The sequence below is a fragment of the Brassica napus genome, chromosome C4, assembly GCF_020379485.1.
Source record: "Brassica napus cultivar Da-Ae chromosome C4, Da-Ae, whole genome shotgun sequence".
Classification (NCBI taxonomy): domain Eukaryota; kingdom Viridiplantae; phylum Streptophyta; class Magnoliopsida; order Brassicales; family Brassicaceae; genus Brassica; species Brassica napus.
In genome coordinates, this window is record NC_063447.1 from 6,197,278 (window position 1) to 6,485,635 (window position 288,358).

General features: G+C 35.0%; 22 protein-coding genes and 2 long non-coding RNA genes across 47 annotated transcripts; 19 read left to right on the forward strand and 5 right to left on the reverse strand.

The window, feature by feature from the left end:
- Nucleotides 1-39,980: 39,980 nt before the first annotated feature.
- On the forward strand, nucleotides 39,981-43,335 carry LOC106454656 (exocyst complex component EXO70H1-like). The gene has a single exon (XM_013896764.3). It carries the CDS (start codon nucleotides 41,217-41,219, stop codon nucleotides 43,182-43,184), a length of 1,968 nt encoding a protein of 655 aa, XP_013752218.2. The 5' UTR covers nucleotides 39,981-41,216; the 3' UTR covers nucleotides 43,185-43,335.
- A 30,370-nt stretch (nucleotides 43,336-73,705) lies between these two features.
- LOC125585072 (exocyst complex component EXO70H1-like) lies at nucleotides 73,706-79,588 on the forward strand. The gene has a single exon (XM_048753447.1). It carries the CDS (start codon nucleotides 74,780-74,782, stop codon nucleotides 76,727-76,729), a length of 1,950 nt encoding a protein of 649 aa, XP_048609404.1. The 5' UTR covers nucleotides 73,706-74,779; the 3' UTR covers nucleotides 76,730-79,588.
- A 2,732-nt stretch (nucleotides 79,589-82,320) lies between these two features.
- On the forward strand, nucleotides 82,321-90,655 carry LOC106454655 (exocyst complex component EXO70H1-like). The gene has a single exon (XM_048753448.1). The coding sequence runs from the start codon at nucleotides 88,284-88,286 to the stop codon at nucleotides 90,216-90,218; it is 1,935 nt and encodes a 644-aa protein (XP_048609405.1). The 5' UTR covers nucleotides 82,321-88,283; the 3' UTR covers nucleotides 90,219-90,655.
- On the forward strand, nucleotides 82,332-82,792 carry LOC125585753 (3-hydroxy-3-methylglutaryl-coenzyme A reductase 1-like). The gene is made up of 3 exons (XM_048755400.1): nucleotides 82,332-82,422; nucleotides 82,520-82,576; nucleotides 82,677-82,792. Exons 1-3 carry the CDS (start codon nucleotides 82,332-82,334, stop codon nucleotides 82,790-82,792), a joined length of 264 nt encoding a protein of 87 aa, XP_048611357.1.
- Nucleotides 90,656-90,659: 4 nt separating the features above from the next.
- On the forward strand, nucleotides 90,660-93,346 carry LOC125585073 (probable membrane-associated kinase regulator 4). The gene has a single exon (XM_048753449.1). It carries the CDS (start codon nucleotides 92,254-92,256, stop codon nucleotides 93,184-93,186), a length of 933 nt encoding a protein of 310 aa, XP_048609406.1. The 5' UTR covers nucleotides 90,660-92,253; the 3' UTR covers nucleotides 93,187-93,346.
- Nucleotides 93,347-107,346: 14,000 nt separating this feature from the next.
- On the forward strand, nucleotides 107,347-110,016 carry LOC106450997 (ABC transporter G family member 1). Its single transcript, XM_013892841.3, has one exon. It carries the CDS (start codon nucleotides 107,665-107,667, stop codon nucleotides 109,900-109,902), a length of 2,238 nt encoding a protein of 745 aa, XP_013748295.2. The 5' UTR covers nucleotides 107,347-107,664; the 3' UTR covers nucleotides 109,903-110,016.
- LOC125585074 (SAC3 family protein A-like) lies at nucleotides 109,994-115,940 on the reverse strand. 2 transcript variants are annotated; one of them, XM_048753451.1, is made up of 15 exons: nucleotides 115,657-115,937; nucleotides 115,479-115,559; nucleotides 114,586-114,967; nucleotides 114,077-114,484; nucleotides 113,424-113,843; nucleotides 113,187-113,288; nucleotides 112,864-112,961; nucleotides 112,576-112,741; nucleotides 111,941-112,435; nucleotides 111,721-111,861; nucleotides 111,567-111,626; nucleotides 111,196-111,326; nucleotides 110,809-110,942; nucleotides 110,499-110,728; nucleotides 109,994-110,362 (listed from the first exon to the last, which is right to left on the reverse strand). In XM_048753451.1, the coding sequence occupies exons 3-15, from the start codon at nucleotides 114,958-114,960 to the stop codon at nucleotides 110,264-110,266; spliced, it is 2,859 nt and encodes a 952-aa protein (XP_048609408.1). In that variant the 5' UTR covers nucleotides 114,961-114,967; nucleotides 115,479-115,559; nucleotides 115,657-115,937; the 3' UTR covers nucleotides 109,994-110,263. The 2 variants fall into 2 exon arrangements, with proteins under 2 accessions (XP_048609408.1, XP_048609407.1); XM_048753450.1 differs by having other exon boundaries at nucleotides 114,077-114,967; nucleotides 115,657-115,940.
- Nucleotides 115,941-123,069: 7,129 nt separating this feature from the next.
- LOC125585755 (jacalin-related lectin 23-like) lies at nucleotides 123,070-124,177 on the forward strand. Its single transcript, XM_048755401.1, has 4 exons — nucleotides 123,070-123,075; nucleotides 123,185-123,625; nucleotides 123,721-123,867; nucleotides 124,133-124,177. The coding sequence occupies exons 1-4, from the start codon at nucleotides 123,070-123,072 to the stop codon at nucleotides 124,175-124,177; spliced, it is 639 nt and encodes a 212-aa protein (XP_048611358.1).
- A 5,901-nt stretch (nucleotides 124,178-130,078) lies between these two features.
- LOC125585756 (glutathione S-transferase T2-like) lies at nucleotides 130,079-130,945 on the forward strand. Its single transcript, XM_048755402.1, has 3 exons — nucleotides 130,079-130,418; nucleotides 130,506-130,643; nucleotides 130,713-130,945. Exons 1-3 carry the CDS (start codon nucleotides 130,079-130,081, stop codon nucleotides 130,943-130,945), a joined length of 711 nt encoding a protein of 236 aa, XP_048611359.1.
- Nucleotides 130,946-132,256: 1,311 nt separating this feature from the next.
- Nucleotides 132,257-135,555, forward strand: LOC125585757 (jacalin-related lectin 23-like). Its single transcript, XM_048755403.1, has 5 exons — nucleotides 132,257-132,386; nucleotides 133,731-133,795; nucleotides 133,912-134,313; nucleotides 134,540-135,002; nucleotides 135,096-135,555. Exons 1-4 carry the CDS (start codon nucleotides 132,257-132,259, stop codon nucleotides 134,858-134,860), a joined length of 918 nt encoding a protein of 305 aa, XP_048611360.1. The 3' UTR covers nucleotides 134,861-135,002; nucleotides 135,096-135,555.
- Nucleotides 135,556-142,916: 7,361 nt separating this feature from the next.
- On the forward strand, nucleotides 142,917-143,951 carry LOC106392505. The gene has a single exon (XM_022701646.2). The coding sequence runs from the start codon at nucleotides 142,917-142,919 to the stop codon at nucleotides 143,949-143,951; it is 1,035 nt and encodes a 344-aa protein (XP_022557367.2).
- A 3,655-nt stretch (nucleotides 143,952-147,606) lies between these two features.
- On the forward strand, nucleotides 147,607-151,624 carry LOC106450994 (interaptin). Of its 7 annotated transcripts, none has more exons than XM_048753452.1 (5): nucleotides 147,607-147,759; nucleotides 148,355-148,601; nucleotides 148,821-150,483; nucleotides 150,845-151,051; nucleotides 151,125-151,624. In XM_048753452.1, exons 2-5 carry the CDS (start codon nucleotides 148,378-148,380, stop codon nucleotides 151,443-151,445), a joined length of 2,415 nt encoding a protein of 804 aa, XP_048609409.1. In that variant the 5' UTR covers nucleotides 147,607-147,759; nucleotides 148,355-148,377; the 3' UTR covers nucleotides 151,446-151,624. The 7 variants fall into 7 exon arrangements, with proteins under 7 accessions (XP_048609409.1, XP_048609412.1, XP_048609413.1 ...); XM_048753455.1 differs by lacking the exon at nucleotides 147,607-147,759 and adding an exon at nucleotides 147,766-147,891; XM_048753456.1 differs by lacking the exon at nucleotides 147,607-147,759 and adding an exon at nucleotides 147,944-148,155 and having other exon boundaries at nucleotides 148,342-148,601.
- An 871-nt stretch (nucleotides 151,625-152,495) lies between these two features.
- Nucleotides 152,496-155,768, forward strand: LOC106450992 (protein CROWDED NUCLEI 2). Its single transcript, XM_013892834.3, has 3 exons — nucleotides 152,496-153,513; nucleotides 153,982-154,668; nucleotides 154,859-155,768. Exons 1-3 carry the CDS (start codon nucleotides 152,602-152,604, stop codon nucleotides 155,435-155,437), a joined length of 2,178 nt encoding a protein of 725 aa, XP_013748288.3. The 5' UTR covers nucleotides 152,496-152,601; the 3' UTR covers nucleotides 155,438-155,768.
- LOC111205880 (probable adenylate kinase 6, chloroplastic) lies at nucleotides 155,713-157,165 on the reverse strand. Its single transcript, XM_022702238.2, has 4 exons — nucleotides 156,709-157,165; nucleotides 156,462-156,602; nucleotides 156,137-156,400; nucleotides 155,713-156,064 (listed from the first exon to the last, which is right to left on the reverse strand). Exons 1-4 carry the CDS (start codon nucleotides 157,054-157,056, stop codon nucleotides 155,927-155,929), a joined length of 891 nt encoding a protein of 296 aa, XP_022557959.2. The 5' UTR covers nucleotides 157,057-157,165; the 3' UTR covers nucleotides 155,713-155,926.
- Nucleotides 157,166-161,582: 4,417 nt separating this feature from the next.
- LOC111205882 (patatin-like protein 6) lies at nucleotides 161,583-163,776 on the forward strand. The gene is made up of 2 exons (XM_022702240.2): nucleotides 161,583-163,107; nucleotides 163,323-163,776. The coding sequence occupies exons 1-2, from the start codon at nucleotides 161,953-161,955 to the stop codon at nucleotides 163,629-163,631; spliced, it is 1,464 nt and encodes a 487-aa protein (XP_022557961.2). The 5' UTR covers nucleotides 161,583-161,952; the 3' UTR covers nucleotides 163,632-163,776.
- Nucleotides 163,777-166,621: 2,845 nt separating this feature from the next.
- On the forward strand, nucleotides 166,622-169,228 carry LOC111205881 (protein NUCLEAR FUSION DEFECTIVE 4-like). Its single transcript, XM_022702239.2, has 2 exons — nucleotides 166,622-167,319; nucleotides 167,660-169,228. Exons 1-2 carry the CDS (start codon nucleotides 166,788-166,790, stop codon nucleotides 168,892-168,894), a joined length of 1,767 nt encoding a protein of 588 aa, XP_022557960.2. The 5' UTR covers nucleotides 166,622-166,787; the 3' UTR covers nucleotides 168,895-169,228.
- Nucleotides 169,229-186,678: 17,450 nt separating this feature from the next.
- On the reverse strand, nucleotides 186,679-191,106 carry LOC111213884 (putative ribosomal large subunit pseudouridine synthase SVR1, chloroplastic). Of its 3 annotated transcripts, XR_007321946.1 has the most exons (15): nucleotides 190,570-191,106; nucleotides 190,126-190,205; nucleotides 189,946-190,046; nucleotides 189,789-189,861; nucleotides 189,620-189,713; nucleotides 189,456-189,504; nucleotides 189,007-189,157; nucleotides 188,795-188,851; nucleotides 188,629-188,684; nucleotides 188,346-188,416; nucleotides 187,855-187,976; nucleotides 187,667-187,780; nucleotides 187,043-187,179; nucleotides 186,903-186,959; nucleotides 186,679-186,825 (listed from the first exon to the last, which is right to left on the reverse strand). XR_007321946.1 is itself a non-coding variant. In XM_022715721.2 (10 exons), the coding sequence occupies exons 1-10, from the start codon at nucleotides 191,039-191,041 to the stop codon at nucleotides 188,356-188,358; spliced, it is 1,194 nt and encodes a 397-aa protein (XP_022571442.1). In that variant the 5' UTR covers nucleotides 191,042-191,105; the 3' UTR covers nucleotides 188,211-188,355. The 3 variants fall into 3 exon arrangements, 1 of the variants encoding a protein (XP_022571442.1); XR_002663459.2 differs by having other exon boundaries at nucleotides 186,679-186,959; XM_022715721.2 differs by lacking the exons at nucleotides 186,679-186,825; nucleotides 186,903-186,959; nucleotides 187,043-187,179; nucleotides 187,667-187,780; nucleotides 187,855-187,976 and having other exon boundaries at nucleotides 188,211-188,416; nucleotides 190,570-191,105.
- A 15,624-nt stretch (nucleotides 191,107-206,730) lies between these two features.
- Nucleotides 206,731-211,317, forward strand: LOC125575013 (amino acid transporter AVT1C-like). 2 transcript variants are annotated; one of them, XM_048753459.1, is made up of 13 exons: nucleotides 206,731-206,985; nucleotides 207,160-207,385; nucleotides 207,498-207,826; nucleotides 208,437-208,651; nucleotides 209,033-209,056; nucleotides 209,554-209,734; nucleotides 209,832-210,051; nucleotides 210,176-210,311; nucleotides 210,406-210,425; nucleotides 210,521-210,666; nucleotides 210,744-210,787; nucleotides 210,869-210,931; nucleotides 211,028-211,317. In XM_048753459.1, the coding sequence occupies exons 2-13, from the start codon at nucleotides 207,204-207,206 to the stop codon at nucleotides 211,124-211,126; spliced, it is 1,659 nt and encodes a 552-aa protein (XP_048609416.1). In that variant the 5' UTR covers nucleotides 206,731-206,985; nucleotides 207,160-207,203; the 3' UTR covers nucleotides 211,127-211,317. The 2 variants fall into 2 exon arrangements, with proteins under 2 accessions (XP_048609416.1, XP_048609417.1); XM_048753460.1 differs by having other exon boundaries at nucleotides 206,825-206,985; nucleotides 207,142-207,385.
- LOC125585075 (serine/threonine-protein kinase PCRK1-like) lies at nucleotides 210,743-214,690 on the reverse strand. Its single transcript, XM_048753461.1, has 5 exons — nucleotides 214,144-214,690; nucleotides 213,595-213,959; nucleotides 213,006-213,269; nucleotides 212,802-212,924; nucleotides 210,743-212,495 (listed from the first exon to the last, which is right to left on the reverse strand). The coding sequence occupies exons 1-5, from the start codon at nucleotides 214,160-214,162 to the stop codon at nucleotides 211,974-211,976; spliced, it is 1,293 nt and encodes a 430-aa protein (XP_048609418.1). The 5' UTR covers nucleotides 214,163-214,690; the 3' UTR covers nucleotides 210,743-211,973.
- An 892-nt stretch (nucleotides 214,691-215,582) lies between these two features.
- LOC106450984 (anaphase-promoting complex subunit 7) lies at nucleotides 215,583-219,617 on the forward strand. The gene is made up of 18 exons (XM_013892824.3): nucleotides 215,583-215,735; nucleotides 215,813-215,881; nucleotides 215,962-216,012; nucleotides 216,088-216,222; nucleotides 216,311-216,373; nucleotides 216,580-216,689; nucleotides 216,808-216,892; nucleotides 217,017-217,076; nucleotides 217,496-217,541; nucleotides 217,703-217,776; nucleotides 217,865-217,915; nucleotides 217,987-218,187; nucleotides 218,261-218,305; nucleotides 218,396-218,489; nucleotides 218,592-218,737; nucleotides 218,811-219,040; nucleotides 219,137-219,197; nucleotides 219,292-219,617. Exons 1-18 carry the CDS (start codon nucleotides 215,667-215,669, stop codon nucleotides 219,376-219,378), a joined length of 1,677 nt encoding a protein of 558 aa, XP_013748278.2. The 5' UTR covers nucleotides 215,583-215,666; the 3' UTR covers nucleotides 219,379-219,617.
- On the forward strand, nucleotides 219,293-222,313 carry LOC125585076. The gene is made up of 9 exons (XM_048753462.1): nucleotides 219,293-219,514; nucleotides 219,772-220,180; nucleotides 220,603-220,715; nucleotides 220,917-221,089; nucleotides 221,193-221,286; nucleotides 221,363-221,473; nucleotides 221,572-221,661; nucleotides 221,790-221,940; nucleotides 222,030-222,313. Exons 2-9 carry the CDS (start codon nucleotides 219,967-219,969, stop codon nucleotides 222,137-222,139), a joined length of 1,056 nt encoding a protein of 351 aa, XP_048609419.1. The 5' UTR covers nucleotides 219,293-219,514; nucleotides 219,772-219,966; the 3' UTR covers nucleotides 222,140-222,313.
- A 2,192-nt stretch (nucleotides 222,314-224,505) lies between these two features.
- On the forward strand, nucleotides 224,506-228,908 carry LOC125585077 (heat shock 70 kDa protein 1-like). The gene has a single exon (XM_048753463.1). It carries the CDS (start codon nucleotides 226,925-226,927, stop codon nucleotides 227,336-227,338), a length of 414 nt encoding a protein of 137 aa, XP_048609420.1. The 5' UTR covers nucleotides 224,506-226,924; the 3' UTR covers nucleotides 227,339-228,908.
- Nucleotides 228,909-243,049: 14,141 nt separating this feature from the next.
- LOC106451890 lies at nucleotides 243,050-246,377 on the forward strand. 14 transcript variants are annotated; one of them, XR_007321956.1, is made up of 7 exons: nucleotides 243,050-243,860; nucleotides 244,042-244,227; nucleotides 244,314-244,384; nucleotides 244,612-244,997; nucleotides 245,144-245,208; nucleotides 245,304-245,471; nucleotides 245,832-246,377. It is a non-coding gene; the product is annotated as an uncharacterized LOC106451890 (long non-coding RNA). The 14 variants fall into 14 exon arrangements; XR_007321958.1 differs by lacking the exon at nucleotides 245,144-245,208 and having other exon boundaries at nucleotides 243,272-243,860; nucleotides 244,612-244,677; nucleotides 244,766-244,997; XR_007321950.1 differs by lacking the exon at nucleotides 245,144-245,208 and having other exon boundaries at nucleotides 243,273-243,565; nucleotides 243,687-243,860; nucleotides 244,042-244,140.
- Nucleotides 246,378-280,787: 34,410 nt separating this feature from the next.
- On the reverse strand, nucleotides 280,788-284,938 carry LOC125585078. The gene is made up of 4 exons (XR_007321961.1): nucleotides 282,704-284,938; nucleotides 282,572-282,630; nucleotides 282,426-282,476; nucleotides 280,788-282,326 (listed from the first exon to the last, which is right to left on the reverse strand). It is a non-coding gene; the product is annotated as an uncharacterized LOC125585078 (long non-coding RNA).
- Nucleotides 284,939-288,358: the final 3,420 nt, after the last annotated feature.

The following is a 288,358-nucleotide window of genomic DNA, read 5'->3' on the forward strand; positions in this document are numbered from 1 at the left end:
AAAGAAAAAAATTTAATAATAAAAAATTGAAAAGATGAACCCCAATAAGAATTCATTGATGTGGGTGCTCTTAACTTCTTCTGGTTCCGGTTTTCACTGAACTGATTCAACCATAAACATAAAATAAGCACATGAAAACTAAGTATTAATAAATAATAGCAACAATTAAGACCGAGAGCTCAACGTGTCTCATGCATGTTCCAAGCTCGTTGAAACAACCTCTTTCCTAAATATAAACATGTGTAGGGAGTTAACATCTTAGGGTATCCCATATTGCTTGTAATCTTATGGTTGTTTCGTAACGGGTTACTGTAGGTACTCTCGGTTGACAAAACCAGGCTACTTTTTTGTGATCAACAAACCAAGCTAGTTTAGAAATAACATAACCGATGTTCAATCTCTCTATTCAAAGACCTCTAAATCGCTAACCGGTTTGACATAAATACGTGAAATAGCTTATCGCCTATTGCCATATTGCCATATTGCTGGTCTCTGATTTGCTTGCCAGCGTTGATACAGAACTCGTGGCTATCTTATACGCCATTGACTTTTTATAAGTCATATACCTTATTTTCTGTAATTAAGCTCGTGTTCAAGATGTATGTGTATTTTGTATCTGTATATATGCATTTTCAAACCTTCGGTACGACATTAACTCATTATTTATCAATATGTACACGTAAATACGTAATATCAGAGATCGTGCGTATCTTTCTACGGTTGGTCAAACGAATAGGTTAATATTCTTGTATATATAGTAATGTGGCATGAAAAATGATCTGAAAGAGATAAATATACATAATATTATCTTTGGTTTCACTATTAACAAATTGAATTATGCAAGTTGTAGTTTCATCAATGTATTCACACAAGGGATCAACTTGTCCTTAACATTTGGATTCATACAAAAAGAAACAATATAAGACCACAATTATCGGGGGAGTATAACAAGAGTCCTTAACAAAAAAACAAATAAAATATAATGTGGACCCCACAAAAAAACAAAAAACCGGTCACTAGAGTAATGGATTAGTGACCGATTTTGGTGCGTTCCTTAAACTGTTTGCGGGCCCCGCTGAAACGTGGCGGCCCGCAATTGGTTTCTTTTTTAATTTTTTTTTGTTTTTTTTTTAAATCAGCAAAAAAAAAAAAAATTAAAATTAAGAAACCCAAAAAGTGTTCCAGGGATAATGATGGCCTAAGTATTTTGTTCCATAGATTTACATATTGGAATTAATAAAGATATCATTATAAAAAACATTTTTTAGAGATGTCTCATTATTCTAACCTCATAAGTCATAACTAAAGCTGACGTTGTCACCTACTCCTATACTTTAGTAAGGCAATCAATCAAACACATACACTACTACAAGAAAACAGCGGTATTCTGACGGGCATTCTGACGGAAAATAAAATCCTCAGAATATCCCGAGGAATTTCCGAGGATATTCCGAGGAAACACAAAATTTGGTTTCCTCGGAATATACCGACGGAATTCCGAGGATATATTATAGCCGTTAGAGAGCCGTTGGAGAGCCGTTGGAGGATTTTAAAAATTCTGAAGAAATTCCGACGAACTAGCCGTTGGCGTCGGAATTCCGTCGGAATTTCCTCGGTCTATCGGCAGGATTTCAACTATAAATACAAGCACCCCTCTTCCTCCTCATTCACTCCATATCTTCATCCTCCCTCTTACTCTCTTTACACACGAATTTGATTCATAAAAAACATGTCTTCTTCAAATTATTTTCGTTCTTGGATCGATCGACCTCATTTGGATCCGAACACGAGATTGCTTACGGAAGAATACCAATGAGGTATAAACGAATTTTATGGGGTTAGTTTACCGACAACCGGAAGCAAAAACAGGTATGTTAAGATGTCCTTGCTCTAATTGTAAAAATAGAAAGGTTATTAAAGAGTGGGATGTTTGGACTCATCTATATTTGAGTGGGTTTACACGAAGTTACAAAATTTGGTATCATCATGAGGAAACTGATTATGAACATGGTAGTACTAGCGAACCTCAGCCAGCGGTTAGATTAGAAGAACCAATTAGAACGGATGTAGATTATGGTGTAGGTACTGAGCAGATGGTAAATGATCATTTTAGAGGGGAAGATTTACCCAATGCAGAAGCTACACTACAAGAAAACAGCGGTATTCTGACAGATATTCCGATGGAAAATGAAATCCTCGGAATATCCCGAGGAATCTCCGAGGAAATTTCGAGGAAACACAAAATTGGGTTTCCTCGGAATTTCCTCGGAATATACCGACGGAATTTCGAGGAAATATCAATCCGTCGGAATATTCCAAAGAATTTTCGAGGAAATATGTGTTCTTCGGAAAAAACCGATGAATTCCGAGGAAATATTATAGCCGTTGGAGAGCCGTTGGGGGATTTTACAAAATTCTGAGGAAATTCCGACGAACTAGCCGTTGGCGTCGGAATTCCGTCGGAATTTCTTCGGTCTGTCGGCAGGATTTAAACTATAAATACAAGCACTCCTCTTCCTCTTCATTCACTCCATATCTTCATCTATTTACACACGAATTTGATTCATAAAAAATATGTCTTCTTTAATTATTTTCGTTCTTGGATCGATCGACCTCATTTGGATCCGAACACGAGATTGCTTACGGAAGAATACCAACGAGGTATAACCGAATTCATGGGGTTAGTTCGCCGACAACCGGAAGCAAAAACAAGTATGTTAAGATGTCTTTTCTCTAATTGTAAAAATAGAAAGGTTATTAAAGAGTGGGATGTTTGGACTCATCTATATTTGAGTAGGTTTACACGAAGTTACAAAATTTGGTATCATCATGGGGAAACTGATTATGAACATGGTAGTACTAGCGAACCTCAGCCAGCGGTTAAATTAGAAGAACCAATTAGAACGGATGTAGATTATGATGTAGGTACTGAGCAGAAGGTAAATGATCATTTTAGAGGGGAAGATTTACCCAATGCACAAGCTAGGAGATTTTATGATATGTTGGATGCTGGAAAGCAACCATTGTACGAAGGTTGCAGAGATGGTCATTCAGCTTTATCATCTGCTACAAGATTGATGGGTATTAAAACAGATTATAATTTGGCTGAAGACTGTGTGGATGCGATTGTTGATTTTGTAAAAGGTATTCTACCCGAGGATAATGTAGCTCCTGGTTCATACTACGAGGTTCAGAAACTCGTAGCTGGTCTTGGTTTATCGTATCAGGTAATAGATGTATGCAGCGACAACTGCATGATTTATTGGAAGGCGGATGAACAGCGGGTTACATGCAAATTTTGTGGAAAGCCTCGTTATAAAGATACGAGTGGAAGAGTTCCAGTGCCATATAAAAGGATGTGGTATTTACCTTTGACGGAAAGGTTGCAGAGGTTGTATCTGTCTGAACGCACACGCAACCAATGAGATGGCATGCGGAGCACTCAACAGATGGTGAGATCAGACATCCTTCAGATGCAAAAGCGTGGAAGCATTTCCAATCAAAGTATCCCGACTTTGCGTATGAGAGAAGAAATGTCTACCTTGGATTATGTACTGATGGTTTCAGTCCGTTTGGCAAGAGTGGAAGACAGTATTCTCTATGGCCCGTCATTCTTACACCATACAACCTACCCCCAAACTTGTGCTTGCGACGAGAGTTTTTGTTTCTCTCGATTCTCGTTCCCAGACCAGAGCATCCTAAGAGATCACTTGATGTGTTTCTTCAGCCACTAATATATGAGTTGCAACAACTATGGGCTCAAGGTGCTGAAACATACGATGTTTCGTGTAAAGAAAACTTTCAAATGCGGGCAGTACTAATGTGGACAATAAGTGATTTTCCAGCATATGGTATGTTGTCTGGATGGACAACGCATGGAAGGCTATCATGTCCATATTGTCAAGATAACACTGATGCTTTCCAACTAAAACACGGAAGGAAAACGTGTTGGTTTGACTGTCACAGGAGATTCCTACCACCTGATCATCCATATCGTAGGAGTAGGAATTTGCTTACGAAGAACAAGAGGGTGTTTGACAGTCCACCTCCGGAAATTTGTGGGAAAGATTTAAAGATACAACTAAGAGATTTTGGTGCAGAAAGGACGCCAGACGTCGGTGGACATGAGCGTTTTCCGGTAGATGCTGTTGGAGAACTACATAACTGGCACAAAAAAAGTATTTTCTGGGATCTGCCATACTGGGAGGATCATCTGCTAAGGCATAATTTAGATGTCATGCATATTGAGAAGAACTTTTTTGACAATCTCATGAACACGATCCTTAATGTTCAAGGTAAAACAAAGGATAATTTGAAGTCAAGATTGGATTTAGTCGATATATGTGCTCGTTCAGAACTTCATGTTGATGAGAATGGTAGGGCTCCTTTTCCCATATACCGACTTGATGCAGAGGGAAAAGATGCGTTCTTTGATTTCATTTCAAACGATGTGGAATTTCCAGACGGTTACGCATCAAATTTGCGTAACTGTATCGACAGAAAGGAAGGAAAGTTTACTGGCTTGAAAAGACACGATTGCCATGTAATGATCAAGCGTCTCCTTCCGTTCGCCTTCAAGGAACTATTAGCACGAAATGTTCATGAAGCAATTGCAAGGATAAGTGGTTTCTTCCGCGATTTATGCACGAGATCAGTGACTCTTGAAGGTATTGAAAATTTGAAGACTAACATAGCCGTGATTCAGTGCAACCTTGAGAAGATATTTCCTCCCTTATTTTTTGATGTTATGGAGCATCTTGTTATTCACCTGGCAAGAGAATTGGAACTTGGTGGTCCTGTGCAGTATAGATGGATGTATCTGTATGAGCGGAATATGTTCCATTTGAAGAAGATGGTAAAAAATTTAAGTAGGGTGGAAGGTTCTATAGTCGCACAGATGATCAATGAAGAAACTTCAAACTTTGCCGAGTACTACTTTCCAGCTGAAGTTCAGACCAAAAACAGAAGACCTGCTCGGCATGATGATAGAGGCAAACGGGCAACATATCATGTTACGGTTCCAGACATTTTCACAGACGTTGGACGACTTAGCGGAAAACCAAAGGACTGTCGACTTACTGAGCAGGAGCGCAGTCATTTGCAAACATATTTGCTCACCAACTGCGAAGACGTTCTTCAATATCAGAGGTAAATAAATTAGCTTACAAATTTTTATTTTAACAAGTTGAAATTTAAATCTTAATTAATTACAATATTATCATCATATACAGGATTTTCATGGCAGAAAAGCGGTTCGAGTATAGATACGCCACAGAGGACGAACTAGAAGAAATGAAGCAGAGAGAATTTACTGGATGGATGTTTACTTATGTGAGTGTTTTAAACAAATTAAAATATATTTTATCACATATTTATACTAATTCACATTTATTGATATAACATATATATATGTGCTATTAATAGGTGTCTGCTGGTTTGGCCAGAGGTGAAACATTTGACGATTGGATACGTGAGATGATCGTTGGACCAAACTTTGTTGTGAAGTCATATCCGAGATTTTCTACACGAGGATATGCATTCACAACTCAGAAGAGGAGACGTTCGAGTACGAATTATGATGCTGGCGTTTGTTCTGCATCAGGAGATGATGTATACTACAGACACATACATGAGATTTTGGAAATCAAGTATTTGGGCATGGTTGGATTGCGCTGTACTGTTTTCTATTGTGATTGACACGACAACACTCCAGATCGAGGTGTGAGAACAGATGCATTTGGTGTTACATCAGTAAATTCGAGGCGAAAGCTGCAATATTATGATCCTTTCATTCTTGCTTCTCAGACCGATCAGGTAATTGAATGTTAATTATTCAGAATGATTCATCATCATGTGTATTAATTTATAATTTTTCTAAATGTTACAGGTTTGTTATATCAAGTACCCCCGGGTAAGGAACAGAGATGATCAATGAGTTACTGTTACAAGACTCAACCCGAGAGGCCGAGTTCAGGGAAGTTCAGAGCTAGAAGACCCACTACAACCAAGCACATCCAGCAACTTAAGTGCAGCAGAAGATTTAGCTGGAGTTGGCCTTGTAGTCGATTTAACCGACGTCGGAGAGGAAGCCGCCGTTCACGTAGAGGATGAACCAGTGATTGGAGAGTTTCACCAAGATCCAGATTCAGATTCATCTGGTGATGATGACTCGGAAACAGACTACCATAGATTTTTATTATTTTTTTTTTTTTAAGAAATACCGAGGAAATTCCGAGGAACACTTGATATAACCTCTTTCCTCGGATATTAGTTATTTGGTTTATCTAGCAAGGCAAAGCTGAATACGAATTAAAAATTACTAAAAACACAACCAAATAAAACGAAGAAACCATGTAAAAGAAATACGAACTCATAATTAAGAAAAAAAAAAAAAAAACTAAGTTCAAAATTAACCGAAACAGTTATGGCAGATTCCTAAATGGAACTATGACAAGTACCCTCCCCCAGACTTAGTTTACACCGTCCCTGGTGTGACAACAGAAAATAAGACCATAAAATGTTAGAATAGAAAAGAAAATAAAATAGCGCGGTCGGAAATCAAATGGCAATACTGGCCGGTGATAGCTCCTACTCCTCGTCTCCTGCTCCAGATGTTCCTGCATCTTTGGGTCTCTTGGACCTCTTTCTTACCCTGTGTGTACCACTCGAACCTGAACCAGAGCTGGATGGAGAGTTGTCCCGATGAACTACATCATCCTTTTGGCAACGACACGGCCTGATACGTGAAATGGCTGTTGGTCAAAAATCAACGCATGCAAGTTGGTGATGGTGAAGAACACGTTTTTTTCTCTTTGGTTTTTTGGTTGGTAAGTTTGGTTGTTACACCAACTCACCACCAACTCACAAATCCCCTCCTATAAATACATGCATGAAGGAGAAGGGGAAATTCATCCCAAAACAAGAAAACAGAGAGAAAGAACGAGAGAGGAGAGGAGAAGAAAAAGGAAGAAAGAAAAAAAAAAAAAAAACTTTTTTTTTTTCTCACAAAAAAATCTTCTTTAAGAAATTACTAGTAATTTCTGAGTGTATTTGGGATCGGGGTGAGAGTTGTGAGCTTGTAAAAATTCCCTGGTTAATAATAAAAGATCTGTAGCAGGTCCGGAGACGTAGGCATCATTGGCCGAACTCCGTTAACAATTTGGTGTGTGTGCTTCTTTCCCGCTCCCATAAATTCTGGCTTTCCGAAAAATTTGACCGCGTATTTCCTAACAACTGGTATCAGAGCCTGAGTTACGGTGATCGGTCAAATTTTTTTGGGGTTACTATTCACGTGAACAGTACTTCGTGAATAGTGAATTTTGTCGGTAACATCGGTTTGTCGACGAAGGTGTTCTAATACACGGTGGTTCCAGAAACGATGGGAGGCGAAGACGGTTTGGCGCACAGTATCGGGAAATTTGACGGTACAGATTATGCATTTTGGAGAATGCAAATTGAAGATTATCTGTACGGAAAGAAGCTTCATCAACCGATGAGCAAGAAGCCTGAAAAGATGGATCAGGATGAGTGGGAGCTCCTTGACAGACAAGTTCTGGGTGTTATAAGGTTAACACTGTCGAAAAACGTTGCTCACAACGTTGCGAAGGAGAAGACCACGGAAGGGCTCATGAAAGTTCTCTCTGATATGTATGAGAAACCTTCGGCAAACAATAAGGTATTTCTCATGAAGAAACTCTTTCATTTGAAGATGGAAGAAGGTGGCCTGGTTGCCGCACATGTGAACGAGTTCAACACGATTGTCAACCAACTGTCATCGGTTGAAATCGAGTTTGATGATGAAGTGCGAGCACTGATTTTGTTGGCATCTCTGCCAAATAGTTGGGAGCCAATGAGGGCAGCGGTTAGTAATTCTGTGGGTACTCAAAAGCTCAAATTCAATGATGTTAGAGATCGTATCCTTGGTGAGGAAGTTCGAAGGATAGACTCTGGGGAGGCATCAACGAGCTCTGCTTTCAACGTGGAAAACAGAGGGAGAAACCTAGATAGAAATAGCCGGAGTAATGGCAGATCGAAGTCAAGGAATGGATGGGGGCAGTCCAAATTCAGACAGCCTGCAGAGTGCTGGAATTGTGGAAAGACAGGTCACATCAAGAAGAATTGCCGAGCACCACCGAAGAAGGAAGACAACACTAGAGGCGGAGCCAATGCAGTGACACGTGAAATCGCTGATGCATTAGTAGTGTCTGTTGATTCCCCGAGGAAAATTGAAGCTCATGATACAACTGCAAATACCACCAAAGCGTCAATCTCCTATGTCGATAGCCCAGTTGATTCATGGGTGCTTGACTCAGGAGCGTCGTTCCACACCACACCGCACCATAACATCATGGAAAATTATGTTGCGGGAAATTACGGAAAGGTATATCTTGCTGATGGATTACCTTTGGACATAGTTGGTATTGGAGATATCAACCTGAAAATGTCAGACGGACTTGTGTGGAAGATTACCAAGGTCAGACATGTGCGAAAGTTGATGCGAAATCTGATTTCAGTAGGTCAACTTGATGATATGGGGCACGATGTTAATTTTGGTGGTGGAGCCTGGAGAGTCAAGAAAGGTTCCATGGTGGTGGCTAGAGGTCATAAAAGAGGCACTCTTTATATGACGACGAGTTATCAAGACACTGTTGCTGTTGTCGAGAATGCCAAACAGACCAAGTTGTGGCATTGTAGGTTGGGACACATGAGTGAGAAAGGGATGAAACTCATGGTGGAAAATGGCGCTCTTCCGGATCTGAAGACGGTGGATCATCAGATGTGTGAAAGCTGCATCCTTGGGAAACAGAAACGAGTTAGTTTCTCTAAAGGAGGAAGAGAGCCAAAGTCTGAGAAGTTAGAGCTGGTGCACACTGACGTGTGGGGACCCGCTCCTGTTGCATCGCTGGGAGGTTCATACTACTATGTGACCTTTATTGATGACTCCACAAGAAAAGTGTGGGATTTACTTCATGAAGAACAAGCATGAAGTGTTTTCGGTTTTCAAAATTTGGAAAGCCATGGTTGAGATTGAGACGAATCTCAAGTTGAAGTGTCTAAGGTCTGATAATGGTGGTGAGTACATCAGCGGCGAGTTCAAGAGATATTGCGCTGATAATGGGATCAAGATGGAGAAGACTATTCCTGGAACGCCTCAACAGAATGGAATAGCGGAAAGGATGAACCGAACCTTGAATGAGCGTGCAAGGAGCATGAGATTGCACTGTGGATTGCCAAAGACGTTTTGGGCAGATGCAATCAATACCGCAGCCTTCTTAATAAACAGAGGACCGTCTGTACCGTTGGGATTTAAGATCCCTGAAGAAGTTTGGAGCGGAAAGAAAGTAAATCTTTCTTATCTAAAGGTGTTCGGATGCTTAGCTTATGTTCATATTGATGATGCTGCAAGAAGTAAACTTGACTCGAAGTCTAAGAAGTGTTACTTCATCGGTTATGGTAACGCGGAGTTTGGTTACCGGTTTTGGGATGATGAAAATCGGAAGATCATCCGCAGCAAGAATGTTGTGTTCAACGAAGAAGCGTTGTACAAGGATAAGCTAAGAGAAGGCTCGGAGAAGAAAGAGCCTGGAGCTGTTGACTTAGAAGATATCCTGACACCGGAGTTGCCACAGGATACCGCAACAGCAGAAGAAGAAATCTCTCAAGACGAGAGTGGTGAGGCTGAAGAAAGTGATGATTCAGAAGTGATCCCATATACACCAGTCACGGAGTTACGACGGTCAAGCAGAATCATCAGAAAGCCAGTAAGATTTTCTCCATCGCTCAACTACATTCTGCTCACAGACAGAGGCGAGCCTGAATGTTATGAGGAAGCTATGCAAGTTGATGAGTCGATCAAGTGGGAGCTTGCAATGAACGACGAGATGGACTCGTTGTTATCCAATCACACGTGGGAGTTAGCAGATTTGCCTAAGGAGAAAAAGGCATTGCATAACAAGTGGGTCTACCGAATAAAAGAAGAACCTGATGGAAGTAAGCGCTATAAAGCGAGGCTTGTTGTGAAGGGATTCCAACAAAAAGAAGGCGTTGACTACACTGAAATCTTCTCTCCTGTAGTCAAGATGGTGACCATCAGAACGGTTCTTGGGCTGGTAGCACAAGAAGATCTGCATCTTCAACAGATGGATGTGAAGACGCATTTCTTCACGGTGATTTGGATGAGGAAATTTATATGAAGCAACCCGAAGGCTTTGAGATCAAAGGGAAGGAAAGCCTTGTTTGCAAGCTAAAAAGGAGTTTGTACGGCTTAAAACAAGCTCCAAGACAGTGGTATAAACGGTTCGACAGCTTTATTAAAGGCGTTGGTTTCTTGAGGTGTGAAGCTGACCACTGTTGTTACTTCAAGACGCTTGAAGAGTCCTACTTGATATTGCTCCTATATGTCGATGACATGCTGATAATAGGAGCAGACTTGCACGAGATCAATAGCTTGAAGACGAAACTCTCAGAAGAGTTTGCGATGAAAGACCTTGGAGAAGCAAGACAGATTCTAGGGATGAGAATCAGTAGAAGCAAGGAAGGTCTTAAGCTATCACAAGAGGAGTATGTGAAGAAAGTCCTCAAGAGGTTTAACATGGATGACACGAAGCCAGTTAGTACTCCCATGGCAAGTCACTTTCGGTTATCCAGAGAACAGTCTCCAAAGACGGAAGACGAGATGGCATGTATGGATAAAGTTCCATATGCTTCTGCTATAGGAAGCCTGATGTACGCGATGATATGTACAAGGCCAGACATTGCACATGCAGTGGGAGTCGTTAGCAGATTTATGAGCAATCCAGGGAAGGAACATTGGGAAGCCGTTAAGTGGATTTTCAGATATATAAAAGGAAATCCAAGTTTATCGTTACGTTTCACGAAGTCTAAGACGGGATTGCAGGGATATGTTGATGCTGACAATGGAGGTGACATTGACAGCACGAAAAGCACATCCGGGTATGTCTACACCTTTGGCGGTACTGCAATTTGTTGGGTTTCAAAGTTGCAGAAAATTGTATCTCTATCAAGCTGTGAAGCTGAGTATGTTGCGGTAACAGAGGCAACAAAAGAGATGATATGGCTACAGTCTTTTCTAGAGGAGCTAGGCCATGGCCAAGAGAAAAGTGTGTTGTACTGTGATAGTAAGAGTGCTATCGATTTGGCAAAGAATCCAGTTTACCATGCTCGGACGAAGCACATACATCGTCGATATCATTTCATCAGATCCGCGTTGGAAGATGAAATGTTGGTGCTTGAGAAGATCCCAGGAAGCAAGAATCCGGCAGACATGTTGACGAAGGTCGTGCCGTATGACAAACTGAAGTTGTGTGCAACCTCAGTTGGCTTGTCAGAGTAACAAGCTGAGAAGACCTGCTACATGGATCAAGGTGTGAAGACAGATTGAAATCAGTCTTCAAGTGGGAGATTGTTGGTCAAAAATCAACGCATGCAAGTTGGTGATGGTGAAGAACACGTTTTTTTCTCTTTGGTTTTTTGGTTGGTAAGTTTGGTTGTTACACCAACTCACCACCAACTCACAAATCCCCTCCTATAAATACATGCATGAAGGAGAAGGGGAAATTCATCCCAAACAAGAAAACAGAGAGAAAGAAAGAACGAGAGAGGAGAGGAGAGAAGAAAAAGGAAGAAAGAAAAAAAAAAAAAAAACTTTTTTTTTCTCACAAAAAAAATCTTCTTTAAGAAATTACTAGTAATTTCTGAGTGTATTTGGGATCGGGGTGTGAGTTGTGAGCTTGTAAAAATTCCCTGGTTAATAATAAAAGATCTGTAGCAGGTCCGGAGACGTAGGCATCATTGGCCGAACTCCGTTAACAATTTGGTGTGTGTGCTTCTTTCCCGCTCCCATAAATTCTGGCTTTCCGCAAAATTTGACAGCGTATTTCCTAACAATGGCAGCCCAAATCTTGTGTAGCATGTCGTTGTTTGTCTTTATGCTCTGATCTCTCCAATGTTGTTGCTGGCGCGAAGTGGCGTTCGGTGGAAGCTCTTGCAGCTTGTACTGGCTGGAGTCTGATGGGAGTAGCTGATGGGGTTGTGAATCATCTGGAATGGCTTGTGCAGCCTCATCTTCTCCTTCTTCATCATCCACGGCCTTGCCTGTGGTCTGATATTTTGGCGTGAAGAAGGATGGCTTGTCTACTAGTGCGGTAGCAGGGGGTAGGAACTCAACTGCAGCCTCTGAAAGTATTGCAGTCAGGCCGATCTGAGGCAGGTGGCAGTAGAGTGTTTTCTTCGCTCGGTCCTGGAATACGTAGACGTAAGGACCATCCCGATCGATCCTCGAGTGGGGACCAGCTATGAACTCCTTACTTACTAGAGAAATGATATCCAGGTAGTTCCAAGCAATGTTGTTCGATCTGTCCAGTGCTACCTGATGGTTCTCGCAGTTTACACCCACATGTGTAAGGATCCGAGTAATCACTAACCAAATCCACATGCACTGCTCTTGGATTTGGTTACTTTCCCCTTGTATCTTGCTAATTTTGCGGCCAGCACCGCTCCCATGTTGAATGCAGTAGCAGGTGGGAATGTAGAGTTTCCAAATGCCGGTAGCAAATGCCTCACACCTTGGTACAGGAGGCACAACTCCCATTGCGTGACTGATGCGGCTGTGGTTGTCCCGTAGAGCAATGAGCCAATGAGGCGTGTGGCATATCTCAGTACTGGGTTCCGGATAAGTGACTCCTTTGCCTGAGAAGATCTATAAACCCCTGTGCCAATCGTTTCCCAGAAGTTCAACAACTCTGAAGTCCAATAAAGACCAGATGTCCTCTCCCCTGCACTCAATCCAAATAGTCTCGCAGAGGTCTGTGAAAGATACCTCAAAGTATACTTTCTGCACTACGAATGCCAGAAAACCTTCCTGATGGCTATCATCGGGATGGCTGACGTATGCGGATGCTATGAACTGGCGTACCAACTCTGGATAAGTGGGTTCGTTGAGGTTGCATAGTTGCCCTAGACCCATGTTCTGGAACAACCTTTCAATGTCTGATTTGATTCTCAATATTGTCATCGTCTCAGGACATGCTAGTTGTGTAGCCGGAACGGCTACCTTCTTCATGTTGTTGTAGTGGGTGGTATCAGACTTATCCCACTTCTTTGGCTTTTGCTTCTCTCGCTGAGACGAATCCTCTTCTTGTATGTTCTTCTTTGCTGTTGTTTTCGTTCGCTTCATTCTCTACAAAATAGAATCTTTGAAACAAGTGAGTATGCAGTATATGTTTTTCAAAGCAGCACAATACTATACCGAGAGACACCTTTCCTCGGAATATACCGAGGGACATGTTCCTCGGAACGTTTTTTTATAAACGGATCGATCGATGGATATATGTCCAAAAACGCATCGATCGATAAACTTCCGAGGAAATATCCCGACGAAGTTCTCCCTCGGTATATTTCGAGGAGATTTCCGACAAACTAGTGATCCTCGGAATTTCCTCGGAAATTTGTTTCCTCGGAATTCCGTTGGAAAATTCCGAGGGATTTCCGAGGAAAGAAGAAATTCCGAGGAATTATTTCCGAGGACTTGTTTCGTCGGTATGTCGTCGGAATAACGTTATTCCGACGAAATACCGACGATTTTTTCCCTCAGTATCCTTGTTGTTTTCTTGTAGTGCTAGGAGATTTTATGATATGTTGGATGCTGGAAAGCAACCATTGTACGAAGGTTGCAGAGATGGTCATTCAGCTTTATCATCTGCTACAAGATTGATGGGCATTAAAACAGATTATAATTTGGCTGAAGACTGTGTGGATGCGATTGCTGATTTTGTAAAAGGTATTCTACCCGAGGATAATGTAGCTCCTGGTTCATACTACGAGGTTCAGAAACTCGTAGCTGGTCTTGGTTTATCGTATCAGGTAATAGATGTATGCAGCTACAACTGCATGATTTATTGGAGGGCGGATGAACAACGGGTTACATGCAAATTTTGTGGGAAGCCTCGTTATAAAGATACGAGTGGAAGAGTTCCAGTGCCATATAAAAGGATGTGGTATTTGCCTTTGACGGAAAGGTTGCAGAGGTTGTATCTGTCTGAACGCACAGCGCAACCAATGAGATGGCATGCGGGAGCACTCAACAGATGGTGAGATCAGACATCCTTCAGATGCAAAAGCGTGGAAGCATTTCTAATCAAGTATTCTGACTTTGCGTATGAGAGAAGAAATGTCTACCTTGGATTATGTACTGATGGTTTCAGCCCGTTGGCAAGAGTGGAAGACAATATTCTCTATGGCCAGTCATTCTTACACCATACAACCTACCCCCAAACTTGTGCTTGCGACGAGAGTTTTTGTTTCTCTCGATTCTCGTTCCCAGACCAGAGCATCCTAAGAGATCACTTGATGTGTTTCTTCAGCCACTAATATATGAGTTGCAACAATGGGCTCAAGGTGCTGAAACATACGATGTTTCGTGTAAAGAAAACTTTCAAATGCGGCGGCAGTACTAATGTGGACAATAAGTGATTTTCCAGCATATATGTATGTTATTTGGATGGACAACGCATGGAAGGCTATCATGTCCATATTGTCGAGATAACACTGATGCTTTCCAACTAAAACACTGAAGGAAAACGTGTTGGTTTGACTGTCACAGGAGATTCCTACCACCTGGTCATCCATATCGTAGGAGTATGAATTTGTTTACGAAGAACAAGGGGGTGTTTGGCAGTCCACCTCCGGAAATTTGTGGGAAAGATTTGAAGACACAACTAAGAGATTTTGGTGCAGAAAAGACACCAGACGTCGGTGGACATGATCATTTTCCGGTAGATGCTGTTGGAAACCTACATAACTGGCACAAAAAAATATTTTCTGGGATCTGCCATACTGGGAGGATCATCTGCTAAGGCATAATTTAAATGTCATGCATACTGAGAAGAACTTTTTTGACAATCTCATGAACACGATCCTTAATGTTCAAGGTAAAAAAAAGGATAATTTGAAGTCAAGACTGGATTTAGTCGATATATATGCTCGTTCAGAACTTCATGTTGATGAGAATGGTAGGGCTCCTTTTCCCATATACCGACTTGATGCAGAGGGAAAAGATGCGTTCTTTGATTGGATTTCAAACGATGTGGAATTTCCAGACGGTTACGCATCAAATTTGCGTAACTGTATCGATAGAAAGGAAGAAAAGTTTACTGGATTGAAAAGTCACGATTGCCATGTAATGATGCAGCGCCTCCTTCCATTTGCCTTCAAGGAACTATTACCACGAAATGTTCATGAAGCAATTGCAGGGATAAGTGGTTTCTTCCGCGATTTATGTACGAGATTAGTGACTCTTGAAAGTATTGAAAATTTGAAGACCAACATAGCCGTGATTCAGTGCAACCTTGAGAAGATATTTCCTCCCTCATTTTTTGATGTTATGGAGCATCTTGTTATTCACCTGGCAAGAGAATTGGAACTTGGTGGTCCTGTACAGTATAGATGGATCTATATCTATGAGCGGTATATGTTCCATTTGAAGAAGATGGTGTGAAAATTTAAGTAGGGTGGAAGGTTCTATAGTTGCACAGATGATCAATGAAGAAACTTTAAACTTTACCGAGTACTACTTTCCAGCAGAAGTTCAGACCAAAAACAGAAGACCTGCTCGGCATGATGATAGAGGCGAACGGATAACATATCATGTTACGGTTCTAGACATTTTCACAGACGTTGGACGAGACTTAGCGGAAAACCAAAGGACCGTCCACTTACTGAGCAGGAGGCACAGTAATTTGCAAACATATTTGCTCACCAACTGCGAAGATGTTCTTCAATATGAGAAGTAAATAAATTAGCTTACAAATTTTTATTTTAACAAGTTGAAATTTAAATCTTAATTAATTACATTATTGTCATCATATGTACAGGATTTTCATGGCCGAAAAAGCGGTTCGAAAATATAGATACACCACAGAGGACGAACTAGAAGAAATGAAGCAGAGAGAATTTGCTGGATGGATGTTACTTATGTGAGTGCTTTAGCAAATTAAAATATTATTATCATATATTATACTAATTCACATTTATTGATATAACATATATATGTGCTATTAATAGGTGTCTGCTGGTTTGGCGGAGGTGTGAAACATTTGACGATTGGATACGCGAGATGGTCGTTGGACCAAACTTTGTTGTGAAGTCATATCCGAGATTTGTACTCGAGGATATGCATTCACAACTCAGAAGAGGAGACGTTCGAGTACGACTTATGATGCTGGCGTTTGTTCTGCATCAGGAGATTATGTATACTACGGACACATACATGAGATTTTGGAAATCAAGTATTTGTGCATGGTTGGATTACGCTGTACTGTTTTCTATTGTGATTGGCACGACAACACTCTAAAACGAGGTGTGAGAACAGATGTATTTGGTGTTACATCAGTAAATTCGAGGCGAAAGCTGCAATATTATGATCCTTTTATTCTTGCTTCTCAGGCCGATCAGGTAATTAAATGTTAATTATTCAGAATGATTCATCATCATGTGTATTAATTTATAATTTTACTAATAATTTTTAAAATGTTACAGGTTTTTATATCAAGTACCCCCGGGTAAGGAACAGAGATGATCATGGGTTACTGTTACAAGACTCAACCCGAGAGGCCGAGTTCATGGAAGTTCTGAGCTGGAAGACCCACTACAACCAAGCACATCCGGCAACTTAAGTGCAGCAGAAGATCTAGCTGGAGTTGACCTTGTAGTCGATTTAACCGACTTCGGAGAGGATGCCGTCGTTCACGTAGAGGATGAACTAGTGATTGGAGAGTTTCACCAAGATCCAGATTCAGATTCATATGGTGATGATGACTCGGAAACAGACTAGCATCAACTTTTTTTTAATAGATTTTCCGAAGAAAATCCGAGGGAAGATAGGTTTTCTCGGAATTTCCTCGGAATAGACCTTGTCGATTTAGGGATTTGATTATAGAGTCTTTTTCCTCGGAAATTTCCTCAGAATATTCCGAGGGAATAGTGGTTTTTAACCGAAAACAACGTTTTGCGGATTGAATAACACGTATATAACCTTCATTAAGTGTCTTAACCAGATTATGAAGTCAAACTTGGTGTTTTACCCAATAACAAACACTTTTACGATTGCATGACCGAAACCACACCAACATAAGAGAAACACTATACACTTTAATAAACGGTAAAAGGAAAAATACTTACAATTATTTTGAAATTTTGTTATTTCATGGTTTATGATCATCTATACAAAGAATCCTCAATGATATGCATTACAATTGTATAAGAAATGAAATACGGCAAAAAAAATCGATGTTTTGAAACCCCAAACCCTTTTCCTCGGAATTTCCTCAGAATATTCCGACGGAATTCGAGGAAGATAAAGATTTCCTCGGAATTCCCTCGGAATATTCCGAAGAAATTCCGAGGAACTAGGGGTTTTTCACCGGGTAAACCAAGCCGCCAAATATTTCGCGAAAATTGAATAATGATTTCCGAGGAAATTCCGACGGAAATATTTAATTAATCCGAGGAAATTCTGACGGACATTTTTCGTGACGCCTCATTATTAGTCGAACCAGATCTTCTTCCCCATTTCTCTCTTCCTCTCTCCGCCGAACGCCGAAGCTCTCTCTCGCGATTTCTCTCTTCCTCTCTCCGCCGAACGCCGAAACGCCCTAATCCTCCTCAATTTCAGTCACTGATCATGTATGAACCCTACCCCACTCTCTTAGGTTAGATTTGTTAGGTTTTTAAGTAGATTTGATGATTAAGGAATGATATTTATAGATTTTTGTTAGGGTGAATGGTAGGATTGTGTAAAATCGAGTTTGATTATGGTATTCACTTGATTTGGAATTTTTTTTTAGTTTTTATTAATTTTGTGGTTATAAAAATCTAATTTTAATTATGTATATATAATATGAAAACGTTTTTTTTGTATAAAAATCTATTTTTTGCATTATAAAATCATTTATATATTTTAAACAATTTTAATATCTATAAAACTTTTTTATGATTAAAACTATTATTTAGGATTTTTAAAAAATAATAAAATATAATATATATATATATATATAAATTTCTATATTTATTTAACATTTTTAATTATTAAAAAACTATTTTTGTAATTATCAAACTATTTTTTATTTATTGAAACTTTTTTGAAATTAGTAAACATTTTTTAGTAGTAGGAAACCAGAAACAGTCTAGTGATCTCTTAGGATGCTCTGGCCCGGGGATGAGAATTGAGAGGAACAAAAACTCCTCGTCGCATGCACAAGCTTGACGGTAATTTGTACGGTGTCACAATAACTGGCCATAGAGAATATTGTCTTCCACTCTTTCCAAATTGGCTGAAACCATCAGACATAATCCAAGATAAACATTTCTTTCTCTCTCTCCGAAAATTCTGGATATGTTGACAGGAAATGTTCCCAAGCCTTCGCATCTGAAAGATGTCTAATCTCACCATTTGTGGAATGCTCTGCATGCCATCTCATTGCTTTTGCTGTGCGCTCACACTGATACAACCTCTGCAATCTTCCGTCAAAGGCAAATACCACATCCTTTTGAACGGGATCGGAACTCTTCACCTCGTCTCCTGATAACGGGTTTCCTACAAAATTTACAGTTATCCCATTCCTTATCCGCTCCCCAGTAGATCATGCAGCAGTTGTCAATACATATATCGATCACTTCGTACGGTAGTTGAAGACCCGCAACAAGTTTCTGAACCTCGTAGTATGAACCCGGTGCAAGATTATCCTCAGGTTGAATACCTTTGACAAAATCAGTAATCGCATCCACATTCTTCAGCCAATTATAGTCTGTCTTAATACCCATCAATCTAGTTGCAGATGATAAGGGTGAATTACCATCTCTACAACCTTTATAACAAAGGTTGTTTTCCGGCATCCAACATGTCAAAAAATCTCCTAGATTCGGGATTTGGTTCTTCTCCTCTATAATGATCATGTACCATCTGCACAGTACCTACACCATAATCTATATCCGTTCTAGGTTCTTCTAACCTAATATCAAGCTGAGGTTCGCTAGTACTACCATATTCATAACCAGTTTCCCCATGAAGATACCAAACTTTATAATTACGTGAAATTCTCTCATATACAATGAGTCCAAACATCAAATTCTCTTTGATCCTATTATTATTGCAAGTAGAGCAGGAACATCTTAACATACCGGTTTTTGCATCCGGTTGCTGTTCAAAAGCTTCATGAATTCTCCCCTAATCCGCGTTTATTCTGTCCGTAAGTATTTGTGTGTGGGATCCATATGAGGTTTATCCATCCACGAATGATAATAAACTCCTGAAGACATGATTTTCTCAGAATTGTTGTGATTAGAGAGAGTGAAGAGAGAATGAGGAGTGAATGAGTTGAATGAGGAGAGGTTGTATTTATAGGAAATTGCTTACGGCAGTCCAACGACATTCCGACGGAATTCCGACGACCCTAACGGTTATATCCGTCAGAATTCCGTCGGTATTTTCCTATCTCAACGGCTATAAAACGGTCATATGTATTTGTCGGCAACGGTCAAAAGGTTCGTCAGAAATTCGTCGGTATATACCGACGAACTTCCGACGACAGCAACGGTTATATTATTGATCGCAAGGTCGTCGGAAAGTCGTCGGTATATGCCGACGAACTTCCAACGAACGTAACGGTTATATATTTAATCGGAATGTCGTCGGAATTGCGTCGGTATATACCGACGCACACTTTTTGGTCGAAAAGTCGTCGGTATATTCCGACGAATTTTCGACGAAGTAGTATTTTTTGTTTTCGTCGGAATGCCGTTGGAAAATCGTCAAATGCGTCCGACGACTTTGTTGTCCGTCGGAACGTCCGTCGGAATATAGCGTGTTTTCTTGTAGTGCATGTCACTTTCTTCTGTTAAACTAAATATCAGTAAACGCAGCATATGAGAGAGATTATTGTGGGTTTTGGTTAGGTTACTGTGCTGGTATATTTTTCTGTCAATAAAACTACAAAATTAATTTGGGCTTAATAAATTATTTGGATGAAAAGGACATATTTTGAGAAATTAATAGCATCGTCCAAAGTATCATGATGGTCATGCTCTCTGTCTAGCAACACGGTCAGAGAAAGAGTCTGGCCTGTGCCTGGGCGTGTGCCATCCAAGGAGCTGGGCAGGTAAAACCCCTGAGCTTTCCCTATAACTGCTGATCCTAGCTCGTGGCTTTAGGTTAGCTCATCACATCTTATGTTTTGCGTCATCATGATTGTTTTCTTTATAAGTTACAACTCAATAAGAAACACATCATTAATGCTTCTTCGAAAACATTCTTTTACTCTTTTGTTATAATTGAAAGATCTTTTAAATCAATGATTTTACAGCTTATAATTCTACTAATATTTTATGATTTTACTTTCATTATTTTAATGAATGGTTCCACATGGACAATTTTTACGGCAGAATTTTATTTTCTCTAATTTCTCAATCAAAAACATATTTGAAAAACCAAAATACAGTGGAGGATAACTTGCATGTGGTATTTACAGTTTCTTTTCTGTTATATTATATGTTGATTTGGTTCCACCGATTTGGTTTTCCATTCGATTTCGTCTGTAAAATAATTTAGCTACCATTGTTGTTAAAAAAATGAGCGGTTCCATGAATTTTTATAGGCACAAACATCTCAGATAATTTAGTCTTATGATTTACGGCCAAAATTGGCATTCATATACCCTATCTAGTGACTTTGAAAGAAATTTGTTTAAAGTTATTTAGTAGTAAGCGAGCTTTGAGTTACTAAGCAACCCAGATTTAAAGGAATCCTACTACACTCCATCATTTAGTCATGTAGATATGCCTTCATTATTTAAAGTGTAGAGACGTAACTAATATTGCGTATGAACGGTGACTAAGGAGCGACGAGGAATAATACAATCCCTCACATTCTTACAAAAAATCACCATTTACAAGGAATAATTTTTACTTCTCATTCTCTACCATTCTTTTTTTAAAAAGAAATTTAAGTTATTTCTGGTTAAATATGGGAAGGAACAACCATTCTTTTTTATTCTTGCAATTTTATTTATCTATGTTTTTTTCCTATTCGTTTTTTTTTTCATTCCTGCAATTTTATATGTATGTGGTTTGGGACGAGAGATAAGAGTTTCTGCCCGGAACCTCTCAGTAATTCACAAAAAAAGAAAATTCCCTAGAGAGGTCTCTTTGGAAATTATTATGATCCTCCCATATATTCAAGATATCCAGGTTAATAAAAAGAAACACTATATACGTGATAAATGTCGAGTTATATTGGTCTCTGGACTCAGAATCACACATTTATTTTACAACTATTAAAACTACCAAATAATTCATCATCTTTCTTCCGCTTAGAGCCTCGGCCCATATAGTATTAAACTCGGTCCAATAATAATGCTTACAATCAAACTCCAAGTTAATAAACCTAAAATCCGATCTCGTCATCATCTTCATATTTTGTTATAGGGTTTCTAGTATATGTTTATACTATATAAATAAAACACCACAAGAGTAATGGAATTCGAAGACGCAATGGGTAAAGATCGTAGATGTTGATCCGCACAACCGCGCGTAGGTTTTTGTTTTCTTTATTGTTATATAAACATTTTGTTTTCAATTTTAAATTAGTATATATTATAATATATATGTGTCTATAAATTTTTAAAACATAATAAATTTACAGTATATTTTTCATTGAATATATTGTTTCAAACTTTCATATGTATTTGTATCTTCTTCTATATATATATTTTCGGATTATTATTTCATCATTAAAATCGTAACTATATATATAAAGATTAGTAAAATATTGTTTTATATATTCAAAAATATTGCAACATTTCACAAATTTAGAAAGTTTTTAAAAAATTAAATTTTTCACTTCATAGATTTATATTATCGAGTAAATAATTAAACATTTAGTTTTTGTTTAAATTTTAAAATAAAGTATTAAAATTTGTTTTCATTGGTGTAAGGTAGTAAAGATTAACCATTGTTAGGTAATATGATTTTTGTTATTTAAAAAAAAATCTTTATAATTTTAAAAGTTAACATCGACAAATATTTAAATAATTAACATATGGAGGTATAGTATTACAACATTAAATTACATCTGTTTAATTTATACTATCTATAAATCCAATGGATCATCTATTGTTTAAATCCAATTATTGATAGTCCACTAAAAATTTCTGGTAGGTCAAAAATTTAAATGATAAGATTAGAGATTAAATGTAACATAATTTTCTAGAAATGGTCCATTAGGTCCACTTTTAAAAAAATCACACATAAATCAAAGTTGTGACTTCTGTTTTAATATATAAGACTAGATCTCGATCCGCGCAACCGCGCAGATTTTTGTTTTCATTTATTTTTTATAATTATTTTGTTTTCAATTCTAAATTGGTATATATTATAATATATATGTGTCTATCAATCTTTAAAGCATAATAAGTTTACGGTATATTTTTTTATTGAATTGATTGTTTCAAACTTTCACATGTATTTGTATTTTCTTCTATATATATATTTCGGATTATTATTACATTATTAAAATCGTAACTATATATATAAAGATTATTAAAATATTGGTTTATTGTCATATTCAAAGATATTGTAACATTTCACAAATTTAGAAAGTTTTTTAAAAATTAAACATTTGGTTTTTGTTTAATTTTTAAAATAAACTATATAGTTTAAAATTTGTTTTCATTGGTTTAAGGTAGTAAAGATTAATCATTGTTAGATAATATGATTTTTGTTATTTAAAAAAAAACGCTTTATAATTTTAAAAGTTAACATCGACAAATATTTAAATATTTAACATATGGAGGTATAATATTACAACATTAAATTATATATATTTAATTTATACTATCTATAAATCTAATGAATCATCTATTGTTTAAATACAATTATTGATAGCCCAATAAAAATTTCTGGTAGGTCCAAAATTTAAATGATAAGATTAGAGATTAAATATAACATGACTTTAGGAATATGTATATTAGGTCTATTTTTTAAAAAATCACACATGAATCAAGGTCGTGACTTCTGTTTTAATATATAAGATCACACATGAATCAAGGTCGTGACTTCTGTTTTAATATATAAGATATAAGATCACACATGAATCAAGCTCGTGACTTCTGTTTTAATATATAAGATATTTATTCACAAACGCATTATTGTTATCTTATATCATCGAAATAAAAATACTTGATTTACTTGCAAGTCGTTTTTAAACTGGAAGCATCCAAATGACCCAATATATAGGATCGTTTTCTGTCGTTTGGGTTTGAGAGAATTCACTGGTTCTCTATCAACAAAACCAAAGCTTTTTTTTCTTTGAAACTATGTGTATACATTCCCAGTGCGAAAGTCTATATCCTTTTTTTTTTCTTTATTGGCTTCAAAAGTTAAAGATCACACGTCAAAGATTTGTTAATTGTTAATCAGATGGCTGTGTCATTCTCCGAATACAATGGGCGCTATCAGTGGCGGATGTAGAATTAGTTTTTGGTGGGGGCAAGTCATACATTAACTCAAAAAATTAGCTAGAAAATGATATTCATTAAAGAAAAATAACTAAAATTTAGGTACGTATATTAAACAAATTTTAAAAATTTCATGGTGGCACTTGCCACCTTCCTGAGCAACGTACATCCGCCACTGGGCGCTATAGTAGGCATGGGCAATCGGATGACCATTCTGGTTCGGTTCGGATCTAATCGAGTTTACAAATTTCAGCTCCATTCAAGTTTTATAAAAGTTTGAGTTGGTCTCGCTTTGGATTTAGTCGGATTCGGTTTGGGTTTAGTAATACATATTAAACCCGGTTGAACCCATTACTTATCGGGTTCGGATCTAAATCAGGTTTTGGCTATCCACATATCTATATTTTACCCAAAAGTACCTGTTTTAGAAATTTCTTCCTGCATTTTTTTCATGAAAAACATGTCAGACAAAGCAAAACACAAGACGTACGATACGAGCGAAACATAGGCAATGGTTCTTAACATTACAAGTATAGTAGGTCAAGGAAAGAAGAGACCATATACACGTTAATTACAAGCAAAGTAGGTGTATATGTTTCCTTCCTTTTCCTATTTTAGTATACTGCATCTTCATACTGAACTTCATGTTCTTTGCCAGCTCCATTGTTCTGTGAGGATGATGAATCCATCTGCAAAAAGTAAACCACAATATTCAGAGCCAAACAAAACACAATTTCATAACATGATAACATAATGAATAAAATAATACAATTTGAAAGAAACTTAGCACACGTAGCATCAAACAACTACCAATAATATTCTTTGAAAAGAAACTTAGCACACGTAGCATCAAACAACGATGCATAATGAATACAATTATATAGTAATACTCTTTGAAAGTAACTTAAATCATTGTTCATCACACGCATCTAACTAGCATCAAAGACGGATTTAAAAACGAAACAGAGACAAAACACTGTCAAACCAGAAAACAACTACTCAGCACAGTATCCAAATAGCATCAAACAACGAAGCATATTAAAAAAGTTTCAGCCCGAAAACTATTCATATAAATAGTTTAAACACTATCAAACCACAATATTTAAAACTTATAGGAGCTAAGAATTAGGGTTTCAAATTCTAAATAGAAAAGAGAATTGATGAGAATATGCAGTGAATCGGATTAAGAAATGAATATCTGTGAAGATAGTTAGGGACGATGAGATTTCACGGCTTGATAGTTGAGGTTCTGCAAAGAATAACTCTGTAATCGAATAGGGTTGAGGGAAACAAGGATCACAGAAGATCGGGTTTCGGTTATAACTATTGGGGTTTTCGGTTTACACCCGACCCGAAACCCATTATACCAAAATTACAGATCCAATCAGTTATTGACAAACATCTGAACCCGACCCGAACATGTTTCGATTCGGGTTTTCGGGTTCGGATTATTTGCCCCGGGCCTACGGCTATACCACTAGAAAACAACGATGTGACTACCGCGTATAAAACTTGTAGACAAAAAAAAAAACAGTTGTGCGTTGACGTGTACAAGGTGTAAGAAAACAGGTATATACGTACATGCGAGTGCGACTGATGTAAAAGTTGATAAACAGTCGTTAGCAACGGATCATCCAAATAATCTAGGAACGATCAAAATATGATTTGGTTTATATGGGTTTTAGATGACACTGACAGAAGAAAGATTAAACCTGAAAACTGTTTAGAGTTACCAATACAAGCTTCCAAAGATTGATGCACTTCCTTTCTTGTCACAATGATTTGATAGACTAATTATATATCATAAACGCAGCATATCATCGAGATTATCGTGAGTTTTGGTTAAGTAATATGCTTCTGTATTTTTATGTCAATAATACTGCATATTAATCTGGGCTTAATAAATTATTTGGGAAAAAGGACAAAATTTAAGATTATTTGACTTGATCATTACTTGTTTTATACTCCTATTCAATAGTTGACTTTCTTCAAGTTATTAGAGCACCCGTATTGAGGGTTTATGGGGGGGTTCACACAAAAATCAAAAAAAAAATAATAATAAAATAATTCAATCCCATGAACTCCTCTCTCCTAAAGCTCTCTGGGAAGAACCTCTCTTTCCTAAAGTTCATCACTGTAGTGCGGGCCCCACGTGTCGTGGCTGCCCGCGATTGGTCTAGCTTTTTTTTTTTTTTTTTAAAAAAAAATCAAAAAGAAAAAGAAAAAAAATTTAATAATAAAAAATTGAAAAGATGAACACCAATAAGATTTCATTGATGTGGGTGCTCTTAACTTCTTCTGGTTCCGGTTTTCACTGAACTGATTCAACCATAAACATAAAATAAGCACATGAAAACTAAGTATTAATAAATAATAGCAACAATTAAGACCGAGAGCTCAACGTGTCTCATGCATGTTCCAAGCTCGTTGAAACAACCTCTTTCCTAAATATAAACATGTGTAGGGAGTTAACATCTTAGGGTATCCCATATTGCTTGTAATCTTATGGTTGTTTCGTAACGGGTTACTGTAGGTACTCTCGGTTGACAAAACCAGGCTACTTTTTTGTGATCAACAAACCAAGCTAGTTTAGAAATAACATAACCGATGTTCAATCTCTCTATTCAAAGACACTAAATCGCTAACCGGTTTGACATAAATACGTGAAATAGCTTATCGCCTATTGCCATATTGCCATATTGCTGGTCTCTGATTTGCTTGCCAGCGTTGATACAGAACTCGTGGCTACCTCTATACGCCATTGACTTTTTATAAGTCATGTACCTTATTTTCTGTAATTAAGCTCGTGTTCAAGATGTATGTGTATTTTGTATCTGTATATATGCATTTTCAAACCTTCGGTATGACATTAACTCATTATTTATCAATATGTACACGTAAATACGTAATATCAGAGATCGTGCGTATCTTTGTACGGTTGGTCAAACGAATAGGTTAATATTCTTGTATATATAGTAATGTGGCATGAAAAATAATCTGAAAGAGATAAATATACATAATATTATCTTTGGTTTCACTATTAACAAATTGAATTATGCAAGTTGTAGTTTCAATGTATTCACACAAGGGATCAACTTGTCCTTAACATTTGGATTCATACAAAAAGAAACAATATAAGTATTTTGTTCCATAGATTTACATATTGGAATTAATAAAGATATCATTATAAAAAACTTTTTTTAGAGATGTCTCATTATTCTAACCTCATAAGTCATAACTAAAGCTGACGTTGTCACCTACTCCTATACTTTAGTAAGGCAATCAATCAAACACATACACTACTACAAGAAAACAGCGGTATTTTGACGGACATTCCGACGGAAAATAAAATCCTCAGAATATCCCGAGGAATTTCCGAGGATATTCCGAGGAAACACAAAATTTGGTTTCCTCGGAATTTCCTCGGAATATACCGACGGAATTCCGAGGATATATTATAGCCGTTAGAGAGCCGTTGGAGAGCCGTTGGCGGATTTTAAAAATTCCGAAGAAATTCCGACGAACTAGCCGTTGGCGTCGGAATTCCGTCGGAATTTCCTCGGTCTGTCGGCAGGATTTCAACTATAAATACAAGCACCCCTCTTCCTCCTCATTCACTCTATATCTTCATCCTCCCTCTTACTCTCTTTACACACGAATTTGATTCATAAAAAACATGTCTTCTTCAAATTATTTTCGTTCTTGGATCGATCGACCTCATTTGGATCCGAACACGAGATTGCTTACGGAAGAATACCAACGAGGTATAACCGAATTCATGGGGTTAGTTCACCGACAACCGGAAGCAAAAACAAGTATGTTAAGATGTCTTTTCTCTAATTGTAAAAATAGAAAGGTTATTAAAGAGTGGGATGTTTGGACTCATCTATATTTGAGTGGGTTTACACGAAGTTACAAAATTTGGTATCATCATGGGGAAACTGAATATGAACATGGTAGTACTAGCGAACCTCAGCCAGCAGTTAAATTAGAAGAACCAATTAGAACGGATGTAGATTATGATGTAGGTACTGAGCAGAAGGTAAATGATCATTTTAGAGGGGAAGATTTACCCAATGCACAAGCTAGGAGATTTTATGATATGTTGGATGCTGGAAAGCAACCATTGTACGAAGGTTGCAGAGATGGTCATTCAGCTTTATCATCTGCTACAAGATTGATGGGCATTAAAACAGATTATAATTTGGCTGAAGACTGTGTGGATGCGATTGCTGATTTTGTAAAAGGTATTCTACCCGAGGATAATGTAGCTCCTGGTTCATACTACGAGGTTCAAAAACTCGTAGCTGGTCTTGGTTTATCGTATCAGGTAATAGATGTATGCAGCGACAACTGCATGATTTATTGGAGGGCGGATGAACAGCGGGTTACATGCAAATTTTGTGGAAAGCCTCGTTATAAAGATACGAGTGGAAGAGTTCCAGTGCCATATAAAAGGATGTGGTATTTACCTTTGACGGAAAGGTTGCAGAGGTTGTATCTGTCTGAACGCACAGCGCAACCAATGAGATGGCATGCGGAGCGCTCAACAGATGGTGAGATCAGACATCCTTCAGATGCAAAAGCGTGGAAGCATTTCCAATCAAAGTATCCCGACTTTGCGTATAAGAGAAGAAATGTCTACCTTGGATTATGTACTGATGGTTTCAGTCCGTTTGGCAAGAGTGGAAGACAGTATTCTCTATGGCCCGTCATTCTTACACCATACAACCTACCCCCAAACTTGTGCTTGTGACGAGAGTTTTTGTTTCTCTCGATTCTCGTTCCCAGACCAGAGCATCCTAAGAGATCACTTGATGTGTTTCTTCAGCCACTAATATATGAGTTGCAACAACTATGGGCTCAAGGTACTGAAACATACGATGTTTCGTGTAAAGAAAACTTTCAAATGCGGGCAGTACTAATGTGGACAATAAGTGATTTTCCAGCATATGGTATGTTGTCTGGATGGACAACGCATGGAAGGCTATCATGTCCATATTGTCAAGATAACACTGATGCTTTCCAACTAAAACACGGAAGGAAAACGTGTTGGTTTGACTGTCACAGGAGATTCCTACCACCTGATCATCCATATCGTAGGAGTAGGAATTTGTTTACGAAGAACAAGAGGGTGTTTGACAGTCCACCTCCGGAAATTTGTGGGAAAGATTTAAAGATACAACTAAGAGATTTTGGTGCAGAAAGGACGCCAGACGTCGGTGGACATGAGCGTTTTCCGGTAGATGCTGTTGGAGAACTACATAACTGGCACAAAAAAGTATTTTCTGGGATCTGCCATACTGGGAGGATCATCTGCTAAGGCATAATTTAGATGTCATGCATATTGAGAAGAACTTTTTTGACAATCTCATGAACACGATCCTTAATGTTCAAGGTAAAACAAAGGATAATTTGAAGTCAAGACTGGATTTAGTCGATATATGTGCTCGTTCAGAACTTCATGTTGATGAGAATGGTATGGCTCCTTTTCCCATATACCGACTTGATGCAGAGGGAAAAGATGCGTTCTTTGATTTCATTTCAAACGATGTGGAATTTCCAGACGGTTACGCATCAAATTTGCGTAACTGTATCGACAGAAAGGAAGGAAAGTTTACTGGCTTGAAAAGCCACGATTGCCATGTAATGATGCAGCGTCTCCTTCCGTTCGCCTTCAAGGAACTATTAGCACGAAATGTTCATGAAGCAATTGCAAGGATAAGTGGTTTCTTCCGCGATTTATGCACGAGATCAGTGACTCTTGAAGGTATTGAAAATTTGAAGACTAACATAGCCGTGATTCAGTGCAACCTTGAGAAGATATTTCCTCCCTTATTTTTTGATGTTATGGAGCATCTTGTTATTCACCTGGCAAGAGAATTGGAACTTGGTGGTCCTGTGCAGTATAGATGGATGTATCTGTATGAGCGGTATATGTTCCATTTGAAGAAGATGGTAAAAAATTTAAGTAGGGTGGAAGGTTCTATAGTCGCACAGATGATCAATGAAGAAACTTCAAACTCTGCCGAGTACTACTTTCCAGCTGAAGTTCAGACCAAAAACAGAAGACCTGCTCGGCATGATGATAGAGGTGAACGGGCAACATATCATGTTACGGTTCCAGACATTTTCACAGACGTTGGACGACTTAGCGGAAAACCAAAGGACTGTCGACTTACTGAGCAGGAGCGCAGTCATTTGCAAACATATTTGCTCACCAACTGCGAAGACGTTCTTCAATATCAGAGGTAAATAAATTAGCTTACAAATTTTTATTTTAACAAGTTGAAATTTAAATCTTAATTAATTACAATATTATCATCATATACAGGATTTTCATGGCAGAAAAGCGGTTCGAGTATAGATACGCCACAGAGGACGAACTAGAAGAAATGAAGCAGAGAGAATTTACTGGATGGATGTTTACTTATGTGAGTGCTTTAAACAAATTAAAATATATTTTATCACATATTTATACTAATTCACATTTATTGATATAACATATATATATGTGCTATTAATAGGTGTATGCTGGTTTGGCCAGAGGTGAAACATTTGACGATTGGATACGTGAGATGATCGTTGGACCAAACTTTGTTGTGAAGTCATATCCGAGATTTTCTACACGAGGATATGCATTCACAACTCAGAAGAGGAGACGTTCGAGTACGACTTATGATGCTGGCGTTTGTTCTGCATCAGGAGATGATGTATACTACAGACACATACATGAGATTTTGGAAATCAAGTATTTGGGCATGGTTGGATTGCGCTGTACTGTTTTCTATTGTGATTGACACGACAACACTCCAGATCGAGGTGTGAGAACAGATGCATTTGGTGTTACATCAGTAAATTCGAGGCGAAAGCTGCAATATTATGATCCTTTCATTCTTGCTTCTCAGACCGATAAGGTAATTGAATGTTAATTATTCAGAATGATTCATCATCATGTGTATTAATTTATAATTTTTCTAAATGTTACAGGTTTGTTATATCAAGTACCCCCGGGTAAGGAACAGAGATGATCAATGAGTTACTGTTACAAGACTCAACCCGAGAGGCCGAGTTCAGGGAAGTTCAGAGCTAGAAGACCCACTACAACCAAGCACATCCGGCAACTTAAGTGCAGCAGAAGATTTAGCTGGAGTTGGCCTTGTAGTCGATTTAACCGACGTCGGAGAGGAAGCCGCCGTTCACGTAGAGGATGAACCAGTGATTGGAGAGTTTCACCAAGATCCAGATTCAGATTCATCTGGTGATGATGACTCGGAAACAGACTACCATTGATTTTTTTTTTTTAAAGAAATACCGAGGAAATTCCGAGGAACACTTGATATAACCTCTTTCCTCGGATATTAGTTATTTGATTTATCTAGCAAGGCAAAGCTGAATACGAATTAAAAACTACTAAAAACACAACCAAATAAAACGAAGAAACCATGTAAAAGAAATACGAACTCATAATTAAGAAAAAAAAAAAAAAAACTAAGTTCAAAATTAACCGAAAAAGTTGTGGCAGATTCCTAAATGGAACTATGACAAGTACCCTCCCCCAGACTTAGTTTACACCGTCCCTGGTGTGACAACAGAAAATAAGACCATAAAATGTTAGAATAGAAAAGAAAATAAAATAGCGCGGTCGGAAATCAAATGGCAATACTGGCCGGTGATAGCTCCTACTCCTCGTCTCCTGCTCTAGATGTTCCTGCATCTTTGGGTCTCTTGGACCTCTTTCTTACCCTGTGTGTACCACTCAAACCCGATCCAGAGCTGGATGGAGAGTTGTCCCGATGAACTACATCATCCTTTTGGCAACGACACGGCCTGATACGTGAAATGGCAGCCCAGATCTTGCGTAGCATGTCGTTGTTTGTCTTTATGCTCTGATCTCTCCAATGTTGTAGTTGGCGCGAAGTGGCGTTCGGTGGAAGCTCTTGCAGCTTTTACTGGCTGGAGTCTGATGGGAGTAGCTGATGGGGTTGTGAATCATCTGGAATGGCTTGTGCAGCCTCATCTTCTCCTTCTTCATCATCCACGGCCTTGCCTGTGGTCTGATATTTTGGCGTGAAGAAGGATGGCTTGTCTACTAGTGCGGTAGCAGGGGGTAGGAACTCAACTGCAGCCTCTGAAAGTATAGCAGTTAGGCCGATCTGAGGCAGGTGGCAGTAGAGTGTTTTCTTCGCACGGTCCTGGAATACGTAGACGTAAGGACCATCCCGATCGATCCTCGAGTGGGGACCAGCTATGAACTCCTTACTTACTAGAGAAATGATATCCAGGTAGTTCCAAGCAATGTTGTTCGATCTGTCCAGTGCTACCTGATGGTTCTCGCAGTCTACACCCACATGTGTAAGGATCCGAGTAATCACTGCACCAAATCCACATGCACTGCTCTTGGATTTGGTTACTTTCCCCTTGTATCTTGCTAATTTTGCGGCCAGCACCGCTCCCATGTTGAATGCAGTAGCAGGTGGGAATGTAGAGTTTCCAAATGCCGGTAGCAAATGCCTCACACCTTGGTACAGGAGGCACAACTCCCATTGCGTGACTGATGCGGCTGTGGTTGTCCCGTATAACAATGAGCCAATGAGGCGTGTGGCATATCTCAGTACTGGGTTCCGGATAAGTGACTCCTTTGCCTGAGAAGATCTATAAACCCCTGTGCCAATCGTTTCCCAGAAGTTCAACAGCTCTGAAGTCCAATAAAGACCAGATGTCCTCTCCCCTGCACTCAATCCAAATAGTCTCGCAGAGGTCTGTGAAAGATACCTCAAAGTATACTTTCTGCACTACGAATACCAGAAAACCTTCCTGATGGCTATCATCGGGATGGCTGACGTATGCGGATGCTATGAACTGGCGTACCAACTCCGGATAAGTGGGTTCGTTGAGGTTGCATAGTTGCCCTAGACCCATGTTCTGGAACAGCCCTTCAATGTCTGATTTGATTCTCAATATTGTCATCGTCTCAGGACATGCTAGTTGTGTAGCCGGAACGGCTACCTTCTTCATGTTGTTGTAGTGGGTGGTATCAGACTTATCCCACTTCTTTGGCTTTTGCTTCTCTCGCTGAGACGAATCCTCTTCTTGTATGTTCTTCTTTGCTGTTGTTTTCGTTCGCTTTATTCTCTACAAAATAGAATCTTTGAAACAAATGAGTATGCAGTATATGTTTTTCAAAGCAGCACAATACTATACCGAGAGACACCTTTCCTCGGAATATACCGAGGGACATGTTCCTCGGAACATTTTTTTATAAACGGATCGATCGATGGATATATGTCCAAAAACGCATCGATCGATGAACTTCCGAGGAAATATCCCGACGAAGTTCTCCCTCGGTATATTTCGAGGAGATTTCCGACAAACTAGTGATCCTCGGAATTTCCTCGAAAATTTGTTTCCTCGGAATTCCGTTGAAAAATTCCGAGGGATTTCCGAGGGAAGAAGAAATTCCGAGGAATTATTTCCGAGGACTTGTTTCGTCGGTATGTCGTCGGAATAACGTTATTCCGACGAAATACCGATGATTTTTTCCCTCAGTATCCTTGCTGTTTTCTTGTAGTGCTAGGAGATTTTATGATATGTTGGATGCTGGAAAGCAACCATTGTACGAAGGTTGCAGAGATGGTCATTCAGCTTTATCATCTGCTACAAGATTGATGGGCATTAAAACAGATTATAATTTGGCTGAAGACTGTGTGGATGCGATTGCTGATTTTGTAAAAGGTATTCTACCCGAGGATAATGTAGCTCCTGGTTCATACTACGAGGTTCATAAACTCGTAGCTGGTCTTGGTTTATCGTATCAGGTAATAGATGTATGCAGCTACAACTGCATGATTTATTGGAGGGCGGATGAACAGCGGGTTACATGCAAATTTTGTGGGAAGCCTCGTTATAAAGATACGAGTGGAAGAGTTCCAGTGCCATATAAAAGGATGTGGTATTTGCCTTTGACGGAAAGGTTGCAGAGGTTGTATCTGTCTGAACGCACAGCGCAACCAATGAGATGGCATGCGGAGCACTCAACAGATGGTGAGATCAGACATCCTTCAGATGCAAAAGCGTGGAAGCATTTCTAATCAAAGTATTCTGACTTTGCGTATGAGAGAAGAAATGTCTACCTTGGATTATGTACTGATGGTTTCAGCCCGTTTGGCAAGAGTGGAAGACAATATTCTCTATGGCCAGTCATTCTTACACCATACAACCTACCCCCAAACTTGTGCTTGCGACGAGAGTTTCTGTTTCTCTCGATTCTCGTTCTCGGACCAGAGCATCCTAAGAGATCACTTGATGTGTTTCTTCAGCCACTAATATATGAGTTGCAACAACTATGGGCTCAAGGTGCTGAAACATACGATGTTTCGTGTAAAGAAAACTTTCAAATGCGGGCAGTACTAATGTGGACAATAAGTGATTTTCCAGCATATGGTATGTTATTTGGATGGACAACGCATGGAAGGCTATCATGTCCATATTGTCGAGATAACACTGATGCTTTCCAACTAAAACACTGAAGGAAAACGTGTTGGTTTGACTGTCACAGGAGATTCCTACCACCTGATCATCCATATCGTAGGAGTAGGAATTTGTTTACGAAGAACAAGGGGGTGTTTGGCAGTCCACCTCCGGAAATTTGTGGGAAAGATTTGAAGACACAACTAAGAGATTTTGGTGCAGAAAAGACACCAGACGTCGGTGGACATGAGCGTTTTCCGGTAGATGCTGTTGGAAACCTACATAACTGGCACAAAAAATATTTTCTGGGATCTGCCATACTGGGAGGATCATCTGCTAAAGCATAATTTAGATGTCATGCATACTGAGAAGAACTTTTTTGACAATCTCATGAACACGATCCTTAATGTTCAAGGTAAAACAAAGGATAATTTGAAGTCAAGACTGGATTTAGTCGATATATATGCTCGTTCAGAACTTCATGTTGATGAGAATGGTAGGGCTCCTTTTCCCATATACCGACTTGATGCAGAGGGAAAAGATGCGTTCTTTGATTGGATTTCAAACGATGTGGAATTTCCAGACGGTTACGCATCAAATTTGCGTAACTGTATCGACAGAAAGGAAGAAAAGTTTACTGGCTTGAAAAGTCACGATTGCCATGTAATGATGCAGCGCCTCCTTCCATTTGCCTTCAAGGAACTATTACCACGAAATGTTCATGAAGCAATTGCAGGGATAAGTGGTTTCTTCCGCGATTTATGCACGAGATTAGTGACTCTTGAAAGTATTGAAAATTTGAAGACCAACATAGCCGTGATTCAGTGCAACCTTGAGAAGATATTTCCTCCCTCATTTTTTGATGTTATGGAGCATCTTGTTATTCACCTGGCAAGAGAATTGGAACTTGGTGGTCCTGTGCAGTATAGATGGATGTATATGTATGAGCGGTATATGTTCCATTTGAAGAAGATGGTGAAAAATTTAAGTAGGGTGGAAGGTTCTATAGTTGCACAGATGATCAATGAAGAAACTTTAAACTTTACCGAGTACTACTTTCCAGCAGAAGTTCAGACCAAAAACAGAAGACCTGCTCGGCATGATGATAGAGGCGAACGGATAACATATCATGTTACGGTTCTAGACATTTTCACAGACGTTGGACGACTTAGCGGAAAACCAAAGGACCGTCCACTTACTGAGCAGGAGCACAGTAATTTGCAAACATATTTGCTCACCAACTGCGAAGATGTTCTTCAATATGAGAAGTAAATAAATTAGCTTACAAATTTTTATTTTAACAAGTTGAAATTTAAATCTTAATTAATTACATTATTGTCATCATATGTACAGGATTTTCATGGCCGAAAAGCGGTTCGAAAATATAGATACGCCACAGAGGACGAACTAGAAGAAATGAAGCAAAGAGAATTTGCTGGATGGATGTTTACTTATGTGAGTGCTTTAAACAAATTAAAATATTATTTATCATATATTTATACTAATTCACATTTATTGATATAACATATATATGTGCTATTAATAGGTGTCTGCTGGTTTGGCCGGAGGTGAAACATTTGACGATTGGATACGCGAGATGGTCGTTGGACCAAACTTTGTTGTGAAGTCATATCCGAGATTTTGTACTCGAGGATATGCATTCACAACTCAGAAGAGGAGACGTTCGAGTACGACTTATGATGCTGGCGTTTGTTCTGCATCAGGAGATTATGTATACTACGGACACATACATGAGATTTTGGAAATCAAGTATTTGTGCATGGTTGGATTGCGCTGTACTGTTTTCTATTGTGATTGGCACGACAACACTCTAGAACGAGGTGTGAGAACAGATGCATTTGGTGTTACATCAGTAAATTCGAGGCGAAAGCTGCAATATTATGATCCTTTCATTCTTGCTTCTCAGGCCGATCAGGTAATTAAATGTTAATTATTCAGAATGATTCATCATCATGTGTATTAATTTATAATTTTACTAATAATTTTTAAAATGTTACAGGTTTTTATATCAAGTACCCCCGGGTAAGGAACAGAGATGATCCATGGGTTACTGTTACAAGACTCAACCCGAGAGGCCGAGTTCAGGGAAGTTCTGAGCTGGAAGACCCACTACAACCAAGCACATCCGGCAACTTAAGTGCAACAGAAGATCTAGCTGGAGTTGGCCTTGTAGTCGATTTAACCGACTTCGGAGAGGATGCCGTCGTTCACGTAGAGGATGAACTAGTGATTGGAGAGTTTCACCAAGATCCTGATTCAGATTCATATGGTGATGATGACTCGAAAACAGACTAGCATCAACTTTTTTTTTTAATAGATTTTCCGAGAAAATTCCGAGGGAAGATAGGTTTTCCTCGGAATTTCCTCGGAATAGACCTTGTCGATTTAGGGATTTGATTATAGAGTCTTTTTCCTCGGAATTTCCTCGGAATATTCCGAGGAACTAGTGGTTTTTAACCGAAAACAACGTTTTGCGGATTGAATAACACGTATATAACCTTCATTAAGTGTCTTAACCAGATTATGAAGTCAAACTTTGGTGTTTTACCCAATAACAAACACTTTTACGATTGCATGACCGAAAACCACACAACATAAGAGAAACACTTATACACTTTAATAAACGGTAAAAGGAATACTTACAATTATTTTTGAAATTTTGTTATTTCATGGTTTATGATCATCTATACAAAGAATCCTCAATGGTATGCATTACAATTGTATAAGAAATGAAATACGGCAAAAAATATCGATGTTTTGAAACCCCAAACCCTTTTCCTCGGAATTTCCTCGGAATATTCCGAAGAAATTCTGAGGAACTAGGGGTTTTTCACCGGGTAAACCAAGCCGCCAAATATTTCGCGAAAATTGAATTAATGATTTCCGAGGAAATTCCGACGGAAATATTTAATCAGTCTGAGGAAATTATGACGGACATTTTTCGTCGGACGCCTCATTTTATTAGGTCGAACCAGATCTTCTTCCCCATTTCTCTCTTCCTCTCTCCGCCGAACGCCGAAGCTCTCTCTCGCGATTTCTCTCTTCCTCTCTCCGCCGAACGCCGAACGCCCAAATCCTCCTCAATTTCAGTCACTGATCATGTATGAACCCTACCCCACTCTCTTAGGTTAGATTTGTTAGGTTTTTAAGTAGATTTGATGATTAAGGAATGATATTTATAGATTTTTGTTAGGGTGAATGGTAGGATTGTGTAAAATCGAGTTTGATTATGGTATTCACTTGATTTGAAATTTTTTTTTAGTTTTTATTAATTTTGTGGTTATAAAAATCTAATTGATAATTATGTATATATAATATGAAAACGTTTTTTGTATATAAAATCTATTTTTTGCATTATAAAATCATTAATATATTTATTAAACAATTTTAATATCTATAAAACTTTTTTTATGATTAAAACCTATTATTTAGGATTTTTAAAAAATAAAATAAAAAAAATATATATATATATATAATATAAATTTCTATATTTATTTAACATTTTTAATATTATTAAAACTATTTTTTGTAATTATCAAACTATTTTTTATTTATTAAAACTTTTTTTGAAATTATTAAACATTTTTAATATTTTTAAAACCATTTTTTGTAATTATTAAACTATTTTGTATTTATTAAAACTATTTTTTTGTAATTATTAAACTATTTTTTATTTATTAAAACTATTTTTTTTGTAATTATTAAACTATTTTTTATTTATTAAAACTATTTTTTGTAAAACTATTTATTTATTTGTGATTAAAAACTATTTTTAAATATGTTTATTTATTTATTAAAATTATTGGAATTAATTTTTAAATATGTTTTTTTTTAATTTACAGGTCTAATGATGATCAGACTCGGCCTCGACAGCGTTGTGGTCGTGGTGGTACGGGGAGCCAGTCTCGGGATTCCAGCCAGATTCAGGATTCCGCTTCGCCCCACAGCTCCTACCATACATCTCCCTCTCCATTTCCCGCTCATGCTCCTCTCGCTCCTGCTGCTGCACCCGCTCCTGCTCCTCCGGGTCTTCCGGGAGTGATGAGTGTTGCGGAGTTGGTTCGACAGCCCGGTCGTGACCATCTTCCCTATATCACTCTATATCCACATGGACGGGGTCAAACATGGTAATTAAACGTATTTTTTTTCATTAAAATTTGATTCATTATTAATAATTTGTTCTTTTTATTAGGTTCAACCGATCCGGGAACGGGATCAGCGCATGGATCAACCGTATGATGTACTCGGCCCTCGACAAGGGACATCCGACTTTCACTGACTTCCCTACAGAGAAGCAGCATCTGTGGTTTCGTCAGTTTGCGGTAACTATTCTAATTTTTAACTTATATTTTTAATCTTTAATATAAATTTTCTACTAATTGTGTTTTTTTTTCAGCAAGAATTCAACTGGAATTCCGATGAGACGCTCTTTATCTATCACCACTTCGTCCATATAGTTATGAACAACTATGGGAAGCAGATCCACGAGTGGAAGAAGAAGTAGGAAATCAACAAGGTTGTTTTTAATTTATTAAACAATTTTTTAATTTATTAAACAATTTTTTTTTTTTATTAAAAGGTTCCAAAGTCGATGAACAACACGGTCTGGACGGAGTTGTGTGCGCATTGGGATAAGGAAGAGACGAAAGAAACTTCTTCCACCAACTCCACCAACCGTAGGAGCGACCGTAAAGGGAAGGGCGTCTTCAAGCATAACTTGAGTGCTCAATCTATTGCCACTCTGGGGGATCGCATGGTAAGTTCAGCCGTTTTTTCTTCAATTATTTAAGTTTTGAAATTTTATTTTTTGTGCATTTCTTCTAATTTCTAATGTTTGTTTAATTTATGTTTTTTCAAGGCGGATGAAAATGATGGCGACCCGGTTGATGATCTCGCCCTAATGAAGAGGGCGTATACCAACAAGAAGACCGGCCAGATTGATGACGGTCTTGTGAGGAAAGTGGTCACCCTGGTCCAAACTCAGGTGCAAGACGAAGTATCTCAGCGTCAAACCGAGGATGACGATTCGACGGCTTCGACCAACTTGTCCCGGTTTCGAATCAACGAAATCGTTGAATCGGTAAGTTCTTTTTTTAAAGTTCAATTCATTTATTTCTTGATTTTTATTTTATCATCTTTTTATATTATTTAAATTTGGCTATTTTCTATTTCAGTCGGTTCCAAAGGAGAAGGGACGTTTGGTCGGTTTGGGTCGTCGCACCCGGTCGGTTCCTCCTTCTTCTGCACCACCGCCCTTTGTTGATCCAGAAGTACTTACGACTCAGTTGAAAGACAAAGATGATCGCATATCTTTGTTGGAGACCCAGGTGGCGGCTCAACAGGCGGGCTATGAGGCACATAAGAGGCTGAACCAGCAAATGATGGAGATGATGCAGAGGATGTACCCGAACGAGGTGTTCCCGAACGTGCAAGACCCGTTTTTTTTTTTTTCAAAAACTCAGAATGTTTTATTTTTATTTGTACAACTTTGAATATTATCTAATATGTTTTTTTCAATTTTAATTTTAATTTTATATTTTCGAATTTAAATTTCAAAAATTTTATTTTTTTTAAAAAAATTATTTTTTTGAAATTCCGAGGAAATGAACCCTCGGAAGTTTCCGACGAACATTTCCTCGGAATATACCAAGATACTCCTTCCTCGGAATATACCGAGAGACTCATTCCTCGGAATTTTCCGAGGGCTCCGTTCCTCGGAAATTCCCGATGAAAATTCCGAGGAACATTTCGTCGGAACTTCCGAGGATTGGACCATCGGAAAGTCCATCGAAATATCCCGAGGAAGTTCTCCCTCGGTATATTCCGAGGACCTTTCCGACGAACTGGTGGTCCTCGGGGTTTCCTTGGAAATTCATTTCCTCGGAATTCCGTGGGAAATTTCCGAGGGATTTCCGAGGAAAAGTGAATTTCCGATGAGTTATTTCCGAGGACTTGTTTCGTCGGTATGTCGTCGGAATAACGTTATTCCGACGACATACCGACGATTTTTTCCTTCGGTATGCCACTGTTTTCTTGTAGTGATATATTCGATCAATTTACATTTAGCCATTTATAGTTTTTATAGTATTTTCAAAACAACTTTATCTTTAAAAGTGACAAAACCTCAAATTTAAAATCTGGGAGAGTGATTTTCTACAAAAGAAGAAATTTGACTTTGAAAATCGTATGATTTACATTGTAATCTTTACTATTATATTTTTTTATATAACTATAAAAACATACAATAGAAAATATTAAACATATTCTAGTACAAAATTAAATATAAAATTAATTATACCACAAATTTTAAATGAATTACATAATCATTTACTATAATTCTTTTCATTTTACTCATATATAATCAAATAATGCATTTGAAGTGATAAATGAGTCTTCTATTATTTTTATTTGTAGATTTCAAAGTAAGTTTGTTTAGTTCAATATTGTTTTGTAAAAAGTTTTGTTTTTATGTTATTATATATCTTGTATTTTGCATAACACATAATATCACAAGGATTGAAATGATGAACAAAAAAAAGAAGTTATTTGGAAAATATATAATTTAAAAGACTAACAAACCTTGAAACTTTAGAATAGTAAAACTTAACTTTCAGTATGCAAACTTCTAAATTTAGTGTTAAAGTTGCTTTTGGAGTATATAAAACTTTATATTTACAGTCATGAGATGCTTTTACGTAAAGAATTATACCTTTATACTTTTAATTGTTCGTCCTAATTTCGTATATATATCTAGGGGCCCATATATCTATAAAGAAACTACATGAAAGTTACTCGTACGGAATATTACGTACCTTATACGTATAGAAGACGTAATCAAATATTTGTTTGGTCATCCAAACATTGAGAAACCAATCTCTATATAATGCTCAATGACATTACACTGAATTATAAAACTTTATATTTTAACTCATTAGATACTTTTACCAAAAGAATTATACCTTATATACTTTTGATTATTCTTTCAAATAATTTATATATATATATAAAACTACATGATTGTTACTCGTACGGAACATTTCAAAGCTTGCACGTATAGAGAAGCTAGTCAACTGTCTGTTTTGGTCATTGGTGTCACTCAAACATTGATGAGCCATCTCTGATCTCTCTATATAATGTTCAATGACCTTTACAGAGACAACCAAGATATTAATAGTTACGTGGTTCCATTAAACCTCAGCCATGGTGAAAATGGCTAAATCTGTTACCTTCTCAACCTCTTCTTCTACATCAAACCTTTCATCTCATCCTTCTTTCACTTCTCTTGCTTCTTTCAATTCTCTTCCTGCTTCTCCACTCAGCCAGCCCTTTTCTCAGTCCATGATGGAGGAAGCCTTAGAGTCTGCAGAGTTAATCATCAAGAAGTGGGATCCTAACTCACAGTCCTACACGAAGATCATCTCTCTGTTCAGACACAGCAGAAAACAAGCCAAAGAATTCATCAGATGCGTCCGTGACTTACGCAAGGCCATGCACTTTCTTGTCTCTCAAGACTCCAAATCCGACAAGCTTGTCCTTGCGCAGAGCCTGATGCAGATCGGTATGTCCACGCTGGAGAAAGAGTTCTTCCAGATACTGTCTTCTAACCGAGACCATCTGGATCCTGATTCAACCTCTGTCCAGTCGACAATATCTAGCAACTCAGAGTTCGAAGTTTATATGGAAAATGATGATGATGAATATGATGAGCTGAAGAAGGCTGGTGAATCCATCTCTCAGGTGGAGAAAGCCTCAGCTCTGGTGATGTCTGACCTAAAAGTCATAGCAGAGACTATGATCAGCTGTGGTTATGGTAAAGAGTGCATAAAAAGCTATAAGTTGATTAGAAAGTCTATTGTTGATGAAGGGCTACACTTGCTTGGGATCGAGAAGGTCAAGACCTCTCAGTTTCAAAAAATGGACTGGGGAGTCCTCGAGCATATGATCAAGAACTGGGTCAAAGCTGCCAAGATTGGAGTCACAACACTCTTCAAAGGAGAGAAGCTTCTCTGTGATCATGTCTTCTCTGCATCCGTTACAATAGGACAATCTTGCTTTAACCAGATAGCCAAGGAAGCAGGACTCAATCTCTTCAGGTTACCTGAGCTAGTAGCCCACAAGGAGAAGAAACAACACCACCATGAGAGGATCTTCAAGCTGCTGGATCTCTATGCAGCTATCTCTGACCTTTGGCCAGACATAGAAATGATATTCAGCTTTGATTCGTTAGCTTCTGTGAAGACTCTTGTCCTCTCAACGCTCAAGAAACTCAAGGAATCTATCCACACGTGTCTCAAGGAGTTCGAGACGATGATACACAAGGATTCTTCTAAAGAAATTTCCCCTGAAGGAGGGGTTCACAAGCTGACTCGGACAACGATGAGTTTCATATCATCGTTGTCCGTATACAGCCGTGTGTTGTCTGTATACAGCCGTGTGTTGTCTGAGATCCTTACAGAGCATCCTCTTAAGAGAAACTCTCGCTTGCTAGAATCTTACTTCACGGCTCCCATCTTAGAAGATGAACACGTCAACAACCAAGCCTGCTCGGTCCATATTGCTTGGCTCATACTTGTTTTCCTATGCAAGCTAGACACCAAAGCAGAGAGTTACAATGATGTGTCTCTCTCTTACATCTTCCTTGTGAACAACCTTCAGTTTGTTATCGATACAGTTTGTTCAAGTCAACTCAAGAACCTCATAGGAGACGATTGGCTCACCAAGCACAAGGCAAAACTAAAAAGCTACGCTGAAAAGTACGAGAAAGCAGCTTGGACTAATGTTTTTGTATCACTACCTGCGAAAACAAGTGCCAAGCTATCACCAGAGGAGGCCACTACATGTTTCAAGAGGTTTCATGCAGCATTCGCCGGAGCATACTTGAAACAATCATCATGTATTATAGTGGATGCTAAGCTTAGGGACGACCTTAAGGTTTCTATAGCGAGGAAACTTGTACCGGAGTACAGAGAGTTTTACGAGAAGTACTTGCCAATGCTGAGGCAGGACAGAAACATAGAGATGTTGGTGTGTTTTAAGCCTGATAACTTGGAGAATTATCTCTCGGATCTTTTCCATGGAACACCAATGCTCAGTGGCTCTTCTCATTCTGCTGCTTCTGCTTCTTTGTCTTCTCCATCTTGTTTCTCAATTAGATGTGGAAAACACTAAATCTCGCAGTAAGAAGATTGTCTCAGAGAGAATATGTATGCATACAAGTTTCATGAATATTGATGCACTGCCTTTCTTGTCACTATACAGGGCCGGCTCAACATTGTTGGGCCTTAAGGCAAAAAAAAATATTTTTACCCTTTTTAAAATATTATTAAAATTTAATTAGTAATATTTTGTAATGAAAATAAAACTATATACATATCAAATAATTTTGGACTTTTCAATTTTATTTATTATATTTATAAGTTTCTTATATATAAAATATAGATTTAAAAACAAATTGTACCGCTTAATTATTATTATACGGGGGACACGGACTTGGGCCCTCGGCGGTCGCACCGCTTCTCCCCCTTTCCCCCCCCCCCTCCCCAATGAACCGGCCATCACTACAAGAAAATTGAAAAATGCTTAAAAAAAAACTAAAGAGTTACCGCAAACTGACGAAACCACAACTTCCGGTCCTCGCGAGGAATCACACTCCACTTCGAATATCCGGTATGGAGAATGGAATACATCATATTGTTGATGCTCCTGCTAATGCCATTGCTCGACTTGTCGAACCTTTAAAAAAAAGGCATGTTAGAAAGTTAATTAATGGAAAAACACTACAAATAAAATAAAAATACTAACCAAGTTGTATGTCCCGGTCGTGGGTTGGGATGGAGAACCGGGAGATGCTCTCGACCTGGTTGTTGAACCAATTGTTGAACTGACATGACCCTTGGATCCTCCTGAGCAGCTGGAGCGGGAACATATGGAGCGGGAGCGGGAACATATGCGGGAACCGAGTTTTGTTTGTGAGATGATCCCGATGGACGGGAACTGCTCGCCGAACTACCTCGGCCGCCACGGGGTGCAGAACGACGGGATGCGGAATGGCGTGCTTCCTCAGACCTAAAAAATAAATGTTAATACATCAAAAGATTGTTAAATATATTAAAAAATGATTTTCTATTTTTTTTTTTTTTAATTTATATATTTAAATCTAAAAATGATATATATATATATATATATATGTATGTATAAAAAATTTATAAATGTTTTAAAAAAACTATAAATATAATAATGGTTGTTAAATGTATTAAAAATTATTTTTACATCTAAAAATGATATATAAATATATATATATATATATGTATGTATAAAAATTATAAATATTTTTAAAAATGTTTATAAATATAGAACCGGTTGTTAAATATATAAAAAAATATATATACGTTTTTATCTATATAAAAAAATATAAAATCGTTTTTTCTATAAAAAAATATTCATAAAACGTTTATAAATATAGAAAAGGTTGTTAAATATATATAAAACTTAAAAAAAACGTTTTATAATATATAATATATTACTGGAAACCCCAAAAACAATTTTAAAAATACAAAAACGTTTTCAATCCAAAAATAATTAAAACAACAATCCAAACAACAATCCTAACTAATAGATCCTAAACTATCCATTCAATCTTAAAGTTTTCAATCAAACAACCTTAAATCCTAAGATCTAACTTCCTAAACCCTAAAAAATTGAAATACACAAAGGTTTTATAGAATCTTACATGATTTGTGGAGTGGGGAAGAGATTTGACGGTGGGAAGAGGAATCGCCGGAGATGGGAGCTCGCAAATCGCCGGAGTCGCCGTCAAAGAGAGAAAAATTGGAGAGAGTTTAGAGAGAGAGGCGGAAATGGCGAAGAAGGAAGTGTTTAGGGTTTTTATCTTTAATGATTCCGATGGACACGTATCCGTCGGAATTTCGTCGGAATCATTAAATATATATGTTCGCGAAAATTTTCACGCGGTTTCTTTTTCCCGGGTAATTTGATATTCCGACGGAATTAGTAATGTCGTCGGAATTTCGTCGGATATTAAATCCGTCAGACAGTCGTCGGTATTTTCTGACGGATTACTGACGAGTTTTTCCTACGGAATTCCGACGACGTAGTGTTTAGAGGTTGAACACAAGTTTCTAAATGCAAAATCCAAATCTTTGATAATATATATAGTATTTGCATAAAGATTTAACTATAAAAATGTTTACATAACAGGATTTTACACAAAAATATTTTTGTAGTATAAGATTAGATGAATATGATTGTATAAGTATATGAGTGTTATGATGAGATGTTATGAAAACCATGATATACATAAATAAATATTTTAATGAGTTGTTATATTTGAACGGTTATGATCTAATACTATACTAAACACTTATTATGTGTTATTTTCATATATAGTTTCGGTATCCAAATTTATATATATTTTGATATGAAAATTTTAAAAAACATAAGTCCTCGGAAATACCTCGGAATATACCGAGGACATTCCGACGAATTTAACAAGTTCGTCGAAATGTCCTCGGTATATTCTGAGGTATTTCCGAGGAACTTGTCCACTTAGAATGAAACCATATTTCGTCGCTATGTCGTCGGTATATAGTGACGGAATACCGACGGACTTGTTTAAAAAAAATAAAAAAATAAAACAACTTATGTAATTACAACAACTAATAAATACAAGTCAAATAATAAGAATTCCTAATCAGAATCATCAGAATCTTCATCAAACTCCCCAACCTCAGCTTCGTCCTCTGAATGTACAACAGCATCAAGTCCAAACTCGGTAAAATTCTCAACGAGTTCAACATCTGCCAAATCTTCAACTGCACTCAAGTTGCTGGTAGAGTCTGGTTGTAATGGTTCATTATCAGAAGTTCCATCCACTCATCCTCTTTGGTTGATTTGCGTTACAGTGACCCATGGATCGTCTATGTACGTCACCCGAGGGTAACTGATGTAGCACACCTATCAATTATACAAGGTATTAGTAAAATATAAACCATTAATTATGAATAAATTGACATACCTGATCAGCTTGCGAAGCAAGAATGAAGGGGTCATAATATTGAAGTTTCTGCCGCGAATGAACCGATGTAACACCAAACGCATCAGTCTTCACTCCTCTATCTGGGGTGGTGTCATACCAATCACAATAGAATACTACACACCGCAATCCAACCATACCAGGAAACTAGATTTCCAATATTTCTTCTATGTTGCCGTAGTCGACATCGTCACCGGAACAAGACGAAACACCATCATCATATGTTGTCCTAGAATGACCTTTCCTTGTGAATGCATATCCTCGCGTACAATATTTTGGATATGATTTGACCACATAGTTTGGTCCCCGCACAAATTCGCGTATCCAATCATCAAACACAAAACCTGTGGCCAAACCATCATTCACCTACAAATTAAAAACATATATATATGGAGTGAAAAGTTAATTACTTTATATTAAATATAAACTAACCATATGCATAGGGTAATATGATATATGACTCACATAACTAAGAAGTCATGCAGCAAATCCGTTATGTCTGAGTTGTTGAAGCTCATCTTCTGTCGCATGCCTGTGAGTCATACGCAACTCTGCCATATAAACACTATATAAAAAGATATTATCAATATAAAATAAAATTATTGAATATTAATCAAAAAATTTAAATGAATAACTATTTTACCTCTCATATTGTAGAACATCTTCACAGTTGGTGAGCAAATATGTTTGCAAATGAGCGTGCTCAGTCTCCGTAAGTCTCTGCTTCGTGGGTTTTCCACTAAGTCGTCCTACTTTCGTGAACATGCTTGGGACAGTAACATGATATGTTGCCCTCTCCCCTCTGTCATCATGCCGAGCAGGTCTTCGGTTTTTTGTATGCACTTCTGATGGAAAATAGTTTTCAGCAAAGATTGCAGTTTCTTCATTGATCACCTGGGCGACTATAGATCCTTCCACCTTGCTTAAATTTTTGACCTTCTTCTTCAGATGATTCATATAACGCTCAAAAAGATACATCCATCGGTACTGCACAGGACCACCAAGTTCCAATTCTCTTGCGAGATGAATAGCAAGATGTTCCATTACATCAAAGAATGATGGAGGAAATATCTTCTCGAGGTTGCACATGTTGACTGGTATGTTTGCCTTCAAATTACTAATACCCTCTGCAGTCACTGCTCTGGTGCATAAATCGCGGAAAAAAACACTTACACCTGCAATTACTTCATGAACATTACGTGGCAATAGTGCGAAAAAAGCAAACGGAGGGAGGTGCTGCATAATTACATGACAATCATGACTCTTCAAGCCAGTAAACTTTCCTTCACTTCTATCAACGCAGTTTCGCAAATTTGATGAATAACCGTCTGGAAATTTCACTCTATCTGTAATCCAATCAAAGAACTCTTCTTTTCCAGCACCATCCAGCCGATAAATGGGAAAAGAAGCCGTACCGTTCTCATCAATGTGAAGTTCAGAACGATCACAGATATCGACTAAATCCAACCTTGACTTCAAATTATCCTTCGTTTTACCTTGGATGTTAAGGATTGTGTTCATCAGATTGTCGAAAAAGTTTTTCTCGATATGCATCACATCTAAATTATGCCGCAATAGATGATCCTCCCAATATGGCAGATCCCAGAAATACTCTTTTTGTGCCAGTTATGTAGCTCTCCAACCGCATCGACTCGAATGTTTTTATGTCCACCTACGTCTGGCGTCCTACCTGCACCAAAATCCCTCAACTGCTTCCACAAATTTTCCCCACTAACTTCCTCAGGTGGACCATCAAACACCTGCTTGTTCTTCGTAAACAAAGTCTTACTCCTACGGTATGGATGATCAGATGGTAGAAATCTTCTGTGACAGTCAAACCAACACGTTTTTCTTCCGTGCTTTAGTTGGAAAGAATCTGTGTCATCTTGACAATATGGACATGATAGCCTCCCATGTGTTATCCATCCGGATAACATACCATATGCTGGAAAGTCACTTATTGTCCACATAAGTACTGCCCGCATATAAAAGTTTTCCTTGCACGAAACGTCGTATGTCTCAACACCATGCGCTCATAGTTGTTGCAACTCATATATCAGTGGTTGAAGAAACACGTCTAGTGATCTCTTAGGATGCTCTGGCCCGGGGATGAGAATTGAGAGGAACAAAAACTCTCGTCGCATGCACAAGCTTGACGGTAAGTTGTACGGTGTCACAATAACTGGCCATAGAGAATATTGTCTTCCACTCTTTCCAAATGGGCTGAAACCATCAGTACATAATCCAAGATAAACATTTCTTCTCTCTTCCGAAAATTCTGGATATGTTGACAGGAAATGTTTCCAAGCCTTCGCATCTGAAGGATGTCTAATCTCACCATTTGTGGAATGCTCTGCATGCCATCTCATTGCTTTTGCTGTGCGCTCACACTGATACAACCTCTGCAATCTTTCCGTCAAAGGCAAATACCACATCCTTTTGAACGGGATTGGAACTCTTCACCTCGTCTCCTGATAACGAGGTTTCCTACAAAATTTACAGTTATCCCATTCCTTATCCGCTCCCCAGTAGATCATGCAGTTGTCAATACATATATCGATCACTTCGTACGGTAGTTGAAGACCCGCAACAAGTTTCTGAACCTCTTAGTATGAACCCGGTGCAAGATTATCCTCAGGTTGAATACCTTTGACAAAATCAGTAATCGCATCCACACATTCTTCAGCCAAATTATAGTCTGTCTTAATACTCATCAATCTAGTTGCAGATGATAAGGGTGAATTACCATCTCTACAACCTTTATACAAAGGTTGTTTTCCGGCATCCAACATGTCAAAAAATCTCCTAGATTCGGGATTTGGTTCTTCTCCTCTATAATGATCATGTACCATCTGCACAGTACCTACACCATAATCTATATCCGTTCTAGGTTCTTCTAACCTAATATCAGGCTGAGGTTCGCTAGTACTACCATATTCATAACCAGTTTCCCCATGAAGATACCAAACTTTATAATTACGTGAAAATTCTCTCATATACAAATGAGTCCAAACATCAAATTCTCTTATAATCCTATTATTATTGCAAGTAGAGCAGGGACATCTTAACATACCGGTTTTTGCATCCGGTTGCTGTTCAACAAGCTTCATGAATTCTCCAATCCCTTGAACGTATTCTTCCGTAAGTAAATTGGTGTTGGGATCCATATGAGGTTTATCCATCCACGAATGATAATAAACTCCTGAAGACATGATTTTCTCGGAATTGTTGTGATTAGAGAGAGTGAAGAGAGAATGAGGAGTGAATGAGTTGAATGAGGAGAGGTTGTATTTATAGGAAATTGCTTACGGCAGTCCAACGATATTCCGACGGAATTCCGACGACCCTAACGGTTATATCCGTCAGAATTCCGTCGGTATTTTCCTATCTCAACGGCTATAAAACGGTCATATGTATTTGTCGGCAACGGTCAAAAGGTTCGTCAGAAATTCGTCGGTATATACCGACGAACTTCCGACGACAGCAACGGTTATATTATTGATCGCAAGGTCGTCGGAAAGTCGTCGGTATATACCGACGAACTTCCAACGAACGTAACGGTTATATATTTAATCGGAATGTCGTCGGAATTGCGTCGGTATATACCGACGCACACTTTTTGGTCGAAAAGTCGTCGGTATATTCCGACGAATTTTCGACGAAGTAGTATTTTTTGTTTTCGTCGGAATGCCGTTGGAAAATCGTCAAATGCGTCCGACGACTTTGTTGTCCGTCGGAACGTCCGTCGGAATATAGCGTGTTTTCTTGTAGTGCATGTCACTTTCTTCTGTTAAACTAAATATCAGTAAACGCATCATATGAGAGAGATTATTGTGGGTTTTGGTTAGGTTACTGTGCTAGTATATTTTTCTGTCAATAAAACTACAAAATTAATTTGGGCTTAATAAATTATTTGGATGAAAAGGACATATTTTGAGAAATTAATAGCATCGTCCAAAGTATCATGATGGTCATGCTCTCTGTCTAGCAACACGGTCAGAGAAAGAGTCTGGCCTGTGCCTGGGCGTGTGCCATCCAAGGAGCTGGGCAGGTAAAACCCCTGAGCTTTCCCTATAACTGCTGATCCTAGCTCGTGGCTTTAGGTTAGCTCATCACATCTTATGTTTTGCGTCATCATGATTGTTTTCTTTATAAGTTACAACTCAATAAGAAACACATCATTAATGCTTCTTCGAAAACATTCTTTTACTCTTTTATTATAATTGAAAGATCTTTTAAATCAATGATTTTACAGCTTATAATTCTACTAATATTTTATGATTTTACTTTCATTATTTTAATGAATGGTTCCACATGGACAATTTTTACGGCAGAATTTTATTTTCTCTAATTTCTCAATCAAAAACATATTTGAAAAACCAAAAATACAGTGGAGGATAAACTTGCATGTGGTATTTACAGTTTCTTTTCTGTTATATTATATGTTGATTTGGTTCCACCGATTTGGTTTTCCATTCGATTTCGTCTGTAAAATAATTTAGCTACCATTGTTGTTAAAAAAATGAGCGGTTCCATGATTTTTTATAGGCACAAACATCTCAGATAATTTAGTCTTATGATTTACGGCCAAAATTGGCATTCATATACCCTATCTAGTGACTTTGAAAGAAATTTGTTTAAAGTTATTTAGTAGTAAGCGAGCTTTGAGTTACTAAGCAACCCAGATTTAAAGGAATCCTACTACACTCCATCATTTAGTCATGTAGATATGCTCTCACTATTTAAAGTGTAGAGACGTAACTAATATTGCGTATGAACGGTGACTAAGGAGCGACGAGGAATAATACAATCCCTCACATTCTTACAAAAAATCACCATTTACAAGGAATAATTTTTACTTCTCATTCTCTACCATTCTTTTTTTCAAGAGAAATTTAAGTTATTTCTGGTTAAATATGAGAAGGAACAACCATTCTTTTTATTTTTGCAATTTTATTTATCTATGTTCTTTTCCTATTCGTTTTTTCTTTTCATTCCTGCAATTTTATATGTGTGTGGTTTGGGACGAGAGATAAGAGTTTCTGCCCCGAACCTCTCAGTAATTCACAAAAAAAGAATATTCCGTAGAGAGGTCTCTTTGGAAATTATTATGATCCTCCCATATATTCAAGATATCCAGGTTAATAAAAAGAAACACTATATACGTGATAAATGTCGAGTTATATTGGTGACCAGGGAACGACGAGGAATAATGCATTCCCTAACGTTCCTAAAAAAAATTACCATTCACAAGGAATAATAATTTTCTCTCATTCCCTTTCATTCCTTTTTTTGTAGAGAATTAAAGAACAAAATTATTCCTTGTCAAATTTGATAAGGAATAACCATTCCTTTTCATTCCTGGTATTTTATTCCCGTACATTTCTTTTTTATTCGTTCCTCTTGTTTCCCGGATGGTCACCAGTCGGACCCTATATAAATAAAACACCACAAGAGTAATGGAATTCGAAGACGCAATGGGTAAAGATCGTAGATCTTGATCCGCACAACCGCGCGTAGGTTTTTGTTTTCTTTATTGTTATATAAACATTTTGTTTTCAATTTTAAATTGGTATATATTATAATATATATGTGTCTATAAATATTTAAAACATAATAAATTTACAGTATATTTTTCATTGAATATATTGTTTCAAACTTTCATATGTATTTGTATCTTCTTCTATATTTATATTTTTGGATTATTATTTCATCATTAAAATCGTAACTATATATATAAAGATTAGTAAAATATTGTTTTATATATTCAAAAATATTGCAACATTTCACAAATTTAGAAAGTTTTTAAAAAATTAAATTTTCCACTTCATAGATTTATATTATCGAGTAAATAATTAAACATTTAGTTTTTGTTTAAATTTTAAAATAAAGTATTAAAATTTGTTTTCATTGGTGTAAGGTAGTAAAGATTAACCATTGTTAGGTAATATGATTTTTGTTATTTAAAAAAAAATCTTTATAATTTTAAAAGTTAACATCGACAAATATTTAAATAATTAACATATGGAAGTATAGTATTACAACATTAAATTACATCTGTTTAATTTATACTATCTATAAATTCAATGGATCATCTATTGTTTAAATCCAATTATTGATAGTCCACTAAAAATTTCTGGTAGGTCAAAAATTTAAATGATAAGATTAGAGATTAAATGTAACATAATTTTCTAGAAATGGTCTATTAGGTCCATTTTTAAAAAAATCACACATAAATCAAAGTTGTGACTTCTGTTTTAATATATAAGACTAGATCTCGATCCGCGCAACCGCGCAGATTTTTGTTTTCATTTATTTTTTATAATTATTTTGTTTTCAATTCTAAATTGGTATATATTATAATATATATGTGTCTATCAATCTTTAAAGCATAATAAGTTTACGGTATATTTTTTTATTGAATTGATTGTTTCAAACTTTCACATGTATTTGTATTTTCTTCTATATATATATTTCGGATTATTATTACATTATTAAAATCGTAACTATATATATAAAGATTATTAAAATATTGGTTTATTGTCATATTCAAAGATATTGTAACATTTCACAAATTTAGAAAGTTTTTTAAAAATTAAACATTTGGTTTTTGTTTAATTTTTAAAATAAACTATATAGTTTAAAATTTGTTTTCATTGGTTTAAGGTAGTAAAGATTAATCATTGTTAGATAATATGATTTTTGTTATTTAAAAAAAAACGATTTATAATTTTAAAAGTTAACATCGATAAATATTTAAATATTTAACATATGGAGGTATAATATTACAACATTAAATTATATATATTTAATTTATACTATCTATAAATCTAATGAATCATCTATTGTTTAAATAAAATTATTGATAGCCCAATAAAAATTTCTTGTAGGTCCAAAATTTAAATGATAAGATTAGAGATTAAATATAACATGACTTTAGGAATATGTATATTAGGTCTATTTTTTAAAAAATCACACATGAATCAAGGTCGTGACTTCTGTTTTAATATATAAGATCACACATGAATCAAGGTCGTGACTTCTGTTTTAATATATAAGATATAAGATCACACATGAATCAAGGTCGTGACTTCTGTTTTAATATATAAGATATTTATTCACAAACGCATTATTGTTATCTTATATTATCGAAATAAAAATACTTGATTTACTTGCAAGTCGTTTTTAAACTGGAAGCATCCAAATGACCCAATATATAGGATCGTTTTCTGTCGTTTGGGTTTGAGAGAATTCACTGGTTCTCTATCAACAAAACCAAAGCTTTTTTTTCTTTGAAACTATGTGTATACATTCCCAGTGCGAAAGTCTATATCCCTTTTTTTTTCTTTATTGGCTTCAAAAGTTAAAGATCACACGTCAAAGATTTGTTAATTGTTAATCAGATGGCTGTGTCATTCTCCGAATACAATGGGCGCTATACTAGGCATGGGCAATCGGATGACCATTCCGGTTCGGTTCGGATCTAATCGAGTTTACAAATTTCAGCTCCATTCAAGTTTTATAAAAGTTTGGGTTGGTCTCGTTTTGGATTTAGTCGGATTCGGTTTGGGTTTAGTAATACATATTAAACCCGGTTGAACCCATTACTTATCGGGTTCGGATCTAAATCAGGTTTTGGCTATCCACATATCTATATTTTACCCAAAAGTACCTGTTTTAGAAATTTCTTCCTGCATTTTTTTCATGAAAAACATGTCAGACAAAGCAAAACACAAGACGTACGATACGAGCGAAACATAGGCAATGGTTCTTAACATTACAAGTATAGTAGGTCAAGGAAAGAAGAGACCATATACACGTTAATTACAAGCAAAGTAGGTGTATATGTTTCCTTCCTTTTCCTATTTTAGTATACTGCATCTTCATACTGAACTTCATGTTCTTTGCCAGCTCCATTGTTCTGTGAGGATGATGAATCCATCTGCAAAAAGTAAACCACAATATTCAGAGCCAAACAAAACACAATTTCATAACATGATAACATAATGAATAAAATAATACAATTTGAAAGAAACTTAGCACACGTAGCATCAAACAACTACCAATAATATTCTTTGAAAAGAAACTTAGCACACGTAGCATCAAACAACGATGCATAATGAATACAATGATATAATAATACTCTTTGAAAGTAACTTAAATCATTGTTCATCACACGCATCTAACTAGCATCAAAGACGGATTTAAAAACGAAACAGAGACAAAACACTGTCAAACCAGAAAACAACTACTCAGCACAGTATCCAAATAGCATCAAACAACGAAGCATATTAAAAAAGTTTCAGCCCGAAAACTATTCATATAAATAGTTTAAACACTATCAAACCACAATATTTAAAACTTATAGGAGCTAAGAATTAGGGTTTCAAATTCTAAATAGAAAAGAGAATTGATGAGAATATGCAGTGAATCGGATTAAGAAATGAATATCTGTGAAGATAGTTAGGGACGATGAGATTTCACGGCTTGATAGTTGAGGTTTTGCAAAGAATAACTCTGTAATCGAATAGGGTTGAGGGAAACAAGGATCACAGAAGATCGGGTTTCGGTTATAACTATTGGGGTTTTCGGTTTACACCCGACCCGAAACCCATTATACCAAAATTACAGATCCAATCAGTTATTGACAAACATCCGAACCCGACCCGAACATGTTTCAATTCGTGTTTTCGGGTTCGGATTATTTGCCCCGGGCCTACGGCTATACCACTAGAAAACAACGATGTGACTACCACGTATAAAACTTGTAGACAAAAAAAAAACAGTTGTGCGTTGACGTGTACAAGGTGTAAGAAAACAGGTATATACGTACATGCGAGTGCGACTGATGTAAAAGTTGATAAACAGTCGTTAGCAACGGATCATCCAAATAATCTAGGAACGATCAAAATATGATTTGGTTTATATGGGTTTTAGATGACACTGACAGAAGAAAGATTAAACCTGAAAACTGTTTAGAGTTACCAATACAAGCTTCCAAAGATTGATGCACTTCCTTTCTTGTCACAATGATTTGATAGACTAATTATATATCATAAACGCAGCATATCATCGAGATTATCGTGAGTTTTGGTTAAGTAATATGCTTCTGTATTTTTATGTCAATAATACTGCATATTAATGTGGGCTTAATAAATTATTTGGGAAAAAAGGACAAAATTTAAGATTATTTGACTTGATCATTACTTGTTTTATACTCCTATTCAATAGTTGACTTTCTTCAAGTTATTAGAGCACCCGTATTGAGGGTTTATGGGGGGGTTCACACAAAAATCAAAAAAAAAATAATAATAAAATAATTCAATCCCATGAACTCCTCTCTCCTAAAGCTCTCTGGGAAGAACCTCTCTTTCCTAAAGTTCATCACTGTAGTGCGGGCCCCACGTGTCGTGGCTGCCCGCGATTGGTCTAGCTTTTTTTTTTTTTTTTAAAAAAAAATCAAAAAGAAAAAGAAAAAAAATTTAATAATAAAAAATTGAAAAGATGAACACCAATAAGATTTCATTGATGTGGGTGCTCTTAACTTCTTCTGGTTCCGGTTTTCACTGAACTGATTCAACCATAAACATAAAATAAGCACATGAAAACTAAGTATTAATAAATAATAGCAACAATTAAGACCGAGAGCTCAACGTGTCTCATGCATGTTCCAAGCTCGTTGAAACAACCTCTTTCCTAAATATAAACATGTGTAGGGAGTTAACATCTTAGGGTATCCCATATTGCTTGTAATCTTATGGTTGTTTCGTAACGGGTTACTGTAGGTACTCTCGGTTGACAAAACCAGGCTACTTTTTTGTGATCAACAAACCAAGCTAGTTTAGAAATAACATAACCGATGTTCAATCTCTCTATTCAAAGACCTCTAAATCGCTAACCGGTTTGACATAAATACGTGAAATAGCTTATCGCCTATTGCCATATTGCCATATTGCTGGTCTCTGATTTGCTTGCCAGCGTTGATACAGAACTCGTGGCTATCTTATACGCCATTGACTTTTTATAAGTCATATACCTTATTTTCTGTAATTAAGCTCGTGTTCAAGATGTATGTGTATTTTGTATCTGTATATATGCATTTTCAAACCTTCGGTACGACATTAACTCATTATTTATCAATATGTACACGTAAATACGTAATATCAGAGATCGTGCGTATCTTTCTACGGTTGGTCAAACGAATAGGTTAATATTCTTGTATATATAGTAATGTGGCATGAAAAATGATCTGAAAGAGATAAATATACATAATATTATCTTTGGTTTCACTATTAACAAATTGAATTATGCAAGTTGTAGTTTCAATGTATTCACACAAGGGATCAACTTGTCCTTAACATTTGGATTCATACAAAAAGAAACAATATAAGTATTTTGTTCCATAGATTTACATATTGGAATTAATAAAGATATCATTATAAAAAACTTTTTTTAGAGATGTCTCATTATTCTAACCTCATAAGTCATAACTAAAGCTGACGTTGTCACCTACTCCTATACTTTAGTAAGGCAATCAATCAAACACATACACTACTACAAGAAAACAGCGGTATTCTGACGGACATTCCGACGGAAAATAAAATCCTCAGAATATCCCGAGGAATTTCCGAGGATATTCCGAGGAAACACAAAATTTGGTTTCCTCGGAATTTCCTCGGAATATACCGACGGAATTCTGAGGATATATTATAGCCGTTAGAGAGCCGTTGGAGAGCCGTTGGAGGATTTTAAAAATTCCGAAGAAATTCCGACGAACTAGCCGTTGGCGTCGGAATTCCGTCGGAATTTCCTCGGTCTGTCGGCAGGATTTCAACTATAAATACAAGCACCCCTCTTCCTCCTCATTCACTCTATATCTTCATCCTCCCTCTTACTCTCTTTACACACGAATTTGATTCATAAAAAACATGTCTTCTTCAAATTATTTTCGTTCTTGGATCGATCGACCTCATTTGGATCTGAACACGAGATTGCTTACGGAAGAATACCAATGAGGTATAAACGAATTTTATGGGGTTAGTTCACCGACAACCGGAAGCAAAAACAGGTATGTTAAGATGTCTTTGCACTACAAGAAAACACACCGAATTCCGACGGATCTTCCGACGGACACCAAGGTCGTCGGACATTTGCGACGGAATACTGACAAATTTCCGACCAAATCCAAAAAAATTAAGTCGTCGGAATTCCGTCGGCCATTTCCGTCGGAATTCCGACGACATACGGTTCGTCGGAATTTTCCGACGACTTTTCGACGACATTCCGATAAAAAATGTAACCGTTGTAGTCGTCGGAAGTTCGTCGGTATATTCCGACGAAATTCCGACGACATTCCGATTAATAGCAAAGTCGTCGGAATTCCATCGGTATATTCCGACGGAATTCCGACGAACCATGTGACCGTTGCCGACAAATACATATGACCGTTGTATAGCCGTTTGGGATTGGACAATTCCGACGGAATTCCGACGGACTTCTTTACATCCGTCGGAATTCCGTCGGAAAGTCGTCGGAGGTCCGTAAGCAATTTCCTATAAATACAACCCCTCCTCATTCAACTCATTCACACTTCATTCTCTCTTCATTCTCTTTAGTCATAACAATTCCGTGAAAATCATGTCTTCAGAAGTTTATTATCGTTCGTGGATGGATAAACCTCATTTGGATCCGAACACCAATTTGCTTACGGAAGAATACGTTCAAGGGATTGGAGAATTCATGAGGCTTGTTCAACAGCAACCGGATGCAAAAAGTGGTATGTTAAGATGTCCCTGCTCTTCTTGCAATAATAATAAGGTTATAAAAGAATTTGATGTTTGGACTCATTTGTATATGAAAGGGTTTTCACGTAATTATAAAGTTTGGTACCTTCATGGGGAAACTGGTTATGAATATGGTAGTACTAGCGAACCTCAGCCTGTTAGTGAACCTCAGCCTGATATTAGGTTAGAAGAATCTAGAACGGATATAGATTATGGTGTAGGTACTGAGCAGATGGTACATGATCATTATAGAGGGGAAGAACCAAACCCCGAGTCTAGGAGATTTTTTGACATGTTGGATGCAGGAAAACAACCTTTGTATCAAAATTGTAGAGATGGTCATTCAGTCTTATCATCTGCAACTAGATTAATGGGTATTAAGACAGACTATAATTTGGCTGAAGAATGTATGGATGCGATTACTGATTTTGTCAAAGGTATTCTACCTGAGGATAACCTTGCACCGGGTTCATACTACGAGGTTCAGAAACTTGTTGCAGGTCTTCAACTACCGTATGAAGTGATAGATGTATGTATTGACAACTGCATGATCTACTGGAGAGCGGATGAGACACGGAATGTATGCAAATTTTGTGGGAAACCTCGTTATCAGGAGACGAGGGGAAGAGTTCCGATCCCATTCAAAAGAATGTGGTATTTGCCTTTGACGGAAAGATTGAAGAGGTTGTATCAGTGTGAGCGCACAGCAAAAGCAATGAGATGGCATGCAGAGCATTCCACAAATGGTGAGATTAGACATCCTTCAGATGCAAAGGCTTGGAAACATTTCCAGTCAACATATCCAGAATTTGCGGAAGAGAGAAGAAATGTTTATCTTGGATTATCTACTGATGGTTTCAGCCCATTTGGAAAGCATGGAAGGCAGTATTCTCTATGGCCAGTTATTGTGACACCGTACAACTTACGGCCGAGCTTGTGCATGCGACGAGAGTTTTTGTTTCTCTCAATTCTAGTCCCCGGGCCAGATCATCCTAAAAGATCACTAGATGTGTTTCTTCAACCACTAATATATGAGTTGCAACAACTATGGGCGCATGGTTTTGAGACATACGATGTTTCGCGCAAAGAAAACTTTCAGATGCGGGCAGTACTTATGTGGACAATAAGTGACTTTCCAGCATATGGTATGTTATCTGGATGGACAACACATGGGAAGCTATCATGTCCATATTGTCAAGATGACACAGATGCTTTCCAACTAAAGAACGGAAGGAAAACGTGTTGGTTTGACTGTCACAGACGATTTCTACCACCTGATCATCCATACCGCCGGAGTAAGACTTCGTTTACGAAGAACAAGCAGGTGTTTGATGGTCCACCTGAGGAAGTTAGTGGGAAAGATTTGTTGAAGCAGTTTAGGTATTTTGATGCAGAAAGGACGCCAGATGTAGGTGGACATGAAAACATTCGAGTCAATGCGGTTGGAGAGCTACATAACTGACACAAAAAGAGTATTTTCTGGGATCTACCATATTGGGAGAGTCATTTATTGCGGCATAATTTAGATGTCATGCATATTGAGAAGAACTTCTTCGATAATCTGATGAACACAGTCCTTAACATCCAAGGTAAAACGAAGGATAATTTGAAGTCAAGGTTGGATTTAGTCGATATTTGTGATCGTTCTGAACTTCACGTTGATGAGAACGGTACGGCCCCTTTTCCCATTTATCGGCTAGATGGTGCTAGAAAAGAAGAGTTCTTTGATTGGATTACAGAGAAAGTGAAATTTCCTGACGGATATGCATCAAATTTGGGGAACTGCGTTGATAGAAGCGAAGGAAAGTTTACTGGCTTGAAGAGTCATGATTGTCATGTAATTATGCAGCGCCTCCTTCCGTTTGCCTTTTCAGCATTATTGCCACGTAATGTTCATGAAGCAATTGCAGGGATTAGCGTTTTTTTCCGTGACTTATGCAGCAGAGTATTGACTGAAGAGGGAATTAATAATTTGAAGACAAACGCACCAGTCAGCATGTGCAACCTTGAGAAGATATTTCCTCCATCATTCTTTGATGTAATGGAACATCTTGCTATTCATCTCGCAAGAGATTGCTTACGGAAGAATACCAATGAGGTATAAACAAATTTTATGGGGTTAGTTCACCGACAACCGGAAGCAAAAACAGGTATGTTAAGATGTCCTTGCTCTAATTGTAAAAATAGAAAGGTTATTAAAGAGTGGGATGTTTGGACTCATCTATATTTGAGTGGGTTTACACGAAGTTACAAAATTTGGTATCATCATGAGGAAACTGATTATGAACATGGTAGTACTAGCGAACCTCAGCCAGCGGTTAGATTAGAAGAACCAATTAGAACGGATGTAGATTATGGTGTAGGTACTGAGCAGATGGTAAATGATCATTTTAGAGGGGAAGATTTACCCAATGCAGAAGCTACACTACAAGAAAACAGCGGTATTCTGACAGACATTCCGACGGAAAATGAAATCCTCGGAATATCCCGAGGAATCTCCGAGGAAATTTCGAGGAAACACAAAATTGGGTTTCCTCGGAATTTCCTCGGAATATACCGACGGAATTTCGAGGAAATATCAATCCGTCGGAATATTCCGAAGAATTTTCGAGGAAATATGTGTTCCTCAGAAAAAAGCGATGAATTCCGAGGAAATATTATAGCCGTTGGAGAGCCGTTGGGGGATTTTACAAAATTCTGAGGAAATTCCGACGAACTAGCCGTTGGCGTCGGAATTCCGTCGGAATTTCCTCGGTCTGTCGGCAGGATTTAAACTATAAATACAAGCACTCCTCTTCCTCTTCATTCACTCCATATCTTCATCTCACTCCATATCTTCATCCTCCCTCTTACTCTATTTACACACGAATTTGATTCATAAAAAATATGTCTTCTTTAATTATTTTCGTTCTTGGATCGATCGACCTCATTTGGATCCGAACACGAGATTGCTTACGGAAGAATACCAACGAGGTATAACCGAATTCATGGGGTTAGTTCACCGACAACCGGAAGCAAAAACAAGTATGTTAAGATGTCTTTTCTCTAATTGTAAAAATAGAAAGGTTATTAAAGAGTGGGATGTTTGGACTCATCTATATTTGAGTGGGTTTACACGAAGTTACAAAATTTGGTATCATCATGGGGAAACTGATTATGAACATGGTAGTACTAGCGAACCTCAGCCAGCGGTTAAATTAGAAGAACCAATTAGAACGGATGTAGATTATGGTGTAGGTACTGAGCAGATGGTAAATGATCATTTTAGAGGGGAAGATTTACCCAATGCACAAGCTAGGAGATTTTATGATATGTTGGATGCTGGAAAGCAACCATTGTACGAAGGTTGCAGAGATGGTCATTCAGCTTTATCATCTGCTACAAGATTGATGGGCATTAAAACAGATTATAATTTGGCTGAAGACTGTGTGGATGCGATTGCTGATTTTGTAAAAGGTATTCTACCCGAGGATAATGTAGCTCCTGGTTCATACTACGAGGTTCAGAAACTCGTAGCTGGTCTTGGTTTATCGTATCAGGTAATAGATGTATGCAGCGACAACTGCATGATTTATTGGAGGGCGGATGAACAGCGGGTTACATGCAAATTTTGTGGAAAGCCTCGTTATAAAGATACGAGTGGAAGAGTTCCAGTGCCATATAAAAGGATGTGGTATTTACCTTTGACGGAAAGGTTGCAGAGGTTGTATCTGTCTGAACGCACAGCGCAACCAATGAGATGGCATGCGGAGCACTCAACAGATGGTGAGATCAGACATCCTTCAGATGCAAAAGCGTGGAAGCATTTCCAATCAAAGTATCCCGACTTTGCGTATGAGAGAAGAAATGTCTACCTTGGATTATGTACTGATGGTTTCAGTCCGTTTGGCAAGAGTGGAAGACAGTATTCTCTATGGCCCGTCATTCTTACACCATACAACCTACCCCCAAACTTGTGCTTGCGACGAGAGTTTTTGTTTCTCTCGATTCTCGTTCCCGGACCAGAGCATCCTAAGAGATCACTTGATGTGTTTCTTCAGCCACTAATATATGAGTTGCAACAACTATGGGCTCAAGGTGCTGAAACATACGATGTTTCGTGTAAAGAAAACTTTCAAATGCGGGCAGTACTAATGTGGACAATAAGTGATTTTCCAGCATATGGTATGTTGTCTGGATGGACAACGCATGGAAGGCTATCATGTCCATATTGTCAAGATAACACTGATGCTTTCCAACTAAAACACGGAAGGAAAACGTGTTGGTTTGACTGTCACAGGAGATTCCTACCACCTGATCATCCATATCGTAGGAGTAGGAATTTGTTTACGAAGAACAAGAGGGTGTTTGACAGTCCACCTCCGGAAATTTGTGGGAAAGATTTGAAGATACAACTAAGAGATTTTGGTGCAGAAAGGACGCCAGACGTCGGTGGACATGAGCGTTTTCCGGTAGATGCTGTTGGAGAACTACATAACTGGCACAAAAAAAGTATTTTCTGGGATCTGCCATACTGGGAGGATCATCTGCTAAGGCATAATTTAGATGTCATGCATATTGAGAAGAACTTTTTTGACAATCTCATGAACACGATCCTTAATGTTCAAGGTAAAACAAAGGATAATTTGAAGTCAAGACTGGATTTAGTCGATATATGTGCTCGTTCAGAACTTCATGTTGATGAGAATGGTAGGGCTCCTTTTCCCATATACCGACTTGATGCAGAGGGAAAAGATGCGTTCTTTGATTGGATTTCAAACGATGTGGAATTTCCAGACGGTTACGCATCAAATTTGCGTAACTGTATCGACAGAAAGGAAGGAAAGTTTACTGGCTTGAAAAGCCACGATTGCCATGTAATGATGCAGCGTCTCCTTCCGTTCGCCTTCAAGGAACTATTAGCAAGAAATGTTCATGAAGCAATTGCAAGGATAAGTGGTTTCTTCCGCGATTTATGCACGAGATCAGTGACTCTTGAAGGTATTGAAAATTTGAAGACTAACATAGCCGTGATTCAGTGCAACCTTGAGAAGATATTTCCTCCCTCATTTTTTGATGTTATGGAGCATCTTGTTATTCACCTGGCAAGAGAATTGGAACTTGGTGGTCCTGTGCAGTATAGATGGATGTATCTGTATGAGCGGTATATGTTCCATTTGAAGAAGATGGTAAAAAATTTAAGTAGGGTGGAAGGTTCTATAGTCGCACAGATGATCAATGAAGAAACTTCAAACTTTGCCGAGTACTACTTTCCAGCTGAAGTTCAGACCAAAAACAGAAGACCTGCTCGGCATGATGATAGAGGCGAACGGGCAACATATCATGTTACGGTTCCAGACATTTTCACAGACGTTGGACGACTTAGCGGAAAACCAAAGGACTGTCGACTTACTGAGCAGGAGCGCAGTCATTTGCAAACATATTTGCTCACCAACTGCGAAGACGTTTTTCAATATCAGAGGTAAATAAATTAGCTTACAAATTTTTATTTTAACAAGTTGAAATTTAAATCTTAATTAATTACAATATTATCATCATATGCAGGATTTTCATGGCAGAAAAACGGTTCGAGTATAGATACGCCACAGAGGACAAACTAGAAGAAATGAAGCAGAGAGAATTTACTGGATGGATGTTTACTTATGTGAGTGCTTTAAACAAATTAAAATATATTTTATCACATATTTATACTAATTCACATTTATTGATATAACATATATATATGTGCTATTAATAGGTGTCTGCTGGTTTGGCCAGAGGTGAAACATTTGACGATTGGATACGTGAGATGATCGTTGGACCAAACTTTGTTGTGAAGTCATATCCGAGATTTTCTACACGAGGATATGCATTCACAACTCATAAGAGGAGACGTTCGAGTACGACTTATGATGCTGGCGTTTGTTCTGCATCAGGAGATGATGTATACTACAGACACATACATGAGATTTTGGAAATCAAGTATTTGGGCATGGTTGGATTGCGCTGTACTGTTTTCTATTGTGATTGACACGACAACACTCCAGATCGAGGTGTGAGAACAGATGCATTTGGTGTTACATCAGTAAATTCGAGGCGAAAGCTGCAATATTATGATCCTTTCATTATTGCTTCTCAGACCGATCAGGTAATTGAATGTTAATTATTCAGAATGATTCATCATCATGTGTATTAATTTATAATTTTTCTAAATGTTACAGGTTTGTTATATCAAGTACCCCCGGGTAAGGAACAGAGATGATCAATGAGTTACTGTTACAAGACTCAACCCGAGAGGCCGAGTTCAGGGAAGTTCAGAGCTAGAAGACCCACTACAACCAAGCACATCTGGCAACTTAAGTGCAGCAGAAGATTTAGCTGGAGTTGGCCTTGTAGTCGATTTAACCGACGTCGGAGAGGAAGCCGCCGTTCACGTAGAGGATGAACCAGTGATTGGAGAGTTTCACCAAGATCCAGATTCAGATTCATCTGGTGATGATGACTCGGAAACAGACTACCATTGATTTTTTTTTTTTTTAAGAAATACCGAGGAAATTCCGAGGAACACTTGATATAACCTCTTTCCTCGGATATTAGTTATTTGGTTTATCTAGCAAGGCAAAGCTGAATACGAATTAAAAACTACTAAAAACACAACCAAATAAAACAAAGAAACCATGTAAAAGAAATACGAACTCATAATTAAGAAAAAAAAAAAAAAAACTAAGTTCAAAATTAACCGAAAAAGTTATGGCAGATTCCTAAATGGAACTATGACAAGTACCCTCCCCCAGACTTAGTTTACACCGTCCCTGGTGTGACAACAGAAAATAAGACCATAAAATGTTAGAATAGAAAAGAAAATAAAATAGCGCGGTCGGAAATCAAATGGCAATACTGGCCGGTGATAGCTCCTACTCCTCGTCTCCTGCTCCAGATGTTCCTGCATCTTTGGGTCTCTTGGACCTCTTTCTTACCCTGTGTGTACCACTCGAACCCGAACCAGAGCTGGATGGAGAGTTGTCCCGATGAACTACATCATCCTTTTGGCAACGACACGGCCTGATACGTGAAATGGCAGCCCAGATCTTGTGTAGCATGTCGTTGTTTGTCTTTATGCTCTGATCTCTCCAATGTTGTAGCTGGCGCGAAGTGGCGTTCGGTGGAAGCTCTTGCAGCTTGTACTGGCTGGAGTCTGATGGGAGTAGCTGATGGGGTTGTGAATCATCTGGAATGGCTTGTGCAGCCTCATCTTCTCCTTCTTCATCATCCACGGCCTTGCCTGTGGTCTAATATTTTGGCGTGAAGAAGGATGGCTTGTCTACTAGTGCGGTAGCAGGGGGTAGGAACTCAACTGCAGCCTCTGAAAGTATAGCAGTCAGGCCGATCTGAGGCAGGTGGCAGTAGAGTGTTTTCTTCGCTCGGTCCTGGAATACATAGACGTAAGGACCATCCCGATCGATCCTCGAGTGGGGACCAGCTATGAACTCCTTACTTACTAGAGAAATGATATCCAGGTAGTTCCAAGCAATGTTGTTCGATCTGTCCAGTGCTACCTGATGGTTCTCGCAGTCTACACCCACATGTGTAAGGATCCGAGTAATCACTGCACCAAATCCACATGCACTGCTCTTGGATTTGGTTACTTTCCCCTTGTATCTTGCTAATTTTGCGGCCAGCACCGCTCCCATGTTGAATGCAGTAGCAAGTGGGAATGTAGAGTTTCCAAATGCCGGTAGCAAATGCCTCACACCTTGGTACAGGAGGCACAACTCCCATTGCGTGACTGATGCGGCTGTGGTTGTCCCGTATAGCAATGAGCCAATGAGGCGTGTGGCATATCTCAGTACTGGGTTCCGGATAAGTGACTCCTTTGCCTGAGAAGATCTATAAACCCCTGTGCCAATCGTTTCCCAGAAGTTCAACAGCTCTGAAGTCCAATAAAGACCAGATGTCCTCTCCCCTGCACTCAATCCAAATAGTTTCGCAGAGGTCTGTGAAAGATACCTCAAAGTATACTTTCTGCACTACGAATGCCAGAAAACCTTCCTGATGGCTATCATCGGGATGGCTGACGTATGCGGATGCTATGAACTGGCGTACCAACTCCGGATAAGTGGGTTCGTTGAGGTTGCATAGTTGCCCTAGACCCATGTTCTGGAACAGCCCTTCAATGTCTGATTTGATTCTCAATATTGTCATCGTCTCAGGACATGCTAGTTGTGTAGCCGGAACGGCTACCTTCTTCATGTTGTTGTAGTGGGTGGTATCAGACTTATCCCACTTCTTTGGCTTTTGCTTCTCTCGCTGAGACGAATCATCTTCTTGTATGTTCTTCTTTGCTGTTGTTTTCGTTCGCTTCATTCTCTACAAAATAGAATCTTTGAAACAAGTGAGTATGCAGTATATGTTTTTCAAAGCAGCACAATACTATACCGAGAGACACCTTTCCTTGGAATATACCGAGGGACATGTTCCTCGGAACGTTTTTTTATAAACGGATCGATCGATGGATATATGTCCAAAATCGCATCGATCGATGAACTTCCGAGGAAATATCCCGACGAAGTTCTCCCTCGGTATATTTCGAGGAGATTTCCGACAAACTAGTGATCCTCGGAATTTCCTCGAAAATTTGTTTCCTCGGAATTCCGTTGGAAAATTCCGAGGGATTTCCGAGGAAAGAAGAAATTCCGAGGAATTATTTCCGAGGACTTGTTTCGTCGGTATGTCGTCGGAATAACGTTATTCCGACGAAATACCGATGATTTTTTCCCTCAGTATCCTTGTTGTTTTCTTGTAGTGCTAGGAGATTTTATGATATGTTGGATGCTGGAAAGCAACCATTGTACGAAGGTTGCAGAGATGGTCATTCAGCCTTATCATCTGCTACAAAATTGATGGGCATTAAAACATATTATAATTTGGCTGAAGACTGTGTGGATGCGATTGCTGATTTTGTAAAAGGTATTCTACCCGAGGATAATGTAGCTCCTGGTTCATACTACGAGGTTCAGAAACTCGTAGCTGGTCTTGGTTTATCGTATCAGGTAATATATGTATGCAGCTACAACTGCATGATTTATTGGAGGGCGGATGAACAGCGGGTTACATGCAAATTTTGTGGGAAGCCTCGTTATAAAGATACGAGTGGAAGAGTTCCAGTGCCATATAAAAGGATGTGGTATTTGCCTTTGACGGAAAGGTTGCAGAGGTTGTATCTGTTTGAACGCACAGCGCAACCAATGAGATGGCATGCGGAGCACTCAACAGATGGTGAGATCAGACATCCTTCAGATGCAAAAGCGTGGAAGCATTTCTAATCAAAGTATTCTGACTTTGCGTATGAGAGAAGAAATGTCTACCTTGGATTATGTACTGATGGTTTCAGCCCGTTTGGCAAGAGTGGAAGACAATATTCTCTATGGCCAGTCATTCTTACACCATACAACCTACCCCCAAACTTGTGCTTGCGACGAGAGTTTCTGTTTCTCTCGATTCTCGTTCTCGGACCAGAGCATCCTAAGAGATCACTTGATGTGTTTCTTCAGCCACTAATATATGAGTTGCAACAACTATGGGCTCAAGGTGCTGAAACATACGATGTTTCGTGTAAAGAAAACTTTCAAATGCGGGCAGTACTAATGTGGACAATAAGTGATTTTCCAGCATATGGTATGTTATTTGGATGGACAACGCATGGAAGGCTATCATGTCCATATTGTCGAGATAACACTGATGCTTTCCAACTAAAACACTGAAGGAAAACGTGTTGGTTTGACTGTCACAAGAGATTCCTACCACCTGATCATCCATATCGTAGGAGTAGGAATTTGTTTACGAAGAACAAGGGGGTGTTTGGCAGTCCACCTCCGGAAATTTGTGGGAAAGATTTGAAGACACAACTAAGAGATTTAGGTGCAGAAAAGACACCAGACGTCGGTGGACATGAGCGTTTTCCGGTAGATGCTGTTGGAAACCTACATAACTGGCACAAAAAAATATTTTCTGGGATCTGCTATACTGGGAGGATCATCTGCTAAGGCATAATTTAGATGTCATGCATACTGAGAAGAACTTTTTTGACAATCTCATGAACACGATCCTTAATGTTCAAGGTAAAACAAAGGATAATTTGAAGTCAAGACTGGATTTAGTCGATATATATGCTCGTTCAGAACTTCATGTTGATGAGAATGGTAGGGCTCCTTTTCCCATATACCGACTTAATGCAGAGGGAAAAGATGCGTTCTTTGATTGGATTTCAAACGATGTGGAATTTCCAGACGGTTACGCATCAAATTTGCGTAACTGTATCGACAGAAAGGAAGAAAAGTTTACTGGCTTGAAAAGTCACGATTGCCATGTAATGATGCAGCACCTCCTTCCATTTGCCTTCAAGGAACTATTACCACGAAATGTTCATGAAGCAATTGCAGGGATAAGTGGTTTCTTCCGCGATTTATGCACGAGATTAGTGACTCTTGAAAGTATTGAAAATTTGAAGACCAACATAGCCGTGATTCAGTGAAACCTTGAGAAGATATTTCCTCCCTCATTTTTTGATGTTATGGAGCATCTTGTTATTCACCTGGCAAGAGAATTGGCACTTGGTGGTCCTGTGCAGTATAGATGGATGTATATGTATGAGCGGTATATGTTCCATTTGAAGAAGATGGTGAAAAATTTAAGTAGGGTGGAAGGTTCTATAGTTGCACAGATGATCAATGAAGAAACTTTAAACTTTACCGAGTACTACTTTCCAGCAGAAGTTCAGACCAAAAACAGAAGACCTGCTCGGCATGATGATAGAGGCGAATGGATAACATATCATGTTACGGTTCTAGACATTTTCACAGACGTTGGACGACTTAGCGGAAAACCAAAGGACCGTCCACTTACTGAGCAGGAGCACAGTAATTTGCAAACATATTTGCTCACCAACTGCGAAGATGTTCTTCAATATGAGAAGTAAATAAATTAGCTTACAAATTTTTATTTTAACAAGTTGAAATTTAAATCTTAATTAATTACATTATTGTCATCATATGTACAGGATTTTCATGGCCGAAAAGCGGTTCGAAAATATAGATACGCCACAGAGGACGAACTAGAAGAAATGAAGCAGAGAGAATTTGCTGGATGGATGTTTACTTATGTGAGTGCTTTAAACAAATTAAAATATTATTTATCATATATTTATACTAATTCACATTTATTGATATAACATATATATGTGCTATTAATAGGTGTCTGCTGGTTTGGCCGGAGGTGAAACATTTGACGATTGGATACGCGAGATGGTCGTTGGACCAAACTTTGTTGTGAAGTCATATCCGAGATTTTGTACTCGAGGATATGCATTCACAACTCAGAAGAGGAGACGTTCGAGTACGACTTATGATGCTGGCGTTTGTTCTGCATCAGGAGATTATGTATACTACGGACACATACATGAGATTTTGGAAATCAAGTATTTGTGCATGGTTGGATTGCGCTGTACTGTTTTCTATTGTGATTGGCACGACAACACTCTAGAACGAGGTGTGAGAACAGATGCATTTGGTGTTACATCAGTAAATTCGAGGCGAAAGCTGCAATATTATGATCCTTTCATTCTTGCTTCTCAGGCCGATCAGGTAATTAAATGTTAATTATTCAGAATGATTCATCATCATGTGTATTAATTTATAATTTTACTAATAATTTTTAAAATGTTACAGGTTTTTATATCAAGTACCCCCGGGTAAGGAACAGAGATGATCCATGGGTTACTGTTACAAGACTCAACCCGAGAGGCCGAGTTCAGGGAAGTTCTGAGCTGGAAGACCCACTACAACCAAGCACATCCGGCAACTTAAGTGCAGCAGAAGATCTAGCTGGAGTTGGCCTTGTAGTCGATTTAACCGACTTCGGAGAGGATGCCGTCGTTCACGTAGAGGATGAACTAGTGATTGGAGAGTTTCACCAAGATCCAGATTCAGATTCATATGGTGATGATGACTCGGAAACAGACTAGCATCAACTTTTTTTTAAATAGATTTTCCGAGGAAATTCCGAGGGAAGATAGGTTTTCCTCGGAATTTCCTCGGAATAGACCTTGTCGATTTAGGGATTTGATTATAGAGTCCTTTTCCTCGGAATTTCCTCGGAATATTCCGAGGAACTAGTGGTTTTTAACCGAAAACAACGTTGTGCGGATTGAATAACACGTATATAACCTTCATTAAGTGTCTTAACCAGATTATGAAGTCAAACTTTGGTGTTTTACCCAATAACAAACACTTTTACGATTGCATGACCGAAAACCACACAACATAAGAGAAACACTTATACACTTTAATAAACGGTAAAAGGAATACTTAAAATTATTTTTGAAATTTTGTTATTTCATGGTTTATGATCATCTATACAAAGAATCCTCAATGGTATGCATTACAATTGTATAAGAAATGAAATACGGCAAAAAATATCGATGTTTTGAAACCCCAAACCCTTTTCCTCGGAATTTCCTCGGAATATTCCGACGGAATTCCGAGGAAGATAAAGATTTCCTCGGAATTCCCTCGGAATATTCCGAAGAAATTCTGAGGAACTAGGGGTTTTTCACCGGGTAAACCAAGCCGCCAAATATTTCGCGAAAATTGAATTAATGATTTCCGAGGAAATTCCGACGGAAATATTTAATTAGTCCGAGGAAATTCTGACGGACATTTTTCGTCGGACGCCTCATTTTATTAGGTCGAACCAGATCTTCTTCCCCATTTCTCTCTTCCTCTCTCCGCCGAACGCCGAAGCTCTCTCTCGCGATTTCTCTCTTCCTCTCTCCGCCGAACGCCGAACGCCCTAATCCTCCTCAATTTCAGTCACTGATCATGTATGAACCCTACCCCACTCTCTTAGGTTAGATTTGTTAGGTTTTTAAGTAGATTTGATGATTAAGGAATGATATTTATAGATTTTTGTTAGGGTGAATGGTAGGATTGTGTAAAATCGAGTTTGATTATGGTATTCACTTGATTTGAAATTTTTTTTTAGTTTTTATTAATTTTGTGGTTATAAAAATCTAATTGATAATTATGTATATATAATATGAAAACGTTTTTTGTATATAAAATCTATTTTTTGCATTATAAAATCATTTATATATTTATTAAACAATTTTAATATCTATAAAACTTTTTTTATGATTAAAACCTATTATTTAGGATTTTTAAAAAATAAAATAATATATATATATATATAATATAAATTTCTATATTTATTTAACATTTTAAATATTATTAAAACTATTTTTTGTAATTATCAAACTATTTTTTATTTATTAAAACTTTTTTTGAAATTATTAAACATTTTTAATATTATTAAAACCATTTTTTGTAATTATTAAACTATTTTGTATTTATTAAAACTATTTTTTTGTAATTATTAAACTATTTTTTATTTATTAAAACTATTTTTTGTAAAACTATTTATTTATTTGTGATTAAAAACTATTTTTAAATATGTTTATTTATTTATTAAAATTATTGGAATTAATTTTTAAATATGTTTTTTTTTAATTTACAGGTCTAATGATGATCAGATTCGGCCTCGACAGCGTTGTGGTCGTGGTGGTACGGGGAACCAGTCTCGGGATTCCAGCCAGATTCAGGATTCCGCTTCGCCCCACAGCTCCTACCATACATCTCCCTCTCCATTTCCCGCTCATGCTCCTCTCGCTCCTGCTGCTGCACCCGCTCCTGCTCCTCCGGGTCTTCCGGGAGTGATGAGTGTTGCGGAGTTGGTTCGACAGCCCGGTCGTGACCATCTTCCCTATCTCACTCCATATCCACATGGACGGGGTCAAACATGGTAATTAAACGTATTTTTTTTCATTAAAATTTGATTCATTATTAATAATTTGTTCTTTTTATTAGGTTCAACCGATCCGGGAACGGGATCAGCGCATGGATCAACCGTATGATGTACTCGGCCCTCGACAAGGGACATCCGACTTTCACTGACTTCCCTACCGAGAAGCAGCATCTGTGGTTTCGTCAGTTTGCGGTAACTATTCTAATTTTTAACTTATATTTTTAATCTTTAATATAAATTTTCTACTAATTGTGTTTTTTTTTTAGTAAGAATTCAACTGGAATTCCGATGAGACGCTCTTTATCTATCACCACTTCGTCTATATAGTTATGGACAACTATGGGAAGCAGATCCACGAGTGGAAGAAGAAGTAGGAAATCAACAAGGTTGTTTTTAATTTATTAAACAATTTTTTAATTTATTAAACAATTTTTTTTTTTTTATTAAAAGGTTCCAAAGTCGATGAACAACACGGTCTGGACGGAGTTGTGTGCGCATTGGGATAAGGAAGAGACGAAAGAAAGTTCTTCCACCAACTCCACCAACCGTAGGAGCGACCGTAAAGGGAAGGGCGTCTTCAAGCATAACTTGGGTGCTCAATCTATTGCCACTCTGGGGGATCGCATGGTAAGTTCAGCCGTTTTTTCTTCAATTATTTAAGTTTTGAAATTTTATTTTTTGTGCATTTCTTCTAATTTCTAATGTTTGTTTAATTTATGTTTTTTCAAGGCGGATGAAAATGATGGCGACCCGGTTGATGATCTCGCCCTAATGAAGAGGGCGTATACCAACAAGAAGACCGGCCAGATTGATGACGGTCTTGTGAGGAAAGTGGTCACCCTGGTCCAAACTCAGGTGCAAGACGAAGTATCTCAGCGTCAAACCGAGGATGACGATTCGACGGCTTCGACCAACTTGTCCCGGTTTCGAATCAACGAAATCGTTGAATCGGTAAGTTCTTTTTTTAAAGTTCAATTCATTTATTTTTTGATTTTTATTTTATCATCTTTTTATATTATTTAAATTTGGCTATTTTCTATTTCAGTCGGTTCCAAAGGAGAAGGGACGTTTGGTCGGTTTGGGTCGTCGCACCCGGTCGGTTCCTCCTTCTTCTGCACCACCGCACTTTGTTGATCCAGAAGTACTTACGACTCAGTTGAAAGACAAAGATGATCGCATATCTTTGTTGGAGACCCAGATGGCGACTCAACAGGCGGGCTATGAGGCACAGAAGAGGATGAACCAGCAAATGATGGAGATGATGCAGAGGATGTACCCGAACGAGGTGTTCCCGAACGTGCAAGACCCGTTGTTTTTTTTTTCAAAAACTCAGAATGTTTTATTTTTATTTGTACAACTTTGAATATTATCTAATATTTTTTTTTCAATTTTAATTTTAATTTTATATTTTCGAATTTAAATTTCAAAAATTTTATTTTTTTAAAAAAAATTATATTTTTTTTGAAATTCCGAGGAAATGAACCCTCGGAAGTTTCCGACGAACATTTCTTCGGAATATACCGAGATACTCCTTCCTCGGAATATACCGAGGGACTCATTCCTCGGAATTTTCCGAGGGCTCCGTTCCTCGGAAATTCCCGATGAAAATTCCGAGGAACATTTCGTCGGAACTTCCGAGGATTGGACCATCAGAAAGTCCATCGAAATATCCCGAGGAAGTTCTCCCTCGGTATATTCCGAGGACCTTTCCGACGAACTGGTGGTCCTCGGGGTTTCCTTGGAAATTCATTTCCTCGGAATTCCGTGGGAAATTTCCGAGGGATTTCCGAGGAAAAGTGAATTTCCGAGGAAAAATGAATTTCCGATGAGTTATTTCCGAGGACTTGTTTCGTCGGTATGTCGTCGGAATAACGTTATTCCGACGACATACCGACGATTTTTTCTTTCGGTATGCCACTGTTTTCTTGTAGTGATATATTCGATCAATTTACATTTAGCCATTTATAGTTTTTATAGTATTTTCAATACAACTTTATCTTTAAAAGTGACAAAACCTCAAATTTAAAATCTGGGAGAGTGATTTTCTACAAAAGAAGAAATTTGACTTTGAAAATCGTATGATTTACATTGTAATCTTTACTATTATATTTTTTTATATAACTATAAAAACATACAATAGAAAATATTAAACATATTGTAGTACAAAATTAAATATAAAATTAATTATACCACAAATTTTAAATGAATTACATAATCATTTACTATAATTCTTTTCATTTTACTCATATATAATCAAATAATGCATTTGAAGTGATAAATGAGTCTTCTATTATTTTTATTTGTAGATTTCAAAGTAAGTTTGTTTAGTTCAATATTGTTTTGTAAAAAGTTTTGTTTTTATGTTATTATATATCTTGTATTTTGCATAACACATAATATCACAAGGATTGAAATGATGAACAAAAAAAAGAAGTTATTTGGAAAATATATAATTTAAAAGACTAACAAACCTTGAAACTTTAGAATAGTAAAACTTAACTTTCAGTATGCAAACTTCTAAATTTAGTGTTAAAGTTGCTTTTGGAGTATATAAAACTTTATATTTACAGTCATGAGATGCTTTTACGTAAAGAATTATACCTTTATACTTTTAATTGTTCGTCCTAATTTCGTATATATATCTAGGGGCCCATATATCTATAAAGAAACTACATGAAAGTTACTCGTACGGAATATTACGTACCTTATACGTATAGAAGACGTAATCAAATATTTGTTTGGTCATCCAAACATTGAGAAACCAATCTCTATATAATGCTCAATGACATTACACTGAATTATAAAACTTTATATTTTAACTCATTAGATACTTTTACCAAAAGAATTATACCTTATATACTTTTGATTATTCTTTCAAATAATTTATATATATATAGAAAACTACATGATTGTTACTCGTACGGAACATTTCAAAGCTTGCACGTATAGAGAAGCTAGTCAACTGTCTGTTTTGGTCATTGGTGTCACTCAAACATTGATGAGCCATCTCTGATCTCTCTATATAATGTTCAATGACCTTTACAGAGACAACCAAGATATTAATAGTTACGTGGTTCCATTAAACCTCAGCCATGGTGAAAATGGCTAAATCTGTTACCTTCTCAACCTCTTCTTCTACATCAAACCTTTCATCTCATCCTTCTTTCACTTCTCTTGCTTCTTTCAATTCTCTTCCTGCTTCTCCACTCAACCAGCCCTTTTCTCAGTCCATGATGGAGGAAGCCTTAGAGTCTGCAGAGTTAATCATCAAGAAGTGGGATCCTAACTCACAGTCCTACACGAAGATCATCTCTCTGTTCAGACACAGCAGAAAACAAGCCAAAGAATTCATCAGATGCGTCCGTGACTTACGCAGAGCCATGCACTTTCTTGTCTCTCAAGCCTCCAAATCTGACAAGCTTGTGCTTGCGCAGAACCTGATGCAGATTGGTATGTCCACGCTGGAGAAAGAGTTCTTCCAAATACTGTCTTCTAACCGAGACCATCTTGATCCTGATTCAGTCTCTGTTCAGTCCACAATATCTAGCAATTCAGAGTTCGAAGTTTACATGGAATATGATGAGGATGATGATGATGAGCTAAAGAAGGCGGGTGAATCCATCTCTCAGGTGGAGAAAGCCTCAGCTCTGGTGATGTCAGACTTAAAGGTCATAGCAGAGACCATGATCTGCTGTGGTTATGGTAAAGAGTGCATAAAAAGCTACCAGTTGATTAGAAAGTCTATTGTTGATGAAGGGCTACACTTGCTTGGGATCGAGAAGGTCAAGACCTCTCATTTTCAAAAGATGGACTGGCACGTGCTGGAGCATATGATCAAGAACTGGGTCAAAGCTGCAAAGATTGGAGTCACAACACTCTTCAGAGGAGAGAAGCTTCTCTGTGATCATGTCTTCTCTGCATCCGTTACAATAGGACAATCTTGCTTTAACCAGATAGCAAAGGAAGCAGGACTCAATCTCTTCATGTTGCCTGAGCTCGTAGCCAACAAGGAGAAAAAACAACACCACCATGAGAGGATCTTTAAGCTGATGGATCTCTATGCAGCTATCTCTGACCTTTGGCCAGACATAGAAATGATATTCAGCTTTGATTCATTAGCTTCTGTGAAGACTCTTGTCCTCTCAACGCTCAAGAAACTCAAGGACTCTATCCACACGTGTCTCAAGGAGTTCGAGACGATGATACACAAGGATTCTTCTAAAGAAATTTCCCCTGAAGGAGGGGTTCACAAGCTGACTCGGACAACAATGAGTTTCTTATCATTGTTGTCTGAATACAGCCGTGTACATGTGTTGTCTGAGATCCTTACAGAGCATCCTCTTAAGACAAACACTCGCTTGCTAGAATCTTACTTCACGGCTCCTATCTTGGAAGATGAACATGTCAACAACCATGCCTGCTCGGTCCATCTAGCTTGGCTCATACTGGTTTTCCTTTGCAAGCTAGACACCAAAGCAGAGAGTTACAATGATGTCTCTCTCTCTTACATCTTCCTTGTGAACAACATGCAGTTTGTGGCTGATACTGTTCGTTCTAGTCACCTCAAGAACATCCTCGGTGACGATTGGCTCACAAAGCACGAGGCAAAACTCAAAAGCTATGCTGAAAAATACGAGAAAACAGCTTGGGCCAATGTTTTGGTATCTTTACCTTCGAAGACAAGTGCCAAACTATCACCAGAGGAGGCCACAACATGCTTCAAGAGGTTTCATGCAGCGTTCGCGGGAGCATACTTGAAACAATCATCATGTGTTATAGTGGATGCGAAGCTTAGGGACGAGCTTAAGGTTTCTATAGTGAAGAAACTTGTACCGGAGTACAGAGAGTTTTACGAGAAGTACTTGGCAATGTTGAGACAGGACAGAAACATAGAGATGTTGGTGAGTTTTAAGCCGGATAACTTGGAGAATTATCTCTCAGATCTTTTCCATGGAACACCAATGCTCAGTGGCTCTTCTCATTCTGCTTCTTCTTCTTTGTCTTCTACATCTTGTTTCTCAATTGGATGTGTAAAAAACTAAGGGTGCAACTGGAATGTATTTTTCGAAATAAATTTTTTATGAATGGTTAATTTTTTTGCATTAAAAAAAGTATTCACCTGTTATAACTAAAAATAGAAAGTGTATTCCATTTCATTCCATATTATTCCTAAAATTTTTTAATTTTCATTTGAAAAATCATTTCATATCATAAACATTTTAGAAAAGTGGATTGCTGATTCCATTTTATTTAATTCTATAAATAATAATTCATACCATTCTATGTATTTCTTTTATTTATCACCAGTTACACCCGAAAACTCACGATATTGTCTCGGGGTGAATATTAATGCATACAAGTTTCATGATTGATGCATTCCTTTCTTGTCACAATTATTCGTTAAGCTAAATATCTTAAACACAGCATATGAGATAGATTATTGTGAGTTTTGGTTACGTTACTGTGCTTGTATATTTTTCTGTCAATAAAACTAAAAAAAATTATTTGTGACTAATAAATTATTTGGAAGAAAATGACAAATTTTGAGAAAATTTGGATTATTAATTGTATTTGTTTTATAGGCAAGAGTTGACTTTCTAAGTTCTTAACTTCTTCTGGTTCCGTTTTTGTCCGTTTTTCACTGAATTGATTCAACCATAAACATAAAATAAACACATTAAAAATAAAGTGTTATCGTCATTAGTACTAAAAACTAATATATATTTAATAACGACAGTCAAAATCGGAAAAAGCCAACGTGATTCATGCATGTTTTATGTAGCGCACTAGCGCAACATCTACATCTTGGCAAAGCTAGAGAGGATTATAACAGTTCAACAGCAGAAGATGGAGGGGTAAGTTGATCTTACTCTGTTGGCACTTGGCAAAAGCTGCATGTACTGGATTTGGGTCGACCTAAACGCAAGACTACACCGGCCGGAACTCCTTTCGTTTGTCTGATCGTATTGTCAGTTACAGAGAATCTAATCCACCACTATCATCGAGGATGATGTAAGCTTGGCTTGCATAAGCTTTCCTTTTCTCTCATCCGATCGTTTTCTCCTTCGTCACTCTTTTGGCAACCAAACCGTCAAAGCGCTTTCTCTTCATCTCCTACTGGGTTAAATGCTGGGCTTTATAACAATTGATATGGGGTTTACTTTGATTAATTTACTGGGATGGGATGTGCTCTTAAACAACTAAAGCCTTTAGGCTTGAAACCCATTTATCTCCTTCTTGCATTATATTAGACCACCTTTAGTCAAAAACAAAACAAAACATCTACGTCTTGGCTTATCAGTCCAGGGGCGGACGTACAGCCAATGGTATGGGTCACTTGTCCCCATCTCATTTTAAAATTTTCCTTCGGTAATCTAACCTATACTAAAAAGGAGAATACCATGAGCAGGGAGAGTGTCCACGTCATCAGTTTTATTTCACCAATCATAAAGTTCTATGATGCCACGTCATGCTCTCATTAATCGATAGCAGATTAATAATGGGTCATTTTTTAGGGATGTTATGCTAATCTTTAAACCAAAAAAATAACTCTAAAGGGCCCATACGAAACCCAAACCTCCGTCGAAACCTGATTTCCAGAGCACTGCGATTCTTCTACTACGTCTTCATCGTTCCAAATTTCTCTCCAACCGTTTGTCCGTTTCTGAGTAGTAATCACAATCCACTCTTAATTGTTCATTTATGTTCATTACTATTATCTTCATTAGCGATGAAATCCTTCCACCTCCCTCTCCTGCTCCTCCTATATTAACCATCTACAAGGCTTTCACAGAATCATATTCAACAGCTTCAATCGATGACCTTTCAATTCTCCAGCAAGTCTCCTCTTGCATTGTATTTCAACGACATACTTTTTGGGAGGCCATAAATGCTGCGAAATTGAATTCCTGTTAGAGTTTTGATTCTTCTCTGAAGTTTCAGAGAGAATTCAAACGTCCTCAGCCTTGGTGATTACATAATTCCAGCGGATTATGAACAGCCAATCGTATGTTTCCCTGGATTTTTCTCTGTTTCATCTATTTGTTGTTTCATCTACTTACTCTCTATTTTTTGACAGAATTCAATTTGTTTTCCGTTGGTTTTCCAGCGGCTCCATAACTCCATTTTAGGTTTCTTCAAAGTGTAAGCTCCAAAATGGTAAATTTCCATTTTACGTTATCGGTCTTTTTCATTCGTCTTCTTCTCTGTACTTGTGATGCAGAAAGATTGATCCAGGTTTGCCTATTTGAGCATAGATATCTTATGATTGGGGAATAATTAACGTAAGTGATCATATATTATTTTTCGCTATGCATTCTTTAGCTATGAATCTGTTGCTCACGGAGCTCCATAAGCATGAACTATGTAATTCTTAGCTTACTTTTCTTATAAAATCGAATTTGAATACATCTGTGACCATCTCTCTAATTCAGTTTCTAGAAAATAATAGGTCAGTTAATTGACCTATCTTGCCGGATCAGTAAAAATATTAAGCATTGATTGTTTTAATTTTTGGTATTCTTTATAGTTTATGTGGAAGTTTGAAGAGAATGTAGATCCTTCCGCTCACCATGATTTTTTACTTGGGTAAGTCTATTCTGACTCCCTTTCTGTGTGTGTTTATAATAATTTAGTCGTTTCCATAATATTTGAAGATAATTTTTGATGTATTTTTTCAGGTACCAGTTTATAAGAGTACCTTCTAAGATATGCTTTAAGACGTTTTGTGTTTGTTGTTTAGATGAGCAACTACGACCGCGGTACGCGTGGAGTTCTGGTGATTCTAATTCCAGTTCATGTAAACTTAGCGGAGGACAGACATTTGGAGAAGGTGATGTCTACGATGGTGTCACATGGCAGGAGAAGTTGAGGAGGGGTTTGTTCAACTCACTCCTCCGAGTTGGGGCTATGTCTGTCATCCACATCCTCTTCCCAACTCATATCTTCGTCGCTTATTTCAAAAATCCATAACTTTTCTTTGACATGGAAAACTGTGCCACTTTGTTCACTGGCCATGAAGTAAGCATATACACTCATACATATATGTGTTATCTATAGTCTTTATATGTGAATTATTTGATGAAACATTTTTTTTTTGCAAGCCAAAGCCCTGGAGTGTGTAACAATCATCATTACAAACAAAGGTCAATGTATTTTCTTTTTTTTTTCCTTGCAAAAAAAAAATACAATTATACAAGTTCAAACTTACTTTTTTTTGCTAAGTAGTTCAAACTTTTGCTATATGCGCAAGTTTTATGTCTAAATGTAGAAGAATCTGAGAGTAGAGGAATATGGGATCTGAGTGTCAAGAGTTTCACCTATGCCAGCGATGGGCACAGTGTACAGCCATGTGCTGAAATGGCTACGCTGTCTGCATTTTATTTTAAGAAATAGATTAAGAGACGGATGAGGAGAAGAGTGGACAGCAGAGATGTCTGAGGCTCCAAGGGTCCCATTAACACATTCAAAAACTAAACATACATAATGTATTTGTCTTTCTTTCTTATTCTTTTCTCTTTACTATATGGGTTTGTTGTTCTTACGATTAGGGTTCGTGGTCTACAGTAAGTGTATTGATGGATCTTTCAGTGACTAATAGAGCAATAAGATAGTCATGAGCAGTTCATCTCTATGTTTGTTAGTTATATTGACTTACCATTCAATGATACTGTAAAATTTTTTAGCCAACTTCTTGTGTTTTCTTTCCTGATGTTCGAGTTACAAAGAGTCAGAACGAGACTGCTCAAAAATCAATGAATCTGTTTTTAAGCTTCAGATATCAAATGTGTTACTTTGATTCAGGGGAAGTGTTTTAAGCATCCACTTTAGTTTCTTAAATGCAGTGTTTGTTTAGCACACACTTTAGTTTCTTAAACGCAGAAACGAAGTGATAGGGCACCTACGAGTATGATTTGGATTTGTTCCACATGGACTTTGTGATAGAGTTTGCAATTTCCTCAGTTTCCACGTCTATAGATATATATTTGGTATCTATCACTTTGGCAAGTGGAAGCTTAAGATCACGAAAGGATATCTTGATGGGGTTTAAACTTCTGAACCAGATGACTTACCTTAAAATTTTGCTGATAATAGTGGCAGCTGTATCCAATCACATTTGTACACATGAAATGTCAATGCTGGGTTTTAAACTTAAGAAAACTCTTTTATTATATGCACGAAACAAATGGAATAAAACAATACACTCCGTAAAGAAATTACGTGGCTTGAGCATTACTTATAGCATTCCACCAGTTCAGATATTTATTTTCGTCTCAATGTGCTCTTGCTTCTCCCTTCCCCTCCACCCTCCCCTTCTGTAAACCATTTAATCTAATAGGTAAAAGTTTGAAATGTAAAATTGTATTAAAAATAACGCGGTAATGCATATAAAAAAATGATTTGAAGAATAGTCAATACATATTTATAAAAATAATTAAGATATTTTTTAATTAAAATTATAAATTTTATAGACAAACAAACCGCGCGTAGCGCGGTAAAATCTCTAGTCTGTAATATAATAAGGCAGTTCCCTCTTTCCTGAGACGACACGTCAGCCTTTTTTATAGTGGATCCCACACATAACTGTAATGTTTTACTCACGTGTAATTTTGATCATCAAAACCTATTTAGTCAAATCCGCATTTTGACCCAATAAAACTTATAAGTGGGCTAAAATTTTTTTGTATGTAATCTAGGATTTTTATATTACTCTGTCTCCACCGATTAACCGAAGCGTTACCCATTTAGCTTATAAAAAAAAATTTTGAAACTTTTCATCTTCACCTATCTCTATATCTCCAACGATCAGTTATGGTACCGTTTCACCTCTGAAATGATCTGTCTCAGTATATATAATTCCTCAAACAAACCTTGAGACCCATATCTCTTATTAAATCACTCCTAAATTGAATTGTCGCAGCTTTTAGCCAACCTTCGAAGATGTAAGCCTCCAGTGCTGTTGTTGCTTAATCGGTCGTTGTCTCCACCACCTTTCTCCGCCTAGAACATACTACCCAGGAAAAGGTATTAACAATTTGACTTTCTATGGAATATTATATGCCATATTTGTTTAATCAATATTCAAGCTATCAGTTTTAATACTTTAAGTGTATGTTTCTCAGGGCAGAATTCCGTGATCCACGGTTCTATCCCAGTTCGTGTGAATCACTACCATCATCGCTACAATAGGGGGTCGATCGTGAAAGTTGATTGATCGCTTTGAAGTTGTCCGATTAACTAATATGATGTAAACTCTGTTCTGATGGGCTATAACGGAAAGTTATTTGGTTGCTAGCACTAACAGAGGCTGCAAGGCTGTGTACGTCTCAGGCGGAGCTGAAGGACGGTACGACTCGAGCACCTATTGTCTGGTTTTTGTCGTGCCAACGTGCTACAGAACTTAAGCCTTCCTTGGAGAATCCAGATCACTTCGAAACGCCGGCTGTCATTTTCAACAGGTACCACCAAGATGTAAACTTTTTTATGTTTGTGGTGTGGTTTGACTCAAGATTGAAACTTTTACTGAGGAAATAATGATTTTGTGGATGCATGTCAAGTAGATTTACGAGACTACAAACTGTTCACTGTACATTGGCTGGGAAACAATGGCTACGTATGGTTCAGTTGTAATACCGGTGTGGTGCTATGGGGATGGACATGGTAACCAAAGGTGTGCATAATGTTATTGAGTTCCTCAGCGATGATTCCCCTGACATGGATGTGATCGGAATCTCTGGTGAGTTCCTTTTGTATGTTATTGGTTTGATTTTAAAAACAATGTCTTTTAGCTTAGTGTCATCTTGAGACTTAAAGACTTGAAATTTAATGGTCAGATAACTTCTTCTCCGACAACAAACCTGCTGCGGTGAACTGCATCGAGGGATATGGCAGTAATTAGAGGAGAGATAGGGAGCAAGGTGTTGAAAATGAGTGTGTCTGCCTTGGTGGAGCTCAATATACTCAAGAATCTCACCATCTATGCTGTTGCAGGCTCTCTAGGTCGATTCAAATCTCATGTTAGCAACATAGTGTTTGATGTATTCATAGCTACTTGCCAAGATCCGGCCCAAAACATGGAGAGCTCTCAAATTGATGGAAGCCATTAATGGGAAATATATACATATTGTCTATCACTACGCATCTATTGAGGTAATTAGCAATCACCGTACCTTCATTATCTCCACCGTCACTGAAGATACCATCATAGAGAACCATGGCAAGGTTGTAAAATTTTACTTGTCAATATGTTTATTGTTTGCACCTTTTCTTTAAACATCACGTTCATGTATTTCAGGAGCACAGTGAGAACATTCTTCCAAGCGGTGAAGGTGACGTAGGATTGGCAGCATCATTTGGGCCCGTCTGTTTTGGGAGACAAGGTCGATGAGGAATGTCCTGCAGCAGATCCTCCGGAAGACGCTTAGAACAACCGCAAGCGCCGCCGTGATGATTGAAAATAAATATTCCTATCAGCCCGTCAATGTCTTTTCTATGCATTTTTAAAAACTGCTACTATCTTTGTTTTCTATCATAAATTTGGATATTTTTCCCTTCCATGTTTTCTCTGTTCGGAGATTTTATTTCTGTTTTGGATTATTAATGAAACGTTGACGGGTTCTAACTCATACTCCCTCCGTTTTTTAATATAAATTGTTTTAGAGAAATTTTTATGTTTCAAATTATATGACATTTTCGGTTTTCTATGTAAAATTTATTAACACTTAATGTTATATGACCAATGATAATATACCTTCTATTTTATTATTGGTTGATTTGTGAATAGGTAAATAATTAATAATGTTTTTGTTTAGAAAATATAAAAAATTAATGATTTCTTAATCTATGTGCACAATTCTAAAATGACTTATATTAAAAAACGGAGGGAGTACAAGATTTGCCGGTGGTGTATTGTTTTGGTCGACCTATTTCTGACTTTTTTTCCACAATAAATTATTTTTAACAAAGTCGAGCAAAAACTCTAAAAATAAATAATTTTGTAACTGTATAATTTTATAAATTTTTCTAGAGTTATTATTTTTTTTTTTAAATAGTTTATTACAATTCTATATTTTTTAAATTAATTTGGGTAAAATAAGAAAATAATTTAATTTATTGTTCGTATAAATTATTTAATTTTTTGAATCCAAATTTTATATATTTTTCCTTACACTATTTGTTTTATATACTAACAACTACCTTAGTCAACACTAAACAATCTCATAAACTTCAGCTTTTGAACATGAAAGCGCTAATAACGCTAATGGTCGATCAAATCATTACGAAGATAATGCATATGAATTCGTCGGTCATTCTTATATCAACCTAATCAAGATCTGTGACTTCCAAATGTTATGTTCATCACCATTATAAACAACATGGAAAAACAAAAGTGAAAAAAACAAACGACAAAATTCCGTACACAAAACTACACAACGATCTACAACTTATCCGGCTCCGTGCTTGCGCGGAGGCTATACCTCTAGTTCTTATGGTGTCTATGAAATGCCTCCAACTCAAAAATATTATTTTATGTATGTTCTCCACCTAATTACATTCCTGCATCCGCCACCGCCTATCACTTCGTTAAAAGCCTTGCATGTGTATTTACGGTATTTTTAGCTTAGGATTATGTTTTACGTCTTATAGATAATTTTTAATATATTAGAGATGAGGAATATAGATTCTCTTAGATCTTCTCTTTTTCTATATATAGTTATTTCATGTCATTGTAAACAACAAACTTGAATTATTATTATTTTGCTAAATAAAACTTGAATTATTAATTGCAATAGCAACATAAAGCTTTTCAGCGTTCGGATTTGTCCAGAGAGTCGCTAAGATCAAAACACTAAGTTCATTAGCTTCCGCTTCTCTATGAATGTTCGATGCTCGTTGAAAAATAACCTCTTTCCTATAGATTATGAGCAAGTAGCAAGTAACTGTCGGGAATTAACCTATATAATATTATCGCTTGTTGTCCTATAATTGGTTCGCGACGGGTTACATAACCAAACTAGTTTAGAAATAACATAACCTATATTCAATCTCTCTATCTAACGACCTCTAACTCGCTAACCAGTTAGAAATAAGTACATAGAATACCTTATTGCTAGTCTCTGATTTGCTTGCCAGCGTTGATACAGAACATATATACGCCATTGACTTTGATAAGTCTTTTTTTAGCAACAGATAAGTCATATACCTTATTTTTCTGTCATTTAGCTCATGCGCAAAATGTATGTGTATTTTGTATATATATGGTTTAAACCTGTATGTCATCATAGAATAACGTATTGCAGGTCTCTGATCTGTATGTCATTAACTCATTATACATCAATATGTACATGTCAGACGAAAAACTTCAAAAAATGAGGACGAACATTTTTAATGGTATATGATTTTGATAAAAATGAGTTTATGAATTGTATTTTTCAAATTTGAACAAACACTATTCATAACTTCATTTTAGTGTTAAATTTTTTAATTTGCAAATTGATCACTAAATTTCTAAATAGTTTTATTTGTATCTAAAAATTTGATTATTTGTGTTTTAAACGTTGACAAAAATTATTAATACTTCAAAATACAATTACAATTTTGTATAAATATATATTAAATATTTAGTTAAAATAAAATATTTCTGGGTAAAATATGTAAGTATTTAAAATAACAAGCATTATTAAAATAAAATAATAGGTATTGATGATAGAATATGTTTTGAAATATTATTTTTAGAGAAAAACTGAATAAAGCCATTAGAGCGAAATACAAACTCGTTTAGTGAATTTTATAGAAAAACCATTGGAGAGTCCTAAATACGTGATATCAGATCGTGCGTATCTTTGTACGGTTGGTCAAACAAATAGGTTGGTATTCTTATATATTAATGTGGCATGAACGATGAGATAAATATACATATTATTATCTTTGCTTTCACTATCTACGAATTCAATTATACAAGTTGTAGTTTCATGTATTCACACAAGGGATCAGCTTGTCCTTAACTTAACGCTTCATACAAAAAGAAAAAGTTTAAGTATTTAGCTCCATAGATTTACATAATAAATTATTAGAAGATAACATTATATATATATATTTTAGAAATGCCTCTTTATTTTAACCTCATAACTAAAGTTGACTTTGTCACCAACTCCTATATTTTAATAAGACAATCAATCAAACACTTATATAAACCAATTTACTTGTATAGTTTTACCAAAAAAAATTTACTTGTATAGTTTTTAGTAGGTTTTTAGGGAATAGTACCTCCAAACAGTTTTATTTTTAAGAGTGAAAAACTTAAATTTAAAGTTTGGAAGTGTTTCTCTCCAAAAGATAAATTTCATATTTAGGTTTGAAATTTTTATATGTTGCATTGAAATTTATTATTGATAAAATTAATTAAAATTATAAGACTTTAAATAACTAGAAAACATACAATAAATGGTATAGAAAATGTTAATAACTAAATATTACCTCTATACATAATCAATTAGTATATTTTGAAGTGATAAATGATTTTTATTTTGTATTTTTAGATTTCAAAGTAATTATTATTTTAGTATTTGTTGTATAATATTTTGTTTAATGTTATTACAATATCTTGCATTTTATGAAGACGTAAATTCTGAGGATTCAAATGATAAAATAAAGTTGATAAAGTTATTTGAAAGATATACAATTAAAAGGACTGGTACAATTGAAAATTAAAATATAGAGTTTGAATAGTAAAACTATAAATTTGAAATTTCAATATTCCAAACTTCTAAATTTAAAGTGTTAAGTTGCTATTGGAGTTTATAAAACTTTATATATACAGTCATGAGATGCCTTTAGGTAAGGAATAATACGTTTATACTTTTAATTATTCGTCCAAATATTTTATATCTAATTTATTAATTTAGAATCCTATTTTTTATCTACCATACAAAAGTCTATGTTAGACCATTTATTGGAAACTTAACTAAACATCATATATGATATTTTCCTAACAAAAATAATATACATCTAAACAGGGCAAATATAGTTCCATTAGAAAAATGTTATTTAATTGTTTATCATATTTAATCTAAGATTGTTTGAAAGCACTTATTGTGGAACGTAAATCGTTTTTTTTCTAAAGCGTAGCTTCTTAAGTTTACACTAAAATTCTATAGCACTAAGTTATATCAAATGAAGATTCAGTCTCACCTTATATAGAATTCAATTTATTATGAGTTAATATTTGTATATTAATATACTAATGAGTAATGAACGTGCTATTCAATGTTTTAAAAACAAATGATTGGATTATTTGTGATTAATGTACATTAAAAACATTTTGGTATTCAAATTATAAATTAAAATGGATTTGATCCATCTAATCCTATTTTTTATCTGCCATACAAAGTCTATGTTTGATCATTCATTAGAAACTTAACTAAACATTTTAGACTTACTCATATATGTTATTTTCCTAACAAAAACAATATACATCTAAACAATAACATTTTTAAGAAAGGACAAGTATATTTGCACTAGACAATTATTGTTTAATTGTTTCTCATATTTAATCTAGACCATACTTTTATATATACTTCAGTAATTAATTTTTAAATTAAATAGTATAGGCTAATTCTTTTAAAAATTATCAAATTAAGTTCTTATATAGAACAAAATAAATAATATTTTATTGGTTGTAACATTTTATGTTTGATATTTTGTAGTAAAAATAAAAACAGTAACCTGAAATGTAATATATTAAATAGAATAATATTTTTAAAATATAATACAATAATTTAATGTAGTCACATACAAACATTCCAAGAATAAAAGTTTGTAAACAAAAAAATTAATAAAATTTGTATTAATTTGTATAAAACTAATGTTTAAAATTAAGCTATTAATATGATGATGCATATTTAAATAAATAAACAAAAAATACTACATTAATATACAATACTTACAATTTCATCAAAACAAATTTCAAAAAAATAAAAATTTCAAAATTATATTATATACATAAAAATTTATATTAAAGATATATATATATATATATATATATATTGATAACTTATTTTATATTTTAAATGTTATAAAAACATAAATATATCCGGACGGACGTGCATGTTCAAATCTAGTATCTATTAAAAACTACATGAAAGTTACTGGTACGGAACATTACAAAGCTAGTACGTACGTAGAAGCTAATCAAATGTATGTTATGGTCATAGGTTTCTCTCAAACATTAGGAAACAATCCCTCTATATACTGTTCAATGACATTACATGAAATCGTAACACTTTATATTTAAAGTCATGTATTCATTCAAAAAATAAATATTTAGTCATTGAGATGCTCTTACCTAACGAATTATACCTTTATACTCTTGATTAGTCGTTCAAATATTTATATAACTATAAAGAAACTACGTACATGAAAGTTACTAGTACGGAACATTACAAAGCTTGTACGTATAAAAAGCTAGTCAACTGTTTGTTTTGGTCATTGGTTTCACACAAACATTGAGGAGCCATCTCTCTATATAATGTTCAATAACCTTACAAAGACAGCCAAAAGAGTTACAAGCTAATTAGTGAGTCCATTAAACCTTTAACCATGGTGAAAATGGCTAAATCTGTTACTTTCTCAACCTCTTCTTCTGCATCAAACCTTTCTTCTCCTTCTTTCGCTTCTCTTCCTGCTTCTCCACTCAACCAGCCCTTTTCTCAGTCCATGATGGAGGAAGCCTTAGAGTCTGCAGAGTCAATCATCAAGAAATGGGATCCAAAGGCACAGTCCTACACAAAGATCATCTCTCTGTTCAGACACAGCAGAAAACAAGCCAAAGAATTCATCAGATGCGTCCGTGACTTACGCAGAGCCATGCACTTTCTTGTCTCTCAAGACTCTAAATCTGACAAACTTGTGCTTGCACAGAGCCTGATGCAGATTGGTATGTCCACGCTGGAGAAAGAGTTCTTCCAGATACTGTCTTCTAACCGAGACCATCTTGATCCTGATTCAGCCTCTGGTCAGTCCACAATATCTAGCAATTCAGAGTTCGAAGTTTATATGGAATATGATGAGGATGAGGATGATGATGATGAGCTGAAGAAGGCGGGTGAATCCATCTCTCAGGTGGAGAAAGCCTCAGCTATGGTGATGTCAGACTTAAAGGTCATAGCAGAGACTATGATCAGCTGTGGTTATGGTAAAGAGTGCATAAAAAGCTATAAGTTGATTAGAAAGTCTATTGTTGATGAAGGGCTACACTTGCTTGGGATCGAGAAGGTCAAGACCTCTCATTTTCACAAAATGGACTGGGGTGTCCTCGAGCATATGATCAAGAACTGGATCAAAGCTGCAAAGATTGGAGTCACAACACTTTTTAAAGGAGAGAAGCTTCTTTGTGATCATGTCTTCTCTGCATCCCTTACAATAGGACAGTCTTGCTTTAACCAGATAGCAAAGGAAGCAGGACTCAATCTCTTCATGTTACCTGAGCTCGTAGCCTACAAGGAGAAGAAACAACACCACCATGAGAGGATCTTCAAGCTGATGGATCTCTATGCAGCTATCTCTGACCTTTGGCCAGACATAGAAATGATATTTAGCTTTGATTCATTAGCTTCTGTGAAGACTCTTGTCCTCTCAACGCTCAAGAAACTCAAGGACTCTATCCACACGTGTCTCAAGGAGTTCGAGAAGATGATACACAAGGATTCTTCTAAAGAACTTTCCCCTGAAGGAGGGGTTCACAAGCTGACTCGGACAACAATGAGTTTCTTATCATTGTTGTCTGAATACAGCCGTGTACATGTGTTGTCTGAGATCCTTACAGAGCATCCTCTTAAGACAAACACTCGCTTGCTAGAATCTTACTTCACGGCTCCTATCCTGGAAGATGAACATGTCAACAACCATGCATGCTCGGTCCATCTAGCTTGGCTCATACTGGTTTTCCTTTGCAAGCTAGACACCAAAGCAGAGAGTTACAATGATGTCTCTCTCTCTTACATCTTCCTTGTGAACAACATGCAGTTTGTGGCTGATACTGTTCGTTCTAGTCACCTCAAGAACCTTCTCGGTGACGATTGGCTCACAAAGCACGAGGCAAAACTCAAAAGCTATGCTGAAAAATACGAGAAAACAGCTTGGGCCAATGTTTTGGTATCTTTACCTGCGAAGACAAGTGCCAAGCTATCACCAGTGGAGGCCACAACATGCTTCAAGAGATTTCATGCAGCGTTCGCAGGAGCATACTTGAAACAATCATCATGTGTTATAGTGGATGCGAAGCTTAGGGACGAGCTTAAGGTTTCTATAGTGAAGAAACTTGTACCGGAGTACAGAGAGTTTTACGTGAAGTATTTGCCAATGTTGAGACAAGACAGAAACATAGAGATGTTGGTGAGTTTTAAGCCTGATAATTTGGAGAATTATCTCTCAGATCTTTTCCATGGAACACCAATGCTCAGTGGCTCTTCTCATTCTGCTTCTGCTTCTTTGTCTTCTCCATCTTGTTTCTCAATTAGATGTGTAAAACACTAAAGCTCACACTTAGACATTACCATTCTCACTTGAATGAATCTACAATCATGTTTGTTTGTGTTTCTGTATTTGCCTTCGATTGTTTTAACAAAATATCTTCTTCTAGATGAAACCACCAGTCATATCTTGTTGGAAAAAAGGATCCCATTTCGAAAGTTTCAATGAGACATAATTAATATATAAACAATTTGAACCACTTCACGTACCATCAATTGGTTTTATAGTAAAAGTCTATATAACTTAACATGGTATCAGAGTAGACCTACACCTTGTCTCGTTAATTTAGCATGGATGTCCAATAAATGCTCAATTCCGTCTAAACAACTAGAAAATAACATTATCTCAAAATGTTTTGATAAATTTTATCGAGATTAATAGTTATATGGACCGTTATCTTGAAGAAGGATACCGAAGAAAAAATATCTCACATTAAAAATTCCGATGTGACATTATAATATATAAAAAATTTATGTTAGTTTACTTTTTGCCAATTAGTTTTTAACTGGAAACCCATAAAACTTAACATATGTTTTGACAGCTAACCATATGTTGTTATATTAACGCATAAATTTAGTTTATGTGAGGACGATGAGTTAGAAAAGGCTGGTGATTATATAATCCATTTCTAAAAAGTTAAGAGTTAAATGTAATACTATGTTCAGCTGTGGATATGGTAAAGAGTGCATAAAGAGTTATAACTTGATGGAAATAGATGAAGGGTTACATTAGAGTGTTAGTCTTTTAAGAGATGAAGCGAGAAAACAATGTTTATTCAGTAATTACATATGATATGAGACTGGCTAAACCAGTACATTAAAACTGCATAATGTATTTTATTGACAAAACAAAAAAAAAAACTATAAGAACTATTTTGTAATGAATGATTAGTGACAACTATTTCAACAATTAAGAAAGCAAAATTCTTATTTATATTTTGTGCCGATGGCACTTAAAAGGTGGTGCACCGTGCAATTAAACCCAGGAATCAAGTAAAATTTCTTAATATCTTAAAGCACAATGGGATGTGACATTGCCAGTAACAAAAAGAAAACAATTCCACACTATGCATTACATAAATGTATCGGAAAAGGGATAAAATCACTACGATGAAGCAAACATAAATGTACCGTGTCTATAGATTTGAATATCTTTGATTTGCGACTGTGTTATCAATGTATAATACGGGTCACGACATAACCGGTGACCATTCTGGAAACAAGAAAAACTAATAGAAAATGAACGCAAAGGAATAAAATTGCAGGAATGAAAATGAATGGTTGTTCCTTCTCAAATTTAACAAGAAATATTTTTGTTCTTTATTTCTCTATAAAAATGAATGGTAGGGAATGAGAAAAAAAAATTTATTCTTCATGAATAGTGATATTTTTCAGGAACATTAAGGAATGCATTATTCTTCGCCGTTCTCCGGTCACTTTCATACCTTTAGTGTATTTATTTATTGCTTGAGTAACCAATAAGACAGAAAGATATCAAACACGTGGGCTTCTACCAAGATTACTGTCATCCTTGTCTAAATTAAAAGAAATCCAAATACAAGAAACACAACAAGAAAAATGATTATCAGCTATAGTATGTTATTAAACCAATACTTTTGTTTATTCTCGCTCTTTTGCATAGTTTAAGCTAGCTCTAATCACCATTAATGGCGATGAACCCATTAACTTTCTAAAGCCAATCAAATAATTCTTCAAAAACCTGACCCACCTTATATTGAGTTCAAGTTTAAGTGGTGGTCCATGGCAGAAACTATTATTTTCGAATATATCTGAATTTATATATGTTATTCAAACTGAATATACATTGTTTATATTTAGTTCCTAATTTTTTTTTATCATGTGTTTAAGTAAAATAAAAAACAAACTTGGCCCACACTCCACAGTTGTGCCCTCTTTACCAAAACAGAAACCCTAACACTAACTCTCTCTCTTGCATATATAAAAACAAACCTCTTCCACTCTCTACTCATAATATCTCTAATCACTGAAACATAATACACACAAAATAAGCATTAAAAATGGCAGCTAATTTAGCCTTATGCGACAGTGATGTAGAAGAAGATTACATAGACATGGAAGTAACTTCTTTCACAAGCCTCGTACACAAAACTCTCACCAACAACAACAACCCTAGAGAGTTCGAGTTCCAAATGTCTCATCGTGGTCCTCTCCAGATAGACAAAACCACTTCTCCTGCAGACGAACTCTTCTACAAAGGCAAGCTTCTCCCACTCCACTTACCTCCACGTCTCCAAATGGTCCAGAACCTTCTAGAAGATCACACCTTTGATGACGATTTCTACAGCACACCTTTAGCCACTCCGGTGACTAGCAACACTCCTTTCGAGTCTTGCACCGTCTCTCCGGCAGAGTCTTGTCAAGTGAGTAAAGAGCTTAACCCTGAAGACTATTTCCCCGAATATTCAGATTCCGTGGAGGAGAAGAAATCTTGGGGCAAGAAACTGAAGTTGATCAAGCAGTTAAGTTTTGGAACGAACATTAAAGCTTCGAGAGCTTATCTAAGATCCTTCTTTGGAAAATCAAGTTGTTCTGATGAGTCGAGAGTTGCTGATGAAGGATCTGTGTTGAGGTATTCGCGAGTGCAGCCTCCTTTTGGACAAATCAAAACAGAGAAACCAAAGAAACAGAGTAATGGTTCTGTTTCTGGGAGCCATAGGAGATCTTTTTCGGTTTCTATGAGGAGACAACCTGCGAAGAGTTCGAACAACAAATCATCGAGTAGTTTGGGGTTTCGTCCGTTGCAGTTTTTGAAGAGAAGCACGAGTTCGAGCTCAGAGATGGAGAATTCTGTTCAAGGAGCTATCTTGCATTGCAAGCAATCTCAGCAACAGAAGCAGTATAGTGTCAATGAGGTTGGATTCTGTTCGTTGTCAGCTTCAAGAATCGTAGCGAATGATGATCAAGAACGGGTTCAGCTCTTTAGGGGCTAACTAAAGAATTAAATTTGACATCAAGAAGATGTGACGATAATAAGAGTTAGAGTGATAGTGAGAAGCGAGAACACTAGAGCGTAGATTCCTGTCATCTTCTGATTTTTATTCTTATTTTGCTTCTTTCATGTTATTTAAAGAAATTTCATAAATTCATATTGCCATTACGTGTCAAAAGAAAGAAGATATGATTAGAAATCTTTTCTATTAGATATTTAGATTCAACTCAAGTTACTAGTGTTTGAGGTTTTAGATTCAAATGAAGTACGGTCTGAATGTAAACTAATGCAAATGTCTACTATAAACCGAGAGTGTTTTTTGTTTGAGCTTTTAAACCGAGAGTATTTAAGACTATTTTATCTTTTAAATGGTAACTGTATATATACATATACAAAACCTTCTACAAAATAAATACAGTATTGTGTTTGTTAAACTTAATTTATTTCATATGGTTTTCCAGATCATCAACAATTTAATATACTGACTAAAAAATATCAATACATCTGAAGTTGATTAAGTTTACACCGCATGCACATTCACAAATTAATAATTATTTTTATTCTTATACAATTTGCAGTTCAAAATTTTTAATTTTGTTTTAAAAGTTTACCATACAAATGATTTAGTTTTATGATTAATAAATGCGTCTAGCTTGAAATTTTTTAGCTAAGTACAGTCACTTTGGTAAAATCACCAAAGTAGTAATTTACATAAGAGAAAATACATAATTTACAAGAGACAATAGACAATTATCAGAGATTGATTGAGCGACTGAAGTGATGATTCCATAAACACGAATTTTCAGAGTCAGACCGTCGTTATCACCGTAGAAAGATTCACTTCTTAAAGTTGAAAAGGAGGATATATCGGAAAACATGGATCCATGCTTTCAGAAAGCTGATCGCTACTTCGCTCCATAATTTGTTTAAATAAGTAAGTCTAGTTTGTGTAAAGAAACCATTATGCAAGTATATATATATATATATGTATAAAAATATAAAATCATCATTACGAGACAATGACAACAGCAATGTAGAGGTGGTTAGGTCGAGTTCCGAAGTCTAGTAAACCCTTTTTAAAACCATCTATTAGTGTTAAGTTTCCTTCATAGCGTCCTCTCATTATGACAAGTTCCATCTTCTACACATACCCAATAATCTGTTTAAGTAAACCCATCTGTTAAACCATCTACTCCCTTTCGTTCCTAAAAAAATTATATTCTACAGAAAAATTTTGTTTCAAAAAGATACATTTATATTTTCAATGTAATTTTTGTCAACTAATAATGAGAAATTGTGAAGTTCAAGAACATTAATTGCATTTCTTAAAATCTCACTTTAAAAATATATGAAATATAAGATTACAAAAAAATATAGAAAATATAAGATTACAAAAAACTATGTATTTATAGCTAAATTTTAATATATTTTATTAAAAAATGTGAAAATTCTAAAACATGATTTTTTAGACATGGATGAAGTATTAAACATATTATTGAGTATGCCTCTTAGAAGAATTAAGGTTAACCTATGGAAACTATGGTAGCATAATTAAATATTCAAATCTAAAAGGCAATTTAGAAAGGAGGACGGGAGGGACAATAGAACCCAAAGATGTGGGCTGCTTTTTTTTTAACGTTGGATCCATTCAAATAAGGTTGAGAAAGACTCAAACCAAAGACGGTCACAACGAGAAAACAAGGGTTCAAATGAATAAAAGGAGAATGCCATAAACTAGATAACCGAAATAGAAAAAGAAAAGAAAAAGAAAATCCACCAATAGGCGGTAAAGCAGGACTGAGCTTTCCACAAAGATCAGAAGCTCCTTAATGTTGAGGCACATCAGCTTCTTGACTCAACATAGCTTGCAACCAAGAAGGAGCTCCTGAAGCCACATAGGATTGATAACGGTGTTTCTTAGTGACACTTGTAGCGATTAGAGAGGCAACTTTGTTGTTATCAGGAACCACATGTTCCACTCTCCAATCTACAAAACCCTTCAAGCTATTTAAGATTGCAGTTATCAACTCTCTGTGAGGAGAATTAGCTACAGGGTGGAGGAAAGCATCTCGGAGACAATATGAGGAAGTTTCAAAGATGATCTTGTCCATACGCAGACTTCGTAGATCATTGATAGACCATAAAAGCGATATCAGAGCAGCAGTTAGAGGATCTTGAGCATTAGAGAAAGCTCTTCTACTATGTATAAGGGCCACCCCATTATTATCACGAGCAATCCATGCCCCTCCACTCTTACTTGACCGACTGACCCATGATGCTGCTACATTACATTTAGTCCAACCACACAGAGGTTTTGACCATCCAGACGAGCTTGGCGGTATTAACCAAGCTCGAGCCGCCTCAACATTTGAAAGTTTCTGCAGGTTTAGCCAGATCTCCGCTTCCATAATGGCTTTCTCCAGTATATTGGAAGGGTCCAGTCTAGTAAATTCAAAGCAGAAAGCGTTCCTAGCCTTCCATATGTGCCATAAAACCCAAGGAAAGAACAACCCTGCTTCAGGTAGTAGAGATACCTTCTTGCTACATTTAACGAGATGAAATATATTCAAGAAGACTGAGTTGGACCAAGACCCCGATGGAGGCAAATGAATAGCAGAGAGAGACCAAACTGCTTGACCAAAGCGACATTTGAAGAGCACATGGTTGATATCTTCACGTCCATTACCACAAGAAGGGCATGTGGGATCAATTTGGATGCCTCTTGAACACAATCTATCTTTTACCGCCAAAGCTCCGGAAAGTGATCGCCAAATGAAGTGCCGTAATTTTGTAGTAGTCTTTGCTCTCCAAATAGACGTCCTTAGTTGCTTTTCAATCGGAGGAACAGGAACAGCGAGGGGAGAGTTCAAACCTTCTATAGCTTCAAGTAATGCATACCCACTTTTCGAACTATAAACTCCATTCTTCGTAAATCCCCAAACCACACTATCAGAAAGAGCTATCAGAGGTTTAATTCTCAAGATGATCTTTGCGTCTCTCTGATCAAAAGTTTGCAAAACTAACTCCCGGTTCCAGATACCACTCTGAGGGTCTATCAAGTCCTCAACTGTGAGCGCAAGATCAATAATAGAGTCAGGCCTGTAGTTAGGAGTTCGAGGTACTGAATCAATAATCCATTTGTCCCACCACACCTTCGTAGAAGCTCCATTACCAATCTTTGTCACAAGTCCTTGCTGCCGCAGCTCACGCCCATGAAGTATACTGCGCCAGGCAAATGAGGGTCTAGATCCAACTGAACTCTCCATGAAGGTGCTGTTACAAAAGTAGCGCTGCTTAAGGACTTGCGCGACTAGTGAATCTGGATTTTCTAAGATTCTAGCAGCTTGTTTAGCAAGTAAGGACTGGTTGAACTTCTCCAGATCCTTAAAACCCAAACCTCCCTGATCTTTAAACCTACACAACTTCTGCCAAGCTACCCATGCAATCTTCTTCCTATTGGTTCCACTACTCCACCAGAACTCGATCATAGCACTTCGTAGACTAGCACAAGTATCTTTAGGGAGTCGGAAACATGAGATAGCATAGATAGGTAATGCTAGGCAGATCGATTTCAGCAGAATCTCCTTGCCTCCTTGGGAGAGAGCTTTAGAGAACCATCCATTTAAGCGGTTGTTAAGCTTACCACGCAGAAAGCTCAGGAGCTGTCTCTTAGACCCACTAAAACACTCCGGGAGACCTAGATAAGTTCCTTCACCTCCCTCCTTATCAATCCCAAGAGTTGTTTTTATATCAACTTTCAAGTCCATTGAAACCTTAGAACCAAAGATAATGGAGGACTTCTCCAGATTAATCCTCTGCCCTAACGCATCACCATACAACTTGAAACAGTTCATAATCTTCATAGCTTCTTCCGAGGAAGCCTTACACAACAGCAAACTATCATCTGCGAATAATAGGTGATGCACTTTAGGGCCCGAAGAACCAATGCCAATGCCATGTAATTTATCAGAAGCAGCAGAGTGATTTAAGCAATTCACCAAAGCCTCAGCGTAAAGAATAAAGAGGAAAATAGACAGCGGATCACCCTGTCTTAGACCTCTTTCTGGTTTAATGAAGCCATGAGAAGATCCATTTAACAAGATGCAATAGGAGACCGAGCTTACGCATGCCATGATCCAGCGCACCCACACCCTATCAAACCAGATGTGGGCTGCTTTAGCTTATCTTTTGTGTGTTTGATTAGTGCGTGTGCATCCGTTTTTTTTTTTGTCAACATTTCGTTTTATTAAACGAAGCCCAAAAGGGCATATTTACAAGCAGTTCAAGACTTTAATAAAATACATTCAGCCCAACTTGAACCCAAACCTACAAATAAACATGATGCGCATGAATAACACGTATACAACACGTGTTCTCTTTTGAGACTCCACCGCTTTCTGAATCGAAGAAAGAGAAACGCCGCCGAAACTCTGGCCGGCCGATCACTCTCACCATTTCTGACTCCCTTGAAACTGCTTGCTCACTCCAATCTCCTTCGATCGCCTCCCGTTCAAAGCCCTTAAAACAATAAGATTAAGCTGTCCAAACCTTTCTTTCTCCATTTTTATGATTTTATTTTGTTTTGTTTGCTAACGATGTCATAAAGTTGTTTTACATTGCTAAATGATTAATTATATATTGATGGGAGAAAATTTGAAAAACATATATATAGCATGTAAAAAACAATTTTCATGACTTTAGTGGTCGAAGTTTATTTTTTATAGTTATGAAGGGTTTCGAATGTGAAGTAAATATACTATAGTGGTTGAATCATTTATTTTATTATATAATCCCTCTAAACTAAATATTATTTAAATATCATTTTCTTACTACAAATTATAAGGCTTAATAGTTATTTTTGGAGAAAAACATAAAAAAATATATATATATATATTAATTGAATAAAGGTTAAAAATAAAACTAATTTTGTTAAATAAATATGTATATAGCCCATGTTTAGTTCATAGCCAATTCATACAGCCCATGTTAGTGATATCCTCATTCTGATTGCCCAAGTTTCCTACGTCCATACATACCAAGCATTTCTTTTCGATAAAATTTTGGATTAAGGATTACTACATACCGAAAGCCGTATGCTTTGGAAGAAGCGTGTACGGTTTTTTATCAACTAGTTTAAACCTTTTAAATTCTTCATTCAGTTTATAGCTAGGGAAACTTTATTTTATGTTTAAACAAAAAAAAAATTGTATCGGAGGATTTAAAATGTAAAAAAATGTTTTACAAGTCCTAGCTATAGTTTAGGATGTGACTTAGCCGGTTACAAACTTACAAATAACAAGCGAGTCCATTAGAGAAATTATGTGCATTAGAAATCAGAAGTTATTTGAAATATTTTCACCGTCGACGAGATCAAGGAAGCAAAGATAATCAGACATATACTCTTGTAGTGCTAGATATAGCATATGTTGAACAAAATATCAAATAATTTATAAAATTTTAACTCGAGTATGGATATTTATTTCACATAACATAAGAATTACATTTCGTAACGAGATCTGCGGATAAATTGTATTTCATGATCACGTCGAAATCAGAAAGAATGACACACTTAAAAACTTATGTATCCTGTGTGTTGATTTAAGAATTGGAACTTTTGTAAACAGTCGTTGTAAGTTGTAGTAACACAAGCAGCGCTGTGCCAAGAATTTTGAAAGCCTAAGAGCATCTCCAAAAGAAACTTTATAATTTCAAATATAGAATTTTTTGCTCTCTAAAAAGAAACTTCAAAACTTCAAATTTAGAGTTTTAAGAAGTGAAACTTCGTATTTGAAATATTTGCACCGTCGACGAGATCATGTTTTGAAGTTTCACTTCTTAAAACTCTAAATTTGAAGTTTCATATTTTTATTTGCATCTTGGTCCTTATAATTAATTATACATCACATTTATGATTCTTAAGTATTTTCTCATCCATAATTTTAATCTTTAAAACTTTTGTATACTTCAAAATATTTCAAATTTATTTCTATAAATTAAAATTTTACATATAGAAGTTTTTTTTAAAAATCAAAATAAGATTTATAATATTTTAAAAGTAGAATTAGACAGCAAGAATATTACAAAAGAAACTTAATATTTTTTTTAAGAAGATATATACATGAAGACATAATTATTACACAAATTTAAATATTACATCAACACTAATAGTCTAGTAAATTTTCTTCAGAACTTTTAAAATATTTTCCAAACAAATTTTGCGTAACCGAAAATTGAGCATTTTAAAATAATTTTATGTAATAATGTGGTATTTTTCTTGTAGTTTAATATTTAATTATGTATTTATATTTATAATTTTATATTTTAGTGTAATATTTTATTAATTAATATTTCTATAATATTTTATATATGTGCTGGTTATCTACAAAAGTTTTATGGATTTATATTAATTATGACAAATATAAGGAGCATAGTGTAAATTATAAATAATTTTGAAGTTAAATTTGAAGTTTTGCTTTTGGAGTTAAATTTGAAACTTCAAATATAGAGTTTGCAAAACTCTATAATAAAGAGTCTCTTTGGAGACCCTCTAAGGCAAATAATATAGTTTTAGTTACAATTTCAAAAATGTTTTAAAAGTTTTTTCTAAATATAGTTTTATCAAAAATTATAATTATAATACTAAAAAATTATATAATGCAAATGTTATATATAAAATAGTAAATATTTAATATTTAATTTTATCTCTCCATGAAAATATATAATCATATATCGTTAATGCACAAATATAAAATTATCCAATGAGTTACAAAAATTGTTTTTAAGATATTAAAAACAAAAATAAGTAAGAAGAAAAATGTAAATAGGTAAGTTTTCATGTAAATGAGTTTATAACAAATAAAATAAATACAAAAATAAACATATTATTTAATTAAATTATTTTCTGTACAAATTATTACCATGTGATATAACAACTATCTAAAATTTCAAATTTAATTTAATTTATTTAATCAATTAAACTAAGTATTAGGGAAAAGTGAGGGCCCAAAAATTTACTATTTTAGAGGGGGCCTAAGGCAATTGCCTCATTTTCTATGCCTAAGGCACGATTCTGAACACAAGTAAGAGAGAAATATATGTTATTGTAGTACTATTTTTGTAAAGATAAACACATTAATAAGATAGTGGTCAAAAAAAAAAAGATAATGGTCCAAATCAGTTTAAACTTAGGAGTTGGCTAACAGTATCTCTAACTCAGCTGCATATTTTTTTCTGAAATGGAGTATGAAATAAAAAATGTTCCAAAACTATTATATTTATCACTCCATAATGAAATAAAAATGAGTTTACTCCAAAAATAAAGTAATCTATTTTTTGTTTGTTCATTATTCTATTATAAAATTCAAAATATAATAAAACTATAGTACTTTTATTCTATATTGTATTTTATTTTATTTTGAAGAGAGAAAAAAAGAGTTTTACAATGGAGATTACTCTAACTCTTTAGTTTTGTTGAAAATAAATTAGTAATGAAATAATCTTCACGTCCTTTGATCATGCCGGCATGAATGGAAATACAGTTAGAAGTTAGTAATCAAAAGTCAACAAAAAGTTAATTAACAGATAATATGAGATTGGAAATGTAAAAAGCATTCCCTATCATATTTAATGCTTTCACATGTTATCTCACTAACACCGCCCACGGCTAAGAATTTTAGAAGGTGGGAATATTATAGTGAGGTGGAATCAATATATGTGAATTGGTAACGTTTGATAAGAGAATTCATCAAAAAAAATTTACATCGGCCAATGGTGAACAAATATATTTCTAGAGTAATTGATGTTAGTAGTTTTCAAGTCTCATAAGACAAATAATGTAGTATAAAAAGATTGTCGAACCAATTCTAAAAGATTCAAAGCACCGAGAATGCAAGTACGTACTTAATCTAAGTGCAACCGATAATTTGGATGGTTTTAAACTAATACTAATAATAGAATGCAATAACAGAACAATAAAACAATAAAAGAAGTGACTTTCTTTGGTTATGATAAAATAGAATTCATGGGTATAAGAATTAGACCTTGGGTAATCAAGTTTCGAACTAAGGATAGCAAATGATCAATCAAAATATCAACCTTAAGATTAGACACAATCTTAAACAAACTCTATGTCTAGATGAATGTTCATTTACTAACATATTTCAAACATCAAATGTCTTTGGTTGAATAATATGAAAGCAATCATTACTAACAAGTCTATTGGCTATCTTAGCACCTTTAACAACAAATGTCTTTGGTAAAGTATGTTAAAAGCTTAGGAGAGTTGTCTCAGGCATTTCATCAAACACCTTGTGTGTGGGAAATGCCTAAAGATCAACTTTTGAGAGGCCAACTCATAAGATGTATTATGAATACTCTACTAGCAAGGAATAAGAAGGATCTACACTATAACATCCTAGATCTAGCCTAATCACCCTTAATCTCCCTAACCCATGAATTCAAGAGTGGATTACTCACTACTTTTCATGATTCCTCTTAAACCCATATTGGATTTCAGATTAATCATGTAGAGAAATACATATAATAGATTAGAAATCAACAGGATAACATATTAGAAATCAACAGGATAACATATGATAAAATGAATCAAAGAGATGAACTTTTCAAGAGATTTTTGGTTGTTTTCTCAAAGATAAAAGATAATCTGCCTCCTTTTTTTTACAAAAGTACTTAAACTTAGGTTTAGAAAGTGTAAAACGTCAAGACAAATGACCGAAAGGTCCCTGGAAAATCATAAGTTTCGACTGAGTAAATGACGCACAGAGACTTTGTGGTGTCGCTCCGGGAAGTCGCTCTGGCTTGGGAGCGACCTCAGGTGGTCGCTCTGAGAGGTCGCTCTAGGCCTATTTTTTTTTGCCTCCAAAGTGATGAAAAGACGAGTGACGTAGGTGGGTCACTCTGGAGGTCGCTCTGGGTTGGGAGCTACCTTATGGTGTCGCTCTGGAAGGTCACTCTGCTATGCTCGACCAAGATTGATATGCCTCTAGTAAATTGATCATAACTCCTTCATTACATCTCCAAATGACTTGAAACCACTTCCACTAGAAAGCTAACTCAATTTGTTGTGTGTTCCACAAAATCTTAGCAACAGAAGATATCTCTAAGGCCTCCATCCATGCTCATATTTCACCCCTTTTTGGATCACAATGCTCTCAAACATCTCAAATCACTCCATGACACACTCCAACACCTAATAAGGACAATAAATGCAATATGGACTCTAAAGATGTCTAATTCTTAATCTATATGATCAAAATGTACAAGAATTAATGGCTAAAATCATGTAATTATACAAGATATCAGTAATTGCATTAACTTGTACTCCCTCTGTAGGCCTGGGCATAAAATCCATAATCCGAAATCCGAACCGAACCCGAACCGAAAAACCCGATCCGTACCCGGTCCGAAATGTAAAAAATACCCGAATGGATCTTGTAAGGTGGTACAAAACATATCCGAACCCGAAATGTTATTAACCGGACCCGAACGGGTAACCCAAAAAACCGAAAAAACTAAAAAATCCGAAAAGATATCCGAAGAAACCGTTCGGAATGTCCAAACTGATATACAGTGTAATTATATGAAACATGAATATATACTTCAAATATTCAATTTCATATTTATTTTGATATGGTATCTAACATAAGTATTTAAAATTTAAATAACTACTTTAAATACTTAATTATATATAAATAAGCATATATTTCTTATGTTTTGCTTTTAAATTTTAGATTTTATTTCAGGTATATCCGAACCGATCCGATATAACCCGAATACGAATGATATATGGTTACTTTATGGGTTCTATGATGTGATACAAAACCGACCCGAACCCGATGTGTGATATCCGAACCCGACCCGTACTTGCAAATTTACTAGAATGAGACATAGGAGGTGTTATCAAAAAGAACCGAAATCTGAAAAACCCGATCCGAACGCCAACGGGTACCCGAACGCCCCGGCCTATCCCTCTGTATCAAAATAAGTGGATTTTAAGGTTTTTGCACACCGATTAAGAAATTACAATCTTTTATTTAATTTTTCTCGTTTGTCTAAAAACAACAATAAATACATATAATTCAATCAATAGAAAATCATACTGCGGATTACAAATAGTCAAAAACATAAAATTGCATTCACTTTTTACATAAAAACTTGAAAATATCACTTAAAATGAAACAAAAATTTTCTTTTAAAACATCACTTAAAGTGAGGGAGTATAACTTTTTTTGTGGCATCAAAAAGTAATTCTATTGCAACTTGTATAACTTAGAAATTTATATATATATATATATATTTACATCAAACTAGAAATCAAATCTGTGGATTGTAGTGATTAGTGAAAGTGATCAAATCGATTTTCTATAGTTTATTTGCAATATAATTGACCCACTGCGTAATTTATATCTATGATGTGGAGTTTGTGATTAGTATTTGTACTTTTGACCTATTGATCAAATTGCCCAAAAGTATTAATATTGGTAGCAGGTTTTGAAAGCTGGTCTATTATTCCTAACAAACTTTGTTGTATGACTTTGATTTGACTTAAGAGTTTCCAATACAATTTGAAAAAAAGAATACTAAATAGGCGCTTCAATTTTACTTTTTTCTTAAACATATATAGACCATAAAGTTTACACCATATCCATGACTTTGGGTCTTTTCTTTTGGACAAAGTGTGAAATTATATTACCAAAAAAGGAACGCTTGTTTACAAGTGTAGGTAGGTTTAGCTAGCTAAAGACTTTGTAGGCTAGGTTCCAACTTAAAATTACTGGATGGAAACTATGAAGACTTCAAACAAGAGATTACATTGAGTGAAGCAGTTTTAAGAGATTTTTGGTAACCTCTCCGCTTTCTACTTGCCAAGAGGATGTGTCATATGACTCATGGTTCAGTCTATTCGATGCAAGAGAGCTTGAAATGACGTTGACATGCTACTATGAAGTCGGTTCTGTAAAAAGCTTTTCTATAAGTTGTTGCGCTCTCTCCAGATGAGAAAAACATGGGCTTCAACGGTCATACGTTTGTCAGAGTTTACATGAACCATGTTCCAAATCTGGCTGCTAGTTTCCCAGTGGCAGAGGAAGTGATCTTATGTTTTCAGAAGTAAATACAGCATGCATTTAGAGGTGTTGATACCCCGTTTTGAACATTAAGATTTGAAACTTCTTTTTTAAAATACAGTATAGAAATACTTAAAAATATTTATCAAATCGTAACTGCCAATCCCCATAGAAAAAAGGACGATCGTATTGGTATGGGTGAAAAGACAAAGAGATGACACTGATACCGAAAAGTCATGCTCACGCATTCAAATCCGAGTTCATAGGATATTCTCAGTATTGCGTCGTGCATGCATGAACATTGAGCATTAACTTCATAAGACATTTCCTTGTAATATCTTTAAATAACGTACATAGACATTACCTAACTGGTGACATATTTGACTTTCATCACATGCATCAGAATAAATATGAAGTCATCCGAACGAACCATTTCAATATACTTTATTATGCTACATGTTTTCTTCTTATAAATACAATCGAATAATTTTTTGGTTGAAAAAATTCGGAATAATCTAGGTATAAAAATGGATATTATGTCATTTAAGATGCATATATCTAATACTCCATAAAGCACAGTCATAGGATCAATGAAGTTCGATTAGTGACTTCGACCTGCAATTATATATATATATACATACTTTTTTTTTTTGACCTGCAATATTTTACATCATATCTAGCTGAGTTTAAACGATTTTACATTTAAAAATTCAACGTCTAGATGATTTTAGGGACTGTCGTATAGAAATTTCAGTGATGCATGGTACGTAGTATGGTACACATTTATACTAAAAAATTACAACCATGGTCCAATTACTCATCATATACTCCCTCCGTTCATAAAAGATATATGTTTTAGAATTTCACATTTTTTAATAAAACATATTAAAAATTAGCTATAAATGTATAGTTTTTTGTAATTTTATATTTCATATATTTTTAAATCAATAAAATTTTAAGAAATACAATTAAAGTTTTTGAATTTTACAATTTCTCATTATTAGTTGACAAAAATTACATTGGAAATTCAAAATATGTATCTTTTTGAAACAAAAGTAATTTTCTCTAAAATATGGACTTTTTAGGAACGGATGGAGTACTAATCTATCCGTTTTGTTTTCACAGATTTAGTTTTCTTACATCTGACATACATTTATTTGTTTTTATAAAGTTCGAGTTCTCATATTATTATAATTTTCTATTGACTACGAAAATGAACCTCATATATATATCAAAATAACATACCAATAGAAAACTTCCTATGCTCTCTTAATTTGGTTACACGGTATAGTAAAATATCAGTAGAAAACACAGAAACATGGTCTTGAACATAACATTTGGTATTAACATTATATTAAGTGCCAAAAGATCCACCTATTAAACCGCTAGGTATAGTCGTATGCAGAAAACCAAAACTAGAACATGGCACACCACACACTATTTAAAGCTGAGATAGTTTTTCCGTTCGATGAGGCCATATTCAACTACAACTAGTTCGCCAGGAGATTGCAATAAATGATTGGTACCTTATTTTTATGCTTGCAATTGCCTATCACCTCATGTGTCCACCCACAAACGTTATGCTAACATGCGAATCCACATTAGTATAAAATAATTATATGAAATACTATAAGTTTATGTATGCCTTATTAGGCTACGAACATAATTAACAACTATTTTTTTGAATTAAGCATTGTCTTTGTACTGTAACTACTGTTTTAGATGGCCTATCAAAATAAGGAGCTTTTAAAGTCACGAGTACGAGTGCCGAACAGAAGACCACTTTAACATGCATGATAAGATATCTGATGTAAAGAAAAAAAAATTAGCGTTGAGGAGAGACATCTCTATTCTCTAACATCCATAAAAAGACTTGTCCCGAACCTTTTTATTTTACCCTGATCACTTGACTCGATCAAACTTTGCTGCATGTGCTGCTGAACATTTTTCCGGCATTTAGTTAGGCTTTTCATTAAGTTCGGCAAGTGAAGTAGCCTAGCTAGCTAGTCTTGTAGCCATTTTATTATGGATTAAGTTTTTGATTTTGATTGGACCGACTTTTAGATAGACCAATATAAAACATCAGTCTACATGCCTAGATCCTCTTGTACATATACTAATACTATTTCATACACACACAATCCGTTCACAAGTGGGCATCAACTTTGCATGACTTGTTGTTTGGATAAGTTTTCGTTTTTTAACTACTTCATCAATCATCTATTTCAAGCTGTGACTAAGATAGTAGAAAGTTTGTCATTTTCACTTTTTTTAAAAATCGCTTTATTTACCTAACGAGATTTTCTTGTCAACTACCTAAAACGCAATTAAGAACACGGCATACTTGAGATTATTCTAACTAGGGTATGGACCATTTTTTTTTTTTTTTTGATAACCGAATGTCCTGGCCCCACCGTGGTGGTCCAGACTAGAAACCGAAGTGAGCAAGAACGCTACCAGAGCGTCACCATGTGACTCACCGCGAACGGTCTTCGGTCTCGGGTGCTGGGGTTCCGCATGTGAATTCCCCAGTGGCCGGGTTTCGAACCCAGGTGGCGGAACTCACAGCCGTGAGCCCTATACCACATGAACTAGAAGCCCCAGTTAATGGACCATATATATGATCTTAATAACTTTAAATCAATGATGTACGCCTTTTGCAAGGCTCTTTATAAATTGCTTCCAATTTCTTATGGAAAACAGTTAATCTAATCTTCCTGTACTTGTAACTTTATTTATTTTTTGTTACAGTATATACAGAAATTGAACATTCACCCAAATATGAAAAATAAGTAGAATAATAAGAGCATTAACTGAGCCAAGTATGGGAAACACACACACGAAAGTCCTTGTCCCATGCCTATGTTAGATCAACAAACACCCTTTACCTAATTGGCTAATTCCCAAAGTCAATAAAATCGATTGTCAAGTGGCATGTGCCCACCGTTCCTTCTTTGTATTTGGTATTACCAGTTTTGGGAACTTTAGATTTCATAGGTCGGCTCTTCACCTTCCTATTATTAAAAAAAAACAATAAATCGAAAACGCATTTACGTCCAAACAGTCAAAATAAAAACCTAACACACCTTTCCCATGCAAACTCACAGAGAAGCTCACAGACTTTTTTAACATTTTTTCACATCAAGCCTTCGTGTCTTCACACATACACACACGTCTCTTCACGCATCTCTCGCTTATATATAAGATACATAAATTGAGACATATACTACAGAACTCCCAGATTAACTAAAGAACAAACACTTGCGTACCACTTTTCATCTATTTCATACAATCCAAAATTCTTCAAGCATTTCTTGCAGCTCAAGTAAAGATTCAATGGGTCTGTTTTGAGGTCGTTTAATCTGAATTAAAAAGTTTTAATCATTTTAGCAAGTATGGCTCGTATCGTAGCAGCTGATGATGATGATGGTACGCAGCAGTTCTACTCCATGGAGCTCAACTCAATCTCCTCTGTTTCCGACTCCACATTAGGACAACTCCTGAAGAACGTCAGTGATGTCCGCAAACTAGCCATTGGAGACGAGACTCCAGTTCACGAATCTTTCAACCGAGACAACGACGATGACCTCATGCGCACTGTCCCCTTCGTACTCTCCTTCGACAACCTCACTTACAACGTCTCTATCCGTCAGAAACTCACCTTCCGCGACCTCATCCCACGTCGTAAAACAGAGGACCCCGAGATAGCTCAAACCGTAACCCCCAGCACCAAAACCCTCCTCAACAACATCTCCGGCGAGACACGAGACGGAGAGATCATGGCCGTGCTCGGAGCTAGCGGCTCGGGAAAATCAACGCTAATCGACGCGTTAGCGAACCGTATAGCTAAAGGAAGCTTGAAAGGAGCGGTGAAGCTAAACGGAGAGACTCTCCAGTCACGTACCCTCAAAGTGATCTCAGCTTACGTGATGCAAGACGACCTCCTCTTCCCCATGCTCACCGTCGAAGAAACCTTAATGTTCGCTGCCGAGTTTCGTCTCCCTAGGAGCTTACCTAAGTCTAAGAAGAAGCTTCGCGTTCAAGCTTTGATTGAACAGTTAGGAATCAAGAACGCTGCTAAAACTATCATCGGAGACGAAGGTCACCGTGGAATCTCCGGTGGAGAAAGGAGACGTGTCTCGATCGGGATTGATATCATCCACGACCCGATTCTTCTCTTCCTCGACGAGCCTACGTCAGGTTTGGACTCCACGAGTGCCTACATGGTGGTGAAAGTGTTGAAGAGGATTGCTCAGAGTGGCAGTATCGTAATTATGTCGATTCATCAACCGAGTCATCGTGTTCTCGGTTTGCTTAACCGGTTAATTTTCTTGTCACGTGGCCACACCGTGTTCAGCGGTTCTCCGGGGAGTCTCCCGCGCTTCTTCGCGGAGTTCGGGAGTCCGATACCGGAGAACGAGAATCGAACCGAGTTCGCGTTGGATCTCATCCGCGAGCTTGAAGGATCCGCCGGAGGAACGAGAGGATTAGTCGAGTTTAACAAAAAATGGCAAGAGATGAAGAAAGAGAGTAACCGTCAGCCGCCGCTGACTCCTCCGCCGTCGCCGTACCCGAATCTAACGTTAAAAGAAGCGATCGCCGCGAGTATCAGCAGAGGTAAGCTAGTCTCCGGCGGAGAATCCGCCGCGATCTCAACCGCCACCGCGGCAACTACCTTAACCGTACCTGCGTTCGCGAACTCGATCTGGATCGAGATCTTAACTCTATCGAAACGATCGATGCTAAACTCGCGTAGACAACCGGAGCTATTCGGAATCAGACTCGCCTCCGTCGTTATCACCGGATTCATCCTCGCCACCGTGTTTTGGAGAATCGATAACTCTCCGAAAGGCGTGCAAGAGCGGCTAGGATTCTTCGCATTCGCGATGTCGACGATGTTCTACACCTGCGCCGAAGCTCTCCCCGTCTTCCTCCAGGAGCGTTACATCTTCATGAGAGAAACGGCTTACAACGCGTACCGGAGATCCTCCTACGTTCTCTCTCACGCCATCGTCTCCTTCCCGTCGCTCATCTTCCTCTCAGTAGCTTTCGCCGCGACGACGTTTTGGGCCGTGGGGTTAGACGGAGGCCCAATGGGCTTTCTGTTTTATTGTTTGATCATATTAGCTTCCTTCTGGTCAGGTAGCTCCTTCGTCACGTTTCTATCAGGGATCGTTCCGCATGTGATGTTAGGTTACACAATCGTCGTGGCTATTTTAGCTTACTTCTTGCTATTCAGTGGATTCTTCATAAACAGAAACCGTATACCAGATTACTGGATCTGGTTTCATTACATGTCTCTAGTGAAGTACCCGTACGAGGCGGTTTTGCAGAACGAGTTCTCTGACGCGACCAAGTGCTTTGTAAGAGGAGTTCAGATTTTCGACAACACTCCGTTAGGGGTGTTGCCGGATGGGATGAAGCTAAGGCTGCTTGATTCGGTGAGCCGGTCGCTCGGGACGACGATATCTAGCTCGACGTGTCTGACAACCGGTGCGGATATTCTGACGCAGCAAGGAGTGACTCAGTTGAGTAAATGGAATTGCTTGCTTATCACGGTAGCTTTTGGGTTCTTTTTTAGGGCTTTGTTTTACTTCTGTTTGTTGCTTGGAAGCAAGAACAAGAGGAGGTGATGAAGAGTAAAGAAGAACGCTCAGAGGCCCGAATCAAAACATACTTGTATTTTCTATTTGTAATTCCTTGAATCGTTTAAATATATATATATATATAAGATTATCTTTCATTTATTCCTTTTCGAAGTCTTTATAAAGAATAAGGATTTTTTTACATTCACAAAAACGAATTAGAAACACATTTGATTCTCTTCTTTCGAACGTTTATACATCTATGAAGTATTATTATAAACCTTAACTGTCATACCTGAGAGTCTGAGACTATATGTGGTATAAGCCGATGATGATGCGAGAGAGTCTTGATTATCTTCTTTGTCCTCCTTAAAGATCAAACATTGTGATGAACAAACATTAATATTTTTCATGATGTGCGAGTAAAAAAATCATTGACATCTAGATTTTTATCTCCATGAGCAACAGCATCTTCAGGTTCTGGCATGAAGAGGTTTGTTGTTGACACCTGCATGGAGCAAAACAAAAGTTCCGTCCTCATCCATATCTTGAGAATAAGGAAGTCAATATTTATATGGCTTTGAATCAAAGTGAAACCCATGTCTCAACCAAAAACGTTATGGCAAATTGAAAAGAAGACTTACCTTGGTATCAAGAAGCATATCTCCGTTACTGTCAGCTATGAGGCTAGCACCATGGGCTTTCAGCCATTCAGAACACACCTCCACACCATTCGTCTCCTTTTCACCAGTACCTTCGCTTAAAGTATTAGTAAACCCCAACACTTGGGCTATGTATGAAACCGGGATTGTAGGACGACAACTCCGAGACATAAAAGTCACTGCCTTATAACGCATCTTCTCCACATAGAGATCTGCAAATAAAACATGAAAAATGTCATCCAAAACTGTTCAAACATATGAAAAGAGTTTTCGTAGATGATATGTTTCCCACCCATGAGGAAGCTATTCATGTTTGGCGCAGTCTTGTAGAGTCTGAAGAACATAACATAATTTCCTGATGTAACAGCTCCACGAACTGAGAGAGCATGTCTAACTGCTTCATCCTTCTTAGCTTCTTTGGATAATCTACAGAAGAAAAAAATCAGAGATCATAAAATTTCTGAGTCTCATGGATACAAACCCAATTAAAAAGAGTAACCTCTTCACATTGGTAGGAAGATATGTATAAAAAAACTATACGACAGGTGAAGTGAACATTCGTTAAATCCAGTTAGCAAACATTATTCTGATTTTCCCACGAAACTTCAATTTATCAAAGTTTCTCATGAAGTGTCTATGCGTAAACATAACGCAGAGAAGGTAATCTAAAAGCACTAACCTGGACATAGATGATAGAAGTTCTCGGTTGTTGTTAGAGTGTAACGTAATATAGAGAAGACTGTACGCAGCAAATTCCAGAGAGCATCCTTCTATACCTTCAGCATAAAGGATTTTCAACTGTGATAGGCACTGTAAAAAACAACAAAAACCAATTCAGCAAGACTACAAATACCCTAAGATTTAGGTTAAGTCTCTCCTCAGGAATATACAGTAGATGTATTCTACAAGACTTGATTCTAGCAGTGGTTAGTACTCATTCGATTAAGAGAAAATTCACAAACTGTTTTCAATGCGAATCAGATCTAGACATCGACAAAATCTGAATGATTACTATTCTGCAATATGGACAATTTATGCAAGCGTACCAACCTGATTGTACTCAGGTAAATCCCCAGCTTCCAAAGCCAATCTAGCATGTGTTTCATAGACCTGAAATAGAAAATGAACATGAAACCATCATAAACCTGCTCACTGGATCCTACGTGCAAGAACCCTCAAAATCAAATTGAATTAAGTAATATACCTTCACTGTTAAATGATTGTGTATCCGCTGTACTGTGAGGTCTTGGCGAATGGATTTTAGCTGATCACACTTATAAAGATAATTCTTTTGAGAATCCTGTACCATTAACAGAGCTTTTTCCAGCACATCCTCTGGTCTTACCTGTGTTTACCAATAAAGCCAATCAAAACCATCAGTCATGTCGAAAAGATTACTAGGTACAAGATATAGTGATACTTACGGCGGAAGGATCCGGTGCAGAAGTGAGGCGGAAATAACGTTTCTCAATTTCCTGGCAAGTTCCTTTAACAGTTAGTGCATTCCAATCAATGTCTTCCACAGATCTGCAGCCACTCTCATCAAAATCTTCCCCAAGTCTCAATGCAGTGCCTCTTCTAGAATGTAAATTTCCGACATTCATAGGTTTAGGAATATCGTTCCTTCGGCTGTGCCCTTGAACTTTCTCAAAACGCTTGGAACGACTATCACGCCGCTTCGTTTCTTCGGCAGAAGTAGCAAATGACATGGCGCTTGGTGTCGAATCCTTGTCACTATCACTAGATGCCTCATCATCAATGGCATTAGCTGCACCACCAGAAAAACGCTGTCGCTTCACAGGCCGTTGGAAACTCTTTTTTGCAGAATTTTGCCAAGCGTAAGCGGGCTTGGAGTTTTGCCAAGAGTAAGTGGGCTTGGAGTCAGTGACAGCATCCGCCTTTTGAAAACTCTCAAAGCTCTGCAAAAAGTTTAAATCAGAACCCATCAGAGAATTTCTAATAGCTAAATACACATTGACTTGAGACATAAATAAAAGTACAATCATCAGTGTGTCCAGCAGCAGCAGCCCTTCACAATTAACAAGGCAAGAATGTTAACCTTTTTGTTATTTTGATTTTGCTGATTCCAACCTCCAAACTTAACACCACTGCTGAAAGTTAAAGCTGATTTGACAAATGGTTTTTCCACAAACGGCTCCCATCTACTTTTGGGTCGTTTTGTTGGGCTCTTATTTTGTAACGAAGATATAAGAGTGGAGCTCGACCTGCAGCGCAGTGTAAAACTTAGTAGCAAACCATATGAATTAATGTTCCAAACATATAATAAAGAATAACGAAAGTTATGGATCATGCATGCTGGAGGTAAGGAAGGAAAACAGGGCCATACTCAGTGTTAGTCATATCTGTGTTAAGGACGGTTGAGAGAGGCTCTGTATCCCAATCCCGAGTATGAAGAGAACCATCATCCCTAGCTTCGGTGATGACCTAGAATACAAATATAAGTATCAGCAAGCAGAGCAATCCAATATTACACAGTATTCTAATAACCGCAAATTGATTTCTTAACCATACTACACAGCTACTCGGAAGATTAAGTCGAAGAGGTTCATTCAAATATGGCATTAACATTAAGATGATCACAATGAGTGACTAGAAATCATGCTAAAATAGTGTAATATCCATGCGTCCACAACTCTTACTAACGTTTACCTTCTTCAGGGCAGCCTGGCAAGATGCCTTTTCTTTGTCATCTTTGCAGCGTGCAAAAGCCCTCTCGACAAACCCACAGAGCGATTTCGGTAAGGTTCCAGGCTAAAAGCAACAAGATTATTTGTTTCCGATGTCAATTAAAACAGAGAGAACTTACTGAATAAAACGATTTATAGTAGCCAACATTTAATATCTACTTCACTTGCTAGGTATCAAGAATTGATAAAGGGGCCTTACCTCAGGCACAGCAGTGGCATGGCCTTTCGGCTTTGGCATTGAAACACTAACATATGCAGGTGACTGGGTTAGCCCAGCTGCTGAACTACCTTTATCCATTTTGGTATAACCTGATGGAAAGTTTGAAGCAATTCTAGGGTTAGTTGGAATCTGTACTTTGCTTACCCTTTGAGCATCCACTGACGGTGTAGTCTGAGTAGGCTGGCGATAACCTAACGGTGCCTGATGAACTGAAGACTGTGAGTTCATTCCTTGAGGATATGTAGCTCTCTGATGACCCTGAAAGGGGGTCTCATATAAGGGTTTCGTCTCCAGAGGACTCTGGTAATGATTTTGTGGAGGAACGGGGTAATGAGCTTGCTGATTTGGTGTTTGATGCTTCCAGTAAGCATCATTAGAGGCACTCACGGCTGCAGCAGGCTGAAAGAATAAAAAAACATGACTACTTAGTTTTCTGATAAAAAAAAAGACTACCGTGAAAGAAAGCAATCAGTGACCATGTCTAAACACACAAACAATTTTCAAATATTTTATCAGCATTGATAAGCTTAAGAACACAAATAAGCCACAGTCAAAGCATCAGAAACTCATTAAAAAAAAGATTAAGAACACAAATTTGCTATACTCCTCATGAAGGTAAAAAAAATCTCAACCTGTTGAGAAGATGGCTGGGATAAGTTGGTTTCCTGCCTCCAAGGTTGAGCATAAGAAGGAGCAGGCTGCACATTTGAAGCAGGCGTTTCATTAGTCACACCAGGAACAGGAAAGCTCTGACTAACTGCACTAGTGGCAGACAACTTTTCCGTGCCCGGGGCACAAGGGACTTCTGTTTGACTGTAATAAGCTGGCCACTGTTGGTAGTTCTGCTGATAATGTACAGGTGTCGTGGTTGAAACAGTAGAGCTATAAGTGTTAGCAGCGTCAGGAGTATAATTCTGATAAGGGTTTGCTGTATAGTTTCCCTGGTTTGGTGTATTAGTCTGATTGCTGTAGTTTGCACTTGGGTAACAACCTCCAGCAGATTGGTTGTTATAATTTGTGGTTTGGTAACCTCCATTAGTCTGATAATCAGGAGGATTGTAGTAAGTTCCAGAATAACTTGCAGTCGCAGCAGGATAAGATCCTGGATTCTGAAATGAGGAAATAGGCTGATAAGGAGCACCTGTGTTTTGATACGCCCCTGACTGGCTTGGTTGCTGCTGCTGCTGTTGGTAGCCACTGTAGTAATTGGAATATCCCGTGTTTGAGTAGTTTTGTGGTGGATTAGCAGAGGTCTGGTATGGCGTGTATCCACTATAATCCTGAGCCACGTTTGCGGTTCCAGACGCCGTCGATGAGATAGTGAAGGGTGCATTATCCGGTGTTTCTTGCACATTAGGCACTGTAGGCTGTGGTGGATGGTAATAGTTTGAATTTGAATAGTTCCCATTCTGCACAACCTGATTGTCCACCACCGTATGTGCTGTCCACGAGGAACCATCAGACCCAATTGAGTATTGATACGGAGATATCTGCACTTGGCTTCCATCAACACCATATCGTTTCTGTGAGAAGAAAAAAGCGTTAGCAAGTGGCAAAACTGAATACTTATCCACCACAACAAAAAAAGTGTCTAAGGTTGAGAAGAATCATATATATAGACAAACAACAAGTCATTCCAAATCAAGACTATATCTACAACTTGAGATTGCTAAAAGAAACCTAAAACATAACAGTCGCGAAAGTTCATGCAGTGAGTGAGTGACCAACAACAGCTAAAATGCCTTAAGCTCTTAATATAATTTGCTGTACCACCAAAAATACATTTAATCTTTGAGTTGTTTTTGTTAATGGTAAAACCACAGCCCAAAAAAAGTCACGTTCTTCTGGCCCACAATGTCCCCAATGATGAACCAAATCATCAAAACTAAAAACCACCAAAAATACCAATTCAATCCAGCAAGCAAGCAACACGAAGGCAGATAATATTCTAAGACCCAATGCACAAAAGTATCACCTTTTGTTTTTTGCACATAAAAGGAGTGATTCTGTGAATTGAAAAAGTTTAGCTTTTACCTCAATGGAGTTAGGGTCAAGTGGAGCCACGGTCTGAGTGTTTCCTCCTTGATTCATTCTATCATACACATACACACCCTCCTGCATCATACAATCAAACTCATCACTTTCTAACGCAAATTAAAAACCATAGAAAAGCCCTAAATAGATTTTAAAGAAAAGCAGGAACAATTTTTACCGGTGATTCTCCTCTTCTTCGTCTAGGTTCCGGTGGGGAGAATCGAATTGGAATAGTAAACGTAGAGCAGGATTTGAGATCAATACAAAACAGAAACGAATAGAACCAACACACACACAAAAAAGAAATAAACAACAAAATATAAAAGCAAGGATAGGGCGCAACAAAGGGAGATTCAAAATCTATCGAGAGTACAGAAGAAGACGGAGATAATCTGGCCGAAAAGAAACAATTATCAATTTTGTGCCGGAGTCGAAGAAGATTATCAATCAATTTTTACGGTGTATATTAGTGCTCTCGGGTCGGGTCGGGTTAGACTGGTTCGGGTTTTCCCGGTCGGATTGTTTTTCTTTTTGTCAATCCCAGTCGGGTGGGTTATAAAGCCTTTTAGCCTTTTTCTCGGCGAAAAAACCAGCAAAAGAGGAAAACAATGTTTTGTTCCAAAGAAAAAAGGAAAAACAATGATTTGTTATTTTTTTCAAAATAAAAATCATAGTAATGGATATAAAGTATTTTGAAGGTATATTTAATTTTATATTGGTTTTTAACTTACGTTTGGCTAAATATATCACTGATGAAGTTTGAACGAATCACTTCGAGGTTATGAGTCTTGTGACTTATCAGAGCTTTAACTCTGATAAATCTTGTAACATCACATCTAGGCCTGGGCATTTCGGGTATCGGTTCGGTTCAGTTCGGGTATTTCGGGTCTCGGGTAGTTCGGATATGGGCTAGAAGATCCATTTAGTACTTGACCTATTTTCGGTTCGGTTCGGTTCGGATAGTTTCGGGTTCGGTTCGGTTCGGATAGTAAATATAGGAACCGGAAAATATCCGGAAAAAGTTCGGTTCTCATTTGGATCCGGTTTGGGTTCGGATAGTTCGGGTAGTTCGGATAATTTGGATAAAATATTGGTTATTTAAGGTAAAATATCAAATAATTAGGATGATTTAGATAAAAAATTTGGATATTTCGGATTACTTTGGATATTTCGGATAAAACTATCCGGATAGTTTCGGATACTTTTGGGTAGTTTGGATACTTTATAATAATTTAGTTATCCTCAACTATTTTCAAATACTTTTAATAGAATTTTAAATTAAAAATATATATTTAGTGATGTTATATATATATATAATTAATATTTTTATATATTCGGGTACCCGTTCGGTTCTCGGTTCGGTTCCGGTTCGGTTTGGTTATTTCGGATATAAAAATATAGAAACCGTTTGGATATTTGAGGGTATTGGTCCGGTTCTGGTTTCGGGTATTTCGGTTCGGTTCCTGTTCGGTTCTTCGGTTCCGGTTATTTTGCCCAGGCCTAATCACATCTATATTATCATTCAGATTAGTTAATTCAGTTAATATCAACTTGTAGCTGAAATATTGGCTTGTTGAACTGAATTGTACAAACTTTTGAGTTAATATTTTCGTCGTCCCAATTCGTATGTTTTGTCGACGGAGTTAGAGCAACATTATTGGTAGGACTAATTTTTGAGTCCTTAGGTTAATTTATAATTATTTGTATGGTAAGAAACAAAGCTAAGAAACAATCCCAAAAGTGTAGATTATTGGTTGGACTTTTTGTTGCTTCTTAGTAAATTAATTGTTTATTTTTAATAAGTAATGACATATAAAAGATAAGTTTAAAATAAAACATATAATATTAAAATTGAAAACATAAGGAAATAACAAAGTTAAAAAAAAAAAAAATTACAAACATCATAAATTAAAGCAAACAAACATTTTATTCAATTCATAGAAACTTATAAATTATATGTTATTTGGAAGATATCCAAATTTAGCCCATATATTTTCAATCAAATCATTTTTTAGTTGCTTATGGGCTTGTTTGTTTCGAATTTTTGTTCGACGATCAATTGTATTCCCGAGATTTGTAGCCATATTGACGGAATATGTAAGATACACATCTTCTCCTTGTTGAAATTCGAAAACATCATACTGAGTGAATGAATCTCATTCATCTTCCACAATCATATTATGGAGTATGATGCATGCTCTCATAATATTTGCTATTTTCTTTTTATCCCATAAATCAGATGGATTTTTGACAACGGCAAATCTAGCTTGGAGGACTCCAAATGCACGCTCAACATCTTTTCGCACAGCTTCTTGGGTTTTAGCAAATAAAGAATTTTTCGGACCCTGTGGTAGTCGGATAGATTGAATAAAAGTCACCCATTTCGGATAAATACCATCCGTGAGATAGTAAGTCAAATGGTACTCCGTTCCGTTGTCATAGAAATTGACTTCCGGAGCTATTCCGTTAATAATGTCATCAAATACAGGTGATCTATCAAGAATATTAAGATCGTTCATTGTACCTGGAGCTCCAAAAAATGTGTGTCATATCCAGAGGTCATATGAAGCTACCGCCTCCAACACAATAGTTGGCTTTTCGGTTCCTCGAGAATACATTCCTTTCCAAGAGGTGGGGCAATTCTTCCACTCCCAATGCATACAGTCAATATTTCCAACCATCCCGGGGAATCCACGTTGTTCGCCAATATGGAGTAGTCTTTCAAGATCCTCTGGTGTGGAACGTCTTAGGTATTCATCGCCAAACAAGTGGATTATTCCGGCAGTAAAACGGTGCAAACATTTTCGAGCTGTTGTTTCACCAAGTCGTACATATTCGTCAACTGTATCCGCCCCACCACCATATGCCAATTGAAGAATTGCTGCAGTACATTTTTGAAGTGGTGATAGACCAGACCGTCCGACTGCATCTTCTGTTGGTTGAAAATACTATACTTTTGTGGAAAGACGATGCACAATACGCATGAACAATGATTTGTTCATTCGAAACCGTGTCCGGAATAAATTGTGAGGGTATGTTGGCGTCTCACTAAAATAATCATTCCAGAGTTTATTGTGGCCTTCTTACCGTTTTGTCTCAATAAAAATACGTTTTTCCCCTCTTTTGGTTCTGGAATAACAGCATAGTTTTCAAAAAATTCTTCAAATGGTGTTTCAAACTCAGCATCATCATCTTTGTGGTAATGATAATGGGATGAAGATGCCATTTAAACTGAAAAAAAAAATAGAAAATGTTTTCGAGAGACGGTTTGTAATGGGAGAAGATGATTTGTAATGGGAGAAGATATCTCATATTTATAGCCTAAAGTGGAGCTTGTGATAATAGATGTCTGACACTCCCGTGATGCTTACATTTATAAAAGTATCCATCTTGTGATAATAGATGTCTGACACTCCTATGATGCTTATATTTTCTCTTCTTGTCGAACAAACAAACAAATACATGTGATCAGGCAATATAAACTTCTCTTCTTGGCACATGAAATAGACATATGGGAAAAAATATAATCATACAACGGATCGAAAATATAATCATACATCAGTTTCATAAGTTATTAGACATGATACAATACCCGAGCCATTACATAAGTTTCATACAATCCCGAGTCATTACATAAGTTTCATACAATCCCGAGTTTCATACAATCCTAATCATAAGAAAAATACAACTTGATCAGTTTAAACATGATACAATACCGAGTTTCATAAAATCTGAATCATTACATAACATACACCTTGATCAGTTTACTTAAAAATGAGGACCAAACCTATTAGAACAAACACAATAACCACTACACCAACAACGAATTCAAAGCCATGCGTAAACCTTGATTTCTTCTTAGCTAAATCACGCACTATCTGCTCAAGTCTAACCAGCTTCTGCTCAGTGTCATTATGGAGTTCCTTAAAGTGGTTAAGTTGTGTCTCATAGTCACTCAAGAAGGTTAGGAAATCTACCTTTTCAGCCAGCTGCCCGGTCTGTGTTTGCATCGCTCTCATCTCCTCCATAACCGCCACATCCCACCATTTCCAAACATGGCACTCTCCGTCGTCAGCATTCTCACAGGTGTAGTATCTTCTGTCTGGATCATTTCTTGTGTACGATGTTGCTACAAGAGGGTCAGCACCACAGTAGCATGTCTTCGGGAATCCAAACTTAACCTCAGGTTGCGGAGGGTACTGAAGACGCTGGGCATTATTGTAGCTAATCTCAGCTTGGTACAGCAGAATATCAGCTTCTGTTTGGCTGTAGCCACTGTCTGCTGAGCCTAAACCATACTGCTCCGACTCAGAAGGTTGTGTATAGCTATAACTCTTGTCCCATTTGTTTCCACACAAGAAAAAAAATTACATAGTCATTATACACTAGAAACATAGTTAGAAATAAGATAATATTACACAATAAGTTAGAAACATGAAACAAAAAATATTAATAAGTTATGACAGAAGCATGAAATATTAGAAACATGAACATAATAAATTATGACAGAAGCACGAAGAAAACAGGAACATCACATTCATTAATAAAGCAGGAGGTACATCAAAGAAACAAGCAAGGAAGAACATTCATCAGAAATAAGAAGCATGAAGTACAAACATAGTCATTATACACTAGAAACATAGTTAGAAATACTCGGCCAGGAGTTTATTCTTCACAGCTTCTTCAGTCTCACTAAGTGGTTTCTTTTTAGCAAGGAGAGTGTCCAATATGGCCAGCTTTGACAGTTTCTCCTTCATCGCCAAATCTTCCATCTTCAGCTCCCACATGCTCTTATAATCAGAAAGAGCCTTCCCTTGAGCATTATTCCTTCTTGCTTTTGCAGCCTTGATACCTTCAGGCCGGATCTCATGGTCACCAACAGTGGTGCTTGAAGATTGGGAACCGCCCTCACCACATTTTCTCTTTGAACTGCCACTAGCTTTAGGAGTGTTCAGGTTTATCCATTTCTGCTCATACCTCAACACACACCACGCATGCTCAACGTTAAACTTCAAGTTGTGATCAGAGTAGAAGATGTCATGAGACACCTTTAAAACGTCATTGTCATTCTGAACGCTGCAATTTTGTCTCTCTGCAGCAGCGTATGCGGCACATAACTTGTTCGTCAGATCATTGATTTTCTGCCACCTCTGTTTACAATGGAGATGCTCACCCTTTAAACACAACTCTCTACCATACGGGCTTGTTGGGAAGTATTCTCCTACTCGTTTCCAGAAGGTCCCTGACTTTTGATCATTTCCTACAACAGCATCCTTAGATGTGTTTAGCCAGGCGCTGATTAGAACCTCGTCATCAGATGGGGTCCATTTCCTTCTCTCCCGACGCTCCACTGGTGTGGCTTCAGGTTGAGCTGGAGCCTCAGATTGTTGGGAACTGAAAGGAGGGATTTCTGAGGCTCCAAAGTTCACAGTAGAAGGAAAATTTCCATAACGAAAGTTTTCTTGTTGACTGTTAAGAAGGGCTACATAACTTGAACGCTGACTATATGGATTCCTTGAATCCATAGCAAGAAGAACAGAGAAGGGAAGGAGATAGAGAAATGATTACGGGTTTTAGAGGACAGAAAGAAGATTAGGGAGATTATATGAAAGAATGAATGATGGTTGGTATTAAATAGGAGAAACTGTAACAAGTAATAAGTTACAAACACCTAACCATTATCTACCAAAGTCTAATCAGAAGTTATTAGACATTACACAACTACAAAGCTATCAAGTCTCGTTTACAATTTCATTAAATTTAAAGGGGTTTTGGTTTCAGACTAACTTCAATACAACCAGACTACGCAATTCATCTTAGTTACTTTCCATTAAATTCAAATACGATTTGGTTCCAACCAAATTTGACTTCTTGCCTTGTCAATTCATTTTACCAACTATCTAGCACAAAACAGGATTTGGTTGCCTTCTCAATTCATTTTAGCATTAACCACAACAGTCAAATCAAAAACAACTAACCACTACCTGTATTCGGCAAATCTAACAAAATGATAGACCATAGCTCAATTGAATGTGAGATGGGTGTTCTTGTTGATTAAAGAGTTAAAGATTTGATCGAGAACTACAACAGACGAACTATGTGAGACGGTAATCATAACATCAGCGAATCTAACAAACTACAAGTTACCATGCAATCTAACAATAACAACTACTCGACCTCAATTCGATTTACTCAAACACAAACCATACAATCAGAAACGACATTCATATCATCACAACAAATAAGAGAGAAAAAAAAAATCAGAAACGACATTCATATCATTCATACAATCAGAAACGACATTCATATCATCACAACAAATAAGCGAGAAAAAAAATCAGAAACAACATTCATATCATTCATACAATCAGAAACGACATTCATATCATCGACAATAACAAGGACATCATATATAACTCATAACAGAACAAAAAAAAAGCCACTAGCCTCAGAACAGACGAACTACAATAGACGCCAATCATATCATCAGCGAATCTAACAAACATCAAGTTAACATGCAATCTGACAATAACAACTACTGGACCTCAAGTTAGCATGCAATCTATGCGGAGTTCGTAGATCGATAATAACAAGGACATCCTCTATATCTCATAACGAAAAAAAAAAATTAAACTCATAACAGAGGAGGAACACATACCGTTTAGATTGGAAACAACGGAGAAGTTTGGATGAGAGAATAGATCGGTTTCGAGTGAGCGAACGGAGCGGTTTCGCCGTCGAGAGAGAAATCACCGGACAAGCTGTCGAGAAGTTTCGCCGTCGCCGTCGAGAGAGAATCGGGTGAAGGAGAAAACTGATTTGGAGACCTCTACGCGACTTTGCCCTACACGACTTCCGCACCCAATCTTATGCTGCCAGGTGGAAGTAAGGACCATGTCGAAAACACCTTAATTAAAGTCCGTGTTGCTCTAATTTCCGTCTTTTTATTTAAATTTCGGCCCAATTTACCTAAGGACTCAGTTAAGGCCCGGCGATAATGTTGCTCTTAGGACGCTGCGTATTTGTCAAGATGATTGTCGTATCACTTATTTAGAGTTTGAATACGTGAAAGGTGGGAGGTCAGAGACACGTCACCATGGGGTGAAAGGAGAAACACTATCTGAGGTTTTTTTCTACTAGGTCTCATACATACACTACTGGCTCAAAAATTCTCAATATTATAGGTCATGTTAGATATAAACTCGATTAATAGTGAACTAGTATAACAACAAAAACTTAGGTATACCAATCGTTGGTGATCTTTTCTTTCTGAAAAGCCATATGGTTACTAGTTTTAGAAAGAGTGATTGTTATAACGACCCAATTTTCTTAGGTTTTTCAATAAACCAACAAAAAAAGTTAGGCCATTTTTTCAAAATTTTCAATTGAGGATTATTTGTAGTAGTATATATTAAGTTAGATGTGATTACCACTTTCAATTATATTATTTAAAATCGGTTGGATAACATAGGTCGGGTTTTTGATAACATATTGAATTAGATAGAATTTCAATCTAAAATCAATTGGTTATAAACATATTAGTGTATTTATTTTATATATTACTTAAACCCTTTCCAATTTCGGATGTGAGATGTCTGTAATATTATGAAATATATCCTACAAACCTTCCATACCGGTTCTCTATTCTTGTAGCTAGATCCATGTATTTGGATTTTTTTGCAACACAATCTTCTTGTTTGTTGCAGTTTGTGATTGATTTCCCGAATGAATACATCCAATCGGTGGAAGCAACCAATGATAAACCGAAGCTATTTCGTAATACCGTCATTACCTCGATTAAGTTGGAAACATCAAAGGGTAGAACATCAATCTTTGGCTATGAGGTGGGCAAGAAGTTTATGCTAGTGAAAACTGGCTATAGTCTTGTCGGATTCCATGGAAAGGAAGGTGAAGCTATTGATGCTCTTGGAGCTTATTTTGAAAATGTTCTAACGTCTCCTACTCCTACTGCATCGATTCCGGGGATAGTAGATACATGGGATGATGGTGACTACGACTGTGTAAAGAAGATACAAATAGGATTATATGACGAAGGTGTATCGTTTCTCAAGTTCGAATACATTAAAGGCAATGAACTGGTATCTGGTGATGGCCATGGGAAGATGACATCACTCGGAGCTAAAGAGGTCAATTTTATCAAACAATGACAAGAGTTTTTGTTTCAGCTACTTCCCTATATTATTTACACTTACTATCTTTGTTTATTTTTGAGCCTTTGCAGTTTGTGCTTGAGGATGGTGAATACCTCACGGCCGTGGAAGTCTCCTACATAGCTATGGCGGGCACACCATATCCAAAGGTGGCTTCTCTTCGGTTCAAGACGAACAAACGAGAGTCAGCTCTGTTTGGAATGGATGCCGGTGAGAAGGTCTTGCTAGGGGCGAAAAATCACAAGATCACTGATAGCTTTGATTGTTGTCAAAGCCTTAAGAACAGAACATCAACAGTTAAAGCTCGAGACTTTGTTTTTGGGCAATTAATCATTGCCTATTTTTGGGTTTTTCATTGATATAAATACTGGAGTTCAACTCCTACAACTGGAAGATAAAAGAAATGTGGAGTACAACTCCTACAAACTTGGAATCACAAAGAAAATGGAAACGTGGATAAACAACCCACTTGCTTATTTGCAGGAAATAGAAACAGAAAAGAAGACATTGTCAAACGACGCAGTCTGATTATATACGTGGATTGGGCTTACGTGTTACTTTGGGCCTTTGATCATTGTGAAGCCCATCATTACCCCGCCCTCCTAAAGTGAGCTTGTCCTCAAGCTCCATCGTCGTCTCCTCATCATCATCATCGTCATCTACATCTTCGCCTTCCATGAGCAACAATTGGGAAGTGCGACATATGTGCCCTGGTGTATACCTTTCATCACAGCTGAAACATAGACCAAGACTACGCTTACGTTTCATCTCATCCCAATTCAACCTCTTCGGTGCCGGCGAAGGTTGGTCACAAGCTGGAGAGAGTCCATTCTGGTTTGTAGCGGAGGTGGCGTTGTGGTTGGAGAAGGATCTTCTTTGACTTTGGCGCTGTAATTGATCATCACGTAAACGCGCTAAGTTGATTACGGATTTCAGGGTGTCGGGAGAAAACATGCGAATGTGGTCTGCGATTGAAGCGTGTAAGCCACCTAAGTAGGAACCTACTAGTGCTTTCTCAGACCAGTTGTCAACCTTGTTCATCAATCTCTCAAAGTCACGTTGGTACTCACGCAAAGTACCAGTTTGTTTGATTTTGGAAAGAGCCTCATGAAAGTTCTCTCCTTCAGTTGGACCAAAGCGGTTCCAGAGCTCCTCCTGAAACGTCTCCCATGGTGCATTGTTTGGGTCAATGCCGAGAGCCTTAGAAGTGGCCAACCACCACTCATTGGCCTCCTCAGTAAGATGATAGGATGCAAAACTGACTTTTTGGGCTCGTGGCACACCTTGATATGCAAAATATTGTTTGGCCTTACTGAGCCATTCAGTAGGATCACCTCCATTGAAGCGTGGAAAGTTCAGTTTGATGTGTCATAATGGTTGTGGAAGATTGAGTGGTGGGTATTGAGGTGGATGCAACGGTGCGTTGTTTTCTGTTTGTGGATTAGGGGGAGGTGGTGGGTTATGTTCTGGTTGTGGGTTCAGTGGGGACAAAGGTACGGGAATTTGGTGGACTGCACGAGTACTGGATTCGCCGCTGCCGTTTTGAGCAAGAAGCTCGAGTATGCACGCCATAGACGTCTCGATGGTTTGGTACTTTGAATCCATGCCTTCAAACTTGTCATTCATGCCGACTGAGAGCTTTTGCAGCTCATCTTGGACAAGTCCTAGTCCTGACTCCAAAGCTTCAAGACGCTCCTTTGTGGTACCCATAGTTGGTGGATCGATTTGGTGAAAGAACACAGGGGAAAAAATTAAAATAAAAACTGGAACCATGAGCCGAGCTCTGATACCAATTGATAGCTTTGATTGTTGTCAAAGCCTTAAGAACAGAACAACAACAGTTAAAGCTCGAGACTTTGTTTTTGGGCAATTAATCATTGCCTCTTTTTGGGTTTTTCATTGATATAAATACCGGAGTTCAACTCCTACAACTGGAAGATAAAAGAAACGTGGAGTACAACTCCTACAAACTTGGAATCACAAAGAAAATGGAAACGTGGATAAACAACCCACTTGCTTATTTGCAGGAAATAGAAACAGAAAAAAAGACATTGTCAAATGACGCAGTCTGATTAAATACGTGGATTGGGCTTACGTGTTACTTTGGGCCTTTGATCATTGTGAAGCCCATCAATCACCGGGTTCAAGGGACGATCTGCCGATTTTATTTGCTTTCTTAAAATCTCTTCCATGCGTATCAGCATCGGCTAGTAAAACCAGCCAGTCGTGTCGACTAAATTATCAAAAGTTTCAATTAAGAGATTGGTGTGTGTTCTTTTATGAATAAAAAAACTTTCATTAAAAGATTGGTGTGTGTTCTTTTATGTATTAAAAACTTTCAATAAGAGATTGGTGTGCATATTATCTTTATTTTCTGATATTATTGTTCCTTTGCGACCTTTAAAATGTAATTTGTCTTTCCAACTAATTCCTTTAATTTGAGTATGTTCTTCTATTCATGAAAAGTTCATTATGGATGTTCATAATTTGAAGTATGTTCTTCCTTTGCGACTTTTGCTTTCATGCAGCTTGTGCTTGTTTTCCCCGATCGGCGGAAGAAACCTATCATAAGCCAAAGCTTTTCTCAATGTCGTCATTAAGTCATTCGAAACATAAAATGGAAGAATATCATTCTTTGGTTGTAAAGTTGGTAAGAAGTTTTCTTTTGGAGTAAAATCTCATTTTTGGCATACAAAAATGCATTTGGAGAGTCACTAATTTTTTAAAAAATTAATTGTCCAGAAAGAAATATAAAATATAATAATCTGTTTTCATAAAGACAAAAGCAATAATATCTGTCTACTAGATGGATCTTGGACAGCTTCTGACCGCTTTAGTGGATGTGGATGGGTCTGGATGGATAGTAGGGAGAACATACAACTTATGGGAACACGAAACTTCACTCGATGTGAATCAGCGCTGCATTCGGAGGTAGAAGCGCTGCGATGGGCGATGGAGAACATGCTTCAACACTCGCCGTGCCAGAGCTTTGGAACTGACTGCAATGAGCTGATTGCAATGATAAATGAACCCCATGAGTGGCCAAGATTTGCGACAGAGCTGGAGAAGATAGAGACGCTGCAGATTTGTTTTCCGGATTTCAAAATCACCCATGTACCACGAGTACGCAGTCAGCTTCCTGATTTTTTAGCTAAGACTGCTAGGAGCTTTCGTAGAGAGTTACTTTTCATTGGTTGTTCTATTCCAGTCTGGTTACCCAGACCACCTCAAGCTTGAGTAATAGAATGACCGTTCGACGTAAAAAAAAAAGAAAAAGACAGAAGCAAAATAAATATTATGTTTTTTCTTTTGAATAACAAAAGAAATATTATATTTCTAAATTTGAAAAGTAAATCGAAGATTCTAGTGTTAAGGGAGTTGCATTATTGTTGTTGTTGTAACTATTTTGATGGGTTTTTTTAGTGTTTTTATTGTGCTAAAAGTCTAAGACCATTTTATATCTGCATTTGAGAAGTGATATGCTATTATATTTGGCTTATTATGGACTTATCTAAATTTAATTATTGAATTTTGTTGTAGCCGTCTCTCGTGTTTCACGAGTTTAACAAATTATACTAATTAGAGATGATTGATGGAAACAAGACGACAAAATACAAAATAAATAAAATGGAACAAAACTTGTCTGCCAATGTAAATAAATACACACATTTTCATCACCTTCACTCAGATTCATCACTTTCATTCCCAATCAGAGCTCAACAATTTACTGGTTATTATCTCTCTTCCCCTCTTTGATTTTGAAGTAGATTATATAATATGTTTAACATTCTTTTGTAACTCACACATATTTGATTATCCCTTTTACATTTTTTTGTGAAGCCAGCAATTTTTTAGAAGTCATTCCAAAACATGTTGTAAGAAGCTTTGTTTTGTTTCTGCAAATTAGAACTATACATACAATATTTTAGTTTTGTAAACTTATGCTTTTAATCTCATTAGTTTTTGTATATAATCTTACTTTTGTATTCATTTGGAAACATGAAACAAAGCCTCTCATTTTTATATGAAAGTTCTATTTCTGTTCTTGCTTGAGAGTGGGTATTTTAGTGTACGTGATGGGATATCCGATCCAAACAGTAAGAAAGTAATACGTTTTCAGGTCGCTGCGTGGAGCTCTTGCGTTTGCATGATATTATAAAATATACATATATCGCCATTGATTTTAATAAACCGATAATATATATATATATAGAGTACCAATATTTAGTGACATACGTACTATTTTACTATCATTAAGTATAAATTAATATGATGGATACGTAAAAGAAAAAAATAGTATTTTGTAATTTTATAGGATCTATGGCGAGGATGTACCGGAAGTTAGCAACATGCGGTGGTGAAGGAGGAAGTGAATGGGACGATGATGTATACGAAGGTGTACGAAAAGTATATGTTGGGCAAGATCTCTCACGTATCACTTACATCAAATTCGACTACGTGAAGTTCGACGGTGAAGTAGTAACACGTGAATATGGGACAGAAAGTCAACACCCTAAAGAGGTTCTCCATTGCCATTTTTTCAAAAAAATTCACATTCTTAATTTTACGTCAATAGTTTCATTTAGAGGTCAACTATACATTTTTTTTCGTGTCTTTTTATATGCTGATCATCGAATAATTAAGTGATATAGTTTTCACACATATAGTTTGAAGTTCAATATCCGGACGAACACATCATATCGGTGGAGGGAAGCTACAAGAAAGTGGATCTATATGCCACGGACGTGATCACGTCTCTCGTCTTCAAGACCTCAAAGGGTAGAAAGTCTCCAATGTTTGGTCCAAACTTGCTCGGACTTGTGACCCGTACAAATTTTTTTTTTTTTTTTTGGTAAACATGTTAAGATTGTATTACCATTTTCGAGTGTTTTACAGAGATTACAGAGAGTTACAAGTAGCGGAAGACAACAATCTACAACACAACAACGAAGAACAGAGTGTAAAACACAACTACTATACCCAAAGCCAAGAACCGGCGCGAAAGGTGGTAGGACTCCACAAAGCTACTAAGAGCAACATTATCAAGACATTTGAACACTTCTTATGGGCGATCCTTACCCAATATTGGCCCAAAATTAAATATAAAGTCCAGTTAAATGAAGGAGACGATTTTTAGATAAGAAGTTTTTTGACTTCGTTCTTCTGTCACGTGTCATTCTATGATACGTTTTGTGAAGGGTAAAGGGTCTCGTCGTTTTGCTCTGGATATATTCTCTCCGTCTCCCTCTTCTCTCTCTCTCTCGATCCGTAGATGGCGATTCGCTGGAAGTGAAGAATCATCGGTCCACATCGATCGATCGTTTAATCTCGGCATCGAATCTGCACCAGGTTCGTATTACTCTCTCTCCGTCTCCCTCTTCTCTGTCTCTCTCTCTCGTATCGATTTTGTGGATATAATTCTGGGATTATCGATTACTTGTTTCTAATATTTTGCATGCTTTGGGTTTGATCAAGGTCCGCGGAGTTTGGGTTTAGGGTTTCATCGTCTCGTCCTTCTCTCGCTGTGGACGGGTACTTCCGCCGCCGTCGTCTATTCTCGTCCATCTCGCCTCTCTTCTTTCTCCGGTTGGAAACCATCTCTGCCGCCGTCACCAACAGGTTTGTCTTCTTTCTCCGTCCTCCGTTAGCTATATAGAGGAATCATTTAAACAAATAGATTGGTGATTCGCCTTTTGGTTGTATATGATTGTATAGTGATCTGTGTTTTTGATTGTAAAGCAGAAGTTTTTTAGTGAATTTTTCGTATACTTGATTGATTAGGGAACTTTAGATAAAAAAATATGCTTGATTGATTAGTGAACTTCAGTTAAAAAATATGCTTGATTGATTAGTGAACTGAATTTTGAGTTCTATACTTGATTGATTAGTGAACTGAATTTTGATTGTATAGTTGATGGAGAGCCACGTTATATGTTGTGATCTATACTGAATTTTGATTCTATACTTGTTGTTTTAGATACATTGGCTTCATCATTGACATGTGTTGTTTTAGTTGGTGTGTAAATTGAAGTAAGTAGGTTTCGACATTTAATGAAAACGTTGTACTGACTTTTTTACTTAGTTTGGTTTCGAAGGAGTGTTACTTGGCAAAGTTTTGTAGTTAGTTTGCTTGGTTTTGTAGTTAGTTTCGAAAGAGTAATAAATATTGATTAGTTATGTGTAACGAGTATAAGTAACTAATGTGTATCATATTTACTTACTTGTTTGCTTTGATTCTTTATTTTCCGAGTAATAAATATTGATTAGACCCTGGTAGTTGATTGTTAGAGAAACATTTAAGCTCTCTGATGGTTGTTCTCTCAAATTTCTTTAAATAGCCGCAACAAGTTTAATTCTTGTTGTGGTTATCCCTTACTCTCTTCTTTCTCTCACGTATCTTTCTTTTCTATTCCTGTCCTTCTAATCGAAATGGATTCAAGGAATCCATTGAATCCCTATAGTGAGTCCCCTAGTTATAGCTATCTTCTCCATAGCCAAAACTTTCAGTATGGAAGTTATCCTTCTACTCAGTATCCATCCGAGATACCTCCTTATAGTTCACAACAACCTGACGGTCCACCTAAACGTGAAGACCCAGCACTTGCCTCTAAGGAGAGAAGGCAATGGACTCCAGCTGATGACGAGGTCGTCATAAGTGCTTGGCTCAACACATCTAAGGATGCAGTGGTTGGGAATGAACAAAAATCAGGGACGTTCTGGAAACGTGTTGCTGAGTACTATGAATCTACTCCACATGCTAAAGAGAGTGGTGAACCAAGAGAGTGGCTCCATATTAAGCAGAGGTGGCAGAAGATTAATGACATCACCAACAAATTTTGCGGTGCTTAATCGGCAGCGGAGAGACAGATAACTTCTGGTCAGAGCGAGACTGACGTCCTCAAGATGGCTTATGATATCTACTACGCTGATCACAAGAGAAAATTCAATCTTGAGTATGCGTGGTGCGTGTTGAGGTTTGAGCAGAAATGGCTCAGTCTTAACACTCCTAAACCCACTAAACCCACTGGGAGTTAAAAGCGAAAAGCTGGAGAGGAATGTTCAGTGACCTCAAGCACCACTGTTGGTGATGAAGAGGTCCGGCCTGAAGGTGTCAAAGCGGCTAAAGCAAGAAGGAAGGTGGGTCAAGGAAAGTCTCTTGCTGATGTTACTACTGTGATGGAGATGAAAGAGAGACTGTCAAAGCTTGCCATTTTAGACACACTGTTAGCCAAGACAGGACCACTAAGCAAGGCTGAAGAGATTGTCAAGAACAAGCTGTTCGCTCAGTATTTCTGACTATCTGTTGCTGAGATATCTGTTTGTATTTCCTGAACTAGTTACTATGTTTGTATTTCATGAAATGTGTTGGTAGTTCCCATGTGTAGTAAATGTATTTACCTAAATGTTTTTCTGCTTGGTAGTTCTTAAAAAAATGTATTTTCGACATTTGATATACTTGTCTATCATCTTAAGGCTACTATTGACTTACTTTCAATTTTTTTTTGCAGGTTTAATTCGTAAAAATGGGCCGATATAGTTACAGCCAGCCTTCAGATTCATCACACTATGGTGGGGATCAAGCTGATAGTGGGTACAACGAGACAGAAGAGCTTATTGGTCGTGACCAAGCTGAGTTGGAGTTGAAGTATCCTGAGCCGTCTCAGTACCCTACGCAGTATCCTCCACAACCTGAGGTGGAGTTTGGATTCCCCCAGGTTTGCTATTGTGGTGATGCACCAATTCTAGCTACATCAAAAAACGATCCGGGGAGGAGGGTATACACCTGCAAGAATGTGGATGATGGCGATTGCCATGTCTGGAAGTTTTGGGACGACGCGGTGATGGAGGAGATGAGGGGGAGGGATAAACACATTCTGCAGTTGGAGGAAAAGGTAGATAACCTTACCTTAATGAGTAACTTTGAGTCTGAGGAAAAGGTGGTTAGGCTAGAGAACTTAGTTTCTGACTTAGCAAAGAAGTCGTTTACTTTAAAAATTGAGTTTGAAGTTTGTGTTGGTGTCATGCTCTTTGTATTAGTGGTACTTGGTCTGGTGATCGGAGGGAAGTGATGTTGGTGTTAACAACATTACTAGGTCTGGTTTAGGAAGTTTGTGTTGGTGTCATGCTCTTTGTCTTAGTCGTACTAATGTTGTTAACCCTTATGAGACTATGTACTAATGTGTTGTATTGTTATGAACTTTATGAATTACAAATATGTTGCCTCCATAGTTAATTGTTTATTCCTCCATATTTAATTGTTTATGCCTCCACTCCAACTGTGCAACAACTACTTCACTCGTTCACATAAAAATAATTAAAATGTGACTTTGAAACAACAACTACTTGTCTCGTGAACTACTTTAAACAACATAATAATTCAAAGGTACAACATAATAATTCAAAGGTGTAAGAGTCACATGAGTTGTTTTTTACTTCCACAACAAAACAATATACATTCACAAGTTGTATCACGAGAACACAATATACATTCACAAGTTGTATCACGAGAAGAGCTTATTTGCCCCTATAAATATGAAAGATCATTGGCAATTTAAAGACATCCCTCCCCTTTCATCAACTCTTCATTTTAAATGTAAAAAAACTCTAATGGCATCTTCTTCTCATTATCACTACCATAACGATGACGATGATGAAGATTATGTTAATGATTACGTTGAAGATTATGTTAATGATTACGTTCAAAACTTTGATGAAGAACCAAAAGAGCGGAAGCAACGTATTTATATGGAGAGGCACCGAGAAGACAGCCACCAGATGCTCTGGAATGATTACTTTTGCGAGACTCCAACTTATAATGTTCAATTATTCCGACGACGGTTTCGAATGAACAAATCATTGTTCCTGCGTATTGTGAATCGTCTCACAACCAACATACCGTATTTTCAACAAGGCAAAGATTGTACCGGACGGTCTAGTCTAGCACCCCTACAAAAATGTACTGCAGCAATTCGACAGTTGGCACATGAGGATCTGCAAAGACTTCTCTATATAGGAGAACAACGTGGATTTCCGGGGATGGTTGGCAGCATCGACTGTATGCATTGGGAGTGGAAGAATTGCCCCACTGCTTGGAAAGGAATGTATTCACGAGGAACCGAAAAACCAACAATTGTTTTGGAGGCGGTAGCTTCAAGTGACCTCTGGATATGGCACGCATTTTTTGGAGTTCCAGGTACTATGAACGATCTTAATATTCTCGATCGATCACCCGTTTTTGATGACATTATTAACGGAATAGCGCCACAAGTGAACTTCTATGTAAATGGTAATCCATACCATTTGGCATATTATCTCACTGATGGTATTTATCCGAAATGGGCGACTTTTATTCAATCTATCTGACTTCCACAAAGTGAGAAACATTCGTTATTTGCTAAAACCCAAGAAGCTGTTCGAAAAGATGTGGAGCGTGCCTTCGGAGTTCTGCAAGCTAGATTTGCCGTAGTGAAAAATCCATCTAAGTTATGGGATAAAGAAAAAATAGCAAATATTATGAAAGCATGCATCATACTCCATAATATGATTGTCGAGGATGAACGTTCAACATTCACTCAGTATAACGAGAGAGAATTTCAAGAAAGCGAAGAAGAGGATACATTCACCGTTACTCCGAATTCAAATCTCGGCACTGCAATGGATCGTCGATCGAGCGTTCGTAACAGACAAGCCCATGAACAATTAAAATTCGATTTGATTGAAAATATTTGGGCTAAATTTGGACATCTTCCAAATAACCAATGATTTTTAAGTTTCTGTGAATTGAATAAAATGTGTGTTAGCTATTATTTTTAATTTTTTTTTTAAATGGAATGTAATAAAATGATTGTAATTTTAATTTAATGAAATAAAAAGTTTTTTTTTAATGTATTGAATATAAATGGATATATCTTAATTACTATTTATAAATAAAAATAATATTTTTAACCTAAGAACCTTCAAAAAGTTCTATTGATAATGTAGTATTTTAGTTAAGTATCTTACAAAACTTCTTCGACTAAAAATAGTCATTAAATATTCTAAGATGTTTGCTAAGAGTTGCCATTGATAATGTTGCTCTAAGAGTGTGCGACACGTATTGCGGAAGACAATGTTGAGGCGACATTGAACACCATGAGTCACGAGCCGGTAAATATTGGCCTCCCCAAGCTCGCCTCCAAAAAATTCACCTACCACGGAAGTCCGACGATGGGCATCAAGCACCGACACATCATGAGGCAGAAAGTTGCAGCAGACGACAATAGAGGTTGCTCCGGCCGACCAACCAAACACTTGTCGAAGCATCTGCTGTCGTTGACCTCATCCACCGGACCTGCCTCCTCATCCACCGGACCGGTACAAAGTTTGGTTTTGAGGATCAAGGAAAGAAGATCGTAGGGTTTCATGGACGGTCGGGTGATGCTCTCGACGCTCTTGGAGTTTACTTTGTGCATGACTCTCTCACCACGTCGTTGCCTCCTCTTTATAAGCTGGATGCTCAAGGTGGTACAGAGGGACTTATTTGGGATGATGGCTCTTACGACGCCGTTAAAACGCTGCGCATCTGTCAAGATGATTGTCGTATTGCATATTTAGAGTTCGAGTACGACAAAGGTGGCAAGTCAGAGAAATTTCAACATGGGGTGAAAGGGGGAACACCAGCCGAGGTAACTTATTTATACACTTCTTATACAAAATGAATAACTTGTCTAACAAAATCTTTACATTTATAGATACAAACAAATTTATACATAAATACTAAATTTCTTAATAACTACATCGAAATATATTGAACACAATTTCATAATAATATCCGAGATCTCCCAACAACTTTTTTTTTATCTCCTAACAACCTTAAACAATTAATTTTATTGAATGTTGATCTTGTTGCAGTTTGTGCTTGATTACCCGGATGAATACATCAAAACGGTGGAAGCAACCTATGATAAGCCAAAACTTTTTCAAAATACTGTCATCACGTCGCTTACCTTCCAAACATCAAAGGGTAGAGCATCATTCTTTGGGTATAAAGTGGGTAAGAAGTTTGTTCTTGAGCAAAAGGATCGTCGGCTTGTTGGATTCCATGGGACAGAAGGTGACGCTATTGATGCTCTAGGAGCATATTTTGCACCTATTCCTGCTCCAACACCTTTGATTCCAGCCAAGAAACTACCATCCGTACGTAGGCGGCAACGGAGGAGTTACATGGGATGATGGTGTTTACGACGATGTAAAGAAAATTTACGTAGGGCAAGGTAACGATGGTGTATCATTTGTCAAGTTTGAGTACATTAAAGGCACAAGCTTGGTTACTGGAGATGATCATGGGAAGATGACATTACTTGGAGCTGAAGAGGTCATTTTCATAGCCGAGCAAGATTTTTTTGTTTGGTTTCAGCTACATCACTAGATTTTTACACTTAAGTTTGTTGTTTTTGAGGATTTTCAGTTTGTTCTTGAGGATGGTGAATATCTCACGGCCTTGGTAGGCTACTACGATAAGATATTCGGAGTGGAGGAGCCAGTAATTATCTCACTTCAGTTCAAGACGAACAAAAGGGAGTCAAGTCAGTTTGGAATTAATGGATTCCGGTGAGAAGTTCACTCTTGGGGAGAATGGCCAGAAGATCGTCGGGTTCCATGGACAAGCTAGTGATGTTATCCACAGTGTTGGAGTCACTGTTGTGCCCATCACCACCGAGTGAAAAAAACCCGGATATTATCTTAATAAAACCAGCCACTCAGCCAGTCATGTGGGTTGAATAAAACTTTTAATAAAGCTGGTGTGTGTTCTCTTTATTTTGCCACGGTCGTAGTTGTTTATTATATTCAGAAAAAATTGCAAGACGTTTTATTTTGTTTCTTGAAACTAAATCTATACATATATAATTTTACTTTCTAACCAGTTACATCAAGTTTTTTTAATTTAATCTTCTAATAATTGATTACAAATCATCTAAACTATTAAATGTACTTAACCTTGATTTTTCCACAATAATTACATCTTCGTGCCACTAGAACTAACGCACTGTCGTTTAATACATTCAATAACCGATCATTTCGGCGGCCAATACCTAAACTATACAATTTCGTTCGCCAGTCCATTTTTTGTTTAACAGAACAACTGTCTAGCCCATTTTTGTTTCAAAGCCCATAAAGGCTTATACGCAGCCCAGTATACTCTTGAAATGGAAGGTTATCTCTATATAAAAATTCGAAAATCTCAAATCCTCAACATCTGTTTCCAACTGAATTATCAAGATAAATAATTATATTTTTATATATGAAGATGATCACTGGCCAGGCACATTGAGACTTGAACAAGTGAAACGTCGTTACATTTAATTTTAATACAAAATCGAAACTAATAATACTCTTTTTTTTTTACAAAACTCAAGACTGTTCAAAAAAACCTTTTCTACTCTACACAATAACAATTAAATGAAGAATATCATAACTAATATTCTTTTTTCAAAAACAAAAAACAACAATATGATTGTTTTTGTTATGAACCGTTTAAGTGAATGTCATAAGCAAATGCGGTTTAGACTTTTCTTTTTCTCTTGGTTTTTTTTTTCCTTGTATAATTAAGATTTCATTTTCCTTATTAGTTTAGTATTTGTAAGCTTTTCATTTATCTATGACGTAATTCCCTATATATAAATGGCACATTATGTTATGAATAAGAATAACTAATTCTCTCTTTCTCTATTTATTTACAACACGTTATCAACACGAAACCCTAGCCGTCTGAAGTTGTAACAAAAAGAAAAAATGAAAACCCTAACTGATGTTGAGTTTCCGACCAATCTAACATAACGATACGATTATGGGTCAACGGAGTTTTGCGATCTCTCATCATCTATTCATCTTCGTGTCGAGTGAAATCAGCCGTTTCTTTTCTTCATCACCAACATCCTCTATATCAATCAAGATAAGTAACTCATGCTTTTACACTTATCGTCTTATGATTTGATCTCAAACGCGGTATGAATCGATAATTAATTGATTAGATTTGTAATAATATTTGTTCACGGCAAACATTTTTTTTATTTGGACTAGTATAATTTGTTAGTTTAACATAAATCACATGACTTAGTTTTGAGTTGATGGAATTTCTGTTCACATATGCTCATTCGTTTGACTAACAAAATTCGTGTTTCAATTTTCTGATTTAGAAAATTATTGGTTTGAATCTATACTATATAAAAGTTGAGGCTATAAGCCATCAAGAGCGTCCACGTAGGATTTAAACGACCAATCGTAGTATGACAAATTATTATTTAAGTTTACTATTTTTAAAAATGTTAATATTACCAAAAAAATGTTTATTTCAAACTAAAATATAAATCAATATCGAATAAGGTAAATTTACAAAAATATAAATACTATATTAAGTTAACATAATGTTTAATATTTTTCGAAAATTAAAAAATAAATAACGAAAAGAATAATTAATTTAAAAATACAAGACTTTCAAACAAGTATAACTATATAAATCTAAATTTAAACTCATGATTTTCAAAGTTTAGGTTATATACTATTGAAAATATTCAAACTAACATATACTATATATAAGTTGATATTATAAATCATTGAGAATGTTCACATATTATTTTAAAGCACCAAAAATATACCAAATCATTTTTCAATTTGGTATTTCTAAAAATGTTAATATTACGAAATTTTTTATTTCAAAATAAAATATAAATAATTATCAAATAAGTTAAATTTACAAAGTTAAAAACATCATGTACAAATCTATACTATATAAAATAAAGTTTCAAAAATTAACATAAAAATAACAAACAAATATAATAGTTAATTTAAAAATGCAATACTTTCAAACAATTATAACTATATAAATCTAAAACACATGATTTACAAAATTTAGGTTATATACTGCTGAAAATATTCAACAAAAATATGTACTATATGTAATTTTATGCAATAAATCATTGAGAATATCCACATATTATTTTAAAGCACCAAAATATGTCAAATTACCATTTTAATTATTATTTTAAAAAAGATTTTCAAAAAATGTTTATTTCAAAATAAAAAGGAAACTACTATTCAATTTAGTGAAAATGCAAAATTATTAAAGGAATCAATTTAATATATAAAGTAAACATTTGAAAGACCAACATAAAATCAACTAACAAAAAAAATCTTAAAGAATACAAGATTTGAAAATAATAAAAACAATATGAATCTAAAGCACTTTTCATTACATATGAATCTAACAAAATATGATTTCAAAATGGAAGCTATTTCTTTCAAAAAAATATCAATAATAAATTTTGTAAGCAAAATTGCCAAATAACTAAAAGAATCAGTTTATTATAAGAAATAAATGTTTGGAAGATCAACATAAAATTAAGTAACAAAAATAATCTTAAAAATATAAGAATTTCAAATAATAAAGACAATGTAAATCTAAATCACTTTTTCATTACATATGAATCTAAATAACATATGATTTCAAAATTGAGGATATATATTATTTAAGTGTTCACATAGAATTTAAAAATATCATTATAATAATATAAAAGTCAGCATCTTAATTTGATACAGTAAATAAAAATATTATTAAAGATAATTAACTTGATATATAAAATAATTATATATTTGAAATTAAACAAAAAATTAAAAAAAAAAAAATATTCAAAAAGAAACAAAGTTTTAAAAAACATATTTATAAATAATCACGTATGTAAAAATAAATAAAAATCAACACAAAACTATAAAAAGATAAATTAAAATTTGTAAAACTTATCTTTAAAGTTAGATTGATATTTGTAGCTAATTATTGAAAACTTAATATAATAAGAGATTGTTCACGTACCTTATAGGAATTGGTATTGATCGCATATTATTACTAAAAATATAATTATGTATGTAACCTTTAATATGATATGGACTATATGCTTTAAAAAACAGAAATAACTGAAAATATTCACAAATAACATATACTATATATAATTTGATGCCGTAAATTATTGAGAATATCCATATATTATCTTGAAGCACCAAGAAAAATATGTCAATCACCATTTTATATATTACTTATAGAACTTTCAAAAATTGTTTCTTTCATAATCAATGTAAAATTTAGAAAAAGCTAAAATCATTAAAGAAATCATATTGATATATAAACTAAATATTTGGAAGAATAACATAAATTTTACTTACAAAATATAATATTAAAAAATAAAAGAATTTGAAATAATAAAGAAAATATGAATCTAAATCACATATGATTTTAAAATTGAGGCTATATGTTATTTAAAGTGGTCACATAGAAACTAAATTATTAATAATATGTATTCTCAAAATGTTAATTTGATATTTTTAAATATAAAATTTCAGATATTTTATTTCTCTCAAAATAAAATTAAATAAGTTTAAATTTTTTTGCCAGAAATAATTAACTTTATTTTTAAACTAAATATTTGAAAATTAAAAATAAAATTTTATCGAACAAAAATAACATTTTAAAAAAGAAATCATAAAAAAATGTTCTAATAATCATGTATGTGAAAGTAAAATAAAAATAAATACAAAATTACAAAAATGATAAATTAACTAATGTATTAATTATCTTAAAAATTAGATTGGTATTTATACAAAATTCTTGAAAACTTAACATAAAAAGAGTTTAACAAGAAAAAAACAAATTATGTCCACAGCCAATATTACGATAAGGGCTATATACTATTAAAAATATTCATATATAAATAAAAATACGAAAAATATTCCAAATCAGTATCATTGTTTAATATTTTTTATAAATCTTAATATTTCTAAAGTAAATCTATAAATTAATTTCAAAATATGAACTAAAATTAACTAACTTGATATATATGCTAACTATCTTAAAACATAACACTAAAATTTATTTAAAAAATTCATAACGTATGTCAAAATATAAAATAGCATATACATAAAAATAAAATATATAATTAATATTAAAATAATTAACCTAATCAAATAAGTAAAATATAAAATTTTAGTATTTTTATATTGGTGTTGGCTACAAAATCATCTAATTTTATAATATATTATAAAAGGTTCTTAAAAACATTGGTCAATTTTCGTTTCTTTCTTAGCGGACCAATTCAGTTTTGGCTTATAATAAGCTTACAAAGTTCTATTAAAAATAAAATGTGGTAAGAATAATCCAAAATTAATACACATATTGTTGATTAAACAGTTTGTTTATATGCTTTTGAATTGCCTTTTATCAATTAAATAAATTAAGATAGTTATTTACTCATCAACAATTAGATTTTAATAAATTTTGAGACAATTGTTTTTAAAAAGTCATAATCCAAATATTCATTTAACTAACCAAACATGTGTTTATGAAACATACCTAAATTTTTTTATTATCTAAAATATATTTTTTTTAAATTAGGTGCACCTCATAAATAATCTAGGAATCTACTATTGAAATAATTGAAGAGATAATCCAGCTTATTTCCAATAATAGTTTGACATATCAAAATCTAAAAATTGAAAAAGTGTTAGTGCTCAAAGTTTTTTACATGACATATCATGTAATACATCACTTTTATATGTTGTTCAATATAAAAAATAGAGATGAGATTCAGTTTGAAGAAAAATAAACAACAAATTGCTTTGTGTATGCTTATAAGAACTTATATATAGTAATTATTAATTTATAATTTTAGTGGGATCATATATTTACCTATTTTTTAAATATTATTATCTTATTATCTTATCAAATTCTGTCATATTTTATATCGATTCAACTTTGAACATGAAAATTTTATTAAGTTATCGTATTTATTTGTGCATCGAGTATTAATTGATAGAGTCTTTATTTATCTTCCCCAAACCTCCAAAAATGGTTCTATTCTTGTATCTAGATCCATGTATTTAGATTTCTTGCATCATAATATTCTTGCTTCTTGTTACCCTTTGTGCTTGATTTCTCGGATGCATACATCAATCGGTGGACAAAACCTATGATAATCGAAGCTTTTTCATAGTATGTCATTACCTCGCATAACTTGGAAACAGCTAGATTATCAATCTTTGGTTATGACGTGGGTAAGATGTTTGTGCTAGAGTAAAATGGTCGTGGGCTTGTCGATTTGTCAAGTTTAAGTACATTAAAGACACAAAGTTGATATCATGGACCATGGGAAGAAGACACTACTCGAGTTCCGTGGACAAGCTAGTGATGTTGTTCACATTTGGAGATTTGAGGTCAATGTCGTGTGCATGATCATCACCACAATCATCGAATGAAAGCATTCTATCACATTAATAAAACCAACCAATCATGTGGACAGCATGAAACTTTCATTAAGATTGGTCTGTGTTCTCTTTACTCTTCTACTTTCAACGGGTTTCTTTGGAATAGTTAATACTTTGGTGATTTATCTTCTAAACTAATTATTCCCTCTTACTTTGCAGCCATACATTTCTTATTTCTCCTATCAATTTTAAATTAATATGATTCAATGAAAAGTAAAATCCACGTGCCTATTAATTTCATTAAATTCTCTGAGTTGTTTGGTTAGTTGAATAAGAAAGAAATACTACCATTTATCAACAAAATCCACCAAGATTTATTACCACTTTTGCTACATTTTTACTATAATATTTTTCATTATATTTTATTTGTTATCTTTAGAAAAACATCGTACTATTGAAAAACTAAAAGATTTAAACAGCTGTTATAAACCATTTAGTGATCGATCCATTTATCAGTCCGTGTAGCAAGGCGGACCAAGCCCATCCGCAGAATTATACTGGCGCCTATCTACTCTTGTGTTTATCTACATTATAGTTGGTGTTTATCTTACGTATTGCTAGTCATTATCTAGTTAAGGATAAGTACGATCTCATGTCGATCCAGTACTTAGACCGTCATTACCATATGTATATAAAGACCAGTTGGTCGACCTAATAATACACACAAGTTCCCCTCTTCATTCACAACACGTTATCAGCACGACCTTGTCTCTAAACCCTTCCAAAAATCCACCACCCATAAATCAGAAACCAAACGATCTCTTGCTATTTTCCGGCGACTCCTAAAGCTCTTCCAGTCGCCTCCTTTTCTCTCTGTCAGCAACCAGCAGCAGCTCTCTGTGCCTCTCCTCACAGACCGTTCAACTCATCACAAAAGGTTCATGTATCTTCAGAAAACTCAAAACAAAACCAAAAAGGATTTAAACCCTCAGCCACATACATACAGCTACATCTAGCCGTATGTCTTTGCAGAATAAAATCTAAAACCCTAATCTATTTTCAAAGCTTAAATCTCGTCTTGTTTCACCTTGTTTAACCTTGTTTGATTTTTTTTAATCTTCCTGATGTGAGTTAATTGCTAGAACCTTTTAGGTTAACAATTACACCAATTTTTTAATTATCCGACTGCTGCATCAATGTAATCTGATTGTTCGCTTGCATTAGAAACTTGTTCTTGAATGTTTAAAGTCTTTCTCTGATATGTTGAAATCGACTAGAACCTGTCTCAAATTTGAAAGAATTCTCTTTTTTTAATATTTTTAAGATAAATCCGATTTTTCTTATAGATAAATCTGAAATTTTTAAAGATAAATCCAATTTTTTTTTGATAAATCCGACTGAAAACAATATACTATATATTTTAATTCGATTTTCCTATTTTTTTAAAAAACCTTATATCTTTATCTTAAATAAAAAAAAAATAGAATTTTCAGCATTTATCAGAAAAATATCGATTTATTATATTTTTTTTTTCCTAATCCTACTAGGAATATGAATTGCTAGTATTTATCTGAAAATAAATAAATTTCGGATTATTACTGATATACTAGCATTATCAAATCATTATATTTAATCTGATAAATATCGAAAACAAATAAAAGTAAGAAATGATTGCATTTTTTTTTTGAAAATGTATACTAATCTGATTTCATGCATGGATTTAACTTTATCTCGATTTTGTATAGGTTTAACTTTACCTTCCTGCATATCACATGAAATCATCTGATTAGGATAGATCATTCACACTGATTAGTTTACTTTCATGTCGAAAATTGATAAAACTGATCAGATTTTATGCAATGAATTTAACTTTATCCTAGATGTATAGGTTTAACTTTACCTTCCTGCATATACATGAAATCGTTTGGATCATTGAAAAAAATATTGTTATTTACTTGCATTGATTGTACCCGACTGAAAGAGTATGTGAATGATCCGATTATTTTCTTACTAATGGGGATAAACTACAAATATTTTTCAGATGTCAAAGATTGCGAATCTTGATTTCAGTGCTTTGAAAAGCAATGGTGACAACTACCCGGAATGGGCGCTTGATGCAAAGATCATGCTGCGATCAAAAGATCTTGGTGACACAATCACCGAAGACAACAATTCCAGTGACAAAGACAAGTATAGAGCTATCTACATGATACACCACCATCTCCAAGAGAACTTGAAAACTCAGTACATGACCATGGAAAATCCATATGACCTTTGGATCGCTTTACAGCGAAGATATGACCACAAAAAAACGGTGTTGCTTCCAAAGGCTCAATATGATTGGAAACACATAAGGTTCTTGGACTACAAATCAGTAGACGAGTACAACTCAGTCCTGTTCAGAATTGTGTCCTTGTTAAGGTTATGTGGTGAAAAAGTAACCGAGGAAGAGAGGCTTAATAAAACTCTCTCCACGTTTCCTCAAACCAACATGGTATTGCAACAGCAGTACAGAGAGAGGAATTTCGCCACATATACTGAGTTGATAGAATGTCTCTTGTTGGCTGAAGCTAACAACGAACTGTTATTGAAAAACAGTGAGATGAGACCTCCTGGTACAGCTCCATTACCCGACATCTCTAAGCTGGCTATAGAGCCAAAGAAAGAGAGTAACCTTGTCCAACACAATGACCATCCCGGTCCAAACCGTGGAAGAAGTCAAGGACGAGGTCGTGGTTCTTTTAAAGCACACGGGCGAGGACGTGGTCGCGGTACCACACCCGGCTTTAGCCGTGGTCGTGGCCGAGGCCGTAGTGTGTCTTTTAAACCACAGATCAAAGCTGATCGATGCCACAGATGTGGCATGGGTAATCATTGGGCAAAGAATTGCCGAACTCCTAAGCATTTGTGTGAGCTTTACATGGAGATCTTAAAAAGAAACCCGGAAGCTAACATGGTTCGAGACCCGGGATATGATGATGATGATGATGATGACTTGGAAGACGTCCAGGATCATCAGCACGAGTCAGACAAAGTTGATCACATGGAGTTTGAAACTTCAGACATACTGAAATAAGGAATTAAAATTCCATATCGTTTTTTTATTGTTTTCCCCTGGATTTGGTGTTCTTTAAGATTGTTTATCAGTGTTTGGCTTTGGATTTAACTTTATCCTTTGAATGAATAAATTTTTTTTTCATTTCTCATATGCCTAAGAATTAGATCATTAAAGATACCATCTCTGAAAATTTTATTATTGTTCATTAACTTTATGATTATTGTTTTTGAAGAATGAAAAGTGGAATGGATACAATCGTGGTGGACAGTGGCACCAGCCACACCATTTTGAGAGACAAACGATTTTTCATACATCTCACATATAAGGTAGCTAACATCACCACTATAGCTGGCACGGCTAGCTTAATTGAAGGCTATGGCCACGCCAATATCTTATTGCCAAAAGGTACACATCTTTAGATTGAAGATGCTTTGTACTCACCTAGCTCAAACAGAAGTCTATTGAGCTTTAAAGACATAAGACTGAATGGTTTCCACATCGAAACAATGGGTGAAGGAAGTAAAGAATTCCTACAGATTTATAAAATCACTCAAGGCAATAAGAAAGTCTTTGAGACTATACCTGCGTGTGGGACTGGTCTTTATTATGCCCAGGCCAGTCTTGTTGAGGCTAATGCCGTCTTGAATAAAGAATTCAAAGAAGAGTTCACTCTTTGGCACAATCGGCTGAGACACCCCGGTTCGAACATGATGCGAAAACTCATATCAAATTCAAATGGTCACAGTTTGAAAACAAAAAGAGTTATCCCTAAGAATATCACATGTGAAGCATGCTCACAAGGGAAACTAATTACTAAGCCATCACGTACCAAAGTGAATAAGGAAGTTACAAATTTCCTAGAAAGAATACAAGTTGATATTTGTGGACCAATACACCCACCTTGTGGGACATTTAGATATTTTATGGTCCTGATTGACGCATCCACAAGATGGTCACATGTTTGTCTCCTATCAACTCGTAATCTAGCACTTGCAAGATTGCTGGCTCAGATAATAAGACCGAGAGCACATTTTCCAGATTTTCCATTAAAGACTATACGTCTAGACAATGCAAGTGAATTCACTTCTCAAGCTTTTAATGACTATTGTATGTCCATGGGGGTAAGTGTGGAGCATTCTGTAGCACATGTCCATACTCAGAATGGCCTGGCTGAATCCTTTATAAAACGGATCCAGCTGATTGCCCGACCACTCTTAATGAATACCAAACTCCCAGTATCAGCTTGGGGACATGCAGTACTACATGCAGCTGAGATAATTCGCATCAGGCCATCTAGTGAGCACAAATACTCGCTAACGGGTCATGAGCCAGATATATCCCATCTAAGAGTTTTTGGATGTGCCGTCCAAGTGCCTATAGCACCACCACAGAGAACAAAGATGAGACCTCAGAGGAGGATGAGAGTATATGTTGGATACGATTCCCCTTCTATTATTAAGTACCTAGAGCCAACAACAGGTGATTTGTTTAAGGCCAGGTTCGCGGATTGTCATTTTGATGAATCCCAGTATCCAGCATTAGGGGGAGATTATGGTAAGCTGGTACAGGATATAAAATGGAATCAAACATCCTTAACATGGCAGGATCCTCGGACTAGAGATTGTGATCTAGAAGTCCGGAAGATTATACATCTTCAAGAGCTAGCTAACAGATTGCCAGATTCCTTTGCTGACCCAAATAGAGTAACCAAGTCATACATACCAGCTGCAAATGCACCAATAAGACTTGATGTCCGTGATGGACATAATCAGGCTGCTACTACGTCTAAACCACAATTGAAACGTGGTAGACCAGTAGGTTCCAAAGACAAAGAAGTTCGGAAAAGAAAGAGTGCAAAGAAATCCGACAAAGTGGAAACTCTAGACATGAAAAAGGAAACTCATGTACCACCAAAAGATACTTGGGACGCTAAGAATCAAGGTAATGAAGTTCCTGACAATAATGAGATCTCAATAAATTATGTCATGTCTGGAAGAAAATAGAACAGAAAACATGTCGACATGAATGATATATTTGCTTATAATGTAGCAGTCGAATTGATGGATAATAAGGATCTAGAACCCACAGCTATACTAGAATGTATGCAACGACCAGATTGGTTGAAATGGAAAGAAGCCATTAATGTGGAGTTAGAATCACTGAAAAAGAGAGGAGTGTTTGGACAGATCATCCGGACACCTCACAACATAAAACCAGTGGGATACAAATGGGTTTTTGTGAGAAAAAGAAATGAGAAAGGAGAAGTTGTGAGATATAAAGCACGACTTGTTGCACAAGGATTCTCACAAAGACCAGGAATAGATTATGAGGAAACTTATTCCCCTGTGGTGGATGCTACGACCTTAAGATTTCTAATAAGTCTGGCTGTAAGAGAAGGTCTTGATATGCGGTTAATGGATGTTGTAACTGCCTACTTATATGGTCCACTGGATAATGAGATATACATGAAAATTCCAGATGGTATTGAATTGAAAAACAAAGAGAGTTCTCGAGAACAACATTGTATCAGATTGAACAAGTCTCTTTATGGATTAAAGCAATCAGGTCGAATGTGGTACAATAGACTGTCCGAATATCTCCTGAAAGAAGGATACAAAAACGACCAGATCTGCCCATGCATATTCATAAAGAAGTTCAATAAGGGTTTTGTAATCATTGCAGTATATGTAGATGATTTAAATATCCTAGAAACCTCTGGAGAAATTTCCCAAACTGTTGAATATCTCAAGAAAGAATTCGAGATGAAAGATCTTGGAAAAACAAAGTTTTGTTTAGGATTACAACTTGAGTATATGAAAGATGGAATTCTTGTGCATCAAAAGGCATATACAGAAAAAGTACTCAAAAGATTTAATATGGACCAGTTTCACCCATTGACTAGCCCCATGGTCGTGAGAAGTCTTGGTCCGGACACTGACCCATTTGGTCCGAAGAAGAAAAATGAGGAAGTCCTTGGTCCCGAAGTGTCTTATCTCAGTGCCATAGGAGCTCTGATGTATTTAGCTGGCCACACACGACCAGACATCAGCCTTGCTGTGAACTTACTTTCTAGGTTCAGCTCCTGTCCGACCCAAAGGCACTGGAAGGGGAGTGTTATAAACCATTTAGTGATCGACCCATTTATCAGCCCGTGTAGCAAGACGCGCCAAGCCCATCCGCAGGATTATACTGGCGCCTATCTACTCTTGTGTTTATCTACATTATAGTTGGTGTTTAACTTACGTATTGCTAGTCATTATCTAGTTAAGGATAAGTACGATCTCATGTCGATCCAGTATTTAGACCGTCATTACCATATGTATATAAAGACCAGTTGGTCGACCTAATAATACACACAAGTTCTCGTCTTCTTCACAAAAACAGCTGTGTAAGCCCACAGAATAATTTTATACACTAATGTTATAATTACACTTTTTCTCCATTTAATTATCAATTTTAATCTAGAGAAAAGGCAGAAACCCAAAATAATATTGAGTGCTTGATAACCAAACAACTAACACAATTGGGCCCACGATAAGAAAAGCCAAGCGGGCCGCTCCTCTGGAAAGGCTTTATCAAAGCAAATTCCACAAGTACCCTTTGAGGATAACCCTAATTCCGGAGAAAGCCATTTGTTTTGTCGTCACCCTGTCTTAATCGAATCTCTGTTATACGTACTAGTTAACGATACGTAAACTAACGCCGTCAGGAAAAAACCTCGATTACCGTTTCGGATTCTTCATCGTTTTTTTAATTCAGTTTCCCTCCATCTTCTGAGAAGATTCTTCTCGATACTCGTTCCTCCGGAAGAATCACTCTGCTTATGGTATAACTTCATAACTTCATGGATTGTCTCCTTTCGATAGTTTTTGTTTATTTTTTGTTTTCAATCTTCTTCATTTTCTCCGCCGTTTGGTCTCAAAGTTCGATATATTCCTTGAAAAGATGTTCGGTTTTGGTACGTCTCTCTAGGGTTTTATTTTAGTAGGTGGATTGTTGTAAGGGTGTTTTGGTCTTTTTAGCTTTGAGTTGTAACAGCAACTCGATGTTTACGGATCTGTCAGAAACTCTCTGACAATTTCGTTATTTAAAAAAGACTGTGTTCGATCTTGATCTTGATCCTGGTTCTATTTTTAACCTATTATCTCATCAGTCAAAAGCTAAAAAAATGATGGTTGAATCATTCTCATCGAGAAGCAAGCAAAGCAAGCAAGTAGTTTAAGTAGGTTTCACTTTGCAACACTCTTCTCTGCTCTGTTCTGTTTCATGATTACTATCTCTTTACTCCTTTCCATGTAGCAATCAAATCAGTATCACTTTCAATGACCTGTTTGTGCCATTTGCCTTTTAATTTTTTTTCTTACTCTTTTGTTAGTATTAATCTTCTTCTTTTTATTAACATATATAGTTTTTGATTCCAGCTTGCCTTGTTTAATACTGGGAGATGAAGAAGCTTTTCTTTTTCAAATCGTCATCTGGTAATGGCAATGATAAACAAAATCGCCGGGGAAAAGAATCAGAAGCTACTCCAAAGGGTGTTGCCATAAAGTCTCAGAGTGGTCAGGCTCTTAGAAGAAGTCATTCGTTTTCTTCCGCAGCTTTTCTCCTTGATGGAACTTCCTCAAATGATCCAACCGCTACAAGACAAAGAAACCACCAATCATCTCGGTATGTTCTTTTTTTTGCTTTGTCTTACTCTTCTTTTGTGAAATTATTTGTTAAGTCCAGTATTCAACAAGAAATCGATAGGCGGTAGCTAAGCCATTTATAAGAGATTATTGATTAGGCGGATGTTTTAGTACCTAATCAGATTAGGCGCGCCTAAACTGATTTTTAGAACACTGATTAAATGTTTTGGTGACTTGTTATTTATTAACTTGATTCTAGTTTCAGATGTTTTACGCCAGAGAGCCAATGCAAAAAACCAGACCAAACTCACAAGTACAAAGTACATGACTCATCTGGAACATTATCAACATGTTCTAGTAACGTCTCAAGCCAAGTCTTGGACCGTTTCATAGATGGGGAAGAGCATCATCATCATCATAAGCAAAAGAGCGGTTCTTCACTAAGCAACCTCTCAGGTAGCACCATCAAAGCAAAGAAGCTTCCTCCTCGATCTCAAATCCATTCACCAACAGTATCAGACATTGTCAAAGAGAGACGACACTCCGATAACAACCATATAAACGACGCATCGGCACGGTCCCTCGCAAGAAGCGTCATGGAAAGACTCTCCCACACTCAAGGCAAGTCAAAGGCCCTGAGCTACGGGTCACAAGACTTGGACGTTTTCGCCAATCTCCTCCCACTGGCTGAACACATAAAGAACGGTTATTACAAGGATGACCACGTGGAGGAGGAGGTGTTCTCGCACGGTAAGAACACCGAGCTAGAGAAGAAGTATAAAGAAGCTGAGAAGAGAGTGAAGATGCTTTCTCAAGAACTAAACGAGGAGAAGTGTGACTTTGAGGAGAGAGTAGGCTTAGCGTTCGAAGTCTTGAGCCTCTTGAGGTCACAGATAGACGAGAGAGCTTTAGCTAAAGAAGAGATCAAACGTGTAAAGACCGATGCAGAGTTGCATATAAAGAGACTAGAGAAAGAGAAGAGCGAGTTAGAGTTTGGTCTTGAGAAAGAAATTGATAGAAGATCGATAGAGTGGAGTTCAAAGCTAGAGAGCTTTCAGACAGAGGAGAAGAGGCTGAGAGAGCGCGTGAGAGAGCTCGCCGAGCACAACGTCTCGCTCCAGAGAGAAGTAGCGACGTTTCACGAGAAGGAAACCGAGCGGATGGATATGATAAGAGAGATGGACGAGAAGGTTAACGAGCTGAGTGAAAGAGAAGAGCAGACAAGACAAGAGAGTGTGTATTTAATGCAAAACCTCTCCGAGTTGCAAGAGAGTTACGGTGAAGCGAGAGAGGATCTTGATTGTGTGAGAAGAATGTTTGAAGAGAAAGACAAGGAGTGTAAAGAGCTGAACAAGTCTGTAACGAGGCTTGTGAGAACGTGCAGAGAGCAGGAGAAGACTATTCAAGGACTTAGAGATGGTTTCTCCGAGAAGCAACCGTTGGAGAAGTTTCAGACAGAACAGATAAGATTGGCAGGTGTTGAGTACTCACTTAGAAAAGAGTTGGAATCGATGAAGCTTGAAGGTGAGACTCTTCGTATAGAGAATACTTGTCTGCGGAGTCGAGTAAAAGACCAAGAAGAGGGTGAAGCTATGACGACTTTGAAGCTAGATAACGAGATGAAGATGCGTGTGTGTCTCTTGCAAGACCAAGGAGTGTCAATGTTGAATGAGAGCATGCAGGTGTGTTACAAGCTATTGAAGTTCATCAAAGAGAAGTTATCTCAGGACATGCGTGATGGAATGAGTGAGCAGTTTTTGATTGAATGTGAGATGAATGTCCATGGGATAAGGCGAGGAACTGAAGATTTGAAGAGAAGTTTGCAGACAGTCACCAGCTTACTACTTGAGAAAGGCAATGAGATTGCATCAAACTCAGAGTCACCTGCTAGGCCTAGTGAGCCAAGAAACCAATCTGTGGAGGTGAGTTTGTCCAAAATCTCTTAGTAATATTCATTTTAATATAAAACAGGTCTGACCCTGAAACAATTTTCTTAAAATCCTATTCATACCACTCAAATCGGTTTAAATGATTCTAAATTAGTTTAAATATATAAAATTTAATAATAATATTAGTATAAATCCACAAATTTGTCTAATTTTTCTTTTTTTTGTATATCTAATATGAAATGTATATAAAATAAATTAGTATTTCGTTAAAGATAATCCGCCTACTCGTTTATTTGCTTAGTTACCGCCTACAGATTTTTTGAACATTGATTTTAACCCAAGTTTATTACATGTTTTATATGTGCTAAGTGTTTCACCTTTTGTCTGATTTTAGAAACTTCTGAGAGCTGAGCTCAGAGCAGAGAGTCTAATCACGAATTTGTTAAGAGAGAAACTGTACTCCAAGGAACAAGAGATCCAGCAGCTTCATGCAGAAGTAGCCACAGGAGTAAGGGGTAACGAAGTTCTAAGACGTGAAATCCAAAACGTCTTAGACAACCTTTCAGTAAACACCCACCAATTAAAAGACCTCAAGCTTCAGGTAAGTCAGTTTTTACTTTATTTTGTTACTCATGAAGATTCATATGACTTATATATGATGATTTTGACATTAGATGGTGAAGAAGGATGAGAATGTCAACAGGCTTGAAACCAATCTACAAGAAGCTGCAAAACAGTTTGCTAGTATGAAAGTTAACTTACCAAGAGTGATGGAGGAAAGAGAGCAGATGTGTAAGGAAGTGAACGAGTGCAGAAAGAGGAACATGGAGTTGGAGTCAGAGAAGGATGTGTTGAAGAAGGAGGTTGAGAGGTTGGAAGAGGAGACACTTTACAAGGAAGGTCAGATCACGATACTTAAAGACACTCTTGGAAGCAAGCATTTCGATCTTCTGTCTGGTACTGACTTCTCGTATAACGATTTCTTAGTGCAATAAGACTATAGAATAAAAATGTACAGGCGTATGCTTCTCCTCGTGCTCTTGTTTCTGTCTTTAGGTGTTGTAGGTTTGATAGATGTTGTTCTGTCTTTTAGTCTCTTTTTAGATATGTTTTTTTCACAAAGTTTCTGATTTGTACTTGGATGGCTAAATAAAATTCACCATTTATGAACGAACAAAAGTTGTTTGGTAAGGTTTTTAAAGAAAGACTATCGCACCATGATTAAGTTTTTGAACTGTACTGGATGGTAAGATTCACCAAAAAGATCTATAATACACCAATGATTAGGTTTTTTTTAAACCAAAGACTATTCCATAAGCAAAGCCATCCACATATTCTCAAAAAAAACAGCACTTCTTTCTACCTGCTGATCAAGCATTCCCTCTAGATTACTGCTCAAGTAGCATTCAAGTTTTGTGCTCCTGTACAGGCAGGCGATGACTAAGAGACTCTCCAAATGCAGGTCAAAGCAAAAAAAAAATATATTTAAAAAACAATAGATGAACTACTTCAGATTCATTAATTAGTCCTTTCCATATCTTCCTCATATAAATGACTAGAGACCAAACCAATTATACTGCTGATACATAAAACAAGCCAGCACCCAAAAGCTACAACCCATTTCCACATTTGCTATCCGGGCTTGCAAGAAGTATGATTAGTGTGCTATCATCTGTGTGGCGGTTTTACACTTGCCCAAGTTATTTACAGAAACAGCCTGAGAGCATCAATCAATGCCATTTCATAATTTAGTAAGAAAAAAAAACAAAAAAAAGCTCTTATATAATATACTACAAGATCAGAGACAGATGTTGGTGCTAAAAGCTATCAATTTGGGATGCAGCCTACTCTCTTACTTCGGACATGGTAATCTACATGAAGACATATGTATCATATAGTTAGGGTACACGTTACTTGCTTTGTAGGTGAATGACATTAAGGAATACAATCAACTTTCTATATATCTCACCTCCCTCAGTCAATGAAAAAGCCTTACTAAAGTTGAAGCCCAATCTAAAAGTAGGCCCATTAATGCAATACTGATCAAATAATTTAATCAATTAAAACAACAGTGAGATTCAATTGAGCAAATAACAGATCCACTCACTGTCCAACTCTTTGAATTTACCGGTGATCCGATCGGATCTAGCGATGGACGGTGGAGACGATATGGATTCGCTTTTCGAGGGGATGGAGCTTTTTACGCCGTCGTCGTCTCAGTTCGCCGATAGCACCGACAACGCACCCGCAATTTTGCCGCCTTCGAAGGAGGCGGAGGCGACAGTGATCACGGCTCCGGCGGCAGAGGCGATGTCTGAGCCTCTGGACGAAGATATGTTCTCCGACTTAACGATAGTGACTCCGGTCCAACACGTACCTGAGGCAGTTACTCATCCATCTCCGTTACCGTCTTCTTCTTCCTCCTCCTCCATGAGGCGGCAGGTGTCGCGGAGGAAGAAGAGATCCGGCGGGTTAAGAATCGGATACGGGAGGCACGAGATCAACGACGACGAAGACGACGATTCCGTCAGTCAACAATCGGCTGATTCCGTCGGTCAGTTATCAGATTCCGTCAATCAAGTAACGGATTCCGTCAGTCAACAATCAGATTCCGTCAATCAAATAACGGATTCCGTCAATCAAGTGACTGATTCCGTTAATCAACCATCAGATTCCGTGGTTGATCAGCCTTTGGATACCGTCAAGGCTCAGATCGAAGGGAAGCTAACACGAGCACGTGCCTTAGCCGCTTCAGTTACCGCCACTCGCAAGAACGCCATTAGGAAGAGAAGACAAGCGTCTGAGAATCTCAGATTAGCTTCAAAAGCCCACGACGAGCTCGAGAAGCAGCTCGAGGAAGCTATCGAGGCTGAGGATTTCGATGCGGCCGAAAAGATCAGCGAAAGCCTCGCTGGTGCTGAAAGAGATAAGCTTTCTCTCGCGGCATTGCTCCGTCAAGCGGAATCTGATTGTGATGCTATTGAGTCCAAGATGGAGGAAGTCCTCCTTTCTCAGATCGCAGCTGAAGAAGAATCTGCCTCTCTGCTTCGCGGATTTTGCACGGTATGTTCATTGTTGTTGCAACTCGGGGGCATTCCCTTCTCGTTTCGGGTTCAGTTCTTCGGTTCTAGAGGTTTAGGATCGGTTTGGATATTTAGAAAATTCGAATTGGTTATTTTGGTTTTCGGTTCGGTTTGGTTAACAAAGTTGGAAACTGCTAATATCCGAAGTAATTTCCGATCCCATTTGGTTCGGTTTGGTTCCAATTAATTCGGGTAAAAAGTCCAAAAATTCAGGTTTTTCAGATTAAATATCAGATTTTTTTGGGTTTTCAGATAAAAATTTGGATAATTTTAAATATTTCGGATAAAAAAAGTATTCGGGTAATTTAGTTTTTTTAGGTATTTTGATCCAAACCCGAACCTTCAATTCTTTGGTTCCAGATAAATGTGCCCATGTCCAGTTGCATCTATGTACTTCTGCTAGTAGTAGAGATTCATAAGGTTTTTACTGTGATTGTTATCTCTATAGGATGCTGAGAATGAAGCTGAGTCGATTCTGGAAAAGGCAGATGCATTTTGTTTAGAGGAAACTGGGAAATGGAATTCACGTTGTGAAGATGTAGAGTTCAGAAAAGTTGAACTAGATATAGAGTCTGTCATAGTTGATAACGTTCGATTGTCATTAAATGATACTCTTGAGGGATCTGTTGAGCAAGAGATGAAAGAAAAAGAGATGCTGCGTAAGAAGAAAGAACATTTATCTGAAGAACTTGAGGAGCTGCTTGCTCTGGTGAAGGCAAAGGAGAAGGAGATTGACGAGAACGATTCCCAGATAAAGGCAGTTGAGGAGAGAATTAATAGTGTGGTCTCTGGCTACAAAGAGTTGCAAACAAGCATGGATAAAATGTTTAGCGATTTGCAAGCGGGTCTCTCCCAGGTTGATACGGAAACTGAGGATTTGTCAAGGAAAAAGAAAGACGTGGATAAGTTTGTGGCATCTGAGAAGGAGAGAGGGGCTAAACTCCGTGAACTTGTCAGTGTTTCGGCAGATGAAGCAAATGAATATGAGGAAGTTATTAAACTGAGAAAAACTCTGATGTCATATGTGTCAAAGACTAGAGAAGAGAGAGCAAAGCTTGGAAGTATCGAAGAGAAGCTCTCTGAGGAAGTCCAGAGGCTACAGGAGGAGGTTTCCAGTACACGAGAGTCACTAAAGGTATTCATCTTCTTCCTTCTTTTCTGAAACATGATATGTGAATCTTGTTCCACCTCTATTCATGTTATACATTTATAACTACTTATCCATAAAGTGAATATTATTGGAAATTTTACTCTGAAACAAATGCTTAATGACTGTAATACAATATGGTATTGAATCACGTAGGGTCATATCTCTTTGTTTACAGGAGCAATCTTCTAGAAAGTCGATCATCCAACAGAACATTACATCATTCATGGATAAAATTATGTTCATAGAGAAGAGGATGCCGGAGCTTGAAGCAGAGAAGAAAGTGGCTGCCTCAACGAGAAATTTCAAAGAAGCGGGAAGAATAGCAGCAGAAGTCAAGTCCTTAAGTCTGGAAAAGGATAAGATACAGATCGAAACAGGACAAGCGAACTCTGAGCTCGAGAAAGCAGAGCAGGAGATTGAAGAAACAATCAAGAGGCTACAGGAGTTAGAGGGGTTGATTTTGTCGAAAGAAAAGGAATTGTCTGTGAGTAGATTCCAGAGGTTGCGTATTGACAGTGGTACTGCGAAAGCTGAGAGATCAGCTGCTCTGGAGCTGAGTGATCTCGAGGAAGCTAATCTTCTACTTGAGGAAGCACAGGAAGCAGAGTCCGAAGCAGAGAAGCTTAAACTCACATGCGATCTCAAAGAAGAAGATGGAGAAGAAGAGGCTAAAGAATGTTTTGTCTCGATGGAACTTATAGCCACCTTCGGTCTGAAAAAATTACACGAACTGGCAGAATCTGTGCCGTCGTAACTCCCAAGCTGCTTCAGGTTCAACCCTCGGGACCAAAGGCGCTCAGAGATGATCAAGCAAAATATTTAAAAGGCCTTGTTGATGAGTCCACAACGTTTAAGCTCATGTACGTTAGTCCACATGTCAACATGTATGGTTTTGTTTTTCGGATCCGTGTTTGATTGATTTCTTGATGAAAGAAGAGAGTGCAAGCTTGCTCAAGCAATACACTTGTAAGTTTCATCCAAACACTTTTGAATACCTTTTTGTACAAGAACCGAACTCATGCTTCTCAATGAACATTGCAAAATATAAGCATTGATTCAGATTAAAAGAAAATCATTGTCAACAATCTATGGTGGACTAGAATCCACAGAGAAAACTTTGCTATATAATGTATGCATTAGTTTGTGATGTCACAATAATAGGGACATGTATCTCTTTTATTCACTATCATAAAGCATATGCACGAGAAGGCTTGCTCGAGCAAAGAATGTAGGAACAGAGAGACTAGGCTATTGCAGACTGTTTATCATCCTCCAGGTGTAACGCTCTAAGTAGTTTCGGCCATGACTGTGGGATTCCACCTGGTAATTCAAACTCCAACAGCTTCCCACGCTTCCTGTAGAACTCCTCCACTGGTTGAGTCTGTGGACAAGAGCACAAACATGTAACAAAACTGCAAACTTCTATATGAAAGTTTGAAAGAAGAACATATACCATTTTGTTGTAGACTCTGAGTCTTTCCTTGACAACTTCTGCAGTGTCATCAGCTCGGGTTATAAGCTTTGATTCACACTTAGGTGGAGGAAGAAGCGGAGGCATATACATTCCATCATCACCTTTGATATCAATGCATGCAACGTTATAGTTTGCACCACACTCGCTGCAAATCCTTCTCCCCAGACATTTTGCAAGTAACGCCTCTTCCTTTAGCTTCAGGTTGATCACCAGATCAACATTAATTACTCCCTCCAGTATTTCCTACAAGACACACAGATGTCAAAAGGCTTCTCTGCAAGATAGTCTAAACTGAACTGCTCACCGCTTGTGTCACGGTTCTTGGAAACCCATCAAGAATGTAACCAGATTCGCCCTTCTCCTTGCCAGCTTCGAGACGCTTTGATAACAAGCTTATAATGAATTCATCAGGAACCAATTTGCCATGGTTAACAAGCTCCTTTAGCTAACACCAATTCAGACACAACAAACAAGATTATGTTTCTAAGATTATTCAGACACATATTGCATAAACAAATAAGAAAGATCTTAAATTTGAGTTCTAGGCTGACCTGAGAGGAGAGGAGACCAGAGGAGGAAAGCTCTTCGCGTACGAGATCACCGGTAGCGATATGAGGAACGCCGAGGAGGGTGGAGAGACGAGAGGCGTAGGTGCCTTTACCAACACCGGGACATCCGAGAAACACCCAGTGAAAGTTTCTTCCTTTGGACGGAGAAGGAGACGAAGAAGGAGAGGACGACTTTTCCAGCTCCGCCGCAGCTTCCTTGAGATCGATCTCAGGGTCCAGCGATGGCCCATGGGTGGAAGAAGAAGAAGACAGAGACCTGATTAAGAAAGAAGAAAGATTATTCTTTGCAGCCGGCGTAAACGGCCTGAAGAGACGGTGAGCAACCGCCATGAGGAAGAGAAGAAGAAGAAGATGAATGAATTGATTGTTTGTGGGGGTGCATCGTCCAAGGTCAAGAAGGGAAGAGAGAGGCTTTGATGATCGGAGGAAAAAAATGTAAAGTTTTCACTTTTATTTAATTTATTATTGGCTCGTTAGAAATAAAGTTTTCATTTTTATTTAATTTATTATTGACTCGTGACTTAAAACATGTCAATGTCTTTACGTCACTGTCTTTCTTGATCATCTAAAAGATGAGTTCTTCTACGACCATCGAATAAAACGTGTTATGTCTTTATGTCGGTAGTGTTGGCAGCGAACGGTTTTGGATGAATTTAGTTTGGAACCTGTAGTCTGAGAGAGAGTCCTCCATGTTGCATTGCAGATACACTGTATTTTAGGACATCCGCAGCAGGAAGCTCTCGTGTTGATTCTCAGTTAATAAAAATCAATAAAATAAGATAAGTGAAGAGAAAGAGTGCACAGATGGAAGAAAGAGACCAAAAATGTTTCGTTAAGAAGGTACTTTCTCAGGGAGGGAAGAGACTACATTACAGTCGTCATATACTCGATGGATTAAACGTTTTTTACATACTTTATAATTCAATTATTATTTTCTTTTTTCTAATGAAAAACTTTTACAATTCTCACCACTAAAGATGCTCCTAAGACTCTGGATTCTAGTATCAAGCGCAATACAACAGTTATCAAGAAATTGAACTGATCAATGAGGAGAAGTGTGAAGGACTCATGGATGATCTGGGAGGTGTTAACCTTAGCAAATTTGTTAGTGAAGCAGTTGCCAAGCTCAAAAGCTCAGATATACAAGCAGCTGCTCAGGTTTGCCCTCTCTGTTTGTTTCCTGTCTTGTTCTTTTGTATATGTTTTTCCTATTCAGTATTTGACACCTTTTCTTTTTACCTTATGCTCTCTGTTTTTCAAGGCCTTCTACTTTAGCTGATATCAATGATTTTTGACAAATATACTTCACTACTTTTTTTTGGTAAAAATATACTTCACTACTTCATCAAATGTATAAAGAGTTTTCTCCTAGTCTAACACAAGGGCTCTTGAAAGTCTTCCTTCTTGGAATATCTGCCGACAAATTACTATGCAGACAGAAACTCAAAGGCAATGAAAAAAACGCATTACCCTAAAACTTCTTGTGGAGCTCTACTATGCTGGAGTAATAGATGATGGTAACATCCTCATCAATATTATTATGGATGCCAGAAGACAGAGATGAGATGCCACCCAAACAAATTTGACACTTCTTGCCAGTTTTGCTAGGCAAGAAAGATTTTTTCTTGGTCTTCCCTATTTCTGGAGAAAGATAAGTGTAAAATTGGCGAATGCTAAAGGGGAGGTTAGCAAAGACAGTGCGCATCTTCATATGAAAAGCTGAGGAATCCATATGACTATCTCTATCTAAATATCTCAATAGTAAATTTTGTATAACTCAATTGGGTTTTCTTGTTCTCCTTGGGTCTAGATTTAGTGGAGTTGATTACAGAAAAGCATAGAAGATGTAACATAACTGTAATCACATAATTGATGAGTGTATGGGTAGTTTCGTAGGTTTCTTGTCACACACTGACTCACTGGAGCCCTATAACATGGAAGCCCAAAAAGAAAGTTAAAAGGTTTCTATCAAGAAAATGAAAACATAGTTGTATTACTATTATGGATAAAACAAGGATTACTAGTAGTAGTACTATACCTTTTGGCCCTTTTATGCTCGTCAGATTAATTTTTATCACTCCAGTGTCCATTATGTTACTTCTTCGTCCTTTTGGTTTCAAAGCTGTCGATTCTGGTCGGAATCATAATACCCCAACTTGACTCTTTGAGTCTTGTTAGAAGAAGTCAAGAAGGCCAATAACATGAAGTGAGAGATGGCATTCAGTCTTTAGTATTTGTCATGTAATTGCTACATATCAAACATGAAACGGATCAAGTATCACGGGATAGCTAATTACACACTTCTTAAATTATGGTAAAAAGGACAAAAAGAAGAGAGTAAAATTTGTTGCAAAGAAGTCAAAAGTGTAGTCACGAGAGCAGCGACAAATGCGGAATAAAACAATCAAAAGACTCAAAAAGCTTTCTTAACATCAACAGTTCGGATTTGTGTAAGAACAAAAGAAAGAGCGGAGATTACGGGGACCAACAGTGACGTCGACCTCTCCCACCCCGTCGGTGCCCAATCTCACCAACTTTGTTTCAATCAATGCTCACTTTTTCTAATCCTATTAACAATTATTCGTAAATAAAAATGTGGGTTGATAAGAAAATGTCGCATGCTCTACCATATAACTATAGGGATACACTACCATTGTTGTTTACTTTCTTAACAATACAATCCACTTGATTATGAATTGTTTATATAGTTCACTAACGTAAGAACATACATTAGTAGATAAGTAGATAACTGATAATGAAATCTACATTAAATCATTGTACCCTTAATTATTAATATATATATATATATATATATTATTGTTACGTTAGTGAACAATAATCAGTTCATGTGAATCAATTCTTCGCTAGATTCTTGTTGCGACAAGAGTCCTATTACACCACTAAACTTTTTTTATTATTATCATTGTGCTTCATATTCTTTTCGAGTGATCGATGGCAGAAAATTGTGTTTTTTTTTCTTCTTTTCTTTTTGGGTAGATATGGAACCAAGTTCTGGATATTAATAAAGTGATTTATATGTGTTATAAGTTATAACATAGGATCAGATTTTAGAGAAAGAAGGCCATTTTATTTCTCTTTTGGCTTTCTTAAATGTTAGTTAATTAGGACCATAGACGTTGGCAAGGACTTCGTTGATATCTTGAAGCTTATTCATATTATTTGGAGTCAGAACAAAAGTTGATCCCTTAGAGTAGGTTTGAATATTAAGATCATATCTACGTACTGAAAGTTGAAATAATATGGACAAGAAGAAGTTGTAGAATTCAAAGAGACAAAGAAATCAAGCCAATTTTTTTCATGGTATCAGATTCCTATGGTTAAGCTTTTGTTGTTTTTGGACTGAAAAAAAAAAGAAAAGAAAAGAAAAAATGAAGGTTTGTGGATAGAAAGGAACAAGAGAAGACATTGGGAGTATCCTTCTCCTGCTGCAGTTTTGATAAAAAGGCTCAACAAAAATATGAGAAATATGTTCACTGTGATTCGGAAAACAGGTGATAAGGAGTATGCGGGTGGAATGGAGTATTGGTTTGAAACCAGATAGAGAGATCATAGTATTGAGAAATTGTTGAGAAGCATTAGAAAGAATTAGATCTTTTTATTTACTTTCAAAAAGTTACTAGTTTGTAAAAAATATCTTTTGTTTCTTTGAATTAAATTTAACATTGAAGGTTTGTGTTCATCTAGCCAAAAAAATGCATGCCTGGATGCACAAACCTGCTTACCTAAACTATGAAATTACAATTAGATACTATAAGAAATATAGAGTAAATGCAATTACACAATCAAAGGGATTGATATCCATAATGTACATGGTTTTCCTTGATTGTCAAGTGACTGAGATCACAGTTACTAGAGCTCGTGATTGACCTTAATTAATTGTCACTGTCAAGATAGCTTAAAAACAGAGTGGCCAATCTAATTTGAGATATGACCAAATCATACCACATGATCCACTAACAAGAAGATTTCTAGGCAACTTATCAAGTACTATACATCGGCAATTACTCTTTGGCTATTATTGTCTTTAGCTTTGGAAACTTTGTTGTTGTCTGTAGCTTTGGGATACCCTACCTAGTACCTACTGCACATTTAATGAATATGTTACGCATTTGAATGTAAAATCAATATTATTCTTATGTAGTTTAATACAATTTGATTAAATGTTCTTAGATTTAGTGAATGGAAAAAAATGTGTCTCCGGTTCAGCATGGTTTTTGTCATTTTTTAATATTGTGCCCCCAACAAAACATGTTTCTGGATCCACCCCTGACTGTGAGCACATATGTAACCGTTGACATCATTGGCTTTGATCAATGTAGCAATCATCTTAGTCCGACGCATATAACGTTTCCCGTACATTATTGGTCAAGTCTTACTGAAAATTTTCCTCTGTGAATTTTCCCCTGTTCGTGTAAGTATGAGAGAGTTGATTACATGCACATTATTGGTCTTTTAATTATATTTAAGTACATAAATATAGAAATAAATCGTCTTAATCAATCATATAGATGATAATATGATATACATGGTACGAAGAAAATATTTGTATTATCGGTCGTTGTATTCATATGTAACAACCACCGCCACCTTATCGTCCTTATCCCCACCATATTACATGATTATAGAATGACTTTTCAGCAAAAATACACACATCAAATTCTCAATTCTTTGGAATATTTGGCAGGTACATAAAACATAATAATACATTTAAATAATTGTCACAGAAACAGTTGACCAAAAAAAAAAAATTTGTCACAGAAACTTTAAAAAATTATACGTACGTACGTACGTATGCAACTGCAGTTCTCGTGCTTTATTATTTATGGCTCATTTCTTTGTTAATAAAGGTCACGCGTAGTGAGAGATATACACTTTTAAAATAGATCCTTTGCAGGTTATGTGTTCTTGCTAGCTTCTTCCTCCGTGATTTATTGACTCTTTTTTGTCTTCTCAAGGCGTATTTAGATAGAATCATTCTCCCATAAAGAGAGAGAGACAGAGACAAGAAGAAAAACAAAAGCATTGCTCTTTACTTTACTCTGTCATCTCCCTTCTGTAAGAACTGTTACTACGGAGACTGTTCATGCTCTCTGTTTCTCGTGTTCTTATGACAGATTAGATTTGTCTTTAGGGCTGTCTTATCGATACTGCCTAGAGTGTGTGTGTGTAATAGATTATTATTAAATATACTCTGTTTTTACCACGATGCAAAGAGTACAAATCAAACCAGTTGACTCCATCGGAAAATCACCGTCGGCCACCGTTAAGCATCATTTAATAAAACAGAGCAGCGGCGGAGTCACGACGGCGGTGACGGCGGCGGATATGCAGGAGCCTAGCATTGACACGGATAAACTCAGCTACGAGATTTTCTCCATCCTCGAAAGCAAGTTCCTTTTCGGGTACGATGACCCGAGCCCCGAGCAAGAAACGTCACCAACGGTTGCTGAACCTCTAAACGGCGTCGTTCCGGGGTCAGTCAAGAACCAGAGAGGGAAAGTATGCGTTTTGAGCATCGACGGCGGCGGGATGAGAGGGATCATACCCGGGAAGGCTTTGGCTTATCTGGAGCAAGCGTTGAAATCGAAGTCGGGTGACCCGAACGCTCGAATCGCCGACTACTTCGACGTCGCTTCCGGTTCAGGCATCGGCGGAGTTTTCACGGCGATGCTTTTCGCTTCGAGCGATGGTGACCGTCCAATCTTTAACGCGGATGACACGTGGAGGTTTTTAGCGAAGAACGGTAAAAGATTTTATAAACCAGCGTCCGGGACCGGGAGGATACTAAACCGGGTTATGCAAACCGGGTCGGGTTCGAAGAAGCTGGAGAAATCGATGAAGGAGTCATTCGCTGAGATGACGCTCAAGGACACGCTTAAACCGGTTCTGATTCCTTGTTACGACCTCACGAGCTCCGCGCCGTTCCTTTTCTCGCGCGCCGACGCGTTGGAAACGGACGGCTACGATTTCAAGCTGTGGGAGGTTTGTAGAGCCACGTGGGCCGAGCCGGGAGTGTTCGAGCCCGTGGAGATGAGATCGGTGGATGGTAAAACGCGGTGCGTTGCGGTTGATGGTGGATTAGCGATGAGTAATCCGACTGCTGCTGCGATCACTCACGTGTTGCATAACAAGGAAGAGTTTCCTTTCGTTAGAGGCGTTGAGGATTTACTTGTGCTGTCTCTTGGTACTGGACAGTTGGTGGATGTCAAGTATGAATGTGATAACGTTATGAAGTGGAAGGCTAAGCAATGGGCTCGACCCGCGGTCAGAATTTCTGCAGATGGTGCGGCTGATACTGTGGATCAGGCGGTTTCCATGGCGTTTGGTCAGTGTAGGAGGAGTAACTATGTCCGTATTCAGGTAAAAGCTTATGTGGTTATTGTAATTCATGTCATCCAAAAGTCTATGCCTAGTAACCAGAGCCGTTCATGAGTATAGTCACGTTAAACATTAGTTTATAGTCCATAAATTTAAAAATATAATTTACATAAATATAAGCATTCAAATTTGTTTAAAAATTAACTAAATTCCTTAGTAAATTAATACTAGATTCATTATTCGTGTGATTTTAATAGGCGGATGGATCAAGCTTTGGTCCGTGCAGACCAAACATAGACACGGACGCTAGTGCAAGCAATGTGAATATGCTTGTGGGAGTAGCGGAAGAGATGTTGAAGCAGAAGAACGTGGAATCGGTTATGTTTGGTGGTAAAAAAATCAGTGAAGAATGCAATTTCGAGAAGCTGGATTGGTTAGCTGGTGAGCTCGTGCTTGAACATCAGAGGAGGAGTTGCAGAATTGCTCCCACTGTAGCGTTCAAGCAATCAAGCGACAGAAGAACTATTCAGAAGACAATCTTCAAGGATATTGATTGTATGTTTTGAAGATATTGTTCATCTTCTTTTCTTAATTTGTATAGATTAATGTTTTGACTTTTGAGTTTGGAGAAGAAAGCGAAACATCTTCTTCAAAAAGGTTTCATTCTCGTTCATTCTAGTAGTATATCCTAAGAGGTGTGTGATTTTTGCTGTGTGATTTTTGCTTAATTTGATTGGAGACAAGATATCTTTTTGTAATGATTTGATGTTACGTAAGCTCAGAGATGTGAACTTGGGAGCGTGATGAATATAACGTTTCAAGAAGCTGTTATGAAATCGTACTCATTGGGGGCTCAGTAAAGAAGTCGTTGTCTTGAATTTTTTAAAATTACTTTGTTGGTCCAACTTGGGATGGTTCCAAGGGCAATAAGAAAACAAGTGCTGTCGTTCTTGTGCGTGTGCATGGACCGAAGTCATGGTGCAGGGAACGTTATAGATGTATGAAAAAGCAGCACGTCTTCTTGTCGGTTTTAGGACTCGAGTGACCGACACAATATTACTCAACTTCAGTTTACTATGTTTACTGAAAAATACTCTAGTTTGCAATATGAATGTTTGCCAAATATATGGAGTTCAGATGGATATACTACACTCTACACACCTACCAGGGATCCTTTCCAATGTAGTCTACAGTCTACCCACCTAATATGGATCGATCTTTATGAATATATTTGTCTACGTCTTATTTTCAAGAACATCTTTAGTGAGAATTTTCAACCTAAAAACAACTTCATTGAATGAATCTTAAGTATGGATGTCTTAGTAATTCGGTGTTCAAAAAAAAAAAGAGGATGTCTTAGTAAAAAGTATTTATATGATATCTCAAATGTTCGAAATTAAATTATTCTGTTTGAGATATTTTTAGTGAAGTTTTGAACATTTGAGATAGTTTCTTACTTTATATGAGGCTAGGTTAAGATCCGCGCCTTTCGCGGAATGAACATTATATATATAAATTATTTTACGTATTATATGTTTTTACATGTTATGAAATAATAAATATTCATAAAAGTCAGTAACTATTACATATATAGTTAAATTGGTGCGAACATATAAATCAATTTTATTAATTCAAACAATATTTTTTTCTGTTTGATAGGATATGTAATTAAATTTAAATGATTTAACATATATAGTATATTTTTAATATTAATTTTTATTCAATGATGTTTTCTACTCGTATGTTTTTTGATCATTTGTATCTTTTATAGCAAAAAATTTAAATTATTGATAAAAATAGTTTTAGTAATTTATATTTTTTTTTAAAATTAAGTTTTCAATGTTCGTTCAAAGTAAATTACTAAAATATTTATGTATTTTATATGGTTTATAGTTTAATTTAAAACATATGTATACAGTATTCTTTAATCCTAATAATTAATTAAATTAGAATTTTTACTTATATGATTTTGTAAGCATTTGTATTTTATCATAACAAAAATTTTAAACCATGGATCACAAAATTTGAATGTGAGACTTTTAACAGTTTTAGTAATTTATAGTCATTTTTAAAAATTAAAAATATAACATATACAGAAAAATCTAAATTTTTATTATATGTTTATTGTGGTTTTTTAATTATTTTAATATTTTAAAATTAAATAAATATAATATAAGATACACTATTTTTTATTAAATCTTTATTAGTATTCAAAATCATTAATTGCCATATATATTTTAGTCATATTAGGTAATTCTGTAACTTTTATTTAAAGAAATAGTAAAGAACTTTAATAATGAACTAGATCTCGATCCGCGCAACCGTGCGAGTTTTTGTTTTCATTTATTTTTATATAAACATTTTGTTTTCAATTCTAAATTGGTATATATTATAATATATGTGTCTATTAATTTTGAAAACATAATAAGTTTACGGTATATTTTTTTCATTGAATAGATTGTTTCAAACTTTCACATGTATTTGTATCTTCTTCTATATATATATTTTTGGATTATTAATTCATTATTAAAATCGTAACTATATATATAAAGATTAGTAAAATATTGTTTTATTGTCATATTCAAAGTTACTGTAACATTTCACAAATTTAGAAAGTTCTTAAAAAATTAAACTTTTCCCTTCATAGATTTATATTATCGAGTGAATAATTAAACATTTAGTTTTTGTTTAATGTTTAAAATAAAATATGTAGTTTAAAATTTGTTTTCATTGGTTTAAGGTAGTAAAGATTAATCATTGTTAGATAATATGATTTTTGTTATTTTAAAAAAAATCTTTATAATTTTAAAAGTTAACATCGACAAATATTTAAATAATTAACATATGCAGGTATAGTATTATAACATTAAATTATATCTATTTCATTTATATTATCTATAAATCCAATAGATCATATATTGTTTAAATCCAATTATTGATAACGCAATAATAATTTCTGGTAAACCCAAAATTTAAATGATAAAATTAGAGATTAAATGTAACATGACTTTCTAGAAATAAGTAGGTCCATTTTTAAAAAAATCACACATAAATCAAAGTTGTAACTTTTGTTTTAATATATAAGATTTATGGTTAAATTAATAAAAACTTATTATATAATTAGATGAACCAACTTATTTCTCTAATGATTCTAACAATCATCTTAATGACGACACGTGGCTAAAAAAAATTGTAATGTTTTTCAATTATTATATAGGAATTTTTTATATATCAAGAACTTTTTAATAAAGATTTTCTATGAAAACCTTTTTCATGTGTAAGTATGCATAAATATGTATATTTATACGTATATTTATACGAGGATATCTCAAAATTGTTATAAAGTCATTTTAGATATTTTGAAATAATATATATAGTTTATTTTATTCATTTTTTGTAACGCTCCTCATTAATGGTATTCATTACCAGGAAAATCATCCACTCAATGCATGGGATTTGTTACCATTTTCTGTAATATAAAATCTACATATTTGTAAAAGGATAAAGCATATATATAGCTTCTAACTCCAACCTTCCCTTCGCTTACTCTAAATCACTATCCAAGTCAAAGTCAACAACAAAGGTCTTCGATCTCTCTCTCTCTTTCTCTCTCGCTCGCTCCTTTTCACACACACTTCGTGGCCAATATATTCCAACCAGAACACCACCTTAAAAACATCCCTCTCTCACACATACTTCTCTCCTAGTGAAATCAACATAAAATGAAGAGCTTAGCCATCCAAATCCTAACAGGAAGATGGTTTATGTTCTTCGCGAGTCTCTTAATCATGTCGGCGGCTGGAGCCACTTACATGTTCGGTCTCTACTCAGGTGATATCAAGACAGCCTTAGGCTACGACCAAACCACTCTTAACCTCCTCAGTTTCTTCAAAGATCTTGGAGCCAACGTAGGTATCATCGCAGGTCTACTCAACGAGGTGTCTCCTCCTTGGTTCACTCTCATAATCGGAGCTATACTTAACTTCTTCGGCTATTTCATGATCTGGCTTGCTGTTACAAAACGGATCTCGAAGCCTAAAGTTTGGCACATGTGTCTCTACATATGCGTTGGAGCTAACTCTCAGTCTTTCGCTAATACCGGATCGATCGTCACGTGTGTCAAGAACTTCCCGGAGTCACGTGGTTTTGTCTTGGGGATTCTCAAGGGATATGTTGGTCTTAGTGGCGCTATTATTACACAGCTCTACCATGCCTTTTATGGTGACGACACCAAATCTCTAATCCTGATGATTGGTAAGTAAAAAAATTAAATAAAAAACTATATGGTTAATAACAAGAAACAGAGAAAAACAGAGGTCAATGCTATTATTATATGAATCTTGATTATCCCATTCGATATAGTATGATCTCGATTTTTAAAAAAAAAAATCTTTTAGAAAAATCTTTTTGTAACTGATTTGCCTAAGTGGGTTGTTAGGACTTAAACCGATTTTTAGAACAGTGATAAAAACATTATTATTGACTTTCTTACTAGTGAATGAAATCTTAGATGGAAAACATTATTATTGACTTTTTACAAAAATTGTTTTAGAAAAATCTTTTTGTAACTAATTGTGTATTATTGTGTATGAAGGTTGGTTACCTGCAGCAATCTCGTTTGCTTTCTTGTGGACGGTAAGGAACATGAAAGTGGTGAGACAGACAAATGAGCTAAAGGTGTTTTATAACTTCCTCTACATATCGTTCGGGCTAGCGACGTTTCTCATGGTGGTCATCATCACTGACAAACTCTCCGGCTTTACAAGAAGTGAGTTTGGAGGCAGTGCCGCCGTGGTGATCGTCTTGCTACTTCTACCGATCATCGTAGTCGTCTTGGAAGAAAGGAAGCTCTGGAAAGATAAACAAGTCGCCTTTAATAATCCAGCACCAATCAATATCGTCACGGAGAAAGCAAGCTTAGATTCATTAGAGGTCAAAGATGATAATGAAAGGTCAACAAAAGTGGAGAGTGTTAAAACGGCGTCGTGTTGGACGACTATATTTAGTCCACCGGAGAGAGGAGATGACTATACGATCTTGCAAGCGTTGTTTAGCGTCGACATGTTGATATTATTTTTAGCGACCATATGTGGTGCGGGAGGGACGCTGACGGCTATAGACAACTTGGGTCAAATAGGTGGTTCATTGGGTTATCCAAAGAGAAGCGTAAGCACGTTTGTGTCACTAGTAAGCATATGGAACTACTTTGGTCGTGTGACTTCAGGTGTACTCTCAGAGATTTTCTTGATCAAATACAAGTTCCCAAGACCTATAATGCTCACAATGATCCTCCTCTTCTCATGCACCGGCCACCTACTAATCGCTTTTAACGTCCCTGGTGGACTCTACGTTGCATCGGTCATCATAGGGTTTTGTTTTGGTGCGCAGTGGCCGCTTCTATTTGCGATAATCTCCGAGGTGTTTGGGCTTAAATACTACTCTACGTTGATTAACTTTGGGTCGGTCGCAAGCCCTATCGGGGCTTACTTGCTAAATGTTCGGGTCGCGGGGTATTTGTACGACAAGGAGGCGGAGAAGCAACATAAAGCATTAGGGATACTGAGAAAGGAGGGGCAAGATCTTAGCTGCATGGGCACGGCTTGTTTTAAGTTGTCATTTATTATAATTACCGTGGTAACTTTGTTTGGTGTGTTGGTCTCGATGATTTTGGTGGTCAGGACCAAGAAGTTTTACAAGAGCGATATCTACAAAAGGTTTAGAGAAAAAGCGTTGGCGACTGAGATGGAGATGGCCCCGCCTACTCCGGAAAAATCTACGGTGGACGAGAATGATAATGTTCGTGGCAAAGTGGTTGGCAAAGGAGGGTAAAGTTGCTTATTAGTAGATGATGTAAGAATACCAAACAAGAAAATATCGTGAAGTATTTTGTAAACAAGATTATGTTCCGTGTCCTTGGTCCAGCACACGTTCACACCCTTCTTTTAGAGCTACTATGCTTTTTTTTTTTTTGACTGAAGAGCTACTATACTTTATTTGATGTTTTTATCGTTTTGTGTCTTTGGAGTCTTGGAAAGTAGTGAAAGGTTAGTGTTTGGAGATAGGTAAGGGTCATCATGAGTCAACTAATGAGTTGGACTTGTGATTTTATGAGGCCACACGGGACTGCTTTGAATAAATCATTAAAAGATAAAGAACTAAACTATTGCAAGTGAGAAAAGTTGGCTCACATGTGTTGGTTCGACTTGGACTTTCATGTCGGTCTACATCTTCCGTAATGTGAATATAGAATGGGTGCGTCACAATGATACGTGGAAAGTTGGAATGTTAAACGCGTTTAAAGAACAAGCAAATTGTTTCGAAAACGTGCAACATTTAGGAATACATATACAGTATTAGAAAATTAAAGTCTCAAACTTGAAGTTAGTGGGTAGTACTAGATTTAAAAAGATACACTCGTCAATTGTTTCACGCTCCTGTAGTGGATTATGCAATTATGTAGTGGATGAAGAATCAAAATAGACAAAGCAACAAACTGTTAAAAAGTCGTCTCGAAATATTAGTTTAGGATGGCCAAAACTATTTATAGGGAAATAAAACATCAAAAGTATTATCAACAAAGAATTAACCGAGTGGATAAAACTCTTAGATTATCTAGTAAATGTTCATCGAGTCATGGTTCAACTCTCGTTCGAAGAATATTCTATCTAAAAGGAAATAACTGGGCTTACAAGCCTATGTCTTAAGAAAGTGTACAGATCTACGTATCTAGAACTTCTTAATTTAAAACAAAACCAAAACAAAATATCAAAGAATTTTCATTATAAACAGTATAAATTATGAACTTCCACATAATATCTCTTGATGGGTTAGTTTTAAAAAATAGCATAATATCTCTTGAGGTGTAAACATCACCTGTTTCTTCCATACATTATTTTAAGTTCAGATAATTTATGTTGTTTCCTTTCAAGTCTCTAGAAGGTAATGTAAACCTAGCCGGCTTATGGTTCTTGAATGAGTATGTTCCTTGCCGGTTTATATGTGTAAACTTTGCATCTAACCCGTTTAATATAATCTTCATTTAATATAATCTTCGGATGATAAAAAAAACCGATCATAACACCACCCACTTAATCAAAGTACCATATTTTATATATCGTTTTCCTAAATTACCACCCAACATTAGTTGACGGTGGAAGGAAGAAAGACATGATGTCCGAGAAAAAGTCTTAGTGTCTTTATTAGTGAAAAATCATATACGTAGTGGAGAGAGTAGTAAAAAATCTCCTATTAAAATATGGTGACTCGTCGCAGAGCGGATCCTAAGTTGAGTTATTTTTGAATTCATCTCCTGAATAGAAATTTGTTATTTCATATTCAATATTTTTTTTAAAAAGAAACAAAATATTATCAAATTATATTATGTTTTAAAAATAAAAAAAATAAATAAAAAATAGTAATAGTTGCAAAAAAATGTTGCAAAAAAGAATTTTTTAATATTTTTAACGCTGTCAACAAAACACTAAATCTTAAACCCTTAGGTAAGCCATAAACCTTTGGATAAATCTTAAACCATAAATCAAAAACACTAAACACTAAATCTTAAAAACACTAAACTCTTAATCATAACACTTAAACCATTGGATAAATCCTAAACCCTAAAGTTTATGGTTTATCTAAAGGTTTAGAATTTAGTGCGTAGTATTTAAGGTTTACTGTTTTACCGACGGCTTTAAAAATATTTTTAAAAATTCTTTTTTCGCAACTACATGCTATTTTTTTATTTATTTTTATCCAAGGATTTAGGGGTTAGGAATAAGGCTTTAGGATTTTTTAAGAATTAGTATTTAGTGTTTTTGATTTGGGGTTTAAGATTTATCCAAAGGTTTAGGATTTATCGAAGAGTTTAGGATTTACCCAAGAGTTTAGAGTTTATTCATTAAATAAAGTTAGTTTAGGGTTTTTTCGTTAAATACTTAGTTTAGTTTGAAGGTTTTACCCAAAATAAATTTAATAGAGGGGTTTTAACGTTAAAAATCCTAATGTCAGAAAGTTGAATAACTACCAAAGTTACAATCTGTGTGATTTTTTAATTAATACATGCCTTAATTTTGTCACCGAAAAGTGAATGACAGTATAATACAGTTTTGCAGACCTAACTCAAAAAGAAACAACCATATATGTAAATAGTAAGAAAGTAAGAACAACACTAAATCTTAGACCAAAAAAGAACTACACTAAATCCCTATACCCCTAGAGACCAACCATCTACAAACCGGATTGAAATTATGCACAAGCATATATTTATATGAGTACATACAACTGAAAAATATGAATTTAACGTGAAAACCTGAATTTCTCCTGTGTCTGTTTCCACAATCATTCACGTTCAAGAACTGCACAACCTGAATTTCTCCTCTGTCTGTTTCCATAATCCAAGCCATAAGCTATTTTACTCAAAGAAAGCTCTGGAGATGGGTCCGCCAATGCTCCCAGATCAGGTTGCAGTGACATATACGAAGACGGCTGTAATAAAATCAAAGTTATGGTTCACATCAAATACTAAATTTTCACTATTTGGCCCGTCTAAGCCCGTCTAAGATTGTGCTTTGGTCCAAATAGTTTATACGGTGGATTGTAACAAATAATCGGTCCACTCTTTGGCATTAGCTGAAAAGTATTTCAAACTCGGGTTGTGTAATGTGGTACGTTTTGAGACTATTCTATTCTATATCACTAAGTGTATTCTTTTTTGGACTGACCTGATCAGCCGATAGGTCATATAAAAAAATAATATTACAAACAACAACATAAAATTTAGGAATCTAAAAGGTACTAAACCAAACGGAAAATACTTGTTCGACCTATGGCTTATAGAACAGAAATAATAATTCCAATTTGTGAGCTTCCCTATTCTGCTATTCATTTGATTTCGATTCTTTGACACCTGCAAATAATAAACAAGGACGAAAAAAGGTTGGAAATAACAAACGTATATAAAACATTGAACTTGTATGATAGAAGAGATATTTTGAACTTACAAAACCTAGTTCTAGCTTAAGAAAAGCACAACAAAAAAGTGTTAAAGGCAAAACACAACAAAAGAGTACACCCAAAAAATACTAACAACAAAGAAAAACTCAAATTAAGAAATAGCAAACTAAGTATCCAAAGATATATAAATCAAAGTAGTCACTCGAACGAACAAAATCTCAATTTAACGGAAGACAACCATCAAAAGAGTACACATGGCGATCGGGGACACATCTTCTAGGCTCCTTGATTCCGGATCTTCTTCTTTTTGGTTCCAGGACCTAAATTACCGAAACCCTAAATCCAAAAGTTCATAAAACAAAATAGTAATGCTATGATCAAACTATTCAAAATTAAACTAAGGAAATCATGGTGGAAAAGCACAAAAGAAAACACTTACATATATCTAGACAATAAACCAGAAAGAATCACACAAAAACAAATTCTCCAAAGATATATAAATCAAAGTAGTCACCCGAACGAACAAAATCTCAATTTAATGGAAGACAACCATCAAAAGAGTACACATGGTGATCGGGGACACATCTTCTAGGCTCCTTGATTCCGGATCTGCTTCTTTTTGGTTTCTGGACCTAAATAACTGAAACCCTAAATTCAAAAGTTCATAAAACAAAATAGTGATGCTATGATCAAACTATTCAAAATTAAACTAAGGAGATCATGGTGGAAAAGCACAAAAGAAAATACTTACATTATCTAGACAATAAGCCAGAAAGAATCACACAAAAACAAATTCGCATAAGATATCATAAGCTATAGGAAGTCTGACTAATATGATATATACTACACTAAAACAAAAACAGATGATTGGCCACCCCTTGAACGTGAAAAAGATGAATAAGGTTTAAGATAATAGGAACCTTAATTAGCTTCCAGACAACATAGGAAGAAAAATAGATTTAGATGATGGATAAGAAGTTTCAAACTCGTGTGATCAAAGAGATAATAATTGGTTATATCTAGTATAGCCTGGCAACATTCTTGAACGGATGAGTCTAATGTTTATTAAACGTGGTTAGCTGAGGTATATATTATGTTGTTAATATCAAATTCCTTTTTATTATATAATAAATAAATTATATAGAACTATTCATTAAGGGTAGTAATGTATGTAGCCACTCTAACTTTTAACGTGAGAGTTCCGTTTCAATAAATTAATTCGCAAATAATAATATAGATTTTGTAAAAAAAAAATTTCTGCAACTATTACTATTTTTTATTTGTTTTTATCTTTTAATTTTAAAAACATATTTGTTTTCTATTTTCAAAGATACTAAATATAAAATAACAAACTCCTATTGGTTGGTGAATCCAAGAATAACTCTCCGCTGCAAGCTAAAAGAAGACTATTATTTCAAAATTGGAACTTGTCATTTCTTAGATTCAAAGCTATTTAAATTACCGCTAAGCTAACAAAATATTTTAGAAATTCGGAGCTGAAATTCATCTTACAAGATGAAAGGCCGCAAGCATGGGCTTCACTTAGTTTGTGCTCAAGGCCCAGTCTGCTGGTTGTTGTGGTCGGCTATAGGATTTGTTCTAAATTATAGAGTAACAAGCTACCGATTGCAATTTGTTCTAAAGCTGGTTGACCTACAAAGCTTTGTCCGATTGGATACAAGTCGCGGTCAAAAGAGCCAATGCTGCAACCATATATAGTATATTGTTTTGTTTCCTACGTCACAACACTGTACAATAATTGGTTAATCAAAGTAATAAAACGACAGATCTGTCAATTGTATCCTTTAGTAGTATAATCAGTTTCATGCTATGTTCAAAGTCTCCTCTTTCATTATAATCAACAAATAAACATAGTCGAGCTGTGGATCAGTTTGGATCTTGTGTGAGAGTTACTATAAGGTTGGATATTGGGAGGATATCTTTAGTCCATTAACATTCGTATGCTCATGTGGAATCAAAACTCAAATACTTATTTCTATAACTGATAAAACCAAACAAAAACAAATTACGTTACTCCCAAGGATGAATGATTACCAATCGGAGTTCAACGAACGAACCACATTATAACTGTTAGTTCATCTAATCGCAGTTTCCTGTCCTTAATTATATATGTAATAATGCAATATGTAGTTTAGACATCCTTAATTAGCTTTCTATTTACATTCACAATGAAAACTCAATCTTGTCGAACCAAATTTGTCTTTAACCATAGAATATAATAACTCAACATTAACCGGTTGAAAAACAAGAGAATATAACTCTAATTTTGTTTTTGAAATTTGGATCGTTTGATTAAACTCTCTGAAAGAATCAATCGCATCTCGCAATGCACATGATTGCAGTTTCACTGTGAAATCAAAGTGCCATAAAATGCATCATATCTACATTTTTCTTTTGAAAAGTAAAGTAAAATTCTAGAAATATTTATAATATCCATTGAAAACCCTAGAAAACGTCCATTGGACTGATTACTCACTCAGCATGAATTGGACACAAGTACCTCTAGAGGTGAACTGGCATAACTACAACTACGACTAAGTGAAATAACATAAATGCTCTAAAAGCTTAGAGCATCTCCAATGTAAAACTCCATTTTTTCCTTCAAAATGGAGTAAAATTGCTCCAACCCTACTCCATTTCACACTCCATTATGAAGTGATGAACAAACAAAAAATAAACTACTCCATTTATGGAGTAAATTTCATTATGGAGTGAGATATGGAGTTGGGTTGGAGCATTCCTTACTCCATATCCACTTTTACTCCATTTTAGAGGAAAAAATGAAGTTGGGATGGAGATGCCCTTAAAACGTTATAATATGTTGAATTTTAAGTAATGTCATTAGATAATGAGCTTAAATTTTTTTTATGTATAACTATTATAGATAACAATGAAAGAAAAATTCCCTAACTTTTAAACCGGATTACATCCAAAGTTTCAATCCAATTTTTCTTTAAATATGGACTGAAAATTTATCCGACTAGGAGGACCGAACCACACTAGACCGATTGACATCACTTTATAGTACATACTACTTATATGATTTAAATATACGGTAGAAAAATGGACACTGATCAAGAGGTAACATCAGTCTTGTATGTAAAATACAACTTATAGCTCAACAACTATATAATTATATAATTAGTATTCGAATTAAAGCTGACTGAAAAGTGGAAATGTGATTAACTTTTGTTAGAAATGCCGAGGCGTGGCTCTCGGTTATTGAAACTCTTTGTTGACCTACTTTGACTGATATAGTATTTGAAAATACATTCATCATTCCCTAATGCCCAATCACAAGAGGTATAGGGACTAGCGTGGTCCATCCCTTATCATTATTATAAACATATTTTCCTTAGTGATTACTAGAATATTTGTTGATTATAGAAAAAGAAAAAAGAAAAAGCTGATTCCCAAAGCAAAAAACACAAAAAAAAAACATAATTCATTCTATTTTTCTTTCATCATTACCTTGTCACCCATGATTTGTAGTCCCAATATCAGACTCCCTAGTTCCTACGTGTAAAATTTTATAAAATGAATAGATGTTTTTTTTTGAGGAAGGGCATTAAAATGTTTTTTTTTAGGAAGGGCATTAAAATGAATGAATAGATATTCTGTGAAGTGATATGCTACACGTCTATCTAACGAATATTTGAGTAACTATAACTGGCGAAATCAAATAAATAAATAATTGAGACTAGAAAGAGTACTATAGTTGGTACATATTAAATTATAAGTGATTTTTTTTTCTTGAATTATTATTTACATTTTATGAACGAACATATGTGTATATATACACATCAATACTATTAAATTAGGAACATGCCCAATTGATAAATGTTTGGTCCAATTTATTTTTTTAAAACTGATTTTATATAACTATGTCTAATTATATTTAAACATTAACCACGTTCTATTTCTCCTTAAAGAAAATGGTTACGATACAAACCATTTACACATTTTCTACCGTAACCAATTTGATTTTTTGACAAACCTTTTACACAAATATAAATTCCATCACATGTTTATCAAGAATCATGGTTTCTAATGAAAACCCAGTTAAACTTCATCTACTGGTTAATCAATCATCATCGTAACACTGTAAAAAGTTACTCAGCAAAAGAGCAAAAATGGAGAAAAGAGGCACACTGTAATTTCCAAGTACACGTTTATGAAGAATTATGGTTTCTAATGAAATCTAAAAACATAAACCCAGATCTTGGTTGATGAGTCAAAATAATCAACCACATCAATCTATATCAAAACAGATTCACGAATATAGCTTACTCTGAAAATCCGAATGATAGTCCATACGAATTAAGAAGAGTGTGACTTAGACTTTATGTTCATCACTAAGGAGGAAGAAACCTTCCTTCAAATTTATGTGTTAATCAATATGAATAAGTAAACATGTGGAAAATGAAAACATAAAGATTTAAGCATAAAAATCAACAAAAACGCATAACGATCTATGGATTTTATAAGAAAAACAATGACGGCTATAAAACTCTGTTATGTGAAACCTAATTCGACTGGGGAAGAAGATAAGAAAAATTACGTTTATACCATTAGTGAAAGAAAAACAAAAAAATTCAAAAACACCATGGGAGCACGTATAACCCGGGATCTGCGAACGGGTGTATAATACTCAAAATTAATCGAACAGTCCAATTAACCATGCTATTAATAATTAATCAAATATGTTTAAAGCGGATGTTATAGCCTATATTACTCTACATAAATTATAGAATACATGTAGGGGTAAGCGTCCGAATTCGATTCAGACTATTCGGATATTTGTTTTTGAGATGAGAGATTTAAACTTAATTTGGATATTTATAAATTTTAGTTCGAATTCAGGTATTCATTTAAATTATGCAAAAAATTAAAATCCAAATATACCATAAAATATTTAAAATCCAAAACTAAAAATAATATACAATATAAAATTTTTAATAATGTAAAATAATATCTAAAATTAACATGAAACTTGGTTTTATGGAGATATTTGGCTGCAAACAAGTAGGTGTATACTATTATATATATATTATATATATAACTGTTGACTTTATATATTTATACAAATATGATAGTCGATACAATTTATCCTATTTAACCTATTTAGCAGAATATATAATCATGGACAAGTACAAAATTTATCATTATCAACAAAACTTAACCTATTTAGCATAAACAAAAACAAAAAAAATTAAAAGATTTTACATGCATTTCTTCATTTTGCAAACTATATCTTATTAAAGTTTCAAATGATGTAATTTATATATCTTATTAAAGTTTCAAATGATATTCCAACTAATCAAAACATCTACTAAATATATATTTTACAACCAGGTTTATCGGTTCAACCGCGGGTTTAGATCGGATATGAAAATATTATTTATATCTAAATCGTCTATGGCATAAGTGTATAGTTACGCAACATCACAATTCAATAAATTATTAAAATTTCTTACTAATAATTTTTTAAAAATATTTTACACAAATATGATTACAAAAAAAAACACATATATGAAAATTAAATTTCTAAAAAAATGTAAAACAAAAAATTACCCGCCCTTTCAGAATCTAGTTGCTATATTAAAATAAATAGATTTACCTAAAATGAAACAAAAAGAAATAGAAAACTTAGTTTACAAAAAATAATAGAAACTTGATATTTGCACCCAAAAAAAAAAAGAAATTGAAAAGGTTAGTCTATAAACATGGTCAGGTTTGTTTGTGTCAAGCTCACGCGTGGTTGGAAGGATGCTTGGAATAACTACAGGCATCTCTGGCTCTCCTTTCCTAGGGTTTCTCCTAGAATTTAATAACATTTGATCTTTGGTACTTATTATTTCAGATGTTATCATGTACAGTTAGCTAGATAGAGAATTAAATGTCGGCTATAGATCAAAACAAACGACTATTAGTGACGTCTCCTTATAAATGCTTGTATCATATTTTAATTGTAATAAGATATCCAAAAGATGAATGATTCTTATAAAGTTTAATTTTGGCAATATATTAATCGTTGAAAAAATTTAAGACTAAAAAAGTATGTGATTCATGAGTATATATATATATTTGCATTAAATATGGCGTCATAAACGGCTAGAACTTAATCTTATTTATAGTGTACGTGTGATGAATTATCTTTTTGCTTTACTATAAATTAAGTACTTCAGAATATTTAATATAGAATTAAAAAGAGTATATGAATTTGTTCAAATAGCTTCAGTTGATCCTGGATTATAAATATTGTTGTGATTAACAATATTTTGGGAAGAAGGGAGCATCTCTAGCCCATTATATTTTTCAATATAAAATAGAGTTTAGAGTAAAAAATTAAAAATGTTTCAATATTATTTTATTTTTTATTCATTAACAGAGTTAAAAAAAGACTTATTCTATAAATAAAATAATCTTCTATTTTTTTTGTTCATTATTCTATTTTTATTATAAAATATATATCATTTGATTAGAATTTAATTGTTTATAGAATAATTCTATAGTTGCTCCAAAAAAAAAGAATAATTCTATTTTGAAAAAAAAAATAGAGTAAACTATTATAGATGATCTTAAGAGTTAAGCCTTAAGAGCAAACTATTTTAATAAATAAAGTAATTAAATATACATTTAATTTGCTACTCTATCGGTAATCAAATCTTAAATTCTCGAGCTTCAGTTATGTAACCTCCCAGACCTAATTTGTGTATATCTTTATTACAGAACTACATGCATTCTTTTTTAAAAAAAATATTAAAAACACTACTGTACTACATTATGTGGTAACTTTCAATGTGAGATCAAGACACCAGATGCAATCATTGCAGCAATAAATCAGAAATGTGTGATGTAACTTACCGCATGTGTAGACAGTTGTGCGATTGATAACACAATTTTTAATATAAGGACTTACAAGAACAAAAAAGAACAAATTATAAGGGGAGCTCACAAGTTATATACATATACAAACAAATTTATAAGATCGATATGATTGAAACGATACAAAAGAATCTGAACCGTACGGGAATGTAATAATCAGCTATCGAAATAATTAACCATTTCCTATAGAAAAAAACAAGGAGCTACGTCGATGTGAACGCAGGAGTCCTCGTAAGAAGTGCTGTGACGACATGACATAAAATTGTACTGGAAAAATACGAAACGAAAGACAAGAACGGAATCAGAGCTCAACAAAATATCTATCAGTAAAATCTTTTGGAGACCACAGGAAGAAGCATATGTATATGGTTTAGTGAAGTACCTTCTAATCATCCATACATGATGGATAACAAGCTCAACACAATTTAACGGGTACCATAACATAATTAGAATGGTGTAGGAACTTTAACTGGTACCATAAAATAGCTAGAAAACGTATGTAAATGTATATGAAAATATGCATGGCTCCTCATACGCCATTCACGGAGGTCATCAATGGTCGATGAGCTTAGAGGATGGCATACAGGGAGCCAGGCATACACATCTTATACAACTACACATATGCATCTATGTATGTGGCCTGATGCATATAAATGCTATTATGTATTGAAACTAATTTCCCAAACCTGGATCTATTTACGGTAAGTTATCTAGATCTACACCTGGACATGCATAAACAATAAGTAATAAATATGAAGGAATAGAAGCAATCTAAAGCATAGATCGAGATTTGTATGTACTAAAATGGAATTGAAGAGATTCTTTGTTCTCTCTCTCTCTGAGGTTACTGTTCTTGAAGACCTAAATGAGTATTTGCTGAAAAGACAAAAAAGAAGATGAGAATCAACAAACCAAATGGGGAGTGAGATTGGTGATCCAGAGAAACAGAGAGATACTGAAGGTGATTGAGAGAGGAGGAGAAATGGTTTATATAAAACAATTAAGGATGGGATGAGAGAGGTACATATGTATGTTATGCAGATGTACACACATACATATGTGTAGACAAGAGGCAAACAAATTAAAGGAGCGGTGTTTGGGTCAAAAAGATAAAAATAACACATGAAAAAAGATTAAAAAGGAACAAAGGGAAAAAGAAAGACCCACAAGAAACCCTAAGGAAATGGCAAGAAAGAAGGGGTAAAGGCAAAAAGCTAAACTTAGGGCAAAAATATTTCTTTTTGGTTAATTTGTTTAGTCTTTTGAGAGTGAAACAAGGATTACTTGTGGGGTTGCTTTTGCGTCTCATCCTCTCACCACCTCACTAAATATAGACATCCATACACATCACCATCCAGATCACACATGCATGAGCATGAGAGATATCATCATGGTGGTGGGTATGATTAAGTGAGAAGGACATAATTAAAGGGAGAGGAGAGAGAGAAAATTATTAAGAACCCTAAAAGAGGAGAGAGTGGGTTTGAAATCTCCTTTTCTGAGTCTGGTGGTCTTAAAAAAGCTAATGTTGCTTTTCTCTTCTCTGAAGCTCATTTTGTCTGCAAGTGCTTGGATACACATGGATTCCTCCATCTCCTCCACCTTTCTCCACACTCCAATTTTTATTATTATCATTTCAATTCTGAATATAAATTCATTTTGTTATTTGATATCTCTTATATATACATGTCTTTCACATATTGGTCCTATGCATATTGTTTTTTTTTTACATTGAAAGGACTATTAGAACATCTCCAATGTATATCTGTATATATTTTTTTCTAAAATAGAGATCTCTATTATAGAAGTGAATTTGTTTCAATGTATGACTTATAATAGAATTCTTCTATTTTAAGAGAAAATATAGAGGAATGTTACTTTTTGCATCTATTTTAGACCATCTCCAATGCATTCCTCTATTTTTATCTCTAAAATAGAGCAACTCTAAAATAAAGATATGTTTCTCTCCAATGTATTCCTCTATATTTATCTCTAAAAAGAATATTCTCAAAAGATTCCATTTAAATTTTACAAGAAATACCTTTTATTTATGAAAGTTGACAATTAACCCTATTTATTTTCTAACTTTTACATGATTTTCATAAAATTATAACTTTGTTTAAACTATTTTTTTAAAGACAATTGTGTAAATAAAAGTGTGGTTCTATGTTTATAAAAACTGTATTTTCTTAAAAATAATAATTGTTTTGGTTATAATATAAAAGTTTAAAAGTTAAAAAATTGTTTTGTAAATAAAAAAGTATGCCTCTATAATAGAGGAATGCTATTTTTAACTCTATAAGAAAAAATAGTAATCTTTATTTTAGAGAAAGAAATAGAAGTGGATTGGAGCTTTTTTTTTTTTCTATTATAGCATTTGGAAGTGAAAATAACTATGGGTTGGAGATGCTCATAGAGGTGAAAATAGCACCATTTCTATATTTTCCTATATAAATAGAAGAAATCTATTATAGAAACATGCATTTGAGCAAATTCACATCGGTAATAGAGATTTTCTATTTTAGAGAAAAATATAGAAATGAAAATAGAGGTGGATTGGAGATGGTTTTATTAACCGGGAAATATATGGTGCGCCTCATATCAGTAGTCCACTATAATAATGTAACAACAAACCATGACCCATAATCTTGCAACTAATTAATACGAGTAGTTGTTATACTACCAAAAATATATACACTGACATATTGCCTTCAAGAAAGTATGGAGAGAAGGAAAATAATTGTTTAAACTTTAAACTAAGATTCTCTCTTTGACTCTTCTGTTTAGGCCAAGGAACAATCCATAGTGTTTACTACCTAATCCTTGCTGTACTTTTGTCTACCCACCAATTATCACATGTCTTTATAAATATATATATAGATATATATATATTTTTTGAAAAAAAAAAAAAAAGATATATATATATGCATGCGCAAATACCCTTAATTATATTTTTTCATATTTCTTGTATGCTTCTTTGTGTTGTACGTAGATATATTCACTCACACGATCTATGGAATAAATATTGGTAAGTTTGTGGACCATCTGCATCGGTTGAATTCTGTGAATCTATTTTCTCAAATATTTGATTATAGTAAATAAGTTGCATTCAAACAAAAGGGAATGGAAAAAAGTTACATTCATATTAGAAGTCAATTGTACTAGTGTGTACATCATTCTAAAGACTTAGATATTATATTAGATTTTCATGCGAATTAACCACGAAATATTCTAGTTCCCAAGATATTTGTTGATGTCATATGATGCGAATGGTGGCCGCTTCTAGTATGATGATATATAGTAAAAGCATTTATCCAATTTAGAGAACAATTCACCAAAATACGTATATAACCATAGTGGAATACTTATAAAATGTGTATACAATCAAACACATATATAGAGCCATATAGGTAATATTAGGACCTAACAGTCGAAGTAAAAATAACAATATTTCAAAGAGCAACATTAACCAAAAATTAATATTATTAACGGCTTCATATTCTATCTGAGGAAGCATTACACGAAAAGAAGGGTAAAACATTACAAAAGATTCAATCTCACAAACGACACATAAGAAACATACTAGTGGAACAAGCAACGAAGTTATTTATACTTATTTTACAATTCGCTAAACCACCATGTGCTTCCCTAGAGTCTCTTTAGTTTATTAGAGAATTCAGCTCATACATGCCAAAGTTTAGCTTAGTGAAACATAACTTTGAAGCACCCTCTAGTGGGCTTCATAACTGATCAAAGTGATATATTTTTTAAGTCAGTGATATTCATCAGATTAGGGATCTTAATTGAGTTCTTAGGAACGAACAAAGTTTAGAGCTTTTGATGCCATTAAGACATCACTTTCAAACACACTCTCCACAGATGAGATTGGTGGTATAAATCTCTCCATAAAAACAAAAACTGGTGGGAGCAGTTTGGTGGTCCACCCATTAGTTAATCTCCAAAAACATACGCGATGTAATTAACTGTAAGGCAGGATAATCATCATAATTAGCAAATTATTTCCTCTGTCTTTTAATAAGTGTTACTTTGATATTTTTCACATAGATTAAAAAAATGAATGAAATGTATTTAAACTTTTATTAGTTACACAAATTTGACCAATGGAATTTGAGATAAATAAAATTATTTATAAAATCAACATAGTATGCAATTAATTTTCTGCTTAAAATAAGTATAATTTGTATTATAATTCTAAAGTGACACTTTTTATTTAACAAGAAAAAAGTGTTATAATGACACTTATTATGAAACAAAGATTGTAGTTATCAACTAATTAACCCCCCTATGTTTTAAATATATAATTTGTAGTCCCAAAAGACATTATTTTAAGATCAAACTGAGAAATTGAATTGTCCTTAAACCAAGTTATAATTTCTACCATAATCGTGACATCTCTAACCTTTACTTGGACGATTTTTACCCAAACTCGGAAACGTCTTTTAATGTGTCGAATTTTAATTGCAAGATATTTCTTCTTTCATTTTTAATCATATTTCCATAAACTCAAATTTTAGATTTTCATTTTTTTTTTACTTTTTAGCTTCGATTGGTGACCACAAGATGAGTGAACAAAATAAAAAAAATAAAATTTGAATTGGAAAAAATAAAAAATGTTTTTTTGTTCATTTTGTTTCTTATCAAAATTGCCGAGGAAAACTTTTCTTTATAAATACATTTCTCATGAAGAATTTAGAAGAAAAATATGGGACCCACTTCTTAATAATTTGACTGAAAATTCAACCTAACTGGTATAAATTTTCGACGAACAAAAAATTCATCGTAATTTTTTTCCTTCGATACGGTTAAATTCACGTTTCCATGTTTATGTTCCAGAAAGTGACAATTAATTGTTGAATTCTAATAATAAATTTTGTATTACAAAATTTTCAGTTCAAACATTTTTATTAGTTGATTTACTGTCCACTATGTCACCATGTTTTTTTTACATAAGTGATTGGTTGGTAGAAATAATTTTTATTGTATAGCGTAATTAAAACACACAAATTCTTACCAAAAAGAAAAATAATATATATATATATATTGAGTTGCTTTAATAAATACTTGGAAATATTCACTTAAATATTAAATATGTCTATTGTGTTGATACCAGCATATGACCTGTATTGAAAAGTGTAAGCCAATAGATATAAGCGTAGGAGATGGTGAGTCTAACGGTCAGATCACTTCGATAGAATATGAATTATACATCTACTCTATTAAAATAGAGTCCTAATTGAACTCTACCATGTGATATTTAATTTTGGACTTATTCAACATGTTATCACTTAATATACGGTCCCTTTAACATACACGCTCTTCTTATACAATAATTATGACGACCATATAGTTAAAGTTAACATGTATGCTGTTGCCTTGATATTGACATGTTGTTTTGATCACTCGGTTCAGTTTCACTTTCAAAATAACCACGAACATTATAAATATAATGAAGATGTACAATAATTTATGATGATCGATAGTAGGACCATTTTATTATGAACATAACAAATTAAATTTATAGTAAATATCAATATAATACACATATCTTCTTATAATATATTTTTATGAAGATTTATACTAAACCTTCGGTTATGTATTTTTTTTTAAACAAACGAATATTCTATTACTCAAATTTGAGGTTATCTGGGTAAGTAGACCGAAATAGAACAACCAATAAAACAAAGCTCTCTACAGAAAGACTTTGCGGTCCTAGCTAAAGAATCAGAAATCTGATTTTGCGCTCGTGGAACATGAGTGATCTTGAAGTCTGGAAAGCATATCTACAATCTGCTCCTTACAGTCTATTCCAAAGATCTGGTATGTCGAATGTTGAAGTATATTCTCCATCGTCCATCAGTGTTTCTACTTTGGTTATGTATTTATTATTAGAAGAACAATATAATACACAAATCTTCTTATAATTAATATGTTATACTATTGGGCTTTAAAGTCTTTTTTGGACAAATCAAAATATGATTATATCGGATGTGAACCATAAACACATAAATTTAATTTAGATTGAATATTTACGGATCTTACCAATTTATCAAATATTTTTTTGGGTTTATTGTATTTTTAAAATGTACATAAATAATTAAAATATTTTAAAAACCTATGTATAACCGAATTATTAATAATTAGATAAAAAAATGGTTAGTATTATTAAATATACAAAAATTTAAAATAAATGATTTAATATAAATTAAATTAAAAGATATATATTTTTTAAAAGAATAACTCCTTAGTTTAAGTAAGATAATTTCACAATTAAAAACCAAGTCAAACCAGTAAATTACTACATATATGAACATTACATATTAAAAACTAACACGATGTATAATCTATCTATAAAATTAAAACACACACCAAGATTATACGAGTAGAAAGTAAATTATATTCCAAATAAATATATTTTAGTATAAACCAAAAATTTCATAATCATATAATATTATATATTAAAAAATTATGAAGACACAACGAAAATAATATCCGCACACAGCGCGGATTCGTATCTAGTTTCCAGATTAAAAACAAGAGTATGTGCGGTGGATGGTGAAAGTAGGCTTGGAATTCGTTTTAATGACCCTACTAGCTCAGGCTTTAACTTAATTTTGACTCCTTTTGACCTTTTATTGGCCCATAAGGCAATGGCCAACTTTTTGGGTCGACACGACTATTTAAATATTCGTTTGTGTTTAACTTGATGGTTCTTTCCTTTTTGTAATTTAGTGAAGGATAAGTCGTCTAGAATGGTATCAGATGGTCCAAATAATACAACATAGTTGTGATTAGCCATTCTGTTAATCTATGGCCATTTTAATCTAACTAGGGGTGTTTCCGGCGCTACGCGCCGGTTTTTCAACGTTATATTTTTTATGTAACAGTTTAAATATATATTTAATTTGACTGTTAATATATATTTAATGTGATTCTATAAATGTAAAATTATTTTCTTGGCATATTAAAGAAAAAAATATTTTCTAAAAATATATTAATTTTGCTTTATTCCATATCAACTGACTTTAGCATTATTGGCTCAATAGGTTATTTAAATAAATTAGTGGATAATATATTTTATTTTAAATAATAGTATGTTGTAGCCTTCTGTACTTTTCAATGCTTATAAAATGTTTAATAATAATTGGATATATATATAGTATATATATATTTATTTATATATGGGTAATATATAGTCACATCGCTTGTAACTCATAAGTGTCTTTTGAAATATTAAAAGTGGATTTGTTTTGTTAATTTGAATCTCCAGTGACGTAGAAACAAAAATGAATATTATTGAACAAATTATAATGACATACATAATTGATATAATATACTATACATTTTCTCACGGGGTCAAAGTCTTGAGTATATCATTCTATCGTTAATCATTTATCCCCTCACATTCATCCCTCTTCTCAAATACGTTTTCGCTGTATGCAACGCTAATGACAACATATGATTAAATTTTCACGTGTTCTTATATATCTCTCACTTCATATTTATCTAAATGGTCTCTTGTTTGGTGTATTAGGTGGAGCATTTTCTTTCTATTCTTTGCTCTGTAGACACGCAGAAGTGAACACTATCCCAAACCAACACTGTACAGTGAAGAGCTAATAACGTACTACATTTTATGAGCTTACTTTTGCAACATAGACCATGCGATGGTTAGAAAAAGGTTCCTCTAGAAAAAAAAAATCATTCTTATTCTCGTTCTTGTGAAAACCTATATCATATAAACAATGGTATTAGCCACTACGTTAAAGTTCTCTTTTAAACAGTGAGTGTTGGCGCATTATGACTTAACTCGTACAAAATGTTGTTCATGTCCTCAAAATGTGACCAGCTCTTCTTGCTTCTTTCATCATCCTCGAACTTCTTTAAAGAAAAAAAAACATAATAGAACAATCTGTCACATACATCTACATATATAGGGAAGCTTTAAAGGTTTTCACCGTCTTATGTATGCTTTATGATTTCTCATATCTTGTTATTGAGACTTTTGTTATCACCTGCAGATAGAGTAACATTTATGCTTTACACATATTTCAAAATGCTATACAATCAATCATACAGAAAAAGAAGCTTTACATACCGTGGAGGCTGTTGGAAGAGTTTTTTATTGTACCATTGCTTCCTAGATTAAAACTCTATTCAGCAATATTGAATGATCAGTGAGAACCCAAGCATGCACCTTTCTTCTGTGAACCACATTCTGAAGAAACGACATACCTACAAAAAAGGTGGTTATGGTTGATGACAATGTCTTATTCAGCATATTTAACCAAGCAGTGTAAACTGCATATATAAAGACGCTTCTCCTAACAAACCATAGAGTTTTAGAACTGTATTAAGTGTAAAACCATAATGATTTTCAGACTGAGAATAGAAGTTCAATAAAAAGAGTTTTACATTTAGGAAAGTTATGCTACGTATAATATCCTCCCAAGATTAAGATGGTTTGGAGTATATACTGATTGGTTAGCACCTGAAGTCCAAAATACAAACTGTTCAAGCTACGATTTAGCTTTACTCAAAAACAATTGATGAATTAAATATATACAAATAGCAGATATAGAACTTCAATTGGTTTCACATGTTGCACAGTACCATTGGATCTAACAATTAGAGATCTACAACATAATCTGGATAATCTTTTTGAGAAGACACGTAAGAATACGCAAGAGCCCGGACTTTGTTGCTTTTCAGAACAAAATACCTGACTTGGATTCACCCATGGAGGAAACAATATTATTGATTCAATCTAACGCATCTCTGGTAAGATTTCCACGAACTCAGAAATTCAATTTCATCCTCTCGTGCACCTCATATCCTTCAATGAAACCACAGAGTAAGTTACTTCGGACTGAAACCGAACAGAACCAGAGAGAAAGACATAATCAATACCTGTAGATCTTCCAACCATGGCCTCAAAACAAAAATCACCGAGCCAAAGTCCTTTCCAATCATGGAAGCCGAAGATGTCTCCAAATAGGATTGTGCAAAGGATTTTTATACATTCTCGGAGACTGGAGAGAAATCATCAATAAATGAGAGGATTAGTGGTAAAAATCTGAAACGTTGAAGATGCGTTTCCGGAGACGGGGTGATCTGAAGAGGCATGGCCATCTCCAACATCGAGAAGGAATAACATGATGATGTGGCACTATAGTTTATTTTTATTGGCTGATTTTTTAATCTGAGGTGGCATGCCTTTCCATTGAGTATATTAGCCTTTTAGTATTGTTAGATTTCTTTCTCAATTTGAAAACTAACAATTAATAAACATAAATCAAACTATGAGCCGTAATAATTAAAGCAATTGTACTTCCTAATTATTATCCTAATCATATGAGAAAACAAAGAGAGAAAAATCCAAAAGGTAAGCAGAAATGTACATCTGTAACTTCAACTCTTCCAACCCAATGCCTTTAGCTCGCTCTGCTTCAATTCCACATGCTTCCCTAGCCTGTGGGAAGATAACAAACATCTGATCACATTTCTTACACTGAATCATTATAGAGCTATCTAATGAAAATAGCTGATGCATAAGATAACTTTCACTACCCATCCCTATCAAATATTTTAACAACTTTCACTTAAACAATTAACAAATGGATGAGAAACTAAAACAAAAAGAAAAGAAAACGTAAGCAGCTATATGTTAGCACAAAACATTACCCAAGATCTGAGGGAAGCCTGAATCCACCTATACGAACACGCTTTAAAGAGTAAACCTGGAGCAAGTAAAGGCAAAAGCAATTTAGTATGGATTTAGATTTATCACTTGAAAAAGATAAAAGTACGTTTGCTGAAAGTGAATATTAGAGTGAAAAGTAAAACTGACCTCAAGCCCAGCATTTTTCACTAATTCTCTGACTTCATGGTTCCTTCCTTCATGAACCTGCATACATAGGTCCATACAAAACAAGTTAATTCAGCTGAAGAAAAAATCCATGCAAGCAACATCAAGAGGTTATATAATGCCATGTATTTGATTTATAAAGTCAAAAGATGTCAGATCAAATGTTAAAATCTGAGGAAGGTTGGACAGAATACCACAATACGTAGCCGTGCTCTTGGTATATCATGCTGCTTTGGCATCAGCTCAACTGAATCTGGAACACAGTGGACTCCTTCCACAACTGTTCCTTCGCTGATGGCCATTAAGTGTCGTTTGTGTACATCACCGGCAACCGTAGTAATATATCTGCCATTTCACAAAATAAGAGAAAGGGTAATAAACACACAAAACCTTTGAACTACTGAGACGAAACATATATTTCCAAGGCAATGATCAGAGCTTGAGTGAATACACCCTTAAGTATGGATCAAAAGTGTCAAACCACAACATTTGGAATTAGGGACCACTATCACCTCTAAAGCTCACAAAATAACTATAGCCTTTCTCTTTAACTTATCCAACCAAAGGTTCAGCAAACTAATGATGACCACCTAACTATGAGTAGCAGTAGTATGTAAAAAAAGAATATGAGAGTCGAGCTTACTCTTTTGGTAAACTAGATGAAGGATGTGAAAGTTTCTGCGCAAAATCTCCTGCAAGAACAAGAAGTTGAATTTCCTTTTAGAAGAGAAACGTAGTTCACTGAATCAAATGTGTGAAACCAAGATAACAACACGTCATGCTACCTGCTAAGTGAATAAAGCTTACCATCATTTGTAACTATTATTAACCCTGTCGTGGCGACATCAAGACGACCAACAGTGAAAAGACGAGGTTTGGGAGTCCCTGGATTCCTTTTATCCTAAAATTGCAAAGACTTAACGTTCAGGAAAAAAAGACATATAACTCTAGAGAAGATAGCAGTTTTGTTTATTACCCAACTGGCCATGAACTCGTCAAACAAACTAACAACAGACTTGGTCTCTTTCTCTCCAGAAGAACATATGTATCTGCCATGGTACGACCCAAACAACAAACGTAAGTTACAAGTAGAGTCAAGAAGCTACAAGTGAGAAGAGGTTATGAAGACGAACCCTTTAGGCTTGTTGAGAGCAAAATAAACTTTTGGAGGAAGCTTCTTGGGCACACGATTCCCATTAACATAGATAATGTCTCTCGTTGGATCAACACGAGTCTACATAAACAAAAAGTACTAAGCTTTTTTAATCACATCATCATCTTCCCCCATTACAAAAAAAAGGATTGATTTTTACCTGTGGAGTAGTACATAAAGAGCCATTAACAGTAACCTTCCCATCAAAGATAAGCTCTTCAGAGGTTCTTCTCGACGCCACTAAAATCAAGAATCAATTTTTATAACCAAACTCTTAACTGGTAAATGTTAGTTAAATACAGATCATTTACATAGGATTAAAAAACCGGCTGTAACTAACATTTAAACCATTGATAACCAAATTCTTAACCGGGAAATGTTAGTATATACAGAGCATTTACACGGAATTAATTAACTAACCAGTTGTAACTAACATTTAAACCATTGATAACCAAACTCTTAACCGGTAAATGTTAGTCTATATAGTATATACAAAGCATTTACATAAGGATTAAATAACCGGTTGTAACTAACATTCAAACCATTGATAACCAAACTCTAAACCGGTATATGATTCAATCTAATAGGTTTTGGTTTTGTTTACCTCCAGCAGCAGCGAGAACCTTGCTCAGACGTTGAGGAGGCTCTTTGATATTCTCGTTGTAATACCTTCTCGCCGCCTTGGAGAGCTTCGGCTCCGACGTGGAGGAGGAAGTGACGGCGGAGGAGGAGGAGGAAGCTTGTGGTTTCTTCTTCTTGACCTTCTTCTTAGGGTTCTGTGTGGTGGCGTCTGCGAGGGCATGGATTAAGTGGGCCGGAGGTTGGGATTGGACTTTGAGTTTGCCGTCTTCGCCGCGGACGATCCAAGGGATGAAGAGCTGTTGGAAGGCGGTGTTGCCGCGAGGGGAGGAAGGTGTGGGTTTGGGAGGAGCGAATGAGATGTCGAATTCGATTGGCTCGGAGGAGAGGGCGCAGCGGAGGGTGCGGATGGGGAGGAAGCGAGGGGAGAGAGGGAAGGGTTTGGTTCTGAGGAAAGAAGCGGCGAAGGATATCGGCGAAGATGCCACCGACGCCATTTTCGCCGATGGAAGAGAGATAAGAGAGAAACACTGTGTGGGCTTTTTATCCTTTACTAACAAAAAAAAAAAGATTAAATTGTTTTTTTTTTGACGACTTTTTCGAATGGGCTTTAAGAGTTTACAGTGCAAAGAAAAAGCTAGCCCAATTTCTAGATTACAACGAATTAACAATATTTTTTTTTTTAAAAAACTTGAAGTTGGTGTATTTTTTGTTGTAAAAGTTGATCATCTATATATAAATATAAATATTTTTAGTTTTTTTTTTGTCAACAATATTTTTAGTTTACTTATGTTGTAAAATTACAATTTATAAACAAGACTAAACTATTTATAAGAAGATATCTCATGAGGTTTTAAAAGTCGTCTTTTCTATTTTACAAATTTAGTTTCTTTTTATTTTAAATTTTCTTTTTTTTAGTCATAAGATATTTATAAAAATAAGAGATTTCACTAATGAAAATGTTTTTATGAAGAAAACTTGGAATACTCTGTTTCTATAAATGGATATTTTAACAGTAAGTATATTTCTTGGAAAATTTGGTTAAACTGGTTAATGGTGTTTGTGTATCGCAGTAAAGTTTGGAACAGTGGCAGATGATGGTGACATCCTTGAATTTCTATAAAAAAAATTACTGCATACAAAGACTTTGAAAGATCACCAGCTGAGTTGGTAATAGTTTGCATTCTGTTCTATTTTTGTTGTTGACACCCAGTGACGGCCCTGAGCACAAGCGGCAGAAGCACATGCTTCCGGCCCTGTTTAAATTATTTAAATTTTCGGTCCAAAATTACCAAAATTTTCAGTAGTTCAGATGACTTACAATGTGTTTTAGTGTGTATTAGGTAGAGTGTTCGAATCTTTTCAGCCACAATTTCTTTTAGTCAATTAATAATAGGTTCAAATTTTTAATTTTGCTTCCAGCCTTTAAATTATACGGGCCGGGTCTGTTGACACCTCTGGACAAAATCATTCTTGGGTTTGAATTAGAACCACTAGAAACTAATTGGCTGCACAACGGATTGAAGCTAAGGTGATTCAGTTGATAGTTTTTGTTTTCGAATAAAGGACTAGATTAAGCATTAGACCAAACATGAAAGCAAAACATTAAGCATCAAAGAGGAGGGTGAGTGGTAATTATTAACTACTAACCATTGAGTTTAATTGTAAGGGATTGAGGATAAAGAAACACGTTGAATTAAATGCAAGTAATTAAGTATTGTCCTAAAACATAGATAGAGCACAAGTTCAATGGATTAATAGTCTGGGCTTCTGGAGGCATTTGGAATTTTGACATGATGTTGTTACGTACCATGATCAATTGGTCGGTATCTTCTGGTGGTTTTGAGTTTCACTCGAGCCAAATGTAGGTTGGGTCGATGGATCTTGATACAAACATCTCATTGGTGTAGTTTGACACCAACCAAGCTCCGAAAAATCTTGTAAATTTGGATGTAATCTTAAAGAGTCAAGGGACTTGACGGATGGGTCAACAACACACGAGACAAATCTAGACTCAACTATAAAACGAAAAATAAATAAATATCAAAACAACTAAAACCACAACACATGGATGAATCATATATACACCGGTGGCATATTCTTCAAAGATGAGGGTTGATTCGTCCAACGTAATTCATACACCATTTCACTCTCATTGGATTAACCCACTTGAGTAACCTAACCGTCTCTTCAAATCTTATCTACCACCTTCGTACCATAGATAGACACATCCATACCATTGTTGTGGTTATTGGCAATTCATATCACTATCAAAATCATCATTAGAAGACAAAATCTATGACACACATCATGTTGATAGCGAGTTGTAAACAGATAACTTATTCAAAAAGAGACAACAAGTTGTACATTGAATCATGATTAACGTATCTCTGTGTGCAAAATGTTTGTCAGCATGATCTTTCGCTCTTTTGGATATACTTAAGAGAGAAAAACAACAACGAACCATGTGGGGATGGAGATGTATGTCGATGGAAGCGGAGAATCAACAAAGATAGATCAAATGCGCACATGCTCTTGAGTTATTGTTTCTGAAGATAAGTCCAATGAACAGACAGTAGATCTGCATCATCATCATGTGATCCTGTTTCTTTCTGATAGAGAAATTTTATCTTCGAATATCATCAGCACGTTATAACTCAACGTCAAATCAACTATACCACATATTTTCTTTCCATGCAAGTCAGTGAAAATATAAACTTAACTCTTACTTTTCAAATTTACAAAGTTCATAACAAAAGAAATTTCATTCGTATTCCTATGTTTTCTTCGAATCCTTTTGTATTTTTTCATGACGCTTATGTACCATAATTTTCTTGGGATAGTATACCAAGAGCATGATTAACCCTTGCACGGGTTCTTAGGTGAAATTTTTTTAAAATTTTTTTTCTCTTTGTCTGATAAAAAAAAATGAACCAATCGCAGACCGTTACGTGTCAGTGGAGGGCCCGCAAACAGTGCAAGAACCGAGTTAGAGGCGTTCCTTACAGAAGATCATTAAGAGGTGGTTTTTATTAAAACTGTGGGAAGAACCCACTCAATAGACAGGTTAGTAATGTTCTAAAGTAATAAGCAAAACAACTAGATTTTGATCCGCGCTTTCAAAGCGCGGGATCGTTTCTTTTTAAAATTTCATTTAAATTAATAAATATTTGTCTAATCTATATTTTAATAGATTTTTTTATTTGTTTATAGTCAATTTTTATAATATTGTCTTCTTTATTTTTTTTATTATTATCAAAAATAAAAATGTTTGTTCGTGAACTAATTAATTAGTTAAAAGATTTTAAAATGGTAAACTTCTACTCAATAAATTTAATCATATTGTGATGATATATTTGGTAAGGTTATTTATTTATAATTTTAACTTATTAAATAAATATTATATGAAAAATGTAATAGACATTTCATTTTTCATTCTACATATTTTTAATTCATGCATAATTTTTAAATTATAATAACAGAAATATTTAATAATAATTATGTATTTAAATTGACTTATACCTGGTTTTAAAAGAAAACACTGTTGGGCTTTGGTTTGGTTATGATTTGTTTTTTTGTCCAAAGAGAGCAACAAATCTGTTATGTCAAAATCTATATTTTTGTGGCCGTTTGGTTTTAAAAAAAAAAACAGAAAAGGGAAAGTAAAAAAAAAAATTCTCGATCCAATTTTTCTTTGAGGAATCGACGACACGCTAGAACTGAAATAGAGAATTGATGAGAGAATCAGTGGGTAGATCTATCGATCTTGATGGATAGGGCGTTGGTGAAGATTGAAACTGTTGCTTGATGAATGTTTCTCATGAATCGGGTATTAATCATAAGCAAACCATAAATTTCGATTTGATTTCCTTTCCTCTTGGCATAATAATTGTTTTATTCTGCAGATTCACAGATGAAGAAAATGAATGGGTGATTTGCTTGGTCACATAAGATTTCCGAGCAAAAACAACTTCCAACTTTTTAGATGGATAATAAACAGAGGTAATCCTTTTAATTGATTATGCATCTTAACTTCTTTCACCTTCGTTACTTCCTTTCGTTGATGTTCCAGAAGAATTTCTTTGCTGTCTCTTATGATTTATTCTAATTTTTTATTTCAGGCACTAACAAATTAGTGTATGAATAATTTGATTAATCTGTTATAAAGCAGAAGCTGAATGATATATGTTTAGTTTGTTGTCTTATTAATGTTTACGACTCATGTGCAGGTCTTGTAGTGACAGAGAGTACTGGTAGAGCTTTATTAATGCGACTCCAACCTCAATCACAAAAACCTCAAACCTGAGAAAAGATAAGTTTTTATTAGATGTAACCTCAACGCATACAATGACTATAGTATATTTAATATTTTGTGAAATCTAAACGGTTAACTAATGTTTTCTCTTAATTTTACAGAACATAGTCTATATGTTGTATGATGATGAAAGACATGAGGCAAAGTCAAACCAAACTTGCGCACAAGTATGTAATGACATGTATCCAATCATTCTGCAATGATATAATCTGTAAATTACTATTAAACATTTTTCAGAATTTTAGAAGCTAGGAATGGAAGTGACTATCGGTAGTTAGGATTGAAACCAGAGTTTGATTGATTGATTTGGTGTTATTATCTGTAGACCGGAGAATTAAATTGCTTTATGCAGCGTAGAACTTTTCCTAAAGTTCATTTTTCGTGTTAGAAATAATAGCTATCAAATAATTTTAACAACAACGATCATATGTTTGTTTCTGAGCCTTCACGTCCTCACCAAAAACTCACATCGTACTTTTCCAAAAAGTTCCAAAGAGGAGTTTTATTGCTCTGTTATGAATCTTAAACGAAACGTAAAACATAAAACCAAAGTCTGCAAATAAAGCAAATCATCTGCAATTTTCTAAAAACAGAACTGAAAACATGGATCATAGATTATCGAAAAGCTCTCTAAAGACAACATTCTTTGTCGAAGACGACCGATTGTTCATTAGGACCTTTCGATGCTTGGATTTGCATCTTAGTAGCCATTGGTTTGTTTTTTGGTTTGTTTGAAGGTGTGGGTTTGAATAAGAAACCGGTGCTGCCTATTTATAATATTGATCGGATTCAAAGCGAGGTGTTAGGTTTTAGGAGAAACTTGGGGAGAAAGTTGGGGGTATTCTCTTTAAAATCGAATCTCTCTATATTTTAACATTTTCTAAGTTACCATGTCAAACAGTTAAAATATTTTTCTCCGTGTTTCTCAAGTTGAGGGGATCGTTTTTTGATTTGATTTGATTCTGTAAATCTCTGAGTATGAAATGAGATTCAAAACGACTTAATGGACTTAAAAAACACGAAAATGTAAGGAGGTATTGGTTGGGCTTTTTCATTTTCGAAAACATTTAAAACAATTGAAATGAAAATTGAATGTCGACTTATTGGGCTTAAAAACACGAAAATGTAAGTAGGTACTGGTTGGGCTTTTCATTTTCGAAAAACGTTTAAAACAATTGAAAAGGGAATCTAATGTTTTGTAATTAATAGAAAAATTTAGGGGCAGATTCATAAGAAGTATTATGCTTTAATAGTATAGATAAATTGGTATATTCATCCATCCACGCATATCTCATGCTTCAAAACCACTCGCTTGTTTTCTATTTGCGGTTGGGAAACTCATCATTTTTGGGTTAGTTTTCTTTCCAGAAATAGATAAACAGATCCCAAAAGGCTCAAACTAACTTATGATTTTAAAACATGAGAACTTGGGTTTCACACTATCACAGAGCTGAGGTGTTGCACTAATAAATTAAGTTTATCTCGGTAAACAAGATATGGTTGCCTACCAAAAAATCAGAATCAGTAAACGACCATTCGATTATACTAATGAGTCATCCCTTTTTTATTTGCGTATACTAATGACATTTTCTTGCCTAAAGTAAAGATTAATTTAAGAAGCAAATTGTAAGATTAAAATTGACGGCTTACCCACTTGTGTGTAACTCGTCGTCATCCAGTCACTTCGCTGTTGTCCTAATGCGCGTGTTCTTGTCTTTTATTATTCCACTTGCGCCAACACGCAGAGTCACACACGCCTATGATAGGTTGAAACGCTTGTTTTTAACTGTTTGGATTAGCCATCTTTTGTTTATTTTCTCTAATTATTATTATTTATATCTAAGATTAATATTTTAAATATTCCTTTTATATTTGAAAATTAATGTTTTACATTTTAATACATTAGTTTTTTTGAAATTAATTAAGTAAAAATATCAAATATAAGTGACGGAACTCTATTAAAAATAAATAAAAATTTAAACTAATTAAGTATAAACATAAAGTTAATAGATAAATATCAAACTTCAAATACATAGAAAATATCATAGGCCATTCTCATATTTATATTCTCATTATTTTTTTTTTTACTTTTTTTATATAAGACTTTGTCAAACAATATATAGAATTCTTATTTTAAGTTCAAAGAATAATAATGTAACGACCCGGTTTTAACAAACCATACTTAAAATTTGGTTTGATTATTTATTTAGACTAAACCAATCTGAAAAATAATTTCTCCATAATGGTTTAGTAAACCAAACATGCTTATATATTAATTATAATTAATTCTTTATTCTTAAAACCTAAAACGTGAACTGTAGCGCATCCATCTTTTATCACCATCATCTTCTTCATTAGCCATCTCAAGCCATCTTCACGTTTCTCCCTCCATTAGTTGGTCCAACGACCATCATTGACCATCATCTTCTGGGAGTAAGTAGCCAACTCTTTTCTCTACGTGTTACAAAAAGCGGATCTCCAATCGGATTTGTATTCTAAAAGTTATGTGTGTTTTACCAAGGGATATTTCTGCATAACACATCTGAGACCAGTATTGGGGAAAGTCAGGAACGGATTATCAAAACATAGAATTTTGACATCAAATTTTCATGGTAAATTCTAGACTCACAGATCTACTTATAGCAGAAAGCAGATCATCATTTTGAATTTCGGTTTAAATGTTATGGTTATTTATTTGAGACTGATCTCTGCAGAGCGAGTCCACGAACAGTCAACTTCATAAGCGTTTTCCTGTTTATCCCGACTGACTTAGAAAACGAGCAAGATACCTTTGGAAAGGTCTCGTTGTCAGCTTTCCAGATCATTCTTCAGATCGACAAACTGAGGTACGGTTAGGAAGTTATGACCATTTTAATTTCGGGTATCAACTCTGTTCAAATCCGAAAATCATAAACCTAGTCTTCTAATTTGGAAAACCTAAATCTATTGTTTTAGGAAAGTTTCTTATGGACCTAAGCCATTAATTCTCGTGTCGCAGTTGACTGTATCCTCCGTTGTCTATTTCATCCAGTGGCTAAGGTGAGGGTTATTCCGTTTAATCCCGTGCTAGTTTAGTACTACCATTATGGAAAGTTTAGTTTCGAAACATGTTCCGTCTCTGTGAATCGAGTCTAACTGGAGTCTTGTTTGTTTTTATTTTATTCTTTGTCTAAACCGAAGATAGGAAATTAGATGATTCAAATGTTGATTGATTTGGGTGATGTTAAAAGACGGTTATATATAAGTATACATATAGTATGGATTGGTTAGCCGGATACATGGAAGTACTTCTGTATCGGCCTATCTGTGTGGAGATTACGGGGTGTACAGGGAAGCACTTCTGTACCACGTATGAGCTGCGGGAGTACAGGGAAGAACTTCTGTACTACGTGGCAATTGTTTGTGTGGAGATTGTGGGGCGTACAGGGAAGCACTTCTGTACCACGCATGAGCTGCGGGAGTATGGGGAAGCACTTCTATACTACGTATCATTGTGTATGAGGAGAATGTGGGAGTATAGGGAAGCACTTATGTACTACACATACTTTTGGTATACATAAAAAATTATATATCTATATCCGTAAGAGGAGAATGCGGGGTGCAACGAATAGCTATGTACTATAAGCGCATTGGCTGTTATGTGTGGCGCATTAGGTGCCATGTTTGTTTCATGCTAGAGCTAGGCCTACATAGTCGTAGTGTTATGTACTGAGTTAGTGGTTTGCGGTTTAGCATCCCATACCTCACTGAGTGACTCCCCTGTTGCTCACCCCTCTTTTCTCCCCCTTCCAGGTGAGACTGTCGAGCATGAGTGATTGCTATCGGTTTGGTGCTTTTGGGCGTTTACTTCTTTCCATTTCAGACTTGCGGGTTTTATGTTTTTATCGTATTTTTCTGGATTTATTCCATTATTTAGATTTATGACTATTTGTCGGATTTATGATATGTGCAGACGATTTATGAGGATTAATAAATAGAGATTTCACGATTATTATTTATTATTTTATTTTGGAGAGTACGAGTATTACAATTTGGTATCAGAGCTGGTTAGCCATCTCAGTTCTGACCTGAGAGACGTCTTGAGACCTGTCGTGGGGCGCAACAAGGACGTTGCGTTCTTTGAGAGGGGGTGAATTGTAACATCCCGAGTTGTGATATATGGAAAGGTTTAAGAGAATTGATTTGGCTACCTATGTCACCAAAGTTGACTTACCTTTTCCGGAGCACATCCTTAAAGAACTCCAGAGTTAAGCGTGCTTGAGCTGGAGTCATGGAAGGATGTGTGACATATCGGGAAGTGATTCGCGATAGCGTGCGAGTGAGGCCAAAGCATGGGAAAAGGTCGGGTGGTGATTGCAGAGTCAGTTAACAATGATTTCGAGCCTTGGAAAATTAACGGCCCGATCGCTGGAACGGGATGGGGCCCACGGGCCGAGAGAGCGGGCGTGGGTGGCCCATTAGCTGTGGGCGGTCGAGGCGTTACAAATGGTATCAGAGTTGGTTAACCATCTCGGTTCCGAACCGAGAGGCGTCTTCAGACCTGTCGTGGGCGCAACGAGGACGTTGCGTTCTTTGAGAGGGGGTGAATTGTAACATCCCGAGTTGTGATATATGGAAAGGTTTAAGAGAATTGATTTTGCTACCTATGACACCAAAGTTGACTTACCTTTTCCGGAGCACATCCTAAAAGAACTCCAGAGTTAAGCGTGCTTGAGCTGGAGTAGTGGAAGGATGGGTGACATATCGGGAAGTGATTCTCGATAGCGTGCGAGTGAGGCCAAAGCATGGGAAAAGGTCGGGTGGTGATTGCAGGGTCAGTAAACAATGATTTCGAGCCTTGAAAAATTAACGGCCCGGTCGCTGGAACGGGATGGGGCCCACAGGCCGATAGAGCGGGTGTGGGTGGCCCATTAGCTATGGGCGGTCGAGGCGTTACAAGTACTTTCCAAAAGAAGCTATGAATAAGAAGAAGAGTGACTTCGAGCATGTGAGCTAGGGTGGCATGACAATCAGGGAGTATGAGGTTGAGTTCAACCGACTTCGCAGGTTTGCAGGAGCTGGTATTACTGAGGAAGACCTGAGTAGAAAGTTTTTGGGTGGGATGCGAGTCGAAATTCGCAATAGATGTCGTGTCGTCTCTTACCACAGATTGGGGGATTTGGTGGAGAAAGCTGCTGAGCAGGAAGCAGGTTTGGCAGAGGAGCAGAAGCTCGCCAAATCATCTCAGACTAAGTCTGGAAAGACTGATGAGTCTCAGAGGAGGACCAGGACCAGTCGGAAGCACCGTATTGTGCTCGATGTCGTCGTCATCACAGCAGAGAGTGTCTCAAGTGTTTTACTTATGGAAGGTGGGGACATTTGTCAACACATTGTCGGGTGAAACCAGCGGATGCGACTTTGGCCAGTCAGATTGCAGCACCTACAGCGGCAATTAGGATTTGTTACAATTGTTATGAGCCAGATCATATTTCCAGAGATTGCCCAAAGAAGGGGCAACCAATGCTCCCACCAGCTAAGTGTCAAGCCGTCGCTCCCCGTGTGTATGCCCTAGGAGAGGCCAATGGAGCTGAGCCGACAGCCGGTATGTATCTTTGCCACATAAATTTCTTTTGAATGCTATTGTAGTTGTGATTACTATGTATAGTTAAAAAAAATTATGTGTAGGATCGGTTTCTGTTGGAGGTGAGGTAGCTCACACTCTTTTCGATACCGGAGCTTCTCACAGCTTCGTGAGTTCATGACTAGTCAAGTCTTGGCCTTTTCAGGGTGTCTTTGAGCCAAAGACCAAGCAGATTCGGACAACCGGCACCGAGAGAATTGGAGCCACTGGCGTGCATCGAGATGTACCTGTCTTACTTGGAGGGTTCATTTTTACCGGAGATCTAGCAGAGATGGAGTTGGATTACTACGATGTTATACTTGGGATGGATTGGCTGTCACGACACCGAGTGGTGTTAGATTGTCCGAAGGCAAGGGTTCATATCCCTAGAGAAGAGGGGAAGATCACATTCCAGTGTGTTCAAGCTCACCGGGGAATTTCTATTGTCTCCATGACGCATGCCGAGGATTTATTGGAGAGAGGAGCAGAAGGGTTTCTGGCGACTATTTCGATGGTTAAGAACGATGGACATCACGAGTTGCAGGACATTCCGGTGGTTGAGGAGTTCGAGGATATATTTGAGGCTTTAAAGGGGCCACCACCAGCAAGAGGAGATATTCTCACTATTGAGTTGGAACCAGGGACAGCGCCGGTTTCACGGGCCCCGTACCAACTAGCGCCAGCAGGGATGGCCGAACTAAAAAAACAATTGGAGGAGCTATTGGGTGAAGGTTTCATCAATCCGAGTACTTCACCGTGGGGAGCACCAGTACTGTTTGTGAAGAAGAAAGATGGGAGTTTCAGGCTTTGCATTGATTACAGAGGTCTAAACAAGGTGACCATCAAGAATAAGTATTCACTTCCGCGTATTGATGAGTTGTTGGATCAGCTACAAGGAGCTTCATGGTTTTCTAAGATTGACTGGGCATCGGGTTATCACCAGATTGCGATAGCTGGGGAGGATGTATGGAAGACGGCTTTCCGTACACGCTATGGACATTACAAGTTTGTGGTGATGCCATTTGGGTTGACGAATGCACCTGCAGCGTTCATGAAACTTATGAATGATGTTTTTCGCGAGTACTTAGATAAGTGCGTGATTGTCTTCATTGACGATATTCTGATTTATTCTCGGAGTAGGGAAGAGCATGCTGAACATTTACGAATTGTGTTGGAGAAGCTCAGAGAGCATCAGCCGTTTGCCAAGCTGAGTAAGTGTAGCTTCTGGCAGAGAAAGATTGGATTTTTGGGCCATGTGGTTTCTGAGGCAGGAGTTGCTGTAGATCCAGAGAAGATTATCGCAATTACAGAGTGGCCGACACCTAAGAATGGTACAGAGATCCGCAGTTTTCTGGGTTTAGCAGGTTATTACAGGAAATTCGTCAAAGGATTTGCTAGTATCCCAAACCGATGACTCAGTTGACATGCAAAGATGTTAAGTTTGTGTGGACAGATGAGTGCTCGAAGGGTCTCACAGAATTGAAGTGACAACTCACGGACAAACCAGTTTTGGTACTACCGAGGCCAGAGATACCATATGAGGTTTACACATATGCGTCAGGTACTGGTTTGGGTTGTGTATTGATGCAGGATGGTCATGTTATTGCTTATGCATCACGTCAGTTGAGGCCTCATGAGGTCAACTACCCCACCCATGATTTGGAGTTAGCAGCAGTGGTTTTTGCGCTAAAAATATGGAGGTCATATCTATATGGAGAGAAAGTTCAGATCCTCACAGATCACCAGAGTCTTAAGTATACTTTTACTCAAGCGGACCTGAATTTGAGACAGCGTAGATGGATGGAATTGTTAGCAAATTACAACTTGGATATTACCTATCATCCAGGTAAGGCCAACCATGTGGCAGACGCCTTGAGTAGACGCATGAGTGATGTTTCATGAACCAAGGAGGTTCAGGAGCTGACTGGAACAATTGCTAGTCTCAGATTGTGTGCAATCACTTCAGATGGGGAGGCAACTGGTCTTGATGCTTTGGAACTAGCAGACTTATTATGGAGGATACGCAGAGTTCAGGATGATGATGAGGCTTTGGTTAAGCAGATTAAGATCGAGAATATTGGATATCATACAGCTTCGAGCGGGATGTACATGTACCGGAACCGAGTTTGTGTGCCAGATGATAAACTGCTACAGAAGGAAATTTTACAGCAAGCACACAACTCACGTTTCTATCCACCCAGGGAATACCAAGATGTACAGAGATTTGAAGCGTTATTACCATTGGACTGGTATGAAGAAAGATGTTGCTACATTTGTATCGCAGTGCCAGACATGTCAGATGGTTAATGCTGAACATCAAGTGCCTAGCGGATTATTGCAGAACCTACCATTGCCAGAGTGGAAATGAGACATGGTGACTATGGATTTTGTGACTGGACTCCCGACAACCTTTGGTGGGAAGAATGCTATTTGGATGATTGTAGATAGACTCACCAAGTCTGCACATTTCATAGCAATTAAGAAAACATATGGAGCTGATCAGTTGGCACATATTTACCTTAGAGAGATTGTGAGGTTGCATGAAGTTCCTGTCAGCATTGTTTCGGACCGAGATACAAAGTTTACGTCTGCTTTTTGGAGGGCCTTCCAGAAGGCGCTTGGGACAAAAGTCCATATGAGTACAACTTATCACCCGCAGACAGATGGACAATCAGAGAGGTCTATTCAGACTTTGGAAGATATGCTCAGGGCTTGTGTTTTGGATTGGGAAGGAAACTGGGGAAAATATCTACCTTTAGCGGAGTTTGCATACAACAACAGCTATCATTCGAGTATTGAAATGACACCATATGAGGCACTTTATGGTAGGCCTTGTCGTACACCACTTTGCTGGACAGAAGTGGGGGAGCGACGAGACTTAGAACCTGCAATGGTTCAGGAGACAATAGAGCAAGTGGAGATGCTCAAGTCTCGGCTTAAAGAAGCTCATAACCGACAGAAGAGTTATGCAGATAAGCGCCGTAAGGATTTAGAATTTCAGGTGGGTGACCTGGTATATCTAAAAATGAGGACATTTCAAGGAGGATCTAAGACTCGAAAGCTAAAAAAGCTTAAACCGAGATTTATGGGCCTGTACCCTATCTTGGAGCGGATAGGAGCAGTTGCTTACATATTGGGGTTATCAGCAGAGTTGTCAGACTTTCATGATGTGTTCCATGTATCCGTTTTGAGGAAAGTTATGAGAGAGCCAGAGCTCATTCTACAGCAGCCACCAAGTGACATTGGTAAAAATTTGTCTGCACTTTGTCAACCAGTACAGATTTTGGATCGGCAAATGAAAGCGGTTCAGGGGATGATGACTAGTTTGGTCAGAGTCCGTTGGGAGAGAGACTAGATTCAGGAGGAGACCTGGGAGACCGAAACTCAGATGAGGATCGATTATCCAGGGCTTTTTGAGGATGGTATTGGACAGTCGGTTCAGGAGCCGAATTCGGGGTCGAATTCCTTATTGGTGGGGGAGAATTGTAACGACCTGATTATCGGTCCAGTCATTTGGGCCCAACAAAGCCCAGTAGGTTTGCATGAAGCCCTTGGTGAGTCCCATATATAAACCATTATTGCCATTATTTTAATCTCCAAAACCCTAAGCCTTGTGACCTTGTAGAATCTGAGCCGTCGTCGAGATCTGAGACCGTGCCGCCGCAACCACCGTCGACCGAAAGTAGATCCGTCGTCGAACCGCCGCAAAACACCGAAGGTATAGCATAACCACCTTTTCCGATTTGAGTTTTGTGTAGGCGATTAGTAAATCGATCATAACTCATTAACCGTTTGTAATTTCGTGATTCTAAGACCACCATCGTGTTCGTGACGCTGCGACGAGTCCGGAGCAGGAAGATCAGCCACAGAACCGCCGCGACGCGCCGTCAAGCACGGCTTTTCTCCCGCGTCGCTCTGCGCGTGTGGCACACGCGTCGCCGCCGTCCTCCACACGTTCCGCGCGTGGATCTCACGCGCCACCAGCACCCGCCGTTGTCCGTCACCGCCGTTGATTCCGGTAAGCCGCCGTCCTTTTTCCGCCGCCGGTGACTCGGCCGGTGACTCGGTCGGCGACTTGGCAACTCGACCGAGTCGACTCGGCGAGTCAACTCGGATCCGGTCAACCGGTTGGGTTAATCGATTTCGGTTCGGTTTAGGTTAACCGGTTATTTATTAAATCGATTTCTGGTTTAAATTAATTAAATTGGTTAAGTTAAACCGGTAGTAAAAATTGATTTAAATTCGGTTATGGAAAACCGATTTGGTTCAATTCGATTTCAATTTGGTCAAGGGTTGACCGGATTGGATCAGAGTTGACTTTTGACCAGCGGGTTGACTTTTGGCCAGATCGCCGGTTATCCGTTTTTAACTGTTCGAAGGGCGTTCTGACTCTATTTTTCGCCCTGATTTCAGACTTGGAGTCTGTTCGAGCAGTTGGAGTTCATAGCTATTACTTTTTCACGTTGCTAAGGTGAGGGTATTTTCTCGAGCTTCTCTTACACGACTTAGTACCACGAATAAGTATAATTTATTTCTAATGTGTTTCTGTCTGCGTGAAATTGAGTCTGTTATTGCTTGTTTAGTTTGTAGGTTCTTTGCTTAAACTGGAACTAGGGTTATAGATGGTTCAACAATACTTGTTCATTTATAATTGATAATATATATATATATATAGTATATTGATGTGATTTGGATGAAAGCCGACCATGGGTGTAACAGCTGGAGACAGTACATTGGGTGTGGTGTTTGCCGCGGCACAGCGTAGTCGACATGTTGTGCCAAGGCGTAGAGGTCGATAAGTCGTCTACGGGCGTGTGTTACCGAGCACATATTCAGTGGTGTTTTTGGCCTGTTAGTGGGCAGTTTGTTTGATCTCTGGATACTTTAGGTACCGTGTTTGCAACGTGTTAGGATTAAATTATATTTATTCGAAGTATTCTGTCCGAGTCCATGGACTTCGGGTTTAGTATCCCATACCTCATTGAGTGACTCCCCTGTTACTCACCTCCTCATTTACCCCCTTGCAGGTGAGGCTGATGAGTAGGAGATTGATCGGACAGCTGGTGCTTTTAGGCGTTTTCCTTTATTTTATTTTTTGGACTTATATCTATTATTTCGAAGATTATTTCAGTTATTTCGACTATGGGATTTATGGATTTATTTCGTTATTTATATGAAAGTCGACTTTCAGACCTTTTTACGATTTAAGATATAAGTTGTTGATTAGTAGACCTGTCTGATGGTCAGTCCGTTAATTTTCCAAGGCTCCGAATCATTGTTTACTGACCCTGCAATCACCACCCGACCTTTCTCCGTGCTTTGGCCTCACTCGCACAGTATCGCGAATCACTTCCCGATTGGTCACCCATCCTTCCACTACTCCAGCTCAAGCACGCTTAACTCTGGAGTTCTTTTAGGATGTGCTCCGGAAAAGGTAAGTCAACTTTGGTGGCATAGGTAGCCAAATCAATTCTCTTAAACCTTTCCATATATCACAACCCGGGATGTTACAATTCACCCCCTCTCAAAGAACGCAACGTCCTCGTTGCGCCCACGACAGGTCTCAAGACGCCTCTCGGGTCAGAACCGAGATGGCTAACCAGCTCTGATACCACTTGTAACGCCTCGACCGCCCACAGCTAATGGGCCACCCACGCCCGCTCTCTCGGCCCGTGGGGCCCATCCCGTTCCAGCGATCGGGCCGTTAATTTTCTAAGGCTCGAAATCATTGTTTACTGACCCTGCAATCACCACCCGACCTTTTCCCATGCTTTGGCCTCACTCGCACGCTATCGCGAATCACTTCCCGATATGTCACCCATCCTTCCACTACTCCAGCTCAAGCACGCTTAACTCCGAAGTTCTTTTAGGATGTGCTCCGGAAAAGGTAAGTCAACTTTGGTAACATAGGTAGCCAAATCAATTCTCTTAAATCTTTCCATATATCACAACTCGGGAGGTTACAAATAATACATTACTTTTATAATATCATAGAAATAACGGTAAGATTCTGTAAAGACAAGCACCATGCTTTCAAAGAAGTGGCGGTCCTCATCTTACATGAACAGCAAGAATAATTGACTAAGCTGTGTGATTATCATTTTCAAATAAATTTTGTCTCTCTCTTTTCGACTTATGTTTTTTTCAAGGATATTTTGTTATTCCACCGGCCATGAATCTCTAATGGTTTTTTTTTTTTTTTGTCACTGAATCTCTAATGATTTATAATATCTTTCTAGAGGGGAAAAAAAAGCACTAGTCAAATGATTCATGAATAAATTTAAGGCGGAAGAAAAAAGTCTAAGTACTAAAAAAAAAGTTACCTTGTTTAAAACATTTCCTTTTATATTAATTCAAAGCTAGCCTGTAGAGTTTATTTGTAAACTGATAACAGAGGAAAAGCCGCTCTCTTTCTCTCTCCCTCCTTCGTTCTCTTCCACTCTCTTCTCTTATATCCTCCATAGCTTTCTCTCTCTCTGATCCGAAGAAGCTCACCATTGTTTGGTTCCTTCCGCAAAAACCTTCAGGTAACACCAAAAGTCTACGAACAATAATTCTCTTAAATCTTAAAATTCTATTTCGTTTTGGATATTCCGACAATCTTACCGATGCGTTTCTGTTCTGTCTGTTTTCTTGATCTGTGGACTTATTTTATCTGAAACTCGAATTTTCATTACAAGAAGAATCCTGTTTTGTAACAGAGACTGTTGACTTTAGAGGTTAGATCTCTCGAGAGAGGAAAAAAATGAATCACGTACCATCTGATCAGAGCTTTTACATTGAGAGCGAGGAAGAAGACGATAGAAAAGATTACGAAGAAGAAGAAGATGATGATCAAAGCCATTCTTATTCCTCCGATGCTAATGATGATAATCAGACGCAGACTAAGCCAAGCTCATACACTACAGCTTGGCCACAGAGTTACAGGTTCTCTCTCTATCCCTTTATTTTCAATTATTTATGTTTTGACCACAAAGTTTTTGTTTTCTCAATTTGGTCCACGTATTGTTATTTTGTGTGTTCTTGGTAATGTTTGTAGGCAGTCGATTGATCTTTACAGTAGTGTACCGTCTCCCAACATCGGTTTTCTTGGGAATAACTCGGTGACGAGATTTGGAAGCTCTTTCTTGTCTTCTTCGTTGATAAGAAGACATACTCCTGAATCGTTACCCGCTGTTACAAAGCCTCTGCTCGAAGCAGATGAACAAGCACTACCGCCACCACCAAAACACAGACTTAGCTCTCATGGCTTGCTCTCTCCTGCTCCTTCGAGGAGAGGTTCTATGCGGAAGGACGAGAAAGTATCCATGGTCTCTCACGAGATTCCTATGTCACGCAACAGCTCATACGGACAAGCTGTTCTAAATGGTGAGTTTATTTTACCATAATGCTTATGTAGTTTAATAAGTCTAAAAGATGCTATGGCTCGATGATATATAGTAGTAACATGTGAGAGCAAATCATTATGAAAAGTTGCCAAACTTTTCTCTAGTGTTTGTTTGTCAGTATAAGAATCTAGGGTGTGTATTAGCATATAAAAGATTCGGATGCTTTTTTTTGTTATGTGTGTGTATGTGAAAACTTACAAAGATGCTTGGCTAGTTGATGATAGCACGTCGTAACATGTGAGAGCAAATCATTATGAAAAGTTGTCAAACTTTACTCTATTGTTTCATATTAAGAATCTAGGGTGTGTATTAGAATATGCTTTTTTTTGTTTAGATTCTTTCATGTTCTGATATGTGTGTACCGGCCTAAGACCGTCTTCTACGGTCTTGAAGAACTTTGTTTTTATAAAAACGTGAGAAAAAGTACAAAATAGCAATCAACTCTGTTGTCATATATCACATGGAAGCACATGCACACAACTGTTTAGAGCAAGCGCGTCTAAGTTCAAAGAACATGCTTGTTTATCATTTTTCTCTTAAATCAATTTATGATGATCGTCTTACTCTATAACATGTGGGGGAATATGCAGGATTGAACGTTCTGTGTGGAGTTGGAATACTTTCAACGCCCTATGCTGCCAAAGAAGGAGGATGGCTGGGACTAATGATACTGTTTATATATGGTTTGCTTTCTTTCTACACTGGAATACTCCTACGTTACTGCCTCGACAGTGAGTCTGACCTTGAGACCTATCCTGATATTGGCCAAGCCGCGTTTGGTACCACTGGGCGTATCTTTGTCTCGGTAAGGGGCTAATATTTTTCTTGTCAATTGCACATATGATTAAACTAAGTTTTGGATTGCCTTTTGGCGTTTGAACAAATGGAACAACTCAAAAGCTAAGGACAACAAGTAGATTAGTTAATCTCTCACTAATCATTCCATCATTGTTATCAGAAGTCAATAGTACAATCTTATGAACTTCTAAATGTTTCATTAAATATAGCAATAAAATATTACAACTATGTGCTAAGTAGACAACCCTACTCTCATTCGTAGTGAAAATTAAATCATAGTTAAGCAAAGGTTGAGATTATTAGATAGCTTACCACCATTAGTGGAATCTGATGACATTTATTTTCATTTTATTTTAATTATTTTCTTCTTTTTTTTTATGTATTGCAGATAGTACTCTACTTGGAGCTATACGTAAGTACTTTTCCATTCATCCAGTAAATGACTTTAGTTTAACTTTATTAACTCTTTTGTCAAGAAAAAGTACATAATAAAAGATAATCCAAGTGGTGTTAAAAAAACACAACACAAAAAACACATGGCCCCATGTCGTGAAACAAATTAGCATAGGCCCCCATAGATTCTCACATTAGTTCATTCTAGATTTGATGATACCTCTTTTTACTTTTCTCTTTGTTTCTCTTTGTTCCTTTTTCAAGTTGCTTTTCACGTCACTAAAGCAGCAAAGATATGGTTGACAAAAAAAAAAAAGGTTGACAAAAAAAAAAGCAGCAAAGATATACTTATTTTTAGATTGAATGGTCCCTAAAAGCTTATTAAAGGCTACTACTACTAGTGAAATGAATTTTCTGACAGTTTAGTTTAGATGTAACTTGTTGAGACACCTTCTCAATACTAGGTTCTTTGTTTCTTAATCTTTTGTTGCACCATGAATGTATATTTTTGTGCAGGCGTGCTGTGTTGAATATATAATATTGGAGAGTGATAATCTCTCTTCATTATTTCCAAATGCTGCCTTCGGTATTGGAGGATTTGAGTTAGATGCACGCCATCTATTTGCAATACTAACCACTCTCGCTGTTCTCCCCACCGTCTGGCTCAGAGATCTCAGTGTACTGAGTTATATCTCAGGTGTAGTTTTGTTTTCTTTTCCTCTAACTTAAGATATACTTAAAACATAAGTCTAGAAATGTTCCTAACATTGACTATTTTTGTTAAATTTTGTCAGCTGGAGGGGTGATTGCATCGGTGCTAGTGGTTTTGTGTTTGTTTTGGATTGGTTTGGTAGATGAAGTTGGAATCCACAGCAAAGGAACTACACTAAACTTGTCAACTTTACCTGTAGCTATAGGGCTATATGGTTACTGCTACTCAGGACATGCTGTTTTCCCCAATATTTATACTTCTATGGCAAAACCAACTCAATACCCTGCTGTTCTCTTGACATGGTAAGCTTATGATACATTCTTCATCAATTTCCTTAACATCTCTAAGACTATGTCCTGCTCAATCCATTGTTTATTACATATGAAAGCATTTTGATACCACAATTATTTGATAATGTTTTTGCAGCTTTGGTATTTGTACTCTGATGTATGCCGGTGTAGCTGTTATGGGCTATACGATGTTTGGAGAAGCAACAGAATCACAGTTTACTCTCAACTTGCCCCAAGATTTGGTTGCAACTAAGATTGCTGTGTGGACTACTGTAAGTAGATCAAACATTTTCATTACACAACTTATTGCATGTTGGTTATGATCAGACAGAAACTAAAACCGGTTTGTTTTATCTATTTTCTCAGGTGGTGAATCCATTTACCAAATATCCTTTCCAATAAAAATACTCAGAAATTATTTTTCTTTTACTGTTTAACTTCCATAAATCTATCTTTGTTTCTCCTTAACAAAAGAAAGCACATATGCTTTGACCATATCTCCAGTAGCACTGAGTCTTGAGGAATTGATACCAGAAAGACATAACAAGTCACATTGGTACGCCATTGCCATTAGAACCGCGTTGGTCTTCTCTACTCTGCTTGTCGGTCTTTCAATTCCCTTCTTTGGTAAGATCCGTGATGTAAAGCTCATTTTCTTCAGAATCATACTTTTTGCTATTAGTAAACAATAAAAAATCTTGCAGGTCTTGTCATGTCATTGATTGGATCATTGTTGACAATGCTCGTCGTAAGATATCTTTTCCTTCTCTACAATAATAACCTGACACTATTTTTTTAGATATGTTAGTTCATAGTTTGTTTTGTGCAGACGCTAATACTTCCCCCAGTTTGTTTCCTGAGCATCGTACGGGGAAAAGTGACCTCGACACAGGTAATGGTTATTAGCAATTCTGTTTCTATACTCAGTGTAACATAAAAACATTGTTGTAAACTTCATTGACAAATGGATTTGGTTTTGTTTCTGTAGATGCTGCTGTGTGTTTTAATCATCGTGGTAGGAGCAATATCTTCCGTAATTGGCTCATATTCAGCTCTCTCCAAGATCATTCAGAAACTGAGCAGTTGAACATGAATATATTTTTCTTTTTATACAAATCTTATACCCATTTTGTTATCATAGAGCAAACTCATTCTTGCATTCACGGTTTTTTTATTGTAATATTTTGAGTGATGATGATCTGCATCTTTAAGACTGGTTTGAAACAAATCCATTAATGATGTTTTTGATTAATAAAGATTCTGCCTTAGCAATGAAAATCCAAATCTCTCTCTACAATCCTTTCTTTCAAAAACCTGTAACTACTTCCTCTACTCTTGAGAATCAACTCTGAATTCTTCTTTAACACTGTCTTGGTCTTATTCTTCATAGACAAGTAAAAGATTTGTGAATGTCTCTCAAAGGCCTTGTGAACCTTCTGAGGCAATATAAAATGTTCAACCTTGACTCTCAATCTACAACCTTTTGATGGGAAAAAGGAAACTCAATAGTTGAATGGTCTACTCCTCCTCCTCCTCTCTTATTCATTGCATTCTTCTGCAACACAGACAACCTTTTCTCCAGTACAGTTTACAGCTAAACCCTTTACTCCACTAATTTGAAAAAAAGAATCAATATTCATCTCTTAAAACTGAAGGTAATCATCAGGAGAATGTGTTCTATGTTGTCAAAGTAAACATCTTTTTTTCCATTTCATGTAAACATCAACATAAGAACGTCTCTGTGTCCAAGAGGAAGCTAGGGTTTTAAGGGTTGGGGCACGGCGGCGAACGAAGAGCAACGTGTGGAAGAAGATATCTAAACCCCTAATTTAAAGCTTGTTAATATTTTATAATAATGACAATAATATTTTCATAACACAAACACAAACGCTGAGTTGTTGTTTGTTTGGTTTGTTTATGTTCTGTCTCAAAAATCAAAGAGAAGTGACAAGTTTAGGAGACCAAGTAGGCAGATTAGGACAACCATTTACCCCAGTTACAAGTTCAACAAATCTTCTCTTAACTTTCTCTCTCCTTGACGCCTCAAACGCATCTTTAGGCGTCAAGCTCTTCACCAACAGCAGAGCGGGAGAAACCTCTTCTGAACTCTCCACAATCCTTTCCAACATCTCTGAGACCTCACTCATCGTTGGCCTTGCCTTTGCTTTCACCATCAAACACCTGTTGGCAACAGCAGCCAGCTTCAAAGCCGACTTGAGGTAGTAGTTTCCTTCAAGTCTTGGGTCAATGATCATCTTGAACTTCTTGATATCAGTCAAGTGAGGTCTTATCCACTCCAAGATGTTCTGCTCGTTTCTTGGGCGGTTCCTATCGAAGGGACGTCTCCCTGTGATGAGCTCGTACAGAAAGATCCCGTAGCTCCACACGTCGCTTTTGGCCGTGAGGTGTCCTGTTTGGATGTACTCAGGTGCTGCATAACCAATGGTTCCTACAACCTGGTGGATTAATAGTTTCTTTAGAACAAATGCGAATCAAACACGAAAAAGCAAGAACACTATTGAAACAAATACTTGTTTTAGAATTTGTATATTAATTATGTGAATAAATAATGTATAATCTTATAAAATCGTATTTATACATTCTCAAAACTCGATATCTATTTTTCCTAAATTTTTTATCTAATAATGACGGTTCTTTTAATCGTATAAGGTATACTGTTACTCTAGAATCAATACAGTTTGCGTATGATGGTGGTTTCGTTTGAAGATAAGAAAACAAACACTTAGTGAGGCTTTCCTTACCGCAGTGGAGACATGAGTGACTCCCTTTGAAGGACCCATACGAGCCAGTCCAAAGTCAGATAGCTTTGCGTTCCAGTTTTCATCAAGAAGAATATTGGAAGATTTGAAGTCCCTAAAGATGATCTGCTTGAATATACATTTCAAGAACATATAAAAGAATTGTTTAAAGTTATTAATATGTGATCATGGCATGGGGAAAGAGACCTGAAACTCCATGCCTTGATGAAGATAAGCGAGTCCTCGAGCAGTGTCTTGAGCAATCTTCATTCTTGTGGACCAAGGAAGAGGAGTGACTATAAAACGATTTGATAAATGGTCTTGAACGCTCCTGTTTGGTACGTATTCATAAACAAGTAGCCGTTGGATCCCTCTCTCATCATCCTCAGCGCAGTAACCTATCAGCTTCACCAGATTTGGATGCTCCACGACTCCCAACACGTTTACTTCTGTCACCCATTCTTTATGCCCCTATCAATACATGTAAGGCTATGTTGTTAGAGATTAAATATTCTGCAAGTTAGAACAGAAGTCTAGAGCTATTATATATAGGTTATGGACACAGCCGGATGAAACATTCGCCTTGCTCATAAAATTTTAAAGAACTATTATATATAGGTTGCATGTATTTAAATTGTCGATTTTTACATATTAAAATTAACTTTAAAATATTTATATCTGATTAATATCAGTCCGGCCTTTATAGAACCAAATCAAAACATATTTGAAATGTTCAAACCAAAATAAAGCAAGAAGGAAAAAGTAAGAAAGAAAGAGAGAGAGGAGCTTTGCTTGCCTGAAGACCTCTTCTACTGAGTTGTTTAACAGCTATATCAATCTTCTTACGAGAATCTTGAGGGTTCTGGATCACGCCACGAAACACACCACCGAAGCCACCTTCGCCGATCATCAAGGACCGGCTGAAGTTCTTGGTAGCGGTTTTGAGGTCATCGAGGGCAAAGACTTTGAGATTGTTACTGTGTGTCTCGGAAAGGACGTGCAAGGAAGAAGTGATGGAAGTTGTAGTACTTGTACTTGAGTTAAACTCAGACCCTGATCCTTGCAATGAATCAGACTTTCTCGTCTTAGCTGCTCCATCTTGAGGTTTATCTTTGCTGAAGTAGAAACATTTCATTGCCTTTGATGAAACCAAACTCCTCACTGTAAAGAAAAATACCCCCAAGGAAAGACGCACGATCAGAGATGATTTAATTACAAAGACAAATGTGAATCAAGCAAGTCAGATTCCATTTCTCAGCACACAATGTCTTGGCATTTCTTGGAATACACAATATATTTAAGAAAAAATAGAAATATGGTAATAGTGTTGAGTTGAGAAATAAACCTGGTGTAGAGTTATTCATGTTGTGTTGAGGTTGCTCAATTTCATTACTAAGAGAGAAAGAGATTTAAAGTAGCTTTTGGAGAGAGAGAGGAAGAAGAAGAAGACGAGCTCAGCATGAACTAATGAGGAAGTCAAATAGGCATGGCAGCTGGATTTTGCCGCTTACCAACCCAGAGACGTTTTTATTTATTCTTTTCTTAATCTTGTTTTCAGCCTCTTCCTTGCTTACTGTTTAATAGACTAATCCAAGAACACGTTATTCCCTTTCATTTCTTTAATACATTTTTTTTGCTATTTTACTCACCGGCTTATCTGTGGCCGGAGCCGTTAAGGTTAAGGGGTTTAAATGAGAGATTAATGAAAATTTTCAGTTACTTTCTTCTTACTTCAAACAAGCTATATTCTGTAACATACGAATTGTAAGAAACGCTTCGCCTCAGGGGACATGGCCATGCGTTATAGTCTTGATACCACATACAAAAATGATATTGTCGACAAGTTATTTACTACTTGCACAAACAAAAATTTGTTTGACAAGTTCTAAACTACAAGTCTACAAGTCACACACGCACTCTACCATATCCGGATGACATCATTAGTATAAATAATTTTAGTCAATCCTAACTAAAAATGTTTTACCTTATTCATTAAATGTTGTTGAAATAGGTGGTCCTTCATGAGGTGAGTAAAAGCGTTGGATGTCAAGAACTTTGGGGGTGAGAAGTTGGATTAGTACTAGAGAAGAGACATACATTTAGTTAAAAGTTTTCTTTCAACTAATGTAAGTAAAGAGTAAGTGTCAGTCATCTAATTGAGAATCATACACCTACAACCATGAAGAGACGCACCAACTTTAAGAGCAAACCCACACACACACACCTATACATCTTGCACCATCACAAAATTTTCCTTCCTTACTACTCTATTACTCTTGACCACCTTACAATTTTGTCTTACCTTGCAGGAATTGAACTTCCAAGGCAAACAGTCTCATCCTTGTTAGGATAACAATGTGTCATTCTAGAAGATTCTCATATCTTAGATAACTACTAGTATATCTAAGATCCCTGTAACAATGCTCTGTATAAATAGAAATACCAATGTGATCAATAAAATCGACAAATTAAAATACAAACTCTATAGTTAAAAAATAATGAAATCTAATATGACTTCAGGACCAACAAGAAACCCGACAGGACAAAACTGCTTGCTAGAACAGCCAGAAAAATATAGTGAAACCAAACCCACACAACAACTATTCCAATTCTCTTTTCATACAGACAAGAGTTGAATCCCAAAAACATTTATTTACCTTTTTTTTCTTCTTTGCAATCCGACCCAATTGGATTCCACTGAACCGAGTTAGATTTCAACCAGATAACCGGTTGATTTCGGTCCGGTTCGGTTCAGAACAAGATTGATTGCTTGTTTCAAATTGAAGAGCGAGCGTGAAGGACCCCTTCTTTCATCGTTGCTCTCCGAAGAAAAAGCTCTCACTAGTCTAAACCCACAAGCTCTCTCAAATGGATGTTCCAAAGGATCAGATCGCGACTCTAATGGAGCACGGCCTCTACGATTCCGCCGAAATGCTCGTAAGCTTTTAACCCATTTCGATTATCTTCTCTAAATCCCTAGCTTTCATCTCATGAAAAAATCTCTAAATTCTCAGGGCTGCTTCCTCGTTTCGTCTTCTACTGTTAGCGCCGAAGCTAGCCCTCATCTCAAGGCGGAGACTTTGGTTAATCTCCGAAATTAGTAGGCTCCATATCGTTCATTACTGATTGAAAGTTTGATTCTTTATGTGTTTGTGCTTTTCAGATTCTACTTGGCGATGCTCTGTTTCATCGGAGGGAGTACCGGAGAGCTATTGTAAGATCTTCTTTGATCTTTTTATGTTTCAGTAGTTATGTAAAGTTACGAACTTTGTGTGTTTTTTTTGGTCAGCATACGTACAAGCAAGCGTTGCATCATTGTGCAAGGGTTCCGAAGCAAAGCTCCGGTATTTCTAGGAGTTCGTTGTCTTTGTCTACTAGATCTTCTGTGAATGCTTCTAGCGTCTCTTCTATTAATGAGAATGAGGTAAGTTAGCAGTTCTTGATCCTCTTGGTCTTTTGGAGATTTTAGATAATGGTTTGAGGAGCTCATGTGTGTTTATCTTTTCTATTAGGTGAGGTTCAAGATTGCTTCATCTCACTTTGCTCTTAGTGAAACCAAAGCTGCCATCGCTGAGGTATGTCTTCTTTATTAGTATCCTGAATCTAAGATGAATTGCGTTGCATTAGCCTCCTCTCGTCACCCATTAATGAAAAATTCATATTACAAAACAAGTAAAACTAAACCATTCTTTGATTCCAACACTTTTTGTAGGTATTTAGGGATGATAAGCAATGTTGTGTGCTTAGTTATAACCTATTTTCTTTTTTGTTTCTTTGCTAGATGGAGTCTGTCAAGACAAGGAGCTTGGAGATGAATGTATTGATGGCAAAGCTTCATCGAAATTCTGGATATAACCGTGGCGCTATTGCTTTTTATAAAGAGTGTTTAAGGTCTCTTTCTCATTTTCTTTCCCAACATTTCCTAACACTAGAAACACTGTCATAAATACTAATTCAACACATTTTGCGTCTTTATATGTATGCAAACTTAAATCTTGAATCTCTGCAGGCAATGTCCTTATGTGCTAGAAGCCATCATAGGATTAGCTGAACTTGGAGCCACGGCAAAGGATATCATATCAGCTTTTACTCAGGTGTTGTCCCTATCCACGAGTTTTTTACGAGTTGCGTTTATTTTGACCATCACTTTCGACTTATTTTGCGTTTACCTTAAAATCCATACTACTAAGTAATTTGTTATGTCGTTGGTCATTTCAGACTTCGAGTAGAAGTACAAAGGTTTCGCTCGATCAGATTGATCCTACCCGTTGGTTGCAGGTAAGATTACCCTTTTAACAGTATTTACAAAATCGTATCCTGTTTGAAACAAAACTCATAAATCATGTATCCAAGCTGGTTATTGTGACTTGTGAGTGAGTTAGTGTCTTATAATCTGTTATGCTCTCCGGAGTACGACTCTATATGTAATGCCTCCAAAGAGTTTTGTCACCATCTTGTACATAGGGAAAAGCTGATCAATGTTTATGAGTATAATCATCTTGATAGCATTTGCTTGTATAAACTAGTGCTTTTATGTTCTTGTGTTAGCATCAGCTCGACTATTCAACGAGCAACGTAAAATATTTTGCATACATTTTCTTGGATGGCTGTTTCTTTGGTTTCGTCTTGTATCTTATCTGCCAATAAATTTATTTTCTTTTCCTTAACTTTTTCGGTAATTTTCTTCGTTTTTACAGCGATATGTCGAGGCCCAGTGTTGTGTTGCTTCACATGCGTACAAAGGTAGCTCTCTACTTCCTTTTGGAATGCACATGTCTACAGCTCATGAGATATAGCTTCTGAATCTTTGTCTCTAAGCCTGTAGATTTTATTTCTTACATATAATTTTGCGGCATGCTGCAATGATTAATCGGATAGTGTGCAATGTTATTGTGTTTCCTCAGGGGCCCTGGAACTTTTTGCTGAACTCTTACAACGGTTTCCAAATAACGTACACTTGTTGACTGAGACAGCAAAGGTTAGAGCTGACTGATGTTTTCCCTAAAGCTGATTAACATAATTTTGTTACTTGATGATCTCTTCCATCATCTATTTCATTTGCATAGGTAGAAGCCATTATTGGGAAAAATGATGAGGCCATAATGAGATTTGAGAAGGTAGTCAATATTTTGATATCAACTTCTTTAAATCTAAGGAATGTGCATGATAACATAGAACGCTTTTGTAGGTTCGATCAATTGATCCTTACACGCTTACCTGTATGGATGAGTATGCTATGCTGCTACAGATGAAGTGCGACTATTCCAGGCTAAACAAGCTCGTCCACGATTTGTTAAGTATTGATCATACAAGAGCAGAAGTATTTGTAGCTTTGTCTGTACTATGGGAAAGGAAAGATCCAAGGACGGCATTGTCTTATGCTGAGAAGGTTAGCTTGCTGCAACTAAATTTTTTTGTGTCAAATCTGTGTGATATTCTGATGAGATTCATTATGCAATCAGAGTATCAGGGTAGATGAGAGGCACATACCCGGCTACATAGTGAAGGTACATTTGTTTAAAGAGGGATTTTTTTTTTTTAAATTATTTTGTAAAAACGTTTTGTGTGTATATCCACTATCTTATTCTATGTTACAGGGAAACTTCCTTTTACTAGCAAAAAGACCAGAAGCTGCAGCGATTGCCTTCAGGGCTGCCCAGAATTTGAGGTCTGATCTTCGTTCATATCAAGGTCTGGTTAACAAGTGACAAAAAACCTGATATTCACTTCCATTGTTGTACTGTTTTGGTGGTATTAATCTTTAACAAGCTTGAAATATTGAGGTCATTTCAGGCTTAGTACATTCTTATCTGGCATTTGGCAAGACCAAAGAAGCATTGTATACCGCTAGAGAAGCAATGAATGCAATGCCTCAGTCCGCAAAGGCTCTGAAATTAGTTGGTGATGTTCATGCTAATACATCAAGTGGCAGGGAAAAGGTAAAATATTTGTATTATGCTTTGATGGAGGTTATCATGGATAGAACAGACTAATGATATGCTTTTATAACAGGCGAAAAAGTTCTACGAGTCAGCTCTGAGGCTAGAACCTGGATACCTTGGAGCAGCCATAGCACTAGCTGACCTACATCTAATGGAAGGGAGGAATGGAGATGCTGTATCACTACTAGAACGGTATCTAAAAGACTGGGCTGATGAGTCTCTCCATGTCAAGCTAGCTCAAGTGTTTGCTGCAACGAATATGCTTCAAGATTCTTTATCACACTATCAAGCTGCATTAAGGTATATATATATATATATATATAAGATTCTAAACCAATATTGCGTAATTCCTTTTGTTTCTACTCGAGTAAAACTATAACGAGTGTTAATATACAGGATAAATCCACAGAATGAGGCAGCCAAAAAGGGACTAGATCGCCTGGAGAAACAGATGAAGGTTGGTCAACATTACATTGGCTAAATCCAGATTATCTATATGAAAATGATCTTTTTAGTGCGGTATAAACTTTGTGGGGGTTATTGAAATGCAGGGAATAGACCCAGATGCAGCGGATGAGAATGACGAGAACGATGTTGAAGATGTTGATGGAGACACTGAAGAAGCAGAGCTTATGTAAAGACATTCTCAGTATCCCCTTAGTCTTATGAAAGTGTAGTAGAACGCAGATGTCACAAGTTGACAATACAACTTCATTTCTCTATAATGTAATAGAAACAAAGTTTTCATTTTTGTGTTCATAACGGGACAAGACACTAAGGGTATAATGGTGACTGGGGAATGACGGGGAATAATGCATTCCCTAACGTTCCTATAAAAAATCATCATTCGCAAGGAATAATAATTCCTTTTCATTCCCTCTCGTTCTTGTTTTTGTAGAGAATTAAAGGATAAAATTATTTCTTGTTAAATTTGAGAAGGAACAACCATTCTTTTTCATTCCTGCTATTTTTTTCCGTATATTCTTTTTCTGTTTGTTCCTCTTGTTTCCCGAATGGTCACCGGTTAGACCCAAAGATCATTGTTGACTCTCTACAAGTATGTCTGACTCCAAGAACAAAAATTTTAAAATAATATTAGTAATCTATATAATATGTGTGACATGTGAACACCCCATTGGTTACAAACACATTCCAAGAGCAATCCATTCACAAACTCAATCTTCTTCCTCGAAAGCAAAGCTTGGTTCTTTCTTTGTGTTCTCTTGATGGGTTTCATCTCTTGCATCTCACTTCCGACCATCAGTTCGAGAATTCCATCGACCCTTTTCTCAAAGCAGTCGACTTTAGCTTCTCTGTACTCTTTAAATAAGTTTGCTTTGAGACGCGAGTATAAACTAAGTTTCTCGTTGTCACTATCAACAACGTCTTCGATGATTGTCACTCCTATTCACGCCTCTTCTTCTTCCTCCTCCACCATTGGTATTCTTACTCTCTTGCTTCTTCCATGTTCTGTTTTCGGCCTCTTTTTCTAGTTATAAGGATAAGAAAACCTTCCGTTGACTTTTTTGAATTCCATTTTAAATTTTTTTTTTTTTTTGGATGGTTAGTACACAACTTGTTGATTTCTGAGTAGAGTTAATTAATAGTAACTGGTAAACTAAGTTTTTGTTATTCTGTTTCTTCCAAGTAGTGACCGTTTTGTATGTTTTGTGTGCCCTTGTCTTGGGTTATGTTTGTTTGTCTGAAGGTGAGGCCAGTAAAATTAGTTAACAGTTATTACATGGATGAGAAGCTAAGAGTGTTTGGTATATTAAGATTTTTTTTTATTCTGTTTTTCCAAGTAGTGACCATGTTATATGTTTCTTGTGCCTTTGTCTTGGTTATGTTTTATTTGTGTGAAGGTGAGACCAGTGATGGCTTGAAGGTCCAGTCTCATGTGTCAATTGGGGCAAACGATTTGCTTATTGTTGGAGCAGGTGTTCTTGGACGCTTAGTTGCTGAAAAATGGCGAGAGGTATATACTTTCTGATCATTATGTTCTACACGGAATGTACCGTGCTGATTTTGATGGTTCAACATAGCTTATCAATATTGTTGTGTGTTCTGGATATTGAATAGTTCTTTTTCTTCACAATGTTTATGATAAGAAGAGTAGTCATGTTTTTTCTTTTAAATGTGGAAGTTAAGATTGGAGATTTATGTGTGTGTGGAGCAGGAACATCCAGATTGTCAAATCATTGGGCAGACAGTAACAATAAATCATCATAATGAGCTGGAGAAGTTGGGTATCAAACCAGCTCTTAAAGAAACTGAATTTGATGGCAAATTCTCCTATGTCATCTTTTGTGCTCCTCCTTCACAAAGTCCAGATTACGCCGCTGAGCTCAGGTAATTTTCACTTGTTTCAACAACTCAAAAGAGTCTATGAAGTGTGTTCCTAAACACCTTTCTTCTAATATGTGTCTGTGTTTGTACTTTACAAACGGATCAGGACGGCAGCATCAAAGTGGAATGGTGAAGGATCATTCTTGTTCACATCTAGTTCTGCACCTTTTGATTGCTTTGATAATGGAGAATGCAACGAGGTTTATCTGAATACATTTTAATATTTGAGATGACACTCTAATATTAATTTGTTTACTGGATTCCCCTTGACTGCAGGATTCTCCAGTAGTGCCACTAGGAAAGAGCCCAAGAACTGATGTGCTTTTGAGAGCTGAACAAGTCGTGTTGGAAAGTGGAGGGACTGTCCTCAGACTAGCAGGGCTTTACATATCCTTTTGAGCTCAATGAGCAAATAGTCAAAGGCTTTTTTCTCTTGTGGTCTCTAGTAGATTTGAGCATTATGTTTCTCCTGAACTTTTTAATACACAGAGACTAGAGGTGCGCATAATTACTGGTTGAATAAGGAGACAGTTGAGGCTCGTCCTGATCATATCCTAAATCTCATCCACTATGAGGTATATTTGTGGTTTTTGCTCATTCCTTTCTTTTGTACAAAGACCATGGCCTTGAGTAGGTGCTGTTGTGATCGGTCTGCATATATAATATAAGATCTTATCAGGTTGTGTAATGTGTTCATGAACAGGATGCAGCATCACTGGCAGTTGCCATCATGAAGAAGAAAGCTGGTGGTAGGATTTTCTTGGGCTGTGACAACCATCCTTTGTCAAGGCAAGAGGTGATGGACCTGATGGATCAAAGTGGAAAGTATGATAAGAAGTTCAAAGGCTTCACAAGTGAGTTTCTTTCAGTCATTGACACGTGTGTTTGTCTTGAAAAAGCCTTGAGTTTCATATAGAGTTTGATAACTTTTGATTTTTTCTAGGCACTAGTGGTCCTTTAGGGAAGAAGCTGAACAACTCAAGGACACGAGTTGAAATAGGATGGGAGCCTAATTATCCAAGCTTTGCTCAGTTTCTTGGAGTAACGAAGTAATGTTTTTAACTTTGATCAAGATGATGGAGTATGCAGAGAGAAGAGACCAAGAAAGCCACTGACGAAAGAATCCACAAATGTGAAGCATTTTTTGTTTTAAAGGTTTGGTTCAAACTCATATGTATACTCCGAGTGTTCAAACAGCTGATAAATATTTCAGAGTTCTTCATGGTACTTGTGTTTTGGTTACGTTAACCATGCATGGGTTTGCGTATTCAACAGGATCATCGTTAGGTTAATCACATATTCATGTATATTGATCACGTACTCGTTTAGTATTCTCCATGGCGCATCAGCGAAATTAAAGGCCAGGCTCATCTGATTAAAAGATAAGTGTTCTGATCTCAACCTATGACGATCAAATAATCATCTTGATTTTTCTTTTTAATCATCTGATCTGGTTTAGTTTTAAAATTATTTAAGCTCTTATTAGAAGATTAAATGCTTTAATTTCAGTGCAGATGTTAAAGCTTGTGTCTTGTTAAAAATAACTTTGAAATACTTGAATAGCCTTTTGTTAAAAATTTGGATCCTAAATGAAAGAAGTTGGTAAACTGGTTGTGATTAAAATTTATAACAAACGCAACAAAATTAAAAAGTGTTTCACATCACTTAAACAGAAATATAAAATTTAGCACAAGAAAATAGAAATATAAAATTAAATGGTATAAAATTAAATATAATTATGAGTTGAAATTATTTTTGATATCCCTAATAACCTTACTAGGATAACACCTGCGCCTTGCACAGAGTAAATTTATATGAAAATTATTTAAGAAATATCGTATGAAAAATAAAATTTATGTTATTGATCGAATTAATATTTTTGGTCCTTAAACAATTTTTTAAAATTTTTTTTGTTAACTACATAATTTGTTTACTCATGAACTGGTCCTATTTTTAAAAATATTTTAGGTCAAAAAATTATTTATCACATAAAAACCTAACATTTAGGCCGAAGAATCGTATGCCTACTAATTGGTTACAATGAAACTATGTTAGTTCAGTTTTCTATCATAATTTAGCAATTTAAAAGTTTAAATGGTTATGAGAAGTTTACGTTTACGTGTCAATCCTATCTATCTTCAATATTTTTCTCATTTTTATGTCATTTTGGTTATGTGTTCGATATAAATATTAATTTTTAATATATTATCATTTCTTTCTTTTATTTTGGTCTGAGATTTAGAAAATGTTTAAAATTCAAAATTATTAAAGAGATACATACTTAAGTTAAGATCTGCGCCTTGTGAAAAATAAATATTTTATATTTATTACTTATTTTATATTTTTGTGCATATTATGAAATAATAAAATAATAATTATATATTAAATAACTAAGAAATCAATTACTATTATGTAATAAACTGGCTTGCATATATAAATCAAATGATCGCTCTTGTATATTCGCAATCATTTTAGAATAAATAAATCAAAAAATTAATATTATCTATCGTATATGATATATAATTAAATTTAAACGATATGAAATATATTAACATAAACACCTATGAAAATAAAATTATTTTCTTATATGATTTTATTATCATTGTATCTAATTATAAAAAAAATTAAACATTGATCACAAAAGTTTATGTGAGACTTAGTTTTAGTAATTTATACTTATTTTGAAAAATTCAAAATACAACATATAAAAAAAATCTAAAATTTTAATATACGATTAAAATAATTGTGTAATTTATTTTAATAATAAAGAATTAAACAAAAATGATAAAAATATATATAGATTATTAGCAAATCTTCGTTATTTAAAATCATTAATTACTATATATATCATAATCACATTAGGTCATTTCGTAGGTTTTATTTAAAGAAATAATATATAATAAATTTCAATTTGATAAACGAATGGTCTATAATGGACATATTATATAATATAATATTTTTTAGCAATTTAATTTTAGACTAACAAAATTCTCAATTGATTTTCAAGTCACCACGTAAACAAATTAACATTCCAGTTACGTGACAACCTAGCACATCATTTTTTTTAATTAGTAACTACATGTTCTAAACTTTTTAAATGTTTCTCTATTAATATATAGGGGATGTTAAACCATTGATCATTAATTTTTTACATAATAATTTTAATATTTTTAGTAATTTTTTCGTTTTTAAAATTTTAAAATATAACTTATATGAAAAAATCTATATTTTAATTTTATAGCTAATCTGATTGTTTAATTTATTTTAATAATATAAAATTAAACTAAAACAATGGATGAGATATAAATTGTTATCAAATATTTATTATTAGAATCATTAGTTGTCATATATATATTAGTCATATTTTGTAATTCCATAGATTTTATTAAAAGAATGAAAAAAAATAGTAATTGTACACTTTAATTAATTTTATGATTAGTTTAATGAAAAATATAATATATATTTAATTGGACCAACATATTTTCTAAAGATTCTGAATTTCATTCTGCTGATGACACGTGTCTAAACTTAAAAGTTGTAATATTTCTCGATTAATATATAAGGGAATGCTAATAATGACTCTAGGATGGAGTTCACATTTTCATCGATTAGGCAGGTGAATCTGCCATCGAACCTACACCCTTTAACGATTGAAATTTGAAAATGATATTTCATAACAAAAAAAATTCACGTTAATTTTTAAAATACAAAAAATACTATTTAAGATTATGAACAAACCAATATTATGGATAAATTTGTTACGTCCAAACAAAACGAATCCAATTGAACCGACGAAGACGTCGAAATCGTAAGTCCCCTGCTGATCTCGTGATTTAGAAATCAAATAGTTACGTATCGTTTGGTAGAATCCTGATAAATGTGTCCACTACAACTTGATATGGTATGGACTGTATAGTAGGATAAATATTACTATTTTGTATTGCTGATAAATGTGTTCACAAGAAATAGTACAGTTGTTAGGTGTAGCCATTACAACGTGGTATGAACTGTAAATGTAATACGGTTGAGAACAAGTCGGGCACTTGGTATTACTGCCATCCATTAGTTAACAACATTTACAAATTTTCAATATTCAAAAGGTTGCATTTGTTAGCAGCTCTCTTTTTAGCCGTAGCCTAGGTGTTCAATTTATCAAAAGGTTTATTGAATCAACTATCGTTAGGTTGTCAAACCTCCTCTTAATCCACTCTCATTATTTCCCACTGTTGTCTCCTGGTTCTGATTAAAGTTATTTATTCTCTTAATTTTATTTTGACAATTTTGTAGAGGATGGGTTTACACTTCAACTAGTCAGCATAGTTTTGGTCATTGCCAATTTTTAAATGGTGACAATAATTACTTGGATTAGTCTTAAGCTACCTAAGTTTTGCTCATGTGAAAATGATTGAAAGCATAAATAATAATTTATGATGCTGGTCTTTAAATTTATAATGTTTGCACTAATAAATATTCGTAAAATATTTTGTCCACATGTGCGGGAGAAACATCTAGTTAAGTTGTAAGTCGAATTCGATTTCCAGAACTCAAACACATTAGCTTGCTCCAAGCTTTATATATCTATCGAAATCCTAAGGCTCTTAAAGGTAATTCACCTCTGTAGCATTAAATGCGCGTTCCTCCCAGGATTGATCGGATCAACCGATAGAGTTTATAAAAAAAAAGAAGAAAAAGGTAATTCATCAATTCAAACCAACACTCGAATCTACCTTGCAAAGGTTAGACTGTTCCTAAACATCTTTATATATAAAGTAGAGTTCATTCTCTCCTGGTGATGCCATGTCATCAATTGGGTAAAGGAGAGAGTGACACCTGTCCTTTTTTTTTAAGCTTTCGATGGTTTCAGATGGGCTCGAAGGCGAGAGAAATTTGTACTTGGGCTTGATACGCTTGAAGGCTGGCATGTTAGGTATCGTCTTCGTGACTGATGTTTGCGTCTATGACGATTCCTCTGGAGTCGTTTCTTTTTGGATTCATCTCCTAACATACGTTACCAGTTCCATTGAATGAGTCTTATCCCTCTTCCAAGCTCCACCTATAAAACAGTCAAGCCCTATCGCTTGAGAATCATTCGCAGGATTCGAAAAGTTTCTGTATTTCTCTCTAATTCGAGAGTTTCTTTGAGATTTTAAGTTTCTGGTGTTGTTGTTCGGAATTGTTATGTTGATGGATCTTACCGGTGCATTCAGGTCTTGATCCGGTGGGGTTGGGATGTTCCCAGAAGCAACATGGCTTGAATCGCTTCATCTCGGCGGTGGCGACGATGAGTTTCTGCAACTAACAAAGCTAACTCCCAAGAATGCCGGTGGTTTCAAGTCGTCGATTAAGCTTCCGCCTACACAAGCGGTGGATATATCAGTGATTCGTCGTCATCGTTTTCTCAAGAAGCGGCCGACGGTTTAGATGTTGGTGAGTGCTATGCGAGGATTTTGGATGGGTTTTGTTTTTGGTTTTTATTGGATGGCTTTTGTTAGATACGCATAGCATGCATAATCTTAGTAATTCATAGTTCTTCTTATGTTTCTTATATCACAGTGACTGGTGAGTGTCTGTGGAAGGATTTCACCATTTTTAAAGGCTTCAGAGAAAGTTTCAGTTGCTTCACATTAAACTAACTTTCTCAAGAACAATTAATCTCGAATAAGCTTTGTTTAGGAGTTCACCTCTGTTTCCAAACATGTGTGTTTCTGATTTCTATCAATCTGTCCCTATTTCAACGTGTTGCCAGTGGATGATCAGTCTCTAAGATAATAGAATTGTTATATACCCGCACGAGAGGTATGCTGAAACCAGAGGCTGTAAGAAAGACGAGATCGAGAAATGGTCCAAGAGGCTGAGAAGTACAAGTCTGAGGATGAGGAGCACAAGAAGGAGGTCAAAGCCAAGAATGCTCTTGAGAACTATGCGTACAACATGAGAAACACCATCCGTGATGACAAGATAGGTGAGAAGCTTCCTGCTGCAGACAAGAAGAAGATTGAGGATTGGGTTGAGGAAGCAACCCAAGGGCTTTGTGGTAACCAGTTGGCTGAAGCAGACGAGTTTGAAGACAAGATGAAAGAGCTGGAGAGTGTGTGCAACCCGATCATAGCAAAGATGTATCAAGGAGCTGGTGGTGAAGCAGGTGGTCCTACTGATGATGAAGCTCCTCCTCCTGCTGGCCCCAAGATTGAAGAAGTCGACTGGTTCTTTTGGAATTGTTTTCCCTTAATGTCTGGAACGTCTCAATACTAATGTTGTTTAGTTTTGTGTTTTGCTTTTTTTTTTTATAGTTACGTACTCTTATCATATGTGGAATTTGTTGCGAATTGAGTTGGGAGTTTCGAAGTTCAATCGGAGAAATTTTTGTTTAATTGGTCTCTCTCTCTGTTTCTGTGGCTCCAATGGCTTAATCTCTTTGAGTGTCATCTCCTTTCTTTCTCTTCAATCTTTTGAAGTCGAGCTTCATATTGCATCACATTTCATATATGGAGCCTCCAAATATTTTTTTTCCTTGAACTTTTAAGCCACAAAATTGTTGGTTTATTATGCATATGGATTTCTCCGATGTCTTGACAATAGTGTTTGTTATAACTTACAAACAGACGCCGAACCAAATAGTTCTATCAACTTCCATCACCGTATCAAAAGATATGCTTTTACGGTGGAGTTAAAAAAAATATTACAAGCTCACATTTACAAAAAACTAAGCTATCCCATAATTTCTCACCGAACAGAAGTAACGATCACTATTTTGATCTATATGGATTATGGACATATTCACTATCACGATTTTTAACGGAGACATTCATTATCACGATTTTTAATTTATTTTGAGATGGTTATTTTTATTAACCAAAAGTGAAGATGCATCACCAAAAGTGAACGATAGATAATGAATCTGTAAGAAAGTGAAGGCCAAGGTTTAGGAAGCAAGTAGTGAGAAAGAAAGAGAAGTGTACGTAGCTTAGTGGATGCCAGACTGATAAAACTTTAGAGTACACACCAAGGAACATGCCTATGGAGCATTCAGCGAGGTACATATCATACTTTCTGAGACAAAAAGGTAAGAACATTACAAACAAAGAACTGGTTTTAGGTGTGAGAGAGCTTCTTGAGTATGATGAATGTTATGCTCAGCAACTTGGGCTGTATTGAACCGATAGTAATGCGGATGCTCATACGCTAAAATGAATTCAGATTTTAGCTACTTTAAAGTATTCTGGAGTTTGTGGTTGAATCAGTTTGTTCGCTTTGTTTTCATTTGAAATAAATAAACCGAACCAGTTTAACACGAAACAGTTTGTTTTGTTCGTATTCGATTATATGTTCGCTTTAATTTGAAATGTATTTTCTTAACAAATTAGATGGTACAATCAATGAAGTTCTTGCTTTAGCCGATAATGTTTGGAAATAAAAAAATTTAACCGATAACGTGGAAGTTCATTATATCGACTCAAAATAATGAAAAATAAATAATATATATATATATATATATAGTAAATATCTATAAATTAATACTCGACAAATGAATAAACACAAAATTAATAAATTTTACTGGTCTTAAATTAGACATATGTAAAATCTAACTTAATTCAATAAAATAATAATAATAAAATTTAGAATTTTTATATAAATATATGATATTTTAAAAATAAAAATAATCATCTTTAATTGTTTTTTATTTCAATATTTTGAAGTTTCCATTGAATTACTGATAAAAGACAATTACATTCTATCATCAAATTCAACGCACAATTTATATATCTAATAATTTAATTAAATAGATAAAATTATCGTAAACAATTTTTTCCTTCCTTTTAAATAAAAAATAATTAAAATAGCCTTTACCAATTAATCATTTTAAAAATCAATATATTATCACATTTTCAAAGGAAATTGCCACAAATAGCACATTCATAGTACCACTTTTCATGTTTACACTAACCACTTTTATCTTCACTTTTAATGAAGGGTAAAAGATAATTATACCCTTAGGGTTAACTAATATAGACTTAGGGTTTAGAGTTGAGGGGTGGGGTAAAGTTTTTGGAATGTGAAATTTAGGATTCTAATAATTATATAAATAAATACTTAAAAATATATAATTTTTTTTAAAAAATAGTTTCAAACATAATTTTCGTTTTTCAAAAAGAAATTTGAAAAAAAATAAAAAAAAAATTAAAAAAAAAACAAATTCAAAAAATCTTTTTTAAGAAAGTTCAAATTTGAAAAGTATAATTCGAAAACATAAAAAAATTTACTTTTTAATTTTTTTAATTTTTTTTATTTAAATAATGATTTATTATATATATAAATAACAATGTCATAAGAGTCTTTTGCTACTTAATGAAGAATGTATTTTTGAAAATGTCTCTTTAGTGGTGGTAAAAATGAAAAGTGGTACCATGAAAGTGGTAAACATGTAATTTTCCCAAATCAATTTCAATTGAAAATAAACTAAATATTTTCTTAGTTTTTCATTTTTAGTTATGTTTTGCTTCACTCTAACTTCATCCAATAAATTATTTGATATGAAGTGGTATGTAACCAAAGTAAAAATTTGCTATAGAAGTATACTATTTCATTAATTTATAAAATACTATTTAAAATATTGTTTTAAAATATCATGAGAAAAATTCATAACAAATAATTTTGTTACTAAATAGAGTTCAACAAAAGTTATAATAAGTTACAAAACATAACCAGTAAAACACTAAAGTTTCATTAATATTTCATTCGAGATATAATTATGATCTGCAACAATTATATTCAAAAACATCATTTTCCTGTTAAATTAGAAAATATTAACTATTATTTATGATATTAATAAACTATATATATAGTATTTTAAAGTTGAGGTTTATTTATTTTGTCAAATTATATTATATTTTAAATGATTTAGCTTGGAGATAGACTAATTCATTATCATGAAATAAATCATTTGTGTAAAAGTGTTTTAAAAGGTAAATATTATTGAAATAAATTTAGTATTATTTATTTAAACTTTATATTTTATATGTCAAATTGAAATATAAATAATATATATAATGTATTATTACATTTTTTGAATTAGTTTTTGTTAATTTTGTATTTTGTACAGAATAGAGAATATGAAGTTTACTGTCATTTTAATTTCAACTAAAAATATTTATTATAAACAACAATATGATCTCAGATTTTTTTGTTGTTGTTTGTCTATAATATCTTTTTCAATCTATAATGATTTTAATTGCTTCATAAAATTAATATAAATTTATATAATATAGTTATGATTTAAAATGCTTCATAAAATTAATATAAATTTATATAAAATAGTTTTTATCATAACTTCCCGCCCGTAGGGGGACGAGCCCTAGTTTCTATATATAATAAAGTGATACAAATTGATTATGTCATTTAGTGTAGTGATTTGTATTAATTTATGGTTGTGTCACCACAATCATAAATTTGAATCTATATTATAAAACTTTTATGGTTTAAGCTGTTAAATTTGAATATGTATTATAACACACCAACATACTCCATAACTTAATACAAACCAAGATCAAGTAACAATAAAATGTACATTTCACAACCTTTTCTTAACATAGACAAGATCTGGTGATACATGACTTAAACCTCCATTTTATGAAGCCCTTTCTCCAAGGCAGCAAGTTTGATGATATTAAGCGACTCTACCAAATCATCACATAGTAAATGAGGGTCTGGAATCACTGCTGTGTCGACAGCTAGATTGATGATAAGCTTGTCTACGTAGCTTACATAATGGATTATAAGAGCCTAGTCCAACAACAAACATAAACACATGCATGTTATAAATTACTGTCAATACAAACTCCATATGATTTTAAAAGAAAAAGAAACAGATGCGAAATATATACTTAACTAAAAAGTACAAGTGTTCATGATTAGAATTATACTTACGTGTGGTCCAAACATTGCGCTTGCTGCGATATAACACATGGGATGGTTAAAAAAACTTATATCTTCGTTTGGACCCAACACATGAAAATGTCACTGTTGTATGACCAAACACCCTCTTAGCAATAGCTTCCACTACCTGTCATTCAAAATTAGTTGTTATATTTTTTATGTACATACTTAAACATATGGATGGAAAGTTAATATTAGTTTTATATTTTACCTTTTCCCCAAATATTTTCATGATTAATTTGAGGATGCCATATGATATAAGTGGTTCCATGGAAATTTTTTTCTTATCCATAGTAGCTCTGGCTCTCCTAATGTATTTCAAGGGATCGTCCTCACATCTTATCCATAAAGGAAATACAACAAGACCTATGAAGTTTCCCCATCTACATTTTGATCCTTTTGTCATCATATCAGCAATATCCTACAGTTTCATGTTTAATCAAATTCTTGCATTCTAATTTTTTTTAAATTATTGTTTTGGAAGGAAATAGTTATATTTCCTCAAAAAAAAAAGAAAGATAATAGTTATATTGGGTTACCTCGATTTTTGTAGCTGGTGTTAGATTTACAGCTACTGTACCACGAAGACGGGTTTTGTTTACGTAAAATGATTTATAGAATTTGTTTACGTAAAATGATTTAGCACAAAGTACTTTCGTTTTTGCATCTTGATTTCATTGTTATTTCGTCTGTGCATACTGTTTGTGTTTGACTTTCCATAACAAGTTGCATTTTGCTGGACAACACTCAGATGTCCCTGAGAACTTGAGTCCGAAACTCAAAGAGGTTCTAAGAGAGATCGATCCAAGTGAGTCATTCTTCCAGCTAGATAAATATAGACAACCTTTTAAATTATGGTATTTGGTGGAGTACATAATATCGTATACCTTTTCCATTTTCATTTGGGGACCAACAAGATGAATGGAACCAAAGCTTTTCGAGAAAAGTGCAGCTTTAGAAGCAAAATATCAGAAGTGATATTAGCCTTTGTATACCAAGGTATGCAAACGATTTTTGATTCTGTGTGTTCTCTTCTTCTTTTTGAATCCCACATGCCTATAACTGGAGGTGTGATAGCAGTAGATGTACAAAAGAATAGGACTTTCAGGCGTTAAGGATTTGATGATGAAAAACAGAGTAAAAAATATAGAGATGACATTTAATGATATCATTTCATTGAATAAGGCTTACAACGGACTGAGGACAAGACATGGAGGTTTGCAGTGCTCCACCACCACCTTTGATATTCATTTCAGGGATATCATTGTCAAGAACGTTAGCCATATCCAATCCTCATCGGCCAAGAGTACTTCCCTTGGAACCAATGCAACAAGCAGGTAATGCATTTTTAGTATTCATTTTGTTAGAAGTCATGTCTTGGGCTCTTGCCAGTATAATCATTAGCACCTAGCGTACATTATTTCAAACTGTGTTAGGGTTCTACAAATATATTATGTTGTTTTACCTTAAATCATTGATGAGGATCCACTATTTTGATAGAGGTTAGGAACCTGATTCTGTAAACGACACAAAAATGATACATACATGTAAACGTCAAACTCAACAGTTTAGTTACAAAAACCTTTCGATTAATCGCGTGATAACCGGCTTACACATTATCTAGATGTTCTGATTTTTCTCATGTCTTCATATGTTAGATTGTTTGATGTATTTGCTTGCTCCGTGGCCTTTTAAATTCATGGTTTTGTTCTATCAGGTTGTGCTTAAGATGTTGCCAGAGATGGGTATTGTTGAAAATATTCAAAAGTTCATCGAGGGAGTGAGAGAACAGGTAAACTTAATGCTTGAAACTACATGGTTCTATTTTGGATTAGTAATGAGTCTTTCTATCAATATTATTATTCGCATCCCCTTGAATTCTTTGGAAGATGAAGATATCTGATTTAGAATTGTGTGTCTACAAAAAAAAAAAAATGATCTCAAGACGAAATTATCAAAATAAATTGCAGCTGAAGTATTGTTCGCTGTTGGAAGAACAAGCGAGGTATGCTATATCCCGTAGTTCAGGCTTTTACTAAAACTAACACACAGCTTTTCGGTTTAGTGAAAAAAAATTCATGTTTCCTGTAAGCACATGTCATAGATCAATAAAAAATATAAATTCATATTTTTTTTTTATTTATATACAATCTAAATTTTAATAGTAATTAAATAGAGAGAAGAAAATATAAAAATAATAAATTAATACTATAAATTATCTTTATGTTTTGAGTTTTTTTATTAAAAATATATGATATATTCAAATATATTGTGTCAATTATTTATGAAGTAATAAAAATAATTGATATAATAATTTCTTTTAAACTTATTTTATGTGTATTTTCATAGTTTTAATATAAAATCGCTTCAAAATTATAATACATTATTTTAATTTTTAAATCATATAATTTTTAGTCCCAAATTTTATAAAATTTTCTTATAATTTAATATATATATGGACATACGCTTCCAACACGTATCCGTTTCCTAATTTTTCTAAAAATCTTGCTTATGCACTTCTATACGTTTCTGCTTCAACGTACATGCTTCTGTTTCCATGTAACGTAGGTTTAGAGCAGTTTGAAACTTAGATGGCTCAAGGGTATGAATTTTACATGCATGCATGTGTACATTAGTGTGAAAGAGAGACATGGTTGATGAACCAAAAACGCCTTCATTCTTGACTTTGATACTACTCTAAAGTAAGCACGGTTTAATGTACTCTACAGATTTCAATAAGCAAATATGTTTTTGACACAATCCATCTTCTTAGGTGATTATGGCCTTTCTCAGCGTTAACTCTATTTTCACTGGAATATGAGGATATTAATATATGTGCATTGCTAGCCAAATAAACTATGTTCTGGTTCTACATACCTGATTGCAGAAGTTATTCTTATCAATAGTGTTAGAGTGTTAGTAAGGTTATGTGGTTAGTTGCGACATCAACAATAACTTTCTAAGAACAGATGCTGCACGGAAAATACAGAACAAAGCTAAGAGCTTGATTTTCTGAATGTTTTCATTTATCATCCTCAGGCTAAGATTTCTCAGCTGTTTGTTTGTCTCAATTTTGTAGTAATTAATTTACTCTTTAATCTAGGAGACTAGGATATAACATGCTTACAGACTATTTGTTTTGTAGTCTTACTGGTCGTTTCCATTGATAAATTAGGAATTATGATCCTAGAGAGAAATGATTGGGGTTTGCTAAGGATTATTTTAGATGCAAATTTATGTTGATTTTAAGGTTTTTGCTGAATGCATTTAAATCAACAGTTATGTTCTAAAATGCATATTGGTTGATTTTAAGATTAAAACAAAGTTTGAAATGTACATTAATAAACCATATTTTCATAGAAACTCAAATAAACTAGACAAAAGAATAAATGTACTTTAGCTAAGATTCTTTTTAAAAAAATGTTCAACATGCTTACCAGCTTATATGTATTTTCTGATATTGAAAATAAATACAAATTAAATTTTAATAATCTCAAAATTGTAGTCACCATAACAAAAAGAAATTTAACAAAATTAATCTAAGTATGAAGATATATACTCAAATACAAATTATAAAATAATTTAAATTTATCTAAAATATATGAAAAAACCTGGGCTACGCCCGGGAAAATCTCTAGTTCCTATAATATTGTAGTTTTCTGCAAGAAAAGAAGATATTGATAATGTAACCGGTTTAAGATGGTCCTATTGTAAATATAATTATACTAAAAAAGAATAAATGTACTTTAGCTAAGATTCTTGTTAAAAAAATGTTCAACATGCTTACCAGCTTATATGTATTTTCTGATATTGAAAATAAATACAAATTAAATTTTAATAATCTCAAAATTGTAGTCACCATAACAAAAAGAAATTTAACAAAATTAATCTAAGTATGAAGATATATACTCAAATACAAATTATAAAATAATTTAAATTTATCTAAAATATATGAAAAAATCCGGGCTACGCCCGGGAAAATCTCTAGTTCCTATAATATTGTAGTTTTCTGCAAGAAAAGAAGATATTGATAATGTAACCGGTTTAAGATGGTCCTATTGTAAATATTGATAAGTATACTAAAAAATCAACTAAAAGATCAAAACTTCTTTCCTGGCCGAATCAGGTATTGGTTCATGTTGGTTTAATATTGTTTTTGGTTTATTAACCGGTTTAAGATGGTCCTATTGTAAATATAATTTAAGTTGGTTTAGCATATATTATGCTTAAAATAACTTAAATTAAATAATAGTAATATTATGCTTAAAATATAATTTTAGAGAACTTTCAAATATAGTTTACAGAACATTATAGGTGATGAATTTAATTTATTAAATTCGTTTATTACTTAAAACTAAGTTTTTTTAAAAAACATAATGAGTTATAAATATCAATGTTGGATTGGTGAGTATAACATGAAGACAAAAATATAAATATTTCATTTTCAAGATAAGAAATTCAGCTTTTATTCAGTTACTCAATATATAATATCTTAAATTATTTAAAAAAATAAAAACAACAAATGGTTATTTTCAAATAATGGATGTAATTTACATTATACTATCATTTAACAAGTATTAGATATGTTTTGATATATCATTATTTTCTATTTTCAGAAAAAAATAAATTGTTAAACATCAATATCATCTAGGTTAAGTATACTAACAGCACAAATTCAAACATCACAAAAAATATTTACATAAACATTATAATACAATAATTTAATCAAAAAATACAATTCAAAAAAAAATATTCAAAAGAATAGTTATATACTTATTATTTGAAAATCAAAGATATTTTTGCTAAAATTGTACTTACCAGGCCAAGGAGATCGACCATCTTTTTACGGATCGATCGATTGTTGAGCATGTGATCGATCCGAAAATACTTTGCAGTTTAATTAAATATCTAAAACATTTATTCCAACACTCAACAGATAGTTTTGCTAAATATGATAACTAGATAGTCAACAAAATTACAAAAAAAATTAAATAGTAAAAAATATGTTAATTTAACGTGTTAAAATTTAAAAATAAATTTTAATTATGACAACATTTATATAAATATATATCATAACCTAAATATAAATAATTTAACAACTTAAATTAGAAAAAAATAAAAATCCCGGGCGTAGCCCGGGTTAATCCCTAGTACAATAGATAAAAGGAGAATAAGATCAACATCTAAGCTGTCCACGTAGGACTAAAAAATCAACCAATAAATCAATCAACCTAGTTCAGGCTTTTACTAAAACTAACGCACAGCTTTTCGGTTTAGTGAAAAAATATTCATGTTTCCTGTAAGCACATGTCATAGATCAATAAAAAATATAAATTCATATTTTTTTTATTTATATACAATCTAAATTTTAATAGTAATGAAATAGAGAGAAAAAAAATATAAAAATAATAAATTAATACTATAAATTATCTTTATGTTTTGAGTTTTTTTATTAAAAATATATGATATATTCAAATATATTGTGTCAATTATTTATGAAGTAATAAAAATAATTGATATAATAATTTCTTTTAAACTTATATTATGTGTATTTTCATAGTTTTAATAAAAAATCGCTTCAAAATTATAATACATTATTTTAACTTTTAAATCATATAATTTTTAGTCCCAAATTTTATAAAATTTTCTTATAATTTAATATATATATATGGACATACGCTTCCAACACGTATCCGTTTCCTAATTTTTCTAAAAATCTTGCTTATGCACTTCTATACGTTTCTGCTTCAACGTACATGCTTCTGTTTCCATGTAACGTAGGTTTAGAGCAGTTTGAAACTTAGATGGCTCAAGGATATGAATTTTACATGCATGCATGTGTACATTAGTGTGAAAGAGAGACATGGTTGATGAACCAAAAACGCCTTCATTCTTGACTTTGATACTACTCTAAAGTAAGCACGGTTTAATGTACTCTACAGATTTCAATAAGCAAATATGTTTTTGACACAATCCATCTTCTTAGGTGATTATGGCCTTTCTCAGCGTTAACTCTATTTTCACTGGAATATGAGGATATTAATATATGTGCATTGCTAGCCAAATAAACTATGTTCTGGTTCTACATACCTGATTGCAGAAGTTATTCTTATCAATAGTGTTAGAGTGTTAGTAAGGTTATGTGGTTAGTTGCGACATCAACAATAACTTTCTAAGAACAGATGCTGCGCGGAAAATACAGAACAAAGCTAAGAGCTTGATTTTCTGAATGTTTTCATCTATCATCCTCAGGCTAAGATTTCTCAGCTGTTTGTTTGTCTCAATTTTGTAGTAATTAATTTACTCTTTAATCTAGGAGACTAGGATATAACATGCTTACAGGCTATTTGTTTTGTAGTCTTACTGGTTGTTTCCATTGATAAATTAGGAATTATGATCCTAGAGAGAAATGATTGGGGTTTGCTAAGGATTATTTTAGATGCAAATTTATGTTGATTTTAAGGTTTTTGCTGAATGCATTTAAATCAACAGTTATGTTCTAAAATGCATATTGTTTGATTTTAAGATTAAAACAAAGTTTGAAATGTACATTAATAAACCATATTTTCATAGAAACTCAAATAAACTAGACAAAAGAATAAATGTAGCTAAGATTCTTTTTAAAAAAATGTTCAACATGCTTACCAGCTTATATGTATTTTCTGATATTGAAAATAAATACAAATTAAATTTTAATAATCTCAAAATTGTAGTCACCATAACAAAAAGAAATTTAACAAAATTAATCTAAGTATGAAGATATATACTCAAATACAAATTATAAAATAATTTAAATTTATCTAAAATATATGAAAAAACCCGGGCTACGCCCGGGAAAATCTCTAGTTCCTATAATATTGTAGTTTTCTGCAAGAAAAGAAGATATTGATAATGTAAATGTATATTTAAGGAATATGAATATGGCCGGTCTTGGGCAAAGCCTAACGAAACATTGGCCTTAGGCCCCCAAAATTTTTGGAAAAAATTACATAGAAAAAAGCCCCAAAATTTTTTTTAGGCCCCCAAATTTACCAAAAAAAATTTTTAGCTGGAATTTTTTAAAAACCGCCTACGGCCCCGTAAATCTCAGGGCCGGCCTGATGAACTTACCATATTTTTTACTCAAATATTTTGAGAGACCTGCCTGTGTCATTCCAAGAAAAACATCATTCACCTTCTATAGGAAAGATAAAATTCTGAAGTTACTAATATAAGAAAACAAAACAAACAACAAATATTAAAAATGATAATTGTAAATACTTATATATCTACCACATTCATTGTGTTCTTCACGAACTTGACATCATCAAGGCTTATTATCCGATGGATAACCTTTCTAGACTGAATTTTATCTCCGAATTTACCAACAAGAAGAGTTTTAATATCCCTCAAATAACATAGTGTTAGGAGAAACTTGCACATTTCAACAAAAGTTGTAAAAATGATCATTATTATAAACCAAAATATGGCAACCAACCACCAAAGATTCTTGGATTCAACATGTTTTCTTGTAGTCGCAGTAGTAGGAAAAGCATCGGGGTCTGATGTTTTTCGTGAGCTAGCATACAGAAGAGACATAAGAGACATGCCATTGCCCAGTGAATGATGGAACTTCCCTGTACCAAAAGATTCTGCATTTGATGTCTTTATATTCAGAACATGAAATTCCCATAAAGGTCTGGACATGTCCATTGGGTTATTAGCCAGATGTGACGTATAGTCTTCTATAAATTCATCAGGATTCTCAATGTTGGAATAATCAAGGTCGGGAACAACAACATGATCTTCTACTCGAGTACTAACAGGAACCCAAACTGCTTTTCCATTTTTCTTATCATCCATCACCTGAAACATTTTATTTATGATCGAATGGATGATTGATAATACATGTTATTAACGAGAATGTTTGATAAAAGAGTTTTGTCATATATACAGTAAAGTATGATGCATTTGAAAACATACACGTAAAAGTAATCATAATGTTATAAAACTGTTATATATACAGTAAAACTATGATGCATTTGAAAACATATACTTAAAATAATCATAATGTCTAAAATTTCTTATAAGGTTTGATTCATATCAAAAATATAAACATCTCTAGAACATGTTGATGCAATAAAGAAGTGAGCATTAATGATATTTTATCAAAATACAACAATGCTAAAATTATATTTTAATATGTTATTTTAATTACTTATGCATTAATATATTATTAATTTATAATACCATTGGAACATTTTTACGTAAAATGTATTAAAATACTCTTTTAACGAATATAATTTTAGAAACAGTAATTTTATTACTTTATAATATTTATTGAATATTAATTTATAGAAGTATACATATATACGTTAGCTAAATAATCCCACAAGGTGAAATATATATAAGAGTACACTGAAATGGTTAGATCATACAATACATCCTTACTAATAAAAGGGACCTTTTGAGGCTACATAAAGCGTTCACATCAGCAGAAAAACTTCTCCCGAAAGATGACATGTGGCATAAAATATAATTTTACATTTTAATATTACTAATTTTTGAAAATTATAAATAATATGTAAACATACAGCATAAAAAATGGAAAAACTACATTAAACATATGTAAAATTACCATTTTTCACTTAAAAAAAAGACGGCTTATCTCCATTATGTAACATTACCGTTTTATAAAAAAAAAACAAAAAACATTATATATAATTTCGAAAATAATAAATATATGTAAACATACAACATAAAAAATGGAAATACTACATTAAGCATATGTAAGATTACCATTTTACATTTTTATTTCCTTACTAATAAAAGGGACCTTTTGAGGTTACATAAAGCGTCCACATCAGCAGAAAAACTTCTCCCGAAAGATGACATGTGGCATAAAATATAGCTTTACATTTTAATATTACTAATTTTCGAAAATTATAAATAATATGTAAACATACAGCATAAAAAATGGAAAAACTACATTAAACATATGTAAAATTACCATTTTTCACTTAAAAAAAAAACAGTTTATCTCCATAATGTAACATTACCGTTTTATAAAAAAAGAAACAAAAAACATTATATATAATTTCGAAAATAATAAATATATGTAAACATACAACATAAAAAATGGAAATACTACATTAAACATATGTAAGATTACCATTTTACATTTTTATTTTTAAAAAATAATATGTAAACATACAACATAAAAAATGGAAAAACTAAATTAAACATATGTAAGATTACCATTTTCACTAATAAAAAGACGGCTTATCTCCATAATGTAACATTACTATTTTGTAAAAAAAAATATTATATATAATTTCCAAAATAATAAATAATATGTAAACATACAACATAAAAAATGAAAATACTACATTAAACAGATGTAAGATTACCATTTTACATTTAAAAATAACAAAAATATGTAAACATACAACATAAAAAAAATGAAAAAACTACATTAAACATATGTAAGATTACCGTTTTTCACTAAAAAAAATGGCTTATCTCCATAATGTAACACTACCATTTTATAAAAAAAAAAAAAAACATAAATATAACTATTTGACTATTTGTCCAAGTTTTTCTATTAAATATTGCCGTTTTACATTAAAAATGGAAAAAAACATTAAGATTTAAACATCTATCTTAAAATATAAAATATAGATATTAACTAAATATAAAGTATAAGAAAGAGAAATACTCAATATATAGAAAAATAAATAATAAGAAAATATTATAAATATATAAATTTATGAATTATATATACAATAATAAGTAAATGCACAATTTTTAAAATATGGAAAGAGTACATTAAATATTAAACATCTATCTTAAAATGTAAAATATAGATATTAAGTAAATAGAAAGTATAAGAAAAAGAAATACACAACTTAAAAACAATAGAAAAATTATATTAATATTTAAACATCTATCTTAAAATGTAAAATATAGATATTACGCAAATAGAAAGTATAAGAAAAAGAAATACACAATTTAAAAAAATGGAAAAAGTACATTAGTATTTAAACATCTATCTTAAAATGTAAATCTATCTTAAAATATAAAATTATTAGTAAATAGAAAGTATAAGAAATAGAAATACACAATATAAAGAAAAATAAATAATAAGTAAATATATAATATAAGTAAATACGCAATTTAAAAATGGAAAATTACATTAAGATTTAAAAATATATCTTAAAATTTAAAATATAGATATTACGTAAATAGAAAGTATAACAAATGGAAATATACAATTTAAAGAAAATGGAAAATGTACATTAAGATTTAAACATCTACCTTAAAATGTAAAATAGAGATATTAAGTAAATAAAAAGTACAAGAAATAGAAATACATATACAAGAAAATAAATAATAATAAATAATTTAAATATATAATATAATAAGTAAATACACAATTTTTTTTAAAAAAATGGAAAAAGTTCATTATGCATTAAACATCTATCTTAAAATGTAAAATATATAATATAAGTAAATACACAATTTAAAAAAATGGAAAAAGTACATTAAGATTTAAATATCTATTTTAAAATATAAAATATAAATATAGATATTACGTAAATAAAAAATATAAGAAACGGAAATAAACATTTTAAAAAATGGAAAAAGTACATTAAAATTTAAACATCTATCTTAAAATGTACATCTATATTAAAATGGTAGTAAATTATATAAAAATGGAAATACCACATTAAACGAAAAAAAATAAAAATGTATAGTTTTACATCAAGGAAGTCCCTATAAAATTCATTATTCCATCAACATCAACCTCACATTATTAAGGAAAACTTCATAGCACTCGAGCAAAAAAATGGTTCCACCATCAACTCTTGCCGTCCCAAAAACCTTTAATGACCTTGAAGGAGATTTTTTATAACAACGAACTTTTTGTTAGGTGGATTCATTGTTGAGAAACCCGCAACTTCCAAAAGCCAAACTTATTCATGGGAATTGAATTGCTTTTCATAGACTCAAAGGTATTCTTACAAATTTAAATTAATATAATCCATAATTTTATTGTTAATATTCATATTACTCTTTCATGATCAAACCATTACAGTTAATAACCATTCAATCGTTTATCCCGAAACACTTCCTTCCTCACCGAATCAGGTATTGGTTCATGTTGGTTTAGTATTGTTTTTGGTTTATTAACCGGTTTAAGATGGTCCTATTGTAAATATAATTTAAGTTGGTTTAGCATATATCATGCTTAAAATAACTTAAATTAAATAATAGTAATATTATGCTTAAAATATAATTTTAGAGAACTTTCAAATATAGTTTACAGAACATTATAGGTGATGAATTTAATTTATTAAATTCGTTTATTACTTAAAACTAAGTTTTTTTAAAAAACATAATGAGTTATAAATATCAATGTTGGATTGGTGAGTATAACATGAAGACAAAAATATAAATATTTCATTTTCAAGATAAGAAATTCAGCTTTTATTCAGTTACTCAATATATAATATCTTAAATTATTTAAAAAAATAAAAACAACAAATGGTTATTTTCAAATAATGGATGTAATTTACATTATACTATCATTTAACAAGTATTAGATATGTTTTGATATATCATTATTTTCTATTTTCAGAAAAAAATAAATTGTTAAACATCAGTATCATCTAGGTTAAGTATACTAACAACACAAATTCAAACATCACAAAAAATATTTACATAAACATTATAATATAATAATTTAATCAAAAAATACAATTCAAAAAAAAATATTCAAAAGAATAGTTATATACTTATTATTTGAAAATCAAAGATATTTTTGCTAAAATTGTACTTACGGATCGATCGATTGTTGAGCATGTGGTCGATCTGAAAATACTTTGCAGTTTAATTAAATATCTAAAACATTTATTCCAACACTCAACAGATAGTTTTGCTAAATATGATAACTAGATAGCCAACAAAATTACAAAAAATATTTAAATAGTAAAAAATATGTTAATTTAACGTGTTAAAATTTAAAAATAAATTTTAATTATGACAACATTTATATAAATATATATCATAACTTAAATATAAATAATTTAACAACTTAAATTAGAAAAAAATAAAAATCCTGGGCGTAGTCCGGGTTAATTCCTAGTACAATAGATAAAAAGAGAATAAGATCAACATCTAAACTGTCCACGTAGGACTAAAAAATCAACCAATAAAAAAGAGTTATTTTCCCATGTCATAAGAGCTTTGTTCGAAAATGATAAATACCGAGACTTTCGTGTTGGCTATTCGCCCAGTCAAGCCAATTTCTGGAAATGGCTCACAAACTTTCTCTTCTCAGTTTCGGATCCCTGCAATTCTTCATTACCACAACAATTCCTTTGTCAATCAATTATCTTTTACTCCTTTCTTTATGGTTTCTTTTCACCTCCCTATTATCTTTTCCTATAAAAATCGTTTCTTCCAAACTTTAATTCGAAAAACCTCCACTAATGAAGGTAAAGCTATGGCCATGAAAAATAAATAATTCAGAGTCTGTTGCTCTTCCTCTACTCTTCATACCCGGTAATCAAACCCCACAGTATTCATAGCTATAGAGAACGGCGAAATCCACCGCCACAGCCCCGGCTCAATTTATAAGGATGTGATCGTTTACCATCAAGTTTGCTTGCTTACATGGTTGCAGCTTCATAACTCGTGCCATGTTTGTCATACGAGTTCATGACTCATGGAGGTCAGACCAGTGGGGAAGACGGACAACGAACGGTTGAGAGTTCGCCGACGCCGAGGAGACATGATACGAATTAGGATTCTGGGAGTGGATCTGATATCGATACTACATAAGATGAATTGGATTGAGGTTAGTGGATTGTCTATCCTGTGAATTTTGGTGCTGACCAATCTATTGTTTGTGTTGTGTGTGTGCAAAGTACTTTCCCTTTTGATTTCTTAGAATAAAAAAGTATGAAAACTGATTCATTTTTCGGAATAAAGTATTGGCCTCAACTGATACATTGTTTTGTCTTCCTGTTCTGTGCAAGAAATTCATGGCATACAATGAAATTCTCAAAACATTTGAAGATCAAGAGGAGTTAAAAGAGGTTTGACCTTCAAATGCTAGCAAGAAGGCGGATCAATGGGTAGCTTTTCGAATATACTCTGTAGACATTCCTTTTACCTGTTCTTCTCTCCAATATTTGTGTTGCCACTTGCCAGTGTTAACAATGGTGGCTTCCCTAATCCCACGTCTGTTATTTTCTTCAACTAACAAAATGTGTTTCATGTAGCATTTAAAGCACTGAATTTTTCTCAGGGTTATGGAAATGGGGAAGAAGCTCGCAGAGAGGATAAGGAGCAAAGGGCCTTATATTGTCCTGAGTGTATGTACGTTAATCATTTCACTCTCACTATTGAAGCTTCTTATTTTCTTTTTTTGTTGTTGCACATACAGCTGTAAGACTAATATTATTATTACTTTTTTATAATTGGGTATAATATGCTTACGTGATATAATAGTTCAAATAAGAATATATATATGATTTATAAAATTTGATTGTTACTGCTCTCAATGGTGTATATATGTTACTTTGTCTTATTTATTTTCCCTGCAGCTAATTGTGGCTTTGAAAATTCATTTTCTACACCGAAGAAAAGAAGAAGCCAGTGACTGTTTTAACGTTTTGTTGTCTTCTAAGCTCTGTAAATGTTTATAAAACTGGTGTTTGATGATTATGTGCCTCACATTGTTTTTATTTTTATGGATAGGTTGAATCCCAGCTCACTGAATAAAAAAAAAATACCCAACTCCGTATTTTCGAATGGTCTTACATAACTGTCTCCACTGGGATCAGTGGCCTTATGCTACTGTCGATATACTACAGATTCCACCAACGCCATATCTACAAAGCCAAAAAGGAGGAAGATGAACATGACGACTTGAAGCCAGCCTCTATCGCTGGGGGTGGAAACTGCAGCAAATCATAGTAGACACTACAAGGTACTCGCATGTAAACACTACATCCTTTGTATTACGTCTTCTTTGTTGTTTTTGTTATTCTCCCTTTCTTTATATGGCATCTTACTAGATGTTTCCAAATGAAATTTGGTAGTTCATCACAAAACTTCTCTATTTCATTGATAAAGGGGAGTCATTCACCAATGATGTTTTATCGTTACATGGATTCCAGTTTTATTCATTTGAAACTCTGGTACATGCTTACCGAACAAAATAATGTATAGCGACATTTGTATATATTAGTGAATTAAACATTTTACATGGTTTCTCATATTGCTTCATGTGCAGGTTGAAGCAAAAGAAGTTTTCTTTTCTGTTACAAAGCTTTCCCAATCTAAAGACACTGGTTTGGGAGAGAACGGTTTACTTGACCATAAAGGAACTTTCTCCATCAGTTGCTAAGGTTCATAGTTTGCAATTTGCTTAGGTGGCTGAATCCTAACACCAATACTGAAGGTATAGTTTCTGATAAGTGGTTTGTTTTTCCATGGTTATTATTGTTACAAGCTCCCTGATCAGGGATATGATCATATGAATAGCAAGATTGATATGTATCTTGCAAACGGTATAACTCTCTTATACCGAATAATAGACGAAACCCTTTTTACACAAATTAAGTGGTACTTGAAACAAACCATTGTCGATAAGAACTATGTTGTTTCAATCTCTGTTAGTAAGTTCTTTTGCATGCTTCTTAGTTGCAAAACCATAATTTTCTAAGATGGCTACCACTACAGATGCATTAGTTACTACTCAGGTTATGCTGCAAAATGGTTAGTTTCATAAGTTTCACCTTATACATTGATATATATGTAGAAAAGAAGAGAAAGAAGAAAAACTTACAAGGCTAAAAGATGTTAAGGGTCATTAAAAGGATAAATCACTGCAAGAGCATCATTTCGAAGTATTGGACTTAACGTGTGTTTTTTTTTTTTTATCTTGGGAGTATTCCTTATGTACTGCTATTAGATTACATTGATAAGATAAGAAATGTATTTCTTAATTTGTTTTACCAGTGCCAACAATCACAAAATTATAATTTGTTCTTCTTCTTTCAGATTCTAATGATTGGTTGTTATTTGAGTTATTGTGATTTTCAGTAGGGATGTTTAAATGAAGATAGAATCTAACAAGTCAGTGTCGGAGGTTAATAATGAAATTGAGAGTGAGGATGGTAGTGAATAAGTTTGTAGTTGATCATTTTAAATTACGTTTTATTGTGTATAATCAAATTCATGATGATAACGGTGACCAAGGTTGAAATTTGTAGCATGAGTACATATGGTTGATCTCTTTGTCTTCTTTATGTTTTCGTAAAATTGTTATGGGAATGAGTAAAAGAGAGTGTTTTTCTTTATTATTCTCTTTGTTTTAATACTTCACAAAATGTTTTATTCCCTACATAATTTAGATTCTTATTTTATAAATTTGTGATCTCATATTTCTATTTTGACATGTGATCAATTCAAATAAAATTGTAGATGAAAATTGACAAATAAAATTGATTTAATTGGCCAAGATAATGTCATTGTTTCAAACTCATGCCCAATTCTAAATTTACACATTTCTAAAAAATTAAATATAATATCCTTTTGTATATAAATTATCAAAAAATAAATAAAGCAACAAATAAGTGATAAAGCAGTATAAGGAATTGTATTAATATTTGATGATGCAATTAAATAAAACATAAAATATTCAGAAATTTACTAAGTATAGCTATAAAATAGTAATAATTAATAAATAAAATGAATAAAAACTAATATCAATTTGCAACGAAGTAAGAAGAAGAAAAAATAAGGATTATAAAATGGAAAAGTAAAGAGGAAATAAACACACAAATTTATTACTTCAATGTATACGTGAATAAGTTTGAACCAAGATGAGTCTACTTATTTTGCTACCAAATTTTTTTTCAAGCAAATAGTAAACAATTAATCCATCAAATTTAAAAAATAAATTATTAATTATATTTTTAATTTATATAAAATTTAAAACTAAACATCAATATACATATATATATATAATTAAAAACATATATTAAGGATTTTTGATGTATCATGCATTCCCGTTATAGTATTTTTTTACAAATAGTAATACATTCTAACACCGTCTTCATAAATCATTCAAATCACCCAAGAAACCACAATAATTCTATTAAGAAAATATACCCAAAATACATTCATACATCTTATGGCGAAACTTACAATCAACTGTTATGTCTAGCCACTTACAAACACATTCCTATTAGATAGTCTTATAAATAAATTTTGTGTTATTTATATTTAAAAATAGAAATGTTTTTGATTTTAGGGAAATTCTCATAAATAGATCTTTTTCAAGTTTTGATTACAAAAATAGACCACAAAGAGGAAAATGACCAAAATATTTCATTTAATAGGTAAAATGACACTAATACCCTAGATATATATATAAAAAAAAATAAATATATTTTAATAGTTTTAGATTATATGTTTTCAAATTCGAACTTTTTAATAATTTTATTTTGTATTTTTTCTTCGAATTTTTTTTTACTTTTTTTTTTAAATTTTCGTTTTGTAATTCGAAAATACTTTTTGAAACTATTTTTATTTTCAAATTTTTAATATTTATTTTCTATTTATAAAATTTTAAACCTCAATCTCAAATCTCCACTCCTTAACTCTAAACTTTAGGTTTAGATTAGTTAACCCTAGGGATATAAGTGTATATTTACCTTTTTAATGAAACCTACGGTATTTCCCTTGATTTTAAAGGTCCATCCTAATATTATTGAGAAAACACACATAACAAAAAAAAAACTAACACAAAAAAAACTAAATACAAAAACATATTTCGTTATAGGTTTGCTTTTCTAAAGGTACAAACAAAAAATATAAATAGAAAGAAAAATTACAAAAAATGTTTTAATCTTGAAATATCTCAAATCTAACTTTTATACTTTTCTTCATATGAAATGGCCAAAAAATAAATTTTGACAATTTTAAAGCATATAAGAGTAAAAATAAATTAACTTGATAACGATTAATAATCCAAACATATATAAAGCTGAATGGAAAATAAATTTCATTATCATGTTTGATTTTTTATAACATTACAGAAATTATTATTCACCTCAACATTTAGAATAAAATATTATTCTTACTTTACTTAAGATAGTCACATTAATCCACTCAGAAGCCAATAAAAACATATATTACATAGAAGACTAATGTTACATTCAAAAAGCAACTTGTACCTTAAAAAAACTCAATCTATATACATTTGTTTTATTCTTTTAGAAATTTTCTGATTTATAAATTCTAAATTCATTAAATTGTTTTAAAAATACACAAAAATCTATAAATATTATAGAAAAACTATTTTTTGGTCTATTAATTGACCGAAATAATATGTAAAAGCATTTTTCGCGCGTAGCGCGGACAAAGACTCTAGTATTTATAAAGAGATGTAAAATAATATAATAGTTTTACCACTTTGCTAGAGAAGGGGGGAAGCTTGATCCATGTGTTGTTGATACCTTCGACAATGGCAGTTGGGTTGCATCCAGTTTTAAAGCCTAAAGTAAATACAATGATGCTATAGACACCCGGTGAAACGAACAGCTGCGACACTGGCAGTTGGCTCCTCTGTTGGAGTCTCTTGCTTCTCTCTGGCCATGTCGTCTCCCTCTTATTTTGGTTATTATGCCTTCAGCGACACTTCAATCTTATATATATCAGCAGTAGGATTTGTTACCATTTTAACCCTTTGATTTAATAATGTCGGTGGAATCAATGGTTTCGTTTTTCTTCATCTTACTTTTTATGTCTTTCTGAATTTCTAATCTAATTTCTCATTTACTGTAAAGTATTATTACTAGGAGTTGCATCACGCCAAGAGGGGAGATATACATATTTTCTCTTATTTTATGTTAACTTAGCATTTCTAACCTCACTCAATTTTAAATTCTAAAATAAAATTTGAAGTAAAACTCAATTCTACTACGAAATAGAAAATTAATTAAATTAAGTTGAAGTAATACTCAATTCTAGTATGAGTTTGTATAAGTTGATGACAAAAAAAATAGAAAATTAAATTAAAAAATAAAAAATAAATGTATTACTCTATTCATTTTGAAAAATGAAGTTTCAATATGGAAATGTACTTAGGCAATAATATAAAGTATTTAACAAATATATTACACATTCTTCGGTTAACACTATATTTTAACAAAATTATATGAAAATTGTAACAATTATATTATTACAAATTTTTTTAAAATTTGTAACAATTCTATCATTTCGTGCTTAAATTTAATAGTGTAGTAGAATTCTTTTGAAATCTACTAGTTTTAACTTCTAAGTAGACTTCTGAAGAAGTTATAGTGGATAATTTTCAGTTTCAGATCTAAATAATATATATACATTTAGAAAACATGAAAATAGCTTTAAATCTGAGAACCTTTAAAAATATAATTTATAAAATTAAATAGTGGTAAGGTAAAAACATAATGTTTAAAGTTTGAATCAATAACTTCATTTGAATATAAACACAGTTAAAATATATATATTTAAATCTTATATTTTAAGAGATCAAGGATGAAACTATGAATGGAAATACCAAAAACAAAATAATATTGTGAAAAAGATATGAAAAATAAGAAATTTCTGGAAATATCATAAGTTGGTTACCACTTTTCAAAAAGACACTCAATCAAAATTCAATTTTCTTAACATTTGAGTCTATGGTTTAGAAATTATTATTAAGAATTTAGTATTTAGGGGGTGTGGTTGGGTTAATAAATTTCTAGAAATGTTTTATAAATTCTTCTTAAGCATGTATAAATGATTTAGGATGGTTAGTTCAGTCTTTTTCATCCCAAACTTAAGATATTTATGAAAATTGTTATCTTTTAATGGTAAATTTGAAAAACAGTATAAAATTTGTGTTAAAATTGAATTTCTCCTCAAAAATTAAGAAATTAAGCTAAAATGTTTTTTGAATTCAAAGAGATTAGAGAGAAGTGAGAGAATTTTAGAAACTTGTGCAACATTTTAGAGAGAATGTAAATTTTTTTTATATAAGCAGACAAAAATTTGTAACTAAATTAAAATTTACAACATAGTGGACTTCTTTTGAACTATTATGTTTAAAGGTATAGAGTTGACTTCGTCGGATATCTATTTTGCAGACATTTTTGGAAGTCTACTTTGATAATTTAATTATTTTTATTTATTTTATAGTTCAAATAGTTTTAATATATGATTTCATAATTCTTGAATACTAGTTTGAAGACTAATATTTTCATTTATTAATACAAATAACTAAAATTAGTTTAAACTATGTTTTTTTTGTCACTGAGTTTAAACTATGTAATCTCAAATTTTAGAAGACTACGTAAGAACTCAAGCAAACTTCATTTGAAGTATACTAAATCAAAAACTCTAAATGTCTACTTGATAACCAATTTTTGTTAATTAATTAATGTTTCAAATATGAAAATCTTCTAAAATATACACAACTTAACATTTAGATTACTTTTGTATTTAATTGAATATGAGGTAAAATTTTAAATTTTTTTTTTTACAAAATCACCGATAATTTAATCATAATTTACTTCTTTTTTTCTTTGAATTATATAGGGGTATCTTGGCCTCCACAGAAGTGGGTCCAGAATAGCCACATGTTATCTGCCTACGTTTTCAGCCTACGTGTCGATCCTCTATCCCTGGCAATGCCGAAATATTAATTCTCCAGTGGACGGGACTCGAACCCTGGTGACTTCACCGTATTCAGTTTTGTCCTCAAGTTAATCACCACCAGGCCATAAGCCCTGGTTTATCCTAATTTATTTCGCCGTATAGATTTTATTTGTATTTGCTTAATGGAGAAATACCAAAACTAGATTTAATTTGGGATTATTATATCTCAAACATTTTTGAAATCGAAATTTGTATTTGTAAGCGTAAAATTGTTATTCAACAAGTATGCAAATTAAAATATTAATCGTGTATGTCTAGTGGTAATGCGGGTTTTGGATTGCTAAATAAAATGGGTTCAAACGCACTCCAGTATACTTCATCATGTGGCATGCAGATATATATCTATTGTTTATGATTCATTTAAATATCTAGAGAGGGTCCATCCGTGAACTGCACCCTTTTTTGAAAATTAGTTTGGGCCGTTTTATAGGTCTATATACCCTAGACTAATCAAAAGAAAAAACTATGTATATAGATAAACTATATCTAATACTATATATTGAATGTTCTTATGTGCAGAAGCAAGGAACTGAAGATCCTGCTCCCTTTGAAACGAATTTTTCGCAGCTTGTAAAAGCTCTAAACTCGGGATCAAGTGGAGCTGAATTTTATGCTATTGTCTCTGGTATTTTATCAATTGTGAACGGCTTTGATTTTGTTGTTTTCGGTTGGATCCCTCGTGAGAGGAACATTATGGCTGATAGGTTGGCCAAAGACGCTTTAAGTGTGGCTGTACTCTTGGTTGTTGGGGAGGATGTTAGACCATCATTATTCCTGAAACTCACTTTGGGTTTTTAAATTTTTTTTTTTTTGTTATGTCTGATTTAAAAAAAAAAATTTAAAAAAGAACCAATTGCAGACCGCCACGTGTCAGTGGGACTCGCAAACAGTACAAAAAACCCTCAACAGCCAGTTCTTATTTGATGACTATTGTGACCGGTTTTTAACAAAAAAGGGAGCCCACATGCTAAAAAACTCATTTGGGATCTGCGATAATTGTGCCCTTAATGACCCCAACTAATGCTCTTTAGATTAATGAATGTTTTTCAAAAAAGAAAGAATGTTGTTATAGAAGAGAGAGAGAACTGTATACTAAATGATTTAAGACTTCTGATCTTATATGGAATGAATGACTTTCTGCGTTTCTAGGTTATCAAAGTGTAGCTATCATATAGCTACAACTAAGAAAATATCAGGGGAGTTTTATGATGCCACTAAAATCGTTAGAGGTGGGGTATATAAAACTATATATTTTGATTTGATATTCTATAAACCAACGTGTAAAACATTTCAAAATTCATATTAATATGAGCATTAGCAAAATCTAAATATCGTAGGTAAATATGATGGGTGTGCTAATTTTGTGTTCCAAATTTAATTTTAATGAAATTGTTGCCTAATAAGTAAATAACAACTACACAAAAATTATATATATCATGTAATAAAAAAAAATATATATATTAAAATATCATGTTTTAATAGTATTGATATGAGGTAAAGTTAAATTACATATCATTAAATAATATAAAATATGGCAATTCTCCCAAATAGCTTTTTAAAGCTTTTGTCACAAAAATAGTTCTCAAAAAATAAAATGACCAAAATAACTTTTTTTTATTTTAAAACTTGTAATTTTAATTTTTTTTTTAAACATTTGAACTCATCCTCAAAATCCAACCCCTTAACTCTACACCATAAATCTTAAATTAGTTAACCCTAAGGGTATAACTGCATATTTACTCTTCAATAAAACTTATTTCGGTCATTTTCCTCCTTTATAGTATATTTTTGTGAAAATAAACAAAAAATGACCATCTAAGAGAATTTCTCTATAAAATGTGTGGTTTAACATCAGTTATAATAACCATTATGGTTTGACATGCATATGCTTTTTTTTTACTTATATATATTATACCTTTAAGGTTAACTAATTTAAGACTTAGGATATATATATATATATATATATATATATATTATACCCTTATGTATATATATATATATATAATATATCCTTAGGGTCAACAAATTATATATATATATATATATATATATATGTCAATATTTGTTTCATATGATTGATGGTATATACTGTTTAGATTACTATTTTGAAATAATATTATAGTTGGTGGAAAATATGATTATGTGTTTTTGGTGGGAAAATAAATTTTGTGGTTTTATCGAAAAATGTGATTCTGCGACGGTGGTCGAAAAAGTTTTTTTTTTTGTAATTTTGTTGAAAAATATTATTTGTTGAGAATATGTTTTTATTGGTTTGAAAAAGATATAATTTCATGATATTAAATTTAAAATATCATTTTTTAATTTAAAATGGTTATTTTGTCATTTATTATTTTGAACAAAATTAAATGCATTCAGATGCTCTATGAAAGCTCACTTTCATCCTTTGGATGAAAATTTGAAGTGAGTTTTTAATAAAGGGGGGTTATTGGAACATGGATTTATGTGGAATTTGATGATTCTAATAGTTGAGAAGATTTTACAAGTTAACTAAAATTAACAAATTTTATCAAATACTTTTATATAGATTTTCATTACTTGTGTATAAAATTCTATTGATTTTTATTAATTTTATAGTAAGATATTAATGGTGGTAGGAGAAAGGGAAAGATAATCATTTCAATTAGGGCAATTCTCTTAAACAATATTTTTATTTAAAGTTTTTGTCACAAAAAATTCTCAAGAAACCAAAAAATATTAATATCTACTCCTTACTTTATGGATACATTAATAATTTAAAATAAAAATATATTTTTATAGTGTCGAAATATATGTTTCAAATTCGAATTTTTATAATTTTTATTTTAATTATTTTTTAAAATTTTATTTTTAAAATTCGAAAGTGTTTTCTAAAACTATTTTTTCAATTTTTTAAAAAAATTTTTAATATTTATTTTCTATTTTTAAAAGTTGTGATTTGTATTATTTCATTCTTCAATTTCGTGTATTTTTGTATGTGAATGTATTTTATCACATTGATTTCGAAAAAATCTTATAGGTATATGTGATACTCTTAAAGTTGAGTATTATGAGTAAAAACAAAAAAAAATTACATCCCAATAATAACAATTGATTTTAATAAAATCTTAAAATCAATGAAAACTAAATTTTTCCGATAACAAAAAATTTTGGCTAGAATTTAAAAATCTTCATCCCAATAACAATAGATTCTATTCAGATTTTAAAAATTCACAAACCGATAACAATAGAATTTTCTAAGATGATGATCAAGTTTCTTTCTCTTGGCCCACCACAAACATATGTGCTCTTTCGTGTCTTCTGATATCACTCAAATTACTCTATAAGTGAATTACTCTTTAAAATAAGATATTCAGTTGTAATACTTAGGGGTCGAATCCACAGAGACTTTAGGATTACACAATAGATTTGTAGTCTTCGAAGTAAAGCTAGACAATTATGATTAAAGAAGTAAGTCGGTTTGAAAAAAGTGATTGTTTGATTGAATGGTTTTAGGTTGTAAACGGTTTTGGAAAGGGATAGACTTGGGATAATTCGCAGGTATGACAAGTCTCCAAATGTAATTAAGCTGTTTAGGAGCTATATATGATATGTTCTCGAACTCGAACTTAGGTATAATCTATCAACTTCCATTTACTTAGATTATCTGATATCTAGATATAAGATCTCAAACGAATGGCTTGGTTGGTCGCTACGTAGCGACCGACCGGATGGCTTAGTCGGTCGCTACGTAGCGACTGACTCGTTCGCGGATCGGTCGCTACGTCGCAACCTTGTTTGGATCCTTTTCCGATGTTCCATGAACGTGTTCTTGGGCTACGAGTGTTTAGTTTCAATGAATGAACCAAGATTAGTGCAATATTTCACCGTACAAGTAATCTTTATGAAGAATAGTTTTCGTAAAAACGTTCATGCTGAATTTTACGGATATTTGGATGTTAACTTCGTAGTGTCAGTCTTTGGCCCCAACAGTAGTTTTTCCGTTCTTTCTTGACTTATTTTTTTGTTTTTATTGCGGGAAATATTTTCCGGGGATTTTCAGACATTGATTCCGTCGTGACCGATTTTGACCCAAACAGTTAGCCCCCCAGCTTGTTAGAACCATGAGCTTCTAGCGTGAGGGTCTAGCGAGTGGCTTGGGAAGTTAGGTAAGTTAGGCGAAATTATTGGTTGAAATGGTCAGTGGTAAGTGGTCTTCTCGCTCTTCTAAGAGTGGAACGCGATAAGAATGGGGCTGCGCCTTATGACGGCTGCCTACGTACCCTTGTTGAAGGGATCAAGCCTTTCGTAGTTCGTCTTGGAGTTAAGGTTCTCATGACCTGTTTTCAAGCGAGACCTTTACGGTGTAGTTTATATATAGAAGTTATCATGCATGTTGCTGCCGATGGCATTTTATATGGGTGTAGAGGGAAGACTACGAGTTGTCATCTCGTAATCTAACTCTGTGTGAACTGTTATATCTGTGATCTGTTTCGCGAGTTTTCCGCAGTGTGTAAACTTGTGGGATTTCTGAAGACGCTCGAATATTAGCCAAGAGACAAATTTTTGGATCTCGTATCAGGGTGTTTGATACTATGCCTAAAGATATTAGAGACCAGTGTGCTGGATTTAGGGCAAGACCTAGGTCTAATCACGGCTTTAGGGGGTGCAATGACTACTTTAACTTACATTTCCCGTATCGGTTCGACATGATTCCATCCCGCTTTAAAGTCCGCGATATGTTCTCGGCTTACGTGACTTGTATGGTAGGAATCGAGCATCTCTTCGAGGACAATTTTTAAGTCTCCCGAAAATGCTGACCAACAATTTTGAATTTTTTTATAGCGCTATTACCCTTGTGACGGGTGTACGAGAGCTATCTCTACGAGGTGGCTAAGTCTATTTAGGACGTTAAGAGTTTGTTGTGATCAGCAACAAACTTATCGTTAGATATTACCGTTTTTGAGTCTTCACCAAGAATACGTGTTTGAGAAGATGTTAGTAAGTATGAGTGTTTGGTCTTCCAAGAAGGTGCCTTTATCGAGGAAGGTAATTTTGTCGAAAAATGGTTCTTCAGGCATTTGCGACGTCTCGCAATGCTGAAGGTTGTTTTTTTCTTTCGTATGCCGCGTTTCGTGCTTGAAATGTTCGCGGGCTTGAAGACGTTTCGCGATATTGCAAGGGATTAGTCTTAGCCCTGCCTTTGAGAAGCATTCTGGTTTGTCTTCGGATGTTCGCAGCCAAAATGGTTGTTCCTGTTTGGATGCTAATAATTTGATTTGAGATCGAAGAATTAGGACTGAGGGGTCGCGTAAATTTGTCCATGGCAAGAAGCGTTTTCCTTCATAGTGCTTTGTGAAGTGTTGGCCTTTCGAGATCTATTTCGTGCATTTTTGAGGATGTTTCGTATAGCTCTAGAAGATTTGTTACGAATTTTTCCTTACATGCTGCGTATTATGGGTAAAACATAGCGGGCTTAAAGTGAATTGTGGAATGTATCGAACTTGGTCGATTGTCGACAAGTTTTTGTTTTGCGTTAACCGTTTGGTTGTTAGGACTGAGTTTCATTACGAAGAATTTATCATATGATTTTCGACTGTGGGCTATACGATAATTATTCTCTTAATAGTCACACGACGCTTTTAGAAAAATTGTAGATTATCGTTTAGCCGTTAAGTGATGGAGCGATGGTTTCTCGAATAGTTTGGCTTGGCGTAAAGGATGTGTTCACTCAGATAGCAAAGGATGTTGTAGGTCAAGGATTAGACCATGGTACTTTAACATTTAAGGTCATGTTAGTTGGCGAATTTTGGTTTGGACCTTTACTGGAAGGCGTAACTGACCGAGGGCCAAAGAGCGCTTGTCGAGATTAATAGGCCAAGTTTGCCAGAGTTATCCGTGTTAAGATGGCTGATAGTCATAGAAAATGATTCTATGCTTTAGGTTTCAGTTATACGATGAATGTTTCGTATAATGTTACATATAGTCTTATGAAAATTGATTTGTTTTTGTCTGAGGAAGACATAACCTAAGAGGTTTGATACATAACCAGTGCGGAATCAGTTGCAGGACGATTGCCTGCTCGGATGCGACCGAGGGGAACGAAATGCAGAAGCCAGTGAGCCGCATGGCTAAAATATGAGATCTATTAAATCGTAATGGGAAGAGATCTCTTTTTTAGATTGGTCATCCAAAGTCAGATTTTACAGCTTTGTGTTTGCTATACAAAATATACTTCTTCGTAAAACCAGTTATGTTTACTTTCAAAACTTTCTTCGTTAGACTTGGCCTGGTTGTACAAAAGATTTTTCGTTTAAGTAATGGGGACCAGTTTTATGAAGATTGTAAATAGTTTAGATGTATACACATGTCAAAGTAGCGTTGTTTCTGCGGGTTTTACGATGAACGTTTCTGCTGTGATTTTGATCTTAGGTGAAAGTTGCCTGGAGTTACTCATGGAGTGTTACCGAAGTTTATTTCACTACGATCTAGTCTCAGAACGTTTTTCATTGGTTTTTTAAGAGGATTCTCATGACACATTCGTTTCTGGAATGAATTGGTCAACCATAGGTAGATCTAGCCAACGATCGGGAAGAAAGTGTTTCCTTTAATGTGCTCGATGCTACATTTATTCTCAAGTTTTCTTCGTCACAAATGTTCTCGTTACGTTTCCGTGACTCACTTGCTTCAACGGAAACTGAAAGAAATGCTTTGATGTTTGAAGATTTCTCGTAGAAATTTTTATACGAAAAATGGCTTTTTAAAGCCGGAAAGGGCTTCAAGACTTTGGCGAATCATCGAGTTTCAGTTTGATATTGGTGCAGGTTTTCTATATGCATGATTGCGACAAGAAATGTTGTATAGTCTTTTAAGATATGTTTATGATCGTCTAGATATGTTGCTAGCGTTTAAACAAATTTTGAAGTTTGGGAGTATACGAGTATTGTATATGTACCTACTCCCCCCCTTTTTTTACAAAAGAAAACAGTTGAACTGATACTTTGAAGGGTTGTGTACGTTTCTTCTTCCAAGGATTGGAATGATCGACAGTCTTGGTAGATTTGAAGACGACGCTGGGACTGTGAATTGGATGTTGATGACTTGGGATATGTCGGTTTTAAGAAGATCGCTAGAAATGAATCGATTTTAAGACGACGTTCGTGTCTCTAGTTCTTTAGGAAGTGATCTGAATATGTGTCGCGATTGTTTCTCGATTTTCAGAGAGTTTAGATCGGTTTGCAAGATTTGCCAGAACAGTCACGGAACATTATACCGGGATAGGAAAAATCGCCTAAGACTTAGTTCGCTAGACTATTCACCTAGGTTTTAAGTTCGCTAGAGATTTGTGATTGGAACTCCATTAATATATATATATTTATATATGCAATTTTCATACCTAATTGCTGTTATGAAGTGCTTGGCCATGTCTGAGTAGTTCTCTTTGTTATATTTAGAGTTTAAATAGGTTATGAGAGATTAGCTACAAATATAGATTTCTAAGTTGTGATATTCATCTTTAGGATTATCATTAATGTATGCTTTTAGATTAGCTACCTAGAACTTGATAGGAGTTGTAGTCATAAGCGATAGCTTGCATCTCATCCTAAAACCATCCTAATTGAGCTAAGACTTGCTAAGAGTAAGGCGAGAGCTGATCTAGTGAGCTTAGTGAGCACATTCAATCAGCACATTAACGTTTGACCAACAGTGTCGATCGATATTCCAATAGAATAATCGGTCGACGTTTTAATAAGTGTGTATCGAGAGATATTCCTATAAAATCATCTATCGACATTGGTCAATAGATAAACCTAGAAAGCGAGAGCCTAGTGGTTTGTTTATAAGTGTTGAGCTCTACAATATCATGCATACAACTTATTAAGCATATGTAGGATTATAATCCTGATTAACTGAATAAAAGCCCTAAGTCTAGCTACTTTCATCTAAGTACCAAAACCCCAATCAATCAATCGAGCAATTACTTTGCTCAATATAGTCTAACCAATCTGATTAGATTTATTAGGTTCCCTAGCTCCTTGTGAATTCGATCCCTAAGTACTACAACTGACCCTCTTATTTGAGAGAGTAATTCACTTCTTAGGGTAATTTGAGTGATATTAATGAGTATCTAAACCTGTCAAAGCTCTGAAAAGACTCCAAATGCATATAAAAGACTCTAAAAACATATATAAATCATGGTTAAAAATGGATACATATATAAATCATGGTTAAAAATGAGTAAAATCCATGACATATCATCTTCTACAAGGCATCCAGAAGATGTGTGACTTTCCTCCAATATTGATTTAAATAAGGTGGAACCCCATGGAAAAAACCAGAGCGCCTCCAAATTCTTGACTTGGCTCTCTTCCGTTAGAACTAAGGTTTGTAATGTCACCCTACATGTCTAGTAATTCAATAAGATCATGAGTACAAAGAGGAAACACAACTGATCAACCAGTAGCAGTAGGCAGTTCATATTTTACCTTCTAAACCGAATCTACATGCAGCATGTGGACTTTTGAAGTTGAGGTAAGAGCACCCAGGAACAAATAAGCAAGCAATATTGAAAATTATGAGGAATAATAAAACATTTTTATACCAAGCAGTAATTAAGATCTAAACAGAGCCGTCAAAGGCAGGTTACAATAGAATAAGCTTTGCATTTTACCTTCTGAATTACCATTCGGACTTCTCTGCTGAGTATACATGCTAGCGTCAACCATGACATCAGTATTGTGAAAGGAATGTGAGACAGATCACAGCAAATAGACCATTTTAAAGGTAACAACCAAAAGAAGAGGCTAAGGAGGATGATATGTACACAATTCTAAAGTGTATATTTGATCAATTTGGCATGTCTTCTTTCATGGCATAAATTTCGAATTAGGGAGGACAAACTTATGCAATGGCAAAACTGATAAGATAATTACAATCAATAGAAGTAACTTATTTCCCAGTAAACTTCAGAACCTGACTGACAGAAGGATGGTTGTGGCTCGACCAGTCGGTTTTATACAAAATAGAGATACTATGCAGTAGTGCCTCGTGAGCTAGATCCATGAGAGAGATCTTCTTTATGATCTATTTCACATGAGTTGATTCTTACTACTTTATAATATATGTAATCAATGTGTTCAATCTGGATTCAGGGATCTACTTATGCCAACAGAAGTTTGCTCTTGACAATATCACTGAAGCCTGCATTGTTTCCGATGGATCAGAATCACCAACTTGTGTTGGTCGAAGGTGCGACGATTTCAGAACCGACTAGATATCGACATTTAGTTGGAAGATTGATCTACTTGAGAGTAACGAGACCTGATTTGCCGTAAGCAATCCGTACTCTTTCCCAATTTATGCAAGCTCCGAAACAGGAGCATTGGGATGCAGCCATTTGTGTGGTATGATATCTGATATGGAACCCAAGGCAGAAAATATTACTTAAGGCAATGCAGACTTTGACTTTGAGTGCTTGGTGTGATGCAGATTGAGGAGCATTTGCCATCACACACAGATCTTTTAACGGCATGGTTTATTCAGTTAGTTGGGTCACTGGTTTCTTAGAAAACATTCAACACAAGACATAGACTTTCGCTTGTAGACGTAGGCAGAATACAAAGCAATGTCGGATACAATTAAAGAGATGATTTGGTTGAAGAGTCTACTGACTACATTTGGCGTCTGCTTTGACAAACACAAACCAATTAAGATTCATTGTGATAACACTTCAGCTATTCATATGAGCAGCTAATCCCATTTTCCATAAAAGAACAAAGCATGTTGGAATTAAGTAACACTAGATTTTAACTCGCGCTTAGAAAGTGCGGGTTTGTTTGTTTTTCATTTATTAATCGAAACTAATTTACAAATTACCATTATTTTTTTTCGAACTATAACAATTGAGTTTTTAGGTTTTTATTATTTGTTTTTTTTCTCTTCAAAATATAGTATTTGTTCGAAATATAGTAGTTGTTCTATAATAATGTTTGAGTTTTAAGATTTGTTTTCATATCTGGCTTTGATTCATGGTTGAACCTATAGACCTCATACATTGTATATAATCCGGTTCGGATTTAATGAAAAATTTGTTAATTAAAATTCTGAAATAACCTGGTAAAAACCCAAAAACTCACTATTAACCTGCGATCTGATACCATTGATCCGGTTACAAAATATCTGATAGTACTTTTTTTTAAATGATTAAATTACTCATATATTTTTTAATATTACATAAATTAGTGATTCCTTAGAATTTGATAACAAGTTATTATGTTATCCAAATAAAAAAAATGATAATATAAAAAAAACTTATTGATATAAAAATATTAGTTCATTTTCGTTATTAATAACCTATTATAAGTTTGTGTTTTTATTTTAGATTTAAAAATTTATTTTAAGATAGTTTTTAAAATATTCTTGAACACTTGTAATTGCCATATCAATTTTATGTATAAAATAACATTATACATGGAAAAATGATATTCAAATATGTATATGATATATGGTGTATGATATAAGATTTTGGTTTGTATTGAAAATCTGTATAATATTCAAATGATCTATTTTGAATATTGATATGTATATTTAAGAAAATAATATTTTCACGTTTCTTAATTTATTTATAGTTCATAATATATTTATACTTATATTAAATATAAATTTAGTATATCTCTTAAATATATATATAAGCCCATTATTTATAGATCCATTTAGGTGCATCTGTAGGCCAAAAACCAAAAGACTTAAATGCCATTAATGAATTTTATTAATTATTTGTAAAAATAAAGGTATTTTTGAGAAAACTACAATTTTCACTAAGGGTATAATTTGGGAATGATCCCCTTTTAATGGTATTGATTTCAGAGGAGATTAGGTGTTTTCATGCACCACTTTTAAAATTTAAACTATATTTGAAAATAACATTTCAATAATTTTATATTTTATTATTGGCTTTATTTTAATAATATTAAATAATATTTACAAAATATTTGATAATATATCTATATATATATATATTTAAAACTAATTTTGAAAAATATTTACTCAATAATATTTCTAAACAAATTTAGATATTAAACAAAACTAATGGTATTGAGATTAGAAAATTACAATTTAAAAAAAAAACTGCATAAATTTTGAAAATTGTTTTAGTAATAAAAATGATATAACTTTAAAAAAAATATATTATAATATTTTCAAAATTTTAAAATATTATTTATTTCTATTTCTACTATTAATGATGATCTATGAGTAATATTTCAAAAACATTACCGAAAATATAAATCAACACTAAATATAAATGTTCATGACACAATTAACTTCAGGTCATGTCAGCATTGTTAGTATTCTATGTCATAAATTTTTTAAAAAAATAAATGTGATGATGACACATGACAAATAACTTCTCAAATAATGCCTAAGGGATGAGATCGTGAGAGGTTCTGTTACAACAAAACATGTTTCGAAAAAGAAGTAACATGCAAATATTTTTGACGAAGGAACTTGGTAAGAAGGAATTTTTAGTATTTCTTATCAAGTTGGAGTTTGAAACCTACACTCTCCAACTTGATAGAGGGTATTGAGATATGTAGATATCTACTTAGTTATGATTGGATATGATCGTATATTCTGTGTATCTATATCTTAGTTAAAATAGAAGGACCTTTGACCTAAGAATCAATACAGAAAAAAATCCCATGTGCTTTGTTTTCTAACAAAATATTTCCAATTTTTACTAATTCTTTATAAGAAATCTAAACTTTCCAAAATTCTGTGACTTACCCACAAAAATCTAAATTCAGAATCAACAATATATATATATATATATATATATATATAATTGATTGGTAGTCAAAACGAAAAAGAGAAGAAAACTTATAAATACTGAAAAGTTTGGTGAACGAAAAAAAGGAAGAAAATGGATCCAACTTCCATCCCATTCTTAGCCATTACCATGATCATTGTGGGACTCGTCATAATCGCGGGTATTGCAACTTGCTGTTATTGGTCCAAGAATTAAAACCGAGTACTGAATAACTATTATTTTGTTACAAATAAATTATGTCTTTTTGTTAGTTTTCAATCAAGTTTTGTTTCGTTTAATGATATTGTAATTCTATTATATTTACATAATTGAATTATGGTTCTGTTATGTTGCAGTGTTAAATACCACTAGTACCTTTATCATCAACCTTATAAGAAATCGCAAAATAAGTTTTAACTTTTCATTAATGTGTACATTTTTTTAGGAAATTATTAAGTGGGATTCTGAAACGTATAATTACAACTTGCACTTTTAACTACAAACTCGAATAGGACTAGCGTTTGGAAAACATAAATTTATTTTCGAAATTAAATAAACTATTTTTAATGAATTTCTATATAAGATAGTGTATAGATTTGGGTATATTTATTCGGCACTGCGAACCGAACTTTGCCAAACTGAAAGAAAAAAAGTAACCGAGCAGATCATATCTCTCTATAACCAAACAAATTGAAATGAAGTGAGAACCAAATGGGTACCTGAATTTTTCAATTTGTTTACTTACAAATATTTTTTATATTTAATTTATATATATTATATTCTGAAGAACAATGTGTTTTCATTATTGCAATGTGGTAAGGATATGAATTGTTGATTTTAAATTTTAAATGATTTTTTCTAATCATATATTTGTACAATAGTTGTAACCATCAATTTGCACTACTTTTTATCCCTAAACAATTTAGAAGCTATTACTATTTTGATCCGTTCTTTCAAAGCATAATATATTTTTGTTGACCATTTGATAAAATTTGCATGAATTTACAATTTTTATTAGAAAATAAATAATCTAAACTTATTCTACTCGACGCCCTGTATATAATGCAGTTTGGATTTACTGATCTTTTTTAAAAAAATTAAAATCATATAGATCCAGGTAATAACCCACAGTTACAAAAAATTGATCCACGCTTTCAAAATGCGGGATATTATATGATGAAAAATCCAATGTTTTAAATGTTTTGTTACTTTGTAAGAATTTTGTCCATTTAAAATATTTTGCTTTTAAATCAGCGTTTTAAAACCCAAAATGGACCGCGGTTGAATATGTAAACTCGGTGATGAAACATATAATCTGGTTTGGGTTTTAAGAGATATCCATTAGTTTAAAAAATTATGAAATCTTCAAAAAAAGTGCTTTAAAAATGATGAAATCTTCAAAAAAACGCTAAAACCCGGGGTTAACCTGTTGAACCAATGGGTGATTGATATGTAATCTAATTTGATTTTAATTATTATTTTTTTAAATTTTGAAGTTAATTTCAATGTTTCATTAGATATTAAATACTTATTAATTTCAATCTTATTGTATTTTTATTATATGTCATAATCTGTATAAACTGAAAAATCTTATAATTTTTTCTATAATTATAGGATGTATTCTTAGCAAAATATTTGAGAAATTGTGGAAAATGTTTTCCCTCATAAATTCGGTATATATATGGGAATTATGATGATGATGGTTTGACTGTCTCTATATAATTGTCAACAACTTTTGATTGTAGTATTCTGCAGTTAACTTATTTCAAGATCAAAAATATTCAACGAAACGTATATATATCGATGTCTCACATAGTTTTGTTATGAATCTAATAAAATAATTGCAAGAAGATATAATTTTGCAAACATCATTTGTTGCTATAAAGTATAAACGTTGGTTGACTAAAATGTACAATAGGATAATGATATTCTTTCAATACAAGAAAAGTAGCCATATTGACTACAAATTACGAATACAGAAGTGTGGTCTTAATTTTACGAGGACTTTACATTTATATTACGACGAAATCAAATTTGAACTAAATGTAAACCTAGAACGACAAATTTTCATCGTAAATTTTTCGTAAACTTACGACAGACGATCTGTACATGTCGTCGAAAAGTTGTTGTTACATTACGACAAAATTACATCAACACATTTGCATTTAATTAACGACTAAATTACGAATAAAATAGAAGATTGTTGAAAATGTTATAAATATTTATATGTATGATTGGTAAAAATGGTGGTAATATAATTGTAAACCAGTAGTAAATTTTATGCTATCGTAAATTCGTTGCAACATTCTCGCCTACCAAATTTGAAAATTTCCTAAATATGTTCTCCTTTCTGATTCTAAAGATGCACAAAAAAAACAAAAAATAAGAGTTAAAAAAATGTCTCATGGTGGCAATATCTATGAGTTCCAGAGTTGGGTGTATGTACATAACAATTCTGCGGAGTAGTGACAACAAATTTTCCAACGGGACAGAGATATTCATGTTCAAGCCAGGAACACACCTATCACACAGGAAACATGTAAAATGTAATGTCCCTGCATAAGTGAAAGAATACTAAGTCTAGTAAAGAAACGGTTTGGAAACATTTTGTAAATAGAGAATTTACTCCACATTACTACATCTGGTTTCACTATGGAGAGGGTGATAGTATGAATGAAGCTAGTAGTATTCACTTTGAAGATGGTGGTAATAGGGAAGAATTGAGTCATTTGCATTCTGAAAGTAGTTACCCTCGGGAGGATCAGGTTGTAGATCATGATAGGATGCATTACATGGTTACAGATGCATTTCGTGAAATAACCTCAGAATTGTTGCAGAAGTAGAAAATGTAGAGGAACCTAATTTGGATGCGAAAAGGTTCTATGAAATGCTAGACGCAGCTAATCAGCCAATTTATGAAGGTTGTAGAGAATGTCTTTCTAAATTGCCATTGGCAGCTAGGATGATGAATATCAAAACTGATCATAACTTACCTGAAGTTTGTATTGATGCATGGGCTGAGTTGTTTAAAAGTATTTGCCTAAAGATAATTTATCTGCTGAATCTTATTATGAGATTCAGAAACTGGTTCATAATCTTAGCTTACCTTTGAAGATGATAGATGTGTGTATAGAAAATTGTATGATCTACTGAAGGAAAGATGCGGAATTGTTAAAGTGTCGATTCTGCAAAAAGCCACGATATAAACCGCAAGGACATAGACGGAATAGGATACCATACCAGCGAATGTGGTACTTACCTATCACCGATAGACTGAAGAGATTATATCAATCTGAAAAGAATGCAGTAGCGATGAGATGGCATGTACGACATACTCAGAAAAAGATAAGATCAATCATTCCTCTGATGCAAAAGCGTGAAAACACTTGAATTTGGTACACCCTGATTTTGTAAGCAACATTTCCAATGTTTATCTTGGGCTGTGCAAGATGGATTTAGTCTTTTTGGAATGTCTGGAAGACAATACTTTCTTTTGCCAGTTATCCTCACGCCATACAACCTTCCACATGTCATCGTAGTTTTACTTCTACTTTAAGAAGAATCCACAATCCCTATTTATAGTCCAACCCATCAATCTCATTTAGTTGCTCCTTTGTCTCTCGCTCAAGAACATCTCCCCGCCTTCTCTCTAGGTATGTTTTTTTGTTTAGTTTTAGATGGTTAATTTAGGATGAAATTAGATTAGGTTTGGAATTAGTTTAGGTATGCAATTAGTTTAGGAATGAAACTAGATCAGTTTTTAATAACAGATTAAAATTGTTTCAAATCATAATATTTAATGTGTTTTTTTTAAACAGATCTATCGATATGGCTGCTGGTAGTAAGAAGAGACTTAGGAACATACCCACCTATGGGACTACATTTCTTGGGTAGGATGATTCGTCAGCTTCTAGCTCCACTACGGCATCCGCACCAGATTTTGTCCCTGATAGCCAATCTCATGAAAGATCACCCCAGACGACTCAACAGTCTATGTCTCCTCCTCTTCCTATACCGCCGTATGTGCCTCCTCCACATCATCCTCAGCGGCCTCAGGCACCTCCTCATGATGTTGCCCCAACTCCTGAAGCTGGTCCAGCACCTGCTGCTGCTCCGGGAGGTATCCATCCGGATTTGATGGTGTTACCAGATGCTTCGTATGCTAGGTTTACGGTCGAGGATCTCTTCCAAATGTCCAGTAGAGAAGGTTTACACATCATTGATCCTGATCGACCACCAAAAACATTTTGGTAATTTTTTGATATATTTTTATTTATTTACATATTTACTTTCATTTATTACAATTATATACCTAATTTAATATTCTGTCAAATTTTGCAGATTTCTGAAGAACAATTGCCTTCGACGATCCGTTTCAGAAACCATCAAATCATACTTCATTTAACCGCATCCGAACAGGAGTCTTACACCGGACCACATTCAGAGGACTTGGTTCAAATTTTTTGCGGTAAGTTTTAATCTTAATTTTTTTTATCTATTCTAATTTCCAACTTATTTATTTCAGTTTTTAATAAAAATATTTTGCAGCAAAAATGGAATTGGTCTATTGCCGTCAACGAACAAGTTAAGACGGCGTTCAACGATAAAGTGATGGATCGCCTTAAGAACATTTTTGGCGACCGGAAAGAGAAGTGGAGGGTTCTAGGGGATGCTTAAAACTGTGTCTACCTCAGCGAGTACGTTTGGACAAGCCTGAAGGCCTATTGGAATTTGCCTCGCTCGGATCGCATGTTCAACAATTCCTCGGTGGCCCGGTTGACGCCTGATGCCGATGGCAATTTGCCATTGGTCCATACTTCCGGACAGATCCCACACGCCAGGGTCGCCCTAAAGATTGTAACTGGTAATTATTTCTTAAAATTTTATTATTAATAAATTTTTAATTAATGAACTCATGATTTTTTTTTTTAATTTTTGTAAGCCACTGAGAAAGGAGAAGCACCACCAGCATTCAGATGGGACATATGTGGATGCTCGAGCAGAAAGGATTCACAACGATGTGGAGATTCGGATCCAAAAGGTCCAGATCCAGTTGTCATGACAAAATCTGGATGGTGTACCGGTCTAGTTGTCCACCGTCGAACAAGACAAATTCTTTTGAACAAGTAAAGTAATCAGTCATGTTTAAATTAGTATATGTTTATATACATTTAACATGTCTTAATTTTATATATATATTTACTAACAATAAATATAAATAGCTTAAGTAAACGATGTCCCGAGGGTGGCAGTAGCTTACGGTGCTGCAAGGTAAGAAGATTCTCAACTCCGGGCAGATTTAACGGCTGGAGTTCCGAAACGACTTTAACCTTTAAGTTTTTTTTTTTGGTTTGTATTTTGGATATTAGAATATTTCTATAAATTAGATTTTTATTTTAATTTTTTTGAATTTACGTCAACGACTGATATACATTCGTTGTAATATTTACAACCTGTTTAACATGATTTCAACGACAAATGTTTACGGCTTTGTCACGACGAATGTTTAAAGACATATATACAACATTTAGTAGGACGTAACATTATATATACTTTACAATGAATAGGTTTATGACGATTTAACGATTAATATAGTTAGTCGTAAATATTACGACAAATTATCCGCTACGACGAGCTATTAAAGATGAATGATAAATCGCGTTAGTTTATCTTAATAATGAATTAATGATGATTTAACAACAAAATGTGCAGTCATTTATCCTTTTTTGTAGTGTTTTGATGACGTCTCTGTTTGTTATCAACTGAAATGAGTTTGCCACATGTATAATACAGATCAAAGAACTGATGAAGACAACTAATATACGTTAGTGCGATATGTGAAAATTATTGACCAAGAAGTTGTATGAAACTCTATCCAAGTTATTCCAAACATAAAAATGGAAAAGTTATTCGATGCATGATGAACTTATTATTTTTGGGTCATGGCACATATGACTCAGCCATATATTAAACATTTCAACATGTAATGTGGAAGGATCAGGAGCTCCCGAATATTCAGTAAAAAAATAATATAATTAATTAAAGGATAATTTTTTTAAATAGACAATTTTCAAGTTTTGCTTATAAAAATAGACCGTAAGGAAGAAAATGACCAAAATGTTTCATTTAATAAGTAAAAGAACCTTAATTCCCTAGATATATATATATATATATATATATAGTTTTAGATTATATGTTTTCAAATTCGAATTTTTCTGTAAATTTTTATTTTTGAAACTTTTTTTTCGAAAATATTTTTTTATTTTTTTCAAATTTTCTTTTTGTAATTCGAAAATACTTTTTAAAACTATTTTTAAAACTTTTAAGTTCAAATTTTAAATAGAAAAATACCCTAGGATAGCAATAAATAAGTTTTTGTCACAAATATAGACTCTAAATATCAAAATGACCAAAATATTTCATTAAAGAGGTAAATATACATTTATACCCCTAGGATTAACTAATCGAAACCTTAGGGTTTAGAGTTAAGGGGTGGAAATTTGGGATTGAGGTTTAAAATTTTATAAAATAAAAATAAATATTAAAAATTTGAAAATAAAAAAAATTTAAAATAGTTTCAAAAAGTATTTTCAAATTACATAAAGAAAATTTGAAAAATTAAAAAATTCTAAAACAAAATTCAAAAAAAAAATTATAAAAAAGTTTGAAAACTTATAATCTAAAACTATTAATTTTTTTTTTTTTTTTAATTTTTTTTAAAAAAATTATTTTTTATTTATCTAGGGTATTAGGGTCTTTTTACCTATTAAGTGAAACACTTTGGTCATTTTCGTCCTTGTGGTCTATTTTTGTGACCAAAACTTGAAAATGGTCTATTTATGAAAATTACCCTTTTTAATGTTTAGTTTTTTATTTAATAAAATTTTAAACCTCAATCCCAAATCTCCACCCCATAACTCTAAACCCTAAGGTTTTGATTAGTTAACCCTAGGACCATAAATGTATATTTACTTTTTCAATAAAATATTTTGGTCATTTTGATCCTTAGAATTTTTATTTTTGATAAGAATATTTTTACTGTTATTCAAGGGTATTTCTCGTAATTAAATTATTATTCTTTTGATGCAAAAAAAAAACACTGAATATTCAGAAAAAAAAAATCAAAGCAGCCATCACTTCTGACGAGAAGAACCCCACACACATATTTTCAGATTCTTTTTGGGTCAATTAGCTAATATACATATTTCATATGGAAACTGGGAAACCATGCATTTTATTTAAAATGACTCGAATAACCTCCCGTCTCCATTTGAAACATATACACGTATCCAGTACTGATAACCAATTTAATAAATTTTGGTTCGGGTTCGGTTCAGATCTTTGCGGGTTTTGTTCGGATAATGATAACCCATTTAAATAATTTTTAAATTCATTATATACTTTAAATTTCTCAAAATCTATTAATAAAATAAAATATCACATATAAATTTGAATAACATATGTTAAAATACCTAAACTTAACATATAAATTGGTTTGGTTTCAATATTTTGATAGAGAATCAATAGATATTTCAATTATTTTTGGTGTTTTGAATATATTTTAGCTATTTTAGATATTTATTTTTGACTGTTTGTATATATTTTCAAAAAAATTAGATAAATTAAAAGTATCTTCTATATTTTGGATGTTTTTAGTATACATTAAATCTAAAATTAATTAATATATTTAGGGATATAAATCTAATTCGGATACATTCGGGTTCGGGTTCGAATTCGGTTCTTTAAATACCAAAATTTTGAACCCGTTCGGATAGTTAATCAATTTTGGTTCGGGTTCGGTACTACTTTTTCGGATCGGGTTCGGTACCAATAACTTGGAGTCATCACTTTTTACCAAAAAAAAACTTGGAGTCATCACAAAAAAATTAAAGTTTTGAAGTTTTAAGCTTAAAATCGAGTGCTACATATCAAATCTATGAGTATTAAGCATAAACATAAAAAAAAACGCAAAAGAAACTGATGAAATCAATGAAACAAAGGTATGACGGCTCTGAGATTTTGCTGCAACCCCTAAAATATTGGAGAAGAAGATGATAAAAATTACAACTATGCCATTAATGAAAAAACAAAAGAAAAAGGCAAAAAACAGCATTCTCAGTGGTCGAACTCGCGAACTGTTGCTCTAATTCAAGCTTCTGAAACCACTCTTCCGTAGCAAATATAGATAAACTCTTCGAAGTTCATTAATTCATACTTTTAATTTATCAGAAAATTGAATAACCATTAAAATTAAATCTCGCATAAGCGACGATTAATCTGAATTTTTTCTACAACTCGCTAGGCCCATACCGTCCATTGAAGTGACTTAGGGCAATACTAGATATCTTCAATGTATTTCGTTACAAGTCTGTAGAATTCAAAACCTTTGTAACTTTATTTGGTGAATTGAAAGTTGATGACGAGTTAAAAAAAAAAAGAATTGATAGAGTAATACTCTATGCATGATGTTTTTAACAATTTTTTGCATGAGTTTTATAACTGGATATTATATATATTCGGATTAAATTTGTAATAGCCAACAATATCATTTTCTTAGCAAAATTTTCAAATGTGTTAGCTTCAAATAAAACAGTTTTTGTTGGGTTCACCAACTAATAATATTTTGTTATTCCATATTTAGTATTTTTTAAAATGAATCTTAATAATTAAGACTTAACCAAGTTATATTATGTTTTTAAATAATTAAATAACAAAAAAAAATAGTAGTAGTTGCCAAAAGAAAAGTCTATATATTTTTTAACGCCGTCAGTAAACTCTAAATCATAAACACTAAACCCTAAACCCTTGGCTAAACTCTAAATCTTTGGATAAATCTTAAATTCTCATACACACTAAACAATAAATCTTAAAACAGTAAACCCTTAATCCTAAACCCTAAACCTTTGAATATATCCCAAATCCTTAAGGCTTAATGAGTTCAGTATACAAAAAAAGAGATGGTATTTTTTTAATATTTTAAACACCGTCAATAAAACACTAAATCCTAAGTTCTAAAGCCTAAACCCTTGGGTAAATCCTAAACTCTTAGATAAATCCTAAACACTATATCGTAAACACTAAACACTAAACCCTTAATCCTAAACCCTAAATTCTTTGATAAATCCTAAACACTTAAGGCTTAACGAACTCAATATACAAAAAAAGGGATGATATTCTTTTAATATTTTTTTAACACCGTTACTAAAATTCTTTTGCATTTTGTGGGCTGGACTTCCCGACCTGAGTCTGAGTCCGAGTCAATCCTTCGACCAATTCAATCAATTAGCCACTAGACAGGGATGGAATGCCTATCGGAACAAACTAGCCTGAAAAAGTGATATTTCGTATAATAATAATGAATGAATGAATGGATGGAATTGGATCATCAACGGGCAAAGTGAGTCAAATACACTCTTTCTTGGCTAGTGTGTAGTAGACTCCATTATGGTCATTAACCCCTAAATCCCTAACAGTAAACCCTAAATCATAAACACTAAATATTGAAAACACTAAACCGTTGGATAAATCCCAAATCCTAGGGTTTATGGTTTATCCAAGGGTTTAAAATTTAGTGTTTAAGATTTAAGATTTAGTGTTTTGCTGACGACGTTAGTATTTTGCTCCAAAAGTATCTGATTTCCAACGATTACCCAAAATTAGTTAACAAATTATACGGAAATGTAACCCCCTTCACAAATTAGTTAACAAATTTATCACTAACCCCAAAATCATAATCTCGGTTAACCCATATAACAAATAGTATAAGTTTGGTATTAGTAAAATCTTTTTACTAAAATAAATATTCATTAAGATTAAACTCAAGAATCCCCCCCCCCCCCCCCCCCCCCCCCCCCACCAATATAGGCAAGTTAATCGGAAACTGTAACCGGTTAAAAAATGTCTACCGTGATTTATCACTAACCCCAAAATATTATCTCTGGTTAACCCAAATGAGAAACGTTTAAATTTGCTATTATTAAACTAAATGCTCCAAATCGCAATCCTTAATTGAATTGGTTCACTATCTACTCTTTATTATGATTTATGTGTCACTATAACCCCCTTAGCAAAATGGTTAGAAATTATTATCAATAAACACAAAATCACAACCTCAGTTAACCCAAATGGCAAAGGTTAAAAGTTTGGTAGCATGAAGATAAATGAACCAAATACATACTCTTTATACATATGGTTCAAGTACTAGTAATTATTAATACAATAATTAGCACTAAACCCAAAATCACAACCTCATGTAACCCAAATGGCAAAGGTTCAAAGTTTGGTATCACGAAAATATATGAACCAAATACATACTCTTTATACATATGGTTCATTAACTAGTAACTACTAATACAATAATTAGCACTAAACCCAAAAACAGAATAAACATTTATTGTTTGTTTGGATTATAATAACGGGTTAATTAGGTGAATATCCAAATTATGTGTGGAAATTGGAAAAGTGTGTAACTTTTTAATAAAGTTAATAACCATTAAAATTAAATCCTGAATAAGCAGAGAATAATCTAGGATTTTTCTACAACTCACTTGGCCTATACCGACCGTTCGATTAACATCTAGCGCGATTCTGGACATGGATGAAAATCCAAAGCTACTAGAGATCAACTTTCAAAGGCATTTCATTGTAACCACATATAGGAAACTTGTTTTCATATATAGCAATTGGGTTGTTCGATTCTACAATTTTTTAGATATATTGATTATTTTGTCGTTCGAGAATATAATGATTCAAATATAAGAAATTATACTTCAATAAATCATGGAATAAGTCTTGAGTTGACCTTGTCAAATTACACTAGCCACAATAATATTTATGAATACCCATTATAATCAAATAATACATAGATAATCTGACTTTTCATGTTGATAGCTAGAAAATAGTTATTGTATATGTACTTTAAATGCATAATATAATTGGACAATGTATTATAAGTTCAGGCTGAGTTAATATAAAATGTAATATGTATGTGTAAATCTTAACCGGATATTAAAAAGTAACCTGGATACAATAACGCCGTCGGCAAAATACTAAATCCTAAACTTTGAATATTAAATCTTAAACCCTTGGGTTAACCATAAACTTTTGGGTAAACTATAAACTAACTTTTAGAAACTAAATCCGGTCGAAAATGATATTTTTGGATATTTCAGATAAAGAATAAATCTGAATATGTATGGGTAAATCTTAAATCTTAAATCCTAGACCCTAAATCCTAAACCCAAACTTTAGATCCTAAAATCAAACCCTATACCCTAAACCTAAATTCTGGACCCTAAACCCAAATCATATACCTTAAATCCAAATTCTAGACAATAAATCCAAATGTAAACTCTAAACTCAAACCATATATCCTAAACCCAAATCCTAGACCTTAAATCCAAACTATAAACCCTAAACCAAAACCCTAAACCTAGATGCTATAGGGTTTATTTTTACTTTTTATTTAAAAACATAATTTAACTTGGCAAATTTTATTATTTTGTTTCTTTTTTTTAGGTAATGAATATAAAATAACAAAATACTATTGGTTGGTAAATCTTTCGATTCAACTTAGGGGTGAACCCAGAAAAACTCAATGAAACCAGTAGAAATAGATTTTTCATATAAAAATATGTTGAGATGGATATGATATTTAATTTCTGAATATTATATCACGAAGACGTACTTGAGAAAACAAGCCTAAACCAGGAAATTGGAAAAGTGTGTAATTTTTTTAATAAATTTGGGTACAATAACGCAGTTAGCAAAACACTAAACCTAAATAATGAATACTAAACCCTAAATCCTTGGACAAACCATAAACTATTGGGTAAACCATAAACCCTTGGATAAATCTTAAACCCTAAATCATAAACACTAAATTTTGAAAAAAACTAAATCCTTAATCCTAAACCCTAGGGTTTATAGTTTATCTATGGGTTTAGAGTTTAGTGTTTAGGATTTAAGGTTTAAGGTTTAGTGTATTACTAACGACATTAAAAATTATTTAAGAACATTCTTTTTTTTGCAAGTACTACTATTTTTTATTTTTATTCTAAAAACATAAAATAATTTGGCAAATTTTAATTATTTTGTTTCCTTTTTAAAATAATATTTCATACTCAATATCCTAAAAAAAACAAAATATTGTCAATTTATATTATATTTTTTTTTAAAACAATTACTAGTTGCAATTTTTTTTAAATATTTTAACGCCGTCAGCAAAACACTAAACCATAAATCCAAAGCCCTAGGTTAAACCCTAAACCATTAGGTATAACATAAATATTTGGATAAATCTTAAACCTTAAATCAAAACACTAAACACTAAATTTTTAAAACACTAAACCCTTAATTCTAACCCTAAATCGTTGGTTATTACTATTTGAATAAGTCATATATACATTTTGGATTGGTCTTTTAGATTTATATGAATACGCATTGTAAACAAATAATACATAATTCTCCTTTTAAAAGGAAATGAGAGTAAAACCCCACTACCTATAGAGATAACTCACAACAAAATCATTGTTCTGATTCTTCTGAAAAAAAATCAAACCCCCCAAAGATCAAGTTTTGTTTTTCTCGTGTTGCTCTGGAAACAGAACAGAGAAAAAAAAATAAGAGTAGAAAACGCTTCTGGACACAGATATGAGGAAGGTTTTTTTTTCCAGAAAGTTACAGTTTATCAGAAAGAAGAGAATAATAACTTTCAACAAAAAAAAATAAAAAGACAAACAGAACGAGAAAAGAAAGAGAGAGAGATGGCTAAAGAGGACGTAGTCCATATGTAATAGGTTCTCTCCCAGGCACGATTCTCAAGAGAGCTTCTGAGCTTTTCGGTAGTGGCCCCTGGTTTCCTTTGAACCATCGGTTATTTCCGTTTTTATGATGGTTGACCTTCTGTACCCGTTCTGAACATCTCACCAACCTTGTCTCACTTCCCCTTATTAGTCAATTTTCAAATCTCAAACTACCTCGATTGGCGCGCACCGTCGCTCCTCCACGACTCCGGTCGGTATACCACCATGGTGGCCGCTGCCTTGGCTCAGACACACTCCCTCCTTCCCCATATGTTGAGATCAGACACTCTCCGCTGAACAGAGAACCTCGAGTCGACGGTACTCCTCTAGGTACTTGCTTTTGTAACTTGTGTAATTGTGAGTTTACTACCACGGTGGCCCTTCAAGAACACGCTTGTTACTCCTGCAACAGCTACATTCTGATCTAAGTGCTCTTCTCCAAACTCAAATAAAAGTTCTAAAAGATCTCTTGCGTCTACGACTCTCATCAAATAGCAGAACGCCTCGCCATCGTTACTCCAACCTACAAAGTTTGGCTGCTACTTACTGTTACCAATTACTTCGCCCTCAAGCCTTCGAGATGAGGAAATTTACAGCCGAAGAAAAGGGGAAAGGATTGGCTACTAGAGACCCAAGCAAAAACCCCGAATCCGCATAAGAGCCCCAGACTTTGATCCCTCAGAGCTCATCAAAGATAATCTGCTCACGTTGGTAGGGCGACTAACGAACACCAAGGAACAGAGGATGTCAGCAGTCCTAACGGCGTTACCTAAAGTATGGAACCTCGTGGGAAAAACAGTCGGTGCAGACCTTGGAAATGATGTGTTCCACTTCCGCTTCCAGGAAGAAGTTGACCTCCAAACGGTACTTCACAACCAACCATACAACTATGGACGGTGGATGGTGCTCATCCAGAGATGGGAACCGATAATCTCTGCATCCTTTCCTTCACAAATACCATTATGGATCTCCCTAAGAGGAATTCCCTTTCACTACTGGCATGAAAAGGGTGTCAGCAACATTGGTCTCGAGTTTGGTGAACTGGAGACATATGAAGTCACAAAGTCTAGTGCACGTATACGATGTGTTGTCGATGGCCTCAAACCGCTGATAATGGAATCAATTCTTGAGTTTGATTCTGGCGAGGAGAGTTTGATAACCCTAGAATATGAAAAGCTAGGTAACCACTGCTCTTACTGCTATCGCCTGACACACCTCCAGTCTCAATGCCCGGAGAAACCAAAAGAAGGAAATGCTAGGAATACAAACCGCGCCGGCACGCCTCCTCCCCACCATGACGATATGAGAAATACAAGAGGCCGAGAGGACCACGCTGGAAAGCAAACAAACTTTAATGAGAGAAGGGACAGATATGGCAATCCTTTTGGTAACAGAGTTTCTCAGGCAAATAGAGCTCAAGGTCCTAAGAACAAGATTGTGGCTCACTCGAATCCTCAATACGTAAAGTATGGGAACATGGAATATAGTCCAAAAACGACTTTACCGCAGAACACCAACTCTCCCCACTCAGGCCGTAGGGGTTCCCGCATTGATGACCACCCGTACGCAAACGACGGAGCTACTTCAAAACTACAAGAACAAAATATGATCAATCAGATGGAGGACCAAGCTAGAGGCCCATCGCCACAGATAACGCCTACACAAAGACCTCTTGAGCGCAACCTTGACGAGGTTGACTTCCAGGTAAGACAAATCCCTACAGCTGCAGAGGTTTTAGATGACATAAATGAAGCGACTCTACGTTACTTAAATGTGGATGATCCCATTGAAAGAGCAGCAAGACAACAGCGCGTCCTTCAAAGTGAAATAGATGGATCAGTTGAAGCAACAGTCGCTGGCATTATCCAACACTCAGTGGATACTGTGAACCTCATGCCGAGTCTATCTGTTCCATCTGTGCTAGCCCCCTCAGGGGCTCAAGACAAAGTATCGACTACACAAGGCACCAATGTACCAAAGAAGAGAGGACGACCACCAAAAGCTCGGTCCACGCGAGCTATTCAGAACAGTCCTCGAGTATTTACAAGCCTATCTTCCAGGAGACGTACTCTGAATGTTGTACGGTCATCTCCTAGTACCCACACTCGGAACACTCCAAGAACTACAGGGCAAGCGTCACGAGCACAGCCACAACAAGGGCAAACCGGAAGGTCAAATGCAGGGCCATCAGGCAATACAAGTTTGGTAGCAAACAAACGTCCTCGGTTGGATTTTCCCGAGGATCCTCCGCATCTACCTTAGTGACGTTCAGTTGGAACTGTTTCGGACTGGGGAACACCGAAACAGTCCAGCGCATCAGGGAGATTCAAAAACAAATATCTCCTGATGTTTTCTTCTTGATGGAAACCAAGAATCCAGACGAGTTCGTGCTGAATGAATTGGATTTTCTGGATCAGTATAAGCGCATTCTTGTTCCCCCCGAGAGACCAAACAGCGGTGGCTTGGCTCTCTTTTGGAAGAATGACCTAAATCTCACAGTTCTTAGCTCTAATAAGAATGTAATTGATACTGAGATCACTCATAAAGGCATCTTCTTCTTTGGTTCCTTCATCCATGGTGAACCAGATGTGTCGAAAAGAAGATATGTGTGGGACCAAATCCTATCTATTTCAGCAAATAGAGACCATCCCTGGTTCCTTACCGGAGATTTCAACGAGATTATTAATAACTCGGAGAAGGATGGTGGACCCTTATGATCGAAAGGGTCCTTTGCTGCCTTTCGTAACCTTCTTGCTCAATGCGATCTCTTTGATTTGAAATACTCCGGCAACCCACTCTCATGGCGAGGGAAGAGACGCACACACCTAGTTTTTTGCAGACTCGACAGAGCCATGGTCAATAGCCACTGGTCAGACATGTTCCCCACGGCAAGGAGCCACTACATGGAATTCAACGGTTCAGACCATCGTCCTCTAATATCCATCTTCGACTCAGCAAAAAGGAAGTCCACCCGCATCTTTTGATACGATCGTCGGCTTAAAGATAACCAAGAGGTTAGAGACCTCATTACCGCAACCTGGCTCGCTGCAGAGAACTTACACTCAGAGGTACGACTAGCTAAAGTCAGGAAAGCCCTAGTGAAATTGAGAAAAGAGAAGCACCTTAATAGCCGAGAAACAATCGAGCGAATTAAGAAAGAGCTGGATGAAGCTCTGAGCAGGCGTGTCGGGGATGAGGACCTGATATATAGGCTGAATAACGAACTGATCGCAGCATACAAAGCAGAAGAGGAATTTTGGCGACAACGAAGCAGGATTATCTGGCTAGCTTCAGGTGATAAAAACACTCAGTTCTTTCACGCAGTTGCGACCGGAAAGAAAGCACGCAACCGCATCTCTGTCATAGAGGATGCAGAAGGGAATATCTTCCATGAAGAGGAACAGATTGCAGCTCAGATAGCAGAGTACTATGACAAACTTTTCAAGTCTTCCTCACTTCCCTCATCTAGAGAAGAAACAGTAGCGATTGTTACGGAAGCCATCTCTCCTTGTATCACAACGGAAATGAACCAATCTCTGATGACCGTTCCATCTTTCCAAGAAATCCGTGAAGCTCTCTTCTCTATCCACCCTGACAAAGCCCCCGGCCCGGATGGATTTTCGGCCTGCTTTTTCCAATCCAACTGGATCACTATTGGGGAGGCTATATGCAAAGAAGTACAAGGTTTCTTCACTTCAGGGACAATGAGGGAGACCACAAATCGTACGTTCGTCAGGCTTATTCTGAAAGGATCAGGCCCAAAGCTTGTATCCGACTACAGGCCGATAGCTTTATGTAATGTGACGTACAAGCTCATATCCAAGATACTCTCGCTTCAACTCCGACCTATCCTCCAGAGCATCATTGGAGAGAATCAATCCGCCTTCATCAAAGATCGAGCCATCTCGGACAACGTCCTCATAACACACGAGCTCTTGTACTATCTCAAAAACTCGGAGGCAAAGATTAATTGTTCATTGGCGGTTAAAATGGATATGAGTAAGGCGTATGACCGACTAGAATGGGACTTCATTTGGATTGTCCTTGAGCGTCTAGGCTTCGATGCGAGGTGGATAAGCTGGATCATGACGTGTGTGTCCTCAGTCTCATACTCCTACCTGCTAGACGACTCAGCTCACGGGTCTGTTATACCGTCACGAGGCATCCGACAGGGTGACCCGCTGTCTCCCTACTTGTTCATTCTTTGCGGAGAAGTTCTGTCGGGACTGTGCCGGAAAGCACACTCGAGTGGACACATGATAGGACTGAGAGTGGCAACGAAAGCACCTAGAATCAACCATCTTCTCTTTGCCGACGACACAATGTTCTTTCTAAACACCGATGTGGGCAGCTGCGCTACACTTAGCAACATCCTACGCAAGTATGAAACTGCGTCAGGCCAGACATGATTGAGAATTGTTTGATCGTTATAAAAGGCCAAAACATGATCAACTTGACTTCGGAATATCAATTGCTTGTTGAACCTTGTGAATTGCGGAAAGATTGCTATACACGTTCTTTATGAGATAATAAGTTTGTCGAAACCTGCGATTTGCTTGGATTATATATACTAGGAAACAAACCCGTGTGTTCGCGCGGACTATTGAATTCTTTACTAAAATTTGATTTTATTTTATTTAATAAATATATTTATTTACAATTCTCTTTGTTTATTTATTCTTTATAAAAATTATTATGTGTGTAACATTTTTCTCCTACATTTATTAACTATGTTTTTTTTGTTATACACAAGTTTGTGAAATATACTATACGCATATGCAAGATTGGTTTTTGTTATTCTAAAATTATTGTATATTAAAATAATTATCAATTAAATAATTTATGAAAAGCAAAGATAAAATATTGACAGTGTTAGATACTCAAATAATAACCAAAAAAAATCGTAGAATTTTTTAAATAATCTACAAAAACAAAATTTAGAACAAAAAGCAGTTTGTAAGCCAAACTATTTACAATTATAAATAAAATTAATCTTGGCCTTATTATTACCGGGGTAAAAAGCTTCTTACATATGAATATTTTTTATTCCAACATATATCTTTACCTTTATAAGATAAGATTGATCGGATATTAAATAGCTGACCAATACCGTCTAAATATTTGTAACCTAGCTATTAATGTTTTTCTGGGTAACCAATAAGAATTGTTCCGTTTGCCCATTTGTGGATCAAATCAATTGATATTGTTATTTGTTTTTAGAAAATAGCAGACATCTGATGAAAATATATATTGTTAAAAAAATGAATGTCTTACCAATTGTATAGAGTTTCTATTCAAGTTATTAGGTTTATAAAGATACTAGAGGTTGGCCCGCCCTGCGGGCGGTGAGTTTACAACAAAATAATTTTATGTTAAAATATATATTAATTTTATAAAACGTTTTAAAAAACATTTTAAATTGAATATAATAAATACTGTTTTCTAAGATCATATTATAAATTAATTATTTCTGAAGACTATTTATTTTGTTAACATTTGTCATCTGTTTATAATTTTATGTGTCTGAATTTTTATTTGTTATCAACTATATTTTATAACATTGTACTCTTTTTTTTTCAGTATTCATTTCAGTATATATTCTTCTTTTACATTTGCATGAGATTATACATATAATAATTTAATATATTTTCTCAATTGTGTGTGAAAGTTTTATACTTGATTATGGTATATCTGAATATATTCTATCTGTGATTATGAGTGTCTCTAACAATGTTTTTATTCAAAACTTTCTTTGACTACATATAAAAATCACATTGTTTTTGACTAATCTACATGTTTTATTTTCTAGAGTTTTTTTTCGTTTATCGTTAATCTGAAGCTATTAACATATTTTACTAAATAATTCTTATAATATTCTTAATTTATTTTAAAATCTTTTAATTAGGACCAAAGTCCACTTAACCCTAAAACACACCTAAACCAATCTATATAAACGAAACAGTAATATATGATTTTTGAGCTAAATATTTTTAAACTATAGGATTTCTCAGCTTAACGCGGTATAGATTAACCTAAACCATTCTAAAATTAAACGATCATATTTATTTATTATCTTAAAATACTTATCTATAATTTTTTATTAATAATTTTACATTCATATTTTTTTTTAGTTTAACTTAGAGTTTATATATATATAAGATATCCTAATATTTAGTGGTGATAAAGGCTTAAAGGCTTAAAGCTTTATAAGATATACTAATATACATTTTACTACACAGATTTAATGTTTATTATTTATTAATTTATATGTGTGTTGGATATATTTACAAAGATTTGCTTCTAAACTAATTTGGAGCGATAAAAACATATTAACCAAATTAATATTGATTTAACTTGATCAATATTTTGTTTCAAAGCATTTAGATATTTTCTCTTTCATAACATTTTATTCTTTTTGTAGGGGTCATATTGTGAATAGATTTATTTTGTTTCATTCAGAAAAGTTAAATGTCTTATAAATAGCTTCCTTGAGGGATTGAGTAGATGACCTTTTCGTTCATTTCAGTTCGAATAAAGAGGTTTTTGATAAATAATTAATCAAAGGATTTAATAACACTAAAAGAGTAAAGAAATCTACATAACTAAACAAATATAGTCGATATGTGAAGAGCTCATGCATATAACTATATAAGGTGAAGGCCAAAAACAAACACAAACATAGAATCAGCAGATAAGACTTTGTGATGTTTTAAAAAATCGATACGGTATGATGTCTTCCAGCGTAGATTACCTCGTAAAATCACAACCTGAAGATCTCTTCGGTGTCGGTACCTCCAGGTACCAACCATAACCAAGAAAAAAAGTTGGTATTCTTAGAGCTGGAGAAGCTTCAAGAAGAAATCAACAGTATTGTACTCTATGTCCACCAGCTGCATTGTTGCTTTCTTACTTCCCTCCCGCACTTTTTGCAACGACTCCATCGCCATGTTTTCCACCTCCACTCTCAGACTTGGATATTGTTCTAATTCATTCACATATTCAATATGTATGTATCAATCGACCAAAGTAAATTAGACCTTGGAGCTCATATATATATTACTAACCGAAAGGAAGAACATACCACCATATCAATCACAGAATTGTCCATATCCTTCAAGAAGATCGCATGAGCCTGGAAATATTAAAACCACACTCAAAAAAGGGGAGATGGGATCATGCACAAAATTAACTGGATGCTCAAATGAAAATTTGAATATGATCACCTACTTTTTTTTCTTTTGCTGGACACATTAGGCACTTCAGGATTAGCAATCATATCCACACATCTAGTAAGATCGAGCACAGTACGTGGAACCAAATAAGAACCAGATATTTACATAAAAAGAAGATAGAGCTCACCTTTGTCGGTAGCGTTTATCAATATCAGTTAGACCATGATACGTGTCTTGTCTGGCAGGCAGTGGAAGGAGAGAATTTGTGACAATTGAAATGGAATTCACACATATAGAAAGCTCCCATGAAAAAAAAAAAACAGAGAACAGACAGTTAATAAACAGAACTAAAAACAATGCTTCTCTAAGGAGATTAACCATTTAATTTGAGTTCACCTTACTCGGTTCTTTTAGCAAAAAAAAAAAAAAAAAACCTTTCTCGGTTCTCTTCATTGAGCCACAAGCACACAAAACATCACCAATGTCTATGAATGCCTTCAGCTGTTCAAACTGATCACCTGACAGCCTTTCCTTCTCACAGTATAGCTACCAAAAAACATAAACGTTGAGATTGCATTTCTTCAATTAAACCAAAGCCAACTTAATGATCAATTAAGCAAAAATGGATGACGATAAAACCCGAATGGTTCCAGAGTCTTCCCTCGGAACCGGAGAATCCGTGTGGCAACTCTCTGCCTGCATCGGCCAGCCTTGAGCTCAAAGAAATGGATTTCACAGAGATGGGGCTGTTCATCGCTAGTAACGTTCAATTTTATAAGAGATCTCCCATCGATTATGTATGAAAATGATTAAATGCTACAGAGTGGGAGAAGTTGAATGAAACATGTAACTGATCCGATTAAACGGGAAAATAAATGGAAACCGAAGGCGTTACAGAAAGTTCATCGGAGGTGGCTTCATCGGCACAAGGAAGGGTCGGAGATGCTCTCTATGTTGACCTTCACATGGTACTTGGGGCCTGAAGAAAAGAGAGGATAGAAGCCCAAATATAAGAAATTAACATTACAAGATCGGTTGGCCCAATTAGCTTTCGTTTACAATTTTTTTTTCAAGAATTGGGAGTGCCACGTGTCTACATATGCCCCTATGTGATTGCTGATGTGGAAGCTTGTGGAGAGAGACAAGCCAATTTTATTTATATAAATAGATAGATAATACCAAAACAAATGTCAATTTTAGAAGACTTAACTGTTAAAAAAATTTAACGTAACAAAATGAATATTCTAAGAGTTGTAACTATTTAAATGAATGGATTCCTTCTAATCTCAACTCTATGTAAGTAATTCATATTTAAACAATTAATCTAAAACATTTAGTAAGAAATTTCCTATAGAGAATGTTGATATAAAAAAATTAAAAAGTGAGCTTCCTCCATATTCTAACTTAAAAATAAGAAAGAAAATTAAATTAAGATTAGATAGAAAAGGATAGATGCATAAAATATTGAAATATTATGTAATGGAAATAGAGTGCCAAATATATGTTGTATAAAGCTCTCCAAGATAAAAGATGTTTTTAAGAACACTATATTATAGAATAACAAAAAATAAAGTGACAATTGGAAGAGATAAAAATTATTTCAATGAATGGGGATGCTTTTTATTTCCAGTATGAACCCTACATAAGTAATTCACATTTATAGTTGCACACACATTTGTAACATTAGTTTAAACCATTAAATTAGATTTTCGTAAGAACCAATTTCATGTATTGAAATGCATAGAAGTACAACTTACAACCAGTCAATTCTAAATTTATTTTTTCAATTTAGAGATATATTTTTCAATTTTATGCTTAGTTTTTTAACTTTTAGTTTTTATCTGTATTTAGAAAATACAAAGATAATATATAAACGTATAAATTTTTGTAAAAACATAATTCTACAACCAAAAATAGATACTATATATTGAAAATATACCACACATGATTTGTTCATGATTTTGATCATATGATATTCAAGATGATTTTCTGTGAATAATTGTTATTGTTATGAAGCGGTGTAAAAATGCAATATTGGGAAATTTTTTGTGTTGTACGAGAAGCATGATGAAAAGAGAAATCACCTCTTTCATTGCACTACTTCTAATACAATTTAGTCAGATCTGCAATTTGGTTAGATCTAAGAGGAAGACTCACTAACTCTAACTCTAGTAGTCTAAACTTCTCGAACACTATTCTTCCTTTTCTTCTAGGCTCTGATTGGTTATCAATCAAAATCTTATGGTGTTCCTTAGGCATGCATATAAAAAACAGAACCGAAGTACCAAATTGGAACCAAACCAAAATACACGAAACCAAAACTGTATCAAAACCCTCAAATATCCAAATGGTTCCTATATTTATATATCCAAAATAATTGAACCGAACCAGGATCAAGTCGAGAACAAAATGAGTATCCGAATATATAAATATATATATATATCTGTAATTTAAAAATTTATTAAAAATATCTAATTTTTTTTAAAGTTAGTTTATTATAAAATATTCAAACTATCCGAAAGGATCATGATATTTTTATCCAAAATATTTAAAGTATTCCTACATATCCTAAATTTTTATCTAAATCATTCTAATTACTTGATATTTTTTTCTAAAATATCCAATATTTAACATGAATTACCCGAACTAATCGAAAAAAAAACGAATAAGAATCGAATTTTTTGAGGGTATTTTCCGGTTCCTAGACACATTATTGTCTAGAGATGTGTTCTCAATGCCAGCGCTTGTCCTCCTTCTGGTCCAGCGGTGCTCTCCATCCCAATGCCTTTAGCTGTGAAGTGCTCGCCCTCTACAGCTGCACATATAAGAAAGGTCGGTCATGTTTAGACACGAAGTTGGCCTAATGGATAAAACTCTTAGATTATCTAGTAGATGTCTAAATGATCATAAGTTTGAATAGGCATGTGAGTTCGTTTAGTTAGGGTTATTCGGTTCGGGTAGTTTGGTTTAACATAAGTTCGATATAATATTCGGTTAGTTAACCTTTCACTAACCGATCTAGGAATCAATAGGCGACGTGGACGAAAAAGGCTTATATTACAATAAAGTTGTGATTCAGCAATAATTAAAAAGCGGTTTGGAAATTACAAATAACACACAAGTACATTGCTTAATCATATTGCAATGGTTAATTACCAACTGTTGCAAAAATTGATCATCAAAGGCTATAGTAGCTATTAAAGAATGCAATGGTTCACTTGATCAGTTACAAATATTCTTTTACATTTTACACTTCTACTTTAAAATTGTTGCATTAATTCACTTCAAAAATCTCCAAAAAATATTAAATCTGCAAATTAAATTACAAATTTTGTATTTTCTTAATATGTTGATTTTTGTCCTACACGCATTTTGCTTGAATTGAACATAAGATAGAAATGTATATAAACACAAATGTGTGATCAAATTCAAGTAACACCGAGTAGACTGTAAATCTAAAATTCTTTAATATCCGAATTAGATACACACACACAAATACACAATAGTCTCAGGAGCACTGACTTTTAATTTACTTTTGAAACGTCTTCACCATTTACTTCTTAAAGAGTTTCTCAAAGAATTACCATCCATTTTTTGTCAAAGCTACGAGAGCTTGCAAGAAAGAGAAGAATCATCAAAAACAACAAACCATTGTTTCAGTCTAAGGAATCAAATCACTAAAGCATTTTCATCACTTATTTGATGTTTTCCATAACCAAAATCAAATGATTTTTTTTGCTTGCTATTCATGAGAACTCAAAGCTCACAATTCCACGAATATTGAAAGTGAAAAATATCAAAAACATTAAGAGACTTTCAGAGTTCTCTCGACTCTAGCCTGACCAGCACGAGAAGAGAGGATGATACCAACAATAAGACCGTACAGAGAAAGTGCTTCAGCAAAGATGAGAATCAGAATCATTCCACAAAGAGCTTTGGTTGTTGTGTATTCGCTCTGCAGCCACACAAAAATCACGTCACATTATTACAAAGCCAAACACATATCTCTAAGTGGCATATGACAAGCAACACACATCACAACAACATTTCTGTTCAACTTCATAAACATGATCATTAAGAGAACATGGGTTTTATCAATTACCTGACACCGGCATCGCCGACGATTCCAATAGCCATACCGGCGGAGAAACCGGCGAGACCACCAAGGAGACCGGAAGAGAGAGATGGGCATAGCCATCGAATAGATAGATAGTAAGACTTGCCTTTGGGTTGATTCCATTACTGATGAATGATAATCACAGCTATCATCAGAACCGTAAATACCTGACACCAGCCATAACTGTTAGTGCAGATGAGGCGACGAAAAACAAGTGCAGAAAGTAAAACATACAAAATTTGTTAACGGAGTTTGTTTCCTATATTTCCGGGACCTCGTCCAGATTTCATTGACTTAGAACAAGGAGCAACCTTACAATTGCTATATGATACAACACACACACTAGTGTTTACCACTCTTTTCTAAGTAGCAATCTTTAAAGATTAGGAATCAAGCACGCATGCATAGATCACCATCCGGCTCACTGAAGCACACTATCTTCTACAGCTGCAATCTTCACAGATCTCTTCAATGAAACTGCTTTTGTTAAACTCCCCCTGAGTCTAGGCTTCAATCTTCCATCCCCTCGGAAGTACTTCACCAAGTACGTCAGCACCCAACATACACCAGTGACACCATAAGCTTGATCACCCAAGCACACACACAACTTATCACGAGCTACACACGATGGCTAACTCCACCACACAAAGCGCCAACACCAAGGCCACCAAACTAAGTCCACATCAGACTCCATCAGACAATGCTTCAGAATGTCCTTCGACACCAAGCAGTAACACACACCAAGGAAACCTCTCTCTCTTTATTCTATGAGGTCTAGTTGTCTCATAAGGCACGCCCCTCCTCATATAGTAGACCATAACTTTCTCTCCACGTCTTCAACTTGCTCTCCACGTCTTCAACTTGCTCTCCAAGTCTTCTAAATACACTTAATACAACTTTCCATTTTCTTTAATGGAAAACTTCATCTTCAAGTAACTCCCTTTTGCTTTATGGAAAACGTCCATATATCTTCAAACATATATCCTCTTTCCTTTTCCAAGCACAGCAAGCTCACGCAATCACAAAACCCAAACTCCCATTCAGCTCCATCTTCATGACACACACATGTACTACATCCTGTACTACTTCACGAACTGATACAGAACATCTAAGTAGACTGCATCTTCAATCTCCCCCTTTTTGACTATGCATGTGCCCTCATCATAACTGGCTTGAAAACCATGTCTTCAATCTCCCCCTATGAGTCACATAATGGTCAAAAACCAACTCGAAGATCATCACCTTCCAAACCTAGGAAGAAATCCCATCATGCCATCTTCATCAATCTTCATTCAAACTTTGTCCTACTTCCTTAACAAGTTTCGTCCTCATCATCCACGATCTCACCAGTAACTTAGGGCATGATTAACTCTGATCTCTTAATCGGGGTTCTTAACTTAAGATTTGACATTTTTTTATACACTTTTCAGCTAAAAGACGATTCTTATATCTCTTATTTAAGAGACGGTTCTTAACTTTTCTTAGTTAGAATCTAAAAAAGCTAAAAACTGTCTCTTAGCCGAAGCTAAGAATCCCAGTTAAGAGGCTGGGGTTAATGATGGTCTTAGGTGACCCACTCTGATATCAATTGTTAGTGCAGATGAGGCGACGAAAAAAAGTGCAGAAAGTAAAACACACAAAATTTGTTAACGGGGTTCGTTTCCTACATCCTCGGAACCTCGTCCATATTTCATTGACTTAGAACAATGAGCAACCTACAATTGC

Coding starts and splice junctions, on each gene's coding strand:
- LOC106454656 (XM_013896764.3), top strand. CDS start 41,217: ATGGTGAAAATGGCTAAATCTGTTACCTTCTCAACCTCTTCTTCTACA.
- LOC125585072 (XM_048753447.1), top strand. CDS start 74,780: ATGGTGAAAATGGCTAAATCTGTTACCTTCTCAACCTCTTCTTCTACA.
- LOC125585753 (XM_048755400.1), top strand. CDS start 82,332: ATGGGGATGGACATGGTAACCAAAGGTGTGCATAATGTTATTGAGTTC. Junction 82,423..82,519: donor GGATGTGATCGGAATCTCTG/GTGAGTTCCTTT, acceptor TTTAATGGTCAG/ATAACTTCTTCTCCGACAAC. Junction 82,577..82,676: donor CTGCATCGAGGGATATGGCA/GTAATTAGAGGA, acceptor ATGCTGTTGCAG/GCTCTCTAGGTCGATTCAAA.
- LOC106454655 (XM_048753448.1), top strand. CDS start 88,284: ATGGTGAAAATGGCTAAATCTGTTACTTTCTCAACCTCTTCTTCTGCA.
- LOC125585073 (XM_048753449.1), top strand. CDS start 92,254: ATGGCAGCTAATTTAGCCTTATGCGACAGTGATGTAGAAGAAGATTAC.
- LOC106450997 (XM_013892841.3), top strand. CDS start 107,665: ATGGCTCGTATCGTAGCAGCTGATGATGATGATGGTACGCAGCAGTTC.
- LOC125585074 (XM_048753450.1), bottom strand. CDS start 115,535: ATGAATCAAGGAGGAAACACTCAGACCGTGGCTCCACTTGACCCTAAC. Junction 113,844..114,076: donor CCCAGCCATCTTCTCAACAG/GTTGAGATTTTT, acceptor TTATTCTTTCAG/CCTGCTGCAGCCGTGAGTGC. Junction 113,289..113,423: donor ATGCCACTGCTGTGCCTGAG/GTAAGGCCCCTT, acceptor TGTTGCTTTTAG/CCTGGAACCTTACCGAAATC.
- LOC125585755 (XM_048755401.1), top strand. Junction 123,626..123,720: donor CATCACTCGGAGCTAAAGAG/GTCAATTTTATC, acceptor GAGCCTTTGCAG/TTTGTGCTTGAGGATGGTGA. Junction 123,868..124,132: donor GAATGGATGCCGGTGAGAAG/GTCTTGCTAGGG, acceptor GCTTATTTGCAG/GAAATAGAAACAGAAAAGAA.
- LOC125585756 (XM_048755402.1), top strand. CDS start 130,079: ATGGATTCAAGGAATCCATTGAATCCCTATAGTGAGTCCCCTAGTTAT. Junction 130,419..130,505: donor TCCACATGCTAAAGAGAGTG/GTGAACCAAGAG, acceptor CTTAATCGGCAG/CGGAGAGACAGATAACTTCT. Junction 130,644..130,712: donor GTTTGAGCAGAAATGGCTCA/GTCTTAACACTC, acceptor AGGAATGTTCAG/TGACCTCAAGCACCACTGTT.
- LOC125585757 (XM_048755403.1), top strand. CDS start 132,257: ATGGCATCTTCTTCTCATTATCACTACCATAACGATGACGATGATGAA. Junction 133,796..133,911: donor ACACCATGAGTCACGAGCCG/GTAAATATTGGC, acceptor AGACGACAATAG/AGGTTGCTCCGGCCGACCAA. Junction 134,314..134,539: donor AAGGGGGAACACCAGCCGAG/GTAACTTATTTA, acceptor ATCTTGTTGCAG/TTTGTGCTTGATTACCCGGA.
- LOC106392505 (XM_022701646.2), top strand. CDS start 142,917: ATGTCAAAGATTGCGAATCTTGATTTCAGTGCTTTGAAAAGCAATGGT.
- LOC106450994 (XM_048753452.1), top strand. CDS start 148,378: ATGAAGAAGCTTTTCTTTTTCAAATCGTCATCTGGTAATGGCAATGAT. Junction 148,602..148,820: donor AGAAACCACCAATCATCTCG/GTATGTTCTTTT, acceptor ACTTGATTCTAG/TTTCAGATGTTTTACGCCAG. Junction 151,052..151,124: donor TAAAAGACCTCAAGCTTCAG/GTAAGTCAGTTT, acceptor TTTTGACATTAG/ATGGTGAAGAAGGATGAGAA.
- LOC106450992 (XM_013892834.3), top strand. CDS start 152,602: ATGGACGGTGGAGACGATATGGATTCGCTTTTCGAGGGGATGGAGCTT. Junction 153,514..153,981: donor TGCTTCGCGGATTTTGCACG/GTATGTTCATTG, acceptor TTATCTCTATAG/GATGCTGAGAATGAAGCTGA. Junction 154,669..154,858: donor GTACACGAGAGTCACTAAAG/GTATTCATCTTC, acceptor CTTTGTTTACAG/GAGCAATCTTCTAGAAAGTC.
- LOC111205880 (XM_022702238.2), bottom strand. CDS start 157,056: ATGGCGGTTGCTCACCGTCTCTTCAGGCCGTTTACGCCGGCTGCAAAG. Junction 156,603..156,708: donor CTGGTCTCCTCTCCTCTCAG/GTCAGCCTAGAA, acceptor AATTGGTGTTAG/CTAAAGGAGCTTGTTAACCA. Junction 156,065..156,136: donor TCAGAGTCTACAACAAAATG/GTATATGTTCTT, acceptor TCTTGTCCACAG/ACTCAACCAGTGGAGGAGTT.
- LOC111205882 (XM_022702240.2), top strand. CDS start 161,953: ATGCAAAGAGTACAAATCAAACCAGTTGACTCCATCGGAAAATCACCG. Junction 163,108..163,322: donor GTAACTATGTCCGTATTCAG/GTAAAAGCTTAT, acceptor TGATTTTAATAG/GCGGATGGATCAAGCTTTGG.
- LOC111205881 (XM_022702239.2), top strand. CDS start 166,788: ATGAAGAGCTTAGCCATCCAAATCCTAACAGGAAGATGGTTTATGTTC. Junction 167,320..167,659: donor ATCTCTAATCCTGATGATTG/GTAAGTAAAAAA, acceptor TTGTGTATGAAG/GTTGGTTACCTGCAGCAATC.
- LOC111213884 (XM_022715721.2), bottom strand. CDS start 191,041: ATGGCGTCGGTGGCATCTTCGCCGATATCCTTCGCCGCTTCTTTCCTC. Junction 190,047..190,125: donor CTTTATGTACTACTCCACAG/GTAAAAATCAAT, acceptor TTGTTTATGTAG/ACTCGTGTTGATCCAACGAG. Junction 189,862..189,945: donor GCTCTCAACAAGCCTAAAGG/GTTCGTCTTCAT, acceptor GTACCATGGCAG/ATACATATGTTCTTCTGGAG.
- LOC125575013 (XM_048753459.1), top strand. CDS start 207,204: ATGAATCACGTACCATCTGATCAGAGCTTTTACATTGAGAGCGAGGAA. Junction 207,386..207,497: donor GCTTGGCCACAGAGTTACAG/GTTCTCTCTCTA, acceptor TAATGTTTGTAG/GCAGTCGATTGATCTTTACA. Junction 209,057..209,553: donor TACTCTACTTGGAGCTATAC/GTAAGTACTTTT, acceptor ATTTTTGTGCAG/GCGTGCTGTGTTGAATATAT.
- LOC125585075 (XM_048753461.1), bottom strand. Junction 213,270..213,594: donor TCAGTAGAAGAGGTCTTCAG/GCAAGCAAAGCT, acceptor ATGTATTGATAG/GGGCATAAAGAATGGGTGAC. Junction 212,925..213,005: donor ATCAAGGCATGGAGTTTCAG/GTCTCTTTCCCC, acceptor ATATTCAAGCAG/ATCATCTTTAGGGACTTCAA.
- LOC106450984 (XM_013892824.3), top strand. CDS start 215,667: ATGGATGTTCCAAAGGATCAGATCGCGACTCTAATGGAGCACGGCCTC. Junction 216,893..217,016: donor TCATATCAGCTTTTACTCAG/GTGTTGTCCCTA, acceptor TGGTCATTTCAG/ACTTCGAGTAGAAGTACAAA. Junction 218,738..218,810: donor CATCAAGTGGCAGGGAAAAG/GTAAAATATTTG, acceptor CTTTTATAACAG/GCGAAAAAGTTCTACGAGTC.
- LOC125585076 (XM_048753462.1), top strand. CDS start 219,967: ATGGGTTTCATCTCTTGCATCTCACTTCCGACCATCAGTTCGAGAATT. Junction 220,716..220,916: donor TTGCTGAAAAATGGCGAGAG/GTATATACTTTC, acceptor TGTGTGGAGCAG/GAACATCCAGATTGTCAAAT. Junction 221,941..222,029: donor GAAGTTCAAAGGCTTCACAA/GTGAGTTTCTTT, acceptor GATTTTTTCTAG/GCACTAGTGGTCCTTTAGGG.
- LOC125585077 (XM_048753463.1), top strand. CDS start 226,925: ATGGTCCAAGAGGCTGAGAAGTACAAGTCTGAGGATGAGGAGCACAAG.